General features: G+C 48.7%; 8 protein-coding genes and 1 pseudogene across 18 annotated transcripts; 3 read left to right on the forward strand and 6 right to left on the reverse strand.

The window, feature by feature from the left end:
• Nucleotides 1-28,886: 28,886 nt before the first annotated feature.
• On the reverse strand, nucleotides 28,887-123,899 carry ClC-c (chloride channel protein 3). Of its 4 annotated transcripts, XM_089563341.1 has the most exons (19): nucleotides 123,773-123,899; nucleotides 121,955-122,253; nucleotides 99,222-99,323; nucleotides 49,384-49,765; nucleotides 44,502-44,661; nucleotides 43,134-43,340; nucleotides 42,371-42,451; nucleotides 41,583-41,765; nucleotides 39,257-39,346; nucleotides 39,083-39,163; nucleotides 37,880-38,065; nucleotides 35,945-36,030; nucleotides 35,562-35,798; nucleotides 34,667-34,762; nucleotides 33,987-34,045; nucleotides 33,765-33,872; nucleotides 32,528-32,646; nucleotides 30,067-30,161; nucleotides 28,887-29,694 (listed from the first exon to the last, which is right to left on the reverse strand). In XM_089563341.1, the coding sequence occupies exons 2-19, from the start codon at nucleotides 122,235-122,237 to the stop codon at nucleotides 29,604-29,606; spliced, it is 2,646 nt and encodes an 881-aa protein (XP_089419467.1). In that variant the 5' UTR covers nucleotides 122,238-122,253; nucleotides 123,773-123,899; the 3' UTR covers nucleotides 28,887-29,603. The 4 variants fall into 4 exon arrangements, with proteins under 4 accessions (XP_089419467.1, XP_089419470.1, XP_089419477.1 ...); XM_089563344.1 differs by lacking the exon at nucleotides 99,222-99,323; XM_089563351.1 differs by lacking the exons at nucleotides 99,222-99,323; nucleotides 121,955-122,253; nucleotides 123,773-123,899 and adding an exon at nucleotides 55,700-55,889.
• A 604-nt stretch (nucleotides 123,900-124,503) lies between these two features.
• Nucleotides 124,504-129,206, forward strand: Hsp110 (heat shock protein 70Cb). The gene is made up of 5 exons (XM_089563362.1): nucleotides 124,504-124,794; nucleotides 125,040-126,254; nucleotides 126,922-127,180; nucleotides 127,301-127,399; nucleotides 127,471-129,206. Exons 1-5 carry the CDS (start codon nucleotides 124,688-124,690, stop codon nucleotides 128,203-128,205), a joined length of 2,415 nt encoding a protein of 804 aa, XP_089419488.1. The 5' UTR covers nucleotides 124,504-124,687; the 3' UTR covers nucleotides 128,206-129,206.
• A 7,436-nt stretch (nucleotides 129,207-136,642) lies between these two features.
• LOC149370883 (germ cell nuclear acidic protein-like) lies at nucleotides 136,643-141,358 on the reverse strand. 2 transcript variants are annotated; one of them, XM_089563388.1, is made up of 6 exons: nucleotides 141,232-141,358; nucleotides 140,966-141,143; nucleotides 140,325-140,592; nucleotides 138,725-138,939; nucleotides 137,809-137,917; nucleotides 136,643-137,558 (listed from the first exon to the last, which is right to left on the reverse strand). In XM_089563388.1, exons 2-6 carry the CDS (start codon nucleotides 141,121-141,123, stop codon nucleotides 137,529-137,531), a joined length of 780 nt encoding a protein of 259 aa, XP_089419514.1. In that variant the 5' UTR covers nucleotides 141,124-141,143; nucleotides 141,232-141,358; the 3' UTR covers nucleotides 136,643-137,528. The 2 variants fall into 2 exon arrangements, with proteins under 2 accessions (XP_089419514.1, XP_089419518.1); XM_089563392.1 differs by having other exon boundaries at nucleotides 140,966-141,161; nucleotides 141,232-141,348.
• A 162-nt stretch (nucleotides 141,359-141,520) lies between these two features.
• On the forward strand, nucleotides 141,521-155,272 carry smash (smallish). Of its 2 annotated transcripts, XM_089563383.1 has the most exons (6): nucleotides 141,521-141,998; nucleotides 142,079-142,271; nucleotides 145,167-145,589; nucleotides 150,867-151,287; nucleotides 154,751-154,915; nucleotides 154,995-155,272. In XM_089563383.1, exons 3-6 carry the CDS (start codon nucleotides 145,314-145,316, stop codon nucleotides 155,018-155,020), a joined length of 888 nt encoding a protein of 295 aa, XP_089419509.1. In that variant the 5' UTR covers nucleotides 141,521-141,998; nucleotides 142,079-142,271; nucleotides 145,167-145,313; the 3' UTR covers nucleotides 155,021-155,272. The 2 variants fall into 2 exon arrangements, with proteins under 2 accessions (XP_089419509.1, XP_089419502.1); XM_089563376.1 differs by having other exon boundaries at nucleotides 141,521-142,271.
• LOC149370885 (ran GTPase-activating protein 1-like) lies at nucleotides 154,909-202,289 on the reverse strand. Of its 2 annotated transcripts, XM_089563365.1 has the most exons (14): nucleotides 201,924-202,289; nucleotides 201,455-201,582; nucleotides 199,115-199,174; nucleotides 198,826-198,960; nucleotides 196,558-196,737; nucleotides 192,387-192,545; nucleotides 189,095-189,208; nucleotides 184,924-185,023; nucleotides 172,743-172,827; nucleotides 170,794-170,917; nucleotides 169,146-169,280; nucleotides 166,503-166,664; nucleotides 156,644-156,774; nucleotides 154,909-155,127 (listed from the first exon to the last, which is right to left on the reverse strand). In XM_089563365.1, exons 1-14 carry the CDS (start codon nucleotides 202,036-202,038, stop codon nucleotides 155,046-155,048), a joined length of 1,710 nt encoding a protein of 569 aa, XP_089419491.1. In that variant the 5' UTR covers nucleotides 202,039-202,289; the 3' UTR covers nucleotides 154,909-155,045. The 2 variants fall into 2 exon arrangements, with proteins under 2 accessions (XP_089419491.1, XP_089419495.1); XM_089563369.1 differs by lacking the exon at nucleotides 201,924-202,289 and having other exon boundaries at nucleotides 199,111-199,174; nucleotides 201,455-201,523.
• A 631-nt stretch (nucleotides 202,290-202,920) lies between these two features.
• Nucleotides 202,921-219,555, forward strand: sxc (O-linked N-acetylglucosamine (GlcNAc) transferase sxc). Of its 2 annotated transcripts, none has more exons than XM_089563396.1 (11): nucleotides 202,921-203,085; nucleotides 203,687-203,749; nucleotides 206,019-206,169; nucleotides 208,811-209,054; nucleotides 209,136-209,210; nucleotides 211,081-211,197; nucleotides 212,517-212,716; nucleotides 213,452-213,668; nucleotides 213,761-215,071; nucleotides 215,525-216,099; nucleotides 219,207-219,555. In XM_089563396.1, exons 2-11 carry the CDS (start codon nucleotides 203,722-203,724, stop codon nucleotides 219,355-219,357), a joined length of 3,069 nt encoding a protein of 1,022 aa, XP_089419522.1. In that variant the 5' UTR covers nucleotides 202,921-203,085; nucleotides 203,687-203,721; the 3' UTR covers nucleotides 219,358-219,555. The 2 variants fall into 2 exon arrangements, with proteins under 2 accessions (XP_089419522.1, XP_089419526.1); XM_089563400.1 differs by having other exon boundaries at nucleotides 202,923-203,085; nucleotides 209,142-209,210.
• Nucleotides 219,551-226,984, reverse strand: LOC149370887 (uncharacterized). The gene is made up of 3 exons (XM_089563407.1): nucleotides 226,758-226,984; nucleotides 226,526-226,681; nucleotides 219,551-219,826 (listed from the first exon to the last, which is right to left on the reverse strand). Exons 1-3 carry the CDS (start codon nucleotides 226,775-226,777, stop codon nucleotides 219,571-219,573), a joined length of 432 nt encoding a protein of 143 aa, XP_089419533.1. The 5' UTR covers nucleotides 226,778-226,984; the 3' UTR covers nucleotides 219,551-219,570.
• A 4,885-nt stretch (nucleotides 226,985-231,869) lies between these two features.
• On the reverse strand, nucleotides 231,870-268,167 carry LOC149370888 (uncharacterized). 4 transcript variants are annotated; one of them, XM_089563416.1, is made up of 14 exons: nucleotides 265,583-265,723; nucleotides 263,500-263,582; nucleotides 262,084-262,169; nucleotides 261,087-261,318; nucleotides 258,910-258,995; nucleotides 257,643-257,774; nucleotides 256,157-256,253; nucleotides 254,818-255,076; nucleotides 252,569-252,779; nucleotides 251,432-251,603; nucleotides 249,612-249,877; nucleotides 247,165-248,793; nucleotides 239,716-242,053; nucleotides 231,870-232,063 (listed from the first exon to the last, which is right to left on the reverse strand). In XM_089563416.1, the coding sequence occupies exons 2-13, from the start codon at nucleotides 263,517-263,519 to the stop codon at nucleotides 239,838-239,840; spliced, it is 5,406 nt and encodes a 1,801-aa protein (XP_089419542.1). In that variant the 5' UTR covers nucleotides 263,520-263,582; nucleotides 265,583-265,723; the 3' UTR covers nucleotides 231,870-232,063; nucleotides 239,716-239,837. The 4 variants fall into 4 exon arrangements, with proteins under 4 accessions (XP_089419542.1, XP_089419546.1, XP_089419537.1 ...); XM_089563420.1 differs by lacking the exons at nucleotides 231,870-232,063; nucleotides 265,583-265,723 and adding exons at nucleotides 238,109-238,248; nucleotides 267,122-268,167; XM_089563411.1 differs by lacking the exon at nucleotides 231,870-232,063 and adding an exon at nucleotides 238,109-238,248.
• Nucleotides 268,168-270,943: 2,776 nt separating this feature from the next.
• Nucleotides 270,944-272,390, reverse strand: LOC149370889 (mitochondrial 2-oxodicarboxylate carrier pseudogene; annotated as a pseudogene).
• Nucleotides 272,391-285,878: the final 13,488 nt, after the last annotated feature.

The following is a 285,878-nucleotide window of genomic DNA, read 5'->3' on the forward strand; positions in this document are numbered from 1 at the left end:
GAAAGGAGTAAAAAGTGAGGAAGCAGTCCTCTAGCGCACTGCGCTAGACTACAGCTCACGCCCTTTTTACTCCCGTATAGGCGCATTCTTGTTTAGACAGTATACGCTCCTCCACGCCTTCACTTCAGTCGACAACTTCAGGCGCAGGAAGTCCTGCTGCAAAGCACGTGCTATGATCGACTCATTTCGGGATGATTTGGGTAGCGAGTCAGCAGGTATGCAGCACAGAGCAATAAAGAACCGAAACATTATAAAAACAGGGTCACTGACCAAGTCAAAGTTTAATGAAACGTACTTTATTATGCCTCCACCTGACCAGACGGTGTATCGTTGAACTCTTGACTGCATAAACCGAAACATTTAATCAGAAGGCAGGCAACGGTTACTCCTTAAGTATATGGATGAGAAGAGGGCGTTTTGTTCCTCGCTAACACCTTCTCTTTACATGCATGATTCCCTTAATCCATTTCAAACTCTGTCCGAAAGGGAAAATGAATGTGGTTCTTCAGTGCTAACCTAGTTTTCCATTTGATATCGCTCGTAGGGGTAAATACAGTGGCCCTGCACAAATGTACTCAGGCAATAACGACGCATGCACTTTATGTCACGCCTAGCATGAGGTGTTAATAAAAAACAATATCTACGAAGGCGAATATTTTACGCGCGCATGACCATTTCCCGCAGCGGCGGGTAATACATTTTTCACCTTTAAATGCCAGGCAACTCCTCCTTGCATTGCAGACCGCAGACACTACAGCCTGCCCGTTACCTGTGCGGGGCTTTCCGAGGAAGAACTACATACTTGGCACGTGTCCTACACAGAGATCAGCAACAGCCTTGTAGAGCCCTGTGGGCTTATCGAACTGATTTTTCTGGCCCGCGCCGTAACAACCGCCCTACAAATAGTCCTCCAGTGCCTTACGGCAGGCTTCGCCGATACGGCGTTCAAGGGCGCGTTCGCCGACGACGCAGACTTATTACGTAAGAATGACTGCTCTCCACACGCCGACCGACTATAAAACAGCCTCATTTTACGGTGCACCCCCTGCGTTTTACGATGACCCGCCCCTGCGCATACCGTATATATACACATGCCCATCGGCCGTTTAAGTGCATAGGCACGAGACAACGCGGGAGCGAGAACAGCGCGCGGGCCGCAGTGAACAAATTGGGACCCAACACGCATAGGGCCCAGTGAAGCCTCGGGTGCAAAATGCGAAGGAAAACAGAAGAGATCGAGAAGAAGCGCGTCGCTGCGGTGGAGGGTCGTCCGCAAATTTCGTCGAGGAAGTCGCGTCGTCTTCGCCGGGCGAGGACCGCGGCGGTCACGAGCCAAGCCAAGCACGGCTGCATGGCTCCCGCCGCGGAAAGGATGAAAGTAGGTTGCGCGCGCTCACACATTCACTCCCTTCGCTCGTTCGTTGTCCACGAGCAGAGCGTAGTCGAGTGGTCTGGCTGCTCCCTGTGGGATGATGCGAACGCCGCGCCCGGCTGGGCGAAACACGTTCGCCCCTCTTCCACATTCAAGAAGCCGCCGGGCCCTCGCCACCCTTGCCTCGGGAGCGGCCGCGCTTGGCCGAGAGAGAAAGCGACAGTTCGAGGCGAGGCCTTGCCCTTTCGCTTGCACGGGTCGCTTCATACAAAGGGCAGTTAAACACCGAGAGAGAGAGAGAGAGAGAGAGTGTGTGTGTGTGTGTGTGTGTGTGTGTGTGTGTGTGTGTGTGTGTGTGTGTGTGTGTGTGTGTGTGTGTGCGTGCGTGCGTGCGTGCGTGCGTGAGAGAGAGCGCCACTATATCAGAAGCGGGGAGAGGGGGAAAGCCGAGGGTCGGGGGTGTTCTCGCGCGAAAGTGCGCTGAGGCTAGGTGAGGTATTCGACACGGGAGCGACTCCGCGCACGCAAGGTCATAAGGGAAGCGGCGTCATTGCCGGTTTAATTGGCGATGTTGCCCGTAATCAAAGGCAGACTGCGGAAAGGTCAATGGCCAAAGATGCTTAGTCTATGATGGAGTCGTAGGAAGCAAGAACAAAGGGCCAGGGACACTCGGGACCCGCAATGAGACTAGGTCGAGAGTATAAACAACTCCTGAGCATTTCATTTCTTGACAGCGCTGTCGCGCTGACGGGCCATTACAGTTATCACCCCGTTTTTCCGGCATGGAAAGACCATTACTAGCTCAGCGACTAGGACTTGAGTGAACGATTTGGCATGTCCGGAATGAACATATTTGTATTTCGCGCCAAAGCAGTTAAATATGAGGCCTAAACGTGACTATTCGTGAATCTGCATCAAGATGGGCACGACTGCCTGCAGCGAGACTCTTGAGCTTTGAGGGCTTCTTTTTCATTGTTTTATACGCTGAATTCTATCATTAAAACATAACGAAAAAAACGCTTGAAACCATAACTTTTGTTGTTTTTATCAAGCTCTGAGTGAGTGCTGTCATTACGAACAACTCACGAGGTTCAGCCAGTCAACTCGCTCGGCGTATAGCGAGAGGGAGGTTTGTTTAGACATTTATTTATTTAATTGGTTTACTCATGTGGGAGGTTCAACAGGAGAAGTGCAGGCTCTCCCAGGAAACGAAGGGTCTGATTAAGAAAGCACAAATAATGAAAGCATCTAACCCCACAGTCAAAATAGAACTGGCAGAGCTATCAGAGAGCAAGGCAAGCGACATAAGGACGTTTAATATGGACGGAATCGAGCATGCTCTCAAGAATGGAGGTATCCGAAAAGCGGTGAAGAAGAAAGTAGGCATAGGCAAAATTCAGATGTATGCGTTAAGAGACAAAGAGGGCAATGTTATTAACAAAATGGATAAGATAGTTAAAGTAGCTGAAGAGTTCTACATAAGTCTATACGGTATAGCGAATGCAATTCGAACGTCTGTGGGAGAGGCATTAGAGCACAGCAATGAGACATTCCGCCAGTAATGAAAGAGGAAGTAGAGAAAGCCTTAGGAGCAATGCAAAGGGAGAAAGCAGCTGGTAGGATTAGGTAACAGCAAATTTGTTGAAGGACGGAGGGGAGATTGTGCTAGAAAAACTAGCCACCCTGTATACGTAGGGTTGTTCGTTTTCGGGTAAAACCCGATTTTACCCGATTTTTGCACCCCGAACGTGTTCCTAAAACATCGGGTAAAACGCGATTTTTCCCGATTTCTGAAACAATTGTGCCCACGGAATTGCTGTGCCTCCAGCCTCTTTTAGATGTCCAGAAAACGCTTGAAAGCGGAAAACTCCTCATGCCATGCTTCGATCACCTCGTAAACGTCAAGCTGCAGCAGACTGTCAACGAGCTTTCCACGATGATCGGTAAAAGTGATCGGGCGAAAGGTGCTTTGTCTATGGTACCCAAGAGCAATGCCATATTAGATGAGCAGTGCCATATTAGACAAACTTGTTGTGAAGAGTTTTGCGCCAAAATCACTATAAATTGGGACTGCACTTTGAAACGGAACGTCTCAGACAAAGAAGGAAACCAGTTGACATTATGGAAACTGGAAGCCGTACTCGATCCGTTCCAGAAGCGGCTGCTGAGTCAGTCTTTTGGTGACGACCCCTCTATTTCCGTGATGGACGATGTGGGCGCGCTTCGCGAGGAGTTTAACCAGTACTTGCTCGAAGTAAGCCCCACAAATGAAGGTGTTGAAGTGATGGACTATTGGAACGACGCAACTGCGCGTTACCCAAGGCTAGCAAATGCACCGTTGTCATTTTTGGGCCTAGCTAATGGCAGCTGTGACGTTGAGCGAACGTTCTCTCAGCTAAGGTACCTGCAGAGACCAGACAGGTCTCGCATGGAAACCGAGATGTTGCGCATGCAAATATTAGTTTGCAAATTTAGCCCGATAAAACCCGAGTTTCCGAGTTTTTCCACGAAAAAATCCGATTTCTCCCCTATTATCAAGCCGAAAAATAACGCCCGATTTTTACCCCCCCGAATTTGAAAAAGTATAAAACCCGAAAACGAATAACCCTATGTATACGCAATACCTTGTGACCTCGAGCGTACCAGAAACTTGGCAGAATGCTAATAACATCATCTTAATCCATAAAAATGGAGGCGTGAAGGACTTTAAAAATTTCAGGCCCATCAGCTAATAGCCTACCTACTATACCTACCTACCTGTCTTAGCACAACTAATTTTGTTGAAATATGCGAATGAGATGCCATTGTAAAGTAGCCTCTCAGTCTATACCGGCTTCGATCCTGTTCAGACGTACAGTCCCTTTAAATCTATTCAGAATTACAGTTAACGGTCCGGGGCACGCTTAGGTGAGATGGACAATTATTCCAAGCAGTGGGCACCACCGGTCATAAAGTTAGTTTCGTACAAAGACTGCTACATGAAGATATGGGCTGTGCCAGTCACCACCGAGGCAGTTGACTATAGGAACAGTAGGCACGCGGACTTGATGCGTACGCAGGAAAGAAAAAACTGGCGAAAGTTTTGAAGAAACACAGTGTTTTTTTCTTTCTGGTTTAGTAAAGACTGGTAGACCGGAAGTAAGCTCACAGCTGTGGACTTTAGGGGAAGAATGTGTCAGTGAACGAAGCTGTCTGCCTTCTTTTCTCACAGTCTTTTTTTCCCAACACTGCCCTCGTTTAGTTCCCAGCGATAGGGTTTACCTCTCTGCAACGCGTTTCGCGAAACCAGGACAGTAAGTGTTCTTCACAAAGCTCTTCGGGTGTGAAACCACAAAGGACGACCACTTTTCACCACACCGCATGCAAAAGAAACGTATCTGCCGAAGAGCTCACTGGTTCCCTTCGGTAAAGCTATTTAGTTTGGAGGCATGCATGGGATAATTGGGTAACGTTTCAAGAGAGACCAACACGTTTCCGGTTCTCTTGGACAGTGGAGTCTTTCGTTAGGCATAAAAATAACTGTAGGCACGAAAGTACTGTTTTGTCCACTCTTCGTGCCTGCGGACACACGCGGTATCGCCTCGCTTTCTATGCCGTCGTACCTCGCCGAGATAAACATTGGCCAAAGAACGCAAGGCCCACTTTCTCTACTCTCCGCGGCGCCTGCAAACAACACTATTGTTTCAGGCAAGGGTCACACGCAGAAAAGACACAGTCGGGGATTGCCCTTATCGTGGGCTCGCTCTGACCTCCTCCAGGCTAATTACGTCCACTGTTGGCTCTCTTTCTGACGCGTTTTCTTTTGTCCCGCGCTCCTTTAGTCGCGCGTGCGGTTTCAAAAATAGCGCGCGTCTGCAAAACGTGGCTGGTCGCACAGCTCGAACCAGACCAGTCGGACAGAAGAAGGAGAAAAAGAAAAAGAAACAACATCGCTGACTAGAGGCTCACGAGAGGCCGCGCACTGGTTCTATAAGTTGAATGACACTGTATGCTCCCGCAGCCATCTAACGCAACGAGCGGAGGACACCGTCTGCTTGCATTGACGTCCGTCAGGTACACGTCTTCTGCAGTCTAATGCAGCTTGTCAGCGTCGGGTTTTAGTTTATAGCCGTGTCTGTTTGATGAATGTATATAAATCGCAGAATATCGCAAGAAGGCGTTGTCGACAGTGAGCTCTTGCAAGGACCTCAAGGTGATGGTGATGATGATGATGATTGTTTATGCCGTAAAGGCACTGAAGCCAAAAGAGCGCCAGCCACAGGGCTCAGATGGTCAATTTACGTCTCTGACAATGTAAGAAGAATATACTAAAAGTGTATACGCTAAAACCGGGGTTTATAGGGCTCATACTAAAAACAGCGGCTATGATTCGTTCAAGGTTATCCACACTGGTGCGGGCATGCCCATGCCACTAGCGTCCTCATGTGCATTGTCACCATGCTGTCCCCGCTTTCGCGTCGTCCAGTCACCTTCAGATACGGGAATGCACGCTGCGTTTTAACTGTGCGTGGTTTGTCTGGCGCGATGGCAGCGTTTTTCTTAATTTTGCGGCGTTCGGGGTTGTTTTGAAGTCACCAGATTCAACTGTTATAACCGATAATGTGCTTCGGGAGCAATGTTTCAAGCGGTTTATTCTACCATCTGCAGGTTGCGCTAGTTGTAGTGGTTTATTCCAAAAAAAAATAATATAGAAGGAAATAAATCATTCCCATCGCTACAGGAAGCAGCTGAGCTGGGGCAGCGGAAGTAGAGGGACAGCAGGCAGACTGGAGAAATTAAATGAAAGAGGTGAGGGGACAGCCAGAAAGGATAGGGGGGGGGGGGGGGGGGGTAGAGGTACTATATACAAGCATTGTATTTGCCTTAGCTTGTGGCTTTTGCGTGAGATTGTGTTGAAGTTATAGCTCCGGTTTACAAACTGGAAGACCGCTCTTGCTGCTGTACCAACGCGAGGCCAGGGCCCAATTAGGAGGACAATCACCTCCTTTATTTTGTCTCGTGGGAAATAACTCCATATTGCCCGAAGGACCAAAGAAAGAAAGAGAGAAGCAAAGAAAGAAGGGAAGAAAGAAAGCAAGGAAGAAAGAGAGAAAGAAAGAAAGAAAGAATGAAAGAAAGAAGGAAAGGAAGAAAGAAAGAGAGAGAGAGAGAGAAAGAGAGAAAGAAGGAAAGAAAGAAAGAAAGAAAAGAAGGAAAGAAAGAAAGAAAGAAAGAGAGAAAGAAGGAAAGAAAGAAAGAAAGAAAGAAGGAAAGAAAGAAAGAAAGAAAGAAGGAAAGAAAGAAAGGAAGAAAGAAAGAAGGAAAGAAAGAAAGAAAGAAAGAAGGAAGGAAAGAAAGAAAGAAAGAAGGAAAGAAAGAAAGAAAGAAAGAAAGAAGGAAAGAAGGAAAGAAGAAAGAAAGAAAGAAAGAAAGAAAGAAAGAAAGAAAGAAAGAAAGAAAGAAAGAAAGAAAGAAAGAAAGAAAGAAAGAAAGAAAGAAAGAAAGAAAGAAGAAAGAAAGAAAGAAAGAAAGAAAGAAAGAAAGAAAGAAAGAAAGAAAGAAAGAAAGAAAGAAAGAAAGAAAGAAAGAAAGAAAGAAAGAAAGAAAGAAAGTTCCTGAGTGCCAGACGCCTACCTGAGTGCGAGAGTGCGAAACGCCTAGGTCCCGACAACGCTGTCAGGTTCATTACAGGTTGCCCATACTTGATCCTCCTTCTCTTCTTCGCAGAATGTAAGTTTTTGCTTTTAAGGCAAACAAGAATTAATTCTAACAGGAGTTTAAGTGACTGACGTTTACTCGATTAGTTTGGAGTAAAAAGGACAAAATGCGCTAGTTTACTCCATTCACTGAAAAATGAAAGCTGAAAGCAAACGATGTCAAGCCATACAACTTCCGAGGCTGTCCTCATTCTCAACTTATTTCGCGCGGGTTTTCAGTCAAACGTAGCGTGGTCACGACGATGGAAATTAGTGCAATCGTGTTCAGCTTCGAACTCTTGATAGAGCTCATAAGAATGCATCTACAGTGCAGTAATTACTCATTAGCATCCACCCAAGCGCAGCCATACGGCTACAAAGGAAACCATGTGCTAGCCCTCCTGGCTAGAGCAGCGGCTCCGGTGAGGCGGTTGTCCCGCGCTAGAACCCCGTACCATGGAAGAACTGCGAAGTTTCTGTAAAGCAGTACGGCTGCGCTTGGGTGGATGCTAATAATTAGTTACTCCTTTATTACAAACCGACTCCACCTTCGGGGATTCCCCTAAGCATTGGATCATCTACGATAATACGCAACCAGACGATTTCGCCGAGCGCACAGGCAGACAACCGTACTCACTCCAGCGCTCCCGCCGCACTTGCAGACGGCAAAAAGGGACGTAGGGTCGCGTAAGAGCAAAGAGGTCGCGCAAGCTGGTTTGCCGGTTTTTTCCGCACGGCTTCCTGTCTGTTTCCGTTATTGGCACGGCTGCGAGAATGAGCATAGAATGAGGACGCACAAATATGGCGCAGTTTGGGCAACATGGCCAACGTGCTTGTTGCTGTCGGCTCTCCGCTCACGTCTCTTACTTCACGCGCGCCTGCCATAGTGCAGGACACTCGACTATCGCCCTCACGCGCTGTGGTATGTTGTAATGAAATGTATTTTGAAGCCAAGTTCCTGCTCAGAAAGTAGTGACACGCTGTGAACTCTGCTGTGACCTATGTGCTGTGCGAGCAACCCCCGCCACTTCGCGAAGATACTCCTTAGCGCTACAAAAATGGCCATAAGTGGGCTTTACCGCACCAGGAAGATTTAAGTTATTTGGCGGCGGAACGAACCACTGACTCGTCAACGCAATTGTTTGGTTCTAGGAAGAGTTATAGGAAGAAAAGAGCACTAACAAAATCATTAGCACTTTTTTTTTTGCGCGGAAAGGTGTCATAGTTTTTGCATACGTTGATTTAGTGGCATACCCAGAAGTGAAGTCTATTTTGTAATGCCCATTGTTTAACTGATAGAAGAATTTTAGCGTGAAAAAGTTTCTTTGTGGTATTGGCTTTATACTAGCTCTGGCTTTGAGTTCAGACACGGAGGTTCGCTCCTTCTCTATGCTGGATACACTAAACGTAACCTGCAGGTGCTGGCTGCAGGTGGATGCAAATGAGTGATTACTATCTTGTACTCTAAACGTCATTGCTTTCCTATCGATGACGCAAAGGGCCACTTGACATGATCGCGACTCGATCAGAGTTAAAAGAGTGCAAGTTGCCTTGATGGCTCAGTGGTACTGTTCCCATAGTTAAGCCAGAAACCGATTGTTTATAATGTTGCGTACAGACTACGAAGGCAAGCACCATTTAAAGGAAGAGTGCATTTAGAATCACGGACTTATTAATGAACAAATACATAATTATGTATTATTTAATTATCTATTCCAGTGAATACTGGTGCCCTGGATGCGAATGAAATAACGTTGGTTTTCTTTTTGCAGAAGCGGAGGAAAATGTCACCGCTCATTTTTTTCTCGAACTGGAGCTGCTAACGGTGAATTACGAAACGACTGTTCCTTCGTTGGCTGAGACGCATCCAGCTCGAACCGTAGCGTCTACCCTCATCGGCGCTACTCTTCAATGTCTTTTGTTATCCGAAGAGCTCAGGAACCCATGTTGTATACATGGACAGTGCCTGCAACATTTTTTGCGCAAAGTAAAAAATATCTTGCTGTCTTTGAGCATGTGCCATCTGCATAACTGACCGCAAGTACTTCTGTGGAAAGATCCTTCTGTATATAAAACATAATGAGAGTGGTAGCTTCATAAAGCTGGCTGGATGTGGTCAGGCAGTGGCAGCGAGCCGGCTTTGAGGAACGTCATTAGTAGTTTACAAAGCGAGCCTGCAGGTGCTATTGGGGAAGGGTGTGGCTAGTGTAATTCGAAAACTTAACCCGGAGAGCCACACAAACACCACAGTGACATTGTCAAGTAGAAGACGCGGTTTAGGTCGGGAATTCGGTCTAGCTGGAAGCGAATGGGGCCATATATCGGGATTGAAAAGGGCAGGTATAGGAGACAGAGCAGCACCTAGAGGAATGCCATGGATGAGATGGCGGGGGTTGGACAGACAGGTGCCTACCCGAAAGCGAGCCACTCGATTAGAGAGGTATATAGAGCGGAAATAAGAGCGGCAACCGTAAGCCAAGGTGGTGAGTTGAAATGGGATGTGGTCTTGGCACATATTATCGAATGTCTTGCGGACACCGACGGTCACAACAGCAGAGGGGGGGAAGGGGAAGGTTAAAGAAGGGAGGAGGTTTGCCCGGCTTGGGAATCAGAAATGAGGCAGGGGGTCCAGGAGCCCGGCAGGCAGCCGCTCTCAAAGGCCTGATTGAAAGCCATGAGGCGGAATTATACGTTGTCGTCAGGAGGGTTACAGAGTGTGGCCTATGTGAGGAGACCTTACCCTTGTCCAACATGGCCTCCGTCCTGCATGCCGGCCGTCGTCATGCAGCTGCGCAGCATTCCCCTCTTTTTGCTACCCAGGGAGTGGCCTACACGGATGCCTCCTTCGAGGCTCCTCGAGGATCCTGGGGTTAGGCTCTGTATACCATCCCCATCTCCCACTCCTGAAACCTACACAAGAGGGCCGTACCTCCGCCGTCCGGATGCATTTTCCCTCGAGGCCCTTGCTATTGCACGTCCTTCACGCCTCCTTTCTTACGGATTAAGATAATGTTAGCGTTGTTCCAAACTTCTGGTACGCTTGAGGTCATAAAGCATTGCGCATATAGGGTGGCTAGATTTTCCAGCTCAATATCACATCCTTCCTTCAAGAGATCTGCTGTTACCGGATCCTTACCTTCTACTCACCCCCTTTGCATTGCTCCTAAGGCTTTCTTTGCCTGATCATTTGGTTGGTTGAAGTCTAAGGTTGTCCTGACTCTATTAGCGATTACCTCAGTAAATACCTTGTAAGCACTAACAGCAGGCTGATCTGTCTGCAATTCTTCAAGTCCTTGACGTTTCCTTTCTTATGAATTAATATAATATTAGCGTTCTTGCAAACTTCTGGTACGGTAATAAAGCATTGCGTATATAGGGTGGCTAGTTTTTCCAGCACGAAATCACCTCCGTCCTTCAAGAGATCTGCTATTACCTGATCCTCACCCTCTGCTTTCCCCTTTTGCATTGCTCCTAAGGCTTTCTTTACTTCCTTCATAAATTAATGTTCCGAATGCATTCGCTACTGTATAGATTTGTACGGAACTGCTCGGCTACTTTAACTATCTTATCCACATTTCTAATTATATTGCCCTATTTGTCTTTTAACGCACACATCTGGCTTTTACTTATGCCTAGCTGCTTCACCGCTTTTAGGAGACTTCGGTTCTTTAGGACAGGCATCAGTAGCTCACAGATAACGCTCGTATGTAATGCATGGCTGCACCTGTAGCGCCACTTAAGCGGCCGCGGCGCGAACAATCGAGCGAGGAGAGACGGAGGGAAGGACAGGGGGAGATGAAAATGGGGAGGGGGAAGTAAGCGCTCCGACTGCTGTGACTGGCGTTCACTGGAAGCAGTGCTTTCGGGCCAGCTATCTGGGGATTTTAGTTTCGACTCGCCACCGTGCTGTTACTGGATACGTCGGCGTCGCCTAGATTAGCTATAGCCCTTTCTGTGACACGGTCTGATATTGAAACTCGTTTGATTTTGTTGCTAGCAATGATGACCAAAAAACCAAGTGCAAAAGGGTGGAGCTGACGGAACCGATTAGAAACGCGTCACGCTATCTCATGTTATTGCGCCGCTGTGCGCAAACATGCGTAAAAGCGTCAAGATGGAAGCTTCTCCGTCGTTGCAGGTACTCCGTTTGCTTTCTGTTCTAATGTTCCTAACCTACGTGTTCCCCAAAAGGGTAAATGGTAACTGCATTTGGTTTTTAATAACAGAGCCGATCACTGTCGCTTTAAAAACCCATTCATCGCATAATTAAAAAAACAACTATAAAGAGCGCGTAAAACTGATAAATTCATCCTTTCTTCGGCAATTCCGGTCAACAGCCCATGAGTAGTTAGCCAGAAGTATCAGTTTGTTTCCATTTTGCGTTTCTAGCAACAGCTATCGAGCCGGCTGCTACTGTAATTTATAAGAGAGGGACGATATTTTTGCAGCCGCAGTTTTGATGCCGCTTGGCAAGAGCATATAGCGTGCAGCGTGACAAGGTGGATGTGTTAGAAGACCTCATCGACGCTATGTCGTTTTTTTTTTGTCAAAACCGGTCTTGGGACAGATATTTTATGGCGTTCCCACTTTTATATGTCATCTTCATCGCCTTGATTTTTTTCCGCATAAGCCATATGGAGTAAGGAAAGAATGATGAGCCAGGTTGTGCCCACATAATCGAAAAAGACCAATTGGAACCGGGCGGAATATGACAGGAGCAGGAATGTGATTGGTTCCAACTGGTTTAAATCTGTTTGGTGTCTTGGCCATTCTAAATCAGTCATTTACGCATGGGCAATGCAGGAGAGAGCACACAGAACCTTGTGATGTGCCAATAGCATGCCCAGAATTCTTTAGGAAAAATTTTGAATATTGGAATACTGTAAGGTACTGTTATGAAAATATTGAAGGCAATGGTCAATTCTTCCGATGCTTAGCAAAATATTTGTTTTAAAGTTTTCCCATCGCTCGAATCAAGCATTTAAGACTGCCATAGAAAACCAACGGGAAACGTTTCTGACGATAGCAAAAAACATTAATAGCAAAAAAAATGCAAGCCTGCCGACGGGATATCTGCAGATATTTTTATTGCTATTGTGAAATCTTATAATATATGAAAAATTTGCGTTGATAAACTCTTTCCCCCTGAAAAATGCTTTTGTCCAGAATTGTTGGGTATACGGCAAACCTATCCCCGCAGACTTCCTAATCTCACCTCCCAGCCTGACTTTTGTCACCCTCCGCTAAGTTTCCCTTCATCTTGAATCTGCTGTGCCATCCAATCGAACAGATAATCCCATGCCCCGCTCAGTATATTTCCTCTTATTGATTTTCGCCAGGATATCAATCAGGTGTTCCGCTAGAGTATATTGAGAAAGAGGAAGATGAGATTATGAATGATACTGAATGAGGCTCAAGCAATTCAACCTCGTCTACAATTAAATGAGTAAATGTTCTACAAACGTTTGACTGTACAAGGCATCCTAGCCGATCCCCCGCTGTGGGTATGTGCCACTCCAACAGAGCACGACAACAACAATGAGTGTGTCGGCATGCCTGAACGTTGTTGCCGCAGTGCGCAGCAATAACCGCATGCAGAGTGGTTAGATGGGAAAGATTATTCTCAGAAAGTGCGATCAATGTTTCTAAAGAACAGAAATGACTAGAAATTAATGAACTGCCGTACAGTGTTGAAAATGAGTTCTTCAGTAGTACTGATATTATTACAGAAATTATTGCTCTAACACAGTACATTGTGCAATTTTGCCTTAGTAATTGTTTGTTTCCGCCACTCGGCTGAAAATCGCGGAAGATACATGAACGAAATCCAGCCAGCCTCTACCTAAAGAATTCGCATAATGTTCCTTCTAGATAGTGCTGTTTTTTTTTTTTATCTCAGAGGTCTGCGCACGCACTCATTGCAAGAAAAAAATGGACTCATTTTTTGTTCTTGTACATTGCATCATGGAACTAGACAGAATTATTTATTAAGTTGGCAAAAAAGGTCGAGAAGTTAAAGTCTGCACATCAAGCAATAATGATCTGTTTTGTTTTATTGGGGTTTAACGTCCCAAAGCAACTCAGGCTATGAGGGACGGCGTAGTGAAGGGCTCCGGAAATTTCGACCACCTGGGGTTCTTTAACGTGCACTGACATCGCACAGTACACGGGCCTCTAGAATTTCTCCTCCAAAGAAATTCGACCTCCGTGGCCGGGATCGCACCCGCGTCTTTCGGGCCAGCAGCCGAGCGCCGTAACCACTGAGCCACCGCGGCGGGTCAAGCAGTAAGAATCCTCAACATCTGCGCTCGAGGGTTGCATGTATACTGTTTGTATGCTGATGGTGCAGCTGCTCGAAGAAAAATCGATGTTAAGCATAATTGTAGTCTTAATTATTTGCCGTCCCATAGTGGCCTACAGTAGATGATTATCCCACATGGTGGTTGTATGCCCCCACAGTTTTTGCCCGCTGCTATCATTGCACGCGAGAATGCGGCGAAAAATTGTCATTGAAGTCTTTAGTGCAGTTCTCCCAAGTAGTGGCTACCGATTCTCTTGCAGCAAGTGATGAACGTTCTTGCTGAGGATAACGGCCGCACGTAATATTGGGGGTTTCCTGGGTAGAGTCAGCTCTCCGAAAAGGTAAGGCGTCGCTTGCGGTCTCGTATCGAGACGATCACAAACATATCTTGTTCGTACTGGATCGATAGAATCCGTAGTATGAAACAAGGGCGTACAGTGGTGAGCAGCCTTGTCTAGAGCGCTTGAGCAGTGCGCACTCGGTAACAAAAACCGAAATTAGAGAGCAGCCCCTCATTACAGGGCAAAGTTTTCGTGCCTGCGTTGTTTACGAGGCTATCTGGCGCTACTTCCGTGCAAGCGTTGCAGCTGGACCCTAGAGGCTGGCACAAAATCTGGATTTGTTTGCAAGGAAGTGCACCGCCCGAGCGCTCTAGACAAGGCTGCTCACCACTGTACTTGCAGTTCGTGTCCAAGGGTGAGTAGTACATCGCACTCTCTTCCCACAAGGAGTTCCGCGGGGGAGAAGTAAACATTTTATTTTATTCGCAGATCTTTACGAATAGCTGTCTTTTTCTTGTGCAGCTTGCAATGTTAGCGTCGGCCACAACTAGTCCTTCAATACATTTCAAAAAGGTATTGAACGACTGTGCACGTATACTATCCATGGTTCAACTTCTTTGAACGCAGGAGAGTGCGTGCACTCTCGACTTCCTTCGTGTATCTTGATGGCCTACTGGTCATTGAATAGTTTGTGAAAACGAGGGTACTATACAAAGGGCTGCGTGCAATCCACGTGAAACGCCGATTTCTTTACAGCATTCGTTTGATCGTGCAGATGGTTGAGGAAAATAGACGAGACGCGTGGGAAACTCGTCCAGCGGTTATTTTCCAGACTTCGTAATACGTAATACGGGCATAATCGCCGCAGAACTGCGCTGTCCTATTGGCCGGAAGTGGACCGTGGACTTCCGGCTCATTCGAAATAGTCGTTCTTGCGTGGCGCTTTTGCATGATACTCGCTGGGCACAAATGTAGGGTGGGAAATTTTGCCGCAACCAGTTCGTGTATACAAATCTATACCCGAAAGACCTCACACTCGTTATGATGCGCTTCTATCTCCTACGGCGTCTTAAAAGTAAAACGCGTCAGTTCTGCGGCTAAATTGCCATGTAGCACCGAACATAAGAATAATGTCTTAAAAATCCTATGTAAGATGCAAAAACGTTCTATGTTGCATTGTACCGTTACATTAAAGCTAAAAATTAAAAAAAAGCGAACAGGTGGCAGCGAAGTGCGTCGGAGATTGCGAACGCGAGAAAATGGCAGTGCTCATGGAAGCGAAGACCGGGCACCGGCGGCAAAACGATTCACGATCCCAACTTTACCATCGCGATATTTGTTATAAGCGGCAGTTTACCTGACATCTAATTACAGCCGTCGAAGAGTGTCAGAAATGACATATTGCTGGCTTCGAAGTTCGTTTCCAGCCTTTGAACCTCGCAACTACGAAAGCCAGCATTGACGGAACGTTTATGTTGGGCATGTTATTAATTCTGCGTTCCTATCTTTTAGTTTCCTATCTTTTTATTAGCGATATGGATAAGATAGCGAAAACAGCGGAACATTTCTACATAAATCTATACTGTAGTTAGTGTAATCAGGACGTTAATGAGAGGTAGTAGCTCACAGCAATGGTATACACCGCCAGTAGCGAAAGAGGAAGTAAAGAAAGCCGTAGGAGCAATGCAATGGGGGAAAGCAGCTGGTGAGGACCAGGTAACAGCAGATCTGTTGAAGGACGGAGGGGAGATTGTGCTAGACAAACCAGTCACCCTGTACACGAAATACCTTATGACCTCGGGCGTACCAGAAGCTTGGAAGAGGAGGAGAGCAGACTTTAATGAATAATGGAGAGGTCTGCCTGGTTATGGGCCCGGCATGCTATCATCTCACACTCACAGACGTGACTGTGAGTGAGGCGATATGAGTGCACTCATGAGTGAGTGTGCCGACCTCTGCCAGGGACAGGTGTCGGAGTATAATGCTGGGTGCATGAGATGTAGTAAATGGAGGTTTGGAAATGTGTTCATCTGTATCTGCTGCCAAGAGACAGCATCTGGGGTGTCTAATTTCCTATGAGGTGGGGGAAGCGTGTCCTTTGAAGACGCCCAAACTCGAGGCGTTCGTTACACCCGGAAGGTAGAGGGGTAAAAGCGGGCACGCTTTGTGGCCTCGCTCAGTTGGTGATGCCTCGAACTAGAGCATGTGCCCTCCCATTTCCCTCCACTCCCTCGTGGCCTTGGGTCTAGGTAATTTGGAGGTGCTTGGTGAGGGGTGTAGTGCCCATGAGCTGGCTGACGTGCTTGGGAACTCGGCCTCTCAGGAAGTTCGACACGCGTGTTGTGAGTCTGTGATCACATGAGCGCTTTGGCCTTGGGACTCGTAATGCCTAATGGCAATGGACACGGCGGTGGTCTCCGCGGCAGCTGGTGTTTCGGCTTTTACAGAAGCAGTGAATAAGCGGTGGTACACTGCCGCCACTGCGTACTTCTCATGGTCCGGGTATGCTAAACAATGAGCCAGCCAGGCTAAACACATGCTTGCGCATGCCTACTTGGTTTAGCTACGTTAAAACTCTACCACTTTTTTTTCATATTCGTCTCTAGGTTTCGGTATCTCCGGGATAGCCGCGCAGTCCTCCCCTTCCCGCGGTGTATCCGCTTTCATATTTCAGATACTTCTCTGAGAACTCCATCATCGTCACGAGCCCGACTGCGCCCATTGCAGGACAAAGACCTATCTCATATCTCTCCAATTAACCCTGTCCTACCTGAGAACTGAATAGACTTCACTACTACTATGCGAAAGCGAACAGTGCAGCCGTCGAATTAAGGCCGATTTTATGGCTGCGGCCGCCGCACTGTCGTATAGTATGTGCACGACGCACGCCGAAAGTGGTGTGATCACGCGGAACAGTCAGAGCGTGGATAACCATCGGCCACTTCCAGCAGCTTGGCAGTCTGAAGATGGTCACTTTTTCTGCCGAAGGTGATTTTTAGGACACCTGAGCGGTCCCCGTATAACCGAATAGTCAGTCTCCTACTGCATTTGAGGTTCGATTTCTTTCGTTCTCTTAACGACGTATTTTTGCATTCTCAAACTTAGAAAGAATTCAAAATATTGGAGACTTTATAATACCTCCATCGGCTTTGAAACCCAAACCAAATGTGGCAGTATTCTCATATATATTCCAAACGTTCGAATATTCACACATTTCCCTATTACGATTTATTCGTGCTCTGGCTTCATAAAGCTGATGCCCGTCTTTGCACACTTCATCCTTCTCTTTCCTTCCCACAAGTGTCATGCGACTGGAACCCTCTTCTGTGATATATCAGCCGCGGTACCAGGTTTTGAACCCGGCCTCCGCGGCTTCGCTTTTCATTGGAACGAAACGCAAATGGCGCCCGTGTGCTGTGCGACGTCAGGATACGGTAAAGATTACCGAGTAGTCGAAATTATTCCCGTGCCCTCCACTACGTCACTTCCTTTTATGCGAAGCATATTAACGTAGGTTTCAGGCCTTCGCGCGACGCCCGGCGGTGGCCACCATTGACCTTCAAGTAGGTCACGTGACATGACGTCACGTGATGACGTCACACCGGCTGCAGATGGGGCCTCATATCGCGCCGTCGGACGTCGCCCGGCGGAGGCCTCCACGCTTCGGTTCGCGCCGTCGCGCGCGACGCGGCGGCGGCGCCACCATCGCTGCATCACGTGATATGTGACGTCACGCCAGGGATGAGGCGGCGCGCGTCCGCCGTCGCGTCAGTCTCTGTGCCCGCAACCGCGCCAGCGTCTTTGCGCCGGTCGTGTATGCGGTCAAGATGCCTCCAAACGCTAAGCACATGCTTCGCAACCAATTTTTTCTTTCGCTCCCTCCTCTATTCCTTCTCTTTAGTGTTTTTTGAGGAAAGGAAATGGCGCAGTAACTGTCTCACTTCTCGGTGGACCTCAACTGCGCTGTAAGGGATGGGAGGAACGTGGGAGCGAAAGGAGAGAGAGAGAAAGAGGTGCCGTAATGGAGGGCTGCGGAATAATTTTGACCACCTGGGGATTTTTAACGTGCACTGATATCGCACAGCACACGGGCGCCTTTTGCATTTCACCTCCATCGAAATGCGAACCATTCTCTGTGGTGGACGTTCCGTACAGTGTCCTACAGACGCTACGACCACCGCATGCTTCCCAGCTGACGTATTACCTGGCGATTTTTCAGAGAAGCAGCGCGAAAGTTTTTCCCAAAGTATGATATCTAACCAGGGCTCAGTGGGATCGTCTCGAAGCCGACAACCGAGAGGCTATCAGGGAATTCATTTGCCTTCCCCGTATCAACTCGATCATGCCTTTACAAGAGCACTAGACGAACTAGCGGAGCAGCGATGTGAGGCTCGTAGGCTGAAAGCCAGCTTATCGCTCTCATCAGGAGCACTAATGGCTTATGCTCCATGGCACTCCGTACTAGAGCACTGCACGGGCCTCAATCTGAGACCCAAGCCCGGCCCGGGCCCGAGAGCTGAAGCCCGGCCCAGGCCCGCTAAATTATCGCTCTAGCTAGCGAGCCCGGCCCGTGAATCCCGGAGTGAAGCCCAGCCCGGGCCCGGCCCGGCCCGTTTCACAGTAACGCTTGAGATTTACTGCTCACTCTGAGCAAGTAGACTGCTACTAGACCGATAAGAAACTGGCCGACAAAGGTTCTGAAACCACAGTTTGGCTTGCAGAAAGTTGGTTCTTTTTAACCTTCTGCAGAAGGAAGTGATTAAGAGTTGTGCTCGCCAGGCCCGTTTTTTTTGGACAGTGATCTCGTCTAGGTGCGCAAAGATAAACTCGGAAGTTCTGAGAGCCAAATAAAAAGGGCCACATACGAGCGTAATAATGCATTCCCCCACGATTTCAATCAGTTATATTTTGCCGCCCGGAAAGCTGCCTAGCAAGCTGTGGGATGACATTTTTTTAGTGAACTTGATCTCACAGCTAGGTTGAACTTATAGCCGAACTGGTCGCCTTTCAACAGAAACGAAAAGCTAAAAGGCTCGAGCGAGTATTTCACGATGTGTGTTTTGAAGACTATGAGCGTCCTAAACTAATATGTTCTTCCCGAATGCATTTCTAATAGTGTATAGGTATGTTTGGCGATGACGGACGATCAACGGCCAATTAAGACCAGTTGAATTTTACACTTACTGGTGGAGCAGAAGATAACGCGCGAACCACGTGATAACTTACAGGGCAAAACACTTGTCATGCCAACCAGGCTGAAGAAACGAGGAGGGGTAGATGCGGTTATGTGATGATATGTACAAACTCTCGCGAGCTTTTGTGGCTATTTCATTTACGAGACGTTCCGGTCAGCTGATCAAAAAGAAAACCAAACGCGGTTTAGTTTGTGAATTTTCTCACATGAGAAAAATATAGCTATAAAATAAAAGCTATGTGTTTGGGGCTGTCGTGTCCGGTCGCTGTGTTGAATGCAGCGAAAGACGCACACGGTACTTTTAGACTTCGTTTATTTAAAGCTGAAGAGGGTGCGACCAGCGTCGACCGAGGTAGGAGCCGAACTGGCCGCCCGAAGAAAGGAGGGAGTGGAGAAGCGTCCACGGCAGGGAGTGGCTTCCCAGAACAGGAGGAGGGTGCGGGGGCGCACCGTGGGGGGGCATCCGGCGACAGCGTGCGACGAGGGGCAAGCGGTCGTTAGGAGGAGGATTGAGTGGTCGTTAGGAGGAGGATGCGAACTGTCGTTAGGAGGGGAATGCGAGTGGTCGTTAGGAGGGGGCACACACACACAAAAGCAATAAGGGGACACAACACTTCCTTCCCCCTTAGAAAGTTGCCTGGTATCGTGCAGGGGGTCGGCGCTCACGCGTGGAGGCGCGCTGGCTTTGTGCGCTCGGGGGAGAAACACTTGTAGGCTGGCTGTTGTTCGCTGTGTCTCCTAGGTCTGTCCTGGGCGAAGTCTCTTCTTCCGGGAAGAGGTGCCAGGCTATGTGGGAAAATGGTGCACGTGTTCTCTCCGCTGGCGGACAGCTCTCAGACGGCGTCGTAAATCTACGCAGCTGGTTGAGATGTCGGCGTGCTACTGTGCCATGTATGTTGACGAGCCAAGAGCGCAGGCCTATGCGTCTGACAATTGTAGCTTCCTCCCAGCGTGGCTTTTTCAGAAACTGTCGGGCGAGGACGCGCTGCCCCTCATTAAGCGTGCCGCAGCGCGGAATTGCTTTTTCTTCCCGGAACGTCTCTGCCTTTGGCTCGGGGAGGATGGCTGTGAGCTGGGTTCGCATTTCACGCTCGAACATCATTTTCGAGGGGGTCTCGCCTGTTGTGCTCTGAACCGTCGTGTGCTGCTTGAAGAGAAAGCGCGCAAGGCGGCGCTGCAGCGAGCCTGTCTGATCTCTTTCAAGGGCGCGTTTTAGCTCGGCTACGTAGCGCTCGGCTTGTCCGTTTGTCGCTGGGTGGTAGGGGGCCGATGTAACTGATGAGATCCCGTTGTCGCGATAAAACTTGAGGATCTCCGCAGACACAAACGGTGTTCCGTTGTCCGACACTACCTTGCGCGGCAGGCCGAACGTTGCAAATAGTGATCGGAGGTTGTCAATGACTGCTGCCGAAGTCGTCTGTCCCATTTGCCTTATCTCAAGCCACTTTGTGTAGGCATCTACGACCACAAGGAAAGTGCAGCCCTCAATTGGTCCTGCAAAATCAATGTGCAGTGTGTGCCATGGTGTGTCTGGCTTTTCCCATTCTGGGACAGGAGCTTTCGGCGGGGCGCTCCGGCTGCTCTGGCAAGGCTTGCATTCTCGCACCACTGTTTCGATGTCGTTGTCAATGCCAGGCCACCACATGCAGCTTCTGGCACACTTTTTCATTGCAACGATGCCCCGATGTCCGGCGTGGATGAGAGACATAGCTTGTGCGCGTAGTTCTCTCGGCATCACAACTCGGGACCCAAATATGATGCAGCCGCGATGGGTGCTCAACTCTGTAGCTCGCCTGCGGTAAGCGTCGAAGTTGTCCCCTTTGAGTTTATGCACGTTGCCTTGTTGAACAGCTGTGTAAACTAGCCGGAGAGCTGCGCACTTCTGCGTAGATGCTGCAACTGTGCCTGCTGTAAGCGGAGGTTCTGGCAGTGCTTCGAACATCAGAACGTCTCCTGGTGGAAATGGTTCGTCAACAGTTGCGTCTAGTGGCAGACGGCTTAGCGCATCGGCGTTTTGATGTTTACTCCCATTGCGGTAGACCAGAGCGTAGTCGTACGCTGAGAGTTTGATGGAATGCTGCGTCGGCTCGATGACACCTTGCTGCTCCAGTTTGTCCAACTCTTTTTCAACTGAATCTCGGAGAGCAAACGGCACCGGCCTGGCCTTCAGAAATTTGGGTTGCGCGTTGTCCAACAACTCCAGTGTGACCGGGGGCCCTTCGTTTCCTGGAATCTCTTCCGAGAATACTCTTTCGTATTTCTCTTGCAGTTGCTCAACCATGTTGTGGCTCGGCGTCTGGTGTATGCCGCATATCATCACGCCTAGTGGAGAAAACCAGTTTCTCCCTAGAAGGCTTGATCCTGTGCCCTTCACAACAAGCAGAGGTAGCGTATGGGTCTGGCCGTTGTAGTTAACCTGCACGTTGGCAGAGCCCAATAGTGGCAGATTCTGTCCTGACCACGTTCGCAGGTGCGTGTCGTCTTGTTGCAGGGCGGGTGCGTCAGATGGCCATGAAGTTCGGAACGTGTCCTCACTGATCAGAGTACAGGCTGCGCCGGAGTCCACCTCGAACTTAATCAGCTGGTGATGTACGCTTACTTCTGTAAAAATCTTCGGTCGCGTGCCGAGATTCATGGTGTTCAGGTCGTACAACACAGATGGTGTTGCTGATGTTGTTCCATGGAGATCAGATAGCGGCGTATTCTCTGAGGCGTTGACGCTGTGATTAGGCTGGGAAGGTGACTTTATCTTGGCAAGTCTCCGTTTCGTAATGCATGCTCTTTCGATATGCCCTCGCTTGTGGCAAAAATTACACGTGGCTGACTGGAATCGACATCCCTGGGGGTTGTGTTGGTCGTCACACCGCCAGCAGCGTTGTGCCTTTTTGACCGATTTTACAACAACAGAAGGCTTGCGCACCTGGTTGCTTGTCTGGTGTACCGGCTCGGTGTTCCGGCGAATCCCTCTCTGCTGGTGACCGGCGCTCTCCGCTCGAACGGCGATGTCGTAAGCTTTGCTGAATGTGAGGTCCTTCTCAGCGAACAGGCGCTGCTGCAGTGACTCGTCACTCAGTCCGCACACAAATCTGTCGCGTAACATCACGTCCAAGGGAAGCATGGTGGTGTTAGCAGAAGAAGCTGCGTCTCCCTCCTGCCCGGTAGCTGTTGTCGACAGCGTTCCAAAATTGCAGTCGGCAGCGAGCTTCTTGAGCGCGGCTACGTAGGCGCTCACAGTTTCTCCTCCCAGTTGATCTCGTCGTTGGAAGCGAGCCCGGCTGTAGACCTCGGATGGCCTTGGGTCGTAGTGCTTTTGCAGCGCTTTTACGATGTCGTCGTAAGACACTGCCGCTGGTGTGCTTGGCTGAATAAGGGCGCAGACAGTATCGTAGGTCTGCTCCCCGCACAGCGTCAGCAGGTTGGCCCTCTTCAAGGCTGGGTCTGTGATGTTGTTAGCTTCAAAGTAGAACTGAAGGCGTCCAACCCACGATGACCACGATGAGCCGTTGAACTCTGGTATCTGATTGGGAAACCCTCGCGTAGCCATGGCTTGTCAATAGCGTTGCGTAGCGCGGGTCGAATCCACTTTCTCGTCGCCACTGTCGTGTCCGGTCGCTGTGTTGAATGCAGCGAAAGACGCACACGGTACTTTTAGACTTCGTTTATTTAAAGCTGAAGAGGGTGCGACCAGCGTCGACCGAGGTAGGAGCCGAACTGGCCGCCCGAAGAAAGGAGGGAGTGGAGAAGCGTCCACGGCAGGGAGTGGCTTCCCAGAACAGGAGGAGGGTGCGGGGGCGCACCGTGGGGGGGCATCCGGCGACAGCGTGCGACGAGGGGCAAGCGGTCGTTAGGAGGAGGATTGAGTGGTCGTTAGGAGGAGGATGCGAACTGTCGTTAGGAGGGGAATGCGAGTGGTCGTTAGGAGGGGGCACACACACACAAAAGCAATAAGGGGACACAACAGGGGCTTAAAGGCCCGAGGGGAGGCAGGCTGTGACAGACACCGAAGCAGAGGGCTCCGGATCATTTCCACCACCTGGGTTTCTTCAACGAGCAATGAAACTGCAAAGTACAGTTTTTGTCAAAAGTAACCAGGCTGCACGTTTTTTCTCAGTCGTATATTAAAGCTATTATGCCAGCCCTTAAGCTCTAAACCTCTGTACGGTAAGAAGAACCCCTGTTCTCACCTTCAAATAACTTTTTGATCTTTAGGGAAGCCGTGCGGGCTGTGTTATACGAATGAGAAGCAAATAATGGAGCCTGGTTACTTTTGACAAAAACTGTGGCTATCATGCTCGCCGCCTAAATAGAAATGCGGCCGCCGAGGCTAGGAGCAAACCCTGGTTCCCCGGCTCAGTAATCAAGCGCCTCGACCAATAAGCCACCGCGGCGTGGAAATAAGGAAATAAATAAGTCAATGAATAAAGCTGTTTTTTTCTCAGCGAGTACTATAGCTCATCCGTGTCGCTGCTCCAATGCCGCAGTTGTGTACTTCACTCTGCAATAGTGAATGAATAGTCGGGCACGAGCCGTTTCTGTACGGACCCAAGCCCGACTCGGGTCCGCAGCTTTAAGCCCGAGCCCGGCCCAGGCCCGGCAAAACAGATCATGTCCCGGCCCGCGGGCTTTCGGGCCGGCCCGAGCCCGTGCATTACTCCGTACTCACACAGCCACCGCAGGTTCTTCACAAAGTCATGCAGCGTCGTCTCTTTGCGACCGCGTTTCTAAGCAAGATTCCCGCTTGCCCAATATGGCTCCATCGCTGTCTGTGTGGACGCCAGCATCCAGGGCTGCGAAATAACAGCAGCAGCAGCTCACTGCACTTGCAAGCCTGTCCTTGATAAGACGGCCAGGTTTAAATCCGACGAACCCCCATCCTATCGGGCACAGCCGTTATTTGTCCAGGAGACTATTTCCTCTGTTGTCGTCCTCAACGTTTTGTCGTAAAAACGTTGGTCGTCCTTACCTTGCTTTCTTTGGCCCGCACCGTCATCCGCACCGTCATCCGCATCGACGCGCTTCAGGCAGTACGTCTACTACGACGCATCAGCCGCAGCCTAGTAATTTCCAAAAATATTCCTAGTCTGGCAGCTCGCATCTCTCAGCCCATACGAATTGAATGGACTCGCAGTGACCTCCTTGACATACGCTGTGATGTGTTCTGGAGCCCCTTGACCACAGCAGTAGACGGCCCTCAAAGTCTAAAAAACACTGTTTGCCCCAGCAGCGCAGCTAATTGGCCCAATATTGGAAGTGTACTGGCAAAGGCCGGCCCCACAAAGGATCAGAGTGAAACCACCCATTTCCAATACTGGGCAGATTACCTGTCCTGCTTGGGTAGTTATCTCAGAGCGACATGCTTGTGTGACCAATTGTGACTGTGTTCCTCACCCTTTCCCTGTTCCCCTTTTATATCCTTTCATACCTCTCCTTCAGAGAATGGTAGCCAACTGGAACTTCTGGCTAACCTGACACATCTGGAACTTGTGTATGGTATCGATAAATCGTGCTTTGATATGAAGCAGTCAGAGTGCAAGAAAACAGCTGGTTTCCAAGCCCAGCGCAGCATATGCAGAGCCCGCCGCTCGTCCGCCGCACAAGCCAACGAGTGGAGGAAATTTCCCCTCCCTTCAGCTGCGGCCCCTCTTCCTCGCCTATGAAAACTGCCGTTATCGGGCGAGGGAAATATCAAAACGCCTCCTCTTTGAACTGCTAAGTGGTTCCGCTGCCGCTCCCACAGTGCTCACGCCATGCGCACACAACAGCGACAACCATGGAGGAAGGAAAGAACTATGGTGACAACAGTCCAGCGAGCAATATGGAGAGGCCCACGCAACCCTCATTGGAAGGCAGAGTCGCCACCTTGCAGCGCGCGCGCACACACACACACACACACACGCGCACGCACGCACGCACACACACAAACACACACACACACACACACACACAGCTGTGTGCCCTAGGGCACACATTCCTCGCGACTCTTGGTTGTTTCGCGGCTTAAGTGCGCTCTCATTTACTTGTCTGCCTCTTACGAAATAAATGCGAACATGCTATCATCCTACGCTGCAATGAAGAGGATAACTGTCCACATCGAGTACGTCATGCTACGTCATAACATCCCTCATCGGTCTTTCGCAGTTCAGGTGCGTAGCCGCGCAGCGTCTTTAACACAGCGACGATGGCATTAGGTGTTGTATGAAATCAAAACGAACAGGTCACTACCCCATCTATACAACTGAACGCAGCCGCCGAGCGATTGTATATTCCCGTGAGTTATGTTGGAATCCGATGGGCATAAGTATCTCTTCTTGCTATATTAATCGGTTTGAAATGCGCATGTAAGGCGTTTGTATATTTATTGCAGTTAAACTTGATGGCTACTGCGCATTCGCCACATCGCAGCTGTGAGCAAATTTTGCCTTAGAGAACTGCGAAAACGTTTGAGAATTCACATCATGCCCAGAACTTAAATGTAACCGCAAACATTAGCTGGCCAAACTAGATAAAAGTAAGACACTGTCAGCCTAGTAACATTGGTATTCGGGCAAGTGCGGGTGTTCTCCTGCAAAGCTCATTGTTTCTGAAATTAAGAGCAGACTACGATCAAGCAACATATGTGCTATGTTAGCCTATGGGGCAGAACGTAATAGCACTGAATATCGTACACACTCAACTATTTTTCTCTCCTTGCACGGTGTTTATTTGGCGAGGAGTAATAGATCATAACAGTCGAATGAATACGAAGGCAATTTGTTCCTTTGGTAACAGAGAAGTAACATGGAAAGTTTTATTTCCGTTACCCATTTTGCAGATATCTCCCAGCCTGTTTTGCATAAGACTGGCACTGTCCGATAATTAGTGTCTGTATGAAGAATATTCAATAAACAGAATAAATTGACTTTAGTTGGGTGGACCCTCATTTCAACAGGCCACTAATAATGCATTTGCTGCCACTCTTGCGCCATTCACCAGCCAAAGCTGGTTTTCCGGATGTGAGCTGAACAGTCCTGTCCGAGTTAGTTGCACGGTGTCACACGATTCACTGCACTGACATTGGCTGCGCCTCGTAGTGCGTTCAGAGAACTCGCTCCACTCAGATGACACACTCTTCACACTATGCACATATAAACGAGCTTTCCTGAGCGGCGAAAATTCTCATACAACGCCAGTGTGATCTTACTTCAGGGGAATAGTTCAGGCAAGTACCAGTGTCGTCTAGCCAGACCAGATATGTGCATCGCACCATATGCGGAAATTCCTGCTGGGCAGCAGAAAGTACATGCGCCGCTGGGGAACTTAGAAAATGCTAGCCAGCGCCTAATCTATCGTCCCAAAGTTCGTCGTGTCCTGCTGCCCAATGAATTAAGTGCCTGCCGTGGAAGACGGTTTCGCCTTAGAAAGATAGAGGAAGAGGAGAGAAAGCGCATGAGCACTATGCTGCTGGAAAGTATCTTCCGAATGGGGCTTTTCTTTCCAGTGTAGCACCCAGTCGCCACAGTGACTCCATGGGGCGGAATGCATCCGCTCAAGAGACACAAAATTTGCTTCTCCGCAACCCGTATAATTACCACTCCTGCGGCGACAGAGTGTGGCGCACACTGGCGAACAGGCGAAGAAAAAACAAAACCGCCGTTTGGCAAGTGTGACGCCAGGCCCACGTGCGTAGTGTGAGAAAAAAGCATGCGAAACCCCATGTGCAAACCACAAAACAGAGGTTATGTGGTTGCGCGCCAGTCCCTTGTTTTCCTGCAATCTGAGCTTCTTTCACGCACAGTTTGCCGATTTTAGGTTTTCTTCAGGAAAATTGGAACACTATAAGCAGTACGTCACTCATCCACTGCAGAGAGTATGTTTCCTTCGGCAGAAAACCCTCTGTAAACTTTGAGATGAACCACCGCAGAGTACGTTTCAGCGGGCGCTGATCCACACTATAGCGTAGCGATGGTGCCACCACTTGTAGGTCAATCTCGTGGCGAATAGGGGGCATTCACGTGATGTCACGTGAATCTACGTGAAGCCACGTCTAGTGCATAGCTTCAGCGGTGCAGATTGAAGCAGGTAATCCTATTAGACTACCGTACTCCTTGGATAACAAAATAGCGGCCCCTGTGACGTTGGTGAATATTTCCGCACCGAAAGATCGATGAGACCTCCCATTCTAAACTACTGCCTAGTGGGTAGCCATGTCCAATGCAGCGATGCGACACAAGCACCGCCTTTCAGAACGGGATGCCACGCCTTTTTGACCCTTCGTTCCTCAATGCCCGAACACGCCGACCCCCCACAGCTTGCTATCGGAGCATCTGGCTCTCATGCAGCAGTTGTCATTGCTTCAGTGCATGCGCAATGGCTGCCCCTAATCTTTCTACCTTTTCCCTTCGCTTCTGTCTACTCCTCTTTACGTGCACCCCAGCTTAGCGCTGCTTGTCGAACCAGCGGAGGAACAGGCGCAACTATGGAACACATGCTGGAAGCAGTTTTCGGGACAGAGCAGTCTTACCTAAGATGTGCTGTGCCGTTCCTGCAATGCGTATTATGCTTGCACCTACCCTCGACGATGGGATAGGCTACAAAGATGACCAAAAAGGATAACAGAGTAAGAGTTCTGTACATACTACTCCTCAAAGAGGTGGAGACACCAACCTTTTCATCGCATTTTTTTTTCCCTTTGGTATGTTGCATAAGACATAAGTACAGGTTGGACATTGTAGATAAAAAGCTATGGAAGTCCACTGAATTCAGTTTTTGAAATTTGGTTTTAACCGAAAAAGGTCAGTATTCTTGGCACGTTTGGCCGTCAAAGCTGAAATTAAGTAAGCAGGAAGTCAGAGGCATGATGAAACGACTGTCGTCCAATAAGCAGCACAGTTGTGCGATTTGAGGTATTGCTTCACTAGCTTACATATCTCCGACAACCGGGAAGTACCACATTCTCGGCGCCTGCTAGCTAAGCACAATTTGCTCACTATCATCACCTTCTTAGAGCAGCTAGCAGCTAGTTGGTCCTGCCTGCAGGATACTGACACGAAACTGCGCATGGGCGTCATGAATAAGTATCTTCTGGTTACCGCAACAAATAGGGAGCAGTTCCATCGCTGACAACAACACGCAGCCCATGTAATGCCCCGCCCTTGCGCTGAATCCAGTTCGACAAACCAACATTAGCACGTCAACCTAGTTATTAGGAGTAAACTTCAACCTGAGTTTTTGTCTGCCGGCCATCTCAATCAACTTGAGTTAGTACTCTAATGACGATAGCAATTTCTTCTACAAGCACAGCTCCAAATACTGTCACTTGAAAGTTAATTTCTGGTAAATAAATTGTGACGAAAAAAAAAACAGATAGATTTCCATTGACTTTTTTTTCATCGCGCAGGATTGCTGCATTAAATCACCAAAAAATGCCAGTACTATTACATTCATCGAAAAAATATCCACAAAAAAAAAAAAAACTTGGGTTCTGAACTAAAAACCGAAAAGTCGGCAGAGTTTCAAAAAATATAAACCGAAAAGTCCAACCCCTAGAGATATGTAAACATCACTCACCGTGTGTGATTTGTCTCTACTCTAAATAATTATAGAATTTCTCCACCAATGATGTTTCGGTTTCAGCAGCTATATCATCATAAATATGGTTGAGTCACATGAGAAATGTACAGAAACTGCAACATAATAGCTGTTTGTTCACTCACTGTCATTGTGGCTCCTGACGAAGGCTGGCGTAAGAGTTCGTACAACATTATACCTACAAATCAGAGATTATATCGAAATTTTTGTGTTCCTCACATTATATAAACCCTCAAACCGCTACATGGGAGAAGAAATTAGAATATAAATTATTCACTGAGCACAGGCAAATTCATTGTGAGGATCCATGTTTTCTTAGTAGTATGTCTTGTGCACCTCTTTGAAGAAAGAACATGCAAGCCAAATTCAGTGTTTCCACCCCCCTAATAAAGTGCCCTACGCAAACCTATGGGCCAACTGCAGTGTCCATTTGTGTTCAAAGAATGCACAGCTGCAGTGCAGCTTTTTGAAAGCAGCACCAATGCAGAAACAGTGGTGGGTAACAAACAAGTCACCAAGGATTCTTTTTTCAGGCTTGCTGCAGGAGTTGTATATTGTTAAGAGCAACAAAATAGTAAAGATGCAGTAGTGTTAAAATACAAACAACAGTGAACATTGTAAATGCAGCAACTACTCAAAATGACAGTTTGTGTGCAGCACACGCACACAAGTAGCCGTTCTTAAATTACGGGGTGGGGGGGGGAAGGGAAAGGGTACACAGGAGAGGAGGGGGTGTGCTTGGAGGATCAATGGCAGCTGCTGCCCACGACTGGTTCTTTTTTGCGCGACACACACACTGTACACAAATGAGCGCAGCTGCACCACGGAGAGGATGAGGAGGATGACGGGTGAACCCCCATCGCATTCTTGCTACGTTGCTGCTCTTTGGACTCACTTCCCCACTCAGCTGCATGCTAATCATCGCTACGACCACAGGCGTTATCATCATCATCGATTTGAAGGGGGGGGAAGTGGTCCGATGAGGAGGAGGGCGCACTTGTCGGGTAGTGTGCGTCAGTGTTCTTTGCCGAGCAGCTGTGGGCATGCTGTCGCAGCAGCTGCCTGCTAACGGGGGCAGGGTCATTTTGAGTTAACGTGCGCAGCTGCTAGCACCGTCCCGTCCGCATAACATGCCGGGGCTGCCACCCCAACACTGTCCTCTTCAAACGACGCAGACTTCGAGTGTCCTTTCGGATGGCCTTGCTCGGCTGCACTAGTTGAAGAGCACAGACTCAGGGTCTTCATTGGCAAGAAGCTTGATGTGGCGCAGAACGTCCTTCTTGGTAATAACACCCAAGATTTTGCTGAAAAACGACAAAAAACAGCCATACTGAGCATGATGCAGCACCACTCAGATACATATTCATAGATTTTTTTTTAAACTACAGCTTCAGCAATTAGTTGCGCTGTGCAAGCAGCACGACATTCCACCACACCTAGGCATTTGACTTCTCCCAATCACACAGCCCAGCTCCCATAAATGCACAGTTTAGCACAATGCAGCCCACAATCAGAAATGCATTCAAATTATGATTAGCAGTAGGTGTCTTACATGCACCTCTTATAGACAGCACTCAATGCTTAGACCTACGTTCAGAAAGATACGCGGTTACCCTAGGTGTAAGTTCACACAGCTGCTGAAGCAAGCAGCTGCAAGTGCAAATGTGGAGGCCTACCCATTGTGCGTGACTAGAGTCTGCCTGAGGCCCAACTTGCGGAACATGTCAATCACCGTCTCCATCGGGGTCTGGTCTGTCACTGTGATGGGGGCCTGTAGGAAGAAAAGACCATCGAGAAAGGTCACGTTTCACAGCAGCAGTAAGCAATGTGCCATGCAGCATGGTACCAGTGCGAGTTTTTACGCAGTGAGCAGAATACAACAACTCAAAACAACCAACAGAACAATTCTACCAAGAAATGCCTAGCCGTGGGTCTTCATTTCTCACGTCAGACGCTCTAATACAAACTGCAACAAAATGTTGCATTAGGATCCGAAGCTGAACAAAGTTAGACACAGAAGATTCTGAATGATACGAACTTCACAGGGTCACGACACATATTCGTACCGCCTGAAATTCGTGTCATCAGAAAATGAACAACATCCATGAGCTAAAGTGTTAGAAAGGCATTCATGCAAGACTATCTACAGCTGATCGGATTTCATTACGAATGCACGCCACCACTTAGTTCTCACAGCAACAACTGTGCAATTAGCGATTGTGGAGTTGGCGATATTCGGGCCGTGTATCAGCACTCAGTATTTATGGCGGGTACTGCACAACTGGTGATTGTGTTGATGATGTAGGGGAAGCACTTGGTGGTTGCGAATGTGGCTCCTGTATTTGTATAATCTGTACCAATGTGGAAGAGTGTTCAGAGCACCTGAAGTTCTTCACACTGCATACAAAATGTACCTCAGCAGGGGAACTTTACAAATCTGCATCATATTGAAATGTGTATCAGCCATGATCATATCACTTCACAATCTACTAGTATATGTGTTATAGTGCAGATAATGTTACATGTTACGCAAAAGACCTTGTGCACTAGAAATAAAACCCAGCCAGCTCTGCAGCAGCACTTTTGAAAAACGGTGAAGTACTGCAAGTAAACAAGCGTGTATTTTGAAATAAATGCATATTTAAAGTTGGTTGAAAAGCAAGTAAATAACACACTTCATTAAAGATAAAAATTACATAAGCTTAGGAGGCGTGGGCTTTTAAGCCACACCTATACTCTACTTCTTGAGGAAAATGCATTTGTATTTTAACACTTACTGCTACTGCCATAATACTATGATCAATATAAAATTAAGACATGTTTGATGTAATTTCACCATGGCAACAAACAGCACTACAACTGAACAGAAAAACCACGGTATATTGAGGAACGCAATCACCATATTCTAAGTGGTGGTATAAGGTGACCACATAATTGTGGATTGAACCTCGATACAGCGAACACAGATATTACGAATTATCAGCTATATCGAACTGTTATCAAGCGAACATAGATATTATGATTCAACGGCTATATCGAACTGTTATCAAGCGAACATAGATATTACGAATTAACGGCTATATCGAACTGTTCCCAAAGATTTTTGACAAGAACATGCAATTTCCATTTTATATATCAAATACAGTTTCTCACAAAAGTGATATATCGAACTCTCCAGCACCAAGTGGAGCCTGCTTGAATGGCAGGCAGCAGCCTTCACCACATTACACACCGTGGTTAATACACAGCAGTTAATGCGATTAGTGTGAAATGACACCGTGGTTAATACGATTAAGCCTTGCTTAATCCCCTTTCTTCTGCTAGCCCCTGCAATGTCACGCTAGCAGGTCCAAAGGGGTTAGCCACAACGTCTTGAGAATCTGTTGGGGCCATTGGTTGGAGAGCCTCTGTTGAGGGGCATTTGCCACTACATTCTTCAGTAGTATCCAACTATAACTGTGATGCGGCAAGCATTCGTGTCAAGGTCTGGACTTTCATCTTGCACTAGTTGCTTTTATCTCACACTTTTGAACTGCGCTACAGATAATACAACGGCATGCAGGGGGGGCATTTGTGTTTGTAGCCAGGCAGTCAGCATCACACGGTCAGCACGCGTTGCCTTTTGCATTCGTCCACAGCGCCCCGGAAGCAGCGGCACGGTTCAGCAGTAACCATCCTGGGCTCATCGCTCACGTGGGCTGTCACTGAGGCTATTGCTCTGCCGTACCACTTTCCACACGACATGGCTGTAATGCGGGAGAACCATCCTAGCTAGTGCTCGACCTGCCGCCGAGTGAGTGCTGGTGGTGCTGTGAAGGGAAGCCAACCTATCTGCTGCTTGTTTTTTTTTGTGGCCTCCAGAACAGTCGCGAGAATTTTTGAAACAATGCTAAAACTCTGGTAAAGGTCTCCCCGTTTCTCTACTAAGTCTGCCTGAGTTGCTGCCCCTTGACTGACTGACTGACTTCGCTGCTCTTGCATGCAGTTTTTATGAACTTCGACACCAAGAATTTCGACTATATCAAAGTATCTTGCAATTTTTCACCTGTTCGCTATAATGAGATTTCACTGTTTGCCACGTTATTATGTGCGCACCAATGTTGTGAGCAGGATGTGAAAAGGAGAGAGGGTACTTGCCAGGTCCAAGATGCGACGCAGCTTCACAGGTGGTGGGCCATTCCACGGCGTTGGCACCTGGCTTGTGAAGAGGGCACGTGAGCTGCCCACAACCCCATCTTGGCACTTGCGAGCATTGGCTGCACACACAACAATGAACAGCCTCAACTCATGCTACACGTTTGTCTGCAGCAGTGAAGACATGCAACACTGCCCTAAGGTGAAGAATGACTAAAGGCACCGATATCATGAAAAGCTACTTGCTGTGGAAGTAAATCATCATCATCATCATCATTAGCCTGACAACGTCCACTGCAGGGCAAAGGCCTCTCCCATGCCTCTCCAGTTAACCCTGTCCTTCGCCAGTTGCTGTCACCGTATCCCCGCAAATTTCTTAATCTCATCCCCCCACCTAACTTTCTGCCGCCCCCCGCTACGCTTGCCTTCTCTTGGAATCCACTCCGTTACCCTTAAGAACCAGCGGTTATCGTGCCTTTGCATTACATGCCCTGCCCAAGTCCACTTCTTCCTCTTGATTTCAACTAAGATGTCATTAACCCGCATTTGTTAGGAAGTAAATAGCTCATTACCAAAATGCCAAGTACTGAGCTTTTCCCAGAGTCCCTAAGCTACTCTGCATGCAACAGTACAGTAGCAGCAACCAAAACAGCTGTGTGTGACCAAAACGACTGACAAGCTGCACAATACACTGACTGCACGAGCACACGGCAAAGCAAGTCAGCAATAAGGCCAGTTCTTCTCCGGGACCTACTCCGCTTCAACAGATGCACACTGAACAGCCACCAAGACTTACAACTACCATCAAGCTAACCTTGATAACATACACAATGCATTACAAAGAGCATACACATACATATGATAGATATATATAATGAGAGAAGCCAACAGCCATGGAAACCAAGGAACACAGGGGATTTTTTTAAAAAGATAATCGATTAGAAATGCATAAGAAAAAACAACCACACGCCGCCAGTGGGAACCGAACCAACGACCTCCGAATTACGCATCCGGTGTTCTACCAACTGAGCTACGGCGACGGCTATCAGATCTTCTGCGCACATACGCATGCAGGCACACACATATACTGCAAACGAAAAATGCCGAATAAATCTGCAGGCAAGAAGGGCAACAACATATTCAACTTCGGATCAGTCGATGGAACAAGCTCTCTTTCTAGAAAAGAAAAAAAAAGGGGGCCATGATTGGACTAAGCAGCAGTAGCGGCCCTTGGACTCACCCAGAGCTAGGCTGAGGTCCTTGCGCAGGACGAAGCCAACCAGATACTGAGATTCGGTGGACACTATCACAGGGAAACCATTGTGGTCCGTGGTCTTCAGGAGGCACTCTGCAAACGAATTTACAGTATTTCACGGCTCAGAACAGAGTAAACACCCGAGCAGTAAATGTCGGTCACAACGCAAGGCTGCTTGAAACAGCTGGCCCCGAGGCCAAAACTTACCCAATTCTTCGACTGTCATGCTATCCTGCGTCACACAGCAAAGTGGTCCTTCCCCACGCCTGCAGAAGCAAAATCACGTGATAGAGTTTTTGTTAACCAGGCTCCCATAATAAAGTGAAGCAGTTCAGTTTTATGCACAATTCTCCTGAATAAACTCGAGAAGAAACAATATTCCTTCCAGGCGCTAGAAGGCAGTGCTCAAAAGAACGAAAACATCGACGCAGCCTTTGAATGATTTTTACAGACATGTCTTGCCTCAGCCATTTGGCATACAGAGTAGAATCTGGTTATATTGAACTCACTAAATTCAAACTTTCAGTTTAGTATTTGAATTAATGGTTTGGTCCTGTCAACATCAGGTGTACTAATGTACTAAAAAGGCTCTCTTCAGTTCAAACTCAGCATATTTCAAACAAACTTCTGGTCCACTTGAAGTTCTGGTTTGGTTTGGTTTATGAAGGTTTAACGTCTCAAAGCGACTCGGGCTATGGGGGATGCCGCATTGAAGGGCTCTGGAAAATTTCAACCACCTGGGGTTCTTTAACGTGCACTTGGAGTTCTAAGTATTGGACTTGAAGTGGAGGGATCTAAAATGCACCACACTAATGTTTTTTTGATATTTTTCAACAATCCTGACAAGCGAGACGAGACTGCAGCGTGTGACTTGCTGCGCAACTCACCGTGGCTGCATTACGTCGGCCGCAAGAGTGGTGTGGGCGAATTCCTCTTTGTTGTCCAGGAAAGGGTAACCATTCAAGTGAATGTGAGCGTCATAGCTGGGTGCCACACATCGTCAAGGAGGGGATCCTTTTGTATGGTTCACAGAACTTTTGCATCGAAAAGCTGCATTCGGTGTCACAAGCTTTCTGCTCCTCACAGCCACCAAACCTCTCAAACGAATAAGGCTCTGATCATATGTTTAGAAGCACACATTTAGCATTGACTTTCATCACTTAACCCAAATGGCACCTGTAACCTTTTGCAACATGGCGGCTAAGCTACAAAGAGTAGAAGATGATGTTGGGCCATTATGTTCATTTTTGAAGAAGTCATGAAGATTTCAGTGCCCTAGATGATAGACAGTAAACATCGCTCATCCTGTGTTGTTAGTACGGTGTGTCGTCTAGGCTGCACAGATTTTCGTGGCTTTCCAAGAAATACTAACAAGTAAGCAGCAAGTAGAAAACGCATAACGGAAAGCAAAGGGTTTTTTGTGAGCCAAATGCTTTTAACTTTTAAAAGTTTCAAGATGCAAAACCAACTCACCAACCTTACTATACTCATTGCAATACCAAGCATGCCATCATGACTAATTGGACTAGATGTTTCATGCTGAAATGCGATGTTTATGAAAAAGAAAGATTTCTGAGGAAAAAACGGGTACACGATTCAAGCACATCTTTCAGTTATTGTTTGCAACACAGCATAGACAATCAAAAATATGACATGTCCTATTTGTTTTGTTTCTTATTCTCCTGTCAGTGCTTGCTTTTTCATGACTCAAAAATCTACTCAGCAACCTCACAATGAGTCTTCATCTTACCACACACAGACAACAAACAACAGCAAGGATACATTCCCTCCTTGCCCAGGGCATCGCCGACCCACTTGCTGGCCATGACAGCCGCCATGAGGGGCTCGATGTAGCGCACCGAGCCGGTCAGCTCGAACATGATCACCACCAGGGACACTGTCATGCGTGTCACCCCGCCCAGGCAGGCCGCCGCACCGACCATGGCGTACAGGCCCGGGGTCACGCAGTTCTCGCCAGTGTTGCACGCACCTTGGAACACCCACAGGGTTGGGTACTGGCTGCACGAGCAAACAGAGAAAGGGAAGATTGATGCCCTGCGCTAGGTGCCCATGCTAAGAACATGTCCAGAGCAATTTCCTCTGATTAACTACAGCAAAGAGCTACTAATCAAATGGAGTTGTGAAGACCATCAGCAACAACTTACTAAGCCAGCTGTTCCACAGCAATGCCAATCATTCGGCCCATGATGGCACCAAATGCCATGCTTGGGATAAAGATGCCAGCAGGAACCTGAAATGAAGCAACGATGAGGGAAAGGCATCAAGAACTGCCCTGGCATTGCGGCCCCAACAACTGGCAAGACCTCAGATTTTGCAACTGGTTAGTGTAGTCCCACTGACATTATCAGCAAAAATGTGCACACAAAGAGCTGGACCAAACTAGCATTTTCCAAAGTGGTGTAGAGAATACTTATGTGAGAATTGAACTAACAAGAAGCTCAATTTGGACCTCTCTGATCAAGAACGGATGTTTGCACTGCATAAATGATGGACTATGAAAAAATGATACTGGTCACAATTAAAGGAAAGGCACAGTAACTGATCCACTCTTAGTGGACACCTGAACTGCATCATTGAGGAAGGGATGAAGAAAGGTGTGAAAGAGATAAGAGAAAGAGATGCCAAATATAGATGGCTCTTATTAATCCTGACCACCTGGAGCTCTTTCACATGCACTGACATCATCACATGGCATAAGAGACCCACAAGCACCTTTAGCATTTTTCCTCCCTGAAACGCAACTGTCACAGCTGAGATTTGATCCAGCGTCCTTGTGTTTGGCAGCCGAACTCGATAACCACTTAGTTACCCTACGGCATGTTTAACAATGAAAATAATAAAATATGAACGTAAGTAAGTTTTTACAGCACGCCTTTCTAATTGCTATGTTGGCTGCAACTTGCAAGTGTGTGGCCTTTTTGCTAAAATTACGGCAGACAGTTTTACAGCCACAGTCTGCGACAACTTCCTTTAGCAATGAAGAGGAAGCTACAGGAGTGCATGATCGCTAACTGTGTCACTTCGCTAATAGTTCGACCATAGGACAGCCGCCTGGCAAGTTGCTTGTTGCACTAAGTGCTCTGCTCCAACACTGGTGTAGCTGGTGCCATCTACGAAAGCTTCTTACAACAGGACATGAATTCATTGCAATCGAAGAAACTGCTTTCGACATGACTCTCTAAAGTTTAAAATGTGCAGTTACACTACAAATATGCGTTACCAATATACTATGTTCAAAGAGGGAAATAATAACTGCAACAGGGGGGACTATATTCTGCTGCAAAGGAAGAGAGGGCATGTTTCAGCTCAGTAGCTTTGGCCGCATAGCTAAGAAAGTTTGCCAAGGAGTATATAGTGACAAACTGCAAAAACATGCATTGCAGGCATTCATCAAACAGAAGACCTGAGGTGACCAGAGTCACTCTTGGTGACCTAATTCATGGTGCACGACTTCCATCTGCATGGAAATAACTTCTTGCTTGAACGAAATCGTGATCTGTGCCCCATTTTTCAAATCAAAAGCCAAATGTGAGTCTTTCCCACAATGGTCCACCGAATAGCAGAGACTAGCAGTTTACTTCGCAAAACATTACAATAGCGCACGCATTTTGCTCACTGCGTCATACGTGTAATCTGCTTTGCCACTGTCCTATGGAGCCTTCAGTACATACTACTAAGTAGCCAAGTCCTTGGCTTCGTGCTTCAGCTCTTTGCTGGCATTACAATCTGAGCGCCATCAGTATGACAGCAACAAAGAAAAGCTGCTGGATAAAGGCATGATGACTCCGCCCACCGCTGCACAACAGGAGCCAAATCCAAAGCTAGAACTGATAAACAGGTATAAAGAGTGCCCATAAGATTTTTCCATCCGGAAAAAGAAAAGAGAGAAAAGAAAGCATAATGATAGTTCAGTTCAAGCATTCAAAGTACGAGACCAAGATGCATAAGTCTAGGGAACCCTTCAAGCCTTGTGCATTCAAGCATCAATCTAATGAAGATAGAAGACCCAGCAAATTTTGCGCTAGAGAAGCAACGTCCTTATAAGTGTTTGGAGCTTGGTGTAAAGTGTGAACACACACCTTGATACCAAAGGTGAAGATTGTGATGAGCAGCTTGAATATCAAGGCCAGGCTGAGTTGCCAGAGTGAGTTGTAAACACCGTCGCCGGCCTCGGCTATGTCGATGTGGTTATTGACATTGGTGAAGTTGCGCTTGTAGTCACACAGGGGTGACACGTCCGTAATGCCACACTGGCTGAAGAGGACCTGGAAGGAATGGAGGGGAAAAAAAAAAGCAATGGCTGTGGCTTAGCTTGGTTAAGCCCGGTAATTGCGAAAGCAATATCCGTAGCTACGCCATGGTTCAGCTGGTAGTGTAGCTGGTGGTGGTGCTTGTGGTTAGACTTGTGGTGATGCATCGGTTGTACAATCCAATCCAATCCAATCAAATCCAATCCAATCCAATATGCTAATATGGTAGCTACCGGCCTCGCTACGCGACGGGCTGAAAGTGCAACTGCATTGCTTTCGCAATAAAAAAGAGCTTTATAAAAGCCTCTAGCTGTGACACAGTACAGAATTGTTGACATATGAAATAGGACACAAATAGGTCCTGTATTTCTTGTTTGAGCAGTCAAAGCAAGGAATGAAAAAGCCACACCTTCGTGTCATTCGGCTTCTAGAGCAAACAGTTGTTTCCTTCTGGTAAGTGAATAGGAGCTACTGGTTTGTTAATTATACATTTCATGGCACAAGAGCCTTGAGGTTACAATAAGGAATCAAAAATTAAACCCAGTGATCTGTTATCAAACAGACACCAAAGAACTGGAGCATCTGCTGAAAAAACTACATGACTTTCAATCTTAACGTTAACCATGATTATTTGGAAGTACTTGTTAACTATGAGGAAGCACCACAAAAGCACAGAACCAAATGATACTTCCCAGAAAAGCACTCTTCCAACAGATTCTTCGTTTTCAATACAGTTTGGTACTTTGCGACCTTTTAGGACTTGAGTGGTCACTGGCAGCAACAAGATGGTGAAGTGAAACAGAATTCGCAATTTTCTGAACCCGTACTTAAGCTGCATTGCTATTTTCCATAACTTCTAAGCTCTGGCTACGGAGCAAAATCAACTAGCGTTACAGCAACACAGTCATGAAAGTATCTACGAGTTTCTACACAAGGCCCAAGTAAATGCTTTGCAGAATAGCTTTCATGACAGACGCCACAATACCAGAAAACTTTTCACAAAAAGCAAGCAAATGTAAGAAGGCGCCTTACCTTTATCAGGTCGCTAGTGTTCATACGTGTATATTCGTTGGGAAAACTGAGAACAGCCGTAATGACCGTAATCACTATGACCTGAAACGAGAATGCATTATGGACACAGGTCAGCGATCAGTGATGGCGATGGTAAAACAGGGCAATGTAAAGCATACGAGGAACGTCAATCACCTCAGCAATGGGGTACTGGCCCAGACGAGATTCCTTCCTGTACCGGCACCAACGAATGTTGCATTTGATGAAGATTGTGGCCACCACACCCTGCAGAAAGTAATTTATGCAAAGGAAAACACAATTCGCACATCTTCGGCTCAAGAGGAAGCTAAACAGGAAACAAGCATGTATGAACATTGACTAGTGTAAGAAGAAGAGGACGTCTCCGCGGTGCCACACTTCGTCATCATCGCTGGTGGTTGGGGCGCGAGTCTCGTGCTGTGGCTGCTTCCTTCGGCTGGTTCTGCCGTCTTGCTTCGACCTGATCGCTGCGTGCGTTGGTCGCCGTGAACCACTAATAAATCCACTGTTCACTAGGAACGATGAACTGTTCACTCCAGTAGTGGTCACTGTGCCCCCATTGTGATTTTTCACAATCAATCCTTACATACGTCAAGATAAGGTTCATTGTTATTGCTTGTTTCAAACACCAGGATGAAGGCATGAGAAAACCATAAACTCTCACAACGAATGCACTTATTGTAAAAGAAAAAAATGCTAGCTTCAGAGATGTGTTAATTACAGTGAAAGCTCGTTAATTCAACCCTCGTTAATTCGAAAAATCAGATAATTCGATGCGCACGCGAGGCCCCAACAATTATACTCTATGGGGCGAAACTCTCGCTAATTCAAACAAATTTTGCCGTGCGTCGGTTAATTTGACTTCATTCTGCAGCCCGCCAAGCCGGTGCGCCGAGAGCAAAAAGAAAAAAACACTACCATGAGCGGCGCTACTGTACGGCTGGTAGGCCATCCGTATGGTCATCGTCATAAGCAGCGTGAGAGGGCGAGGTTAACGGGCGGCGTTTTTCTTTGTGCTATGTTGTGTCGTAGCAATCGTGTTGGTGCCGTCTGCTTAACCCTATCGACAGCAAGTCTCATTTTGCCGTGTGCCGTCGTTTCCGCGTGTTCTTGCTGCTACAATCGCGGTTATTTAACCGTAAGGCGGCGCCTTTTTTGGTAATTGCGCGCTTTGCTAGCGTGTTTACTGCGCTGCTTTCGAGTGGGTAGCGCACAGTGCCTGCGTGCCTCGCCTTTGTGTCCTGTCAGCTGACCGAGGATGAAATAATTGAAGTGACAGGCGCTTCCAATGACAATTCGTCAGAAGGTGACGATTGTGAGCAGTTGCCCCAAATGCCGAAGCGCACGGTGAAAGAAGCCGCAGAAGCCTTGTCCGTGCGGGAGGACTGCTGTGAATAAATCCCTGACGGTGCGTGTGCCGCGGAGCACCTGGCAGCTGTTAGAGCTATCGTACTCGCTCAAATTCGCTCGAAAAAGCAGACAACGATAATAGATTTCCTTGCCAAATAAAGGTATGTCCTTTTGCGGGAAACATTGCTTTTTGTTGTTCATTCGATATTTCGACAATCGGACAATACAATTTTTCGCGGTCACGTCAGTGTCGAATTAACGAGCTTTTACTGTATGTGGCATCAAATTCACATTGCAATAAAAAAATTTCATGAAATTTTAATAATTAATGTTGGGGATGCATTTTTCATGAGTGTGCGCACTAAGAGCAAATAAGGTAGGGTGTATAGTGGTACTTAATGATTTGAATGAGTTCCAGCTCTGCAAGACCTCTTCCACAGCATGCATTTTCTCCTTGTAGCAAAACAATAAATGGGACAGCTGATTGTAACCATACATGTTTCCATGAGCAGTAGTGGAAAGGCCACCACCGTGTTTGAAATTCCTTTCAGATGGTGTTTGTGCTACAGCCTACTGATGATTTCAATGTTAAACATTGGAAAAGTGGTGTGCAGGCATAAAAAAATAAAAACCCGCACTGCCAACGAGAACGCGCTACCACTTTAAAAAACCAGTGAAGTTTTGCTCACTGCCAAGGTAGACACAGCACATAACCATGCATGTCCACTAACTAATCATTAAAGTGAACTCTGTTAGCTCATGTATAAAGTCAGTCGAAATACCCTTCCAATTTTTTCCACCAGCTTGTGCTGCGATACTGTTGACAATGAACAAGTTCAGCCCACTGCTTCATATCATAAAACCATGTAGTATAATGACAATCAACGAAGAAGGCGGCTAGCCCGGGCAACTCCTGACTAGTCTGATTACCCTTACATTGCTAGAGTCAACTGCACAGACACTTCACACAAGAAGATGAGGTGTAAAATCGCAAGCAGGGGACATTTCCTACAAGAACCCTATAGTAGCTAGCGTTCGTGTGAAAGAAGACAAAAAAATTAGCGAAGCGGGAAAGGGGCAGACAGTACTACAAGGTGATCGAATCATGCACGGAAAGGCGCTGGTGACTGACCCCAAGGATGCCAAGCACGACGAACGGGAGCAGCTCGAAGAAGAGCCAGGGCAGGTCGTACTCTACGTAGAACATCACCAGGTGGTCGTTGCCAAACGGGTTGATGGAGCGCAGCACAGACGCCGCCACCAGGGCGCAGAAGAAGGAACGCCATAGCGTCTTCAGCGGGAAGTAGTAGCTCACCTACGCAACAGTGACATAGGCATCACTTCCCATTAGTGGGCACGAGGCATGCACAGTATTTACTGCATTGCTGCTTTGTCCGATGGTAAACGCGGTTTTGGGGGGCCCTGAAACACTCTTGTAAGCCCTTTCCCAGGTTTGTCTCAGCATGTCATTTGAGTCTTCCTTACAATCACAATGGCTTTCTTGCTCAAATGGAGAAGGCATTTCATTTAAAACCGCCCCATCAAAAAAAAAAAGACAACAGGACAGAGAAGGCATACCAGCATAATGTGCAAATAGCCTCAAACTTCGGGCAATGCACGTAGCAAATTGGACTTTATCTCGTACATTTCAGCATAGAAAAGCGTCATGAAAACATAAGTGGCAGCTTAGACAAAACGGATTTTCTGATGGGCCCACTGAATGCTTTGCTTACATGAATGTAGTAAACTGAAATGCACTTGGTGACAGTTGTGCTGTTTTTTTTTAATGATCTAATCTGACACACATAGTATTACACACATAGCATTAACATCAGCAAAAACAAAAACACTCATCAATGAAACCAAGCGAAACAGGGCCAACAGGGAACAAGAAGCGATTGAAAAGAGAGCGGTACTCACCTCTTCTAAGCTGAATAGGACACCACCAATGGGAGCCCCAAAGGCAACGGACACACCTGCAGCTGCAGCAGCTGATAGGATCTGGAAGGAAACAAAGGCACATCAATAAAGAGGAGATGCCTCAGCAAGACTGAACAGAAATACTGTACATTGCATGGTACTTTTTAAAAAAGCTTTCAACCTCTCGCAACCAGCTATATGCTCAACACACGCAGACAGCTACATGGCCATTCCAAATGATGCAGGCATCATTGGGGTAAATTGTGTGCAACTATGATTTCACTAAGTTGCAAGGAGATGCATAACAGAACGGCATACATGAGCCTTTAGCCACAATCAAACTTTCCAGCCTGTTTCCAAGCAAGAAATGCTCAACAGCACTGTTTTGAGGCGCAAATTTTATAGTCAAGGCAAAACTATGGAGTGGTGCTCAAAACTTGTCTTTCCTTTGGATTTTAAAATGCATGCTAGAGTAAGGTTTTAAGTCGCAGCATTGAACACATGACCTGCGGTGCTGAAGCTCAGCACCTCAGACAGTTGAGCCACGCAGGAACACAGCTGTGAAAGAGCCGATTCAGCAGCCTGACCTCAAACGCCGTTAGGTAGGACGCAGACGAGTCTTTGTGCTAATGTGACGAGTCTGACCCGTTTTCTTCTCCCAAGGCGTCAAATGGCACTAAGGCGCTGCCACAAGACACACCTCAAAGACCCCAAAAACCAACACTTGTCTTTTCCACCAGGGCAAGTGAGTGGGGCGTGGTACCTCTCTCTTCTTGGCCTCATTCTTGCCGTACTTGGGGAACAGGTAGGAAAAGATGTTCCCAATGCAGCAGGCCACGTGCACCAGGGGCCCCTCCTTGCCCAAACTGAGGCCGGCCCCCACGGCGAGCACCAGGCACACCGACTTGATGGTCAGCGTCCACTTGCCCAGGTAGCCCCGGATGATGAAGCCACTCAGGATGGTCTTGATCTGCGTGCAACCACAATGGTTGAAGAAAACACTCGTCTATTGTGTGCAAAAGCCACATCCCAGCACATTTCGACCACATGGGGTTCTTAACTCTCTCAGGTTCTTCCCATTTTTGCAATGAAGGGACAATTAGTGAAGAAATTCTGGAAGTTTGCAATTTCTGTAAAACTTTTTTAATAACGGTTAATGCAACAGCAATGCACCAAAGCATTATGGTTAATGTATCAAAGTGCAGCTGCCTCCCACAGGAAATTTAATCCACAAACTAAATACTAGGCAGCTCAGTACCACAGCTGCTGAGCCACCACGGAAGGTGTACCATTGCTGGTACACCTGCCAAGCATACAAACACTATGCCATGCAGTGATATCTGAAGCTAACCAGCCCCAATAAATAAAGCAGGTAACTTAAAGTCCTGAAATAGTTGCTGATAATTCCATCTTGCAAAACTATCCAAACCAGCTTGTGGGCATGACAATGTTTCGGTTAAGCAAATAACTGAGCGTAAATAAATTAAGCACAGCATGGCACTTTTCTGTCACTTGCTTGGTACCAACGCATAAACACAACAGGGGAATGTTTCTGGCCATTCAAGAGTCTACACCGTTGTCAGCCACAGAGTTGTAATGTCCTTCAGACTAAGTTAACAAGAAGTCCAGATCAGGACAACAACAGCAAGAAAGAAAGGAATAACAAAAATCTATTTTAACACCAAGTTCCTCAGCTAGAAAAACAGTATTTAACAGCAAAAAAAAATTAGGTAATTGTAGGCGGCCCAACTATTTGACTGTAATAGAGGAATGAAATTCTCAGGAATTGAGTTTACAGCCCCTTCAATTCCAATGTTTCCATTTTTTTTCATTTTTGTATTTTGTATAATGCCACAGACTCCCTCAAGCTAACATTTTAGCTTTTCATCTGTGGCCCGTTCACAACCTTCCAGAAATAAAGCTTCAATTCAATTCAAGCATCTGAAAAAAAAATTCCATACCATCAATATTTTTTGTTTTTTTCACTCAACTTGAAGGTTCCAGCTAAAGCAAGAACTACATTTTTACAATACTCTCATAACAGTTTTACAGTTTTTTTTGCTCTTTATACAAACAAACAAACAAACAACAAAAAAATGAGACTCTGAGAAAGATAAATGGCAGGGCCTACCTCTGGGATTCCAGAGCCGCAGGCATAAGGAGCAAATGTCCGCACCAGCATAACGGCCAGGCCGGCAAACAGCACACTCCAGAGGACGTATAGCAGGTAAGAGAGAAGGTAAAATCCTGCCCCATCCTTGTCCATTTCACTGTCAAACATTTCTGGCCATCTGGAAGAAGACAGGCAGAGAACTTTCATAACCAGAAGCACGTCGGTGCTGAAACTTCTATTCTAGATTTCCAAAATGCTCATAAATTTAAACATTTTCTTCTTACACAACTTGTAATAAGGGAGTAATTACTCATTGACGTCCACCCGAGCGCAGCCATGCGGCTACAAAGGAAAGCTATACAGCTTTCTCAGAAACTTCGTAGTTAAAGAAAAATTCGTCCTGGTCCGGGGATCGAACCCGGGACCACCGCTTCACCTCTACCAATTAGGGGAAACCCCCAAGGTGGATGGACTAAACATTTGGTCAACACTGTTCCCACTTCGAGTTATTGATCAATTCGCTTTCGCCCTACCATAAGCTTGCCGTCCCGGTTAGCTCAATTGGTAGAGCGACTGCTCCGGTGAAGCGGTGGTCCCGGGTTCGATCCCCGGACCAGGACAAATTTTTCTTTAACTACGAAGTTTCTGAGAAAGCTGTATAGCTTTCCTTTGTAGCCGTATGGCTGCGCTCAGGTGGACGTCAATGAGTCAACAGGAAAATGGCGCAAAAGACGTGGACAAAAGAGACAAACACGACAGGACCAGTGCCTTTTGTTTATTTGTCTCTTTTGTCCACGTCTTTTGCGCCATTTTCCTGTTGAATCATGAACCAACTAGCCCAAACTAGAGTTCTTCTTGAGCATATTTCGTCAATGAGTAATTACTCCCTTATTACAAATCTATTCCCCTAAACATTTGGCTTACACAACTTGAACCAAACTTTTTTCAATGTAAGTATATGCTGTACGCTCTTTAGCAGGCCACACAAAAGCTGTATGTTATGTGCCAAGGTCCTGAAACAACTCCAAGGCCATGAAAGATGCCATAAAAGAAGGCTCCAGATTGATGTACCAAATTACAATTCATTAAAAGGGCCTTGAACACATTGCCCCTTTCAGTCCATCACATCCCAGTCAACAACGGATATCCGTGGTAGGTCTGAGTAAGGTCCGAATCTCCAATGCCAGGCTAGGATGTCCGTAGGGCATGCCTACAGATGTCCATATTTGAATATACGCATCAGAGATTCTGTGTGTGTCCGAGGGACGTTCGTTATCGGATGGCTGGTGGACATCCGCCGGCGGATGTTTGAGGAGTATCCGTAAATATCCCTCTTGGGATGTGAGCTTACATGGCATATATATTTTGTTTTCCCTCAGACAGAAATTTTTAAAAAAAATTCTATTTTGCAAATGACAAAATTCACACACATTTCTACCACCAATTAGTTTAATATTCAAATTGATTAAGATCACCCAACTATGGTGTTGATGTAAAAGAGCCAGAATTAAATTAATTGCTTGACTTTCTGGAACCAGTGCTTATAATTAACTCCCTTTTCTCCTGCAGCACTCCTTTGAGGTTACCGAGGCATGCATCCATACATGCCGCCTTCCATAAAAACAGAACCGACTAAACTCCTACCAGGGGCCGCGGCAGAGCGATAGGCCTAAAAGCCAATCCAATCCATGAGTCAATAGTTGTGACGCAATCGTTTCGTTGGTTTTCGCCGCGTGGCGCTCTTTTCGACCTTTACTTCTGCTGCAATGTGCGGTTTGTTCGTTCTGTGGTGCTTGGCTGTGCTACAAATGTGATGTGTCACCTACGCGCTCGAAAAGTCCTTCGTTTGCTCCTGAAGCTCCTGTGAAAAAGCTCTGGTGTCGTACTGCACCTGACCCCTTGCTGAGACACCGATGCTTTGATGCTTTGGATGAAAGAAGCAGCCTGGTGTTATCACTTGCGAGGTAAGTAACTGTGCTTGAATATTACTTTCAGGATGTTGCTGTGGGGTGAGTAAAGCGCATTAACGCAGTTGTACTCTGTTGCGCAACTTGTCTGCCTGGAGTGGAAGTTACAAGCAATATGCATTAGCTGCCGCGAACGTTTCTCGCGTTTGTGAAAAGAAGTTAAGACGGTGAGTAGCTGCATGGTGTGCATCTTAAGACAACTGCACGTAGCTTCATAACTGTGATAAAACAACGCGCAAAAAGCGTAGTGTCAGGACAGTATTTATTTTGCAGTGATTCGCAACTGAGCTTTTCTTACTTTACTACTGCCTTTGGAGTGTGGATGTGGGCCGGCTGCCGAACGTATTGGTGCCTACATTATGCCATGCCATGGAAAGCACAGGTAGGTTGAAAATGTCATATAAAAGTTGTGCCTACTTCGACAGCTTATCAACTTCTTCATTAGGCTTGCTGAATGGAAGTTTCCAACCATCTACTGCACAGTACTTTGCACTGTGCAGTAGCATTGTTTAGGAAAGCTTAATTGTGTTAAATTTGCACACTTCAGCCGAACATTTTTCACTTATTTCCCAATCACTGAGTGCAATGAGCTCATGCAGTGCATTGGTATAGCTTTGTCAAACATATTATGCTCACGGGGCTGAATGCTGAGCCAGATAGTAGGACCATATATGGCACCCCTAGAGCTACATGTTCCTCGATTGTGAGCAGATCTCTCTTCCTTACTCCTGCACAGCTGTGGATCATCAAATATGCTGTCAGTGCTCTGATGCATATGATTCATCAGTGAACCCGGTGAGCAGGGTAGTTTCGACAGAGTTCGATAGAGATCGTGTTTTGCTGCATCCTTGACAACGTGCAGTACAAGTTGCTCTCTCATACTTTATTTTCTTGCCCATGCAGTGAGGATGTGACTGACCTAAGCTAGCAGCTATATACTAGTACCTGCAGCGTACAGCAGCAGCCTTCAGGTAAGTTCGAACTACAGTGCCAGTTTGTCCCTGTCACACAATGCATACTTTCTTTCTCTTTGCTCTGTGGAGTGGAGGGTATCTAGCTATACTGCAGCGCACTTGTACAGTGATGGATAAAAATTTGCGGGATGAGAGTTCTTTGTAAAATTTGGTCTCTGTGCTGTTAGCCAGAGCAATTTAATCAAAAGCCTAGAATCGTGAGGGCACATGGATACTGATCTTATTGAACAAATTTCAGCTGACTGCCTAAGAGACGCAATGCAAAAATAAATATTTTTCTGGAAATCCACATCCCGCAAACTTTTCTCTGTGAGTGAACCTCGTGCCAACCTAAGTCATTAGCTAGCTTGCAACTGTGTGGTAAAGATCCCTACTCTCACACTGGAATTTTTTTGGCCATCGGTATGGATGTAACTGCCTGTGGGGGTAGCTGTGGTGTCTTGCAATGTAAACGCATTTTTCATGAACTGGTAGAAAGCTCTTTGCAGTGGGGCATTTGTTTTTGCAGTGTTTTTTTTTTTGGAAAAGCAAAATATTTTGCATTGCAAGAAATATTCTCACCTCCATTGCTTACAACTTACGAGTTGTTCAAGATGTAAACATGCTCTCGCAGCTACAGATGACTAACTTACTTGGCACAGTGGAGTTACTGCATAGAACTGAATGTGGTCTGTTAAACTCGCTTGCGTTAATGACATATTCTGAATTCTGCAGGAGACGTCCCCAGTTTGGCTACAAATTCATCATGGTCTTTACAGTATCGTTCCTGCTGTGTTAACCATCCGTATGGCCAGCTTAATGAATTCCTCGTGAAGACTGAATAATAACATCATCCCGAATTGATATGCTTTGCCATTTTGGTCGTTGATTGCTTTACAGATTCATGCATATTACACACGGCAAGGCGTATGTCCGATTTCAGACACTCTGTGGGCTTTTAATAAGCCCATTGGCCCTGCGAGGTGCACTAATTGGTTGCAGTTATGGTTTGCTTCATAACGGTGAAGAATGCATTACCTGCAAATATCCTCAAAAGATCCGCCGGCGGATATCCGGGATGGATATCTGTCGGCAGTCTAAATTATATTTGTACCTCCGTCAGAGGTCCGTGTGAGAAATCGGTAATCTCCCAAGGATATCCGTATATCCAGTAAAGGACGTACTTCAGACATCCGATGAATGTACACTGGTTGATTGGGATGCACTCATTACTTTTCGTGTCAGAATCACTTCGTCATGTCCCTCAGGCCGAAATGCCACCATCAGATGGCTTCCTTGCATGAATGGGAGGAATTATGCTGATAAAACACATCTAAAAAAATAAAAACACGAGGATATGGAAATGGGTTCAGCACCACGAGCTATGACCAGCCTAACACTGAGAGTGCCGTGTGTGCTGGCATGGGCTTATCTATGCACCATCCAGTATGGCACTTTTGCCCAGCAAAAAGAACAATACAATGGTTACCACTGTGTAAAGAGAGATTCAGTGAAAGATGTTTGCAGTGGTGAATATTTTTGCTTCATTCATGGTTATTTGCCGTCTCTTGCAGGGGCAGGATGATGTGACTATGCTGTCACTCATGATGTCAGTTTGTTTGGACCTCTTAGTGCGGCGCATCGCAGTGACATCAATGCATGCTGCAGTGATGTCGCACACTGACCAGTTTGCGTGGCACAGTGTTACGCCAAAGCCTTAAAACAGGAAAATGTGCCCTTAACAGCTCTCGCTGTAGAAAATGCCTCGGGGATAATGAAATAGCACCTTCAAAGAAAGATGCTGCACGGTTGCTTTAAAGTGTCTGGCAGCCCAAGAAAATTTGAAGACGTCAGACTAATCATGGGCACCTACAGGGCAGCAGATGAAGATCAGACTAACGGCCCCAGGAGAGCACTGACTAATCACAACAGGTTCAAAGCCAGCCATCTACAAATCACTTAAGAAAGGCACGCACGCACCTGTACCACTGTTTGCAGTCATCCCCCTTGTAGAAGGTGTCGTTGGAGGCCCAGCAGCACTGCTCCTTGTTGAGCCAGAAGGCCTGCGGGCAGATGCCCTCGCGCAGGTCCTTCATCCAGAGGGCGCCAATGTCGATGACGGCCGCGATGGCGCCCGCGGCCAGGCCGACGAGCAGCACGCAGAGCCAGCCGGACCACGCGTCGTGGAAGCCCACCAGCAGCTCCACGAGACCCCCCTGGCCCCGCCGTTTGACGATGAGCCGGTGGCGCATGCGGTCGCGCGCCAGGTCGCGCTGCCAGTCGATGGTGTGGAAGTCTTCATACTGCGCCGCCGCGGGACCCAGCTGCTCCTCGAGCTCCTGCTGCTGCTGCCCAGACGAGCCTGCAGGGGCACGCAACCGCGTGTCAGAGCCCATCTTGTGAGTGCTGCGGCATGTGGGGTTTGCGTGCCAAAGCGACACGTGGGGACTGAATTCATTTCAACCACACTTAACATGCATAGCCACTGCACAGCAAACGGACGTCCTGAGCATCTCCAGCCAAAAATATAAAAATAAGTGAGACAATTGGAGAATTTTTCAGGAAAGTCAAATGGCCGAGAACATGCAGTTGTGTTTTCGCCACCCATTGGGCTCCACCATTTGAGCACAGCTATGTTTCCAATTTGAACTAACTGCTCGCCCAACCAGAACAAATGGCTAGCCAACTGAACTCAAACGGTACCCTATATTGAATCTAAATGGTTTCCCAATTGGACTTGACTGCTCAGTAAGAAAAAAAAACGCTGCAAATTCCACCCATCGCGGTGGCTCAGTGGTTAAGGCGCTCGTCTACCTAGCCGGAGTACCCGGGTTCGAACCCGACCGCGGCGGCCGAGTTTCGATGGAGGTGAAACTCAAAAGGCGCCCGTGTGCTGTGTGATGTTGGTGCACGTTAAAGATTCCCAGGTGGTCGAAATCATTCTGGAGACCTCCACTATGGCACCTCTTTCTTCTTCTTTCACTCCTACCTTCTCCCTTCCCTTACGGTGCGGTTGAGGTGTCCGCCGAGATATATGTGAGACAATTACTGCGCCATTTCCTTTCCTCAAAAACCAATTTACCAATTTACGTGCAAATTCCAACTGGAACCAGTTCGCTTTTCCTCTCGCACTACTGGGAGATATTCTGCTTTGTGCCGGCGCTTTTACAAAGGAAGTGAAATCATGAATTTATGAGAACTACATGCTGGTTGGTTGGTTTATGGGGTTTAACGTCGCAAAGCGACTCAGGCTATGAGAGACGCCGTAGTGAAGGGCTCCGGAAATTTCGACCACCTGGGGTTCTTTAATGTGCACTGACATCGCACAGTACACGGGCCTCTAGAATTTCGCCTCCATCGAAATTCGATCGCCGCGGTCGGGATCGAACCCGCGTCTTTCGGGACAGCAGCCGAGCACCATAACCACTGAACCACCGCGGCGGCAGAACTACATGCTTTTGTGGAAATCACGCCGAGCAAACAAGCATACATCACACACAAGGAGCACTAGAGTCAGAAACTATGAACATAAGTTCAATATATACCCACAGAAAACGCACACTTTCGCACCCACTACAGTCCGTTCATGGGACACTCCTGCTGGTGCCACCAGAGCTTGTCCGTTGAGGGAAGTTGCTTCATTTAACGTATGTATGCGTTTGGTTTCATGGGGTTTAAAATCCTGAAGCGAATCAGCCTATGATGGGCGCCGTAGTGAAGGGCTCCGGATAATTTCGATTATGTGGAGTTCTTAAAAATGCACTGACACCGCATAGTACTCGAGTCCTTAGCATTTCGCCACCATCAAAATGCGACCGCTACAGCTGGTATCGAAACTGTGTCCGTCGGGACAGCAGCCAATCCATAACCACTGAGCCACCGCGGTGGCTGTTAGCAGCAGGTGTAAGCATGTGTTATGTATTTATATAGTTAATCAGTCGTCTTTTAATCGCACATTATCACAGTGTCAGCTTTGCGTTACAATATCTCCCCAAACTACCTCATCTTCCATGGCTTCTGAACGAAAAACCTGCATGCAGTAAAAAAAAAAGGCGTGCGTGCGTGCGTGCACGCACGCACGCACGCACGCACGCACGCACGCACGCACGCACGCACGCACGCACGCACGCACGCACGCACGCACGCACGCACGCACGCACTCGCGCGCAGCGTCGTCAGCACAGAGTATAACAACACGGCAACCGCCAAACCACCTCCCACTCGGGCATTTTCTCGAGCACGCATTCCGTCGTTTCCTCGCCCTATCCGGTTTCGCCAATCGTCGAGCTTCATTTCGCGGCTCTGAGGACTACGAATATAAGAAAAAAAAAGCAAACTGCATTACAACAAATACCCCTTATTCTCACTGCTCTCAACGCCCCCCCCCCCCCCCCCAAAAAAAAAAAAAGCAAAAAGCAGCGCCAGCCTCATGTGCAAGCTCGTGTTGTTTTTGAGGCTTCAAACAATTTTAGGCATGTGCAAGGAAGCGAACCCAAACACCCACGCCGACCGAGAATTTCGCAGCCGGGTTTAGTAGCGCGTGCAATCTCCCACTTCGGCCAAGCAAAGCCGCGAAACCCCCCCCCCCCCCCCCATTTTTTTTTTGTTTAAAGAAGCAAGGCTTTTTGGCACAGATTGGCGAAAACAGCGTAGCAGTCGTATCACTGCGTATAGAGTGCGCAGCCGCTGAACTGGATGGTTGGGCGCACATGTCACTTCTAATTTTCAAGAACCTGCATCATGTAAATGCGTGCGGACAGAAACGTTTGCAGTAAACGACAGGATATGCCGACCACGTCTAGTGCTCAAGCGATAATAGGTGAAATAGTACAAGCACTACAGAACCGAAAGCAAAAAAAGAAAGTTACTTCCAAAGTAACGCTTACGACGACAGAAATCAGCTCCAACCACAGAAACTGTGAGCTTGAATAAAAGAAAAGTACCACAGACAGAAAAAGAAAACGATAACATTGAAATGCTAAATATCTGTCACAAAAACCAACAGTATGGCAAGTACACTGAACACTGACATTCTTGCACCGATACCATAAGAAATAGAAGTGACAGCAACAGTGTGAAAAAAAAAATAAACCATATACTTGTATTTCCTCCATGCAGACCTGGAGAATCAGTTTGGTTTGGTTTATAGGGTTTAACGTCCCAAAGCGACTAAGGCTATGAGAGACGCCGTAGTGGAGGGCTCCGGAAATTTCGACCACCTGGGATTCTTTAACGTGCACTGACATCGTACACGGGTCTCTAGAATTTCTCCTCCAAAGAAATTCAACCGCCGCGGCCAGGATCGAACCCGAACCCGAAGAACGGCTAATTACTACAATCTCCCTGAGCTTCAAGGCACCCCACTGTAGCTGTTTTCTTTCAATCACCTTGAGGGAACAATACCAATCTAGACTGGAGATGAAGCAAGCTCCGCGGTTCTGAACTTCAGCTGAAATGCCTTGAATTCTTCATACTCCCCCGCTGATAACATGCTGTGCACGACTACTGTGTGCAAAACGACTGCGACCGGTATGCACAGGCGTCGACTTTTTCGTTAAGATGAAGAGTACAAGCAACTATAATTTCCGGGCTGGAGAATACTGAAATACTGAACAGAAAAAAAATGTATTGAAAAAAAAATCGGTAATGAGGAAACAAAATAAATGAGGAAATTAATGAGGCGGCAACTCTCTCACTTCTCCGTGGACACCTCAACCACGCCGTGAGTGAAGGAAGGACGGTGGGAGTGAAAGCGGAAAGAGGTGCCGTAGTGGAGGTCTCCGGAGTAATGTCGATCGCTACCTTTGATTATTCGCCACCTCGGATCCACGCGGCCGCCACCGTGCCCCCCCCCCCCCCCCCCGCACACACACACAATCCCAATTCTACCATGTGACACATTATACACAGCGCTCACTCCCACATCCCTATTGGTTACATCCTCACAAGCAAGCACGGAAGCAGGTGATCACTGCGGCTTTTGGTCACAGCTGCCCTAGGCTGACAATGGCGTAAGCCTCAGAGAATGCTCCTCGTGCAGACATTACTAAAAACAAAAAGCAAAAAGCAAATATGCCACATTCAGTGTATTAATAACGTGTGTTACAACGACCTGAATAGTGCTTCGTCAGTGTGGCGTGATATATTACCGGCACTGACCAAAAAATTTAATCTCCACTGCTCTCTCTCCCAAGCTGCTTTGCTGGCGTGCTTAATCGATGACAGCGCACATACGTGTTTCAACACCATCCAAGCAGAGCCTAAAGTTCAGTGCCCACATCAATTACTCAGGCACCACGTATAAGGCCAACCCTATTCGACAAAACTATCGATAGCTGCCTCACTACAAACGCAAGGCCATCGAGCAAGAGGGGAAAAAAAAATCTGGGACGATAAGGCCCCGAAACGTCACGTCCGGGCGTCTATTTAACACGCGGCGTGTACGAGACACAACGTACCCGTACAGAAACTACGAGAACAAACCCTGAAACGTTTCGCAAAAACGATCACGCGAAAACCAGAAGCCGTGTGGAAACGAGCGAGCCACGTACGGAACCGGCACAGATATATGCAAATCGCGTCACAACGGAGACAACGCAAATCCGGTCGCGGAGACAAAGTCTTCGGAAACCGACACAGTCGACTCCGTCGATAACGGCTAGTGAGGACGTCGACGTCCTGCCATCGAAAGGAACGAACGAAACGGATTCGGCACACATCCGTCAATGCGGTTACGCACGCAAATCCAGGAACCGGCGAGTTCGGGATCGGGGGGGGGGGGGGGGGCAAAATGTCACTGGAGCGTTGACCGCCGTTCCCCACCTTTGCCAGGGCGCCTCTTGCGGTAGTGGTGGTAGCGACCGTTCATCGACGACGGCGTGTAAATGAGCACCGAAGCAGCCAGCTCGGCTGCGGCCACCGCCGCCGCCGCAGCGACGTCGTCGGACTCGGACACGCGGCGGCCAGGGGTCACAACCGCGGTCGCGGCGCGACCGTCCGAGATCGTCGCCAGCGCGGGAGAAGCAGCAACGGGCCACCGTCTGTGCCGGCGTGCTCAGCGGCGGCCGTACGAACACGCGCTCAAGGAGGGAACAGTGCAACGCACCGTTGGAGCAGCGGCAGCATCGACGGCAAGGCGTCAAAGGAAACAAGAGAGGAGGTGGAGGAGGCGAAAGACGCGCGACAAAAGGACACCTCGACAATGCATTTCCCTTTCAGTGCTTTCATTCCACCGAGAGGCTCGAAAAACGAACAGAGGGGGAACAAAAAAAAAAGCAAAAAGCACGGCTTCTGTTCGAAGCCAGAGCAGGGGGGAGGACTCCGGTCGGAAGGGGAGTTCCGACCCCCGTCGCCGCCAAGGCCGCCGCGTCGGCGACGGGGGAAACAAACGCAGCTGCGCGTAGCGGGAGCGACCGCGATTGGCTCCGAAAAAAAACCCGAGGTTGATTTTCCTCGCCCCCTCTCCGGTTTTAGTGGTGCGCGCACACGTCGCTATGCGAGAGGCGCACATGTGCGCTGCCGAGAAACGAGCAAATTAAAAAAAGAAAGAAAACGCTTAACCGAAGCTGCGCCCCTTACACCCTAAGCAGCAACACAGGCGCGCCAATATTCGCTGCTTCTGCGGACGACGACAGGGCCGACGGGTTGTGAGTCAGTGCCGCGGAGGGTTTTGACGAGAAGACGTTCGTCACTCTTCGACGTTCCAGCGTAGTCTCATCACTGACTGAAACAACGCAAGCCCGGGAAAAAAAAAAAAACAATGCGAACAGCTGACAGGACCGAGTATTGCAATCGCGCCCGCGTGACAACGCACGAGCCGGCACGCATATGCCACCGCGGCGCGGGGTTTCCGAGCGCCGACAGCGCGCTCCCGCAGCTGCGCGCAATGACATAAAGCGTCTCCTCGTCCAGCCTGCTCAACAGGCTCGAGCGTAAGCAAGCCACTTTTGCGATTAAAAACAAGGGCGAGGGGGGGATTGAATCAACAGGCAGACCGCGCTGAGTCGCTATAATATTGTACGTGTTGTCATCACCATCACCTGTCGCTAGAGGTATACAGTGTGCTAGAATACTTGAGGCGATCGCACAGAGGGGAAAAGGTGCGACACGTTAATGAGTCGGTCGATCGCGCGCGCGCGCGCCGTATATAGTTCTTAGCCAGTGTGCACTAAATTCAAAAGCATTATTCCAAATCTCGCTTCTTCAAAGAACAACAAGGGAAATAGCGGAAAGCAGAGATGAGGATGAAAGCGACGGTTGCGGAAGACGTTCGGCGGACTGCCCCCTCGTTACGAACCTTCGAGGCCCGCTTCGCCGTCGTCTGCGAACGGTCGCAGCATGTAGGGCCTCTTCCAGCGGTCGCCGACGAGCAGCTCGCTTCCATTCCGGTGGATGGCGGCCAGCGACGGCTCGACGTAGCTCTCCTTACGCTCGGCCATGACTGCCGACGACGACGACCCCCCTTCCCAGGCGCGCGCGCGCCGCCGAAGCCGCACTGAATCACTCACGTGCGTTGACGCGGCGGCGGCGGCAGCGTCGACAGCTGACCCTCGTCCTCACGCCCCGCGCGCTATCGGCGGCCTTATCGAGCGCCGGCCGACGTCCGCGACGGAGTTCCGATCGCCCCGGCGACTGCGACGCCGCTGCTTCGTGTACACACCTTCGGTTCGAAGGACGCCCGACGAGGCATTCCCCGGAAATAAACGACGATTCGCGTATATGCGCACTGCCCCTCCTCTCGTGTCGGCGACGACGCCGGCTTGGCTGAAACGCAGCTCCTGGAGAGACGAGACCGAACTACTAAGCACGTCTCTCGTTCGAATCGGGGAGGAAAAAAAATAGAAAAAGGTTGTTCGCCGTTTCAGAACCGCTTCGAGCTGTCCGCTTCGAGCCTGTCTGCTTCGAGCGATCCGCGGCTTTTCCTCGTAAGGCGGAGTGGTAATCGCTTCGACGCACGGCGCTTATACGCCTGCCTTCGGCGCAAACTATGCATTAAGCGTCCGTGGACGTCCACTGCGGGCCTCGTCAAGCGTCAAAACTGCTGCACAGTTTTGCGACAGGTTGAAGTTATCGCATAAGATGTCACTAGTTTTCCGAAGGTGCAATGGCTGAGAGTTTAAACGAAAGCTGCGCTGCTATACCATATAGTCGCGCGTCGTAATGAGTCCGATATATGTTAACGTCTGGTTCCAAAGCCCCAATCAGTGACGAATAGAATGAGGACGGGACGATTGAGCAACGAACAGCAAAGCCGTAGTTACGCGGGCGTTTCCAACAGCAGTTGGCCATAATAAAAGTCGAACTGATATCAAGTTCAAGGATGCGATGACCGCTGTTTAGAAATGATAAGCGGCAAGTGCCCGTTTCAATTCCGTTCGCATTTCATTTGACTCCGATAAAGTACACAGAGGCAATCAACGCCTGCCCTCGAAGTCTCCGGGTGTGTCGCGAAGGAATTTCTCCACAGAACGTCAACGAGGGAGTCCCACCAAATTCGAATAAGTAAGCCCTGCAGTGCGCGAAGTACACCTCATAGAGAGATAAGAAAATTTCCCTTTGTATTCTGTCCTTGCTTCGTGCCATATCTCCGAAAGACAGCGTTGAAAACGACCGCTCAATTGTGAAGAGCAGGGGCTGATTAACAGAGATATCACGACACGCCAAAACTCGCGGCGACGGGTGAATGACCAATTACGCGAAAAGAGACTAGCGGTTATTACGTCACGACCCTAAACAGAGGATGTAGGCGTGGGGCGTTGCCTGGGAGAATCCCAGGCAACGCTCTACCCACACGATGCAAGCATGTGTTGGCATGATCAACGACCTGCCCTCTGCACCCTCACCTCTGGCAATTAAATTAAAGCTGTCGGGGTAAAATATAGAATGATAGCCCCAATATATGCACAAAGGAAACGGTTACGCCGAACACCGACAAAAAAAAAAAGAAAGAGCTGGAGGAGGAGGTTGTATAGTGGGGTTTAACACCACGATACTGAAACGTGCCGTAGCGGCGGGCGTCACAGTAATTTCGACAGCCTCTAACGCACACCTCTTATAAAAGAGTGTGCGCTACAGGTCAGCTTACTCCTTTCTTATTCCTCTCTGTTTAGAGTGTACGTGCACCGGAATCGCGCTACGCACGGGCGCTTTTGGAGCCGAAAAAATGCGGCCACTGCGGCAGGTAGTCGATCTCGCGACCTCGGAATCGACACACGAACACCGCACCCACAATGCTGCACGGTGGGTCCGACAAAGAGGGAAAGAACGAAGGCGAAGGAAGCAAGCGATCACGTATTATAACAGCCTTTAAACTCGCAATATACAGAGCTCCATTGGTAACGAAGGCGCGTACCTGCTATAGAGTATAGACGCGCTAATCCATCAGCGGGCGGCTTCATCGGCACGAAGTCGAACGACCTGCCCATGCAAGAAGCATTAAGTGAACACGTTCCTTTTAGCAACCTTCCCTATAAGCATAGAAAGGGAACCAGCGAAAACAGACGCAAGGCAAGAACAAAGAAGGCACACACCACAACGCTGGACTTACAACTGATTTATTGCGATGAAGAATTGCTCAATTTAAAGGAATTTCCTACCTGCGCACACACCCTACAGGCAATACACTTCGCGCACCACATGGTGAAAACGCTACTATAATGATAAAAACTTGCACTCCTTTTCGGTGATAATCACAGACGGCTCACTGACGCATTTCTGCTTATTCTTTCTGATCATGAATGCCTCCAGTAGCTCACGCTCACGTTTAGATTTCCCCCGACCGAAACGATTTCCCGAAAGATTTCCCCCGACGTTCCCTATAAGCGAGCGCAGCAGTAAAGCTATTTAAAAGGTTTCTTTGCCAACAGCGTCGACGTCAAAAGATACAGCAATACAGTTGCTGAGGGGGTTAATGGCACAGAGGCAACTCGGGCAATGATGCGCCACACGCACAAGGTGGTTATTTTTGCAATCAGCTGTGGTCATATGCTGAAGACTAAACCAGCCTATGGGGCAGGAACGCGGAGGCTAACGAAAAGGGTTAGCTTAAGTTAAGGACAACGCAGCCAGCTATGAAAAGAAAAAATGATAGGTGTAACGTTAAGAGACAAGAAAAGAGGATAGAGAGGGTCAGGGAACAAAAAGAAGGGTTAATGACATCCTGGTCGAAATCAAGAGGAAGACATGGGCTTGGGCAGGGCATGCAATGCGAAGGCACGATAACCGGTGGTCCTTAAGGGTAACGGAGTGGATTTCAAAGAGAAGGCAAGAGTAGCAAGGGGTGGCAGAAAGTTAGGTGGGCGGATGAGATTGCAGGGATAGGTTAGCCGCAGCTGGCAAAGGACAAGGTTAATTAGAGAGACACGGGAGAGGCCTTTGCCCTGCAGTGGGCGTAGTCGGGCTCATGATGATGATGACGATAGAGAGAAGCGATAAGCTAAGGACCTAAAACAGAATTATTTCAAGCCTAACTGAAGTTTTTTTAAGAACCCCACAGATAAGAGACTCACTATACGAGATTCTGCACATCCGGCTAGCAACATTGAAGAAAAAAAAGGACAGGAGCACAAAAGCTGAACGCAAAGCACTTAACCGGTGTGGCGCTCATCATTACTCAGCCATTACAAACGTGTATACACAGTTCGCAAGCGAATTCTCCAACGCCGACGTCAGCGCGGTGCTCCCGAAACCAGCCCGTTACATAAGCCGCCGGTCACATATGTTATCCATTATCGCTTCCAACGAACATCACGAGATATGTACCATTGTTTCGGCGCTAACCTAGCCCCGACGCGCAGCGGCTATACAGTCCTCGCCTAATCAGGTGATCCCAACACGTGCACGTCGTTGCACTCGCATTCACAGAAGCCTATATACTGAAGACTGGCTGCCTTTGTGCGCCCTTGCATCTGATTAGTGACTTTTCGGTATTGTACCGTTGATAACACTACCGCTCAAGCGATAGCCTGCAAGGGAAATTAAGCGACAGCCCCTCTCTTGCGGCTGTACCGACGGGAGTAACGTTAAAAGGAACCCCTCGTCGCCCTCCGGCCAACCCGACTCAATAGCCTCGAAACTATTCGCAGGAGGTGGTACCGCCGTCTCCTGGGTGCCCCACAGCGATCACAGATCCCGGCCACCCTGGCGGAGGCTGCGCCTACCCCCCGAAACTTCTGTTCCTCCAGAGAAGCCTGACCCACACGGACAGGCACCATCACGTCCCAAACGGTGGTGCCCTCCGAGCGCGCCTGCACAGCAACCCAAGCTACAGGATGGGGGAGCTGTCTGCTGCCTAGGTGGAGACACTCGGCCCACTCCACGGGCACCCGGTCCTCCCTCCCTCTCCAAACCGCCCTCCCCTGCAGGTTACACGGGGCCTCCACGAGAAGATCAAACGTCACTCCCTCGATGCTGCCCTCGGCCAGACCACCGAAGCCTTCCTGGAAGAGTGCGAAGGTTTTACAGGATCCTCTTCATCGATGGCTCGGTGCTGCCAGCCACGGGACAGGCAACGGCGGCGGCTCTGGAAGCACCACGCATGGAGAAGATCCGAACCTGCAGAATGACCTTCCAGGCAAGCTCCACTGCAGCGGAACTGGCAGGTCTCCACCCGGCAGTAGAATTTATCGGAACCATCGACGCCTCCCCCCAGCTATTTTGTGGCCCTGAAGTTCCTAAGCAAGTCCCATATCACCCAGACCTAGACCTCTGCCCTTCGAGCTCACCTCCATGCCCTGGAGGACGCCGGCTACCAGATGTCACTGGTGCCCGGCCATTCCAGCATACGGGGCAACGATGAGGCCGACGCCATCGCCAAGGCGGCCAACACCAACGGGTCGGCCCTGACCACCAAAGTTGCCCCACACGACTTAGCCCGCCGACACCTGAATCAGGTGGTAAGGGCACTCCACCCCGACATGTGTATTGCCGCATATATCGACCCTTCCGCCGTCTCTCGGACAGGCTTCCCCGCCGGAAACGAGTCCTCCTCCTGCGACTCCGCATCGGCTGCTTTCGGATGCCAACGCGGAATTTCGTCCTCGGCCTGGCCTCCTTCCCTGCCGGCACCTCGTGCGGTGATGCAGGAAATTTGGGACACTTGTTATGAGTGTGCCCAACCAATGCCCTGCCCCGACATCGGCTCTATGTTGGTTACCAGGCCTTCGGACTGACAGCCGACACGGAGGACCAGCAGCTGGTCCCGGTCCGGAATCACCTCTCAGCCCACAGTGTCCTACCATGGCCTACTTAGAGCAGACCAGCCTGGACATCCTCCTCTAAGCCTGCGCTGCCCTCCTGGACCACGACAGCAACGACGAAGACGCCATCGACGACAGGATACTTCCCTCCCCATCGTCCCCTCCTTACCTTTCCCCTGGACGCCGAGAGTAACCGCGCAACTTAGAGCAACCTAACCCGCGTCCAAAATTCCCTCCCCAAAATACCCTAAAGCATCCACCACCAACACCTTACACAGGGTGTTTCACGTAACTTCAGCCAAGGACATATTGCTTCCCGCCCTAAGGCATTCATTAGAGTTTTTTTTTAAATTGTGCTTAGTTAATTACCTAACCCCAATTATGCATCCCCGCCGCGGTGGCTAAGTGGTTACGGCGCTCGGCTACTCGCCCTAAGGACGCGGGTTCGATCCCGGACGCGGCGGCCGAATTTCGATGAAGGCGAAATTCTAGCGGCCCGTGTGCTGTGCGATGTCAGTGCACGTTAAAGAACCCCCAGGTGGTCGAAATTTACGGAGCCCTTCACTACGGCGTCCCCCATAGCCTGAGTAGCTTTGGGACGTTATAAACCAAACCAAACCAATTATACATTTGCATATTCACATTAGAGTCATGTGCGTTTCGTTTAGGGGGTTAAGAAACAACCGATCCAACTCTTTCTATCAACATATCTCCTACCTGGTTCTTTTCTTTCTAGCATTTAAAGAAAGGCAGCGAAATATGAAAAAAAAAAAATGTCTGCGCTCTTGCGCTAACGTATTGCAGTGCCACCAAACACGCACTGAATGAACGAAGCGGACGCGCTCATCCTCTCGAGTTCAGCGGCCGACGCAGCTCTGCAGGGTATACGCTTACTCTTAAAGTACTCTACGTCACCGCATTTTTCCGGAACATAGAAAGCGCGCGCCGTGGTCTGCGATAAGTGACAGGCAGGCCACCGACAGCCAATCCAGACGGAGCCTTTGCTGAGCCATCACACAGACAAAACAAAAAAGTATGGGAAACAGTGAAGTTGCGCAGTTCAAAGTAGCCTCCGTTTTCTTTATTTGTATTGAATTGAACTGAATCCAAACTTCATTTCACAAATGTGCATACAGTCTTTAGAATGAGCCACAGGCCAAAAGCGAAAGAAAATTGCTTGAAAATGCCTGTGGCTCATCTAATCACTGTGTGTAGCCCGCCGAATTGAGCAGCGGCTGCTTCACTTGAAATTGAAGCGGTATTTTCAATTTCGAAGATTTGCATCAGTGTTTGGTGCAGCACTTTTACCGATGTGCAATTGCCATCGTGCTCGACATCCCGGTTTCCTGCATTGGGATAACCGGGGCACGCGCTGGTTAAAAAATTTTTGGTAAACAAATTTTTTACAGCGTTTCCGACAGAACCGTTTGCGGAAGGGTTGAAATGCGGGCCAGTTGGTACATTGTAAACGAAAAAAAAAAAAACCAGTCACACAAGACGACGGACAAGAAGAGTGTACACAACACAACAACTGGACTAACAACTGAAGTTTATTGGAAAAAACATGGTCCGAGCAAGGCCAGCAGCAGAGCATGCGCAACAGCATCATCACTAATCACTGAGCATAAGAAACAAAGACAAGAAATCTCATCTATCGTGGACGACCTAAAAAAGCAAATTCTTTTTCAAGCAATTGCACCGAGGTTGTGCTTATACAATCAGAGCCTAACAAACCGATATGATATGCTTCCAGTATTTCCCGCTCCTGTTTTCCCTTGCCTCTACCAAGAATGGTGACATTGCTGAACAAGGGATAACAGCCACATTCATTGCAATGGCGAGGCAAGTTTGCACCGCCATCGGACCCCAGGGAGGAGTGATGCTCACGAAGCCGGTCATTAATACACCGGCCAGTTTGGCCGATGTAAACTCTCTCGCATGTGAGGGGGAACTTGTACACCACCTGTGCGACACATGTCGTGAAAAGATTCACACGCTGCGTTGTGCAAACGTGGTTCCTTTCCCTGCCTCGAGAAATGCGCGAACACAGTCCCGACAGCTTGCAGGGAGCAGAGAACACCATACTCACTCCCTGCTTGGCCGCCACTTTTTTCATGTTGTGGCTCACTTTATGCACGTACGGCATGACCTCGAACTTCTTTCGTTCAGTTGACCCAACGTCAGTCCTCTTCGTGCGTCCTTTCTTGAGGTTCTGAAGCAGCGATTCAGCCACTGCCTTCAAAAGGGGTTTAGGGAACCCCGCGGCTTCCAAACCTTTGCACTGATTGTCAAGGCTGGTTTTGATGGCGTGGTGACAGCTTTTTCCCAGTGCATTGCGGAAACAGTTCATCGCAATCCTTCTCTTTACAGTCTTAGAGTGCGCAGAACCGATAGGTAACAAAGCTTTCTTGCTTCTAGGCGAAAACAGAACTGCAACTAACATTCCTTGACGATGGCCATTTATGCTGGATGTTTTTGCACAGAAGCAAGAAAGCTTTGTTACCTATCGGTTCTGCGCACTCTAAGACTGTAAAGAGAGGGATTGCGATGAACTGTTTCCGCAATGCACTGGGAAAAAGCTGTCACCACGCCATCAAAACCAGCCTTGACAATCAGTGCAAAGTTTGGAAGCCGCGGGGTTCCCTAAACACATTTTGAAGGCAGTGGCTGAATCGCTGCTTCAGAACCTCAAGAAAGGACGCACGAAGAGGACTGACGTTGGGTCAACTGAACGAAAGAAGTTCGAGGTCATGCCGTACGTGCATAAAGTGAGCCACAACATGAAAAAAGTGGCGGCCAAGCAGGGAGTGAGTATGGTGTTCTCTGCTCCCTGCAAGCTGTCGGGACTGTGTTCGCGCATTTCTCGAGGCAGGGAAAGGAACCACGTTTGCACAACGCAGCGTGTGAATCTTTTCACGACATGTGTCGCACAGGTGGTGTACAAGTTCCCCCTCACATGCGAGAGAGTTTACATCGGCCAAACTGGCCGGTGTATTAATGACCGGCTTCGTGAGCATCACTCCTCCCTGGGGTCCGATGGCGGTGCAAACTTGCCTCGCCATTGCAGCGAATGTGGCTGTTATCCTTTCTTCAGCAACGTCACCATTCTTGGTAGAGGCAAGGCAAAACAGGAGCGGGAAATCTTGGAAGCATATCATATCGGTTTGTTAGGCTCTGATTGTATAAGCACAACCTCGATGCGCTTACTTGAAAAAGAATTTGCTTTTTTAGGTCGTCCACGATAGATGAGATTTCTTGTCTTCGTCTCTTATGCTCAGTGATTAGTGATGATGCTGTTGCGCATGCTCTGCTAGCCTTGCTCGGACCATGTTTTTTCCAATAAACTTCAGTTGTTAGTCCAGTCGTTGTGGTGTGTACACACTTCTTGTCCGTCGTCTTGTGTGACTTTTTTTTTTCGTTTGCGGAGACAGCAAGCTTTGCGTTGAGGCGAAAAAAATTGGATCCTTAAAATACATGTGTTCGGTCCCTTTAAATACATTTAATGCCTTTCCACCTTCGCAGCAAAAACAAAACAGTAAATTTCGTTCTAGAATGCGTACTAAAGGTTTGTTTTTAGTATAACTGCGCCCGTACACTCAAAAGCTAGTTTTATCCCTTTTCGGAGTTTCACCCGGTTAAAATTCAGTTGGCTTGTGGTCATCACTTCTCTTTCGCTTGATTGGTTTGGTTTATTAGGGTTTAACGTCCCAAAGCGACTGAGGCTATGAGAGACGCCGTAGTGAAGGGCTCCGGAAATTTCGACCACCTGGGGTTCTTTAACGTGCACTGAAATCGCACGGCACACGGGCCTCTAGAATTTCGCCTTCAAGAAATTCAGACGCCGTGGCCGGGATCGAACCCGCGTCTTTCGGGTCAGCAGCCGAGCGCCGTAACCACTGAGCCACCGCGGCGGGGTTTTCTTTCGCTTGAGTCACGGGTATTTTTGTTACAGCTAAGTTTGTCCTTTTCTTTGCTCCCTGCAGTCATTCTGCCTTGATCATGTGGCCTGATATACCCCTCTTAAATACGGGTTCGCCTCTTTTCGAAATAAAAGTCGTTAGCTCAGCGCTCCGTCCCGTCCTCCTCCTTGTAGTTCCGTTCTTTCTTGCGCCGTGTCCTGCAAACATGGAAACCAACCAACTCGCCGAACAGCAACCGTTGCACACTTGAATTATCGTAAGCAGTCGCACACACGCTCGTACAGTCAGGGACAAAAGTCTCCTCAAACGAAGCTTATAGCTCTACTATCAGACAGCGGCCGGAGACTGCACTTATGGAGATGAAAGAACAAAAAATTAACTTTTACCTCCACAAGTGTGGTCTCCAACCGCCGACTAATAGCAGAGCTATCGGCTTCGCTAGAGGAACACGTGGTCCGGAGACTTTTGTCCCCGACTGTACTTTTTTCTGCGTGTGTCGATCACAGGCGAACACACAGGCGCGGTGCTCCCACAGCACTTAGCCGGCATAAAAGTGCAACGTAATTTGCGTCTGACCCCAGCGACGCCCGCAAATTGGCGCTCCGCAAGGCTAGGTGGACGCTCGTAATCTTATCTGCGTGCATGCCTCTTGACGCTTCTGATTACACGAAAGAGCTATGCCCCGCTGCAGGGCCTACACGTTACGTATACGTATACACTATTGGAGCGCACTGCATAGGTACAAGCTTAAAAGGTCGCAGTGGCACCGAAAGTGCCAGCAAATATGCTGCGGGCAGGCTCAATACACGGTTTTGACGAGTGTAAAAATGGACGAAGGAAGACTCAGGAGAGGCCCTCGCTATCCCAGCTGCACGCCGAAAAGTGTGCCGGAAGTCACGTGCTTTCTCAAGGACTGCTGGGAGTCTTTGGCCGATCGCGCAGCCAATAGTAGCACACTGGGCGCAGCGGCGTCGTCTGCCTCAATGCCTGCTGCGCATGCGCAAGCGAACCGAGACTGCGGCCAAGTAGCGGGGGAGCCGGCTTCAAAAATTGTGACGCAACCGACTCTCCCGAGTCCTTTCTTCCCCCTTCATGTTTGTAAACAAACATAGGTACTGAAGCGATGATACTAGCGCCAACGCGCTTCCGGTATCAATGGCGCGGCGTTTGAAAAGGTTTGCGCCGGTGCAGACGACGCCTATCGAGGAGGAATGAAAAAAAAAGCGTTGATGCAGACAACCCGTGTCGCGCTGGTTTCGATAAGGCAGCGCGGCAAAGTCAAGCATTCCGCGCAGTGTTTGATAAGGCGCCAGTGCAGGCGACGCGCCAGCTTTGGATGCCTCCTTTACAGGCATGAAGGAGTGTTCTAGGGCTAAACCGCAGTGTTGCCAGAACAACAAAAAAGCGTTAGACAAAGCCGTGTATGAACAGGCCACAACAGAAGCAATATACCACAGCAGACTCTCGCAACCTCGCGGTAGAAGACTCCCGGTGCATGAAGCATGCACAGTCTAAAGACAACGGCTAATAGACATGTAGTACAGGCTGCAGGCCTCAGAGATCAACGTCTAGAAGCTATACATAACTCCACATAAAAAAAGTCGGTCTTCTCGGACAGGATCTCATGTACCAAATCTTCGTAATCTGACAAGTGTGTTACGGATACCCCCCCCCCCCCCCCGCCCCCCCCCCAAAGAAAAAAAAAATGCGCACAAGATTGTCTGTTTCACTTACTGCTTTATAACGGGGTCCGCGGTATCACGTTTTCCGATCAGTTAACGATTCATAACCTACCTGCCTCGCGAACATGCTTTGACCGACCTGACACGGGTTGTCAGGTCAGCGAAAACTCCACGACCGAAAAAAAGAAAACGAAAACCTAAAACTGGAGGTGACGAAATCAAACAATTTTTCACAGTTGGAGACCGTGCAGCATTACCTTGGCTCATCATTGTAGTTGTGATTAGCAGATAACCAGGCTATATATAAGTCAAAATTGTCACGAAAATGAGCACAGCATGTGCTGTATCCATTATACGCAGAAACGGGCTGAACGCAGCGGTGGCCTATAGTGGTTTCCGCATGTGCGCCTCGCACGCGGAAGGCTAGGGGTGCGATCCCCAGTGCCGCAGGGTGCCGATCGGTTTCCTATTTTCCCCTAACCTGGCGCTCCCTTTGTATGGGGTGAAATGCTTAGAACATGTGCGTCTGACACCACCTTATGAAGACAGAAACGACTTGTGCTATATGGCTCTCCGGCCAAAGCTGCGCTTCCGACATAAAAAAAAGGCATAACCACCGTCCTCATTATAACACGGATTAACAATTCCCACGCTCTTCGAAATTTGCTTTGCATTTTAGCCGCATGAGAACATGTAGAACGGTGTCAGTAATGAAAGGACATTTGAGCTCAGCGTTATTTCTGTACAGTGGTGAGCAGCCTTGTCTAGAGCGCTAGAGCAGCAGGATAGATAAGCGGGCGAGTTGGTAATACATAATGCAAAAAAAAAAAAAAACAGCGCGAACAAACAGGGGGGAAAGAATACACAGGAACAAGCGCTGACTCTCAACTAAAGTTTAATCACAGGAAACACGCTTATAAAAGGAAACAGAAAACAAAAAAAAACATTCTTATGTATTCTTCGTCTGGTCCCCGTTTGTTCGCGCTGCTTTTTTGCATTACGCTTGAGCAGTGCGCACTTGGTGCCTGCTTTGTTTACGAGGCTATCTGGCGCTACTTCCGTGCAAGCGTTGCAGCTGGACCCTAGAGGCTGCCACAAAATCTGGATTTGTTTGCAAGGAAGTGCACCACCCGAGCGCTCTAGACAAGGCTGCTCACCACTGTACTCTGAATGGTTATACATTTCTTAAATGAAAGGAAAATTAATTACAGCTGCACTTTACGGTGGCAGCTGTTTCAGGCGCACTCGTGCGCACGTGTGCGCGTGTATGCGTATTACACGAAGCCCGAAGAATCTTACTTCAAGGTCACGGGAACTAAATATCTTACAGCCGACAATCTCCAAGACCTGCTTCGGCCTTGACAATTTGGCACGTGTCGTTTTTAGCGACCCACCCTTCACAGCGAGGGCAGTTTTACTTTTCGAACAGATGCTCAATGGGCTGGCCTGCGTGCATTCAAAAACGAGGTGTAATGCATGTATTAACGCAAGCACAGAAATACAGGGCGAGCTTAAGTAGAACAGAAAACTGGGCGAGTTGGTGAAGGTTCAACATTATGTACAGCGCGAAAAACTAAGACAGGGGAAGAAAGACAGGGGGGCGAGAAATGTCATCCCAAGGCAACTTAATTGCACGTAATCCGTTTCTTGGAAGCAGCCACATTCACTCAAAGGAGTCCGGCTGCGGTGATCGACACCACGGAGTAACAAATCCGCTGCTTCGTGCTCTTTCGTCAGACAGACACACGCGACACCCGCTCCGAACCGCTTTTGGATCGTAGCTTTGTGGTCAAGCCTTACAAAAATGAACTACCGAACAGAGTGCCTCACACGGCCCGTATGACCTAAGTACATCTGCATGCACTCTTTGTACTAACCAGCAAGCGAAAGCAGGAGGTTTTGGTCGCGATGTAACACGAACTAAACAAACCTGCCATATGTAAGGCTCGCAAGGTGTGCGCGAGTAAAAAAGACGTTTCTTAGACGACTTGGTCAAAAGGCTTCTTCAGCACAGTACTATCCCCGACGACGAACATCGAGAAACAGCCTACACGTGGCAACTGTAGCAAGCTGGTTAACTAAACATTTCTGTATTTGGAGTAAGGCGCCACAGATCGCATCAGTTTGGTTTGGTTTAGGGGGTTTAACGTCCCAAGGCGAATCAGGTTATGAGGGACGCCGTAGCGAAGGGCTCCGGAAATTTCGACCTCCCGCGGGGTTCTTTCTTTTGAATCGAGGCACCCGAATGCTCTCTAATAGTTATCCAGCGAGTGTATACGTACTCTCAGCCAATACCCGGGCGTTAGGAATAAGAGCCTGCATATAAAGCCGCGAGTGTCAGACATCACAGTAAACCGGGACGCTATGAAAAAAAAATTCCCCATCGTGCTCGGCATGCCATTGTAACCAAGCAAGAAAAAAGAAAGAAGCTCGAGATCTCGACACCACGCGATAATGATCCGCTGGCCGCCAGGACTCCTGGGACGAAAAGTGGGTATCGAGTGTCGATATTATATATACGGGGCGATCTCCCGGAACCAGGACTTCGCAGAAACGTTACGAGAGAGACGGTGGCAGAAAGAAGCACGTATACAAGTACTGCGCACATAGAGCGTCAAAGGATCCGAGCGCGCATACAGGCGAGATATAGTATATCATGCAAGACGCGAAGCGCATAGGAAGCGACTTTCTTTGTTTTAGCGTACGGTCTCATATGCCCGTAGAAAACAAACGGGTTGCACGGCTTGCACGGACTGCATACCAAGAAATGCGAGACTACACACTTCCGTCATCGATGGCCTAACGGCTAAAAACGTGGCTAACGATCTATAAAAAATTGGCAGCGGCTCAGCTCGGCTATGCAGGATATACGTAGCGAAAGCTCGCGGCGGCATATTCATGGCATTTAGCCAGTCGTTCGGCGCGCTGTTCCTCTGTTTCCTGGGCGACTCGTTCCCTCTTCATCTCGTTCCGATGTCGATTCCGGGCCTCCTACTGCTTAGCAGACTTGTCGCCGTCCTCACTGCCGCCTCAACTGTGGTTGCGGCGCACGTGAGGTGTCCTTTTCAATCCTCCGACACGCTATCAGCCATGCGACACAGCTGGCGAAGCGAGCGGAGTCGAACGAAACGACGAGGCGCGCGGTGTGACGTCATGCCAGATGGCGCAGCGAGCTCGCAGCGTCTAGAGTCACTGGAAAAAATTTCAGAGTACCGCAAAGGTCGGAATTTGACTGGCAACACTGAGCGGCCACTGCCATTTACCTTCCAAGCCGACTGCGTCGCGGGAAGGTCGTCGCGTTGGAAGAGCTTGATATTCGGTGACATATCGGGTGGGGTGTTCACTGAAGCGCAAATACTTCGTGCTCGGAGACAATGTTTACTCAGAAGAGAAAAAAATAGTTATTTTGTGCGAAGTAAGACAGCCGGCGGTTGTTTTGCTCCGCGGTTGCGTTTACTACAGGAACTGTGCTAGGATTGTGAGCAGCATCTTAGCGCTGCTATCGGGAGCTTTTGCACGCCGTCTTTCCCCTTCCGCGGAGCAAGCTACGAAGGAAACATTTCGCCACTCCACGCCACGCTTTTCACCACTCCACGCATTTCGCCACGCTTTTGGGCAGTGAGCATCGTGGACGGCCATGGGACCGCCGTCTCGTTCAAGCAGGACGAAACCACTTGACATTAGCTTCTTCTTCCCATCCACTCTAGGCTTCTCGAAGTCTTCACCACAAAACTGGTCCTGCAAATGTTTTGTTGTACAGTTAGAAGAGTGATGCTGGTCACCCGAATGCTGGGCTGCCCGAGGCTCCCAGGGGTTTTTCGAGTGAAGCCTTGTTTCAAATATGTGAAACAAGAAAAACATGGAAGATAGCTGTAATAATAAGCTGAAACACCCAAATAAAGAGGCGAAGAAAAAGAATACGTTATAAAGGTTTCTAAGTTTACGCAGTGACACTTAAAATAGCTCATTTGGGATGTAAACACGCATGTCGCCGCAAACACGCAGCTTCAAGGATTGCTAACATTTGACCCATTTCTATTTTTCTACCAGTCCCAACACAACTGAACAGAAAGCGGTTGTTATGTGAACGTAAGACATGTCCGACCATGCTTTTATTGACTGCGATCGTCACGGTCCGCGAAAAGCAAGTGCCATGGGTCGAATGACTCGAGGCGCGGAAAGATGGTGCGAGTGCTTGGTGCACGTTTAGACGCGGAATCCTCGGGCGACAAATGTGCCTTCGCGTACCACAAGCACGTAATAGTCGGGAGAGCCGCGTTTGTTGAGTAACAAGCGCGTACACGTGTACCCGCGCCAAGCGGGCAAGCCGCGAACAATCCCTGCGCGACTTGCGCGACGGTCTTCCTGTGAACTCCTATTTTCTTAGCATCCTATCGGTAACACCGCGTGCACTGAGCTTACATACCTTCTAAAACAGCACCAAAAAGCACAAGCAAGGTGCACTTACCCCGCACAAGCGTGTGTTTTTTGAAGGCTGGAAGTCCTCCCGGCCGATTCTGTGCAACTACGCAGAACGACGCTCTCGGTCATTTTTCCCGGTCGGAATCGAGAAAGTCTTTCCGGACTCGGTTCGGTTGGTGCATCCGAAGGCGCAGCAGCCAGGCATGATTTCTTCAGTATCAAACACGGGAGCGACAGTTGCAACACGAAAAACATGGGGAACCTGCGCTCTTCTCAGCCGGCCCGACCGGCGCTTGGAAGGTATATGGCACCCCAAGACCACGTGGTGCGGTTGGGCCAATGACCGCGTCGGCGGCGCGGGGAAAAGAAATGCGGTACTCTGAAATTTTTTCCAGTGACTCTAGCAGCGTCCGCCAGCTGCGGCGGTTGCTAGGCAACGGCTCAAGGTCGGTCTCTGTGCCTGCTCGGAGCACCGCCACAGCGAAATCGCAAGTTCGTGGCCAATGTAGCTTTCGCTACAAAACATCAACCTGACCCTTCCCACATATTACAATTTTCTGCACCCAACAACCTTCGAAAACGATGCTTTACTGCCTATCCAGAAGTCCGCACTATACGCAGCTCAGCACGCAACGGCTAAACTCTAAGCAGAAAAGAGTAAAAAGGGAATAAACTGTCTTCTAGCACACTTCCTTTTAAGAAGAGAGTGCGCTAGGGGACAGTTTACTCCTTTTTTTTTTAATCCAATGTAAGCGCATTTGTGTTTAGAGTTTAGTACCTATAATGAGCGCACTTTTACGTGCTTTAATAAAGCCGGGCTTTGGGATAACACAGGTCCAGCTGAGGACCGACTCCGACTCACATTCGACTACCTGGGATTCTTTGAAGCGATTAAATTCTCAGCTTATACGGGCGTCTCTGCATTTATCCAACCGGATCGAAATGGGGCCGGGGCGGGGAATCGAACCCGACATCTCATGTTCTTCACCGGGCCTTCCACTGCATAAAACAACCCAGCCAGCTCAGCAGCCACACACGCATCTCATTCTTCCCACCTTCCTGCCCTTCCTCAACACTATCTCCTCCGGAATAAAAAAAAAACAAAAAAAAGGGGGGGGGGATCGCATCCTCAACACTCTCTCTCTCCTCCGGAAGAAAAAAACAAAAGGGGGGGGGGGGGGGATAGCTTACGGCTGCTCATATTACGAGACGCATTAACAATGAGACAGCAAGCACAGTCCCGTTAGCTACACACACAAGGGTGGAAAAAGCAGACGCGATACCACATGGCTTTCTTAGATAAGCGACACTCACGATCGGAAAACGGGCATAATCTGTCGTCGAGCGCAATCTCAAAGCTGCTGTATATGCGACACTTCGAACCACGGTATTGCGACGCGCTGTGCAAAGCTAAGCAATGCAGCATATTAGTCAGAGATGCAGGTAAATGGTACAGGTAAGCGGTGCAACAATGCGAGCGCTGAGACGAAGAAAAATATACACGCGATAACATCTTCGCGAGGGCAACGCTCGAGAGTGGCCTTGCTTTCGATAGAGACAGAAAACTTTCGACGCAGCGTTAAGCGTCGACAAAGCCCAGCGCTAGGGTCAACAAAGCCAGCTGATCCGAGGTTAGCCAGACCCGCCATGTTGGAAGAGCGGAGTATGGGTAAATGGGAGATTTAATGACCACAGGGGAAGAGAAACGGGAATGCTCTAGATTAGCACAGGGTTCAGGGAAACTAAGTCATGAAGGGGAGGGTCGGAGACGCTAGAGGAAAGGACGGGTAAGGATTGTCGCCCATCGTGCAGCCAACTCGACTGTTGTTATATTGAGGCTAATAGGGCAACTAAAATCGGTCGTTAACAAAACTCATGCAGTCGAGCAAAGTAACATCCGACAAGACATTTAACGCACTACCAACACCTGTAGAAACATCCCGGCGTCACACAGAGAGACGCTGACGACTGGGGCAATTCAATTACTGCATATAGTAACTGTAGGGACAGTGATTGAGGCTAGCGGGGCTGCTATGGTGTTCTCGCGGGCTTGGCGCCACAAAAGCGTGTTTAAACTTTTGCTACCCTTTCTAACTCTCCGAGGAAGTGAGAAAGCCCGGAACATTTTTGCGGCGGCACAAACAGTGACTTATACGCAAGCCTGTTTCGGCACAATCAACAAACGCCACGAAAGGAACGCTGAACAAATGAATCTGGACAAGCGGTATACGTACACATTCGCCACGCATGCAAGAATAGGTCCTCGCGTATTTACAGGAGGTATTCAGAGAACTGGTTCGCGAAGTTTCGGGGATAAAAGTTAAAGGCGAAAACCTTAGCAATCTACGATTTTCTGATGATGAATTGCAAGTGATGATTGAAGACCTAAAAGGCAAAACAGAACTGCAATAGCAAGGATTAATATGAAGAAATCTTAAAGTAATGCTCAACACTCTCGGAAGGGAACATATGTTTACGATAGGGGGCAAAGCAATAGAGGTAGTGAGCGAATACATCTATATCTAGGGCAGGGAGCGTCCGCAGATCCGAGACAAACACAAGAGTGAAATTAGGCAGGAGAGTAAGAATAGGATGGAGTGCACTTGGCAGGTGCTCTCAGGTCCCGAACAGAGACTTACAAGTATACCTCAAAAGGGAAGAGCATACACCAGTTGCACCTTGCCAGTGCTCACCCGTGGGGCACGAACTTGGGTTGAAAACTAAGTTGACAGCGCAGCGAGCTACGCAAAATAATAATAATAATAATAATAATAATAATAATAATAATAATAATAATAATAATAATAATAATAATAATAATCATAATAGCTCTAACGCTACGAGGTGCGGGGTGACGACAACCTACATGAAATAAAGAAGGCATTGGCAGGGCATGCAATGCAGAGGGAAGATACCTAATGCCCCCTTAGGGTAGCGGAGTGGGTTCTAAGAGAGGGCAAGCATAGCAGAGGACAGTAGGAAAACAAGTGGGCGGATGACATCACGAAGTCTGCCGGGATAAGGCGGCCGTGCAGAGCTGGCACAGGCACCGGGAGAGAACTCAAGTCTTGCAGCGGATGCAGCTGGGCTCACGAAGCTGATGAACAAGACGCCTCGAGCGCGTTACGGTTCCAGAGGTGTCGCTACACTTTGAATGCGGTTGCAGCATACTGCGACGATTCGTGTCAGTTTGCGGCTATTATACTATGTACCGATCTTCCATTGCAAGGCGTTCTATAAATATCAGCGGCAATATGGGCGCCAACAAATGTACGCAGCCGCGCAGACGCCGCTGCCAGCAGAGGTCATGTGGTTTCGGATTAAGCAGCTGCACACCACTCCACCCGGGCTAAGCCGCGAACTTGGCAGTACCTCTCAGAACAGTCAGCACACGACTATCTGACGAACACAGCTGTGTCGGCGTTTCCTTCTCACATGCCCCTCCGAGCTCTATTTCAGGGCCACCGCGGTGAAGGCTCCTTCAATAAAGGTCACACGCCTTTGCCAAAACCGGCCGGTTCGGCCACAGAAATGACTTTTATGCGAAGCATATTAACGTAGGTTTCGGGCCTTCGCGCGACGCCCGGCGGTGGCCACCATTGACCTTGAAGTGAGATCACATGATGTGACGTCACGTGATGACGTCACACCGGCTTCAGATAACGAAGGCTGCTTCGCATCCACTGGGCTAAACCTTGACAAGCCTCCAACTTTTTCTCCATATTCCACGGCTAAACTAAACTACTTGCATACACTTCTCACCGACATCACATGCTTAACCCTATACCTCAAAATGAGACCACTTCCTTCCGCCGGTTGTCTGCATGGAGCTAACAGAAGCGGCACACTTGAGCCGTGCGAATTCTGGCATCTAATATTGGCGACGCCTTAGTCCGTTCAACGCAGTTAATTTGAGTGCCCACAGTTCAAGTGAGAGCCGGAATAACATCGAACTAATAAGCGTGCGATCCGTTCTTCGTTTCTGAAGCAAGGGACCGCGGTGAACTTCAAAACTGGTCGTACTGAAGGATCTCCAACAACCGTCATGTCACATCGAGTCAGTCCGTTCAGGTGGCGTCAGGCCACACCGAAGCAAATGCCGCTAGACGAGTGCTCTCATTTCTTCAGCAGAACAGACACTGAACCAAGGACTGCATCCGTACTAATAGCACGGGAACATGCCCTTCGAAGGCAGCGAAACCTGGGAGCAGATGTTCGGTTCGAGGATGCGCTGCTCGTGTACTACACACTCACCAATTTTGTACTACGCACGTATAGCGAAGAAGGTCAGTAACTATATGTTGTCAGGCATCGCTCTCTCAGTATCCGCACCTATGCGAAAGCGGCTACTGAAAGCTATAGAATCTATGTACACCCATATCTTCGCTAGCTCGATATAGTGCACTCGACAAGCGCACACGTGTTCAGACCCACGTCCCACTGGCACGTGTGACCGGGTCTGAACACTCACAACAGCGCGCATTTAGCTCTAAGCTGAAGTACGCCAGCGGCGCCCGACTACGGCACGGAAGACGTTTGGATCGACAGAAGGGTATGCAAAGGGAGAGAAGAGATCGGGGCGCACCACTGCAGCTGGTGTCGGCGCCTTCCCTGCGGTGTGCCCGATGTCGCACCGGCGGTGCCGGCAGCTGCAGCGCGTCGGCGGCTCCCGCGGGGCCCACGCCGGCGATGGTGGTGGCCGACGAGCAGGCCGAGGCCTCGCCGACGTCGCATGCCGACGAGTGGCGGCTGCTCCCCGGGTGGTGGTGCGGAAGCGGCGGCAGGCCGGGGCACGAGTCTCCCCGCGACGACCCGTCCCGGCAGCCATCGTCGTGGCCGCCGCCGCCCTCTTCGTGGCGCATGGGTGGTGACGACGCAAGGCGGCCAGCGGGGCGACCCGGCGCAGGGCCGGCCCCGCTGCGTGTCGGGCTGCCGGACTGTGCTGCGCCTGCTTCTTCCTCCTCATCGTCCAGCATAGTGGGCACACCATGGCCATGCGGATGATGATGATGATGATGTCATCAGGCTTAATGGCAAATGCCGGATGTCCGCCAATAAGGCGACACTTCTTCGTCTTCCCGTTTGCACCAAAGGACGTAGGCGAGCCGAGCAGCAAAAACAGTTCCGCTACATGGAGGCGCTTCACTAATTCTGTGAGGGCATATCGCCGCAGACGAGGCGCTTAGTAGTGTACGTGGACGCCGATGCTCATGATGACCACTAAGGCTCTGGGCAAGTCAGCTGGCTCCCGGACGCGTGTCCGGGAGGGACAACGCTGGACAAATTCGTTGGCACGTTAAGACGACATCTTCCTGGTGTTCGCATCGCTCAGGTGACTGTTTCTGAAAGCTATAGGGCAGACCTCGTTGTATGCTGTGCAGGATAACGAATGGTTTACAACCGGCGCTGCAGCACAACAACGCTGGCCTCTTTCTCCTCAGCTCTTTTAATTCCGCACGAAAAGCAGGACAACGGGATGGAACGCACACGAGACCACGAGATCGCAGCCCCTCGTGTACATCGGCCACAACGTTCCCAAGAAGTCGTTCGGGAGTCCTGCGGCACTTTAGGCGCCCTTCAGACCTCTGGAGAGTCGAGGAAGCTGCTCTCACTAACTACATCCAAGAAGCCTCGAGGGCGTCACAGGAGCGGAACACCAACGCCCGGACAGGGTTCGAGCCAGTCGCTACGTGTACTGCATACTCCGCTATACATATGTTGTAACTCAGGCGTCCAAAAGGTCTTGCGGAGTTCCGTTTGGTAGCAGGATCTCTAGAAACAATGACGTCACTACTCTAAGACCACGTGTTCACCTTATTCCCAACCATAAAAGTCGGCCAGCACGAGAATGTACGGTCTGTAGACAGGTTATTCGTGTGCACTGTTTGTGCGCATGTTAATGACTCCGCACGGAAAGGCAAAGCCGCCCTTCGCTCATCTTTTGGCGTCGCCTCTACTACGTGGGAAAAAGCGGAATGTTTGGGAGTCTTATTTTATTTCCCCTTTGACAGAGTCTTCATTCCTTGCAATTGTCTCGGTCTCTTTTGCAGCGTAAAGAGGACGACCGCAGTGAGGCAGGATCAACATGCATCGCTATCAATGAAGGCCGTGTAACACAATCATCTGTCTTTTTACCATGAGACGCAAGGCTTCGCAAAATTCACAAGGCGCTCATTCTTCACGACCCAAACAGCGGGGAGCCTGAATTCTCAACCGTCTCACACAACCTCAGGCCCACAAGCGAAACCAACAGCTACAATACATGCAAGCAGAGCTGACACCACAGAGGGAAAACCGAACGTTGAAAGCCTGCAGACGTTATTTCCAAGCGGCTCGCAATTGTAATTCAAAAAGTTGCGAGCAGGGAAAAGCGAACATATCGCTACCTGTTTTTTTCCAACCACAGCCCTATCTCACGTCCTGATTAGGGAACCATCACTGATTCACAGTCGAGGAATCTCTAACTCGCAAGTAACATACACTTCGTCGAGGTGTGTGTAGTGCACACGCAACTGTTGCAAAAGTAAAGGTGCACTGAAGTCTCCTTACCTGCGTAAATGCGAGAGCATTTCGAGTTCCCTTGACTCCTCTGTTGCTTAGTAACGTAAATCATCGATGACAATTATCAACCAATAATTGCTAAATACTCATTATTATTTCAATTAATTAGCTCACGAGATCATTACGCAATTAATTTCATTATTAATGTTCGTTCAATTATGAGGGAATTACTAGCAATTCACCAATTTTGTGAATTGCTAGGAATAATTAGAGAAATTAATTGCGTTATTTAATTTTATTATTTTATTTAATAATTCGGTCATCTAATATTTCCATTCAGTATTTAGTAATCACTACCAATCATAATTATGCTCTTACTGGATGGTCGACAGTTCATGAGGACACGCTCTGTCTTCACTTCCTGTCCACAGCCCGTGGCGACACATATCCTGTCCACGCCACTCCTGAGGCACAGAAATGCTTGCAGATTAAAAGCGCTGAACGAGGGGTGGAAAACGGACGTTGCTTTAAAAAAAAAAATTCTGGCGCGTTCCTCTAACATGCTAAATACAAAGGCGCGTATCTGAAACATTTGGCTCGACAGCTGACTACTCAAAGGCCCCGTCAGCAGACACTGCAATCGCCGCCGACGGCGGGCACTCCTGTTTTTTTCCCGCCGCTCAGGCCACTTACGGGCGCGGCCAGTGTACGCCACTGCATTGTCTCGGCTATCTAGTAATTAATCAGTGCTCTTCTGTAGCCCCACTCGCGAAGTGAGGAGTTGCAGAGCTGCCGAGTCACCGTCTCCGCGCCTGGAGTAGAAACGAGGCCGAAAGTACGGAACAAGGCTTAGCTAATTTGACGCGAAAAAAAAAAAAAGAAAATCACCAGCGTTCAACCCTTTTCGAATGCGAATGGCACTCCCGTCGTCTCCCCTCCACAGCTGGGACTTCCAAGTCGTTATATACAGCCTTTCTACATGGCTCAGAAGGAAACCCTTAGAGCTGCATATTGCTGACATAAAGGCTAGGAAATTTGACATAAAGGCTGGGAAATTGCACTGAACTGCCGCGTGCGTATACACAGAACAGTGATAATAGTTATATGCGTGCAGTAGTTTAAATATCCTTACTTGCGTGCATGTGATTGACTTGTACACCGTACACGTAAACAGCATTTACTACTCTCTTCTATTCTCTACTGTCAGCCTCTCTACTGTATGTCTTAATTTGAGCCGGCTGTCGTTCAGGTTCCCGACAGGGGACATCACTTCAGTGTGTTTTGGCGGATTCCCCCCAGGGTGGCGAATATTTCATATATCGAGGGAGTATAATGACTCACTGGTCTGACAAGTACCGTTCCCGGACCGAGCTACTGAGCAATTCGGCCGCGCGCCCTCAAAGTCAACCCAGATAGCTTAGCTGGTATGACCGCTGCTCCGTATACCATGACCAATGTTTCTTAAACAGCGAAATTCGTCCGTATAGGCGGATGGCGGCGCTCAGGTGAACGCAAATGAGGTAATTACACCCCTGATAGGATACATTACCGCCGTGCCCTACCACAGCCGGCAAGTTGCAACCCCCTCGTACAACCCGCACGCAACGCTCCCAATACAACGTCGCGACAGAAGGCGGCAAGTGGCTGCAGCTACGGCCGTGTTCCAGGACCAAGAAAATTAAAGCAAGCGTATATCTACGCTCACTCCGCACACAGCAGGCACACGAAGCGTGGCCAGTTGTGATGAATGTTCACGACCTGCTCCTGTCGTCCAGCGCATTTACAACACGAGGCGGACACACAGACTGCAGCAGCTTGCGGGCCTGACGACAGCCTTACAAGCACTGGCAACACCGCGCAAGCATGACAGCGCGGCGGTAACCTGGCTGCTGGGCCGCTTGCTACGAAGCGCAGTAACTGCGGGATGTCATGCACTGGCGCCCACTGCGGAGGAGGGGGCTGGGGAGTTCGGGCTCCCCATCCCCTAAATTTTTTTTTCGGGGAGATGTTCCACCTCGAATATCTGAAACCTCTAAAATAGGGTGGCGGCGATGTCGGTTAGAGGCATAGGGGAATAACGCCGCCTTGGTTACTGTCCCACACAAGCGCACTGGCACCCCGCTACTCCCCTAACCGATGGGGTCACCCTATTCTGAATGTCCCTAGAGCGATAGGGTCACAGGGTAAGGAGGGCAGCACGTCTTCTTTCGTATAGTTTTGGGCAAATCGACAAAAGAACTAAAGCCGCCTAAAAAGTGGAAGAACAGCACAGCCTTGAGCGCAGTGTTAAACTGCCGGGGGTGCATATATTTGCCTCCCACCAACAAGAAGGATGACAACACAAAATTTTAGATCCCGTTCACCACCAACGGATCCAACAGGCAACAGGAGCTTTCCACACGTTTCCTGTTACAAGTCTCTATAAAGGATCAAATCAACTGTCATTTGATAAGCGCAGGTTTTTCTTTGCTGCAATCATGTCTTGACCCGGTGCCTCAACAATGAACGTACAGTCGGGGACAAAAGTCTCCGGACCATTTGTTCCTCAAACGAAGCTTATAACTGTACTATCAGACAGCGGCTGGAGACCGCATTTGTGGAGATGAAAGAACAAAGATTTAACTTTTACCTCCACAAGTATGGTCTCCAGCACCCGACTAGTAGCAGAGCTATCGGCTTCGTTAGAGGAACACATGGTCCGGAGACTTTTGTCCCCCACTGTACCTTTCAAGCGTGGTTAGATTGCGGAGCACTTCTCCGTGGGCACAAAGAGCTCGCCCGCAAAGTAAATGTCAGTAACATCGCGGACGACTTTATTTGGCAATCAACTGTGCGAAGAAACACACTCCTGATTGTGCGGTAGTCTTTGTATAAAGTGAAGGCCAGTGAACTTCATCACAGGAAAATATGCCAGCTCTCTTCAAGTTGTCAGCCCCTGAGCTCAACTTATCCCTTCCCATAAAACCGACATTCAATTCCCTGTGTTGCTGCTTCGTCATTACAGCCTTTGCTCTTTCTTTGACTCCCGTTTCTGTCTTTGTTCTGTATCGAGCTTGGTAGTTCGTTCATATTTTTTGAAACACGAAGAGTTTATAATCAGTCTTTAAGGTTTGAGTTAGCTTACTGTGGAAATGTTTGTACTGTCCAGTGTTTCTTACACACGAAACAGTTTAAAATATTTTTTTTTTTAATTTTTGAATCGTTAGCTTATTTTGGACGTTTGCATTGCCCCGTAGTTTCTACAAACAAAGAGTGCGCAATGAGTCTGTAGTATCTCAATTATCAGCTTGCTGTGGAGATGTCGGTGTTGCCCACTGTTTTCTTTCACTTCGACTAAGGACCTTTGAGCGGCTACCAAGAGATCACGCAGTTTTCATTCATTTATTTATTATCTTAAGAACCATGCGGGTCATTCTTTCATCATACTCGCTCGAGTAGACAAAACTGATATATATAGGCTCTTCGCTTATGTATATCTCATGCCAAGGAGCATGCGCGGGGAGGAAAGGGGGGGGGGGGGGGGGGGGTTTGAGGAATAGAGAGGGTGCTATCTGACCCCCCCCCCCTCCTTTCTTCTATGAACAAGAAAATTAAAGAAGGAACAAAGAAGGGGACGTCCGGATTGTGATCTCTACTGGGGTACCTTCAGCGTGTTCTGACGCGACGACTCCGCGATTAGGAAAAGTGAGCCTAATACTGCTACGGCAGCACAATAACATCTGGAACAAATACGCCATTCGAAAATCCGAAAAACGCGAATAAGATACAAAATGCGCAAATACTCAACGAAAATGAGAAAAATTCACTCAGTGGAGATAAATACTGCATCCGATCAATACCTAAACACGTGAAAAAGGAAAGAAAACCATTAGTACAGATGCTGACCGCAGCAAACTATGTGCGGTTAGCGACCTATTGACACAAGCAAGTGAATCCGCAGACACTGACCAAAATATAAACCAAGGCTACATGATAAGCAATAATACAACGATAACTTATTAAGTCAATGCCACTGGCACGTAAAAAAGGTAATAAGAAGGTCCCACGCCGACGATGTTTTAAAGCAAAAGTTTTACTGGCCTCGTCAAGCCAAGGTCCTCGGCGCCGCAATTTGACCTTCAAGTGGAGGAGCGGTGGAGGTGTGGCAGCCACGTGACATATCTTCTCTCATTCCCTTCTTTACCCTTCCTTTACGGCATGGTTGCGGTGTCAGCCGACATATGTGAGACAGTTACTGCGCCATTTTCTTTCCCCAAAAACCATACCAAACAAAACAAGTGGGCCACCGGCGTTCGTTGGGTTCTTTGGCGTTGGCCTCAATCTCGCTTTCGGGTATACGTGGCGCTGGTGTCCACCTGCAAAAACCTGCTTTCTCTCGATATTCCGTGCTTAGCAACGCTAAACCGCCAGCAATTTTTAGAACGAAATGATTCAGGCAGGACGTTGTAAGGACGTTGTATGAAGTGAAGGCTTAATCACTGTTTTTTTTTATCCGCATATCTTCCACGCTCCACTGTCCACCCTTCCTTCATACTGAGGTGTCCTGTTACAGCTACCGCAGTTACTGTCGTCCACCGGTTGGTTTCCCGTGTATGCACGGATGTACTACAGCGCATCACCCGTAATTCTAAGCGTTGCGGGCCGTATATAGCTGCACAACCGCATACACTGCCTCCTCCCCACTCGTTGCGCTCGTTGCGTTGTCGCGCCGTGATGCCGCTGGATTCGCGAAGTCAACCGTTACTGGTCAGACAGCGCTGCATACGAAGCGCCTAGCAAGTGGGGAGTGCTCGCTCCGCCGGCAAACGCCGGACAAGTGGTAAACAGCGCCTAATCGGCTGCGGACGCTGTTGGCGAGAGCGGGCCAGCGCTGCGCGCAATTGGACAACACCTGGCCTAGCTGGACGAAGCAGCAGCTAAGCCCCGTTATAGAACGCGGCGCACCTGCGCGCGTCAGCCTCCGTCGGGTCTGCGGCACTCTCGCATCCACAGCGCGGACTGCCGAATACGCGCGTGCCGCCTCCTGCCACGTAGGGAGAGTTATGGACGGTCTCGAAACAAGACGCGCGGAGCGGGCGTTGAGCTGACGCAAAAGCGCGCGGAAATTAACTCCGCAGAGCTCCGCTTTGTTCGCGCGAACGGAAGGAGATGAACGAGGTCGTCGCTACTCGTTTTGTCTTCGGTAATTTATCGGCGCTTTTGGGCGCGGTGCTTTCAACCCTTCGCTGGAAATAAGGCTGATCCGTCTATTGTGCGCTTGTTGGGAGAAGGAGGGGGGGGCTCCGTGCGCTGTTGGCCTCTGTTTTGTTTAGCGAGAGTCTCCCGTAGACTTAGATTCGCGAATTGCGCTTGATAAGCGAGATGTGTCAATCTTCAGTCCTGTATGCGCGCTGTGTGCATGTGGTAGCAAAGCGCGGACTGTGGACAAAGGCTTCGTCAGGCGCCGCTTGTTGGCTTCACACACGTTTCGCTGCATGGCCTTCTGGTTAAGGTAAGACACGCTAACGAAGGCATGAGCGAGGGGCTGCTCTCTCGTTTTCCTTCGCGCCCTCTCTGGAGCGTGGTTATCCCCGAGCGAAGTCACTGTTGCCATTTGGGTTCGTTTCTGGATTAGTGCGAGGTCTACGGATAAGATAAACCGAGCGATAAGCTATACCGCTCCTTCCTTGGAACAGACTGCAGGACCCTGTATACGCTCGGTCGACAGCGCAGCCTCGCAGAGCGCACAACGTGCAGATGTTTCCGATTGCATTGCACGTTTTCAGCGCGCCATTAATTTCTGGGATGGGTTTCTGTGCGAGCAAGTCTCCAGAGCTTGAAGACTGCTTCACTGCATGGCGCACGCTGTAACTAAACTTGCACATCTTGGCCAGTCAAATGGGGCTCTGAAAGGGGGCTTGGTATGCCTGGTTTGGTATGCCTGGTTTGGTATGTCTGGGATGTTAAAGAACGCAGCTTCTGTCCAGAAGCGCCATACACCTCCGCTTCACTTGCATTCTCTCAAAGCCCCAAGCGACTTCCTCTCCCAATGCCCGGCGGATACCCCCCCCCCCCCCCCCCCCCCCTCAGGGCCAGGAGCACGTGACCACAAGGGAGGAATGGGAGACCCTGTTGCGCTCCGCGGACACGCGGTAGATCGGAACATACCGGGCCGCCGACGTCATGGACCATCATGCATGGACTCATGAACGCCTGAGTGCAGTGGGATCGTGCGGGAGCCTAAAGGCCCTAAACACCCTTCGGTGCCATAAAGTTTTTCCTCCTCCTCCGAACGACAGCGGGACGATAAATAAGCGACGGCGAAATCAAATTCGAAGACGGAAAGCGATCAGCGTAACAGCGAAATGCACAACCACTACTGTCAACGCAGACTGTCGCGTCGAATCGTGTGATCACCCGCCAGTTTTATGGCGACAGAAGTCGCAGCAGGGCCTACAAAATCAAGGCGTCGGCGTATACGAGACAAAGGAAGTGAAGCCTCCTCCACCCTCCAAAGGGTCACGCAGCAGCGGAGCGAAAGAGAAACGGCGAAATCGAATTCAATGATGCAATGAGAAGGCGACCACTGCACAGCGAAAGGCAATAGACCCTGCCGCCGCAGCTTACCCGCATCAGTTCGTATGACCGTCCGTCAATTTTTGCTTCGCATTTTCTTCGCAGTAATGGTGCGCAGACTCTGTTACTGTACGCTGTTCCCCCTGATAACAGTGATTATTTTTTTACAGCAATAGCTGTAAAGTGCTCGTTCATGGGTTTCGCGTCGGCGTAGTAGTAGTAGTAGTAGTAGTAGTAGTAGTAGTAGTAGTAGTAGTAGTAGTAGTAGTAGTAGTAGTGGTAATAGTCGGTGTAATAACAGTAGTGTTAGTAGTAGTAAAAGTCTGCGTAGCCGGTGGGTGCACGGTAACCATGGAAACCAGAGGGAAAGGGGGGGGGGGTAGTTATAGCTGAAGGAGGAGGGCATGAAAAAAATCGGATATCCTGTACTTGTACATAGTGTATATTCCCACTCTACCCCTATCCTTTCTTACTATCACTCCCCCCTTTCTTTCCCTCTCCCTGTCCTTTTATTCCCGCTAGCCGCAGCTCAGGTGCTTCAGGTTGCGATGGCAGACGCCGCGGCTAGCAACATCTGTTCCTTCCATTGTTATCTTTATTAATAAAGGGCCACTTACAACAACAACAACAAAGTCAGAGGGTGGTTACCGTGTCATTGAAGGAAAAGTGCGGGGAATGCGGGGCAACCGGAGACTGGTTACCATGGGATAAGTTACGATGGTTACCGAGGAAAGAGAAGGTAGAACATAATATCTCAATAGCTATCGCTGAATATCGAGTTACACACTGGTAACAGTCCTGCGAGTTCCTTTTCTATATTATGCAACCCCCCCCCCCCCCCCTCAATGCCATGAGGGCCATCACGGTATCGAAGAAAGGGGGGGACGGGGGGGGGGGGGGGGGGGGGCGGACCGTTCTGCCTCAGAAGATGATTCCGCAGCCAGTCGCGGTCACAAAAGCGATATCACGTCCGTCTCCGCAATTTAGGTTTAGGTTTATGAGGGTTTAACGTCCCAAAACGACTCGGGCTATATGAGGGACGCCGTAGTGACGGGCTCCGGAAATTTCGACCACCTGGGGTTCTTTAACGTGCACTGACATCGCACAGCACACGGGCCTCTAGAATTTTGCCTCCATCGAAATTCCATCGCCGCGGTCGGGATCGAACCCGCAGCTTTCGGGACAGCAGCCGAGTGCCATAACCACTGAGCCACCGCGGCGGCTTCGTTTCCACAATTACACAGTCAATCCATACAGCGGTCGCTAATGGAAGACTTCTGGCTTTCCATCTGTTGCGCCGCAAAACTGTTTGCACATAATCAAGACGGCCACAGTGCCCACGAACGCACGCTGACCTCAACCTCATCGACATTCTAATCACCCCTACCATCATCAGCGTAAGCCCATTTACGCCCACTGCAGTACCAAAGGCGTCCACACATGACCATAGCGCTCACGGTAACGTCAACTACACTAAAGCACGAAACAAAATGAACCCGACTCAACAACTACGCCGCAAAGCGACATACGCGGAGGCGTTGCACGGCGCACCCAGGTGCGAAAATCGAAAGCAAGCGGAGGAAAAACCCCTGTCGGGCGTCGATGAACCGACTTGTTCCGCGTTGTTGCTCACAGGACTGCATGCGTCCTCCGATGCCACTCGACGAATACTGTCGAGACGGTGCATTGGATATCTTTCCTCCACGCGTTCCAAGGGCGGCGGCTGCGGCAGCAACAACGCATTTCGACCCCTAACAGTGCTGCCTCGCCTGACTGGCTGGTTAGCGTGAAAGTGGACAAGCATGGAGCGCTCATCGCCGGACCTTGTCCGCAACGAAGACTTGTTTACCCTAACAGAGTAAACTGACAACGCGCAAGAAGCGTACGGACAAAAACAGGAGTGCACATGGGAGACCGTCACACGACCGGTCAAAGCCACGTAGTCCTATCTTCCGTTCGGACAGATGGTCAACCACGCACCAAAGCAACGCCCTAATCTTCACCGCAGAGTCCTCCGAACAAGGAACAGTTTCGTTTGGTTTCCTTCTTCCTGAGACGGCTTCTCTGAGACGGCTTCCCTTTCATGGTGATCTTCCTATTGCAGTCTACGACTACACACACTCGTCCTCGCTACCGGTTCCGCCGTGTTATCATACCTCTTGCGCGGAACCACTATTACCACACGGGATTTTCCGCGCGGGCACTAGCGCTTATACGCACTAGAACAGAGCCAGCAGCACAAGGGGGAGACCGGTGGGGGCGCAACATGTCAGATTCCCACAGCCCAACCGCGTGCAAAAAGTCGCATTTTGGCGACATCAACGAACTGCGCCACAATGTCTGCAACGCCAGCCCCACTAACATTTTATTAGTGCCGCGTAAGGCCAGTTAAAAATACAGGACCCCCCTGCGGACAATGTCGTTAAAGCCCTTACGTTGGTTTCACAAGATAACAGACGGAAGCGCAGCTTATGTAATCTACCCCACAATTTCCGAGAACTTGTTTCAACTGCCGCGAGTCGCGCGAAGGTCCCCCACCACTTCCCCTCAAACATCATGATTCGCGCCAGGTCTTAAAATCGTTTTCACTTCTTCAGCCATCACATAGCCCATCAGTCGGCGGCTCAGTGGTTACGGCGTTCGGCTGGTGACGCGAAAGACGCGGGTTGGACGATCCCGGCAGCGGCGGTCGAATTGCGATGGAGGCGAAATTCTAGACGCCCGTGTACTGTGCGATGTCAGTGCACGTCTAGAACCCCAGGTGGTCGAAATTTCCGGAGCCCTCCACTACGGCGTCCCTCATAGCCTGACTCGCTTTAGGACGTTAAAACCACATAAACCAAACCAAACATGACCCATAAGACTTTCCTAGAAAACATCACATCGCACCTTTTATCATGGAAAATGTTATTCCATGTTCAACAGTTAGCGCCAAACCTGACGCAACATCCCTCGCCATCCGGGGGCTCTTCAAGGACATTAAGTGTAAGACACGCCTGCGTGAAGCGGGAAAAATAATAATAACTAAATAATTAAGATGGCCACCGCAAGCATGAGATGACTTCCCAATCATGTCTTATACGTACCATGGTTCATACGAGCTTATTTCTTCCAAAGACACCCAAACCTGCCTTATTCTTCTTGCCTAAGCGGACGTCTGGGAACTTTTTTTTTTCGACCGGCAACATAACGAAGGCCATAAAAGTCAGCTCCCGTTTAGACAACTATAGTGCACCTGTGACGAAATGCCGTGAAAAAACGGATATGTCACGAAAGACGCCAAGCACTCGCGCTTCACAGGTGTCATATCCAACGGCTGCCGGTCACCAAACAAACAAAAAAAAGATCAATAAAAGCGCTCTCTCGCTGCACGCCATCTCGTGGGTCCAAGGTCCAAACGACCCGTCAGCAACAGGCTTAATTATACATTCCAAAGAGCACGTGCGCACACTGCACAGTTCCGGAGACAACAGCCTATCTTCTCGCGACGACAAAGACGTCTCGGTTTGGTCAACAACACGCCCCAAGCTCTTGAGCGTGTTGCGCAAGGTTGCCACCTCCCACTGCGCCAAGCGCGAAGAGTGCACTATCGCGTGTTGCGGAAATAAACGCGCCCCGTAAAATGCTTCTTTCAACTAAACGGGAGCATTGTTCGAGCTCAAATTTCGCATAGAAATGGAATTTGGTAACCAGAATTGTTTAATACCACGTTTTCTTGGGGTACTTACCTGATTCGAACAGAATAAGTCGGATATTCACATCGTCTGCGGCGACGACGAAGGAAATAGACCCTTTAGAAAATTCAGTCTGGCAACTCGGCAGGCATCATCATCAGCAACTTTCGTCGGCGTCGTGCGCCATATTTTGGGCACCTTTGGCTGGAAGACGCGCAGCTATAGCGCTCTGCACGGCCTTTGCACTAGTTTCCACCTTGTGGCATGACTGGTTGCGTTTGTGAAAGCGATGGCGGAAAATTTGCAGTGGTCGAGGGACCTGACTGTCATCCCGGGCGGATTTTCGGAAAGGCTTTTGGACTCCTATCGTCCGGCCGCACCTCTCAGCGAAGCTACAAGCCGGTATCACTGCGATCCGTCGACAGTGCGCGTTGCCGTGTCACCCTGCAGGTCGAATCTACTGTCGATAAAGGAGGGCTAACAACACTTGGACCGGACTCGACTACGAGCAGGCGCACTGCAGGGCGAAATGCGTGTGGATCCGGATACGGGCGCTCGATCAGCGATCTAGGCCTAGCGACGACTAGGGCAGTCGGGGACCAGCGCGCAGTTCGTCGCCCGGCGTTGCCGCAGGCGGTGTCGTTGCCGAAAGCTCCACTCTAGCACAGGCATGCTGTCGTTGCTAGAATCTAGCAAGCATCCTTTCTGGTAGCATGGCTGTTTTGTATTTTCTTGTGCGAACGTGAAGTAAGCTGAGCCTGCCGGCCGGCCAGCCTTGATCCCCTGCCGGCGTCATAAAAACGAGCTAATGAGTGTTCTCGACGTAAATAATAAACCCTGTGATAGGGAAATGAGAAAATATATCATTTTTCTGGGTCATTGGTCAATACCGAGTTGCTGGTAAAAGTGACAACTGTGGTACGAGCGAATTTGTTGCGAGAACCGCCTCGAAGCTGCCGCTGGCCCGACGCTGGGGTCCGGCTCGACTGGCGCCCGCTAGCTCCGCTGCTGAAGGCGCCGTAGAAATTGACCATACTATTATTTTATTGTGAGATTATGCTGTTGACAGCAAAGCGGAGTGAAGAATAGGCCTTCAATTATAGCGCAGGCGACTTCCGAAGCGCCGGCCCCTGCCGTTTCGATGCGAAGCAGGCTATAGGCCTAGCGACGACCACGGCAGACAGGCAGCCGCAGAGCTCTTCGCCCGGAGCGCCCGCGAGCGGTGCCGTTGCCCAAAGCCCGCAACATCAGCTGGCATGCTTTGTCGCCGCTCGAGTATAGCTGGCAGTCTTTCTGATAACAAGGCGATGCCGTCTTTTCTTGCAATATTTGTACACCAAGCCAAGCAGCGCTCGGGCACTGCTGCGCTGCGGCGAAGTGCGACACCGGTTGTGGGCGGAGCTTGGGTAGAGCGAGCCAGCAGTGCTTGCCGCTGCGTGTGTCCCTGCTTGCTGTGGTGTGGCAGTTCGGAAGCGGCGCGACGGACGTGTTGCCGGACATGTGTCTCCTGCCTTAGCCAGAGTGCACAGGCCCTGACCGAACGAAAACACACAGCTGCTGCTGCTGCATTCCGCCTATGTCGCCGTCGTTTGCTGCATGTTCGCAACGGAGAGAACGACGGCGCTCCTCGCCGCGCCGCATCGTCGTGCTCTTTTTCGCGCACACGGAACTCTCTACGAATGGACGTGGATGCTTGAAAATCCAAAACAAGCGCGTTTGAGCTACGTTTTGATTTTGTGACGCGCCGAAACAGTCGCCAGCATCGGAATGCATGTCCTCGAGTGCGCCGAAGGTGGCACCTTTATTTTTTGTGCTCACTATACAGCGGAGCGGCTACACGGTAGAAGGAACTTTTCGCTGCTCTTTCAATACTTATATCATTTATTTTAATGTGAAAACGAACAGGTCACGGACGAGACGAAAGAAGCATGCAGCTACTCCATGCGCTCCGTGCTCTGGTAACACAGCTTGTTTCCGTGCGCGTCTCTTCACCGCGCTGGCTGCAGAAAGGCACACAGCAGCATGCCGGCATCGCGACTATAGCTTGGTGCAGAGAGCCAATGTCAAGGAACATGGCTAGGACACAGAAACAATAAAATTGCGCTTGTTGTGGCTTCGCCGGGCGCGCGTACTTTTCAATCTGGCCCGAGCGCATACCGGCAGGCGTATGCCCAAGTAATGGCGGAGGCACCGCGGTTTGCGCACCACACACCAGATGGCGCTGAATTTTCGAAAGGGTCTATTAAGCTGCTCTGTCAGCTATCGCACCGGTGGCGCCATCTCGTTTGTTGGTCGTGAAGAATCAGCAAAGGAGGGAGCTTTGGGGGGTTTGAAGACGCTCTTTCAACTGGTTTTTTAATGGTCACAGAAAACTTAACTTGCTGGAAACTTAGTTTTGCCAAGCTAAGTTTTCTGTGACCATTAAAAAAACCACTTGAAAGAGCGTCTTCAAATCCCCCGAATCCCCCTCCTTTGCTGATTCTTCACGACCAACAAACGAGATGGCGCCACCGGTGCGATAGCTGACAGAGCAGCTTAATTTCCTTCGTCGTCGCCGCAGACGATGTGAATATCCGACTTATTCTGTTCGAATCAGGTAAGTACTCCAAGAAAACGTGGTATTAAACAATTCTGCCGACCAAATGCCATTTCTATGCGAAATTTGAGCTCTAACAATGCGCCCATTTAGCTGAAAGAAGCATTTTACGGGGCGCGTTTATTTACGCAACACGCGATAGAATGACAGAGGTAACAGAATCTTCACTTCTCACCAGTACTGCGCCAGCACCGCGGCCTCTAATCGGATATCGCGGACGGTGGCGCCCCGTATCGAGCGCGAAGCGCACCGCGACTGTCGATTACTCGCTCCACTGGAATCCGAAGGGCGGCGCCACCAGTCCCGAGCGCTTCGGCGCGTCCTGGTCGAATTTGGTCGAACTACTGCACTAAATCAGGCAAGCACTGTCATAAAACCCGCCGCGCAGCGACTTAACCGCTTATTGGCAAACCCGAGACAAACTGTCCTAATTAATGGTCCCGATAAATAAGCAGGAAGACGCGACGGCAGAAAGTTTCGGCGGCGCTACCCACAGATGTTGGTGTTGAAAACGTATTCTAATATTACAAAAGAAAACAAAAAAACGAACAAAAGTAAGGTCGCAATTCACCGGATGGCGACGCATTAATTAAGATGCGCCATTCGAGCCCTGAGAAACGACGCATGTTATAGGTAATAAAAAAATTACTAATATCGAGCGTTTCCATAATGCACCGCTTTTTCACCTGCACCTGTTGGAGTTGGAGGGAGCCAGCGAGGAAGGCAACGACAGGTTTAATCCTTGAAGTTGCCTCCAAGCTGCGGTGGCAGAAGTGTAGAAAAAAAAAAACAACAAATATTTCGTTGTGAACTTGGTCGACCCTCGTCCCTTACTGCATTTGATTTCCAGGGCGTATTTATGGGCAACGCCCAGCAACAGGTGGAGGTTAAAAATAAGGGGGGGGGGGGGGGGGGGAATGCATTTCTTACACTTTTCGGCAAAAAAATAAAACAGAGGAGGGGGTTTTCAGAGTGCTTTTTCTGAAAAACATAACGACCTCCTCCTGAAAAAGCGATATCGATTGTCTGCTGACGCACTTGTCACCAGCTTAAGCGACAGGGGAAAAAAAAAGACAATTTAATTACCCCCCTTTTTTTTCTCGAATTTATACACTGATACGCGCGCTTCACGTCTGCGCAGTGCCGTACAATTTTTCTCATATAAACATTCTTGCAAATCAAGCCAGATCACACCGGTTAGCCTACATCTACATTCCGTGTATTTGACAAAGTGCTTCCGTGAAAGGCGACTGAAGAGGCTTTAAAATTAGATTAGTTCAAACGAGCCGAATGTGTGAAACTTGCAGGTAAAGCATGCGAAATCTTTTTGCGCTGGCATTTGAAATGGTGACGTAATCGCCGAATAAAGGGCGTCGGCATTCAGGCTTTTCTGCAGCGCACAGCGACAGGCAGAGGCCGCAATGATGTCGTCACGCACGGCAGCGCCAAGTTTCCAGCGAAGAAGCGGTTGTTTCAAGGAACAAAACGAATGCCGTCGAAGGCGAAGTTTACGAAGCATTGTTTGGCGGCATCTGAACACGCACGGCAGCATATAGACGAAAGCAGCGGTCATTTGAAATTTCGGCAACAATGACGTCGCCACGAGTTTCCCCGCCCTCCTCTAAGGCAGTGAGGAGAAGCCCTCCTCGAAAGCAGTGAGGAGAAGCCCTCCTCCAACGCAGTGAGGAGTAGTAGTATAAAACTTTATTCCGCAAAATGAGACGGGGTTTAGGGGTTGGGGTCTTGAGCAGCAGGTAGTGTTCCTAGGTACAGGATCCCATTGGTTCTTGCTGCCTCCTCGGCCCGCTCAACCAGCGCAAGCTGATCTTGCGAGTCGGAGCTGGACACAAGCTCCTGAAGCTTGAACATAGGCGCGCTTTTAATCAGTGATTACGTCACCATTTTAAATGCTGGAGCAAAGGCACCTTGCACGCTTTACCGAGAAGCTGCATAGATTCGAATTCTCGAATAACCTCGATATTAAAAAAAAATTCACCTTCCCTTGGCAATTTTAACCGCCAAGCGTTTAACAAAATTCTGTCGAGCCTACATGGAGCAGAAAAAGAAAACGAGATTTACGATATATCCATGAGTAATGCCACAGTTCGTTAAAGTACAGTCTTTGTCAAAAGTAACCAGGCTGCATGGTTTGCTTCTAGCTCGTACAGTGAAGCCCTTACAGCTTCCTTGAAGCTGAAATGGTATTTAAAGGAAATGACTGGAGGTCTTCTTACCTTTCAACACCTTTTGATCCTTAGGAAATCCACAAAGGCTCCACTATGCAAGCTAGAAGCAAACTATGCAGCCTGGTTACTTTTGACAAAGACGGTACAAAATGCAACGGAGAAGTGCCTCTTTTCTTGCAACCTTCGCTCCTCTGGTTTTTGCATCTGTGAAGGAGACTTTCGCAAACACTACAGGAAAAAAATTCAGGGGGCACTTTATTGACCTAAAGTGCGGTGTTGCTGCTTGTGTCACTGATGCGTTGTTAAGATGTTAGGCTTCGCCTCTAAGAGTGAAACGCGACAGCGTCTTGCAACGCTGCCAGGGAGTCCATAGAACGCCATCGCCCGTTCGGTTCTACACCTTGCTCGTCGGTAAATTGGTTTTTGAGGAAAGGAAATGTATCTGTCTCGCATATCTGGGTGGACACCTAACCTCGCCGTAACGGGAAGGGAGCAAGATGGGAGTGAACGAAGACACCGTATTCACTAGACGCGCCTTTGTTCATTCCAAACCATCGAGCTGGCATGGCGGAGTGGTTAGCATGCGTCTCGCACTCCGGAGACCGGGGTTCGATTCCCGAACTCGACCAATTTCCTACTCGGTTTTATTTATTTATCTGGCCTGACTAGAAGGGTTAATTGGACTAATTGGGTAATTAAGCAATTAACTAAACTGAGTCCCACTTACTTGGAGCATCACTATACAATTCCTTTAATTGGTTGCATGGTTACTAGCCAAAGTACAATTGGCGCCGTTTGAAATTCGCGCACTGTGACGTCACGACCGTTTCGGCCAATTGAAAAGCGTGACATTTCTGTCGACAACTCCTGCTTACAACGATGAGGCATTAAAGGCTTCCGCCTTAAAAAGTAATGAAAACCGGCACTAATTGGGGAAGGCAGTTAGGTTTAGGTTTATTGGGGTTTAATATCCCAAAGCGATTTATACTAAGGGACGCCGTATAGTGAAGGGCTCCGGAAATTTCGACCACCTGGGGTTCTTTAACGTGCACTGACATCGCACAGTACACGGGCCTCTAGAATTTCACCTCCATCGAAATTCGACCGCCGCGGCCGGGGTGGAACCCGCGTCTTTCGGGTCAGCAGCCGAGCGCCGTAACCACTGAGCCACCGCGGCGGGGTCGGGGAAAGCAGTTAGTATTTCAACCCTCGACACCGCAGAAGTGGGCAACATTTCCCGAGCGGGGTACAAACATTAACACTGCCCCCCTTCCCAGCTCCCCCCTTGGGCCATTTATGGGTGCGCATGCACTGTTCGAAAGCTAAACGCCTTTGTATCATTATGGCCTTCAGTGGAATCGGTACCAAGATCAGAGGGAATAGCTAGCTGCTTTGCAACAATAACGAAAGTGTGATGAAAACCAATGTAAAGGAGGAGTTTGTGAGGCATAACAAGTACCATTAGGTGATCAGAAAAACAAATACCGTGGGATGCGTGTCTCAGCATAACGTTTTCATCGGTCCCAGCGACAGAGGTGCCAGCCGGTACAAGGGTAAAATCTTGCCGAGATCAAATGAGCGCGGCGAAAAGCAGAGTGCTGCAGATTGCAGCGGAAAGCAGAAGACTGGTAGATCGCGAATGAGTTCGGCAGCATCTGCAGCAGTTGGTCTGCTGCGTGTAACGTTGGTAAGGATATTAGTTTAGCTCTTCTGTCCTCACATCTGTTCTCTCCGTCTCTCTCTCTCTCTCTCTCTCTCTGTGTGTGTCTGTGTGTGTGTGTGTGTGTGTGTGTGTGTGTGTGTGTGTGTGTGTGTGTGTGTGTGTGTGTGTGTGTGTGTGTGTGTGTGTGTGTGTGTGTGTGTGTGTGTGTGTGTGTGTGTGTGTGTGTGTGTGTGTGTGTGTGTGTGTGTGTGTGTGTGTGTGTGTGTGTGTGTGTGTGTGTGTGTGTGTGTGTGTGTGTGTGTGTGTGTGTGTGTGTGTGTGTGTGTGTGTGTGTGTGTGTGTGTGTGTGTGTGTGTGTGTGTGTGTGTGTGTGTGTGTGTGTGTGTGTGTGTGTGTGTGTGTGTGTGTGTGTGTGTGTGTGTGTGTGTGTGTGTGTGTGTGTGTGTGTGTGTGTGTGTGTGTGTGTGTGTGTGTGTGTGTGTGTGTGTGTGTGTGTGTGTGTGTGTGTGTGTGTGTGTGTGTGTGTGTGTGTGTGTGTGTGTGTGTGTGTGTGTGTGTGTGTGTGTGTGTGTGTGTGTGTGTGTGTGTGTGTGTGTGTGTGTGTGTGTGTGTGTGTGTGTGTGTGTGTGTGTGTGTGTGTGTGTGTGTGTGTGTGTGTGTGTGTGTGTGTGTGTGTGTGTGTGTGTGTGTGTGTGTGTGTGTGTGTGTGTGTGTGTGTGTGTGTGTGTGTGTGTGTGTGTGTGTGTGTGTGTGTGTGTGCCTGTCTCCCATAATTATTGCAACGTTCAGTTGTAAGCGGAAGAGATACCTCCCAATAACACTGAACTCCCGATAACCAACGCACCGAGCAAACGAGTGGCAACGAGCTTGTTAGCGAAAACGCAATTAGCGACGGCAGAGCGTCCTCGTTCTCACATGGGGCCGAGCGCGAACCGTCATCAACGGTACGTAAAAAGGTTCCCCGTACAGCTACCAGCATGGGAAGAGGTCTTTCAGTTAGTTTCGGTCAGCCAGGCTTACGATCCTTGCGTCCTAAGTAGACATACGAGCAACGCCCTGGTAACGGAAAATTCGCCGGAAGTGCATCGCAGGGCAACGCAACCGAAGCGAACGCAAGGTTCAGTCCAGATCTTTACAGCTTACGAAACGACCGATTCGTTATAGTAGGAATACCTGTATAAGTGTCAGCGTACTAGATAAGCTCCAGTATACGCCCCACAAGCAAAGCTTATCTCGCGAATTTCCCCGTTTTGCGTGGACGAAAAATCATTCGGCTAAGTAACGTGAGGACACAATTGCCCGGTCGTATTTCAGTCACGGAACCAGCGGCCGCCGACGGCATCTGAAGCAGCGGTGCAAGCAGGGCGCAACGGTTGGTGGCTCCGAGATAAGAGAGATAAACGCCGCGCCCCCTCGCGGCACGCCACAATCGGACACAATGGTCGGCCAAGGCGACAGACGCCCCGTTACCGTGGAGCCGCCGATAATGAAGGCAAAGAAAGAGTGGTGCGGCGAAGGCCCGACAAGCACTGCACACCGACAAACTCCCACCACGGTGAACGCTCCCGAGGACGACGCGCTCCCACGGCGAATTCACCGCACCGACGAACGCAGTGTATACATGCAATGTATATGTATTGCGATGAACACAATGCTTATGGTGCACGTAAACACCGTCTCCACCGCCGTCAGCTCAGCCCCTAACGGCAACGCTGTTATTACCGTAGGCGGCTCAGTAGGCTTTCGATATAAGCCAGCATGCGACAATGGTCAAACACCGTTGCAGCGGCCGAACAACAGCCGAGATTCGCTTATTCTACCCAAGGTGCTCTGCAGGAACCGGTAGGAACACGGTTCAGCAGATGCTAGACGCAATTCCTGCTATAAAGTTTCCTGCGACGATCGTATAGGCACCCTGCGCATCTAACTCCAGCGCGACGCGTGCGCCACTGGCGGCGGCGCGCGCGTCCCTGTCAGGAAGGCGAGAGCAGTCCGACAGCTTCCGCTGTGCTGCGCGCGCCGTCCCGGAGCAGTTTTGGGCGCCCTTACCGAGCAAAAAATGGCACACAACAACAGCAGGACACACTGCTGTGTTGCAGGATGCAATAATGCATATATAAATTCGCCTGGGACAAGGTTTTGTGGATTCTCGACGTGACGTTGGGAGACTGCCCACCCTTTGCGACGGGCAACACGCACGCGCGGTTTCTGGTCAAGCAGTGGTCAAACCTCTGCAGAAGCTTCCTTGACTCATGCATGGCTGTAAACAATATGTGGTCTTAAAAAGCCACGCATAACTCGCCCGCAGTCACGCCTGAGGAAGAAGCCCAAATTTTGCGCAGTAAAGAATCGTTTACCTTAGTTCCAGTTATGCGCGGAATCCTTGCTCGCTTCCACTGCGCCTTGTCGTCCAGCGTCTTTTTCGACAGTAAAGGCACGTTTTCAGGGGCAACGGCAACATGTTCCTGATAAATCTTTGCCTCCACATCTGAACGACTGGGTGATAATTTAGTACAATGGTAATGTCGGAAATTTAGGGTACTTGTACTGAATGTGTAGAAATTAAACAAAGCTTGCAATGAAATCCCGCTTTTTGAGCACACGCTTTCTGCAAGAATCCTGCATGAAATAGCTGGGATACTCCTTTTTTGCACAATCCCGGTCAAAAAGTTTTATGTTTTCCGCAAGAGTTTCAGTGCGCACAGGCGCTTCGCCGCAGCTTGCATCCTTTTCTGCTTGAAAAAGCTCGTTCATTGGACATCTCATATCATCAAAACACTGACGCACGTGTTGCAACGATAAGGACCTGGCAGTTGCTGGAAAAATTAGAAAATATGAGCCGCAGATTACGCCATGGGTACATCATTTCAAGGCGTAGTTTGAACAGGGCATTTCACATCGAACACCGAAGGTGCGGCAGACGAGAATGTTATGAAGTCAAGTTTGCGCCGCTCGCTCAAAAACTGGACTTTTCTAATTACCTTCAATGTTGTGCCGCCTGGCCGTCTTTGAAAGTTTAGGGTAAGTTTTTTTAAATGCTGGAACACTCCAGGCTTGGGGGTGGCTTGTTTTGGAGAGCGTTTCACACCGCTCCAAAAACACGGCAACGGCAGCAGCGCATTTACATTTGCCTGCGATGCCTGCCTTGAAACTACAGCTTGCGGTAACAAGCTGCCTACTGGAATATAGCTACATAAAAAAATGAGTGAGAGTTCAGCAGTAAAAGGCACCAGATACAAATATTTCTTAGCGTTAATTTGATGGTTTTCGGTGGCGCAGGGATGCTTGTCTGCGCAGTGCAACGGGCGGCTGCTTCGCTCCCGTCGCAAGATGCCGCCTCATTCACGTTGTGTACATGGCCTGCTTCAAAAAGCTTCGTTTCTTTCCTGACGTTCGATCCTCGAAAGAATTTTTCAGCCTCATGAATGAATAGATCGAAATCCCGCCTCTACGAACAGCGGTGCAGCCGCTAGCAGACGCCATCCCTTCGCAGTCGCGGGGCGAGCTTTCCTGACAGGGACGAGGAACTGGCCGCGCGGGGGAGCTGAACGCAGCCTCGACGGTGGCGGTGCCTGGCGGGTGCAGGGTGCCTATAGCGTCGCAAGATACCACCTAGCGAGAGAAGCGAACGTTTTTCGGGAACACCCGTACTGCTTTCTCTCCACACCTTCCGCGCTTTCGCGAAAACATACGTGACGTGCGTCAGTTATCTGGGCCACGTCAGAGCACTAATAGGCAAGAAACGCTATCAGCCGGTCGCGCGCGTATGATCATTCAGATTGTGGTCTTGCGTTATACGGCCGCAGGCAGCGGTTTCCCGGAGAGCGGCGGAATAATAGTGGCGCCACTGCACGTTGCCTAGTCACGCTGGGTCCATCATGAATACGTCAACCATGACTCCACCTTTGGCCGAATTTCACGCACATATATACAACGTCGGCAGGCTTGAGCTTTGAAGAGGAAACAAATGAAATGAATGGCGCTACAGGCAGCCTTACATACTGTCCGCGGGATTCTTTTCATGGCAGCTCGAATATAGCATGCACGGAAAGAATCCGGTTTACTGTTCAGCAGCTGCGCTCAGAAAACGTTTTGTCCTGCAACTTCAGTTCCTCAAAAGAAACAAAAAAAATCACACTGAATGCAACCGTCTTTTGCCCCTACTTACCAAATTCAAAATTATCAGCCAGACAAAAAAAAAAGCATCCAAGGACGCACCATCACCTTCGCATCAAGCACTCCATATAACACAAGGTAGTACCAGAACACCTGCATCGACTGTAGAGGCTCCTTGCATGCGAAAGCACCCGAAACTCGCATAATACTCGGAAGTGCGAAACATCTTACACTTGTCACTTCGCTCATTTCATGTTATATAAGCACATGCGTGTTTGTACAGCAGTTAGGCTTCGCTGCATGCATCCCTCCACCAAAGCGACGGGCATGCACTTACCTTTATGTGGGAGGAAGGGGGATGGTCTCTCTTTCCCCCTTCACTTCATCGACCAAAAAGCAACGATCGAAACTCTATGCAACGCGCGGTAACAATGAGCGTTAGACTATGCCTCCGTCAAAAACCTGCTGGCCAAGAAGGCTTCAAGCCTTTCACGCCGGGAGAAGCAGCGGTCTCTGGAAAGCGGGGGTGCGGTGTGGTCCAGCATGGAACGGTAACGTCCGGTTGGTTTAGTATTCAACCGAGGACTACGTTCGAGCGCAAGTTCGACAGTTCCTTGTCTGTGCCTATAAGAAACACATTAAACTCCCAAGTTAGACGCTATAAGCTTGCTATTTTGCTTCTGAAACGCACGCAGTGTTCGTTAAACTGGTCCATTCAACTATGCTGCGGTAAGCACCACATGGATTAGGGGAATGCGATAACAACGTGCACACGGTGGTTGCGGCTGCCGGTCAGCTGGTGACTCGTAGCAAACACTGTGTTTTTGTACAGCAGCTTTCAGCCAAGTTGGGGTACAGTACGCGAGGTTCCAGAGGCGCCGGAGATCGCTAGAGGCTCCGGGACCATCGTGTAAGCGCGTTCCGTCCGTCGCACCGCAAAAGATGAGCTCGCTGCAAGCGACTAAGTGCGGTGGTGGTCTTCAGGCTGACCTGCGAGCGACTATTTCATACAAGACTTACTCCTGCGAACCATTTTTTTTTTTGCTTCGTTAGCTTTCCTTTTCCACGTATGGTTCAATTTATTCTGCGCGCTGCAACGCACTTGGCAACGATGTGCGTTCCCTTTCCCGCTGAACCACACTGTACACTTGCAGACACGGTGAAGACACTCGGTCGCAACAAGTGTAATCAGCGCTCGCTTGCAAACAGAACGCGCGCACGTGTGCCTCCGCACGGAAGCAAGAGCGGAAGAAGCTGGGAGAGAGAGAAGGGAAGGAGGGAGGGACAGTGGAGAGGGGGGGGTTTACCTGTGAGCTGCGCATTCTCGGCCTCGAGTGACTCGAAGCTGGAGTCTCCGAAGGGCTGGGCGTACAGGGGGTTAGTGTACTTGCCCGCGTCGTTCGTGCTGCCTGCAAAAGGAGGAGCAACCGCCACAGAAGCCATGCAGCACCAGCCTCTCTCTCTCGCCCCCAAACCACCAAACAAACAACCACGTGCGTTAATTGCATGGCACATACACTATATATAGACTGTGCGCACCGCGTGCAGACACCATCTTCCCCCACCACTAAATGTGAATGCCAACATGCGTGCTCCCCCCCCCCCCCCCCCCCCCCTATACATCCAATACACACTGCGCGGATGACGTCAACGAAGGGAGGGCGCTTGAATCGCACGTCGCTTAAAGCTCCTGAAAAATGATAAACAAATTGGCCAACACCTCTGAATGCCGCTTGGCCCACTCCTTGCGGCTTTCCTCCGCTACTACCGCCTCTTGCCATGGCAGCTACTGGAGAGGGCTAGATGTCGCCACCGTTGGCGCGAGAAATCAAAATCCAAAAATTGCACAAAATATACGCATAAGAAAGCATCTGCTGGGCGCGGCGAAGGATGCGGGCGGAGGAGGGATAAAATACGTCGCTACTTCGGTTTGTTTGTTTGTTTGTGATTTTTCTGCGGCCTTAGCGTCGCCAGGGGGTTTCCTTCCTTTGGGCAACCCTGCCGTCTCATATACAGCTCATGATATCAACGTTCGTCAGCTAAGACCATGCCACCGCCTTTTTGCACTAGTTAACAAGTGTCCAGACGGATGTTTCCATGGGCTATGCAGCCGAGACCACACAGCCCCGACTGCTCGATTCATAGTGACCGCGACGACGGCCCCGGCGTCGGGGGGGGGGGGGGGGGGGGTCAAGGCTGCAAGAAACAACAGCTCGTCGGCCGTTACACAGCGGCGGTCAATCGATCCCGACCGCGCAGCACCGTGACGCCGGCCGGCCGTGCGGGCTCTCTCACCGCCGTTTCGGGCTCCTCTCAATAAGCGCCCGTCGGTCGCGAATAACTTCGACAGCGCTCCGTTCGCCCGAGGCATGCGCCGCCTATGCACCGCGGCGTGGATCCGCCGCGCCCGCTGCTCCAGTTCCCGCGCGCAGGAACTACAGGGCGCGGGCACTCCATCGGATGGCACGCAACCAATTAAAACTCGCTCAGCGTTCCCGGGGCACCGGGGGAATGCACACCCGACGTCACAGGTTTATCGAACGCAACTTCGGCGGTGAAATTCTTTTTTTTTTTTTCCCTTTATCCAGGGCGTGTTGCTCTAGTCTTAATTATGCGTTGTGTAACTCGAACACCTAGAATTACATTGCATATAGCAGATCTGTTGCAAACCACGCCCAAAGAGGGTTATTTCGCTAATACTGCGGTCCACAACTGGGTTTTGACCGCGGGTGTAGAAATAGGAGCAGTATGCAAGCAAGCACTTGAGGTGACACTTAAGGAACAAAATTACTTCACAGCGCGAGCTGTTATATAGTAAGGCCTAGCTTCCGAGATACCGTGGTCGTCGAATCCCACTAAATGACGTCATCCCACAGTACGGTCCCATGACCCGACGCAACAGTTAAAACACTCTGGTAACTGAACCGCCCAAGTACTCATTCTTTCGTTCTATTATGCCATCCACAATCTCATTAAGCATACCGCTGACACCGACAACGTGTTCCAATACGTGAAAAACTCTACGACCTTTCTTTTTCCTTTTACTTGTGCGTACAATCTGAAACTGCCGTAGGGTCCTTGCGCCTAGAGGAAAAAGACGCGCAGGTTCTCGCTCGTACCTTGGGCATATTCCTGACTGCACGCTGATATAAAAGTGTTCCCTTCCACTTCACGGTGCACTATCCAAGGGTCCGACACCGAGCTTGCGCAGCAAAACAGCGGAGAGCACGCCTGCAGGGATTCTATCCCGCGACCTCAAGATCAGCTGCAGGACAGCGCGCTGCAGCCAATAGAAGCACTATAGCAAGCGCGTTCGGGATTCCCGCCGGGACGAGCCAAGGCGAAACGGTTACGCGCTTCTCTGTCCCCCACAGAGGCGCCAAAGCACCGGAGACAGCATAATGCGGGAAGCGCCCGCAGAGTGCGACCGTACTGAGAGCCCCCGCCTCCCACGCGCGTCCTTCGCCTTGCCTCCGGTGCCTTCCTGTCGCCGGGCCCCGAAACCCGTACACACAGTTAAACCGAGGGCGTAAAGGGTGCAGCTGCAGGCACTGTGTATCGTCCATGGTCACACACGAGCGACAGAAAGCCCGGCAGATGAAGCTATTAGTATAGCTATATACACGGGGAGAAAGAAACCTTCGCATGCTGTTATTTCCAGACAAGCTGTGCAGCAAAGCCAGTAGGCGCCAAGACAGTGCTGGCGTCGATGTTCCTTTGCCCTTTTTTGAAAAAAAAAAAAAGTAATAATAAACTGACTACACACACTACCCGTGCATGCTCGTGCGGGGCAGACCGCACTTTCACTGGTTGCCAAAAAAAAAAGAACAAAGAAGAGCACTTCCTAGCACAGTTGCCGATGGTGACTCCCACGCACACAACACCCTGACACACCCACCATGGAACGAACCACGTACCGCAAACATACATACGCCCACACCCGGGTAGTGCACCTTTACCGAGGCACGTGCAGTGCAAAGCCCAAGCAATAGACACCTTTAGCAAACCGTGTACCGCGTTACCGGTACCGGAGTACCGGGAGCCCGCGCGCAGCCCATGCGCATGCGCAAACCGCCTTTACGGCGCCAGTACCCGGCAGCTGCGCCCGCGCCTGCAGCATCGTGACCAATCAGCGCCTGCTCACCGGCGGTGCGGGGCCTTACGGTACTCCGGTAACGGTAACACGGTGCACGGTATGCTAAAAGTGCCTAATGTTATACGGCCGGGATGTTAAAAACCCGTACTCACGGCGTTCCCGTCGGTCCCTCAAGAGAAGGTGTACACAGTACTCGGCTCCCGAAGGAGAGCACGCTCACGTAGCGGCTGGCAAGAGCTCGCTCCGGAGCTGACGGCTCAAGAGCAGTTTATACTCCAACGAGCCGTCCATGTAGACGGGTACACCGTGCTGTTTATTCGCCGCATAGGAGCAAGCGGCTCAACTTCACATCTCGGACAAGTGTACGTACTATATATGTATACCACAGCACTTCAGCCGACGAACGTTTCTCGCATTCGGCCGACAAGACCCGTAGTACGGGATAAAAATACCCAAGTACCCACGTAAAATATGAGTGCAGCTTTACTAGTTGAAGATGCTCCAGCGCTTTCCGCATTTAACTATTTCTTTTCATACACTTCTATACACAGGCAGCAAAAGATGAATATTTACAGGGGGAAAAAAAAATGAATGCTGCCACAGGATCGCACGAGCACACCAAGCAATAAGAATGAAGCTAAGCCTACAATTCATACGAACGAAAAATGACTACATGTTAGCATTTTGAACAGACGATACGGCTTCACAACGATAAACCAAATGAGTTGACTACATGCGCCTTATCAAGTCGCAAATGTGACGTTCCTTCAGTACAGGCCCTGCTCATTTAGTTTCGAAACGTTGACAACGGTTCACGATGAAAGAGAGAAAGGGGGGGGGGGGACAGGACACGTGAGGATCGCATCCAGTTAACTGAGGCCTGGAGACAGTCACTCACACACATAAAGTTTCTTACTATTACCTAGAGGGAAAGCTGGCGGCGCTGCACTTCAGCCACCATGGACGCCCAAGGCATCATGGGGCGGTGAGCTACTTGTTGCGGCACAGTCGTAATTTTTCGGAAACATGGAGTGGCACTACTAAGATGTTTCATTCCGAAAACTCTGTTCGTGTGTGCGCAGACGACTTTCGCGCGAACGCAGTGTGCAAAAGCCATAGTAATGAAAACGCAACAGCACACGACGCCAATAAAAGGTTTCACTTTTCTGAAATGCCACTAAAAACCTCTTAAAGTGTTTAAGCAAAAACATTTTTTTTTGAAAAGATATTTACTTTTAAAAGTGTGCCTGTTAATTGCGAAATATTAGTTTTTGTAGTGTTCATTAATTGGCCAATAGGAGAGCGAGTCGTCTCTTATTTTGGGCAAACTTTGCACTTAAATGCTTTTCTGCTCGTTTGTTGCAATCATTAGACAAGATATTGAATATTAGGACGTTTGTAGTTATCAAACAGCTTAACTTCTTTATTATTTTTTGGCCAAAAGTTGCAGTTCCGCAACAAGTAGCTCACCGCCCCATGATGCTTTGAGCGCCCATGGTGGCTGAAGTGGTCCCGAGGGGTCGCCATGCAAACTCCCATAGACGGGCTGCCAGCTTTCCCTCTAGGTAATAGTAAGAAACTCTATGCTCACACACACAAAAAACCTGAATTCAGTGTCACCAATTGATATGTACCCAGAAGTGCGTACGAATAAACACAGAGACCTTAATTCCAGCTCAAAACCGAGCACTAAACAAGAACAGAACTGAGAAGGAACAGTGTGTATTCACGTGCAGCTGCGAAAGTGAAAATAAGAAACAAACACAAATGAGGTTACGTTTAATTAGTTTTCAACGTAGCGAAATGCCGTCAGTAAAATTAAGCGCACACTGCATAAAAAGAAGGAAAAATAAACAAAAGCAAAAATGGCGCATTCGCGTTGAAGCAAACGATGTAGCAGCTGCGGTATACGCTTTTATTCAAAACCCTTTCCAAGCCCCGGCGCAGCGGGCGGAATTCGTGACAGCCCATGTCACTCGCGTCTGAAATCATCAAGGCTGACAACGAAGTTCCACAAACACTACCTAGAAAAAAATGCTCTTTTATTTATTTCTTTCTGTAAAAACCTCGCCGCGGTGGCTCTTTTTTTTTTTTCTTTGTCCGCAGCCGAAGCACACATCGTCCGGCGCACGTCAGAGATTATACTGGCGCTGGCGCGCGCAGTTACATTTCTCTGGTGCCCAAAATTTTTCTTCACAGCAATGCTTCTCAGCAGAACGAGGGATTAGCGACTTGGTCAAGCTTTGTTTTAGGACTGCAGTTTGCGATGGCGTTCCGAAGCACAGGGCGCACTGCGGCGACCCGCAGTGGAGCAATGCGAAAGCAAAACTTCCGCATACTATATCGACGTCCGCGGCTGTTCTGACGTCCACGTACTATATCGACGACCATGAATATATTGACGTCTAAGTGTATTTCTTCGCGTTTAATTAGCCAACTAACCACACCTCATCAACCAATTTTTTTCCCACGGAAACATTTTATCACACAATACATCTGTCACAACCACACTTTCACACATTAATCTTCAGAGAACGACGTAATCGTGCGGACAAAATTTGCGGACACGTTATGCGGACACTTTCTGCTGACGTGACAGAGTCCTATAATGCTTACGCAGTTAAAAAATTCGGCCGAGACACTTAAGACTGCTTACGCGCGGAAATGCGAAATCATTAGTGCGCTTGGATGCACTGATACCTACCAAAACACACACCACCCACGCACACAGACATGCGCCTATGACGGCACCCGGAACGCTGTGCGACGAACCGTTGCAGCTCAATTTTGATACGAAAGTTCGGGAAGGCATACAACTGGAGACAACCTCAGCGACGGCAAGGAAAATATGGTGACGTCATCAAGCGGCCGTAGGACGCACACAGCGAGCCGCGCACCACCGCTTCATATTATCGTATACATGTCGTTCGGATATGTATATACTCTCTACTGGCCTACATCCATGTGGCGCCGGTTTTCCTGACAACATTCCCACCAAAATTTCGGCGCAACCGTTTGTCGCATAGCGTTCCGGGTGTGTGTGTGTGTGCGGGGGGGGGGGGGGGGGGGGGGGGGGGCGGTATCAATGCACCCAGGGACAGTACGTTTTCGCATTCCCACACATCATCATCATCAGCCTGACTACACCCACTGCAGGGCAAAGGCCTCTCCCATGTCTCTCCAAGTAACCCTGTCCTTTGTCAGTTGCCGCCACTGTATCCCCGCAAACTTCTTTAATCTCATCCGCCCACCTAACTTTCTGCCATCCCCTGCTACGTTTGCCTACTCTTGGAATCCACTACGTTACCCTTATGGATCTTGCCTTCGCATTACATGCCCCGCCCATTTCTTCCTTTTGATTTCAACTAAGATGTCAACCCGCGTTTGTTCCCTCACCCACTCCGCCCTCTTCCGATCTCTTAACGTTACACCTATCATTTTCCTTTCCATAGCTCGCTGTGTTGTCCTTAACTTAAGCTGAACCGTCTTTGTTAGCCTCCACGTTTCTGCCCCATAGGTGAGCACCGGTAGGATACAGCTGTTGTATACTTTTCTCTTCAGGGATATGGGTAAGCTACCATTCATGATCTGAGAGAACCTGCCATATGCGCTCCACCACATTCTTGTTCTTCTAGTTATTTCCCTCTCATGATCCGGATCTGCGGTCACTACCTGCCCTAAGTAGTCATATTCTCTTACTACTTCCAGCACCTCGCTACCAATTGCGAACTGCTGTTCCCTTGCTAGGCTGTTGAACAGTACTTTGGTTTTCTGCATGTTAATTCTTAGCCCACCCGTTCTGCTCTGCCTGTCTAACTGATTGACAGGCAGAGCAGTTCTTGTCCTGAGTGGCTTAGCAAGGCAATGTCATCAGCGAATCGCAAATTACTCAGGTATTCTCCATTAACTCTTATCCCCAACTGTTCCCATTCCAGCCCCCGGAGTACCTCCTGTAAGCAGGCAGTGAAGAGCATAGGCGAGATCGTGTCTCCCTGCCTGACACCGTTCCGTATTGGAATTTTATTGCTGTCGTTATGGAGAACTATGATAGCTGTGCAATCGTTATAAATATCTTCCAATATTTTCACATAACACTCTTGCACACCCTGATTCGGCTATGCCTGCATGACAGCTGAGGTTTTCCACTTCCCACACATAAGCAGTTTTAAGTGTCTCTGCCAAATTTGTCCCTTTGTCCTCGTCCTTGGAATTCCCATTTCCGTCACTACAGCCGAACGCTGGAATTTTTCGGCTAGGACACACCATGCAGCCGACGCTGCTTAGGGGGAAAAAAGGAGGGGGGGGGGGGGGCGAAAGGGATTGATGCCTTGAATAAAATACATTCACTTTAGTAGCTAGGCTTCTAATTACAGTCTAATAATAGCAATACATGCTCCTTCCAGTCCTATTTATTCCAACATATAACCCCTTTTTTTATTGAGGTAACAAGTGAAACAAATTTAAAAACATGAACAACAAAAAGGAAAACAGCGCAGCGCAACCAAAAGTGCGCTTGTGCCGCTGCTTCTCCAGACGTACCTCCCGTTCTTCATCGGCTTAATAAACCAGACGAGCGCGTTTTCGCGACTCATCTCTTAACTAACGCGGCCTCGTGACGCTCTCTGTCGTAGGGACAGCTAAAGCAGACCGGCGCCCCCAATGCTCAGTCGAAGTATAGCCGCCCCGGTGACCGGTTCTGGTTCCGTGTCTCTGTCGTGTCTGGGCGGCGAGCGCTGGCCTTTGCCAGCCAATCAAGCGGTCAGTCACGCGACACAACTGGCGAGAGCTAGCGGCAACAGCTGCGACAAGTTACGTGGTATGACGTCACAGCCATACCTCCGGCGAGCCTCCAGTTAGAGGTCATATCCAAGCGTCATTTGACCCTCAGCTTCGAGAGCGAGAAGTGGAGGTTTTCGCTCCAAAAAAAATAATAAAATAAAATAAACCCTTCACGGAATAATATTTGGCCGCAAATGGTCCGGACAGACGGGTGAACCCGGCGAGCTAAAATACGCAAAAATCGTATAGAAAGGGGGAAAAAAATAGAATGAGTTGCTGTTTAATAGCCAGCCAAGCGGTGACGCGTATAGCCCCCTCCCCCCTCTCTCTCTTTCTCTCTCGCGAATCCACATTGCTCTCCTGCGCCGCTCGCGACCTCATATTTTCCGCCCTTCTCCTCTTCTCCCCCTTCCTCAGCCGGCTATGCATCGCCCTCCTCCCCACAGTGCACTGCCCTCCTTCGACGAATGGAAAACGGGGGCAATGTTATCCAAACGCCCCCCTCCCGCTGAGAATGGCCGTCACCCCACCGTCCGCAGTGTACACGCATTCAGTATCGCCCGGGGGCGGCGAAGCCGTTCCGCGCCAACGGAAACCGTTTCACCGCGAAGCCCAATCAAATGCCTCGCACCTAATCTGGGAAAAGCGGAAGCGTCCCGCAGACACCGTATCACTTGTGCAAAGGCTGCACTTTTTGCAGCGTTGGCTGTTCTTGAAGCGTTGCCGAACCCTAGGTCGCAGGCTCGACCCCGGTATAGGCGGCGGCCGCATTTCCAATTTCCACGAAAACGCCCGTGTGCTGCGCGATGTCAGCGCTCGTCAAAAGAATACCGGATGGTCTAAATGAATCCATTACGGCGTCTTTCATAGTGTATGAGTCGCTTCGGGACGTTAAACCCCCCCCCCCCCCCCCCCCCCAATTTAGAATTTTTAGTAGAGTTAATATGGGCACAACCTGGTGTCGTCGGCGGCTTGACGCCTCGGTGTAAGAGTGAAAAAATTAGAAAGAGAGGACGGGGTAGTGACTGTCTCACTTGTCTGTGGACACCTCAACCGCGCCGTCAGAGAGAATGAATGAGGGAAAGAGAGAGTGAAGAGAGAAAGAGGCACCCCAGTGGAGAGTGTACAGGGTGCAGCGTTGATGAAGTAGCGTTATCATGGGCAAAACACGGCGTCGTTGATGGTCTGAAGCATCGGCGTAAGAGACTGAAAAGTTTAGAACCACCACCTAAGAGTAAAATTTATGCCCACTGGTTATATGATTTCAACTAAAGCAAAAGAAAAGATTTGTCAAATCGAATCGTGGTTGGTGTGAGTGAACTCACTTTCTCAACACAAATCGGTCACACAATCGAAGTCTCAATGCTAGCGCATACCCCTCCGCATCAATCGCAATGATCGCCTCGAGTTTTTAGCGCGTTAGCACAACCTCTTAGCCGTTGCCTGTACGGTCCCTCTATGTGCGCGTTACTGTCTGGCGGGTAGAGATTTATAACCATTTCTGGTACACCACTTTCACCGACGTGCAATCGCCATCGCGTTCTCTGATCATGGTTTCTAGCATCGGGATATACAAAAACGGGCGCATGTGCGTTGATTTGAATATTCTTCGTAAACATTTTCTACACCGTTTCCGAAAAAAAAAACCTTTCTGGAATCCAGGACCTTGTACAGCAAGCTTTCCGTTGTGTCGAAAAAAAAAATGTTCCTTAAAATTAAGTGATCAGTGGCTTTATCGAAAATGTAAAAATCGATCAACCATTAATCAATCGACCTGACGGGCACTGGAGTGCGCGAGACGTGTCCTCGACGCGCTGAGCAGTATCTCCTCGCCGAAACGTCCCGCGAGCGATAAAGAGCCTTACACACACACTCACACTGCACAATGACTCTCAACTATATGATACGAGCGAGCTGAAGAAGCTTCAAACGAGACGAATCGATAGCGGGTTCAACGGCAGGCAGATTGCGGCAGTTCCGCCCATAAAACGGCGGTTGAACGAACCCAGACGCACGACCGCCGAAGTGCTACGCGCGCTCTCCTAATGCGAAAGCGCACGGCGCAGCTGTTTTATTCAACCGGCGACCCCTTCTTCAAGAGAAAAGGACAATAAGAGGCGAAATGGGGAGGTATTTCATTCGATGCTCCCATACGATGGCGGGAGATTGCGTGCGTGCGTGTATGTGAACGAGCTGTCGGCGCTCTATAGAGCGTTTTCCATGCACCGAAACTGCCAGTCCCCGGGAAAAAAAAAAGCAAACTGCGGCGAAGACGCGCCCTATACGCCGAAAGCAAGAAACGGGCTCCGAGCGGCTATACGCGAATATGATATACAAATGCACACGAACATGTACCATTTCACGGCTACGCGTCACCGACGGCAGCAGCGATATACAGCCCTCGAATTGATAACGCCTATACGAGGGGCAGATTTCAAAACTTCCTCTGTGACGGAAAAAAAAAGAGAGAGTAAATTCTGGGAATTTCTTTCCAGAGCGCAATCCTCACCCCGTCCATAGCGCAACTCCTTTACTTATTTAATATTCGTTAATTTCTTTAAGCACTCATTCTGGCGCTCCCCCCCCCCCCCCCCCCTCCCCTCGTTTTCTTCTTCATCCCTCCATTTTTTTTGCGCTCCCAGATCGATATATGGGCTGGCCTGTCTAAGCCGCCCGCATATACTATAAGCGTTCCTCTCAATGCCGTCGTATTTAGCTCCCAGTTCCGCCCTCAAAAAAGTCATATATATTTTACCACACGAACGCGAAACGGCACTATAACTTCTCCCAGGACAAACACTGCGAGCACAATGGACGATATGCGCACGCAACCATCACGAAGGTTGGTAAAGCTTTGCCTGTCGCAGTCCCGGCCGTGGATGTACTGCCTTGGTCACGCTTAGCGGGAACACAGAACCGCGTGGCCTCGCGTGCTCACTTCCTAATAACCGCGATTAAGACAATATGCTACCCTGGTGCTGACAAGTCCTGCACAAAGCGGCCATGCGTACCCCTCCTTTCGTTTCGGTCTGCACCCGGCGAGATCTTGAAAACGAGTTTAAAGAAAAAAAAAAGCAAAGGCTTGGTTGGCACTTCTCACGAATAAATCCCTACCGCTGCACTCCCAAAGCAATGGCGCCTCATCGACAGGAACTCTACAGGTACGGTATACGCGACATTCCGGAACAGCCATAGTGGCGACGAATAGGGTTGGAACTGCAATGTATACTCGCTTGGAGTCAACCCTTCAGCTCGGCCAGCTGCTGAAATACTGTGCTGGTCGCGCTTGCCCTTTCGAAGGCCAAAGCATCGTTCAGCTGTTTCTAGTCCCCCCCCCCCCCCCTTTTTTTTTTCCTTTATCGTCAATTTATGAAACGATCGCACAGCATTCCTGAAAGATGACGGCGATGGCGAGTGCTACAGGCTGCGGATGTACAGGAAAGCGTGGGCACCTTGCGTGCAATGTTCAATTCGAACGCGACCAGAAAAACTCAATTCGAACAAAATGAGAGCAATATGACAAAAACTGGAGGGGATATTTAAGCACCGCCTTGAAGGTATGACAGATAGCGCGTTAGGTTTGAATTTGAATCCAAACTTTATTTCACAAATGTGCATGCGGTCTTTAGAATGAGCCACAGGCCAAAAGCTAAAGAAAATAGAGAGTTTTAGAATAGCGTCGTGGCGAATAGGGTGACCCTATCCGCATGCGCTTAGCGTTAGGGGAACGGGTTCACGTTTTCTGTTTATAGAATAGGGTCGTGGATGGTCGCTTTGCGTTGTTTGAAGGCGCGCCATAACGGCGGGAAAGAGAAGCTTCGAGAACAAATAAGTTAATATATAGGCTGTATTTTTTCATTGTGTAAATAAAACGACATGCAAACTGTTGCAATTACCAATTTCCACTTAGGAAATGGAAAAAATGATGCAAATATTTTTTTTTATAATGCGGACATGCTCAATCTGAGCCAAGACTATCCACACAGGAAGACCAAAATTGCAAACCTGTTTGTGGAGATCAGTAGTTCGAACCTCCCGCGCTCTCTGACGTCAGTCGTCGAGTACTCGCTAAGCCTAGCAGCTCTGTAAACAAGGAAGCAATCTGAAAATTAGGCGTGTTTTATCGCTTAAATTTTGTGGTTCAGGCAAGTTCAGCCAAAGCGAAAGCCTCGTTCGCCTTTAGTTTGCCACGAGCGTAAGCCACTGAGTAGCAGCAACGACGAATCGGTGATGAAGCGAGAGGGCCCACAACGATGGGCGCCGCCATGTTGACCCAACGTAAAGCGGCTTTGGGGCGCACGCTATTTCGCCGATTTAGCGTTAGCGTCGCCCGCTCACCCAAACACACAAGGGGAGTTAGCGTTCTGCGCATGCGCAGTAGCGTCCCGCTATTCCCCTATGACCCAAAGCGATAGGGTGACGCTATACTAAAACTCTCTAATAGCTTGAAAATGCCTGTGGCTCATCTAAGGTTAATCTAAGGTTAAGGCTCATCTAAGGTTAAGGCTAATTCCCATATACGCAGAAGTTCATTCCCAATAAATTCACAGATCCCCGGGAGTCCTCACATCCCTCCTGGCGCAGTGGTGAAGCGGTTAAGCGCCACTGACCTGCGATGGCAGGTGATCTCAACAGTGGGCCTTGTGCGGCCCATTGGTTACTATTCCCGAGCGACCAATCATTAATTTAACTGGTACCTGCCAAGATGCGCAGGTCGTCATGACCCCGCAAGGTCACGTGAGCTAGGTGGCCCACCTGCCCCCAAGGTTGCTCTCTGGGGACCACCTGCCAGAGCCATGCTCGTGAGTTTGCGCGCAACGCCGACACTGGATTTTCAGGGGAACGGGGCCTATCACGCTATCGCGCTAAACGTTCTAATAGAGGGGAATGATACACTAGTGCGCGGATAAATAGCGCCTCAAATGACCGCTTTTTGAAAACGATAGGAAACTTCCCGTGCATTTCTCTTCTCCCGACAGAAGATGAAGGTACCATGCTTACGCCATAAGAGTTGTGCAGGTGAACACTAGGGCGCAAAAGCAGTATCCACCATGTAATATGTAGTGTAACCTCTCTCTCTCTCTCTCTCTCTCACACACACACACACACACACACACACACACACACACACAATGATAAAGATCCTTGTCAAGCTATCTTACATATTTTCGGCTCGCACTTAATTGTCGGCCTGTACTTACAAAATTATTACGAGATGGCGCTACAATTCATGTGGCGACGTCACAGCGAGCAGGCTCCACGCCATTCTATTCCCATCAGACATCAGCGAGGTGCGCCGGCGTCGTTCATGTCCGCCATACGTTCGAGGAAATGCAAAGGGACGGGTTAGCGATATAACATCTCTGCTTCAAAGGGAACGGGCGTCCCCGCAGATACCACTACATGTAGTTCACAGCGGTGAACGCTGACACAGGTGCCCGGATATGCCACGAGGGGAGACTCCTAAAAAAGGTGTACGAGTAAAGACAAAAAAAAAAAGGTGAGCGAGACAGGTTTCTAAAGCACGCCTCCGTACACGGAACGACATTCGGTATCCAAATCGAGCTCTCGACAAGTAGACGCTAGAGCCCGTTTTTTTTTTCTTTTTTTCCCCTTTTCAAAATGCGCTCTGACCCCGAACGCGTAGGCGAGCAGCAAAATGCAAAAAAATAAGAAACACAAAAACGTACGACCGCGCACGAAGCTCTCCGCCAGGTGTCTTTGCTCCCTCATTGTCAGCAACGAGAAACGTGCAGACCGCGATGCGGCAACCGCATGCATCGGCTGAGCGCCAAACGACAGAGCGCGTCAGAGAAACTGGCGCCAGGTAACAGTAAACCGTCGGCCTCAAAAATGTCTAACGAACGGAAAAACGCTCCACCGCTGTTAATGAAATACGCGGAACGGCCCACGACTCGATGTTAGGTTTTCTTTTCCGTATCCCGATACAAGGTAAGAACAGCAGCGAATAGCAGTACGGTGATTGACACTAGACACTTTTTAGCAAAGCGCTTCCGCAACGCGTACCGCACCGCGCCCCGCCACTGCGCATGCGCAGTTCACCCTCACGGCGTCAGATGGCGCCACATTCCCGTCAACAGTAAAGTCACTGGCAGAGTTACTAGCATATACAGTAACTCTAATCAACAGCGCGCCCGCCCGCCGCGTCCGGACCAATCAGCGCGTGAGCAGTGGCGGGGCGCGGTAAGCGGTAGCGGTACGCACTATGCTAAAAGTATCTACTACTTCGGTCCACACACCAACCTACCATTGCATGCATGAAGTCTGAACACAAATCGTTCTCATTAATAGAAATAGTGTGCCTGCATTTTTCAACGGGCATGATAGCCTCAGTTGCTTTGTGGCATAAAAAACCTAACACAGCATTTTTCAAAAGTCATGTGGATTGACAACAAGCGGTAAAGCCAACAACTGGTAAAAGCGTAACTGATTATTTTTTAAATCCTGCTGCCGTTACGGTTTCAACAGCCAAACGACGGCTGTAACGTAAAAGACGCGTTCGCCTGAGGCATACAAAAACTACAACATGGGGGTTGTCATACAGCGCTTGAAAAATGCAGAAACAATATTTCTCTTCACAAGATTTTTTTTTTAACTTCAGTGATTGGCTGACCCATTAAACAAAAGTAGTGTTGCTTAAGACCTGTGACCATCATGGTAAGAGATGGCTGGCGACTTCCGACATGCCCTCTCTTTCGAGTCTATATTTTCGCATATGCACGATAGAAATTATCATTTATATTTTTCGTGACGCGCCTGAGGAACGGACAGTTAATCGGGCTTTCATAAGCCATGAAACGTGGCATCGCGACGTGTTACAACAAACGATGACTAATTAGAAAACAGGAACGAAAACAAGGAGCTACCCCAGCTTCGAAAACCTCACCACTGTTTTTTTTTTTCCTGCGCTAAAAGCTTATTGCATTGCTGAGACAATCGCGAATGGAATTTACACCCCCGCGAAACGCAGACGGTGTGATGTCATTTTTATAACGTACAGCCCTACGAGCGTCGGCGAAGCCAGAGAAAAAACGAAACCCGATCGCTGATCAGACGACGCTTAGCTAGAATATTTATAAACAGATCGCGCCCCAATACTGTTTCCCATAAAGGGGGTCCCGCAATAGAAAAAAGTTATTCTTTCATGTTACCGCCTCTGCCGCATCCGTATTCGCAACTGGCCAAGTGTAGCCTCGTGATCACGGTGTACGACGTACAGGTGGTCCGATGACAGAGCCGAACAATGGGGACGCCGCGGCCGTTTAGGTGACCAAACGCGCCACAGTTGAACGAATTTTAGGCCGAATTTACACTACGCGGAGATACCTACATCATAAATCGAAATGGCCTTGTTATTCATTACAGTACCAAGGATTGGCATTACTCACTGTAATTGCTTGCCTCCACGACGAATGCCGCCACAGTGACACCGAGAGAGATCTTGCTGCGAATTACGGATACAACTCAAGAACGAAGCGGCAAATGCCCTTCAAAGCAGGGCCTCCAGCCAACAGCGTCGACCGATTTTCACAAAGCCCTGGTTAATTAAATTAAGCCGTGGTTACCCAACTGCTCCTGGCTGGAGGGGGCTTCCTTGGAGGGCATTAACCCCTTCGTTCTTGAGCTTTAGCAGCCTGTACCCGTAACCTGCTCCATAAGTCACTATGGCCTCCTAGTCGCTGTGGCCCCCTGGTGGTGACAAACAATAATTGGCCGCGTTGAAAGCTGTCGTCGGACCCCCTGCCTAACAGCGCGCGCTCGTGATGCAACGCACGGCTAGCGGTGGTTTTTACTTCGCTTGTGAAAAAGGTCCAAATTTTCAGCGCATGCGCAGAACACGGACGCGTCGCATCCGACTGCACGAACGATCGTACGAGTGACAAAAGGTGCAACAAAGTTTTGCATCAAAACTGATCATATCAGTAACTGATCAGGCTCAAAACAAAACTTTTATATAAAAACCCGCTGACCAGTTGTGACTTCTTTCGGAGGGCGCTCGCAAGCAATAACGGAGGTGACATAAGGTCATGATGATGACGATGAATTCTGATGGCGCAAGGGCATCCAGGGCCAAAGAGCGCCATGACAAAAGGTGTTTTAGTCTTTTCGGAGTACGGTCAAATACCCATTTCCCAAGCATTTCACCCTAAAGAAGCCGAGCACAAGACCAGGGGAAAGCTTGTACCCGTTGTATCCCCGGTGGCACTGGGGATCGAACCCTGCACCTCCCGCATGCGAAGCAGACGCTCTGACCACTAGGCCACCGCTGCGGTAAGTTATAACCTATAAGTTCAGGATTAAAATATTATCTAAAGGAAACGGCGAATTTATAGACCGTTAACACTGTTAAAGAAATATAAAGAAAAAAAAGGGCCGAGCATGGTGGCAACTGCCACAACCCCGTTTCAAAGGGGACGCTCATGTATCTTCCTTCCATCTATCCATTCAACCGTCCGGACACGGAGGTCTGTGGAACTGGCGGTCTTCTCAGCGTAGCCAGTTGTTAGTTTAACAAAGCCAAGATTGCTAGTATCATCCATTCAGCGCAGCAGTCAATACATGGCGGCCCACCGCTCGGAAAGAGGGCGCGTACTTGGTTCGTAGCATATCTTACAATTGCTGCGCCGGATGGCATCGGGCCGTCCGATTGCGCAGCACGAGAAACCAGAGTCGCTTCGCGTTCTCGTAACTCTCCGCGTTGCTATTTTAACGCGATAGCGTAAGGGGTCTCGTTGTCCAGGAAATCCGGCGTCGGTGTCGTCCGCGTTGTGAGCAAAAAATCACGGGCATGGCTCTGGCAGCTGTGGTGCCCGGAGAGCAACCTATAGCACTCTCAACAACAATACACCTATACGGGAGTAAAAAGGGAATAAGCTGTCCTCTAGCGCACACCCTTTCTTAAGGGGAGTGTGCTAGAGGACAACTTACTCCCTTTTCACTCCTTTCTGTTTAGAGTGATAGGAGGCAGGTGGATCACCTGGTCACGTGACCTTGTGGCGTTATCATAACCTGTCCATAGGACAGTGAGCAAACTGCCCACCGTGGCAGGTGCGCGGTTAAAATTAATGACGGATCGCTCGGAAAGAGTCGCCTGAGTCTCACACGCGTCACAGGTGGCAGCACCTGCCACCGCCGGGCAGTGGCGCGTCGCTTAATCGCTGCAGCACTGCGTTAGGAGGGGTATGTGGACTCATAGGGACCTATGAATGTAAAAGTAGAGAATGACCTTCTGAATATACGGGAATTAAAGGCAGACTGAGAACAACGCTATTGACTTTTTCTCCAAAACGTACCGAAACTCAGCTGGCCGCCTGTTGCGCCGCCAATCACGAGTTTTCTTTGACTTCCAGCATTCAGTTTGTCGTTTTTCCGCCTTCCTCGTGTGATAAAAAGAGAACTAGCGGTTTCAAAACAAAAGTTATTCATCAATATCTATCAAACGCGTACACTTCATGCATGTTTGTCAGCCTCAGAGATCCATGATTTTTTTTTTCTCCTATTTCGTCATCACGCTTGTGCCTGCGAGATTTGCCAGTAGCGGCGATACCTGTATTTTAGTGCTTGTTCTTTTCTACCTTTCAAAAGCCTTGTTTTCAATGAAAGCGGTACTTTTGAGGTTATTAGCGGGTATTCCTACGATAATCCAATTTCAATTTCTCCTCAGTGTCCCTTTAACGCAAGTTATCGCGTCATACCCTTAAGGCGGAGTTTAAACGTCCCCTCCAACACTTCCCGTCTCCCCGTGCAATACTTCCCGGCACCACTTCCCGTTTAAACACTGCTGCACGTGAAAGCAATATGAACTAATGGCGGCCGGCGAAGAATCCACTTCGACAGGCGCTGCTAGGCCTAACCGCATCGCATCAAAGCCGCCGCGAACGGCGCTTTCAAACTAGCCACTGCCTATCAAAAGATGTCTACTTCGGCTACCAGTACACTAGAAATAGTATGATCTCGGTTAAAATTAATGCACAGCCCCTTCCCGCGCCACCCCCGGCAACGAAGCCCGCCAGGCGACGGTCGCCGCTAGGCTTTAGTTACGTTGGCTTCACCGCATGACAACGATACCGAAGTGCCGCGTAAAATGAGTGACTGAAGGCCATCCTCAAGCACTACCGACATTCACCTCGTCATGTGCTAGCGCTGCCAGCAGGTGCCGAAGGCTGCGCAGGCGACCCGTCTCTGCGTGCGGAAAGTGAGCGGAAGTCCCGTTAGGTGAAAGCGCGGCGCGCCGTTCGATACATGAAACGTCCCGCAAAACGCCAGTTGGGTAAATGAGAACTACAGCGCTACACACCTGCACGGGATTTTGGAGAGGATGTTCTGAATGTTCGATATGAACAATAATCCGACTTTTCGAGTTCTATATATCCTGGCTTGACTGTACTACGAAGAAGCGGCAACCTCTAAGATCCGCTGGCCGTGCGGTTATCGGCCCCTAGATCACAGCCTGCGTCGAAAAGGCCGAAAGCGTTACCGTAAGCAATTAGTATCTGTATACGAAAGTCTAGTACTTATTTGCTCATTGTTCCTCAGTTAAACTTGATTTTAAATTGATCTAATCTAGTTCTTTTGTTTTATTAATCAAACGCATTTTATTTTAGAACGGTTAGTCACCTAAAGCGCGCTTTCAAAGGAACGTTGAGGCTAACTCCATACGCTCCTTGTTTCTGTCGACGTCTTTCCGGCACCAAAAGTCATATTTATTGCTGAGAAAATTGCGTATAATAACTTTCCCGGCATCTGATTTAAAACTTGTGACGTCATACCGAAAAAGGACTCCGTGATCACCGTTCCGAAGTGAACGGCGATGTTGCTTAGCCTCCGTGATACGCGTTGAAAAAAGTGTCGACACCTGCATTTGATTTTTAGGCTGTTTCATATAAAAGCTCAGCTTTCAGTGACAGCAGCATTTAATTGGAGCAGGGTTCATTTGAGAGACACGGGAGAGGCCTTTGCCCGCAGTGCGCGTAGTCAGGCGGATGATGATGAAGACACTCAATCGCGTTCGTCCCTCCATATTCCTGTGGGCCCTGTAGATTTCTAGCCCGGGAGGTAAAGGAAGAAAGGTGCCCCATTTTTTTTTTTTAGTCCACAATGACGCAGTTTAGGTCCGCGCGATATTTTTTTCAAAGCCCCAGCAGAGTTGGTGACTGTTAGCTTCCGTTTTGTGTGTCAAAACGAACCCATCTATTCCCTTCCCTTCTCAAGAGCTTAACGAGGGCCTCAATAGTGGCAGTCTATATGCCATGGGTTGCATAAGAATGTTCTCGCACCGCTTCCCCCCTCACCGTTCGACCACGTACACGTACGGTAAAACAGGACGTACAACGTCCGACGCTATGGACGAGGGTGGGTGGCGCTGGTGAACACCCTCAAGGTTCGCTTACACTACACATAAATACCCCCAAAACAGGAGACTGTACAGCCGTCGTCGCATCTAGGTTGATAGGGCACCGGACGCGAAATTCGGAGGCCGTGGGTTCGGATCCCACCGGCGGCATGTGGTTGTTTTTCTTCTGCCTCCTAATCAATTATGTTTAAAAGTAATTACCCCATTAGTCCCCCACTGATGAACACCACCACAAATGTTAAAAAAAAATCCCCCGTCTACCTTGGCTTCGGTGACTGCCGGCTTCCGTCATGTCCGCCATAGTAATGCGCCAGGGCGACAACGCGCTTTTACCGGACCTCGAGCGCGGAGACTGCAAGCCAGCGAAGCGGTTGCGCCATCCGTCCAGCGAAGTGATGCAATTCACCTACGTCTGACATTTTTCAGCGCATTCACGAAAGAAATTAGGTTATCTCTCAGTCAGAAGCAGTTGCGCCATCCGTCTACTTGGAGCTATTTAAGTCGCCGAGACCTAGCAATTGAATATAAAGGACTGCGGTAAGAGCGTTCTTCAAGGCCGACAACAACATACGCGAAGTGCCGCCATCGCCAGGCAGTCACTATCGCCACGAGCTCTCGAGATCATTTCCGCGCCAAAGAATGCCACAGGTGCCCCCGACGCCTGCTAGGCGAGTGCAGCTGGAGTGAGATGCCGTCATTGGTATTTGGACAGGAGAAAAGGTGCGCGTCCGTGCGATGCTATTACTCTACCCGTCGTCTTCGTAAAAAAGATCAGATAAACAAAACTGCGCCGGACAAGTAGGCGCAGGGCCCTCTGGGAAGGCAGCGCGATAAGAGGAAAGAGTGTACAGGGCGGACGGAGCACACCTTGCAGAGATAACTACTACTGGGCCGGCAACCGACCGAGGTTGCGGTGGCTGCCCGGGGCCTCCGTAAAATGACCCGGGAACAGAATCAACGAGGAATAATGACTTTGAATCAGAATTTTCACAGTTTTGCAACACGCATGACTGTTTCAAAGGTGCGCAGACATCAGACTCTTCATTGCGATGTTTTAACCTCGTGGAATCCGCCTACTTCGTAATGAAGTGTATAACTAAATTATTTATTTAAATTTTATATTATCCTAAGTGCAATTAATAACTTAAAAACTGCTGTAAAAGAACTGCTTGTTCACTCGCTGTCATTCCTGTTACTGGGGAAGGCTAGAGTAACAGTGAATGGATTAAGGTGACAAAATTATTATAATGCAGTTTCTGCGCGCTTCATGTGACCTCAGTCCTGCATGTGATATGTCACACCCATCATACGCCAACTGAAACCGAAACAACATGCAAGAATACATTCAATTATAAATTATTTACCTGGCGCAGGCAAATTCTGTACAGTAATCCATCCATGTTTACTAATTAGTGTCTTGAGCATCACCCCCCCCCCCCCCAAAAAAAAAAGTACACAACAGAAATTTGGTGTCTCCACTCTCAACTTCAGCAAAACATGCTACTTTCTATGGTCCTGTTTTGACTAATCAGTGTCTTGAGCATCACTCAAAAAAAGTAGAGTGCACAACAGAAATTTGGTGCCTCCACTCTTTCAACTTCAGCCAAACATGCTACTTTCTATAGTCCTGTTTTGTTTCAAATATGTGCCTAACTTAAGTCTTTTTATACCTCCTCTTCACCACCTAAATTGACCAAGGACTTCTGAATTTCTGAAGGTTTAACTTCAATTTCATCAGCACTAATCTGCCATTTGATGTTGCACTAACTGATGGGATAGATTAGAATAAAGGGACTTCAACAACATTTAAGGTTATTGTTTTTCATCCTTCAGGTAAAAAAAAGAAAGGGAAGAATAGATAGGAAGAAAGAGCCCTCAAAATTAACAAATACAAACCAAAAATACAATCTCGTGTTGCAAACTTCGTAGCTTTCCCAGCATAGACAGCAAGATGCACACAACAGAGGTAACATGTAGTGTGCTTGGCATTCCGAAAACTGTCTAGAAAAGCGCGCACAGCCACAGCAGGCCTCAGAGTTTGCTTTACCAGCTGGATTTTTTGCGGCGCACACGTAGGACCAGCAACAGCTGTTGGCACTGCTTGTCCGAGACAACACACAGTTGGGATCCATTTTGCACGTCAGTGCAACGTCCGTTTACAAAAGCTCACTTTAGAAATTGTAGATTCCCTTCAAAGCAAGTTTTGCATTATGTACGTAAAATTTTTTTTAACTACACAGTAGAATTCCCAACTTACAATATGCTCCAGTGATGAAAGAGATTCAAGTCTACTTAGCACCATAGAATAAAACCATTTTGACAGGAGCATTTTTGTTTCTACTTCACTCATATCCACAACATCAAAAATTATGCCTCATGTTTAATGTGAACTTGAAATATGCCCAGCACTTTCAGTCTAAGAAAGACTGCTGTAGTGCATACCTCCAACGTAGAGGTAGGCATTTGAGCATGCCTAGAATACCTATAATTATATCTAAAGTGGTTGACACATCAGCAAACAAATTAGCATTCAGAAATAACACAAAACAGAAAAAAAGGTGTGCTGTGATAGCAAATGTATTTTTCACGATTCAAAAGTTGATGCTGAGGAAAAATCACTTTATCCACGGTCTGATCCAATGATGCTTTTCACGTAACTGTTGGTAGGTTTATGCTTATGGGAATCAATATTATCCGTAGTTTTTGCCCTTCAAAAAATCTGCAATTAAGTTGCAAGAAATTAATGTTGTGAGCCAAACAGTGCAATGCATATGTACCTAGTTCAAAAAAAGAAAAAGATGGTTTTGGCATGCTTCTATTTCTTCTAGCATTTGCACTAAATGCACATTTACAAGGTGGAAATTGTCTGCCATAGTGCCACGGCTAAATTGACTAAACTGGATTGTTTTTTTTTTTTAGACATCTAGTGACATGCCATTATGCCGATGCAATGCATGCAACTTCTTAATTTTCATGCCGCAAGTAACCTGTCCACTTAAATGTCTAAAGGTGCTCTCTGTAATTTATGAATGAATGAATGAATGAGCCATGCACAATCACAAAGTTCATCTTGGTTGTATCAATAATTATCTAATAACCATCAGAACAATGAAAGTAGTACCATCCAAAAAACCAACTTTAATAGTTCAACCTGAGATAGATTTCTCCTATCCTCTTCAAGGCATACAAAATTTTTCCTGCCAGAAACAGATTCACGAAAGGCAACCAAACAAAAAAAAACTGACAGACAATTACGATAGTGGGTAATGTGAAATTTGAGTGCAGCTCTTCGTTGCTAGCAGGTGGCTGCTACACTTCTAGCTACTCTCCGGGATCTTGCCGTGGCAGCAATCTTCCAGTTATCCATTCCTTTGCTCTAGCTGTGGTAGGTAGTAGCTAAGCAAAATGCCATCTGCCATGGCGACAGCGGAGGAACGGACAACCGGTTATGTCGACTACGCCAACAACGCTGCTGACTACGCCGACAACACTAATGACCATGACGTGGAAGCCAGGAACAGGCGCCTAAGGGCTGCGCTTTAAAAAGCACTCATGTTTAAGCAGCTGTTGCAAATACTCATCACTTCAATTCACCTGGAGTTTGCATGAATGCAAATGGACGTACAATGCTGCAGCCTTCCCACACTGTGTCCGCTGCACAGTTAGTTGTTCCGTTAGACTTCGCTCCCCCACAAGACTACAGACCCCTAGCTTGGGATCAGACTGAGAAACAAGGTAACGCGCCATGCAAGGCATGAGCCACAAAGATACGTAAACAACAGAGCACTCACCCTGGACCCTACATGTGGCCACAGCATCCCCCGATGCCCTGGGCTGTTCAGACGGCTTCCCGGAGATGTCAATCATCTCTTCGTCGCTACTGCTGCTGCTGGCGCGGTGTCGAGCGGTTGCCGCCGAAGTATGCGGTCCTCTGTGTGCAGACTTCCCTAACAGGTGAGGGTGGCCCGTGGCCAAGGCTTGGTAGTTGGAGCCCGAGTGGTCCTGAGGACGGCCTCCGTAGTCATGCCCTGCTTCGCCCGTTGGTCCTCCGCCGACCAGACGCTCAGTTTCCATTGTCGGAGCCCAAACCCTGTGCGCGGCACACAGTCAGTGGAAAAAACAGCACCTTTCTGTCCGTCGCACGTCCTACTGACGCGACTCTCGCAGCAATACCCGCGCTACATCTCGCACCTCTCCCGACACGGGGAACCGACGATCCGCGACTATAGGACACGGTCGGATTCCTGCTGCCGTGCGCGGTCGCCGCACTAAAAGCACACTGGGGCCGAGTGGAAACAGGGAGGGTTGTAGAGCGGGAAAGCGGACGTTTCGTCACCGCTCCCAGCCTTCTTCTGCGCTCGACTGCATAGGAATATTTCCGCAACAAACGCAACGACAAGCGCCTCTGCACTACGCAGCGAGCTTCGCACGCTCGGCGCGCGCGCGCCAGGTCTGCAGCCGTGAGACAGGCGGCATCAACGCGCGGCGCGCACCTGCGGCGGCGGGTCAACCGGGGTGTATCACGTAGTCTGAAATTCATCGTGTCACTTCCGACGAAGCGAGCCGCTTAGCCCATTAGAAGGACAGCTCTGATGTGCGCGCACGCACGCGAGCGAAAAGGGCGTTGTTTTTATTCTCTCCACTGCGCTTGCTCGAGAGCCGCTTCAGGAGCAGAGAGCGCTCGACGCCACGCTATTACGCCGCGTTCGGGGGGCTTTTCCTTTGACGTATGACACGCGTCTGCTCCCGTTTCAGGCCGGCGATGCTATTAACAAGCTTGACCGCAGCCGTACCTTCGGCAGAGTAAGCAAGATCGGGTTTAGACGCAAGGTTATTCACTTTTAAGACGCTGACAGAAGTTATCCCAAGCATCTGTCAAAAATAGGAATCTCAGGCAGAAACCATGCAGATCGATGAACGTACCCCGACTACCGCGGGGTAACGGTGGCAGCGATAACAAGCGATAATGTCGTGCACTGCGAACAACCTGATTGTACTGCCTGCATTTACGTGACTTTACCGGCACGAGGCATGTCGATACAATTCACCGAACCCACGGTTCGTCTGGAGGACACCTTGTGCGGCAACGGAAAGCGAGGTGCTATCTTGAGCAATGTTTAGGGGCAAAGCGTTTGCTCTTGCTCTGCTTGCATAGCACGTTGTCTGTAGCTCATCAAATTTTCAAAGGGTGATGTAGGAACTACCACGTCGAACACCCAAGCTCTAACGAGCCAGTTTGGAATCGCAAAAAATTCCCATCGGAGACGACCGAGGGCAAGCATCTACTTCGGCCCTCCTCGGCATCTGCCGGATCAGAAACAAGTGTGGGAAGTGTCGGGCGACTTATTGAGATATTTATCCCGGCACAGATCGCCTCATATGACGCAATTTAAGTACTTTACGTCGAAGCTTAGCGAGCTGAAGACGTGCCAAGAGAAAGGAGAATTGCGTGTCGATTATTGCAGCAATGGACGATGACAACTCAAGCTAGTGACTCAAACATTACTAAAATAAAATGGCTAAGCCTAAAACGGTGCAAGAGTCGAAACAAACGCATGAAATTTAATCATAAGAGACAAAATCGGACACACTGTAAAGTAAACTCTTACCATTATAGCAACCCTCCTCCTGGCTTCCCCAAAATTACATCCGTGGTCGTTTACTCCGGAGCGCAGCTGAGCGGCACTGCAAAAGCCAGAATTTGCACATAGTTGCACTGGTTGCACTCTACTCGAAATCCGACTTGAACTAGTGTGTCATTGTGACACTGTAATTTTTGTAGCGCTACAATCGCATAAAACTTACAATGTTAGATAATTTATTTGATTCTAGAAATCATGCTTATTTGCCAGACCGCACAATGTGCTTCACGCAAACAAAAAGAAGTAACAAATTTACGTTGAGTGTTGTAGCAGTTCATTAAGTATATCTAAGCTCTGCTAAAAGCCATGCTAAAAGCAGAGAACAGAGTACATTTTATACACAACGCACTACAGTAAGAGGTTTGATTTTAACTAATTTTACCTAACCTATCTGTGGAAAGCCATAAAAAGGCATAGAGTTTCAAACTCTATGTAAAAAGGTTATGGACGCTTATCAAGCTTGAACGTAAAAATGTCCTGTTCATTATTTAATAACAATATGCCTTTTTGTTAGCGGTATTACAATCTATTTTTGATTTTTTATTGGTTTTAGGTGGATAATTAATATATAAATTCTTTTTAACATTTTTGTACCACTATCATCATTCTAACGTGCACCGCAACGCGGAAATGCTCTCGTGGCGGCAGCTCGCAACAGCACAAAGCATTTTTTGATTGGTCGAGAGGCCTCTTCCTCTGCTGACGTAAGGGTCTAACCGGCAGCGTTGGGGTTGCGAGGGGCGAGTAACGCGACGGGAACGTCGAGAAAGTTCTCGAAGCGGGGCCTACTTTTGCCGCTACGAGCTCACTGCCGATTCATTCGTGATCAGTGCGAGCACACCGTATTCACCGCGCTGTGTGTGTCGTCGCCCAAAGGTGACCATGTCAGTGATCGGGTTCGACTTCGGCAACGAGAACTGCTTCATCGCGGTTGCTCGTGCCGGTGGCATCGAAACGATCGCCAATGAGTACAGCCAGCGAGTCACGCCGTAAGTTGTCCAATTTTTAACTCGAGTTCTTGGTGTAGAACCCTGCGTGAAACCTCATGTCACGCGTGACAGGCACATATCACCGGATGGAAGCTGTGCACGTTAATTTTCATTCATTAGTGTCTTTTTCCTTCACGAATAAGGCTCCGCCGGCCCACGCGGCCTTTGAGGGGCGAGAGTTGACTGGCGGTTTTCCGACAGGCTGCTCGCGAGCGTAACTCTGTATCGCATTCCCTTCTCGACAGGTCCTATGTTGCCTTTGGCGAAAAGACGCGTGACTTGGGTGTGTCGGCCAAGAACAAACAGGTGACGAATCTGAGGAACACGGTCTTTGGATTCAAGAGGCTTCAGGGCCGCAGAATGGGCGACCCGCAAGTCAAGCACGAGTCTACGTTCCTGCCGTATTCGCTGGTCGACTTGGGCCACGGGCGAGTGGGCGTCCGCGTCCGCTACCTAAACGAAGACAAGAGCTTCTCCATCACGCAAATCACAGCCATGCTGTTTACGAAGTTAAAGGACATTGCAGAGACGGCGTTGAAGATAAAAGTGAACGACTGCGTGGTGTCGGTCCCCCACTTCTTCACGGATGCCGAGCGGAGGGCGATGCTGGACGCGACGCGCATCGCGGGGCTCAACTGCCTGAAGCTGATGAACGAGACCACTGCCATAGCCCTCAGCTACGGTTTCTACAAGAACGATCTACCGGAGGAGAAGCCGCGTATCGTTGCCTTCGTCGACATGGGCCACTCGGCGCTGCAGGTTGGCATCGTGGGTTTCAACCGAGACCGGCTGAAGATGATGGCCACGGCTTTCGAGAGCGTCGGCGGCCGCGACTTCGACATGGTGCTGGTGCGCTACTTCGTGCAGGAGTTCAAGGAACGCTACAACCTGGAAGTGTCCAGCAACCGGCGCGCGCTCATCCGGCTCATCACCGAGTGCGAGAAGCTCAAGAAGCAGATGAGCGCCAACCCGCACGAGCTGCCTCTCAACATCGAGTGCTTCATGAACGACCGCGACGTTGCGGGCAAGATGAAGCGCGAGGCGTTCGAGGCGATGGCCGCAGAGCACCTGGCGCGCACCGAGCGCACGCTGGTGCGGGCGCTGCAGGAGGCCGGCCTGCGGCCCGCCGACGTCGACGCCGTCGAGCTGGTGGGCGGCGGCACGCGTGTGCCGGCCATCAAGCTGCTGGTGCGCAAGGTGTTCGGCCGCGAGCCGTCGACGACGCTCAACCAGGACGAGGCCGTGGCGCGGGGCTGCGCGCTGCAGTGCGCCATGCTGTCGCCCATCTTCAAGGTGCGCGAGTTCCAGGTGGTGGACGCGCAGCCGTATCCGATCGAGCTGTGCTACGCACCGGGAAAGGGCGAGGAGGGCCGCGCAGAGGTGTTCCCGCGCTGGCACCAGGTGCCATTCAGCAAGATGCTCACCTTCTACCGGAGCAAGCCCTTCACGCTGGAAGCCAAGTGAGTGCGCCGGCTTGAACAGTGCGAAGTGGACGAGGGCCTAGAGGAAACAAATGGATAAGACCATCGCTCTTTGTTCCTTCTGCTGTTACCTCGTTCATTTCGCGCAGCCCTACCCTTTTAAAATTATGCGCCTGCTAGCTAGCCTGCCAGAGATTGTTACGTAAATTGGCTCAATCGCTTTGAGGGCTGGCCTGTCACCCATGTGGCAGCAAAACGACGATCAGGGCGAGGCTAGGCATGCATTGCGTTCTGTGCACACCCTACCTTGTCTCGTACTTCTGTACTGGGGTACGATTTAAATATGGATAGCAGTCTATCACAGTTGTGAGATACAAGTTCATTTCGCATTGTAAATCAAATATGAATATGATTCCTGCCTATTATGTTGTAGTAGGTCGTTCTTGCATATTAGTTTGGTTTAGTAGTGTGGGTGTTGTGCATGTCATTGCAAGACCACAAGTGCATGCCTTGTGCAGCTATGTTAGTCTCTTTCTTAAGTCAGTAAGGTAGGGCTGCGTTTCACATTATGCAATGATGCAGAGCTGTGGAGCAGCGACATATTTATTAATCGCTAGGCCAATAGTACAAAAAATTAAGCATGTACAGCTTCAGCTGCCGTGATTACTGGCCTCTCTCACAGTTGCTTTGCACACATTGCACCCAGGTACACGGCTGATGCAGCAGTGCCCTACCCTGACCTGCAGCTGGGCACCTTCAGCGTGAACAAGGTTGCACCCTCGTCTGACAACGAGGCCACCAAGGTCAAGGTGAAAGTGCGACTGAACCTGCACGGCATCTTCTCCGTGGTGTCTGCCTCGGCCGTCGACCGCATCAAGCACGATGGCCGCCAGGCAAGTGGCCAGGACAACAAGTGTTCAAACGGTGGCGACCTAGCGGCGGCGGGGGCGGCGTGTGGCGATGAGGTGAGTCTGCCCCCCTCCCCCTCACCCCTTTGCAGTCTTGTGTCCTTTCGCAAAGCACCCACCCTTTGTGCTCTGGAAATGCTAAAAACTCTTCCCCGTTCCCCCCACCCACTACCCCAGGTGCCCCCAGCCGAGGGAGGGGATCCAGCTGAAAAGGCCCAGGTCCCTGAGAACAACAACCAGGCCAACAAGGAAGAGCGGCCCGAGCCACCCAAAACTGTAGGCATTGCCGCCCCCGCCTGTTAGTAGCGTGTTCCTAACTGCTTTTGTCTCGCGCTCTTTTTTTGCAGGAAAAGACCAAGGCACTTGAACTGCCAATCGAGTCGCAGGTACCGCAGCTGTCGCCCACCGAGTTGGACCACCTAATTGAGTCCGAGGCCAAGATGGTGCAGATGGACCGGTTGGAGAAAGAGCGTGTGGACGCCAAGAACGCTGTGGAAGAGTACGTCTGTGAGATGCGGGACCACCTGTCGGAGAAGTACAAGCTGTACGTCCTCGAGAACGAGAAGGAGAAGTTCCTCAGCATGCTTAATGAGACCGAGAACTGGCTGTACACCGAAGGTGAAGAAGTGGCGAAGAATCTCTACGTGGAGAAGCTGAACGCCCTGCGTGAGATTGGCCAGCCCATCCGAAATCGTTGCAAGGAGCACGAGGAACGAGGGGTCGCCGCAGAAGAGATGGGCGCGATCTTGCAGAAGTCTCGCAAGGCTCTCGTCGACTTAGCGGCTCGCTCACAGGAAGATGTCTACCAGAAACTCGCAAAGGCGGTGGAGGAAAGACAGAGCTGGTTTGACGGCGCAATGGGTGCCCTGTCTAATGCCCCGCTGCACGAGGATCCACCGGTGCTGGTGGCACGCTTCCGGGAGGAGACGAGAGCCATGGAGGTCCTTCTTGCGGCCCTCACGGCAGCGCCAAAGCCGCCCAAGGCCGAGACCCCTCCGCGAGCTGCCCCCGAAGCAGCCACACCCTCCCAGTCCGAGTCTACAGAGTCCGAAGAAGTAACCGAAAAAATGGACGTAGACTGAGCTGGCAACATTTGCGAGCCTGCAAACCCCTGCTTGTACATAACATGCACACTTCTGTCTGCATTGGAGAAAACACAAAGTGTACCATTGCTTAGTTTTTTTTTTTTTTTTTCTGTCCTCTGGAGCTGGACAGGATGTGGATTGTGGGACATCCATGCAGACGTTCTTGTGAAGAACTGGTTCAGAGACTGGTGAGGTATAATAAACCACGGTTCGACGGTTTCACCTGCAAGCTTAGTGAAGTGCATCTGTGTGCAGTAGTGCTGGAAATTGAGGGCAGTTTAATTTTTTTGTTTCGTTTTTTATCTTGTTTACATGTTTTGTGAGCACTTGAGGAGGTAAATATCGTTACTCATGAAAGTGTTGCTAACAAGAATTTTCAGCTGCATTATCTGTGCTAATGTATGGTGAGCAAGATTCTTCGTTACGAACTTTGTCTGCTGCCTAATTTAACCTGGGACTTGCCTCCAGGATTCCTCGGTGATTCAGCTTTAGAGTGTGTGCAGAGGTTTGCTTTGCAACACAAGGTTAGCAGGGAACACATGGCTGTTATAAAATTCCTAGGTGATGTATAAATTTGCCATTAATAAATTGTCCTGTTGCACCCAGGAAGTTTATGGTGTTCAGTTTTGTGCAGCCGCAGTGGCTCAGCGGTTATGGTGCTCGGCTGCTGACCCAAAAGACGCGGGTTCGATCCCGGCCGCGGCGGCTATAATTTCTTTGGAGGAGAAATTCTAGAGGCCCGTGTACTGTGCGATGTCAGTGCACGTTAAAGAACCCCAGGTGGTCGAAATTTCCGGAGCCCTCCACTACGGCGTCCCTCATAGCCTTAGTCGCTTTGGGACGTTAAGCCCCATAAACCTAACCAAACCTAACCTAAGTTTTGTGCAAGCCCAGCTGCTGCCCATCATATGGAAGCACTGCACTCTCAACTTGCTAAGGTCTCTTTTAAAGTCTGATGGTTTTAAGCTGTTTCTGCAAATAAAACGTGTTTCTGCTAATTTTGTTGAAAAGCAGCTCTATTGCTTAGAGAATTTGGGACATATGGAGCTAGTTTTGCAGTAGTGAAAAGCTCGTATTGTACGGTTCATAAATCAGTTGAACACTGTTCAGAGCATGCAGAGTCAATCCCGCCCCTATTTCAATGCCAGTCACCTTGCTCACTGTGTTACAGGAACTCTCAGTTCGTTTACTCCTCATGATGTGGCATCATGTGCTTGCATGACTAGTGAATGCCGTCCTATAAAACGCCACCTAGCAAAGAATATTAACTTTCTCCACCTATCTCCATAGTTGAGGGCTGCTCTCTCCCTTGTGCTGCACTAGTAGAGCAGGCATGAAGGCTCTCGAATGGAAGAAAAGGTTGGGAGAGGGCTTGATGCGATGAAACTGGCTGATATTGAAACCTAGGAGGTGGCTGAGCACTGTAGCCAGTACACAGCACATACTGCCCGGCAACGGCTTTTTTTGGCTTTAAAGGGAAGGCTACAGGGGAGGAGGTGTCGTTACTATGTCATTCCAGAAACTAGTTATGACAGCGTGACTGCCTGCCTGGCATGTTGCAGTCTCTGTGAAACGTTCACTTATTCATTATACCTTCACACCATCACTGGTGCAACTGGTGGCATCTATGGCAGCTTCTTGTAACTAGGCGTGGCAAGTAAATTCATTGTAATGAAAATTTTTTTCTGTGGCTGTCAAGATTTAAAGTCGGCTATATCTTTTAAACAACTCATATTGGCGATATACGATGTCTTAAGAGAACTGTTGCAAGTGGGGACTATTCTCTACTACATAGAGAGCGTGTTCCAAGACCATTGCTTTCGCTCCATTACCGGAAAATTTGTCCCCGAGTATAGCAGTGGTGCCATGTTTTAGGAACTGGCAGAAGCATCATAGCCAGCTGAGTCGATACTTGGTTGAGGACCCCTTCTAGCTTGCAACCTTCGCCTGTCCTGCGATGGCCGCGACCTCCCCGACCCCACCAGATTTTCTGCTGCTGTCAACTGTGTGTCACTTTCCTTGGCACCTGTTCGGCGCATTGTGATTTGTGCTCGGGTGCATGTTCTTGTAATTTTTGCTATAATACCGTCAACTTGCATTTGTTAATGCAGTGGAAGCATCCCGTTTAAAAAGCTAGTGGAGCCATTCAACGGATGCAGTACTGAATTAAACTGTGCCAATGCCGCTATCTTCAAAAGGCATCTGAATAGATTTTATTATAGAGTGCGCAACATCAAGGTGGGTCTGCGTTGAATATTCTTCGATAGACAGCATTGACGTGCCATACATCCATTCCTGGCGCTTTGAAAAAATAATCTCAAGGTGACACTTGCAAATCAGCCAGAAGTTTTAACTCTCTCTGCCCTTTCTGGCACAATGACTTCACTGAGAGCGTGCAAACTTCATTATATGAAGCACCCTGTTATACAACAGCAGCTGTGTAGTATGTCGTAAGCGAAAAGCAAATTAAAGGTCAACATTGATGAAGCGCAACAGTTTGTACAAAAAAATTAGCCTCACTGGTTCCAATCCTTTCTACATCAAGATGGCTCACGAAAGCCATTGTGCCAGTGGGACCACTCCTCTCCATGATTAACTGAACACTGCCATGTTCAAATTGTGGCCAATGAGACCTGGGCAATCCTGGCCTTAGGCATGTAGAGAAAAACTGCCAGACTTCTTGCCATCCTTGAGGAGAAGCCACAGTGGTAGCTATACAGCAACACTGTTCTGTAAGTGTGGCCACCCCAGTGTGTAGACATATTACATGATCACAAAGGACACATTGTTGAGAGCACCTACTGTTCGCCTCATCAAGACAATGCTTTCTTTGGAGAGCAGTCCAACATGGATTACATCTTGTGATGTACAGTCGGGGACAAAAGTCTCCGGACCACGTGTTCCTCAAACGAAGCTTATAGCTCTACTATCAGACAGCGGCTGGAGACCGCACTTGTGGAGATGAAAGAACAAAAATTTAACTTTTACCTCCACGAGTGTGGTCTCCAGCCGCCGACTAATAGCAGAGCTATCGGCTTCGTTAGAGGAACACGTGGTCCGGAGACTTTTGTCCCTGACTGTACTATTCAGACACTATGGAACATCCATATGAAGATGCTGCTTCAATAACAGTGCTAGAACAATGGGACGTATGAAGAGATGCTAACGAGGCTCTACATTAAAAAGAATTGGCCTGTATGCTTGAAAATGCGGAACTGTTCTGCCCCTTTGCATTTTTTTTTCGCGTTTGGTTTGTCTCTGTATGTGCGTCACTTTCACAATCAATAAAGACCATGGCTGTTGGCACTTTGCGACTCTCCTTTTGTGCCATTGTACTAACACTGCTTTTTCCATGTTCACCGATTATGCAGTAACCAACCTAATTCGATATCTTCTCACCCATGGGGCCCCTTGAGGTAGGCAGTCGGTGCTCCTAAGAGTGAGCCCTCTGTGACCATGACACAAGTTTGTGTTGGCAAGTGGGCATTTTTGTTGAAAAGCGGGCCTCTGGAGGGTGAGAACTCCTTGTGATCCCACTGTACCTAAGGTACAGTACCTATTCCTTGTTGCTGTACATGTTCCTTGTGGCTCGAAAGTGTGTGGGAACACTCTCGGCAGGTGGTAAATGTGAAAAGTGAGCCTGGTGAGAGAGCAAAACTTTTTGATAAAATGGTAACTGGCCAAAATTTTTTGGTGGTGTTGGCTCTGTACCAGTCAATTTCAAGTTTATTACACAGAAAAAATATACAAAGCTAATGAGGCATCTGGATCCTTAGCCAGTGGCTAGTTTCGGATCCATTACAAACATGTTATAAATCTAGGCAGTTGAACAAGGCTGAACATGCAAACATATAATTAATATAATGCAATAAAAATAATCAATTCAACAGTAAGGGGAGGTGTATTGTTCTGATAGCATGTACTTTTTTAGAGCAGGTGCAATGTTCGAGATGGACTTAATGCTGAATGGGATGATATTCCAAACTTTAGTGCTGACAAATGCTATGCTTCTGCGTCCGTATACATTGTGTGTTGTAAGTAAATTGAGTTTATTGTTGTCAGCGTGTCTAGTGTGACTTGAAGGAAGCTTCAGAATGGAAGAATTGTACGGTATATCCGCTTTTATAATAGTGCTCACCAAGAGCGCTGTTTTGTAATCGCGAATTATACGGAAACGCACGATGTTGAGGTCTCTGAAGAGTGGATCTGATGATGAGTGCCAAGATGCTGACGCTATTATCCTTAATGCTCTTTTCTGGAGAGTAATAAGCGGTGCGAGGTACGATGAGTAAGTGTAGCCCCATGACTGGATGCAGTATGTAAGATGACAATGGAATGTACTGAAATAGTCCTACTGCAATGCATTATTTTTTGCATATGCTTGATTTGTTCTAGTTTCAAGGTGTCTCTCCAACAATATCAGTAGTGGGCAACCATGTTTTCACCACTATGGCTAGAGATCGTCAGGCAGATAAGAGAAGAATGAAGGCTAGAGGCACTGGAGCACTGGATACGCATAGAAATAATATGGTGGTATGGTACATCCTGAAGCTGCATGCAGGCAGTGAGAGATGTTAAGTGGAACGCTGGATTAATATGTTCAGTACATCGTGGGTCATGTCTTGTACCCATGCAGTGCGGCAACGAATACTGAGTCGCACGGTGAAGCAGTGGGATTGCATGTCGTCTCAGCTCGGAGATGTGAAGCTACCAGAAAGTTGGCTTCGCCGGCGGTCCACAAGTGGGCTGCGATGCACAGGGATTAGGATTGCAAAAATCGCTGCTGCAGAGAACGTGTTAATTTGCAACCACCTGCATGGTATTAATGAGCACTGATATGACACAACACGCGGGCATTTAAAGGGGCTGTGAAACACTGTTTGGGGGGATACCGGCTATACTTCAGGCGGATTCTTTATGTCACACAGATGCTGACTTAAACAGAATTACAGGAATCGATGCACAGGAGCGGAAGTTATTCAGAGAAGAAATTTCAAAATACAAGCAAACAAAACGCTGCCCTCAACTCGATTTTGGCGGGGCTTCCCACTCCTATTTCACTCTCCCAATGACTGCACTTGGCGCAACCAATCAAAACAGCCTGCCAAAGCACGTCACGGAAGTTTGCACTCCATGGTTGCCTGCTCTCTGTAGCTCGTTCCTGCTGAGACTGGCAGCGTCGTTTCCATGCCAGAGCCCCTGGTGGTGTATTTTTATTTTTCTTGCTTTGCAGGGCTTTTATCTAAGACGAACAAGTTGTTTTTGTTGGTGTAATATAAAACACCGGCAGGTGACAAAATGTGTCTCTATATATTCCTACAATTTGCAATATACTTACTGTTTGTCCAACCATCAAGCTCGCGCCAGGTGATGTCATATCCGCTGCCATCCGCTGCTAAAACCCGCCACTGTGTGGGGACACCATCAGAGCCATGAATTTGTTTTTGGGAGGATATTAAAATATTAAAAAACGGAATATACGCGGTATTACCGACGCTAATAGCCCCATTGTAACTCAGTGTATGCGATCAACAGGCAAAACAGTCAACTAAGATTGTGTTTCTGGGCCCTAATTTAAGCACCCCTTTCGAAATGCAGTAAAACCTATCTAATTCGGATTTCAAGGGAGTAGAATAAGTGTGAATTATACAAACGTCATATTATCGAATACACTCCCCCCCCCCTCCTCCTCCCAAAATTGCAAAAAGCTGTTCGCATGAAAGAAAAATTTATTCGATGAAAACGTGGGCAGCATTCATCCTCTTTTCAAGACGAAAACTGCGCGACAATGGCAATCCTCGCAGTTCCGTCAAATTCTTTAATTATGCACACTCTCGAGATGTGTCGGAAGGAGGACTGCTCCATAAAAGGTCCCCACGGCTTCTTTCAGTGTGATGTGTGGTGGCACTGGAGCTTGTTTTCATACGGTGCCGCATATGAGGAAGCTTCACCGCACAAACACCGAATGGCACATGACGAGCGTGGTGTTTTGGCACGCTGGAATAATGGAAATGCCACGCGGACAGAAGCGACTGGCGCCAAAGCGGCAAGATACGGTGGCACACCACTTCGCAGCAGGCCTCCACAGTGCTGTGCTCGAGCGGACTTTCTCTGCCAGTTTACCCAGAGAATGAAGCGTTTGCTGTACTTTCGAAACACTATCCTGAACTACCTTTTCAATCACTGCAATAATTGTTTAAAAAATAGTTGGAACGCTGCTCAAATTTCTGAGGGACTATTTGTAATCTTCCTTGGCCCTGACTGTACGAGAGAGTTCTACCTTTCACAGTGCTGCAAACGACTTGTGAGATGCAGTATAGGCAAAATATATTTACGGCTTATGCAATGGGAGGCAAGGTAATTTTGCCACAGCTTTCATAACCAAGAAGCCTGCAGTCATGTGGACACATTAGCAGAATGTACACTTGTCACTTCCTGCAAATAGTACTTTTTCAAGTGTTAAAGGTGTTGAAGCCACCAAAGCATTGGCTGCAAACTGCTATACGTCTGGGGGGGGGGGGGGGGGGGGGATACGTGCCTGCTGCTGTGTGTTGTAATTAACCGGCTAAAATTGGCAAATTCGGTACAAGCATACGTGTATGTTGAGAAATAAAAAAAAACTACACAATCCTGCATACCTAATACAATGAGTCATCTTGCTCTGTGCATTACTCTACTAAGCATTAACAAACATTAAGTCATTAAAGCATCTTGATTCGTTCTTGGACCTTGCCATCTTTATCTTTTTCCTGGAGGAAGTCCAAGCCCATAGTTTCAGTATTAAAGTTGAAGGGAATAGGGGGATCACTGATGCAGATCATTCTTCTGTGCTGCTGTGATTCCCTATACGGTTTAGCCCTGGCAGCAGACTTATCACTCAAAACTTCTATTCACATTAAAGCTCATACTTTTATTTTGTAGGTATTTCACTTAACTTTTATTCACTTAAAAATCACTGCTGTTATATATGGCCCTAACAAAAGCTTGCAACTGTCTGGGAATGAGGGCCTGCGAAACCTGTAGTAACATCAGGCTTCAAAAGATCAAAGGCACCAAGAGGAAGGTATAACGACATGCAGGGAACCAAACACTATGTATAAGCGCCTTAAAAGTCTGCAACAGTGGAATTATATTCTTTTTCACCAAAATACCCACTGGTCTGAGGTTAATATTAACCTTAGTTAGGAGCGCTACTATAAAAGACTTACAGGATCAATAATGGGCCAAGAACTGTCACAAAATAAAGCTGCCCCCGCCCCCCCAACCTCCTTTGACTACATTGAAGAATCAACCTACAATGACATAGTGGCAATCCTCTTATTTGCATATATAGCCAAACCCCTTTTCCTTGCGCTTCTGTACTGAACAGTCTTTTAATGACCTGCGCCATGTTTTCATTGTTAATTTTGTTCCCTTTTGTACTAAGGTCCTAGTTTTTCTTTGAATCCCTGAAAACTTGCAGCTTTAGCACTTTTCGTGGAATTGTGTTAGCCGCCACATTACTTTTTTAAATCATAATGTGTTTGTGGACATCTGTAGAAACAATAGGAATGTGATTAGCTCAATCATCTGTATTCCTTTGAAAGGTAAAACGTCTGGTAAGGAACAAGGTTCTGTCAATGCCTTGCCACAATTGCTCGCTCTCTGATCAAGCAAGCTAGAGCATGAAATACTGCGGGTCTGGGAGCAACAAGCTTACATAGTGAAGACTGACGATAGTGGCGTCAGTTGAAAAAAATACTGTCAGAATTTCACGAATATAATGAGTTTTTTTTTTTAAATCATGAGTTTATGAAAGCACCTTGCATTACATTTGGAGCTAATTAAACAATGAAAGCAGCGTAAATTTTTTCGTTCTTCGAGGTACCCGCAGCTAGCTCACTTACCAGGCTCTCAAGCTGCGAGAAAAAAGCAACTTCTTGACGACCCTGCGACATCAAGGCAAGGCGCACAGCACACACTGAGTTCTCGGTGGACACCTCAACCGCGGTGTAAAGGAAGGAATGACGAAGAGAGGGAAAGGGGTGCCGTAGTGAAGGGCTCCGAAATAATTTCGACCTGATGAGAAAGAGTTGATACAAAGTGGAAAAAAGATGGCGTGGCCCATTGAGAGAGAGAGAGAGGAGAAAGCAGTAAAGAGCCGTGAGTAGTAGAGAAGGGAAAAGAAGGGCAAATTGGCGCAAAACTGCGGAGCAAGAAACACAAAGCAGTGAGACAAGAACTTCCCGCGGAATGTTGTAGATTCTTTATCAATTCGAAAAATTTTAGAATTTCCTCCACAGAAAATTAGGGATCTTAATAATGCCTCTTCAGCTTTGAGGGCAAAGTCTTAATACTGTCAACTAGCCAAGAGCTACCTGGGTACAAGTCTGCAAGGAGAAAATAATATTTTTAATGAACAGAATGCGAAAACCATTGCTGTACTGTTACTGGATATCGTGTCTGAGTAAACTAAATGAATGTCTCATGGAGCGACACTTCGCGCTTTATTAGTCCTCGAGATACCAGGACCACAGCATACATTCAGACAGCTTGTCCAGCAGTACAATAGGCACACTTGTGATGAAATGTGAACCAACTGTCGTGTCAAGTCACATTTTCTGCAAAATTGCAGTAGTTTGGTCTCAACCGGGAAGTGCTTGGAAGTCTACATTTCATTGTGTGGCGCAAGTCACTGCTGTAAGAGCAATGAAGTTAATAAAAGCAACTGGTGTGCTCCTCTTGACCGAGTTCATTTTGTAAATGGGCACAATTAGTTATATTAAAAGATCACTTTAAAAAGGCCAGAACAGAGGGAGGAATACGCCTGACTGGCCTATCACAGCCCGCAAAGCTTTTGCATAGGAAACAGTTTTATGATTCACCCTGGCTGCTCCATATCTCCCAAAACTCGCCTGTTTCCAAGACAAGAGGTACCTTTTCATAGGAGGCTACCATCACCAAAGCTGAGCCAACGACGACACCGTTTCTGGTAACTTTTTTTTCAATTTTCCATCCTTTGTCATTCCTTCCTCAGATTCTAGGACTTGAAGTGTACCTCTGCTGGCCATCTTCTATTCGGTCAAACTCATTTCCCATTTCTAAAACTGAAATCTTCGCTGCCTCCTTTCTTATGCAGTTCTAAAGTCGCCTCTGTTGCGTAGCCAAGCCATTTGTCTTTCCTGTGAAACTTCTCTTCGAATGCATGTGACCCAGTTCATCCCTTTGATGTAGCAGTTGTGAAGTCTACGGTATCTTCCCTCACGTTAGTCATAAAATACACAGTTCGACACACACATTTCTATGCTGTACAGCAAACGTCATTAGGAGCACCGACAAAGTTAATGGGTGGCTGGCGTACCGGGAGTCCCCTGCACAGAAAAAAAAACCAAAAAATGACTTAGTTTCATGACACTGATATGCCACACTACAACAAAGTTACCGTGCGAGATGTCTGCATCCACAGTTTAGTCACAGCTCCTTTTCTGAGCAGACCTCCGCACCACTGATCGCCACAAGGTACTGAAGCGAACTATTGCACTAAACATATCTAAAAAAAACTTTGTAGCTGAGCCTGCAAGCTTCAGGTGTTTGGCACCAGGATCCGAGAGAGTGACAAACCTTTCCAGAATGCTGGTCTTTGAAGGACAGCTTCACTCGCACTTGCTTATAATCGTGGCACCGTGTGACAGGAGGAATGCGTGGAAACCGCCGGGCAGCACGATCCACCCTAAAAAGACGCACAAAATTACTGCTGCCCCCCCAACTCTGCTTGAAAAAAAAAATGTTGTTGTTGCAAATTAACACTGGTTTGTGAAACACATGAGAGTGTGTGAGAAAGAAGAACAAAGTCCTGACTCGCATAAATTGAAATGCCCCAGGGACCCAGATTTATATGTAAACCGCCTTAGCAAGTTCCTTTCAGTATTCACGGGTGTGTCACTAACTAAAAAAGCATCAAAATTGTGTTTCTATGTGAACCATTATTGGAAACAAGTTTTACGATGTTCATTGCTCATAATGTGCACTGAAAGAAAACCTAAAGGCCACTGTGATTTTCACGGCTTAAAATTTAAATTTAACACAGCTAAAACTGTCATTCATGAAAGCAATCAGAATTATTCCACTTGCTTACATTTAATATGTACTGCGGTCTCGTTAAAAGACTTGTGAGTGAGCATATTTGTACAAAAACAGGAGAGATCAAAACAAATAAGAGCAATCTATGCACTCTTGTGCAAGTCACATGCCAGGAAAAGAAAAGGGACTCTTTGGCAAAACGATAACACAGTCGTGGCAATGGCAGCTGCAGCAAGCTTGGCCGCTTGGCTGACCAAGGTGGAAGACACTTTCTGTCCCAACTGCTTGACGCATGCTCAGGTGTGGCTAAAGCAATGGAGATGCTGGTCTTTCACAGCCACCTGATTGGTGGCCAAAAGGCATGCCAGAGCCCTCACTTCCATCTTCAAAAAATGTAACATAAGGGCCTCTCCTAAACTGTTCCTTTTTGGTGGATACAGACAATGTGATTACACACCAAAACTTCCAAGTGTAGCCGTGGCCACCCTTGCAGCCGTAGAGGCACCAGACTGCCGCGTGGCACAGCTCATGTAGGAGGGTGTCCCTGGTCTTCTCTGCACAATCCAGCAGCTTCGGGGAGAGCTCCACACGGTACCTCGCCTCCTTCAGGCAGAAACAGCGCCCAGCTGTGGATGTCAGTCGGCCATTCCAACAAATATCTTCTTGGGCAAGCTGTTTGGGACAAAAGTATGAGCTTGAGGCTTTGTGCCCAAGGAGGAGCATGGGGCTATAATAATATGAGAAGTTTCTGTAATATCTCGCATGAACTGATGCACTACCTCCCGACGGGCACTGAACCTCCCTTGGACGTCCCACAGATGTCCTAAATGACCACAGGACATCCAGGGGAGTTTCAGTGCCCACTGGGCTATGAATGAAGGTATAAAGGCTGTCCACACTGAATGATTTTCATTCAAAAAGGCCGCTAAAAGGACTGGTACTAGAGGTAAAGCACCGTGGACAAGCCTGTGGTTTTTAAGTACTCGATAAGGCTTTGTAGGACATGAATTTGAATTTGATGAGTAGGGTATAAGAGTCGTGTTTCCGTGCTGGTAGGGAGTCCTAAGTTGTGATATGCCTTGATAAGAACATGTCTCTGGGTGCCATAGGTGGGGCAGGCTATAAGAAGATGACCAATGGTTTCACTATCTCCACAAAAGGAGCAGTTGGGAGAGGGGGCAAGGTTACAGCAGTACCTTCTGGACGCAGTCTAGTAGCAGCCTACTCTGATTCTCAAGAGTAGTGATCATTCTCGCATTGTGAGAACATGTCTAGGGAGAGGCCTCAAAGGGGAACCTGTAGAGATATATCCTAGTGTCAGGACGATGGATATCTAAGCTCTTCGTATGGCGTGCCAAGAATAGTCGCATGGAGTTACAGACTGGGATAGAAAGGGGGCTCTTCATTACGGGCCGCCCTGCCAAAGCCGATCTCGGACGCCGCCTTTTCATGTTTGCACTGCACTGCTGGATGCTTGGCGTCGTCGCAGTTGCACGAGTCTTCACTCTCCATTCATGCTGACATGCAGTGCAATCGTCGAGTGGGGCTGATCTGTCTGACACCTTAGGTCTTTTCGATTTGGCTGCACTGGCTGTACTAGTTTTGCTAAAGTTCCGCCACCGTGCAACGAGCGCGCAAGGCCGGTTCCGGCAGTTCACAACACTAGTGCTGCACTGTTGCTGTCAAAACAAATAGGCAAGTTCACAAAATGTGCAGGCCACCCGGCATCGTGAACTGGCTGGCATTGGCTCCGAAGTGAGTGCAGCGCACTCGAGAACTCGTCGAGAACTAGGCCTGCACTTGTACAAAACGAAGAGGAAAGTGCAGAGGGCGCGCGCTGCACTGGCAAAACGTATACCACAGTGCTGCACTATCTCAACTCGTGCAGCTAGAGCAGCCAAATCGAAGAGACCTCTTATCTGACCCACTATTGCATCCATGTAAACAAGGCTAGTATTACTAAGTGCCTGTTTCGTACACACCTTATCGTGTTGGTAAATTGTACTATATTTCTTTTAAAAGCCGCGAAAAGGTTAAAAACCATTGCTTGAATATACCTTTCCGGCAAATACTTCCTTATTAAAAATAGAGAACAGGGCCTTGGTCAGGTCCTCCCGGGACTTGTGGAAGTGGAGCCGAAAGCGAATGGTGTCGGGACGGCAGTTCTCCAAAGGCACGCTCTCCGACAATGACTCCAGGAACCAAGCATCTTCATCTTTAGAAAATGGTGTTCGGGCAACGCACGGAGAAGGCGAGCTTCGTAGCACTGGTGATTTAACTTCATCTTCGCTCCCAGAACTGTCGTCCAGGAAAGACGGGCGCCGCCTGCATAAGATTAGTGAACGGGATTGCTGTGACAACGACCGGTAACAACGGCGCACAGCTTAGCTTGAAGCAATCTTTTGAACATCTACGCTATGCCCCAACACAAACAGAAAATCTATCTGTTCAAGGCCATACCGAAAAAAGTAACATCTCGTCAAAATATGATGCTTACAGCTCTTTTGAAGTTATGCAGCGCTAAACACAGGGTAAATATGTCTTGTTTGAATAAAGTAAACTAGAAAAACGTTTCAAGATGATGACCATGCACGTGTATGCAAAGGAAGAGCCGATTATGAATAGCAGAGTTGATGGAGAGTTGATGGGGGCAACAGCAGGCAACGTACGGAAACGCAAGAAAAAGCAGTTTCGTTACCTGCCCGACGACCAACAGCGACGGTATGGTGGACTTTGGTAACCTTTGGGCGCTTGCGGTGTTGCGAACGCAAAAAACGCGTCCTTTTTTTGAGGTGTCTGGCTTGCTTGGACTGCTCGGAATGGTTCCGACCGTTGCGGCACTTCGCGAGCCGCCATGCTGCAACCTTTCAGCAGAACTGAAAGAACAGAGGAGGCTGCGGTAATATCAGCGAAGCGTGTCACACTCGAATGTGCAACCCTGTAATGTATGTATACAGTACACACCTTGTTACACACCTCTCACACTGCCAAACCGCTGTCGATTAATTTGAATTTTCCGCACATGTTCCCGTCATGTGACTTGACTTGACTTCAGTCAGCTTGAATTGGCTTGCATCACAGGCATGCAAAAGTGCAAAATAACGCAGTTATTGATCTGTTAGAACTACATTATAAGGCACCTAATTTTACGAACAACGACATGTAATTATGCAATACACTTATTTATACTATTTCATACTCATGGTATTTTGTCGTTGCGTTGCCATGGTTTCGCGTGCACTGTTGTCTTTTACTTGCCCGCGTGTTTTGTTTTGTTTCGATCTGCCCGTCTCAAGCGTATTATTTGTTGCGGTTTAGTTAAATCGGGCCAAACGCTGCGCGTGCAGGAAGTTTCTTTTATTCTTTTGCTGCAGTCCATATTAAATTGCCCAATCAACAGAGCATGATTACTGCTTCATTAGCGTTTCAGCCAACGACAAAAAGAAACCGGAGGAACACCGAATACCGGCCACTCCTTCGCCTACTTTCCTCGCGTTTGACACCGCAGGGCTAATCGTTTCACTTCGGCGGCGCGCTGTCAGGTACCGATAAGCCGTAGTTACGTGCGTGCCGTGCGAGTAAACAAATAAAAAGATGAAACCGGTGCGCCGACGGAAGCAAGAGCACGGCGCAGTTGAGCGGGGCAGCAGGGTGCCCCGAGGCCTCCCATAATGCGCCGGTGGAGAGTTGAGGAGGGTGGGCCGGTTTTGGACGCGGAACACAATAAAATGGTACGGAAGAAGAAGTCGGCGAATGGGCCCAATCGCGATTCTTTGATAGGATGAGTGCTACTCTCGATGTTTTCCCGCAGTGGATACAACCGGGCGCGCAACGCTTGTTGGAACTCGGTGACGACGCGCCAAGAACAATATAGTGACGGAAAAGGAGGCAGTGCTCGCTGGTGTGCCTATATCGGGTGTCGGACGGGTAGATGACCCACACCAACGCGACCACAACACGGTCCCTGCGCCAAGCGGCTGGCTGTGTGTGAGGGGCTTCTGAAGGTGAGTGCGCTCTGGAATTACTCACTGTTCTAAGAACTTCGAAATCATTTCAGCATCTTCGTTTTTCTTTGACCGAGCTTTGGTTTCTGTTCAAAACGACAGCTTTAGAGAAGCGGTTCATGCTGGCATTCCGGTGTATACGCGCTTACAACAGTTTTCGCATTGTGGCGCGTATGTCGCGCAAACTTTTGTACGCAAATTCTTGGATATCGCGTGCGTTCTGTTTGTTGTGGTGTTATACCACACGCTAGCGAAAGCGACGGTTGTGAGGAAATGTTTGTGCGGCGTGCTCTCGAGTTCGACAAACCGGCATGATAAATAACTTCCGTGTTTCCGCTGCGTAGCATCTGCTTTTACCGTCGTTAGTAGTTCTGGCTGCTGCACGAAACAATAACGCAGCTGTAAGAGAACAACTTCAGCGTCCTGAGGCACTGGTAGAATCTTCGGCGAGGTCTCGTCGGTGTGCATTGAACCAAATAAACGAGTGGCTATGAGAACCGTGCGTTCACTTCCGCGTTCTATCATTGTAACAAACCGGATTGTCTACTTCACACGCGTTCGAAATGGCGCGATTAACACCGCCAATTAACCTACATGCGAAGTCAGGAACTTGGCGTCCACCGCAACAATTCCAAGCCGAAAGGAGATGTGCGATTCTGCTGCTCGATGCCGGTCGGGAAAAAGTTTTCGCTTTTCTTGCGCTGCCGCGGCGCTTTCAAAGGTTATAAATCGTGCGGTGCCTTGAAATGCACTTTAACGGCCCTTTTTGTACTACTAGTGTACGAAGCCATCCTATTTGCAAACATTGGCTGCGTACAGCTCGTAGCTCCAGTTCGACTAGACAGGTAGTTATGTGCCTTGCAGCTTACAGATAGGCGCACTAAGCAGCTTCGCACATCTCTTCGCAGTCTTTGGTCGCATTTCATAGGTGCGGACTACGATAAACTTGGCAGTACCCTCCTGAGATCTAGGGTGTGCATTGACTCTCATGTTTCTTTTTGCAATGTTTAGGATATCATGGTTTCGGCCTCATAAAACATAACTGAAATGCTTGCTAGAAAACAGCGCAAGTGGTAAAGATAGTCGAGCAAGAGCTTTTTACAGCACTGAACCTCCTTCTATGGCTACCATGCCTGCGATTTTGTTGTCCCATATATTGGGCAAATTTTTCCTTACCGGGTACAGGGAGGATATTCCGAGAGTTATGTTTATTGTGCAAGATGTGTTAATTCCTGTCCACTACATAGGCTAGTGTCCACATATTCAAAGGTGCCATAGCAGAATGGTAGATGAGTGTCTAGGGGCCTCTACCTGGTTCTTTTGAACAGCAGTATCAATGCAGGTCTTGCAGTGAAATATCAATGCAGGTCTTGCAGTGAAATGGAAATATTTGAACCAAGATTTTGAAAATTCACCGCAGCTCATGAGGAGTTTTGGTGCGCATTCTTGGAAATAAGTCTGAATTGCTGGAGCACCCAATGCATTATCGGTTTTATCTGCAGGCAATAACTTCAGTATGACTGACAAACATGCCATTGACTTGTGACTGAAGCTCACCAGTTTTTAGAAGATTTCAAGGACAAGCTAGTTGGGGTCCATTTGTGTTTTTGAAAACCTAGTGCTAAGGGAACACAACACTAGGAAAAGGTGTTGACCGAACATGCTCTGACTTGAAGAACTTTTATTCAAGTCTGAAAATATATAAAAAGTAAACAGTGAAAAATGTGCATAGAAAACACCTTAACAGGATCATTATAATCAATGGAGACATTTGAATTCACACGATGTAAGGCAGCAGGCAGATGATGGCTGATAATTTTTTTGTTTTAAAACTTTGAGAGCCTCTAAAATTTAGTGTGCTAATTTGTCTTTGTACCTGAGATGAGAGTATTCGAGAATAATGGCTTATTACCCCCATGTGTTGCAATGAGCTGACATGCTAAAAAATCAAGCTTGTAAACTTTTATATCTAGTCTGATAATGATGACCCCTCAGTTTTGCTTGTTTGTTTGTTTGTTTTAGTTTTTATTTCCTCCTTTCAGATACATTTTCAAACTTAAATATAAGCCAGTGCATGTCCTGTGAACTTCTTTTCTTTCTTAGCACCGTTTTTTTCCTTACTGAACTTTTTTCGCGAGAGAGAGGTCATCACCTTCATAGTGAAATGGAAAGCTGTAGCATTTTTGATGCAAAAGAAATAAAAAATGTGCAGTTGACTTACATTATTAACTCGGATTTCTTTGGTACTTCACGACTCATGCCTTTCAGTAAAGCATGCGATTCATTTAGCTGTCATTTGCATCAGAAATGCTACAGGTTCCTACTTCACTATGAAGGTTATGACCTCTCTCTCGCAAAAAATGTGCATTAAGGAAAAAACGGTGCTAAGAAAGTAGAGAAGTTCACAGGACACACATGGACAGAGGATGGAAAGAGTCACGTATGTCATAATGAAAAATATTTTTGTGAGCAAGTGAAATACATTTGGCCTCAAAAAAATATATATTTTAATGTCAAATATATATTTGAATTAGTATCTGAATGCTACTGTACCTTTCACTTTTGGGTCTTCGATAAACGATTTGCCCTTGTTCCTAGTGTTTGCTGCTGCAGACCTATGATAGGCTGGAAACCCAATGCAGTCTCGCCATGTGTCAGCAATACTTTGATTTGAGCTAGTTGGTTGTAGCATGACATGTTTACGCAAAAGGCATACTGGCGCTAAAAGACGGAGACAACACACGCAAGACAGGACTGGTGCCAATCCTGTCGTGTGTGTGTTGTCGCCGTCTTTTAGCGCCCATACACTTTCTGTGTAAACCACGTCTTGCCATGTGTCCTTGTGCATGCATAACTGACGATCAGATTTTCAAAGCGCATCTGCATCGCTTTCAGTGTGCTACTTCCCAGAAGCGAGAGTAACCACTTCAGAGACTCTCAACGTATGCCAAGTCCCCACAGCCTGAACCCGAGGCGTATCAGCATCCTCTGTGCCAGGGCTGGCACTGGTGGTTGACGCCGCGGGCATGGGTGTCAGCTGCTATGGCAGGTGGCTACCGTTACTCGGCTGCACTGGACAAAACCTACATGGAGCAGCAGCGTTGGGCGCCACCCAGCATCCAGACCGCACCCGTGCGCACCGTGCCCATCATTCGGGCTACGCCAGCGCCCAGTGCCTCTGACCCTCTTCGCTTCATAAAGACCGGACAGGCGCCCCTGGGTCTCAAGGCCCGCGAGCAACTCCAGGCCCACGAAAGCAAGGTTCGCAAGCAGCAGCAGCACGCCAAGGTCGACGAGCAGGAGGAACAGTGGCAGACGGCAAGTGGCACTTGGTTTTAATACTTTCACCCTTTTAATTCAGCTTAGCTGTGTGATGTCAGTGCATGCTGACAACTTCCAAATGGTCGAAATTAATCTGGTGCTCTCCACGACTCCGCCTCTCACAGTCTATGGGCCGGTTTAGGGTGTTAAGCCTCTCATACCTTATGACACATTTGTTAGGTTGGGGCTGATGAGTCATCATCAGCCTGACTATGGCTTCTGCAGGACAAAGGCCTCTCCTATATCTCTCCAATTAACCCTGTCCTAGCAGACTTCTTAATCTAATCTGCCCTTGTAACTTTCTGCGAGCCCCGCTATGCTTTCCTTCTCTTGGAATCCAGTTCATTACTTTTAAGGACTATCCGTTATCTTGCCTTCGCTTTACATGCCCTGCCCAAGTCCATTTCTTCCTCTTGATTTCGACTAGACTGTCATTAACCCATTTTTGATTTTTGATTCCTGATCCTTTCTTCCCTCTTCCTGTCTCTTAATGTTACACCTATCATTTTTTTTTTCCACAGCTCGCTGCACTGTCCTTAACTTAAGTTGAACCCTTTTCGCTAGCCTCCACGTTTCTGCCCCATAGGTGAGTACCGGTAAGACGATACAGTATGGTATATTTTTGGCAATACCAGCATTGATGTTCCATCATCTTTAGAGGGGAACCAGTAATGAATTAGCCTCTTTGTTGAGGGGAACAACTCTTGTCACTGCCGTCGTAAACAGCAGCAGTAGCTGATGAAAGTGTCATTCTGCACCTCTTGCCATTTTTGCTGGCTTCAGTCGCTTCAGTGTACCCTCAGCAAGCAGTGGTTCATTGTCTATGCTGTTCTTTACAACAATCTCTTGCCGCTTTCACCCCCTTCTCTATAATTTCCCTCGCAGTGCACTTTAGGTGCCTGCTGTAAGTATTGTGCCTTTCCCTTCTCATGGCCACTCCTCCTCCTTACATCAGTGCAGGTAGGATGCCAGCACTAACCAGGTCCTTTATACGGCAGTAGAGAGATACTCGCAAGTGCTTCATAGAAACGAGCCACATCTAGCCACAGTTAGCCACATGTGTAGGCTCATGCATGTCTCCTGAGGAAAGTGGACTGTGGTTACCATAGAGTTTCTTACTATTACCTAGAGGGAAAGCTGGCAAGCCGTCTATGGGAGTTTGCATAGAGGCCCCTCGTGACCACTTCAGCCACCATGGGTGCTCAAAGCATCATGGGGCGGTGAGCTACCGACTACAGAACTACAACTTTTGGCCAAAAAAATAATTCAAAAATAAACGCTATTCGATAATGAAGAATGTCCTAGCATTCAATATTTTGTCTGTAAATTGCAACAAACGAGTAGAAAAGCATGTAAATGCAAAGTTTGCCAAAAACAAGAGGTGGCTAGTTCTATTGGCCAAGTGATGAACACTAAAAAAACTAACATTTCGTAATTAAAAGGTGCACTTTTAAAAGTAAATATCTTTTCAAAAAAAATTTTGTTGCTTAGAAACGTTAAGAGGTTTTTTAATGGAATTTCGGAAGAGTAAAACCTTTTATTGGCGCCATGTGTCGTCGCGTTTCCACTACTCTGGCTTTTGCACACTGCGTTCGCACCAAAGTCGTCTCTGCGCACACGCAAACAGCGTTTTAGGAATGAAAAATCTTAGTAATGACACTCAGTGTTCCTGAAAAACTACGACTGTCCCGCAACAAGTAGCTCACCGCCTCATGATGCTTTGAGCGTCCATGTTGGCTGAAGTGCAGCGCCGCCAGCTTTCCCTCTAGGTAATAGTAAGAAATTCTATGGTGGTTACATAAACCTCTACATAGCAGGCTGAGCTTCAAGAAAGCTCAGAGCAGGGACCGCGTGCATATTAGGTACTTGTGAAGTAGCGTTACAATGTATGCTGACATAGCATCATTCACTTTGTCACATGCTCCTCTGCTGGAATGCACAGGTGACTTCAGAAGTTTTCAGTGCATAGAAGCCACAAAAAAGTTTATTTTTATCGCTGCCTCGAATCCCGGCCTGATGTTGAGGAGTGAGAGACTTGCTAGGAAGTGTAGAACACGCCCTTTATTCTGTGGCTGGGAGCTTAAATTGCCTAGAAGGTAAGGTTTTTTATGACTTACATGTTGCATAAACTTGAGCAAGCATGACTTTGTACCTTTAAAATATTTGCTACCCAAGTTAAGGTTTTATAGAAAGAGATGCAAAGGGCAACAATGGATTGCCAGCGCTGTGCAATATCCTTTTCTCTGCTGTTTGTTGAGATTTACGATTAGTTCCTGTTGGTGTTGTTCAGTTCTCAAAATGTGTACTGCTGCAACCGTTGAAGCTCCGTCCATTTTCAAGGCATTGGCAGTCGTGGCAGCCCCCTTGAAAGTAGAACCGCTCCCTTGTAGTCATTGCTTAGCACTGATCTGGCTCCAGAGCGGCAGTCCATATCATACCGTATTTGCTGAAAATGGGGCAGATGGAAATGGTTGTAATGTATGCATACCAGGGATTACAATGTTTGCCCATGTGTGACAGTTGTGTTAATGTGTTTCTGACAAGTCACAGCAATTTGCTACTCGAAGAAGCCACACATTCTAGTCCAGAGGCTAATTTTCCTGTTTCTTGCGCCTTGACCTATGTTTGCAAATGCTATGCAAGGGGGCCCTTTTCACCTATGAAAATACTCATCAGCGCTTGTAATTATTAGGGCTGTTGTAAAAGGGTTAGATGGTTGCGGTGGACACTGGTGCAGAAACAAGCGATTTCAAATCCCTCTTTTTGTACACCGAGCAAAAGAAATGTAAACTAAACATACATTGTGTACACTGAAACATCATGTGAACAGACCGGAGGGGTCCTATAGAAAAGGTTGACTTGACTGAAGTTTGTATGAGGTTCCAGAACACAAACCAAAAAAGGAAAAAGAAATGAGTGTTCGTGTCTTGTTCCTTCTTTGTTTCGCGCTATGAAACCTCAGGTCTATTACCAACTAGTCCTCACCCTCATCCTTCTGAAGTTTGCATTAAGCAGCTTCAAATTTTGACTCCATTTGTCATACTTTATGTTGCCAGGCATATCTTCACAACTTACGTGGGTTGGGTGATAAGTCTTGCTCCTAAATGCTGTGCGGCTGCCTATGCAGTGAATAAACTGTCGGCAGAATATAAAAAGAAATCTGAAAGTGAGAGCATGACCTGGGCACAAAAGAATTTCGCTCCCCTTGTAAAATTTGATGGCCTCTGCGAGGAAGACCATGATGGCAGTGTTGGGATGAGGGTGATGTTTGATGAATGATCACATACCGCAGAGAACTTCAATAACAGGGACTTATTGTGCCCAAGTGCTGGCTTGATAGCATGAGGTCATTGAAGAAAAATGTAAAAAAAAAATGAGCTTCGCTGCTTCATTGCACTGCCCTAGCCCACTTTGCAAAGGATAGGGACGCTGGGCAAGATGTAGGCTTGATGGGCGGCCCCAGTGACTTTTCTCTGTTTCGATATTTGAAGAAGCACTAGCAAGGACTAAAATTTAGTAATGGTCATGAGCTCATGGAGGTAATCTGGTGCTATTTCCATGGGTGTGACTGAAGTTTATTCTGTTCGAAGGTCAGAGAGCACTTGTAAGTGATGTGAAGTGAATCAAGCTTGAAAGGGACAGAATTGAAAAAAAGAAATTTTTTCATGGTGGTAGGATTTCTGCTTCTATGTTAGGTTTACAGCTTGCTGAATGTCCATTTTGTCAGTAGAAGACATGTTCACATCAAGTTGCGCATATTCCATAGATATTCCAGCGTTTTCTTGAAATGTCACTGTTATGTCTGTAAAATACACGGTGATGGCTGCAAATATGCATGCCAACTGTATGCATAATTCATTTCGTTTTACCGAGTGTGCTGCTAATTTCACCACCAACAACTTCGGTTATGCTTACTGCATTTCCAGTGAATGTGCATAATGGACACATCCACTGTTTCGGTTGTTAGTTTGTAAGTTTTTCCTAATGCATTAACTCACAAGCTTTTTGAGAAAAATAAGTGCTTTCATGGCATCGGCAAATATGGTGCTTTACCACAGATACATACCATGCGAATATGCCAGAAAAGGGACATTCGAGAGTTGTACCCAAGTTTTCGTTTCGGATTTGTGGCGGATGTTAAAATAAACCATGTAGAAACTAAAACTGATTTAGTTCTTCGTTGTATGACAGTAGACTGTTATCGTTTATGTAACTTCGTTTATTGCAAGATACAAGAAACAGTCAAACTGTTCGTTAGGAGGGGAGCAAGAGCTCGAGAAATTACATGCTCATCGTTGGGGCTCCCCGATCGTTCTGCTCTTTTCCCATGCCCCTCCAGACAGAACAGCTCTCCGCCCATCTCAACCTTTGGCCCCTCTCCCCTCGGGTTCCCAGAGTCCCATCGCCCGAGGGGAGCTGCTGCCGGCCATAAACAAGCGAGAGGTGTCTGGTTTTCGTCTCGGGAGGCGGGCTTAAGAGAATGACATACAAAAGACACACAGGGTAAACATGAAAAGAAAACGTAGTTTTAACAAACCAATTGTGGGTATTTTGAAAGTTGAACCTTTAATAAGCAGCTCACGGCATTCATAGCTGAGAGCTAATTGTCATGGTATAATGTTATGATTATCAGTTTTAAATATAGAAGTGATGCTAGCATGGTTTCAAACAAATTCTGCATGTATGTAAATAGTGTATGGTGCTGTCTTTCTTGTGCTATCCGTTGTACTGCATTTGTGTCGACTGGGGTTAAGCTTGTTTTGTGCGCCCAAACGTGCAAAATGATTAGCTTCTCCTTTTCAAGTTCATCACCCTATTAACGCCCAAGCACTGTCATCAGAAACATGGAGGCTAACAAAGAGGGTTCAGTTTAAGTTAAGGACAACACAGCGAGCTATGAAAATAAAAATGATAGGTGTAACGTTAAGAGATCAGAAGCGGGCGGAGTGGATGAGGGAACAAACGCGGGTTAATGACATCCTAGTCGAAATCAAGAGGAAGAAATGCGCTTGGGCAGGGCATGTAATGCGAAGGCAAGATAACCGCTGGTCCTTAAGGGTAATGGAGTGGATTCCAAGAGAAGGCAAACATAGCAGGGGGCGGCAGAAAGTTAGGTGGGCGGATGAGATTAAGAAGTTTGTGGGGATACGGTGGCCGCAACAGGCAAAGGACCGGGTTAATTGGAGAGACATGGGAGAGGCCTTTGCCCTGCAGTGGGCGTAGTCAGGTTGATGATGATGACTGTCATCTGTTTATCGTGTTGACACTCTGCAGAACCTTGACGAGTGGAAGAGCCGGCGGAGGAAGGCATCTGAACGAGCATTCCAGAGAGTGCAGGATGCCAAGCAGCTTTTCCCAGACGAGGAGCGCCGCAACAGAGAACAAGAACGAGAGCCGACGCTGACAACCAGCACCAAGCTGCTGTCCGAGTACAGCACGCGAGAAGACTTTGTGCCTCCTCCGAGCGCCAAGACAGTCCACACGACGGCTGCCATCCGTCCAGCTTTGAAAGGCCCCAAACCGCCCGTGCCTCCCAAGCCAATGACGGAGCCCAGGAGAAGGGAGCTTTCGCCCGGTGGTGACCCCGGTGGTGATCCCGGTGGGCAAGACTCTGGGAGACAGGCTGGTGCCGCTACCGAGGCCACTCTGTCCGTCAGTGGTCGCAAGCTTTGTTCACACTGCAGCCAGCCCCTAGGCAAGTTTGTATTAGTGTGCTTTTCAAACAGTGCGTTATCTACACAAGGGACCACTACACATCTGGTTCATCCTGCAAATCCAGAACAAAGAATGCATAAAATTCTGCAGGAAACATAACATACAAAATAACTGTGTGGCTATTCTTGAACCATGGCTTGCATACTCCAAATGTTCCTTCATTGAAATCGAAGGTGGGTGTTGCATTCAATGTCAGGTAGTGATTAGTGTTCTCTGTTCTCTTAACTTGAAGAATGGCCGCCGCGGTGGCTCAGTGGTTATGGTGCTCGGCTGCTAGCCCGAAAGACGTGGGTTCGATCCCGGCCGCGGCGGTTGAATTTCTTTGGAGGAGAAATTCTAGATCCCTGTGCGATGTCAGTGCGCGTTAAAGAACCCCAGGTGGTTGAAATTTCCGGAGCCCTCCACTACGGCGTCCCTCATAGCCTTAGTCGCTTTGGGACATTAAACCCCATAAACCAACTAAACCAACCTTAACTTGAAGAATGGTGCTTGTTCACCACAATGCTTACAAAGCGACTGAAGGATCTCTTCAATGATGCCACACCCTGTACACAACCCAGTCCCTACTGTGTCGACTGTACTCACAAACAGGACACAGCTCTACAAAAATTTGACATCCACGTGCTACTCACGTTCGTGGATAGACTTACCATGGAGAGGAAGAAAAACTTTTTGCTTAGCTAGTTGGTGCTTCATTTTCTCAGATAACAATAAAAGTGTCCACAAGTGAGGCACATGGGACAACATCCGTCCTGTGTGTCCCACTAGTGAATTTTTTTTTTGCAACAAGTTGTTACCCATGAGACGAAGCCCCCAGAATGGATGCTGGGCGTTACTTGAAACTAAAAATATTTTTTCTGCTGTCCCTCTATAGTACTTGGACAAGAAAAAAATCTATACTATACAAGTTGTTAGTGATGGCATGGCTCAAGAATTCTGTCTGGTAACTTGGATGCTTACTAAACACATATCGTTGGTTTAGAAAAGAAACACCAGGAATTGCCTTTATTTCCACTCTAATTGCCCAATTGTGCACAAATAATTTGTTTTCAGTATGTATTATGAAGTTTTTAATTTTGTCTGCCTTGTACAAAGGCAGACTGCTACTATAACCGTTTGTTTATTAAAAATGACGTCACTATAAACGAAATAATACATTATGGAAGGCCATTTGGTACTGCTGTTTCACTTTACTATACCTACATTTTTACTATGCATGAGTTTACTATTGCAAGATTGTACCGTGTCAAGCATCTTTATCGTAGCGAATTTTAAAAATTGTCCTTCTTCAACTGCTTGCTGTGGTGAAGCTGTGCACGGAGCTTGCTTATTGTGTAAGTTTGACAGCGGTACTTACCTGGCTTGGCAGCACATGATGCAAGCCTGTAGTCATTCCCGTAAGAGTCCGCACCTCTGCAGAGGACACGTGAAGCAGGCACCCTTCGGTGGAAACCTGGCACCGCCTGCTTTCGGTTCCGCGATCTCGGCGTAGACAATTCTGAGCTTGTGTCATGCACAGCCGAATGAGGTACCGTCAAACTTACCTCAATATGCAAACTCTGCGCTCAGTTCCCACTCAAACAAGCCAGTGGATTAGGCAGGAAAACTTTACAGTAAAGTCGGTACGATTAAGATGCACAGCACTGTACTGTATGATTAATACTGCTTTCGAAGCATGCCACTCTTCCCATAGAAGAGTGCGAACATGTGGTCACCAGAGACACCATGTTTGGCGCACAACTTGCTTAAGCGGATGGTGGAGCAAGCATGTCAAGGCATCAGCAGAACTTCGTTCCTTGCCAGATGCTAGCTTTCAAGAGAATTTAAATGATTTATTTAATCACATTCCCATCATTCTGTCAGTCCTGCTGATGTCTGCAACAGCAACATGAATAGAATATGGCTGCTGACAAAATTCCGCAAAAAATCATCAGAGCTGCGCAGACTCAGAAAACTACTAGCCCTAGCCATGCTCCAGAGATTAAAATTGTAATGTGGTCCTTTTGTGTAGGTTCACCTCAACAGGCCTTTGGGGGGGGCCTCATGGTCTCAAAAACCTTTGGACACCTTTTACTTTTAAAGCTAATCTGGGTAATATATGCTTGCAGAAATTGAGTGGAATGAAGGACTGTGAAGTGGTGAAAAGATGGCACATTTCGGAAAACACAGGGTGAGGTCCAAAAGCAAAATAAAGAAAAGCGCAGTGAAACTACAACAAGTGGAAAAGCATACGAGTGCTGCCTGTTGCTGCTTCCCAGCAAAACCTGAATTGTTTAGTGTGCGTCGCTGAAGCCCTAAGATTGTCTCATCTCCAAGGGTGACTGCGGTCTCTTTATCTTGGCACACTCGCCAAACATGCATCATGTATACTTCTGCCCTGGTTACAGCCAGCTGCAACGGCAACATTGTAGTGTTTCAGGTGCTCACACGGCCATGTTAGCCTGTTAGCCACATTGTGCATGAGCCTTGTTTTTGTGAACTCTGCTGTGAGCAGGGCACGAGCCCAAGAGAGTGTGTGGGCTTGGATAGAGAGCATCAGGTACCTGCCAAGCTGATGAACAGGTGTCAGGGATCTGGCAGTATAAAGGCAGGATGCAATCATTCATGTTTGCATGCATCAGCATTCGCTTTAAGGGGGGACACTGGGCTTGAAAAGAAAATTTTATTAATTCAGTCATAGTTATGAAATTTTCAGTGCACATGTATTTTTGTGCGCTGATTCTAGATATGTCATTTAATTTCATGTAAAACAATTCCTTGAGCACTTATGCACTTTATATGCTAGTATTTTGCGGAGAGTTTTGAAGAAAATTTGCTGCAGGAAACTTGCTGAAATGTATGCCATTGGGTTCTCTTGACACCAAGGAATACAATAAGGGTGAAATTGCCTTCCTGCCTATCATAGAACTTAGGTTATAGAGTTTTGAAGTTGTCGCTTCAGAAATGAGAAGGAAAGTGTGTATTCCTGTTTCTGAAGTGGCAGCTTCAGTACCCTATTAGTCAAGTTCTATGAGAGCCAGGATGTTAATTTTACCCTTATTGTATTCCTCGGTGTCAAGAGAACCCAATGGCATACATTTGAGCGAGTTTCCTGGAGCAAATGTTCTTGAAAACTCTCCGCAAAATACTAGCATAAAAAGTGCACAAGTGCTCAAGGAATTGTTTTACATGAAATTAAATGGCATATCTAGAATCAGCGCACAAAAATACATGTGCCCTGAAAATTTCATAACTATGACTAAATTAATAACATTTTCTTTTCAAGACCAGTGTCCCCTCTTAAGGTAGTATCCAAAACACACACAGATTAGATGGAACTGAACGGATCTGCGAGCATGTGGAAGAAGGCAGTTACATCGAATAATGTAAAGCAATGGCAATAGCAGGACACTGTTTTGTGCACGTGCCCTCAAGTGGACAATCCTCTTCCTTCGTTTCTGCAGGTCATGGTGCTGCCATGGTCATAGAGAGCCTTCAGCTGCTGTACCACCTGGCCTGTTTCCGGTGCTGCGTGTGCCAGGCACCCTTGGGCAACGGACTGTGCGGCACTGACGTCCGCGTCCGCAACACAAAGCTTCACTGCACCGACTGCTACAGCAACGACGAGGGTAAAAACATGCGACTTTAATGCCTTTTGAGAGTGCCAACTGGTGCACCCTGTCACGTTCTCTGCTCTTTGGTACGCAGCGGGAGTGAAGCTGAGCAGGGTCTGATTGGCCACACGTCCTCCTGCGCCGATCACGCCTGGTACAATACTTGCATCAGCCGATGCCTCGCCTTGGCAGCTGACCCCGACGTGCAAGTGCTGAGCTGCTGGGGCCTGCAAGTGCGCAAAAAGAGCCAACAGCTGTCAATGCATTTTTTTTTAAATATATATAATGCATATATATTTTGTATGTAGAAGATACAGTCGACCTCGGCAGCTGTTTTATATCGCATGCAATAAAGCTCGTAGCCAAAGAGAATTGCTGTGGATTATTTGGTCTCATATGCCTCGACTCTGCTATTTCATGCGGACAACAAGTATGCAAAAGGGAATTCCACAGCAGTATGAGCTTGAGCTAACATGATGTGACAACAAAAAACAAAGAGCGCCAACGAAAGCACATGTACTGGCAGCACCGATACTCCATCTTTGTAGTTTTTTCCCTAATTTAACTTGCACAACCCTCGCACAGGCTAAACTTTTTCAACGTGGTAGTGCACTTTGAAGCAGGACTCTGTGCTTCGGAGTGAATTTTTCGTCGTTGTTACTGCGTTTCTGCAGTGTGTTCACTGGTCACAGATGCAGCAACGAGCTTTCGTTTAGTCTTATCTTGCCTACAGCAAAATCCATGAGCGATAAATTTGTTTTACTTTTTCTTTCCACTAACAATTCTGCCCCTCCTAGGCCTGCAGAAGAACGCAGATTTGTTAATAAAAATGGTCTCTGTTCTAAAAATCAGCTGAAGTTATTGTAGCATCTCTGTTTGCATACATTGCACTAAAAGTGCAGATGCTGGTTTAATATCTCAAACCAACTTGTGCTATGAGGGGCACCGTAGTAGAGGGCTTCGGATAATTTCGATCGCCTGGGGTTCTCTAATGTGCACTGACATCGCACAGCACACGAGCCTCTAGCATTTTACGTCCATCAAAATGGAACCGCAGCAGCCAGGATTGAACCCGCATCTTTCAGGTCAGCAGCGCCATAACCACTGAGCCACCGCGGCGGCCACAACGTGCAGATGTGACAAGCAGTGTACCATCCCACAAAATGCAAAAAAACTGCCTGATGTTGCTTCATTCCTCTTTTCCAAACAAATGCATATGCTGCAAGCAGATGACAATGCGTGCAGGAGCACGCTTAATGCGCACTCCTGATTGGCTGAGGAGGTCTCTAGCTTTCACGACGGTGCTGCAAGGAAGTTATGAGATAGAGTATAGTGGCGAGGAATATATATACAAGAAATACGAACAAGCTCTGCTGAGTTTCAAGGCTTGGGAACCTTAACCACACAGTGCGGTATGAACGCAGCCACAACAAGGAACCCAACACAAGGCTTAGAGTTAAGGCCCCACTTAGCATCAGTGTGGCAAACCACTGACCCTGAAGTCGCTAGTCACTTCTTTCCACTTTTATAGTTTTGTGGGGCACAATCCCACACCACCATTGTCTGGCGGTGCTCAGGAACAATGTGGTTTTTTTCAGTTTCTCCACAGAATCTCCAAGTGGCCGGAGCATGCCAACAACAGACGGTTTCCCACATAGCCCCTTCACTGCTTTTAGCACAACGCTATGTCTGATAAGTTACGGTAGCACAAACAACAAGATGCAACGTGTGGTAATTACGTACTTGGACAGGAACGCCTGCAGGGCCTCCCTGGTGGAGGAGAGGAAGTACTCCTTGGGGACCAGGTCTGCCAGAATGACCATGGCACCTTCCCTGGTTGCCTGTGACCAGTTCACCTTCTGGTCCTTCTCAGCCTGCGACAGGATCAACGCACAGTGCAGCAAGAGATCAGTGAAGGTGTAGGCAGCTACGACTAGCTTGCTTCCAGTGCCAATCACAGAGAAGACAGGGACGAAGAACTTGCTTCACGTTCATAATAACTAGCATGATATGCTGAAGCTCATTTTCACTATACTCCGTTTTATACATAGCAGTCAATGCAGCGAAGGCTGCGGCGCCTGTTCGCGCTCCTCGTCCGCATCGTAATGTAGTGCGTCGAAAGTTTGGTTTGGTTTGGTTTATGGGGTTTAACGTCCCAAAGCGACTAAGGCTATGAGAGACACCGTAGTGGAGGGCTCCGGAAATTTCGACCACCTGGGGTTCTTTAACATGCACTGACATCGCACAGTACACGGGCCTCTAGAATTTCTCCTCCAAAGAAATTCCAGCCGCCGCGGCCGGGATTGAACCCGCGTCTTTCGGCTCAGCAGTCGAGCACCATAACCGCTGAGCCACTGCGGCGGCAGTGCATCGAAAGTGAAAAGAGTAATGAACTTAAAAATAAAGTAAATGTTGGTCGATATTGTAGTATAATAATAAAAGTTTTTATATTGCAAAAAAAGTGCTTTTTCTTTTATGTTCTTCAAGACAGAGTACCTTAGTTTTCTGTTTTTTTTTTTGTTTTTTTTTTTCCGGCTCCTTCTGTATCAGGTTTTCGCAGCTAGCTAACCAGCCTGTGATGTCGTCTGCTTTCGTCTTTCGGTTTCTGAGTCTGAGAAAATGGCACCGCTATCTCCTACTCGCTCGTTTTCTTCGCCCACTGCGGCTTCAAAAACATCTCCTGCTCGCCTATGCTCCAAGCTGGTCGTCTCCGAAAATTTCGAAAGACTGCAAGCAGCTGATTGTCAACGTTTACTCTAGCGTAAGTAAGCGCTTCCCAGAGAAGACTGTGTGAAGTTCTCGAAACTGTGGGCGAGATGGCCGGGGTGAGCCCTCGGACAGTTGCGAGGTTCAATAAAGAAGGTCTCTCTACTGGAATAAGACCACCGCAAAAACGACCTAGCAAGGTGACAATATCTAGCTCTCGCAGTGTTAAATATGACAGCTTTGCACTCAACGCCATCCGACTCAAGTTACATCGTATGTATGCCTGCCTTTTCCCTTCGAAACAAGTAAACAGCGCTGTGTTTTTCAAAGTAGGTATTAGAGTTTGAGAGTCTCGAGTTTCTACCTAATGAATCTTTTAAGAAAAATTAAAAAAATTAATAAAAAACCGAGCCAAGCCGGGAGTCGAACCTTGGCCCCTTTTAAAATGAACAGACAGGTGCGCGCTTCGTACCACTCAGCCACGACGCGCGGCGGCCGGATACATTTTGCTTGTTTTTTGCAGCGGACTACTTTCGTACCTTTGGCAGCGTTGACTGCTATGAATGAAACGGAGTATAGTGACAAACACCACATTCAAATTGGGATGAGTAAGTGGAGGTCTCGAGCTATATATGCAGGGGACTACTATATAAGAGCCATTAAAGAAGTATCCTGCAGACCCTGCACAAGAGACGAGTACCTAGCGGAAAGAACTAAAAATCTGCCAAGTTTTGTTTAGCATATTAGTAGTGTTCAAAACTTTCTTTCCCCAAGGAAACCCAACGCATGATGTTTCATGAGCGAGGCACCTGCTTTCATTTTTTTTTTTGGGGCACACCAGAGACTATGAATTGAGGGGGAAAGGAGGATTGTCATTTTTAATTGCCGATATCTTTGGCGTTACTGAAGCTAGCTCAAAAATTATTGCAGAGAAATGACCAGTGATGAAACACATATAGCTTGCCTACTTTACTTAAACTCGGTAAATATTGCTTCCTAGTCCCTTTAAGCAGAATGTGGCAAACAATGCTCTTTTAGTCTGCATGAGCTCATTTCCATGTTATTCTGGGCAACTTTTGCTGATGTTTTGCTTTCCAGTGGTTGGGTTGCACAGTCCTTTCAACTTGAATGGAGTTTAAATATACGTTTCATTCCTAAGATCTAACCTTTCTAGTCCAATTTTGTAGCACCTCATACCTTTCGAGAGTAGTACTAGTACAAATATTTTCTAGAACCACATACTTCTGTTTCCTTGCTCGGGCTTTATTTCCTTTAGGTCAAATTAAGACAGATTTTGAGTTGTCATAATCCAGGTTTTTTTTTTTTTTGTCACTGTTCGCAGCGAAAATAACAAGTTTGGTTTGGTTTGTGGGGTTTAACGTCCCAAAGCGACTAAGGCTATGAGAGACGCCGTAGTGAAGGGCTCCGGAAATTTCGACCACCTGGGGTTCTTTAACGTGCACTGACATCGCACAGTACACGGGCCTCTAGAATTTCTCCTCCAAAGAAATTCTAGCCGCCGCGGCCGGGATCGAACCCGCGTCTTTTGGGTCAGCAGCCGAGCACCATAGCCACTGAGCCACCGCGGCGGCGAAAATAACAAGTCTTGGCACAATTATTTGTGTGGGACACAAAATGCTCTATTTTTTACTCCAATGTTTCTTTTCCTTCCTTATCTATTAGAACTATTTTGTCACACACGTTACTATCTCCATGTGCAGCACTTCCACATCTGTGCTAGAGCTTCCTGAGAGAAGCTTTGGAGCAGGGCACTACCAGCATGGGAAGCCAGTGATGCCAATAAAACATCCCATAAGTACCTGTGTTCTGGCTTCTTGAGGTTCTAGAACACACTTTTTCAGCTTATCCACAGCATTAAAGGTGCACTGAAGAGGAATCTGAACTCGTCTTTTTGCCACGGGAACTCAATCTGCACGTTCCGAGCATTCTTAGAAACTGCGATTTATTGCCCTGTGTGGCTGATTTTCCTAATTAAATCGAATTAACGTCCGGATCCCGCCTTTTTTTTTAAATTCTCCCTCGTACGGTGGGCGGAGTCGACCAACGCGTGGAGTGCCTTTCAGCCAGTCTCGCGGCGGCTTGCCGCTCTGCCATCGGCGGAGTAATACGTAGTAGTCCGTAGAAGCAAATAGTCTGCGCGTATTTTTATTTCTGCGGGCTTATTTTGCGGCTATATTATCTGCGAATGAAACTATTTATTCACGGAAACCTAAAAAACAAAATAAAGCGAAAGCAAAGCCGCCACGGGACTGGGTGAAAGGCACTCCACGCGTTGGCTGACTCCGCCCACCGTACGAGGGAGAATTAAAAAAAAAAAGGCGGGAGCCGGACGTTAATTCGGTTTAATTAGGAAAATCAGCCACACAGGGCAATAAATCGCAGTTTCTAAGAATGCTCGGAACGTGTAGATTGAGTTCCCGCGGCAAAAAGAGTTCAGATTCCTCTTCACTGCACCTTTAAGCATTAAGAGGTTTAAATGTTTGCCAGTTAAGCAGAAAGACCTCGTCAGAAATAAATTCAAGGCATCCGTTAATTTCCACGCAGCATCATGAGCTCTGTGCACTGGCAAACTGCACTTTATTTCAAGGTGCAGAAATCGGTACAAACTAGACTTTAACTCAAAACAAAGGATCCTAGTGTGCTTACTCAACCATGCCTTTTGAGTAGGGGCGTGCAAATAACGGTTTTTTGGTTCTAAGTGAATTCGTAGTGAACAGTAGCTTCCTTGGAATAATTTCGAAGTGAATGCATTCCAAATACTTCTGGCATATAAAAAAAGGCAAAATGGCGCAATAAGCTTTTTCAAAATCGCCCATTTTTCTAACACACAAGGCCACCGCATGAAAAAAAAAAAAAAGTGCATTGAACCTTTTTCACGCTCGTCGGAGCTGCACCAAAGTTTTTCAAGAATTTCCATCGAAAATTGGGGGAGTCTGCCTACGTGTGGAGAGGACATATTTGTGGAGTGCGAGGCCTATCAGTGGGACTTCCGACTGCTGCTCTTAAGGGGGGACGAGGGTCTTAAAACTCACCTTTTTATTTGTGGCTAGAATCTCATGAAATTTTGCACACAGATGTGTTTTTCTCTTCTGATTCGAAAAATGTAATCATAACTTAGCTGGTTGTCTTAGATCAAAAGTTATCTTGAAATATAGAGTGTAAGTAGGTAATTTCTTACGCAGCTTTAATAAACTTTCTCATTGCATTCTGTTGCTTTTAATTACATGAATTGATAGCCAGCAAATTCCCATACCCGATGCCATTCTTACTTTTTTTGTTTAGGCCACGTATTAATAACATTTTACAATTAGCTTAATGAGTTGCAGTGTCAAATACTGCGACCTTTTACTCTAGACACAGTATATCAGGATGACATGCCTTTAGAGAAAAACGAAGAATGTCACCGGGTATGGGAACTCTCTGGCTATCAATTCATGTAATTAAAAGCAACAAAATGCAATGAGAATGTTCACTAAAGCTGCTTATGAAATGACCTATTACATTCTAGACTTTTCAAGATTTAAGACCACCAGCTCAATTATAATTACATATTGGGAATCACAAGAGAAAAACACATCTGTGTGCAAAATTTCATGAGATTCTAGCCATAAATAAACAAGTTAGTTTTAAGACCCTGGTCCCCCCTTAACTGCCATTGCATCATTGTGCAGCTGTTGCTTTTAATACTCCATGGACACGTGCTATGTGTAAGCACTGCACACCCAGCACCACTCCACGTCGGGCGTTGGAAAGAAGCACCCATCTCCACCTGTCTTGTCCCAGCTCCCCTTCGTGCTTGCGCTGTCGCACTTAATTAGTGAATTTCATGCGGAGAAGAGTGGTTGTAGCAGCTACAGTCAGCTCAGAATCGTCCCACGAAAGCATGGGCAGAGTCAGGTACACATCTGGGCGCCCTGGTTGTGCACATACGTACTCGCCCCTGCAGCCGTGCACATGTGCACAGCGGCTCCTGCACATGAGCAATGTGTACGCCTAGTAAGTGTCCATGTAGCCGGGGCTTTGGCTGCACATGCGCCATGTTGCCATCCCGCCGGAGCTACGCAGAACTGAAGCCACACAAAACAAACGCTCGGGAAACATTATTCGCTCGAGATAAATACTCCCGGATTTTGAATACCAAACATTTGGTATGAATCAAATATTCGCACACCCCTACATTTAGGAAAAGAATGAGCAGGGTGTGAGCGTGTTCTGCTCCACCAAAGATTATAACACTTGGCTTTGATAAGCTAACATCCCATTTCGAAGCATATTCCTCGGATGCTTTCAATTTTGAAATTATACCATACATATCCTCAAGACTAAGAAAAATTTTACAATGTTTATGCTTGTTGCATGAATCGTGAAATTTGGTGAGCTAGTGTAAATGTAAATTTAAAAAAAATGATCTCTGCTTTCTTGAACCCTATGTTCAAGGTATGGTCCAGGTGCTAACATACGTTCCCTTATCACAACTTATGATCCCTATCCAGATGCACACCCTCTGTGGCTTTGGCAGAGAGGACACCTCTCCCTTTATTTATGCAGCATGGTGCAAATGTTTTCAATTTTTGTGTATGAAATGTGCGGGCCCACCCAAACATTTGACAAACTTGGCCAATTCACACATTGCATGCACTGTGCAGCTCATCAAATATGGCCTAGCCAGTTTCTGAACAATAGCATACATCAGCTACCAAATGTCAGGTCAGCTGATGCCTGTCTTTCATCAAGGAACATATGCAGGCAGAAAGCTGGACCAAGCAGTGCTGCTGAATGGTAGAGGTGACGTGAGAGGGGGCACATAATGAATTACACAACACGGCAGGTCCCTGGTTAAACACCAAGGCTTTCACAGAGGGTGCAGACATGCTATAGAGCCACTTTCAATGAAAAGAAACATTCGCAGGACACTTGTACTCAATTTCACTTGAGTCCGCGTTTGTAAGAATGTGTACAGAGGCTGTGAATAGCTTTGTAATCGGTCGTACACTTCTAGTTTGAACACGGCTCCGGGCGGCCGGCGCTCCGCGCAGCGCCTCTCTCGGTCGCCTGGGTAACTAGCGCGCAGGCGCAGTGGAATCCATAGGCGTGGCTTTCGCCGCGTCGTTTGCTACAGCGCGCCAGCGTTGCCGGGTTAAACTCGCCTTGCGGTCAAGAGCACTTATGCACTGAGCTCGCAAAGCGTCTGACGCAGCAGCTTAGAAGCACAGCACCTGCGCGTGGTCGAGAGCTGCATCAGCTAAGGCTTTTCCTTATCGTTCCTTCTTGCAATCAACACTTATCATTGAGCTGATACGGTGAAAGACTTCGTCCAAGTGGGAGTTCAAGCGGTTTACTCTGAGGCCACCACCATTACTTAGCTGCAATATTTTATCATTTGAAGATATTCATCCACAGCAGCCACAATAAGCCGGCGGCTCACGGGTGGTTTCATATGCTCAAGTGCCGCACCGCAGTACGTTGCCAGTGGTAAATTATGTTTACTGGCAATACAAGTGCAGGTTAGGCGAAATTTTCTTGATTCTTTAGCTTAACACAGAAGGGGCTAAGTTGCTAGGGAGTTTCCAGAATTTGTTAAAATAACGCCTGAACATTTCGCACATTGATGCACTCATCTGGAAATGATTTTCAATGGTCTCTACGCAGGCCTTGATTGCTGCTCATATGCAACCCCTCTTCTGAGCATATGAGCAAAACATGTTTTTCGTTTGTTCATTCTTTTTCACGATTCCTACCGTGCAGTGCTGGTGTTCGTACTGGCTTTGTATTAATATCCCTCCAAGGTAGCGCGCCATAGATTTAGTACTGACATTGCAGAATGGCAATTCGATCGGATGAAACCACCCGTGAGCCGCCGGCTTATTGTGGCTGCTGTGGATGAATATCTTCAAATGATAAAATATTGCAGCTAAGTAATGGTGGTGGCCTCAGAGTAAACCGCTTGAACTCCCACTTGGACGAAGTCTTTCACCGTATCAGCTCAATGATAAGTGTTGATTGCAAGAAGGAACGATAAGGAAAAGCCTTAGCTGATGCAGCTCTCGACCACGCGCAGGTGCTGTGCTTCTAAGCTGCTGCGTCAGACGCTTTGCGAGCTCAGTGCATAAGTGCTCTTGACCGCAAGGCGAGTTTAACCCGGCAACGCTGGCGCGCTGTAGCAGACGACGCGGCGAAAGCCACGCCTATGGATTCCACTGCGCCTGCGCGCTAGTTACCCAGGCGACCGAGAGAGGCGCTGCGCGGAGCGCCGGCCGCCCGGAGCCGTGTTCAAACTAGAAGTGGACGACCGTGTACCTCTCACTACTATCATTTTTCCCGCCCACCTATCCCTCTGTCCTACCCGTGCCATTTCCACCAGCTGCAAATCAGGTTTCTGATAAACATGACAGCAGTTTCCGCAACCAGTGCCCATCCTTTCGTTTCTTCCTTTCGTTATTTAAAGGCCTACTTGACCGAAAGTTTACTTCGGCTAATTTTGCGCTCGATATAGTGTGCATGTTATGAACAATATTTATATTTATTGTTAGGGCTGTGAAGCGTCTAGAATTTTAGTTAGAAGCGTTCAAAAATCTCTTTAGCAGACGATGCAGTCCCCTAGCGGTGTGCTGGACAACTAACAAACCTGACCGGAAATGACGCACAATTGAGACACCGGCATCGCCGGCTCGCCAGTTTCAGGCATTCAGAAGTGAGTGCACGCTCCTTGTAAGTTCTTCTTCTGGCGCGTTTCTGGCTGTTTTCACCGCGAAGCTTGATGGTCTCTGAGAAAAATAAACTGCTGGCATCATGTCGACGAAGTGCGTGGCCGCGGAAAGAAATACGAGGAATGCGGAAAGCATCTTGTATACCTCTCGGCCACTGCTCTTCACCCCCGAACTCGAAAGCTGGTGTCAGCTGTTTGAGCTCAGGTTTTAACGTGAATTCCCATCCCTTGTTCAAAAAAGATAATGGTGGGTGACTGACGCTTCTGCCTCGCGCTAACCCCTTTTGTGGGTTGGGCTTTGTCAACAGACCTCTCCCGGTCTACATCATGCATCAGAGCACGTACGTGTTTCAGACCCGATCGGCAATGCATGCCACGAACCGAGAGGGTAATAATTCGGAGGAGAAAGGCTTCGAGGCGTGTCTAATCAGGAGAATAAAGAGGACGGGGGACCGCTTGTCACAAGCTAGCTTAGCCGGTTCAGAAAGTGGGCGGCTTTGCTCATCGAGCAGCGCCCTTTTGACAGCACGTTGTTTACACCAGGCAGAAGTCTAAGGGGAGGTCTGCTTCGTCTGAAAATGAATCAACATATGCACACGTTTACTACACGTACAGCTCTGCCCAATGCGCAATAATGCCATCGTGCGCCAAGTGTATCTGCCGCCTCGAAGATTCGCAGGCCGGGCTGAGAATCCTGGAAGGCCACATGAGCGTTACTGAAAACGTCGAATTTCTTACTGCCTCACGCCGTTCATACTTGAGGTCGATTACAGGAAGCTTCAGCGTTACCATTCGAGGCGCGTCTCCAAGACCTCAGAGAACTGAACGCATGTTATTTGAATGATAATATTTTCAAAGAAGACAACACGTAATTTTGATTATATGTTCCGCATTATTACTCAGTCGATACAGACACACTGCCTACGGTAATTTGCGCGGTGGGTGTATACGGTCGACTGGGGTCCGGCAACCACGTCGTTCTGCCAAGCTGTGTGGTTTGAAAAGATTAGAAAAACTTTTCCGTCCCTGCAGTACACGGGCTGTAAGTGATTCTAGATAAATACAGTAATGAACGCAGCGCATAAGCTTTTGTTCATTTTAATTGGCATGTATTTCGCAATGCGCAGTGGCTTGCCCGACCAAGGCGCGCAAAGATGAACCAGCCCACCATCGGCACTGCATTCATGCCACGGTCCTCGAAAAGAAAAATATATAATTATTTTGCAACACAAATTTTGTTTCTGGCATATCCTTTCGCTTAACACAGCGCTTGATTCTCTTGAGCTCCCTTTTTAGACACCCAGCTGTTTTTATTGATTTACCTCGCGTTCACAGCACCTGTTCCAAATTTCTATGCACAGGCAGGAATACCTTTCGATGGGGGAGAAAAATGAGAACGAGAAGGCAGGTCATTTTTTTTTTTATCAAGACAACAACCATATTGCACGCACAGCAGAGCACACATGTGCTGTTGGCACGCGCGTGCCTGCTCAAAAAAGCCGACTTGATAATACAAGCACTTCTACTTGGCTTCCATTTGAATATGCTTCCTTCCTCCGCTATGTCCGAACTTTGCACAAGCTGTAATCGAATACTGCCAGGCAAACAACGCTCACTAGCATTGTGGCGTGATCACCTTCACTGAGGTTGAGCCAGGAGTTTTCTAGTCTACTACAGCAAATAAAACACGTTTAAAACTTTTTCTAGGGTCTTTCATCCGTTCTAAGATGTGTGCTATCACATATAACCAGTATTTACCGCACAAAGTTCTGCACGCACTACCGGTACCAGCGCTTTTTCTCGAGCCGCAATGAGCAGACGCTCCGAACCTGTCAGGCCTCCAGTCTCAAACATGCGTCACTTCCGGCGGGCGGCAATGGCGCCCGTTTTTCCAGTTTCGGTATTGAAAACTCTGATTTTTGCGTGCCTTTGGCACCATAACTGCTTGAAACTGGAGCATAATGTTTTGTGGGTAGCATAATACGGGGGTGTACTATGAAAAAAACAACCTTTTTACGGTTTGAAAAATTTCGGTCAAGTAGGCCTTTAACTTTCAACAAACCACTACAAATGCTACTAAATACTACAAGCAATAGTGCCACAGTGCACACAAGCTTGCGCTACAGCACCCCTCGTCATTCCCAGGTACTAAATGGCATTATTCCTCACCTTCAGCAAGCCCAGGTGCACCATCAGTTCGTTGGTGAGCCAGGGCAGGCTGTTCTCCTCCTTGGCCAGGTTGAATGCAGCCGAGAGAAGGGCGTCGGTGCAGTCCAGGGCCTGCTGCCTGCTGGCATCACCCCCCTCCCCGCTCCCCACCACAGAGGCCACCTGCACGGGCAGTCAGAGAGCAGGCTGGCTTCTTTCAAGCGCCCTCGCGAGTTGGAAACAGAAATCAAAAGGGTTGAGAATTGGGCAAGTTGGTACGAATTCATACTGCTGTGGCACCGCAAGGACAGGGACAGAGACAGAGTGACTCCATTCCAATCCGCTTGTGGACTGTGCTTGCTGGTGTAGGTATACCATTCCCCTGACATGCGGTCGACACTACACGGGGCAGACGGGACGCTGCATGAATGTACGCCTCCAGGAGCATGCCAGGTCACTTGACGGAGGTTCGGGGACGCACCTCACCAAGCATGTCAAAAGCCACAAGTGTGCCCCGCTGTTCAAAGAAACGCGTGTCCTCCGGAAACATAAAGATAAGACTTCCCGGGAGATTATGGAGGCCTTCCGCGTATAAGGGAGTTGGCTGATGAATGCATGAGGTCATCATCATTACTGCTACTTGACGCTGAAGTTGATTATCTTGAAAGAGCATTAAACTATGACAACAGGTAGATTCGTGGTGCTGTAACACGTGTTATTGCCTGGTGCCTTTGTAATCTTGTTCTGGACTGTGCATGTAACCGTTGGTTATTTCTATATATTTTGTGCTTTTAATGAATTTTGTCAGTTGTTAGTAGAGCACTTGTGTTGTGGTCACTCCATCTCCGTCCTTGTTCTCGTGGTGCCACAGCAGTATGGAAATAGAAAGTAAAAACCTAAACATGCGTGCTGATATTATCATGTGGCTGTGATGACAGGCACAGACAATGCTGAGGACAACAGAAACTCAGGCTGGCATGGCACTCAAACAATCTCTTTACTGGGCAAACTCATGCCCACAAAGATTAGGGCAACTTGGCGACGACAGCAGGAGGAAGTGTAAGCGGTGGTCATCGAAGACAGGAATGACTGCTTTTCTCGGCCATGCTTAATTTACAGGTGGTACAGAAGTTTCAAGGCAAGGCGTTTAGAGCACCTAGAACAACAAACATCCTTGGCAGCGATGCATGCATTCATGGTGGTTCCAGAGAAATCCGGTGACATTTCACTCGCAAATGAAGTGATGAAGCTGCGTGCTGCCGGCAATAAGTAAAACATAAAAAAAATTGATTTGTGGCAATATTCTGTATAAACTAAGACACGATATTTAATGTTAAAAGAAAATTCATCAAACAGCCTCCTGGTGTTCTGCACCTCTTGCATGCCGATAGCAAAATAGGCAGCACCAAAGCATACAGTAGTACTTGTACCACATGGCATTAGCACCAACTGAGCACATCAATGAAAAGTGAACTATGGAAACCCAGCATGAACTTGTAATAGCATCATCAGAAGGTGCGATATTGTGAAAGCCATCACCAAATAGCTCCTACAAAGGCAATTACTCAAAAGGTTCATGCACACTGACAACACTTACAATAAATAGAGTCGAAACTCTTTAAAGGGGCTGCGAAGCACTGCTTGGGGGGATACCGGCTATACTTCAGGTGGGTTCTTTATGCCACACAGATGCTGACTTAAAAAGAATTACAGGAATCAATGCACAGGAACGGAAGTTATTCAGAGAAGAAATTTCAAAATACAAGCAAACAAAACGCTGCCCTCAACTCGATTTTGGCGGGGCTTCCCACTCCTATTTCGCTCTCCCAATGACGGCACCTGGCGCAACCAATCATAACAGCCAACCAGGGGACGTCGCGGAAGTTTGTGCTCCATGGTTGCCTGCTCTCTGTAACTCGTTCTTGCTGAGACTGGCAGCCTCGTTTCCATGCCAGAGCGCCCCTGGTGGTGTATTTTTATTTTACTTGCTTTGTAGGGCTTTTATCTAAGACAAACAAGTTGTTTTTGTTGATCTAATATAAAACGCAGACAGGTGAGAAAATGTGTCTCTATTTATTCACACAATTTGCGGTATATTTACTGTTTGTCCGGTCATCAAGCTCGCGCCAAGTGACGTCATATCCGCTGCTAAAACCCGCCACTGTGTGGCGACACCATCAGAGCCATGAAGTTGTTTTTGGGAGGAGATTAAAATATTAAAAAACGGAATATGAGCGGTATTTCCGACGCTAATAGCACCATTATAACTCACTGTATGCAATCAACAGGCAAAACAGTTAACTAAGATTGTGTTTCTGGGCCCCTTTAATTCACTTCTCTGTTAGGTTTTTACTTCCTGGAGACGTGGTTTTATCGTGTTCATGTTTCATCACTAGATGCACTTGCAACAGCTGCGAGGCTTGCAGTACGATCCCCTGCTGACAAGAAGTTGCAGCTGGCTAGAGAGATAAATGCACGACTGCACAAATACGGAGGGGCCAGCCAACAGCAGCGCCCTATCCGATTCAACGGACACCAACCTCTGCTTATCAGCTAAGATGCAGCACCAAGTTTTTGCTCTGCCATCACAAAGTTTCGTGACAAGAAGCAGTTTGCCTTCCTTGTCCAGATGCAATTGCCTCTTAAATGAGATGATAAACTTGCCTTCATGAATGTGGTTACGTAGCTTCGGAGGAGCTCAGTGCCGCTGGAACACGATTCCACTTCCTGAAGGAGGCGCTGCGAGCGCAGGTTGCCAAGCTGGGCCAACCTGGCTGCTGTCGGACTGGACAAGAACTCCTGCAAGGCATTTCAGACATTGCCAGGTGTTAGTTACCTGCAGAGCAACAAGGTCCATCTAACACTTTCCAGAGAAGAATGCTGCTCCACTAGGGACCAAGAGAGCAGCTGTAAGTGTAAAATTCTAGCTATAGTATGGCCGGTCACACGGGTAGTTTGAATGCATATTGATTCGTTGGCGTGGTTTGATTTGGTTTATTAGGGTTTAACGTCCCAAAGCAACTCAGGCTATAAGGGACGCTACAGTAAAGGGCTGTAGATAATTTCGACCACCTGGGGTTCTTTAACGTGCACTGACATCGCACAGTACACGGGCCTCTAGCATTTCACCTCCATCGAAATCTGACTGTCATGGGTGCTATTGAACTCGCATCTTTCGGGTCAGGGCACCGTAACCACTGATCCACCGTGGCGGCTATTGAGTCAACGGACACTGAACTCAACAGAAGTTTGCGAATGATCATAAAAGAACAAGGGCCCTTGAGGTCTTGAGAGCAGCCTCACACACAAAAAGCACTAAATTCGAAAATAGATAAAAACTAAAAAAAAAATGAATCGATTTAAAAATTTAGACTACATTATAACCAGTTGATAAACAATTTTTATTCAGCAGTCACAATGACAGCTCCATAAACTGCCCGATGGTCAGGGTGGTCAGATGTAAGAAACCAGCGCTGTTCTTGTAATGTGGTGTGCCACTGCATTTCACTCATTTTCGCCTCTTAGCGCAATATGCGACAACCGAGACCAAAAGTGCCCCATAAGTACTGCAACAATAGTAGTTATGAATGTGACAGAGCTTTTCTACAGCTTTCTAGAATGCAATGGAAACTACTCCGAAATCCTGCACACAGCTCAATGTTTCGCATTTACCGCATCCGTTCTGTTTCGCTTTCGGATAATTCGAAAACCCGCTTAACTTGAGTATTTTATGCAGTCCTGCGGGCTTTGAATAAACAAGTTTATAGGGCTTTGAATAAACAAGTTTATACTATACACTTGTTCATAAACTTCTGCCCAACTTTCAGTAAATGAAGCCTCACCTGTCGCATCAAATTTGCATACTTTTTTTTTCTTGTTTTGCACCCACAAAATTGACCCTTTTGTTACAATCGCACTCATGCCACACTCAGGCAAATAGTGCGATAATCAAATCAGCCATTATTAATAAAAATCAGTAATGCTTTCAACTGCACAAGGAATGCAGTTGAGCATAACAGTACGTAAGCACGGCATCCCAGTTGACAATTAGCTGAGCTGAAACGCGTTCATCACACCCCCTCTGGACTGTGCCGCCAGTTTTCATATAGCATGCAAACAACTTAAAAGTAAGTGATGTCACACAAATTTTCTGGCTTCTGCACTGACACGTTGACTTGCTGCTGTCTGAAGGCATCCAGCTGCATAGCCCAGACTCAAATAATATGTTTTCAGGTTGTAGGTAAATTAGATACAGTGCAAAAGATATCATAGATGTAGAAATGTTATTAAAATTCTGGATCAGGATACTCACCTCTGCGCTGCAGCTTGCTTCTGCAGAGGCCTTCTCTGACTTGTCTCGCTCACCGCCATCACCACCGTCGTCTTTATGATCCTCTTCCTCATATTCGTCATCATCGCCGCTGCCTTCATCATCACTGATGGCAATGAACAAGGAAGGTATGGGACACTGTGAATATTCGCGCAACCATGCAAGCTGCAGAACGGACACTCTCCTTGGAACAAGCAATTTCAGTTTGCAGAGACGAGTCAAGTTCAAATAAAGAGTCTAAACGCAGCCCATAAACAGCAGCAGTGAAAAGATGTGGACGAGCGACGAGCAAAGAAAAAAGAATAAAAAAGCCAACATTAATGCAGAAAAGCACTAGCTGAAGGATTGAAGATCTATCGCGTGTTGCGAAAATAAACGCGCCCCGTAAAATGCTTCTTTCAGCTAAACGGGCTCATTGTTCGAGCTCAGATTTCGCATAGCAATGGCATTTGGTCGGCAGAATTGTTTAATACCACGTTTGCTTGGGGTACTTACCTGATTCGAGCAGAATAAGTCGGATATTCACATCGTCTGCGGCGACGACGAAGGAAATGAAGCTGCTCTGTCAGCTATCGCACCGGTGGCGCCATCTCGTTTGTTGGTTGTGAAGAATCAGCAAAGGAGGGGGCTTCCGAGGGGTTTGAAGACGCTCTTTCAACTGGTTTTTTAATGGTCACAGAAAACTTAGCTTGGCAAAACTAAGTTTTCAGCTAGTTAAGTTTTTTGTGAGCATTAAAAAAAAAAGTTGAAAGAGCGTCTTCAAACCCCTCGGAAGCCCCCTCCTTTGCTGATTCTTCACAACCAACAAACGAGATGGCGCCACCGGTGCGATAGCTGACAGAGCAGCTTCATTTCCTTCGTCGTCGCCGCAGACGATGTGAATATCCGACTTATTCTGCTCGAATCAGGTAAGTACCCCAAGCAAACGTGGTATTAAACAATTCTGGTTACCAAATTCCATTTCTATGCGAAATCTGAGCTCGAACAATGAGCCCGTTTAGCTGAAAGAAGCATTTTACGGGGCGCGTTTATTTCCGCAACACGCGATAGATATATGAGTGAGCAGTGTTGGTGACAAGGTGAAGGACCAATTTCTGTGCTCCAAGACCTTGGATTTGGAGCAAACACAAGTACTAGTACTACCAGGCAACTGCACTGCCTCTTGGCCATTCCACTGCTATACAATGTCAGTGAAATTCATTTTCAAGGGCAAAACAATACATGTCACTGACTAAGATGGCACTGTTTTACGACACTGTTTTAGCACAAAAATCTCTACTCAGGTCTCGGTAAACCAATGGATGAAACATGCATAAATAAGCACAGCCACACATTGGAAGGATTTTTGTACAAACATAAAAACGTGGACAAGCAAATAAAGTGTTACTAAGAAGTTGTGCTCCATATCACTCAGTGGAAACATCACTACCTTGGAGGCGTGTAGCATATACAGCTGAATCTCTCTACAATTAAATTCACAGGACCCTAAAAAAAAATCTGCAATAGTGGAAACTTTGCTGCCATAAAATCAGCCCAGAACAGCGCCAGACTGGATTAGATAGCGACATTAAGTTTGATAATCCAGTCACCTTTGGCAGTTTCGCCATTTTGGTGCAATTTTCGTAGTTCACTTTTGTATTGCAATCTCGTCTCACAAATATCACCAACCAGTGTGCTGGTACTACGCAAGCTTCCAACAAAACTGCTGAAAAAAAAAAATCTCCCTACAATAGAACCCAAACAAATAGCAAAAATTTATACCCTAATTCAGCGAAATCAGTTTCCATCCTCAAACAAGTGCAAAACCCTGATGTAGTGGCTCATGTTAAAAAATGTTTTGACAACATGAAAACTATTCTGGTCAGCTGAGAGAGTATGCCATAATGCACTCATGTTTCACTACACACCAAACTATCAATGGTGAGCGTTACCTGAAAGCACACAGCTTGTCAATCTTGCCTGCTGCTTCCATTGCTTCTTCAAGCTTTTCCACACCCCCTGTGCCAAACTTGTTTCCTACAACGAGAAACAAAAAAAAAATCAGGAGAGCAGCCAAACCAGTCTCTCTTTCACATCTCTCACAGAAAGGCATTAAGGGGGGACGAGGGTCTTAAAGGGAAGCTGAAGAGATTTTCGAATTCTTTAAGATGCTCACGTATGGATGTGGGAACCTTAAAAATCATGCGGGTGAAATTTTTTTCCAGATTAATCACTTAGGAGCGACGTAATTGCCGTTTAAAATTGCGCGGTAGCTCCGCCCCCCGCTGTCCGCCGAGCGCTGCTGATGACACTGACGATGCGAGCCGAAACCGGAAACCGTGGGGTGGTGACGTAAACATTGGTGTTCCGTCGCCTCGCAGCCTCCGCGACCGTGCTTGTTTCTGCGTGCGTGCCATCGTAGCTGCTTCGAACTGCCGTGTGTTCCTGTATTTGTGCGTTTTTATGTTTGTGGTGAAGTACAGAAACGTGTGCAGCATCGAGTGAAGCGGTTGACCACCATGCCGGCGTTCTCCGCAGCCTTCCACTAACACCAGCAGCCGCGACGATGTGGACTTTCATTATTTCCCGCAAAATAAGGATCTTTCCGCGAGGTGGGATGCTGTGAAGTGAAGGGATTTCAAGCCCTCAAAGACTACAGTGCTATGCTCTGACCACTTTCGTGATGAAGACTATAACCACAGCCTCTCGATAATGCGCTCATTGGGCCTGTCAACAAAGTCAGCTCGACTGAAACCCGGCGCAATACCGCCTGTCTTCGCGCACAGGAGCTCGTCACCGCCACCAAGGCCAGCTTTCGCGAAAAGGAGGAAGCTCGAGGTAAGAATTTGTGTATTAACACTATGAGAATTTGACTGCGCGAACCGGTGTTCTGTGTAGTGTATGGCGCGTAATTTCGTGGATGCAAGACTTTCGGTAGTAGTGAGATGAACGGCGCTGGAATGAGAACGTCAGGACGGCAGCAAACTGCAGCTTACAAAATAAGTGCTTTGCAGTTATGCTTGCAGGAATGCATCATGCATCTCGTACAGAATTACTCATATCAGAGCTCGGCCCTAAATTTTTTGGCTGTATAAAAATCTTAAACTGCTACTAATACTGCAAGAGGTGGAGCGACGCGAAGTGCGCCTCACAACCGGAGACTGCGCGCCGCGCGTGAGCAGAGAACTTCGTTCGGTAAGCGAGCTCGTGAAAAGACGTTATATGCAGCCTCTTTACTCAATTATGTTGGAGCTAAGATATTCTAGGATTCATGCGTAGCCCTTAGTGGCGAGAACATAGGGAGTAGTACGCGGCACATTTTTCTTTGGGCTCGGAGCGCCGAGAAAACTCTTTGCAGATGTTTCTGGTATACGGGCGCGCGGCGTTTCGTTTTCAGTTTGGTTTCGCCTGGGGCCTCGCTGATAGCCGCCTCGTCAGCGCCCAATGTGCGCAGTCATGGCGCTTGCAGTCTGGCCCCAAAGCGTACACTTTTTTTTTTGAGCGATCTACGTCGGACGCGCCCGCTGGCGCTGTGTTAGCGCGTGAAGTTGCCTGTCAGGGCGTAAGTTTTTAAAGAGATTTTTTTTTGCTTGGCTACAGTATTTGCAGGAGGTGCTCCAAATCTGCAAATACAACATAATATGAAAATAAAACTTTAATTAAGATATGCAGTTTAGTGAGCTAATGGAAACCTTCTGCTATTACTGGTGTATGCCATATCCCTCAATATAGCCCCAGGGATAAAATTAATACAAGGTTATAGTTACCCATTTTTTAAAATAAATTTTGGACCTTCTAAAGAAACACCTGGTATATAATAAATGATCTCACTTTCCACAGAGCTCGCCAATCAACAAAATAGTTTGCGAAATAAACCAGAAGATTTTACTCATACTGAAGCACACTTTTGTTCTGTTTGCAACAGTAACATCATATGGCTTATGCCTTTCAGGTTTTTGCCGAACTGCTGCAAGATCAAGACTGCACACCAGACGATAGTGCAAATCAAGAGTGCTTGGAAAATGACATCACACCTGGAGGCTGCACACCAGACAGTCAAGAATGCACACCAAACAGCAGTACAAATCAGGACTGTGCAACAAGTCGAATGCCACTGGCAGATGCTGCTGAGGACCCTGCATCGAACTTTTCTAAAAGTGATGACAAGGCTGACAAGTCTGTTCAAGTTCTAATGCAGCCAATACCAGTAAAGTGTTCTGCCAGGATTACATTTATAATAACACATGTAGTCGTAAAAAATTTCCGAGTGCAGCATGGCTTCATACAATAATAATAATATTATATAATTGTACGCCACGTGTGCTACAGCCAGCCTTGCAACTCGGCCTGCTCGGTTGCAGCACAAGGCCATCGAGTTAGTGAAAAAAATCACTGGTCGCTTGATCTGAGAACAGCACGATAAAGGCGGGCGCAAACGGATGGAGATATTCCTACAAGGGCTTGAGTATGAAGCAACTCGCCTAAACAAGGATTTCAATTTACTGCCAGATCCCATCTTGGCACGCAGAACAGGAGGCACACGTTTGTCACCTCGACAAGTTCTGCCGTAAAGCGCCGCGAACTTCTTTTTTACGCGTGCGTTATGAACCGAGCCGGCACGCAGCGACCATGAAGCGATGCCAGCATAAAATTTGCGTGCAAAAGTCTGTGTGGATTACAAGCAGATTTGCGGCAGCACCGACAAGCGGCAAGACAACAATGCGACGATCGCATCCCGCTTACATTGCATTAGGAAAATTTCGTGGAGCAGTGCTATACTACATTTGCTCGCTTCAAAATTAATTTATTGTATCTCTGAATGAAGTTTGGCTAGAAAAGTGTGCTTACTAAAAGACATTTCCAACACGTGGAGATGCTGACACTTCGCTTTCGTTCAAGCCAAAAGCACCGCTTGCGCCAGCATCGTTGCTTCCTTGGAGCGGTTTGCTCTTTGCGATTGGTTCGTACATGTAGGGGATGACGCCAAGATCCTCCTGGTAATCTTCTATGTGTTCCATCGTGATATAAGCATCAAACCAACAGTCCGAACCACCGCGCGCGGCGCTTCTTGTACTACATCGGCGGCGACCGAGCCGGGCTCACCGAGCCAACGCCAGTGTTCACGTCACGAGGCGCCCAACCAATCACAGGCGGCAACGAGGCGCGCGAGCTGGCCCGAGGCTGCTGCTGCACTTTTCGCCAAAATAAAATAGGTTTGCGATTTCCTTTGCCTAATTGGATGAGAAATTCGAATTCCGAGGGTGGAAAACTGTAAAGTGCATCTCTTCACTCAATTTTTTAGGGAAACCTTTCAGCATCCCTTTAAAACTGACCTTTTCATTTATGGCTAGATTCTCATGAAATTTTACACAAAGATGCATTTCTCTCTTCTGATTCCAGAAATGTAGTCACAATTTAGCTGGTGGTCTTAGATCAAAAGTTATCTTAAATTCTAGGGTGTAGTAATTAGGAAATTTCTTACGCAGCTTTAATGAACCTTCCCATTGCATTTTGTTGCTTTTAATTACATGAATTGATAGCCAGCGAGTTCCCATACCCGATGACATTATTACTTTTTTTGTTTAGGCCACGTATAAATAGCAATTTACAATTAGCTTAACGAGTTGCAGTGTCAAATACTGCGACCTTTTACTCTCCACATAGCACATCAGGATGACATGCCTTTAGAGAAAAATGAAGAATGTCACCGGGTATGGGAACTCTCTGGCTATCAATTCATGTAAGTAAAAGCAACAAAATGCAATGAGAAAGTTCACTAAAGCTGCGTAACAAATTACCTAATTACATTCTAGACTTTGTAAGATTTAAGAACACCAGCTCAAATATGATTACATATTTGGAATCAGAAGAGGAAAACTCATCTGTACGCAATGTTTCATGAGATTCTAGTCACAAATAAAAAAGTTAGTTTTAAGACCCTCTTAAGTAGTAATTTCTCAGAGCTGGGATATTAATATCAGCAGATAAGCAAACAACTACTATATGTGCACAAATGAGCACGTAAGTAAATAAATATATGAACCATCATATAAAGGCAGCCGAGAATCCCAAAGATTGCGATACCCACCCCCTTATAAGCAACTCCGGGGTTATATTTTTCTTTTTAACCTCCACGCATTTTATCGAAACAGTCATGAAACTTTCAAAGTAGATTCATCGGAGTCCCCTAATCCTTTCAGTCAAATATTGCCACAGGGCACTGTTTTGTTCCAGCTCAAACGAATTTTAAATTTTCAGTTTCCAATCTGGGCAATTTCCATGGGTAGCCTTGTGTGTGTGTGATGTCATGAGTTGCTCATCCACCGATATTCACTCTAGGTTTGATGAAGGAAAAAAATTCAGCGTTGTTCTTGATCATATCACACAAATAACGATCGAATCTGTCACTTGCAGTTGCCAGTTTAGCCAATCAACATGAGCACGAAAGGCTTTACGATAGCATCTGTGATGTCATACATACTGTGGTTGACACATTTCAGTTTCCTGGTTTTTACAGCTGTTTTCCTTAATATTTTGAAAGACTACACAATGAAGAGGAGAACCAAAACATTTACGGGACCAACGCACATGAGGATGGCGCTGCGATCGCCGAGGTGAGCGGACGCGTTCACATCGGCTCTGTCTTCTACAGATGTTTTCGCAGCGATTTCAACAGCATTTTACCGCCAATATTTCACCAACGGATCCGTGAAGTCGAGAGGCATCGACGGATACCCAGTTTTGAGGTGGGCCACCATTCTTCTCAGAGATATTGAATTATCTGCATTCCGGCCACGCCGTAGCTTCGCTGGGCCTACGCGCGTTCGCCAGACGCTAGGCCTAGCGGGCGCAACAGCTGCGCGCCGCTGACGAACGCGGCACCAAGTGTACGGACTGTTTTGAACGAAGCGGCACAAGCCGACGAACGTCACTCAAGAATGAACGTGCAAGTGATGGGGGAAGACATTTCCGCCGAAGAAATTACCGAAGAAGCCGGATGGAAGACCGCCGGAGAGCGGCGTTCGAAAACCCGAGACCGCGGTACGAATTCGACGCACGACATCGATGCAAGAACGAACGCGCATGGCACCAGCCAGCAAGGTACGAAACCCAAGAATGTCAAAGGAAAGGTTATTAAAGCGGGACGCATGCCCAGACTACCGAAGGAGGAAATCAAAATCGTGGTTCGACCACAAGGCGGTCTCGACATCGTTAAGGTCGGCGCCCCGACGGTCACCGCCGCAATCTTCGCAGCCGCTGGCATAACGGGAGACGAAGGTGCAGAAGACACGGTCTGTCCCAACTCACACCAGAACATCGTCGTCGTCAGCACAGCGAAACGAACGAACGCGGACCGCTATGCCAAAATACGGCAAATTGACATCCAAGGAAAATCACATGCAGTCAACGCGTATGAAACGGCACCCGATAATACAACCAAGGGAGTGATTCATGGCATCCCCATTGCGCACGGACCCCAGGCACTGGACGAGAACATCGTAAACCCGAGAAACCCACTTGCACTGGCGGCCAAACGCATAGGCACTACGACCACGGTCGTTATTGCCTTTGACGGACTCAAGGTGCCCAACGTCGTCAGGTACGGCGCAACACTCGTCCGTTGCACGTTGTATCGCAAGCAAATTGACATCTGTTACAAGTGCGGACGCCTCGGCCACCGCATGGACGTTTGCCCAAATCCCGCCAACCGCATATGCAGGGGATGCGGAGACCGCGACCCCGACAAGGGACACCAGTGCTCGCCCAAGTGTAACCTGTGCGGCGGCGCTCACATGACGGCCGACAAGGGCTGCAAGGCAAGGTACAAGACTCCGTACGTGATTCGCAGGCGACGATGGGAACGCCAAAACGCAAATGCCCAACTAACGCAGCAAGACTTCCCGCCCATCCAGCCGCCCAGACTGAGATCAACGTCGAGTTCGCGTGACGGATCCCGCTCCCGCAGCCGGCAAAGGGACAGCCGCGATCAGAAAACATCGAGATCCAGGGCACCAACTCCCGGAGACAAGGTGAGCTGGGCGGATACTGTCCGGGGCACCGCGCGGGAGGGGATCGTAACAGCGCCTGTAGTCCCAGGGCAAAATCAGCAAAATCACAAAGCCGATAATGGCATTTTAGAGGCGCTCAGGAAAGAGAACGCAGAAATACGAAAAGAGAACGCGGCAATGCGCGAACTAGTGCAAAAGCTCATGCTGGAGGTGCAAGAACTCAGACGCGAGCACGCCGTGGTGGAACAAAACAAACAAATCGCACAACAGCAGGCGCCAACGAGCGTTCCGGACGCGAACGCGCCCGCCCCGAAGAAACGCGCGCTACAACAACAGCACGAGGGTGGTTTCGAGACCCAGGTTCCAGCCGAAATTACAGACATCAAGACAATGCTGTGCACAATGCAAAGTACCATTGAGACCCTTCACGCAACAGTCCTCGGGCTAGCAAACAGGACCACTAACCTCGAAGGAAACATGCAGATAATAATGAATCACTCCGTATTCACGCAACACGGACACGTGCCGGCTAGCTGTGATGTGGGACCGAGTCACCATCAAGGGCAGGCGGACAACTCGCTTCAGCATCAACATGGCCAATGACAACCAAGGAATAGTAATATGGCAGTGGAACTGCCGTGGCTTCGCCGGCAAAAAGGCGGTTCTACAGCAACACATCCGGCACGCAACACGTAAACTGGACGTAATATTACTCCAAGAAACACTCACCAATGCGGCTACTTTGACTGGCTACAAAACGCATGACAGCAAAATCAAGGGGAGGGGTGTATGCACGCTCGTTAGGAAGCGTCTCACATTCGTTGAACACGAACTAAGTGGCGTCCAGATGGAACACGCTTTCATCGAACTGATACCCACCAAGCAGAGGAAACAAAGTATATTCATATTGAACGTTTACAGCAGCCCGTCAAAACACCGCCAACGCTTCCGTGCGCTGTTTCAGAAGGCGCTGAAGATTGCCGGGTCCCGGACGTTGATTGCAGGGGGCGATTTCAACGCGGCAGACACAGCATGGGGTTACGGATACAGCACGACCAAGGGAAGACAACTCGGACAAGATGCGCATGAACTCGACTTCATGTTACTTACGGACCCGGCGCACCCGACAAGAATCGGTAACTCTACTACCAGAGACACGACCCCGGACCTTACGTTCGCCCGAAATACCGGGACGACGGCCACCACGTGGAAAAACACGTCGACCGACCTTGGGAGCGACCACATGATCGTCGAAATATACGTCCAGACGCCAGACAAGGCGCAGGGCAGTAAGCGAAAGTTCCAATGGACCGACTGGGAAGACTTCAGAAAGAAACGAGACCAAAAAGAATCTGCAGGTGATACAATCACGGACATCGAAGCCTGGACCCGCTCGCTGGTTGCAGACGCCAAAGCGTCAACCAAGACCGTCGAAACTGAGGTTGAAACTGACAAGATGGACAGCCGCCTGGCGCATCTCATCGAGGCGAAGAATTCGATCCTGGCCAGGTGGAAGGGCCAGAGACTCAATCGGAGACTAAGAAAGAAAATAGCTGAGATCAACCGCAACATCGAGGAGCACTGCCGAACGCTCAACCGCCAGCAATGGGACGAGTTATGCAATGCAGTCGATGGACAACTGCACAACGGGAAATCGTGGAACCTGCTCAGGTATCTGTTGGACGAAACGAAGACCAAATCCCACCAGACTGACTGCCTCGCACGTCTATTACACAGGGAGCTCGAGAAGTACGGTGAAGATGCAGTGACCGACCAGTTACTAGCCAAGTACTTGCCGCACACGTCGACTGCACAACACGGCCCTTATGATGGGGATCCGAATGTAGAATTGGATAAGGACTTTAGTGCAGAAGAGATCAGGACGGCGCTGCACAACCTACACAGCAGATCGGCGCCAGGCCCTGATGGTGTGTCGAATCGCGCCCTGAAGAATCTTGACGACAAATCCGTGGAACAGTTAACGGCATTTATCAATGACTGCTGGCAGCGCGGCACCCTCCCGCAACAATGGAAAACTGCGAAAATGATACTAATCCCGAAACCCGGAAAAGCACCGAGCCTCGAAAACCTTCGCCCCATATCGCTGACGTCCTGCGTCGGCAAGACCATGGAGCACGCATTGCTTAACCGCTGGCAAGCCCACTTAGAGCACAAAGGGGCATACCCACCATCCATCATAGGATTTCGCCCACAATTGTCCACGCAGGACGCAATGATACAACTGAAGCACCACGTTCTTGATGGCAAGACGAGAGGCACCAAAGCAATTCTCGGCCTCGACCTTGAAAGCGCGTTCGATAGAATCGCGCACTCGGCGATCTTACACCGGATATCGCGGCATAACCTTGGTGTACGCACGTACAACTACGTTAAAGATTTCTTGACAGACAGGCGAGCTGTTTTAGTGGCAGGGGACCTCCAGCTAGAAGAGCAAACGCTGGGGAGCACCGGCACCCCGCAGGGCTCCGTCATCTCGCCCACGCTCTTCAACCTGGTCATGATCGGCCTAGCAGAAAAGCTACAAGAACTGAAAGACGTCCGGCACACAATATACGCCGACGATATAACCCTTTGGGTGCACAAAGGCAGCGACGGTCACATCGAAACGGCACTGCAACTAGCAATCGAGACAATAGAGGAATACCTAGAGGGTACGGGTTTACGATGTTCGCCGAAAAAGTCAGAACTCCTACTCTACCGCCCAACGCAGAGGGGCAGACCACCCGGGAGTGGTCGGAATGCGGCAACGACAAAGCGCGAGTACGAAGAGATCAGACTACGTACGAGAAACGGAGCAACCATCCCGATAGTACACACAATTAGGGTCCTCGGCATGATAATCGAGGCCAACGGCGTCAACGGCGAAACGATCACTAAATTAAAGCACAAGACAGCTAACGCCATGCGAATCCTCAAGAGGATCACTAGCAGAAGAAACGGAATGAGGGAGGAGAGTCTCACACGACTCATACACTCTTTCGTCATTAGCCATATTGCGTACGTTGCGGCATTCCACAACTGGTACAAGGGAGAAGAAGCCAAGATCAATGTCCTCATTCGCAGGGTGTACAAGATAGCACTGGGTCTACCCGAGTCTACCAGCACGCATCGCTTGCTCCAGCTCGGACTTCACAACACGCTTAGCGAAATCGCCGAGGCGCAGCGCACTTCACAACTGGAAAGATTAACGGGAACGACAGCAGGCCGCCAGATCATGGAAAGTCTCGGCATCCGTTACCACGTACAACAAGGCCAGAAAGTCGCCATTCCAAACGCGATCAGACAAACGCTAAGAGTCGACCCGATTCCACGAAACGTCCACCCGGAACACAACCGGGGAAGAAGAGTGGCCAGGGCCAGAGCTCTCCTGCACAGCCATGGAGACGATACGGGGACAAGGTTTGTTGACGCCGCGGAATACGCAGAACGCTCGCGATTCGCGGTTGCGGTCGTCGATTCGTGCGGCAAAACGCGCATAACGTCAAGTGTAGCGTGCGAACGCGCAGAAGAGGCGGAGGAAGCGGCGGTGGCACTCGCCCTCACGGATCCGACGTGCACCGTGGTTCTCTGCGACTCGCGTCAGACGGTTAGAAACTTCGCCAAAGGATGGATCTCACAGAGAGCGGCCCAAGTCCTGAGGAACCGGCAAGTCCAGCAGGAGGTAGAATTCCAAACCAGAATTCAATGGTTCCCGGCGCACATGGGAGAAGTATCGAGGACGTATCGCAACCGCAACGAGACGGCACACGCCAAGGCGCGCGAGCTCGCGAACCGCGCCGGCGACCGTCGTCCGTGGAATAGCACCAAAGACTGCTTGATCAGCTACAACGAAATTACCAAGGCCCTCTGCCTGGCCCGCCGAACCTTCCCTCCGCCCAGCGACAAGCTGGACAGGGCGCACGCGGTGACCCTCAGACAACTGCAGACGCTCACGTACCCCAACCCGGAACTATACCACAGGCTTTACCCCGGTACATACCCGACAAATATATGCAAGGTCTGCAACGCCAATGTAGCCACTTTAACTCACATGCTCTGGGACTGCAACAAAAACCTTCACGGTGCTAATTCCGGAACCCTCCCGCCGCGGTTGGCCGCTGCCTTGCGCAGCCCCAGCCTCGGGGACCAACTCTGGGCCGTCCAGCAGGCCCGCGAGGCGACGGCGAGGCAGCGCCTCGACGTCCCCACGTGGGAGACCTAAGGCCCCGTCGGCGAAAGCTCTGCAGGACTATAAATAAAGTTGTTACCAACCAACTACACAATGAAACTAGGTAATACAGGGAAGGCCAAGAAATATAAATCTATAGTCAACTCAAAATGTTCAAAAATCCTCCAGAGTTGCCCTCTAAAGGCCATTCTCAAAGCTGAGGTCCAACATTCAGGCAAGGAAATCAGTGGTCGAACTGGTAAGGTACTTTCCTCGTCTAGCTTCACCCTTGGCATCGCCTCCATTTCTGAGAGGCACTGACCTCTCCGCAATCATAATAAATGCCCTGGAGGCAACTGGACAGCCACAGAACGATGTCATACCAAAAGAATATTTACTAAACATGCCACAGAGGCAGAGGAATTATACGTGTGTACCACTCTTGGCTTGAGCTGTTTCTATCAACATCAATTCTCTGCTCCGTCTTGCCTTGACTTGTTCCTCTAGGACTGTGACTTGATGAAGCCATGGCAGGCATTGTTGCTCACGGCAGCCCACCCCCTGCTATCTTGAATGGTGGTGCCAGTGGAAGCGATGGATAATGAAGGCACTGAACCCCTCCCCTCAATACTGACTGCAGCATCATGTCACGATGATGCAACAGAGGAGGTATTAGAAACCTCCCTTTTATCCTCTGTTGGTGAGTGCCATGCACACCCCCGCAATATGGGGAAGGGCTTTAAGGCACCTCTAAACCAGATTGATTAAATTTTCTTATTGAAAAAAAAAAAGAAAATGGCAAAGCACAAGTGCAATAAATTTTAGTTTTCTTTCTTTTTTTTTCTGGCACTCGCTGCCTGTTGCTGGCTTTATGATGGGTGCTGCAGGAAGCAAGAAAGAAAGGACACGGAGAGTGGAACACAGAACACATCACCTCCTGTGTCGCCTCCTGTTTGTTTATCTTTCGTGCTGCACCTTCAATCATAAACACATGCACTCATGGTGTGTATGCCTCTCTACCTCCTGTCTGCACTTTTTGCACTGCATTAACATGAGCCAACATACCCAAATTTCCATCCTGCTCCTGTTGCTTCAGTCTGAACTGTCAGGGTAAAGCTTTCTTTCCAGCCCCAGTTTGAATAAATCAGCCTGGATGAAAGCTCAGCCACACTGTCCTGTGCTAAGATAAAATGCAAGATAATTTCTGGGCTCCCGAGATACCCTCCAGATGGCTGAGGTAATAACAGTGACGCACACTAACAAGATACCGTATTTACTCGATTCTAAGCACCCCCTTTTTTTCACGATCGCGATGCCCAAAGTGAGAGGGGGTGCTTAGATTCGAAAAATCTAAACTGACCCCCCCCCCCCCGGCCCCTCTTTTCGCGGCGAAATCTCGATGAAGCGGGCGCGAGAAAAAACATCTTATTTAGGAAACATTCAGAAGAAAAACAGCTGCAGACAGTTCTGTGCCGCCATCTGTCTTGTAGTGTCGGAACGCAGCAACACAAAAAGTGCCGTGGACGCCGCCGTCCTCCCTTCAGCGAGCGCGGCCTCGCCCGCTTATCTGTTTTTTCAGCAGCGTCCACTCCGGTGGACGCATTTGTTGCTGCGACGTGCGTCTTATCTTTTCTCTTTATCTTTCCTCTGATCTTTTAACTCTCCTCTATCTGCACTTGGCAGCGGTGGTAGCTTGGCTCGAGCCAGTAGGCAGGCCCGTGCAATTTCCTTTTCATCCTTCTCTCAGTCACAACAACAACAACGCGCAGGCCCGCCTCCTCGGGACTCCGACTGCACAGGCTCGACGAAAAAGAGAGCAAGTGCACGTGCAAAAAAGGGGGTGCTTAGATTCGCATGCAAAATTTTTTGTCAGAAATTTTTTTCCGAAAATAGGGGGGGTGGGGTGCTTAGAATCGCGAAAATACGGTATCTGTACCACGCCCCCAAAAAACTTACCGTCAAGTTCGAGAGTCTCCAGAAGTGGCTTGTCCTTGAGGGCCTCCACGATGGCAAGGCCACCATCCAGCGTCAGTTCGTTGTAGCCTAGATTCACATCCTGAAACAGACAAAGCACTTGGTCAGACATGATGGCCCTTCAAAATCCCCGTGATATGCCTGATGCCATGGGATGTTTGAGCACTTTCCATGACAACCGGGGGCCAAACATCTATGCACTGTGCATTAGTGGACTTCTTACAAGAGCAGCCTGAAGCCCACATGGGGATCTGCATGGATATAGTAAACAACCTGCACGCAGGACACGTTCCCTGCCACACATCCACATTACACATATGAGCGCCGCTACTGTTCGAGCCTCTTTCCTTCATCCTTATTTCCTCGTTGAAATGGGTCGATCTACCCATCACAACCAGGAACCTATACAGCTCACTATGGATCCTACTGCAGAGCCTTGTAGCCTTGGGTGCAGGGAAAGCGACTCTGATCCCGCTACCTATCAGCAATGCAAGCTGCTGGTAAGCACACCAATCCAACAGGTGTTCATGGTGTAGGCCCCAAAGACTCATTAGTATGTACATCAGGAGAGCCGCAAATATGCACACATTGTCTACTGATCATTTTTTTCCAGGGCACTGCCATCCTCGCAAAGTCGCACCATATACCATCTGACCCAGCAGCAAGTGTCATTTCGGTATGCATAGCAGGCTGCAGTAGCCCATACTGCACTTAACTAGCTGCTTGCCACTCTTTATACTAATTAGATATTTTTCGTGTTTATTGCTTTAATGGTGGCAGTACAAATGAAAAATTGCTTTGGTCAATTGCCACAGCTTATGGCGTGTTTTCTTTAGCAGATGTTGCAGCTTAAACGGAGGCCGCACTCTTGGAGAAGTACAGTAGAACCCCGTTCATACGTTTTCCACCGGACCGGGAAAAAAAAACGTAACAGCCGGGAAAACGCAACAGTGAGGAAAGCACCGAAAATTAATGAAAACAGTGCAGCTTTGACTTGAAACAATTTTTTTCCGCAAATTGACCCTAGAACTTTAAAAAATCGAGAATGGTGGATTGCAGTTCCTTTCGCTCGCTGGAAAGAACAACGCGTTTCTCAATAGCAAAGGCCGCATTGCTGTCAGCGTCGCTTTGCGGTGCGGCCACACCGCACGGAGCAGTGCTGTGCAGTTCATGCGTTCACTGCAGTCCACGCTGAAGCGACGTTGTGCACAGCGTCAAGCACTGAAATGTTCGTAGGCTGCTCGCCGCGCTGCTCCGCGTAGGCCGCCCTGACTGTCTGTCGACTGCGTTTAGTACGTCCAGCTTTTCCTCAAGGGGAAGCGCCTTCCGCTTACGCAACGCTATCACGCCATCAAAACACGATAAAGAGGTTGTTGCGACTGAGAGAAGGATGAAAAGGAAATTGCACGGGCCTGCCGACTGACTCCCCAGCCGAGCCACCACCGCTGTCTCTTGCAGATAGAGGAGAGTTAAAAGATAAAAAGAAAGAGTGAAAGAAAAGAAAAGACGCGCGTCTGTCGCAACAACTGTGTCCGCCGCCGAAGCGGACGCTGGCTGAGAAAAACAGATAAGCGACCACAGCCGCGCGCCTCGTCACCACCTCCCAAGATAAAGATCGCGGCATTCAGCGTTCGCGAGGCAGATAGCGATCTAGTGGCGGCCTCTCCAACTCGCGTGCGGCTTCTTGCAGCCAGTTCCGTAGCCAAGCCTGGCCAAGACTCGTCAAAAATCAAAATTGCGCTTGGCGCGCACTGCCCGGGAGGGTTCGGGGAGCCCGGTTGCGACGTATCATGCGGGATCGTTTCCTCGGCTACGACGTAACAGCGGGGTTCCCAATACATTGGATCCTATGGAAGCTATGCCGGGACCGGAAGAAAGCGACGTAACAGCCGGGAAAACGCAGCAGTGAGGAACGTAACAGCGGGGTTCTACTGTACTACCTTGCATGCGTCTTCTGAAATAAATAAAACAGTTGATCAAAAAATTACCTGTATGGTGGGTACCCATATTCTGTGCAGCATTAGAATAGTTAAAAAAAAAAAAATGCTGACCTTTTAACAGCTTTTTTTTTTTGCTTTTTGCGGTAGTTTTTTTAGATGAAATTTCAGTTCCACATCTATAGGAATTTTTTCCGCCGTTTCACAGTTCGCATCAGAGATGCGCACAAAACAAACAGTCCTCAGAACAGTCGAATCAACTGTTCATGGCAGTTTTGCAGGACAGACACACCTGATCAAAAGGAGGACACAACTCTTCGAGTGGATTTCAGTGCAAAGAGAAGGACTTTCAAATATAGGTGACACAGTAATAATAATAATAAAAAATAAAGAAAATCCCAACAGGTTTGACACATTGCTTTGTAATAAGGGAGTAATTACTCATTGGCATCCACCCGAGCGCAGCCATACGGCTACAGAGGAAAGCTATACAGCTTTCTCAGAAACTTCGTAGGTAAAGAAAAATTCGATCAATTCGCTCTCGCCCTACCATAAGCTTGCCGTCCTGGTTAGCTCAATTGGTAGAGCGACTGCTCCGGTGTAGCGGTGGTCCTGGGTTCGAACCCCGGACCAGGACGAATTTTTCTTTACCTACGAAGTTTCTGAGAAAGCTGTATAGCTTTCCTCTGTAGCCGTATGGCTGCGCTCGGGTGGATGCCAATGAGTAATTACTCCCTTATTACAAATCTACTCCACCTTGGGGGATTCCCCTAAACATTTGACCAACACGCACTGCTTTGTAGCCAAATCCAGGCAAAAACCTTTCATTCTAATGCTTCTCATCCGTGCACACAGCCAAAGCCTCGAAAACCTAAGGCTCTATATGAGCGGCAAATATGCTGTACAGACAGGCTACACTGCTAAATATGCAAACACGGTTACGATGTACAGGCGCAGTCAAAAGTAAATGGTAGGCAATATTCACGAAAAAATTTAATCATTGGCCCCCCAATTCATGCATCCCTGAATACATATGTGCAGCCTGATTGTGATTTTGCGAATTGCACTGTGCACCAAGAAGCATGAACCACTATGCCGTAGATTTAAAGAAATTAAATTTTTTTGACAAATTCGCCTTCCATTTACTTTTGACTGCACCTGTATGTAAGCTTTAAAACGTTGTACTGGGTATATATAGTAAATTCAATTTTTTGGTTTATGGATAAACTGGCTTTCATACACTGTAGCATAGTAATAGTATGTCATAAATTTGATTAAATTTTGGCTGTTTGACACAGCGAAAAGGTGACTTTAAAACATGTCTATCGTGCTCTGTTTCACATGATTCAGGCCCCCTGTGTAGAATGCACAAGGCCCACTACTTGCCTATCATGCATACTTGTGAGAGGACAAGAACTCCAGACCAGTCCCCTCCTCCAACAAAACTCTCGTACCACAGCAGTCTTCCTCCCTACAACAAAAATCTGTCCCCACAGGCAAGTAACAAAACAACTAGCAGAGCCCACTAGTGCTCTGCCAATGAGTTGGCGAACCCAGCACATCCCGGCCTTTAATGTCTCTGGGGGAACCAAACTTCTCACAGCTGTTTACATGAACTCGATATAACGGAAGCCCCGTAAATTGCATCTGTAATAGGTCTGTAAGACTGTGACACGCTGCGAGTGTCTTGTAGGCACAACACCGCAAATGCAAAGTGTATGGACAAGACCCAAGGTCTCTTGATCTTGAAAATGTATTGTCCAAAGGCCGACTGCTCTTCACGACTCCACTGCATTCAAAAGTGCTTTGGTGGGTCCGCTGACCAAGTCAGTAAACCTCCTGAAAGTTTAGCTGCTTTATTCCAATCCAATGACTGGATTCCAACCCAATAAGAAAGCCCAACAACTGATGTGTAATTCTTGTGCACATGTGCACGCACACAGAAAACTAAATTTCGTTTGTTTACGGGGGTTTAACATCCCAAAGCGACTCAGGCTATGAGGGACGCCGAGTGAAGGGCTCCGGAAATTTCGACCACCTGGGGTTCTTTAACGTGCACTGACATCGCACAGTACACGGACCTCTAGAATTTCGCCTACATCAAAATTTGACCGCCGCGGCCGGGATCGAACCCGCGTCTTTCGGGTCAGCAGACGAGTGCCATAACCACTGAGCCACCGCAGTGGCTCTAAGTGCCGAAGGGCAAAAACACTTGCCTTCAGAGTGCTGTGACCTTCTCTCAAAGCATCTGCTATTGCGTTAGCTCCAGCGGTTTTTATTAAACAGTCGCCAAAGTTGATGACCTCGAGCTTGTTAAGATGGCGCAGTGCCTGAAGAAAACAAGCGACGACAAAACAGGGGTTAATAAAATAAAAAGACCCAAACACAAGCTCAAAAATCACTAAAGAAGTGTTTGCGTAAATGATGAAGCTAGAGTTCAACGTGGTATGAACTAACAAAGAGGTTAGTCTAATGCTCTGATGGACTGTTGGAGGTACGATGCAGTATTAGTAGGTTGTAAATAATGGTCAGAAACAGCTTTGAACTACTAGTAGAGTAGCGCTGCTTGAGCATCCATTGCAAATTACAATTTTTCCGGTTGTTACTAAGTAGAACCCCTTTAGAGTAAGGCTGCTCGGACCTGAAGAAAATCTTTACCATATTAAGTAAGTACATAGTGTTAGCTTAGAAAAGAAATGCTTAGAAATACCTTCTAGCCTGCTCTAATCCTCCCATCACGTGCTAATTAATTATTTCCAGTTATCATATTTTATACTACACATTTTTGATTTCGTCTAAGTCGTGAAAATACCGCACATGCATAAATATATCACAGCCACACACATCTTCTTTTCAGTCATATCTTCCTCGCACATCTGTGGAATGGAACTGCCTTCCCCCCGATATTGCAGCCATTGCAGATAACAAAACCTTTCACGATGCAATAGCTAACATTGTTTATTCTGAAAGAAGTTGATTCATGTGTTATATCTGTTTCCACTGTGTTATGTACATTTATTTTATGTTATTTACGCTTTGTGAATGTTGTTTGTTTTAATTTGGAGAAAATTTATTCTGTACTACCTGTTTTCACTGTATTGTATTCATTGTTCTTTATCCTAATTAACCCACTCCCCTCTGTAATGCCTATGGCCCTGAGGGTACAATAAATAAAAAAAATAAAATAAAATAAAATATAAGGGGGTGAGGAATGAATTTTGATTCCATATGAAAACCAAAGCTTCCCATGAACACTGCATCATCTTCCGCGTCCTCACAGTCATTTAGATGGCAGCAGTTAAGAAACGTGAAACGCAATCAAGTGCGGCACAAACACTGACACAGTGCTGCCGCACCTCCGCTTCTTGCAGCCTCTACTTTGCACTTAGCGCTGTCCAATGCTGCAAACGTTCGCCCCTTTCTTTCCTTCCCTGCACCTCAATGCACTTGCCCTGTTTTTCCTGTCTCAGCAGCCCTTCTTTCCACATTCATCATCATCATCAGCCTGACTATGCTCACTGCAGCGCAAAGACCTCTCCCATGTCTCTCCAATTAACCCTGTCCTTTGCCAGTTGCGGCCACCGTATCCACGCAAACTCCTTTATCTCATCCACCCACCTAACTTTCTGCCGGCCCCTGCTACGTTTGCCTTCTCTTGGAATCCACTCTGTTACCCTTAAGGACCAGCGGTTATCTTGCCTTAGCATTACATGCCCTGCCCAAGCCCATTTCCTCCTCTTGATTTTGACTAGGATATCCTTAACTCACGTTTGTTCCCTCATCCACTCCGCCCGCTTCCGATCTCTTTAACGTTACACCTATCATTTTCCTTTCCATAGCTCGCTGCGTTGTCCTTAACTTAAGCTGAACCCTCTTTGTTAGCCTCCACGTTTCTGCCCCATAGGTGAGTACCGATAAGATACAGCTTCTCCTCGCAGCTCACGAGCCTAGTGGTTAAGCCACCTCAAAGAGAACCATTCCTATCGTCTCCTGTATGCATTTGCCTGCGACTACTGGCCTTGTGACTACACTGTTTAGTGTCTGTGGCTCTGAGATGTTCTAGGTTGCGTGTGTGCCGCAATGCCATCACTTCGCAGGAAGTATGTCGCTGCGGTCAGTAGTAGCTCTTCAATAAATATGTTTATTAAGATGTCTTTACTATAAAAGAAAACAAAATGTCGTCCTGTTCCCTTACTCGTCCGTGTTGCCATTTTGCGCTCTCATGTCTTTCAAGAAAATGTACAACCATCTATGGAAAGTTAAATGGGACTGCAGTTTCACTTTATTATATCCAAGTTTGATGGCACAGAAACCTGATAAAACACATTTTTGAAACAAAACTTTCCACAAACTTTAAAGTAGTACAGACACCAAAATTTCTGCAGTGTACTTTTGCTTTCGATCGGCACGCAAGACACTAGTAAACATGAATCACTATGTGAGCTTCACCTATGCTAGGGTGCCTAAATAGAATTAACTCGAATAATGCCTCACAGCATCTAATTGTGGAAAGACTTGTTGGCCATAATTTCCCCTCTGGTCACCAGCTCAGACGATGTCCGCCTATGCTGACAATGCCCACGAGGTTCAAGCTTCACTTAAACGGAACACTGAGGATGACTCCATCGAACTTTTGCTTTCAGTAAAATTTGATTGTTTAGCTTTTTTTTTTCTTATGCTGACATTCATTAAGATGGACTTATCGCCCAGACATTTGGTGTTTCTTAACCTCAGAGACACACAAACAAGAAAAGTACTTGACGTGATCTGTGTGCTTGTGAAAACAGGCCGTGGAGATGTTGTTACCTGCATTTCATGTTCTGGCATTTTCTGAGCTGTTTTCAGTGAAAGCAGACACTGCCATTAGCATGTTGCAATCAATCGGCATGGACCAACTTCAAATAGCCCTCAGTGCTCGTTTAAAGCAATAGAGCCACCGAATTTTAGTTTTGTGTTTTGTCTTTGGAATGATGCACAGCATATTAGAAAATACAGACAGCCACGTAGATTGTGCCAAAAAGCGGTAAATAATTTAAAATTGAATCTTATTTTCTCATGCTGTTTCAGTTTCAGCGGGCCGAATGAAGGCTGTTCGAGGCCACATTCGAGGAAGACAATTCGAGGTCATGTGACGTACACAAAAACTGCACTACAGTTGCTGCTTTCTTTGTTTTAATTCACACTCTCTCTTTGCCGGCAAGCCTGTCCAAGAGTTTGAATCACAAAAAATAAACAAGCAGCGATAATATAGCAGTTTTTGCATGAATCACACGACCTCAAATTGTATGTTACACCACTGAAACCGAAACGGTAGGAGAAAAAAATGAAGTCACAAATTATCCAGCCGGTGTAGGCGAATCCAAGAAAAAAATGTGCATCTAAAAATTTTGTGTCTGTACTCCTTTAACGGCACGTAACCAGCGCATTGTAAATTTGCCAATTCTGATTGGGAGAAGTTAACGAAGCTCAGTGGTGGTAAATGCAACATTAACAATGCAGGCGTGATACCTGTGACATGTGTCGTGCACCTTCGGCAGTGAACGTGTTGTCGTTGAGGTTGAGTACGCGGAGGTTCTTGTTGGCTATCAGACCTTTGGCCAGCGCAGCAATGCCTTCGTGGTAGATGCCATTCTGGGGCAGAGCGACTTCCTCCAGTGACGTCAATTTCTGCGCCAAGGAAAAAAAAAAATTAAATTAAAGGCTGAGCAGGCAGCAGTGGACTAGCTGACCCTAGAGCAGGGGTTCTCAATCATTACAGCCCTGGGCAACCCTTAAAGCTTATGAAAGGTGCTGAGGAACCACGCAGGTCACGGCTTCTGTTCCCTCCATGCAAATACAACACACATGCGAATAGGACCAACAAATACAGGCATAGGGAAGGCACCACAAGAAAGGCCCAAATTCAATTAATAATGACTGGCTGTGCAATGAAGCTGTCAGCAAAGAGCAATTAGTGTGATTAGTCCCAAAGTAAGGTGGGTAAAGGAAGGGCGGGGTCTGTCCCTCTGCCCTTATTACCATTCCCCCTGTATTTATTCGCGTCCTCCCTATCACCCTCACTATCCATTTTATTTAAACCGGCAGCAAATCAGGTGTCCAGCAGCAGCAGCAGTTTTGGCAGCCAGCAAACATTCTGCCTTCCTTTTGGTTATTTTTTATTGAACATACAATGAACAAATGCCTACAAATATTGAGAAAGCACCCCAGCTTCATTCATAAGAGGTAATTTCCGAAGCATACAGCCCTCATTCTGGTTATTTTTGACCGGATGGCTGCATTTTGAAGTTTGAGAGCGGCCGCAGTCAGTGTGCACTTCACTGCGAGTTGACGGACACGATGTCAAGCCTGCCCTTAGCAGCGCCGTACGCAATCTGGCTGGAAGTGCACAGCTAAGGATTCCCCATTTTTTGCCATGCTTACGAGCGTTTATGCTCAACCCTGCATGAATGCGTGGTGGCTCCGAAAGACCAAACAGTGCCTCAGGCGCGGCATAATACGAGGAAGCCAGACACAAATCCGGTTTCTGCGGGTTGGACGAAGCATCGCAATCTCGCTCCTGTCCAAAACGAGATTGTGCTCATTCCCTTGGCTGGCGCTAGGCGGCACTACCGGCTCCGTCTCTGCACAGCGTCGGTTTTTTGGTGTGTCATCGCTGCAGACACAGACAGAGATATTTCAGGGGATAACCTGTGTGTTCAATATAGCCAATACCATAAAAACCCACGTATAATACAGACCTGCATATAATACAAGGTGTAATTTGGGGATAGCAAAAACGGAAAAAAAAGTTTCGATCCGCATACAATGCGAGAAAGGAAAGGCATCAAGCTCGAAGACGTTTTAGAAGTCGTGAAAGCCGAACGTCCTCCGCTTATTTGTGCACGCCGGTGCGCTGGATACGACACGTGTATCGCAGGTGCCAAATATCTGGCAGGTACAGACAGATCTGGGAGCCACACTCGCCTCTAATCGTGTCCTGTGCCGCGAGCATGCGTAGATCGGTTCTGGCATACACGTGGGCGTGCAGGCTTCAGAAGTGTGCGTAGTAGGAGCTTTAATAACTGTCATTATCGGGTGTACTGTCTTCCGAAAGGCCCTTGTCAGAGATATCTTTCCATAGAAACACGTCTTGGGTACCATCGAGTAAGTTCGATATCCTGCATTTCTTGGACTCACAACCGGCGAGCTCCTCGGGAATGCTCGCCCAAGTGTCCGCTATCCAACTGCACAGCGTGGCTGGAGAGGCCCATGTCCAGTGGCAGTAATTGCAGGCTCTCCCTACCTCGTCCAGACCATATAGCAGCACTTAGCGCGGTACCAGTGCATTCAACAGCTATGATTACTCTCCGTTTAAAAGCAGCCAAGTACTGCTTTAGCATTCACGATACCATGGAAGGTAAGACTGTCCTGGGCATCGGGTGCATTCAACAGCTATGATTACTCTCCGTTTAAAAGCAGCCAAGTACTGCTTTAGCAATCACGATACCATGGGAGGTAAGATTGTCCTGGACATCGCACAGTCACGTCAGCACAGTAAACTGGCATCAAAATCGAAACTACCCTCTTGCACCACCGCCTCGAAGCGTAATGGTGATGCCACTTGATAATAACGAAACCGGAACTGCAGATTTTGGCCGAAAATTGTTTGGATCCTCATATAATACGAGGTGGAAATTTGACGTGCCCAAATCTGGGAAAGAAACCTCGTATTATATGACGGTTCTTACTGCAGTTAGAAATATCCGGGTTCAGTATATCTGGCCTCGACTGTACTACACTGCCTAAACTCAAACTATTAATAACCATAACCTTGAATCTGTGTCCTGTTACAAATATTTAAGCCGGCGTATTAATTTCCTCTCATCTTTCCTAAAAGACGAATGTAGGTCATGTAACTAGCAACGCTAATCGCATGCACATGCCGAAATTTTATCTTTCTGCTAGCCCTGTAATACTGTACTAAATTAGAATTTGCAGAGCCTGTGTCGGACCACTGTCAAGAGGCGCTCATCGACCAACTTGAATCTGCACGCCATGTGCAAGACCATGTGGCTGGATTTATTCTTCCAGTATCACTGTAATCCTAGTGTCACAATAACGAAAGCAAACTTACCATTACTGCTGCTGTTGCATAAAATATATCGCTAAAACCTTTTCCTTAAGATTTTAAATGCCATCATGTTTCAGCTTGCGCTAACCATTGTCATAAAGTTTGTATTCCTTCATGGCAAAGAAAAAATTCTTGCAATTCAGTCATCCCCAGGGTGTTGGCAAAGTGAAATCACCTTCCTTGGGCTGCCATCGACATATGTGATAATTCTGTTTTTAGATCTGCCTCATCTAACCACCTGTCATTTTAAGAGCACGAAATTTTGGAATCTGTACTTTCTGTAGCTTTCTTGTTTTTCAAGTTGACTTAGCGGTTCAACCGAGCCTTTTAGATTTCTAATACTCTTTTTTTTTTTCTTGCTCTAGCATGCGACATCACTACTTTTTTTGCGCACCGGTTCTTGTGCGTCAGTTTTTTTTTTTTCTCAGCTGTCTCGAAATTTAACAATACGCTTTGTCACTTGATATAGTTAGCCGATTTGACTCTTTTTCACTTTGTATTTATTGCTGTTTATTCATATTATTTGTTGTTGTAAACTGCTCTAGTTCTCATGAACCACATTTATACCAGTATTCATACTTTTTAGTTCTTTGCTGTTTTGTTTCTTCTTGCCTAATGTAACCCACTCCCCTTCGTAATGCCCTCAGGCCTGTGGGTAACAAAATAAATAAATATAAACCTGTGCAACATTATGATGCATAGCACATGCTGACCCACGTATGCGCACAGTCCTCAGCGACTCCAAAAGAGCGATACAAAATTACTCGGCAGGTTTTATCTGCCACCCCGCTGCACGCATCCTTCGCGGCTGCACTCCCGACCATAAGATCAACCTGGTCTGGGTACCCGCCCACGCGGGAAACTCTGGAAACGAAGGGGTCGACCGACTAGCCCGAGGACTAACCAACCAGGTGGCCGGCCCCACGGACCCAGACGCTCTTGCCGAGGCTCCCCAGACCTTTGCCGAAATTACCAACCTCTACAGAGAGATGAGACGCCAGTTCCCGCCTCCACACCCCGACTTGAATCGAGCGCAAGCCAGCTTGCTCCGCAGGTTGCAGACGCACTCCATCCTTAGCCATTCTAGACTTTCACTCATCACAGACGGGGAATACAACCCCGTCTGCCAAAATTGTTACCAGGGAGAAATCGCCACCCAGGCTCACATCCTCTGGGGTTGCGCGGGAAATCCGCCCCCTCGAACCTTACTGCCAGCTCCCTCCGAAGACGGATGGAACCAACTCCTCAGAAGGCCAGACAAGAGCATCCAACTGGCACTCATTTCGTGGGCCCAGGAAGTCGCCCCCACCTGGGGGCCACACCAAGCCCACCTGCCGTAAATCCCGCCTATCTATGGCAATAAAGTTGTTTCTATCTCTCTAGAGAACATATTAGTCTCACATGCTTCGAAACAAAACCAGTTTCAATCAGCAGTTGAAGCCGATTTGCAATGCACTGACAGAATGGTGGGCTTATATACCAACCAAATGAATCAAAGGACACTTCAAAATCTTATACCAGAACTTATCTGTGCCAACAGAGGTGTTCCATACATGGAGCGAGACTCACCCCAAACACAGCGCCCAGGGCAATAGCTCCGGGGTTTTCCAGCCGGTTGCGGCCGCAGATGAATGTCTTGAGAGCCAAAGGCTTGCCAGCTGCTGTGCTTTCTTTGATGCAAGCCGTCAGGGCCTTGGCCAACAGAGCAGCGCCCCCAGTGCCCAGGCCATTGTTGTTAAGCTGCAAAACCTGTAACCGACCCCCGATGCTCTTAACTCGCAACACTCAGACACATGTCAAGACTGGCGCAATAGACAAACAACTGTTACTGTCTCACAGCGCAGTTTCCCCAAGGTATATGGTTGGTTTCTCTTTGCATCTCAAGGTAGTAGTAGTAGTAGTAGAAGTAGTAGTAGTGAAAACATTTATTTTTTATTTTTTTTTTTCAAAAGGAAGAGTTAGGGAGTAGGGGGATGGGGATAGATAGATGTGGAGCTTCAGTGGTCGGTCTTCCCTAGACCAGGATCCCGTTGGCCTCCGCCGCTGCCTTGGCCCTCGTCACCAGCATAAGCTGAGTGCTCGGGTCGGAGTCAGCCAGGAGGGCCTCCCACTGCTCTAGACTAGGGCTATTTACCTTTGATAGTAAAGGGCTTTTTTCGCAGCCCCAGGTGGCGTGGTACGTTGTGGCGTAGCCCCCACACCACACGCACTCTTTCGCGTATCTGTTCGGCCACATTTTGTGATACATGGCTCTGCTTGGGTAGGTGTCTGTTTGTAGTCGTCTGAGTGTGGTGGCCTGCTCTCTATCGAGGATATCCGCCGGAGCCGAGTACTTCTTGCGCGCTCCCAACAACGCCTTCATTGCCTCGCCGTAAGTAACATCGCTAACGAACATCGCTAACGATGCTAACCGCAACCTTGGCTTCCTACGTCGAAATCTTCGTTTTGCTACCCCTTCTATCAAATTATTAGCTCATAAAACATTCGTCCGACCTAAACTAGAATTCGCATCAGCAGTATGGGATCCTCATCAATCTAACCTTTCTATAATCCTTGAAAAAGTTCAAAACCGCGCTATCCGTTTTATTTATTGTGACTACTCTTACTATACTAGCGTGTCCTCTTTAAAATCCAGAGCATCCTTGCCTAACCTTGAAACTAGAAGAAAAATATCTCGACTATGCCTATTCCACAAGTTCTATCATTCACCTTTAGGATCATCTATCATATCAACAGCTCATCGTCCTTCTAGCCGCAACAACCACATCAAGACCGTATACCCACCCGCTGCAAGAACTACATCTCATTTCCGTTCTTTTTTTGTCATATCATCTCGGGACTGGAACGATCTGCCGCCGGAAGCCATACTCATCGTCAACTGCATCGACTTCAAGAAAAAGATTGAGGCCATCCTTATGTAATCAGTAATCTTTATGTATCCTGTAATCTTTATGTATCCCGATCTTTATGTACTCTGTAATCTTTATATAAACTGCATGTAATCCGCCCATCCCTCATGTAATGCCCCAAAACCGGGGCTTTTGAGGTAATAAATAAATAAATAAATAAATAAATAAATAAATAAATAAATAAATAAATAAACTATTTTCATGTCGTTACCCATAAACCCTCAGAGGCCTTCCGAATTGGAGTAGGCACCTCATGAGTGACCAATAACAACATTTCCACACCACAGACATCTAGCTACAAATGGAAACTACACGGCTTTTTAAAAAATAACTTTCCTTCCTTTTACAGCCGCACGACTGCACTCATGTAGATGTTAATTTCAATTACTCCCACACCAAGGACTTACTCCGCCCAGGAGAATTCTCCAGACTACCTTTCGCTATGAACTGAAAGTGAATTTTATCCTTGTCCGGTCATTCAGATGCCATTTGGGTCACCATTTGGAACCAAAGTTGCCTTAGTCCAGCAGTGATCCCAAGAGTCCTGCCATTCAGATGTCATCTGGGCCACCACGTGGAACGAAAATTGCCCAAGTCCAGCGGTGATCCCAAGTCTGATTCTCGGAATCAAGTGCTATCACCTAGAAAAGCTGCACACTTTTTGCTTGAAGCTATGTTCCTGTGCTCAGATCGCCAACAATTTTAACTGCTCTTTCGTCTAAAACTAATAATAATCTAGAAAATCCAGCCACGAACACTGGCCAGCCTTCTACCAAACACATATTGGTCATCACATTTTCTTTTCAAGTGGTTCATTCATGAAATTTTAATAATTTGTAAAGTGATAAGAAATGAGTGCTTTGATACCACAAAAGGCAAGATGTAAGATAGTCAGTTTATCTGTGCAGCTTGTAATCAAAGAACAGACCTCAAGCTGGAAGCAGCACGGCGAACTTAGCAGGATAACCAAAGCTTCAGCGCCAACTGGTCCGAATGCATTGTCACTGAGATCCAGTTCTGTCAACTTTGCCTTTGACAGCAAGACACCAGCACTGAGATACCTCTGAAACAAATAGCAATCGTCAATCACTGTCAACACCACATGTCGAATACAGCAACACAAATGTAAAAAAAAAAGTGAGATGGCTGGCTGCACAAACAGTCTTGCCACCAGCACTATGCATGACTGCCACGAAAGCAGGCTCTGACTCACGTACAACAGCATCAGGAACTTCAGTCCTGAGACGACCGGTAAACATGTCCTTCCACAAAGCTCTCTGAAAGTAGATGACATGTAACAAGGTCAGAAAATGGCCAGTGTGATTCAGCGATAGCCCAACATTTCCACACACACTTCAAAGAAATGCTCTTGACTTGTGCTACGGAGCTGCACATAAATCCCGGTTACCATAACTGAGCGACAGGAATAGCTGCCCCAGTGGAAGTCAGACCAACTAGAATAATAGTGCAAATTGGAGCAGACGGCGATAAGCAGATGAGAAAACCATTAAAGGCTTTCACTATGTTTCCAGTGTGACGTTGGTGCAAGCCATCATAGACCTTTCCAACCTGGGTGCCACCATATTGCTCTCTGCACTGCTTTTTGCACTCGACACCACAAACTGCGCCTTGGGAGTCACCTTATTTTTTGCTAAACCACTGTGCACAGATCCCGCACACATGGTGGATTGGGGGTGTCAGGTGCAAAAGTAGTCCAGCAAGCAGTATGGTGGCAGCCAGTTTAAGAAGGTCCATACAGTCAACAGACAGAAAAAAGGTAAACAGCTTCGGATGGGGAAAAAAAAAAAAAAAAAAGAAATTAATGGTTCAAATATTGTAGTGGGCACTACTGACAAGACCCCAATCATTAATTTAACTCTGAACATACAACTCGTATCAAATGCCCAAACTGGAAATCACGTTGAAAAACGCCCCAAGATTTAAACAGAGGCCTTTTATGAAAGTTAATACACGATCGCACTATACACTTGACAGTACTGGTGCTGAATATAAATAGCTTGGGACAGCTCCATGCAAGCATGCAGGGCACATGAGTGAGGAAAGACCGAGACATTGTTCACCCTCTGCATACCAGTTCAATGCTCGGACACAGAAAAAAAAAAAAAAACAATACTGCTGAAACGCAAATGGGGAATCAGAGGTTTATGGGGGTTTAACGTCCCGAAACGACTCGGGCTATGAAGGACGCCGTAGTGAAGGGCTCTGGAAATTTCGACCACCTGGGGTTCTTTAGCATGCACTGACATCGCACAGTACATGGGCCCCTAGAATTTCGCCTCCATCAAAATTCAACCGCCGCGGCCAAGATCGAACCCGCATCTTTCGGGTCAGCAGCCGAGCGCCGTAACCACTCAGCCACCGCGGTGGCTAGGAAATAGAGGAGTGAAACACATGCTCTCCAGATTCCTAGAAGTGCTTTATGCAAAGTAAGATGTAATGCTTGGCATTAGTCTTGTCAAACGTGTTCACTGCAAGTCAAGCATGCCTGAGAAGCGGCAGTGGACAACATACCACAGTGGCAGCCTATTACATACCATGTGTGACCATTGAGCTTTCCTTAGGTGCCACTGGGCACAAACTCTTTGTTATCATATGCAAACAGTATGATATGGTATGTGGGGCCGCCGGTCACCTGGAGTTGACCAATGTCACGTATGAAATTAGTCCAGTCTCTTCTGTGACGTCATCCACCCACCCTGTGACTGATGTCAATCATGTGGCTTGGCTCAAACCATACCAATCCCCTAATACATCTTCACCCTAGCACCAGAACGCTGCTTTTGCCGGCAGGGATTATGATCACGGCCATAGGCTTAGAACAAAGAAGATGACAAAGTATGGTGCTTGTGTGTGGTCGAAGAGGATGACGAGGTGTATTCGGACGATGGACCCTTATTGTATGGCTCCTTGGCCATCTTTTGCAGTATATATCTGCAATCCCCTTTTGTAAATTTCTCTCTCCCTGTCACACTATCAAGGCTCAACATGGGCTTTGAGAGACACCGTACTGGAGAGCTCCAGATTCACTTTGATCACCTGCAGCTCTTTAAGATATACTGGCATCCACAGCACATGGGCATTTCCGCATTTCGCCTCCACTGAAACATGGCCACCATGGCCAGGATTCGATTTTTGAGTCCTTGAGCCCAGCGGCCAAATGCCTTACTTAGCCGCTAAGCCATAAAAGGCAAGTGCACGCATACCATACAGTTCTCTCAAATAAATGTTTGTTGTATATAAGCCAACTTTCAGTTTGTTAGAGTTTGTTTTAAAATTAAAGTTCAGTTGAAAGTTCAGCAGTATGCTGTGCACCTTTTTTTTGTGTGTCTAGGATTGCACTATGGCTAAATGGATTTTCACCACCTGAACTAATCTAGTATTCTTTCCACATCACATGGAATTAAAAAGTGCTAAGCAATGAGTACAGTGAGCGATATTCGGAAATCACAACAAGATCTCGAGGCAGTAGAACGAAACAGAAAAGCAATTTACCCAATCAGATGCCTCTCTTTCTTTTTTTTATTCAGATACTATACCTTTAAAGTTGGACGTGCTTCCAGAGCTTTCCCAATAGCCTTTGCTGCCTCAGGGCCCAAGGTGTTCCCCTCCAGGCAAAGCATTTCCAACTTCGGGCAGCGCATTATTGCTTCAACAATGATGTCCGCTAAAGGCAACAAGAACAAAAAAAAAGGTCGGGCATAAGTTCATTGTGCAAAAGTTCGCACAATACACAGCCAACAAGAAAACTTTCATAAACGAATTGCCACAGTTTCTAACAGATTGCTAACCATTGCTTGAATGCAGTGCCACAATGAAATCAAAAGAAGACTACGAGTTTCGTGGTTTCAACTTTGAGCATCGATAATGCGTGTGCAGAGCAATCGATGCCAAATGAATGGATGTAGCATGCAGCAATCCCGCGCATGAGCTGGAAATCGCAAATCACAGAGGCGAGAATAGTAGTAGTCGGTGACTACAAAAGGCTTGATTAAATAAGAGGTTTACCATCCTTTTCTTTGTCAAGCTTCAGAGCTTTGCCTTTGAAGCTGACTTCTTTAGAGTCTATGGACGTTGACAAAAGCTGGTCCGCCAGCTGCTTCACGTTGTCGGGTGCTGCCATTCTATTCGTGAACTCGCAGCGCAGTGCAACGAGATTAGGTGGACACAATGAAGAATGAACCGAAAAGCGCCACAAGTGGAATCAGGCACACTTTTCGTCACCGTGCTACCGGCATCCAAAGCCAAAGGCAAGCAGCGCCAGGCGTTCTACTAGTTCTACGGCACCGCGCAGAACCGCATGAGAAGAAGCAAGAACAAGCGACAGCAGCAACTTGCCGGCGGCGCTGTGCGACTCGACCCGACTTGGCTGCATGCCGTGCTACGACTAAAGTAACTAAAGCCACGCAAAGGTAAAATAAAGTTAAATTATGCTGATAATGATGTTTGTTGATACCATTACTACTATTATTGCTAATACCAATGCCTATTACAGAGCTTTTTATATTTTTTGAATAAAACACGTAATTTTTATGCACTGAATTTTCTTTTCAAATTGATGATGATGATGACCTTTCTTCTGAAATTTAAACTAAAATCTAACGTTAAAATGTTGCTTTTAAAGCTAGACTGCAGCCATTGGGTTATAGCTTGGGTTTTGTAGGTGACGAGCACTCTGCAAATTACTGAATTCTGTCCGATTTAATGCCTCGCCTTTTTAGGCGTAAGGTTTGTGGAGCTGCGCCTGTACTCAATGCGTCTTTATGGTTTCGCTTCCGCACACTAGTTCCCTCTAGATATCCATACTCTAGAGAAGAAAAGCTTAGAAATCTTATTATGCGTCTGCATAAATTGTGCAGAATGTGTGCGTTTTCCTCGTTGCGAGGTTTGGGCAGGTTACAATGCAGATTTCTTGTAGCCATTGTAGGCTTGTAGCTTCTGGAAACAGCGCTGCTTGGAACAGCTTGGAACTGCCGTACCTGCCGTGCTTTTCCACTCCCTCTTCCGTCAACACTGACGTATGCTGACGTCATGAGTGGAGTTTTGTTTTTATGTTATTACATTAGGGAGATTTGATCTATGGTTATTTAGGCCTTGCGCGGTGCATTGACTGCTGTTGCTGCCGTCTCCGCTGGGTTTTGTGTTCGGGCGCTGTTCGCAACAACTAACGGTAAGTATCAGTAGCTGCTTCACGCTCCACCTTTGGTGTAGTTGGGTAACGCGTGGCAACTTGGCGAAGGGCTCGTGGTTGGTCATCGATGCTCGCTTCGAGTGCAAATCGAGTGCCTTCTTTGCCTTCTTGGTGTAATAAAGTTAGGCTTACTTGACTGGGCCCTAACAAGAAGCTTGCGTTGAAATAAAAGCTTGCTGTTTGATGTTAGGACCGATGCAAAGCGTTGTAATAAACGGGTTCGCAGATATTTTTGTTTGTGTAAGATATTTAGATCGACGCGTACACTTCTCGATTGACGCACTCCGCTTCCTGTATGCCGTGAATAATGATTGGTCCTTCAGCTGCAGCAGCTGTCGCGGTGTGTTGTTTGGTTAAGTCTGGGAGATTTTTGTGCCTCGCGTGCTGTTGCCCGTTGTGGTTGTAACGGGAGCAAGCGGGCGGCGAGTCGAAGGCGGCGTCCATGGCGCTGCCCGAGGCTACGCCAGCTACGCGGAAGGCCGCCAGGGAATTTGGCCCGTGACGTTGCATCCCCAGGCCTTGCTTTTGTTGGCTGAGCACTGAATGACCTGACGTTCGCTTTGGGTTCTTGCGCCGGTAGGACTGAAGTGGCACGAGGTGACCGGGTCCGGTGAGATGGCGACCACGGCTGCGGCGTTTCAGAGTAAGCGTGATTCTTTTGTGTCCATTCGTGGAACCGATGTGCGCGTCACCTTTCCCGAATTAGCGATTGCTTGTTGCCCCGTTCTTCACGGAAAGCAAAAGTAAAAATCTGTTGCGCATGAAGGCTTCGAGGCAGCCATTGACAATGAATTTCTGAGGTACTGGCTGCGTCATTAGGCTCGTTCTACTTTCTCATGACGCATTGCGCCACGTCGGCCTTGCGCCATTTAGCTCAGTCGCTAAGCCGAATGTTCTCATGTGATCCGGGTGTTTAACTGCGCCATGTTTATCCCGTGCTTAGCTTATCATTTCGTGCCTCACATGGGAGTTGCTCAAGACTGTGCAGTCGACGATAACAGCTAGTCTTGAGGCGATCCCGTTACGTACACGGGAATTGCATGTCTTTTTTTTTTCTCTCCCTTTTCAATTTTTAAGCAATAAACTTGCCAGCTGCAAAGGCTCGTTTCCGTTTTTCAACTTGATAGGTAGAAATTTAAGAATAGTGCCGCCATAGAGGGAACGCGATAAATTGCTAATGGATCACTGCACAGCATGCACCAGAAAGTAGTAATTAAAGCAAATTTGTTTCCTCTGACATTGTTGTTAATTTATTTATGATCAATAATTGCATATATTCATTAGTGTCTGATTGTTATGATTTTTTGTATTTTTAATCATCTCATGCAAGGATGCAGTATGTGAAACTTGAGGTGAAAAATAAAATGACGATTGAAATCGCACTGCAGTCTGCGTTGCCAAGTAGTGAACTAAATGCTTGTGTTTTTGCATCCCATATTTTTTTCTGCAACATTTTACAGCTGTGTAGTGTCAGTAAGTGCACTATTTTAAAGCACTACCAACACAAGCAGCTGTTGTGAGCTAAGGGTACACAACTGGCTAACAGATTGTTACCTTCAGTTAACGTTTTGCTTGAAGGCAGTTTCTGTGACTGAAGCTATGTGGCTTGGTGGAGCCAGCTGTCAACGCATTTCCTTTTTGTTGTCATTCTTCTCAACCTCGTAATCACTGCTTCATAAGTGCTGCCGCATTTGCACATGATGTTCAAACTTGATGTCACACTACGTAGCTCCAGACTCATAAAAAAAAATCTGTACTGAAACTGCTCTTCAGAAAAACATGGACTAGAAGAAGTGTGTTCAGAAATATTATTCCTAACAAATGCATTTTTACCATCTCAAGCTAGAGGAATGAAGGGTGAAATTTTTGTTATTGAAGTTCAGGTAAAATGCTGAGTAGGCATGCATTTGTGGCCGGGAATGGACAACTTGCAGAATTGCAGCAAAGGCTGACTTACAAGAAGGTTTCTTCCAACTAAAAAAAACCGTTGTTCACAGACCATGTTTTCACTTCCTGCTCTGCTGAGTGAAGGCGTTAGCATGAGGGGAGATGAGTCATTCACCTTCCACTGTATTAAGGCGAAAGCCTTTAATGCCTCATACTGTCGTTAGCAGACGCTGTCGGCAGCTGTGTCGACAGACGCGTCGGCAGATTTGTCCGCCTTTCGGCGTCACTGCCTAAAAAGAAACTGCACCAAGGGTGGGAATCGAACCAGAGCCTTTGTCATTTGAAGCGGAGACACTACCACTCTGCCACGAAGGCTCAAGATTCGAGCATGAATAAAGGCGCATCTAGTGAATGCATGGGTTTCATAAATAAAATAAAAGGAATAAAGTGAAGGAAATGGAAAATAAAAATAAGAAAATAAACAAAAATGGAAACAATAATAATAAGAAACGAAAATAAAAACAATAAAAATAAAGAGCAAAAAAGTATGAAAAATAATAAATAAATAACAAACAGTGCGCCAGGAAACGCTTTCGCCTTGCAGCACTTTAGAGAGCCAAAGCGTCCACTGAATTTTTTCTTCTTCGAAAAGGTGAGGGGGGTCTTCTAATCTGCGTGAACCTGAAGCTCCCCCCACTTCCCCTGCTTTCGAGATAGTATAGAGGGCAGTTGTCGAAAGGTTACAGTGATGCATTAATGAAACAACTTCCCTCTCATACAAAGTGACATCCCCCTCCCTTCCTTTTCGGACAAGATTTCGAGATCGCCGTTTGTGAACGACGGTTTTCAGTTGAAAAAATTGTAGAGGGCGCTCGATATTCTGCCAGTCGTCAATTGCAGTCCAGTTCTGTGTGGTCGCAAGGGTCATGATGGGTACTGCGTATGACACGCTTGTGTTTTTTTAGATCAAAGGCGTGCGCTTTAGATTAAAGGTGTGCGCTGCGTCTCTGCACGACTCTGTGCAGGCCTGGCCGAGCTGGCTCACCGGGAATACCAGGCAGGCGACTACGAAAATGCTGAACGCCACTGCATGCAACTTTGGCGGCAGGATCCCTCAAACACCGGCGTGCTCTTGCTTCTGAGTTCTATACACTTCCAGTGTCGCCGACTGGACAAGTAAGACACGTGTGGCGTCTCTTAAAGGGGCCCAGAAACACAATCTTAGTTAACTGTTTTGCCTGTTGATTGCATACAGTGAGTTATAATGGTGCTATTAGCGTCGGTAATACCGCGTATATTCCGTTTTTTAATATTTTAATGTCCTCCTGAAAACAACTTCATGGCTCTGATGGTGTCGCCACACAGTGGCGGGTTTTTAGCAGCGGATATGACATCACCTGGCGCGAGCTTGATGATTGGACAAACAGTAAATATACTGCAAATTGTGTGAATAAATAGAGACACATTTTGTCACCTGTCTGCGTTTTATATTAGATCAACAAAAACAACTTGTTTGTCTTAGATAAAAGCCCTGCAAAGCAAGTAAAATAAAAATACACCACCAGGGGCGCTCTGGCATAGAAACGACGCTGCCAGTCTCGGCAAGAACGAGTTACAGCAAGCAGGCAACCATGGAGTACAAACTTCCGCGACGTGCTCTGGCTCGCTGTTTTGATTGGTTGCGCCAGGTGCCGCCATTGGGAGAGCGAAATAGGAGTGGGAAGCCCTGCCAAAATCGAGTTGAGGGCAGCGTTTTGTTTGCTTGTATTTTGAAATTTCTTCTCTGAATAACTTCCGTTCCTGTGCATTGATTCCTGTAATTCTTTTTAAGTCAGCATCTGTGTGGCATAAAGAACCCACCTGAAGTATAGCCGGTATCCCCCCAAGCAGTGTTTTGCAGCCCCTTTAACACACCTTCTGATACAGTGTGTCCTGGTGCCACCATTCATTTGCCCATTCTGTGTGATTGTTAAACAGTGTTGACAATTTGTTGGGGTCGGTGATAGCGAAGTTTTCCAATTGCTGGAGCGCACTGCAGTTGGCTGTCCTTGGGAGGCTTTTTCTTCAAACTCGGTTCAACCTTTTCATTGTGTGATTATGCCATCCAGGGCATTTTAATAATGGTCAGATTCATACTTTTTCACGTTTAATAAATCTTGTTGTTTGGTTCAGCTATCACAAGTCTTCTTGCACTTTGTGCACGCTACAACTAAACGCTATGTTTAGATCTAAGAGGTGTTAAGCTTCAGCACTTCACTCTAGTTTTTCGGGTGTTGCGAGATGTTTTTGCATGTTTCAGCGCAGTTGTTCTGCTGCGAAAGTTGTAAACTTGGTGTCTGCACTCGGCAGGTCTAAACTACCAGTTATGCCAGCTAATTTTAGCTGAGGTTTAAAATGTATTCCAGTGCACAACAGGCGAATGCAACTTCAACCTTGTTGTCAGTCGCTGAATGTGTAAGTCGGAGTAATTTTGTATTTTGTTCAGTTGAGTAAGTAAATTGAAAAAAAATGAACTTTTCAGCCATCTTATATCGGGCGGAAATTCCAGTGCCAAATTGTAAAGTGCCCCCCCCCCCGCCCTTGAAAAAAAAAAAACCTTGATTCCTCAGTTTTCAATGCATCGTCATTGGAACTGAGAGAGGAGCAGCGACATATCTATGTAGTGCGGCCCAAGGTGAAACAGTCGTTGAGGTTGCTAACATCTGTTGCTGTACATAAGGTGGCTGAAGTGACAGTTTTAACCCTTTCCCTGCCACTCCCGAGATAACTCGGGCTACCACATATGCACACCCCCTGCCTCTCCAGAGTTAACTCGTTTTGGCTTTTTAACTCGCCCCCTGCCGCTCGCGATAATACCCGTGTAAAAAAAAAAAACGATGCAGACATGCAGCGCCATCTATAGAGAGACGCTATAAACTCATAAATCTTGTAGGGTGAATTTTACACAACAGATGGCGCGCATGTTTCCACATCCGAGTCGCTTCGTTTTCGCACAGCAGCCATGTCAGGCAATGTGCCGCACTCGTCCGCGCTTTGACGGACGAATAAATTCAAAACTGCTTGTGAATTGGGAGTCCAATGATAATAAGAACGAGGAAGGAGCCCACCTAAGTGCCTTGTCAAGTGATGATAGCGATGAAGTCAACTTGCCACCAAAAATCTGCGTAAGAAGAGGCAATCCGACAGGCACGATTGGTGCTACAAGATTTGATTCATTACAACTAATTTATAAGATTTTCCTCAATAAACATGTCTACATGTCCTGCGGAGCATTTTAGTGCGTTACTAGCAAAAAATTTCCAGGAAACTAACAGGCAAAAAAAAACCGGCAGGGTGTGTGCAGCTGTGAGCAAAAAAACCTGGCAGTAAAAGGGTTAAAGATTGAGTGGAGTAGTTTATGCATTCGTTGAGCTTGGAATTTTCTCATCGCACTTCCTTTATGCAATAACTGCCGGTAGCTTCTCTCATCAGTAGCAGCAGGTTTTGTTTATCTTCTTGGCCAGCCGCCGCAGTGGCTCAGTAGTTACGGCGCTCCGCTGCTGACCCGAAAGACGTGGGTTTGATCCCGGCCGTGGCGGTCGAATTTTGATGGAGGCGAATTACATTGGAAGTGACATCAACAGCCTGCACACAATAGAATTTAGGTGTCCCCGTGAATTTTTTGCCACTTCTTTCTGCCCAAATGTTTAGAAAGGACCTGGCAAAGTCTAGGAGAGTTTTGCAAGACACTGGGGTAAACTGATGTGGCTGGGTTTTCCCCAGCATGAGTAAAGCGTGGGTTCTTGGTGAGTCTACATGTAACCGACCAAACTTGCAGGTCAGCCAACTTCTCCACACTGGCCATCAAGCAGAATCCTTTGCTGGCCGAGGCCTATTCGAACCTGGGCAACGTCTACAAGGAGCGAGGCCAGCTATCGGACGCGTTGGAAAACTACCGCCATGCTGTGCGGCTCAAGCCAGACTTCATAGACGGCTACATCAACTTGGCAGCAGCTCTGGTTGCTGCCGGGGACATGGAGCAGGCTGTGCAGGCCTACGTGTCTGCCCTCCAGTATAACCCAGTGAGTTGCTTTACAGAGTTGCATTGAAAGCGTGCCGCGTGGGCACGGGTATCTTACCAGCCTGCGCATTTTGCCTTGTTGTTTCAGGATTTGTACTGCGTTCGCAGTGATCTGGGGAACTTGCTGAAAGCCTTAGGTAGACTAGATGAAGCCAAGGTAAGTCTGCCGCTTCCGATAGCCTGCCTGCAACGCTGTCGTATGGCTGCTTGACGTTTTTATAGACTCGCATCAGCTTGCTAACTGGATAGCATCGGGTCGCTTCCTCTGCAGGGGGACTACTGAGGGCTGGCCATGGGAAGTTAGGCTCTCTCCCGCAGGCATCTGAACATGTGGCGCAGCGTTTATTTCCTTTTTCGTCTCTTGGTTGCCAGTAAAGCGGCACTTGGTCCAGTCCTTTCTTCGGTGCCATCACCTCCGGCCCTTTGCTGGCCCGAGTGCAATTCTGATGACTCGGAGAAAGGACGCGATGCGCTTTGCCAGGGCTTCAATTGGCTGCGATAGTTTTCAGTTTCCATCCCTCCTTCACCTCTCTCCTCGTCACCTGGCAAAGCGCGGGAACCAGTGGGGGACCTTCGAGATGTCCCCGTGGAAGCGGCAGCAACCAGCGGCAGCAGCGGCGCATTGCGGCTGCGGCGGCGATGCAGCGATGCGTGCATGTGCGCATGTCTTCAGGAGCGTCCGACGGCCCCTCGCACAGGAGCAGCTGCCTTGCTGACCCGGAGCACCTGTTGGCGCGACGGGCAGCAAGCTATGCGGTGGCAGCTGTGGCGACGCGCAACAGAGCGGCAGCGCGCAGTGCGCTAGCAAACGGCCGGCAGGGAGCCTCACTTCTGGCAGTTTGTTGAAATTCCTCCTGCAGGGGTAGTGTGCCTGGCAGGCAGTCGGCTAGACTAATCTTCCTCTCTCTCTTTTCTCTCTTGCATTCCTCCGCAAAAGTAGTCACCTTCCCCAGCTTTGTAAAGCTTGGTGTAAAATTCATCATGGCTCTCAAGCAAAAGCATCGAGAGGCAGGAAGTTAGGTTAGCGCTAGCATGTGCTCCCACCCCCCTGGCGAGAGTGCGGCCACTGCCCACGAAAGAACAAGTGGTGCAAAGGAAGACTAAGGTGGAAGGGGAAGAGATGAGCAGAGGACGGTGCGGTGTCCTCTCGAGCCTCCTCCCCGTTTTGCCCGCATTTTCATTTGCACTATTTGTTCTTTCTTTTGCAGGTGGGTCAGCTAGCCTGTCTTGTGCATCCGCAATTGTCAGAGCAGTGTCGTCTTTGTGTGCGAAGCTGAATCATGCGCCCAGCTTGGCTAGTGGTGGACGAGGTGAGCCCGGCTCTCGTCCCCCGGGTGGAGAGAGTTCCCGGCAGCCAAGCACTGGGCCGGGGCCGGCTAAGGGAGGGGGCGCCTGCCAGGTGCCCGCTCTCTCCCCCACACACCTACCCCCACCCCTCTTCCCCCTGTGGGAGCTCCACTAATGTGACCTTTTTTCTCTTTTCTTTCTAAGCAACTCGTTTGGGGTGTAGCGTTGGTAGCACAGCGAGCGGCCACGTGACGGTCACGGTTATACCGTGGGAGGAAGACTGCGGCAGCCCCCCCAGCATCCCTGCAGTGGTAACCCGGCAGCGTGCCCGGTCAGTCTGCCCCTGACGCCGGGTTTGCCCCCCTTTCTTTGGCTTCTCTGTGCTCCCCCCCGAAGGTGGCTGAGGCCCACTTGGCCGGCACCTCCTTGCGCTGTTCCTGGGTTGTGCTCTTTTGACTGCTGTTGCCCGGGGAGAGGGGAGGAGATGCTGCCTGTGGGGCCCTGCCCCTTCCCCTTGCGCGCTGCGGCAGCTATTGGCAGCGTCCCCGCCTCCAAGCGGCGCTCTGCGGCAGCAAGTGTGCGCGTCCCACCCTACTGCCGAAACCCCCCTCCCACCCCTTCACCTGCGCGAGCGCGCTGCTGCGATTGCGAGCAGCACGAGTAGGCACCTGCGAGACCTGATCATCCTCTGCAGTGCTTCCCTGTTGATGTGTATGTTTGGGGCTGTGGGGCTACGACAGGCCTGCTACCTAAAGGCCATCGAGACTTGTCCAACGTTTGCCGTGGCCTGGAGCAATCTAGGCTGCGTATTCAATGCACAAGGGGAGATATGGCTGGCCATCCATCATTTCGAAAAGGTGAGCCACTTCTTTCATTCCCTATGCTAATACGTGCTTGTGATAGATGGAGTGGGGGAGTTAACAGTGATAACTGCAGGGCTTGAACTCCTGGGCACTTGCATTGGCCTTCTGACATGAAACTGGAGCACCTCGTACAGGTGCGGTGCAAAATAGTGAAGGATAAAATTTGTCTACATTTGTGGGTGCACAGCTGAAACAGAAAGGAGGAAGAACAATGGCCAGAAACTGTGCCTCTGTGCACTCTGACCTAGATTGGAACTCGCGCCTCCGCAGAGCCTGTATCCTACTTGGCTGACACCATGCAGACCACTCGGCCGTTAGTACGAGGCCACATACAGTAGAACCCTGATTACACTTCAAGGAACTGCACAAAACCATCGTGTGACCAGAAATCTTGCACAATGAACGGCATTCTCATAATAACTGTGCTGCAAATCTGGCTCTAGTGTACTGCTATATTTACACGTGTAATGCCTGAACCCCTGACCCTGGCGGTAAAGTATAATTTTTGGGAAAATAAAAAAAGGAAAAATAAAATCCGGGAGTTTTGCTTAACTTGTGTTATTTTGCCCTTGCAGCATGTTTGCTGGGAGCTATAACTTCACTGACAGCTGCCTTCAACTTTTGGCATGGTCGAACTTGTGCACGAATGTACAGACTATGCATCGTACTGTCAGTCTCTGCCTAGAAGTGCTATCATATGTAGGCCTCAGTGCTACATATTGGAATATTAGAATGACTATAGAAGTCTGAACACAAAGCGCGCATGCTAGTGACCACGCTGTATCACATAGCAACAGTGGGTGCATAGCGCCTCAGTTGATACCTATGCTTTCTATCCATTGTATATGTGCCAGTACAGCGGCCATCAAAGTGGGACCCCCCCCCCCACCCCCACCCCCGGGACCACCATTTGCATAAAATGTGCGGTCACCCGTTGTGCGCAGGATATTTGAAATGGTGTCAAATGACTTTGCATGTTCCTAAGGGTAAAATTACTAATTGAGATGAAGCCCAGATTATGTATGGGGTTCGCACCGACGGCCTTTCCGCCCCCAAACCGTACATTCCGAGGACAATTCGTCGTGTTTCCTCTTTCACTCCCACCTTCCGCCCTTCCCTTACAGCGCTGTTCAGTATGCTGACCACACCAATGTAAACACTTGAAGCTCCCGTAGCTAACGCTGTTAAGTGGAACACTGAGGCAGTGTTGGGGGAGAATTTTTGTACTGCATTCACCATCTGTGCTGCATCAATGGGCCAAGTTTGGCGCCTTGGTTGCGTCCTCTGTTGAGCCTTGACGTGGGCTGTTGCAGGCGGTGGCCCTGGACCCAAATTTTCTGGATGCGTACATCAACCTGGGCAATGTGTTGAAGGAGGCCCGCATCTTTGACCGGGCAGTGGCAGCCTACCTGCGGGCGCTCAACCTCAGTCCCAACAATGCTGTGGTGCACGGGAATCTGGCCTGCGTCTACTACGAGCAAGGCCTCATCGACTTGGCTGTGGACACATACAGGTACCTACTGCCATGTGAAGTGCTGCTACGTGACGTGCATCCATTCAGTGTCATGACTAATCAGTGGAAGCGAATGAGAACTAGAGACCCTTAATGCAGATGGCCTTTTGTTGCAGTGTCTATCCTTGATGCTAAAGAGCATAATACCTACTCCCTTTCATGTGCGAAGCAGTCCTCTCCGGATCATTCCATCTTGACCTCTCAGAAACTGTGTAAACGACCCTGAAAGTCTGTGCTTGGCTTGCACTTGAATGTTGCTGCACAAGGCATCTTCACATAGGCTGACTGGGTAGCATTTGAAACAAAATATTTACTTCTCAGAAGCACTCGCCGCACTGCTTTCCTATTCTAACGGCACTTCTCATCAGAATGTTGCACATGAAAATGATGAGCCAATACCAGGCAGCGAGGGATTGACTTCACCCTACGTATCGCAGAAATTCTTGAGAAGAGTCGTTACATGTCCTTTGCTTTTGCATTGTTTTCTGGATTTCAGGCTCTGCTTTTGGTAAAAATGACATGCTTGCAATGTTTAAGCACTATCCATCTCCATCTAGCTGAACTTAGTATTCCTTCAGTATTCCTTCAGTGTTTCTTTAAAAGAAAGTGCAGCAGTGTGGAGATGCATCATAACTTTTTCAGAACTGAGACATAGGTTTATGGAATCTCCCAGTGAGCAAAATTAGTAACATTCGCTGCTCGCTAACAAGTTTTCCGGCATGGGTTTAATTCCAGGCGTGCCATTGACCTTCAGCCAAACTTTCCCGATGCATACTGCAATCTTGCCAACGCCCTCAAGGAGAAAAGCCAGGTCACAGAGGCTGAAGACTGCTACCAGACCGCACTTCGTCTGTGCCCTACGCACGCAGACTCGCTCAACAACCTGGCAAACATCAAACGAGAACAGGGCTTTGTGGAGGAGGCCACACGCCTCTATCTCAAGGCGCTCGAGGTAAGGCCTGCGAGTAGAACTAAGACTGCCTTTACCAGCATCATCCATGTATTTGAGTGCGTGCTAACGTCAGCTGGTACTGCCCTCTGCAGGTGTTCCCGGAGTTTGCAGCCGCCCATTCCAACCTCGCAAGTGTCCTGCAGCAGCAGGGAAAGCTGTCGGAAGCACTGCTCCATTACCGGGAGGCCATCCGCATTTCACCAACGTTTGCCGATGCTTACTCAAACATGGGCAACACCCTGAAAGAGATGGGTGATGTTCAAGGGGCTCTCCAGTGCTATTCGCGTGCCATTCAGATAAACCCAGCCTTTGCCGACGCCCACTCCAACCTTGCCTCCATCCACAAGGACTCCGGTAACATACCTGAGGCGATTGCTTCGTATCGCACTGCACTGAAGCTAAAGCCAGAGTTTCCAGATGCCTATTGCAATCTGGCGCACTGCCTGCAAATAGTGTGTGACTGGACGGACTACGAGGGACGCATGAAGAAGCTGGTTGCCATCGTGGCCGAGCAGCTCGAGAAGAACCGCCTGCCCTCCGTGCACCCGCACCACTCCATGCTGTATCCACTCTCCCACGAGTTCCGCAAGGCCATCGCCGCCCGCCACGCCAACCTCTGCCTCGAGAAGATCCAGGTGCTGCACCGGGCGCCCTACCAGCACCTCCGCCAGCGTCAGGGACGGCTTCGCATCGGCTACGTCAGCTCCGACTTTGGCAACCACCCCACATCGCATCTCATGCAGAGTGTGCCGGGCCTGCACGACAAGTCCCGCGTGGAGGTGTTCTGCTATGCCCTCAGTCCAGACGACGGCACCAGCTTCCGGTCCAAGATAGCAACCGAGTCGGAACACTTTGTGGACCTGTCCCAGATACCGTGCAACGGGAAGGCGGCTGACCGCATCCACGCCGACGGCATCCACATCCTGGTCAATATGAACGGCTACACGAAGGGCGCTCGCAACGAGATCTTTGCCCTGCGGCCGGCCCCTGTGCAGGCGATGTGGCTGGGCTACCCTGGCACCAGTGGGGCACCGTTCATGGACTACCTCGTCACCGACCGCGTCACCTCCCCGCCGCAGCTGGCCAGCCAGTACTCGGAGAAGTTGGCCTACATGCCGCACACCTTCTTTGTTGGGGACCACCGCCACATGTTTCCCCACCTCATGGAGCGAGCCATCATTGACTCCCGGGAATCCCGGCTCAAGGGCAATGGCGAAGTGCCAGACAATGTGTCCATTGTGAACGCGACGGACTTGTCTCCCATCATGGACAAGACGGAAGTGAAGAAGATCCGCGAAGTGGCTGCTGCCGAGCAGGGAGAGCGCGTGGAGGTCGTCAAAACTGTCATTGAGCTGCCCACCACGGTTCAAGCCATGATCAGCTCCGGTCAGGTGCAGGCTCAGGTGATCATTTGTCTCTTCACTTGCGCCTATTGAACTTGCTGTAGCCAACGTGGTTGAAATGTGAGCGTTGTTTTCTAGCCTCGTGGAATTCTTATTACTAAGAGAATAGCATTTGGCTGTGAAATGCAGTTGATGAGTTCAGCCATACTGATTGTTTTGAATTCGCAGCGTTAAAAATTTCAGCAAAATGTAGTTAACAATAAATGGAGAACAGTTGTGAGCATCACACTTTTATGGCCTCTTTCTGTGTCAATGAAGAGGCTGCAGTGTTCCGGCAGTCTTGCTGTGTGTTGAGGAGTCCGCTGTCATGGTTGATGCAAATTCCTGTTATGCTTGGCAAGCAGAGGGAAAGAGTGCAGCAGCTACTGATGCATTGCCTGTTGCATAATGAACAGAGCAGAAGTGGCTGCATGTGTATTGCGTCTGCATCAACATTGGCCGTCATCCTTGCAGGTCAACGGAGTGTTGGTGCACAATGGGCTGGCGAGCACGCAAGTCAACACGCGGGCTGCCACCGGCGAGGAGGCGCCCCGGGCCATCCTGGTGACCTGCCGGCAGCAGTATGGCCTGCCCGAGGATGCCGTCGTGTACTGCAACTTCAACCAGCTGTACAAGCTGGACCCGGCCACGCTGCGCATGTGGGTGCACATCCTGCAGCGGGTCCCCAACAGCGTCCTGTGGCTGCTGCGCTTTCCCGCGGTGGGCGAGGCGCACGTGCAGGCCTGGGCCCAGGCCGAGGGCCTCTCGCAGCCGGGCCGCATCATCTTCTCCAATGTGGCCGCCAAGGAGGAGCACGTGCGCCGGGGACAGCTGGCCGACGTGTGCCTCGACACGCCGCTCTGCAACGGCCACACGACGGGCATGGACGTCCTGTGGGCAGGCACGCCTGTTGTCACGTGGCCGGGGGAGACCTTGGCGTCACGTGTGGCCGCCTCCCAGCTCCACTGCCTGGGCGTGCCCGAGCTGGTGGCACGGTCTCGCCGGGAGTACCAGGACATCGCCATACGGCTAGGAACTGACCGAGACTAGTGAGTTCATAGTGTTTGCCGCCGCAGTGGCTCAGTGGTTATGGTGCTCGGCTGCTGACCCAAAAGACGCGGGTTCGATCCCGGCCGCGGCGGCTGGAATTTCTTTGGAGGAGAAATTCTAGAGGCTCGTGTACTGTGCAATGTCAATGCACATTAAAGAACCCCAGGTGGTTGAAATTTCCGGAGCCCTTCACTACGGTGTCTCTCATAGCCTGAGTCTCTTTGGGACGTTAAACTCCATAAAACCAAACCACAAACCGAGTTCATAGTGTTTGGGATGGGTCAACCGAATGTGCTCATTTTGCGTGTATCGGCCACATTAGGAGTTCAGGCAATGAGTTTTGTCTCAGGAGAGTATGGTTTCCCTTGGACAGATGCTGTTGATGCAGTCGATCTGCCCTGCGGTTTGCTGCATGGCAAAGGCAGTTTACTCAGCGATTTTAACGGGATAGCGTTAGGGACTGGTGGCGTCGGCCGTGAGCGAAAAATCCCCAGAGAAGCAGCCTAGGAAGTAGGTGGGCCAACTAGGTCACGTGACCTTGTGGCTTCATCACAACCTGCCCACCAGATTGTGCGCAAACTGCCCACCTTGGCAGATGGCAGTTAAATTAATGATCGGTCATGAGAGGTTGCTGGGAAGAGCAACCTGATCACAAGGGCGGTGTGCACATAGCCATATACAGTGGAGTATCGATGATACGACCCCGGTTGATACAAATTTGTGAGCGGTACGACTTCGTAAAATGCCCTGGCCAGAGTGCAGTGTGTGCAATCGGCAGAAGTTCAGATGTTATGAATGGCCTCCCTGCACCCTCCCTACTGCAGATGATACGAACATGCAAGCCACGACTGCACCTTTAAGCACGAAGTACTTGCTGCCTGCATCCTTGACGGTGCGACGCGGTGGAGTTCCACCACTAGTGCATTGGTGCGCACCCATCATAAAGAGCGCCATCGCATGTGAGGCGGTTTCACTGCACAAATGGCAAACGGCACGTGATGAGTGCGGGCGCACAGTTTGGCGCGCTGGAAGAACAGAACCACCCATGGAAGGGAAGGAAGTGGCGAGGAAGAAAGAAGGGGAAAACTAGTGACATGCCAATCAGCGTCCGCAGCTGTGCTCAGCTGGAGTACGTTGCCTGGCTGATGCTGGGTGGCTGAGCCGCCCTCATTGTGGGCTGGGAGGAAGCTCAGGATAAAGCATAACCAAAACCGAGTGATTGGACTAAGCTTGGAGATTGGATCGCCTTTTCGTCGTACTACAGTCGAACCCGGATATATCGAATTCGAAGGGGATCGGAAAATAGTTCGATATAGCGAAAATTCGATATACAGATATAGGCTAAAACTGCACTCCCGATCATAACAAATTGTGGCTTACCGTTTGGAACAGCCGCGAATCACATAGTATGGGCGCGCAATGTGAAAGCGCTTTATTTCGCGGAAAAAAAAAATCACTAATTTTGGGCTGCTTTTTCCCCTGGGAAACGAAGTTCAAAACACTGGCCTCGATCTTCTCGAGACTGTCCAGGTGCGAGAGCACAGTGCCTTCCATTTCGCCGCAACAGCGCCGAATCAGGCTAACGCTGACGCCAGTTCAGTGGCTGCGCACGGACGCGTTTCTTCGACAACACAGTTGCCCTCGTCGTCGCTGGAGTCGGCGTCTTGAACGCCAGCTACCGCTTGAACTTCGCTGTCAGCGTTAAAGTCCTCAACAGTCACTTCGGACGGAACGGCGCCGAGAAAATTGGACAAGTCGCGAAACGCGTCGTCCAAGCACTCATCGTCATCTAAATCTTCCGGACATTCATCTCCGGCCACTTGCCAAAACAGTTGGCTACTGGGGCCTGCTTCACGTCGCGCGTTGAAACACAGGCACACACACACAAAAAAAACACGCGAGGCGCAGATGGAGCGATAAGAGCGAAGCCTATGCGAGCGGCAGTCAACCCGGCTGCGAAGGAACGACAGAGGGAAAAGAAAGAGCAGGGAGAAAGATCGGCGCTCTGGGCTTCGTTTTTTTTTTTTTTTTTCTGAGCTCTCTCTTTTCCCCAGACCCACGTGCGACCGTTCTCTCTCTCTCTCTTTCCCCAAGAAGCGTGGTCGCCGCGCGTCTCCATGCGGCGCTCTCTCTTCGCTGATCTCCAATGACCTTGACGGAGCACACGCCGGCGGTACAGGAGGAGAGGAGGAGCGGGAAAGCTCGCGCCGGTGGGGCGCAAAAACGGGGAACAAAAAAAAAAAAAGGGCCCTGCGCCTGCTGACTGCGGAAATGTTCTCCGCTGAGGCGGCTGAGGACCGGACAGGAATGTCTTTGGGGAAAGCGCACCTTCCAGGGGCGCGGCGCGGCGTTCGATATATCCAATGTCCGGCGAAAATTGAATTCGATATACAACGCAACTGTCCTATACTTTTACATAGTATTTTCAAGGGGGTAATCTGTGTGTTCGATATAGCCAATAATTCGAAATATGCGGGTTCGATATATCCGGGTTCGACTGTAGTGCCTGCCGTTAAGTGCATGTCAGAAGTACGCAAGGTGACTCAACAGCATGGAATTGAGGTTTTGAGTAGGGTATTTCAGCACTCTCTTGCTGTGTCAGTCTTATCCGGACGCGGCCTTTCATCTGGAAGCTGTTCGAATTGACTGGTGCAAGTTCTGTAGCATCTGAAATAGCGAACATGGACGCTGCCGAGGACAGAACCGGCAGTTCGAATTATCCAGATTTCCGAATTAACGGGGGTCGTATTAGCTTCTACTTTACACGTAAGAGTTCACGAAATATTTTTGCAATGGTCTCTTCAAAGTAAAGAAAGTTAAGGTAAAGAAATTGCTGTGAATTTTTAGTTAATAAATTTTTGTTTGAAATTATTTCAGCTATTAATGGCCGTTCTGTGGAATATGTGAACTTGAACCAGCATGTGAACTTGAACCAGCATGTGAACTTGAACCAGCATGATGTTTGTGGACATGTGTAGCACACACATTTACCCAAGTTTGTCCTTTTTGGCTGCCAGAATTTTTGTGGCTTGTAAAACAGACGTAGTGTCACTAATATTCACGAGTTCCCTGTTTGCCGTTAAGTGTGCCCTCTGTTATCTTGCAGCCTCAAGGCCATCAGAGCAAAGGTGTGGCAAGCCCGGATGGAGAGCCCTCTGTTCAACGTGCGCACCTACACCTCCAACTTGGAGAACCTTTTCTTCAAGATGTGGGCCAACTATGAAGAGAATAAGCCTCTAGATCACATCACGGACTGAGGAAGGGGGGGGGAGACGATCATCATCCACATCACCGCGGGGCAGCTCCTGCTTTCACCGCAGTTCTTTTAGTGCCCCGTGACCACTATTTCTACGCACTGTAAATATAACATCATACAAAAAAAACATCTCGAGCAAACTGGACTTTTTCTTGTCATGCTAGGCCTTGAGTTGGGAATAATAAAAAAAAAAGTTTCATGTCCGCTGTCCTGTTTATTTCTCCCTGCTCCGTTTGGCAGGTGCCTTTTTGGTAGTGCCACTCGATGATGAAGATGTGCTACTGCTACTACTGCTGCTGTCGCTGCTACTGCTGTCACTGGTGCTGCTACTGCTACTGCTGCTGCTGCTGCTTGATGAGCTACTTGACGAGCTGCTGCTGGAGTCTGATTCGTCTCCGCTGTGGGACTCTCCGTCCGAGCCGCTAGAGGACTTCTCACTGCTTTGCCTTGCAGGCTGGACAGACCTCTTCCTGAAATTGGAACAGAGATTGCAGAACTGGAGTGCAAGGCATACACTTCCCCTTCAGGTGAAAGGTTTCATCCGAATTGAGGAAAATGTTAATTTCCATATTATACTGAGTAGCACAAGAAGATTGCACATAAAAAATTTGGACTCTACTTTTGTCGCAACACTACCTCAGGGTGGCCTTTGAGCGACTCCTGACAAACTAAACAAATGGCACATTGTAAGCACTTTAAAGTGCTCATCCTTGCTAAATAAAAATTGCACAGATTGGAGTGTTGCTACAGTATGATGCAACTTCTAGTTGGTAATTGAGGGCTACGGTCTTCGGCGTTCTGTATTAATCCGCTCGCCCACTGCAACTGTGTGAAATCTGTGTTTACGAGCTTATAATGTCTCTTCATTAGTTTCATGTTTAGGTAGCAGCAAAAGCTCTTTAAGGTGACGTTTTAGCACGAAGGAATTCTGTTCGGCTGTCCCGAATGTAGGCTGAGCTTCACTGCAGATTTGAGTTTTATCAGACTCTGTTGCTACCACAAAATGCAGAGGCGTCGCATCTCTGAAAAAGCATTTTTGGCCTTCATTTCGCACACCTGGCTTGAAATGGTTCTTTGCGCCATTCTGTATGTTTTGGCACTTTTATTTTTCGCAGTTATGCACTTTGCGCTTTATATCGGGAGTATGACTGCATTACAGATGTGTGTGCTATCGTACATGCAGGACCTGAAGGGGCTATACTGTAGGAAGCCTGCATAGACATCTATGTCGCTTGGATTTAGGGCCAAAGCTGGCTCACAGCAAACTGACTAGTGGGGGAAGTATGCACACAAGCCCAAACTGAGGGGAAAAAAGAGATTAGATTCAGGAGGAGGGCACTGTGCAGATCTTCGGAGACATACTTTCTCAACAACTGAAAATAGGTGCAGTGTGCATCCTGTATAACTACAAGCTTATATGTGCTGTGTAGAACAGTTGGGAAAACCAATGTTTTCCTCATTTATTACGTAGAAACTAATGACAAGCACAATACTTGTCTCTAACGACAATTCAACAGTGTTGTTAGCTGTCACCTTAGTCATGTCCCACGCACCTCTGCCCTGCCCTGCCTTTGTAGCCGAAAGACATAAGCTGCGATGTGCTTTGGACCGCCTGGACCCTCGCCCTTTCACAGAGGCCAAGATCCTCGGTCCGTGGCCACAACAGTCAACTGCCATCAAGGCTTACAAGGCACTCTCTCGCTTTTTGAGAGCGACTGCCTTGATTGACAGACTGTGATTATTTCCCTTTACTTCTCTCTCTCCTCTTTAATTCCCCTCATTCCCTTCCCCTGTGCAGGGTAGCCAACCGGAATCCTTTCTGGTTAACATCCCTGCCTTTCCCTCTCTCTGTATCTCTCTCTGCGAGTGAACAGGTATTGTTCAGTACATGGCACACCCTTCGAAAGCAGCAGGCATATTTTTTTTGGTTCGGAATTTGAATACGCACTCACCATTCCACGCAGTTAATGCGGTTCTGAAACACTTAAGGAGAGTGCATAAACTTGCTCAATCATTAGGTTTTCTCGTCAAGGAAACCTTTGCCAAATAACACACTTCTACATGGAGCAGAGAATCTACGAACATGTGCGAAACCTGGCGAGTCCTTTCTGGCGACTTTCATATTTGCATCCTCCTCCGCCGTATGCTGCTATGTAATTCTATTCATAGATGGCTATTGGTTAGATTCTAACAGGTGCTTCAACACTGCTAGTCAGCAGCATCGATCCGGCGGGTCGAGAACCGGAGCCCGATGGGGAATTTCGGTGGTGGGGGCGGAGCAGCGCCGACCTTTGAACATGCAAAAAGTGACACGAGGAGAGAGAAATGCGTGAAGGCACTGAAATTCAAATTCTGACTGCAGATAACTTGGCTTCCACAAAACACTGGAGAATATTCATGAAGCGGCGTCCTGTAACATCCCAGGCATACCACATCTTTCTTTTGCACCCCTTTAAATGCTGCTTTGGCTAGCCATTCCTAAGTGTAAATCTCCAAAATCTGACTGCATACAGGGTCTGTCCTGAAAGTAATGAGACAAGTCGCGGCGTGACGCACGCATGCGCTAGATTGGGAAAGCGCTTTTGGGGGAAGGAGGGGAAACCTTCAGCTTCACAATGCGACCAAATTAGTTCACTCCGAGCAGGCGAAGCGAGTGGACGCCTTCGAGAGTGTACCCATATTTCGTCGCTGCGTCAAGGAAACCATGGAGCGAATGCTGGAACAGCGCTACGCTGTCAAGCTTTGCCATAACTGAGTAAGTTACCTACCGAGCCATTCGACGTAATCAAGACAACGTGTGGGAACGATGCGATGTCCAGGTCTGGTGTTCTAATGGCACAAAGCATTTACAAACGGCCGTGAAGACATTCACGACGGGCAACGGTCTGGGCGCCCGTCGATGATGGTTACGGACAGTAATGTCCACTGTGTGGTCCTGAACGTCTTCACTGCCATTTGTAAATGCTTTGTGCCATTGGAACCCTTTCAACCTGGACACTGTATCATTCCCACATGCTGTCAAATGTCTCGGTAGGTGATTTACTCCGTTTATTGCAAAGCTGCACCACGTGGCGCTGTGCAACGTTCGCTCCATGGTTCCCTCGACGCAGCGACGAAACAGGGGTGCACATTCGAACACGTCCACTCGCTTGACCTGCTCGAAGCCAATTCAGATCTTTGCATTGTGAAGCTGAAGGTTCCCCCTCCTTCCCACAAAAGCGGTTTCCCGATCTAGCACATGCACGCACCACACTGCGACTTGTCTCATTACTTTCAGGACAGACCCTGTATGACTACCCAGTTAGTTAATTTATTATACTGTAAGCCTTTTCGAGCTATTACAGGGTGAAAATCAAATAGACAAAAAGAAGAGTACAAAGAAAGAGTTTCAAAACTGCACGAAATACAGGAAGAGATTCAACACAATAAATAATTGAAAGATTAACAGAAAAAATTAAAAAAAAGCAGATTCCAAGTTAGTCAACGTACATTTCCAAATCCCACAAAATTTCAGCTGAAGTAGAGTCAGTAATTAATTGCCGAAAAAGGTTATTCCAATCCATTATCATCTTTGGAAGGAACGCTTAAAACAACTAAGGAGTATTTTTTTCGAAATGGGCCAAATCCAGACAATCCAGACAATCCAAATCCAGAAAATCAGCGCTGTGTGTGTCTTTTCTATCTGTGTCCCTGTCTTTTGCGCTGTTTTAAATAATCATGGTTCACCAACTAGCCTGCACGTCTACCCAGACACCACGACGAGGTCAAATTATACTGCAATTGCAAGCAAATCCACACATCTTTTCTTTACAAAAACTATAATAACGATTGTGCCCCATATTATTGCCTAAAAAATATGCGCACAAATCATATTAAAGAAGAAACTGGCAGTGTTTTAACTCTGTTATTCCTAGAGAGACGAGTGAAAGGCTCAGCGAGCAATGCCGGCCGGGTGATCGGACGCAGCCTGGTTTCTGTACTAAACCGTCGGGTGATCGGACGCAGCCTGGTTTCTGTACTAAACCGTCCTCTTACTAGGCCCAGCATCACACCACTCCTCCGGTTTAGAGGTCACGGCGCAACATTCATGACCTCCAAAGCTGCGGCTCAGAGAGTAAGAGCTTTCGCTCTTAAAAAGGCAAAATTCACATGTCAGAGTCTTCTTTGCCAGCTTGAGCCTCATAGCTTGGACTGTTTCGAGTGTGGTTTCACGTATTCCTTTTCCAACAAACTTTTACGATCGGCTGCATAGGATATGAAGAGATCAGTGGAAGATCTGAACCATGGGCGGATTTACGTGTTGCTCGTGATGAGCAGAGTTCGGGGGCGGTTCCATTTGAACCATGTATTTCATCAGTCGTTTTTCATAAAAAAAAAAAAATTGGGTTGAGCATGGTTTTCCTATGTAAGGAAGCAGGGATGTATCTCTGCTACATTCGACTTAAAAAGTGTTTAGTTGCAGTAGTCAGTACTGGCTTCCTAAATTCATTACTAGTTAAAAGGCAGACTCAAAAAGAAAACGTCAGGACTCGGTTTTTGTCAAGACCTTGTGTCTCCATATGGTAGACACACTGGTTGATGGGTGTCTATTATACTGTGCCGGAGTGACCCTGTAATAACCCAAAAGGGCTTGCAGTATAATAAATAAATAAATTGAGTAGTCACAAGTTGACATGCTGTGTCCTGTCTGTATCTACTATTTCGTTACTAATTATGAATTTAGGATGCTACAACAAAGGAGAATAAATTCTAAATCCTGTACATTCCAGCCAGTTTTCTTTTCCTCTGCCCAAGCGGGAACACAAGAAAAGATGGCTGTCACGTCAGCACTTGCGTTGGTGAAGCAGTGCGGTGCCCCTGATTGCACACTATGAATGTTCTGTTTTTCTGCTCAATTCACAGCATAATCATTTTCCAGTGTTATTTTCATAAACAGAGCACAAATTAATACTGTAGAAATAAGGGTTTCTGAAAAAAAATGGCTGTAATCTAGAGCGTCACATCGAGAAGTGCCAAATCCAACGTTAACATGCGTATATAGACCAAATTATTCGCATAATTTTTTAGTACATGGTGGTGTACAGCTGTCCTAACTAACGCGTAAAACAGTTTGGACAGCACTACAGTTTCTGCAGATAAGAAAATTTTGCATTTTTCTCAGGTTCTATTTAGATGGATTTGACTCATTTTGAAAAAAAAACGTAACCTTTGGCGTGTAGGCCATAATAGTATGAGGATAATTAACACGAGGTGGTAGTCTTCCAGGAGGTTGCAGATCCAAGCCAGGATCCAAGTATAATTTGTTGTTATGCAGTTGATATAGAAGCTTCGGTTTATTGTCCCAAAGTGACTCAGTCTATGAGGGACGCCGTAGTGAAGGGCTCCTGATATTTCGACCACCTGGGGTTCTTTAACGTGCACTGACGTCACACAGTACACGGGCCTCTAGAATTTCTCCTCCATTGAATTGCGACCACCGCGGCCAGGATCAAACCCATGTTTTCCGGGTCAGCATACGAGCGCCGTAACCAGTGAGCCACCGTGGCAGCGGTAAAGAAGCTTCAATCCATCTATTTTTTCTTGCGATAGGTTTTGAAAGTTGTGCCAAAGTAAGCAGAGCTGTTATGGATCGGTGTCGTTGATAGGCAGAAAAAAATTGACAGACAATTATGATAGCTGGTAATGCGAAATTTGAATGCAGCTCTTCACGGCTGACAGGTGGTGTGTTACGCTGCTAGCCACCCTCCGAAATCTTCCCGTGGCAGCCACCTGCCAGGTGGTATTTTACTCTGCCACTTAGACAACTGGTTGCACAAACAATTACGCCGGCAATGCCGACGACTATGACACAAAAGCCAGGAACCCCAAGAGCTGCGCTCTAAAAATAAATCTCACTGCAAGCCTCTGAACTCATTCAAGTTTACCAATGACATACCGTTGATGAGGATCCACGATCATACACGCATATTCCAAAGTTGTCTTATAAAAGTTTAATGCGCTTTCAGTCTAACATCTGGGGTAGCTTTCCACAGTTTTCTTTAGAAAGCCAAGCTCGTGTTGCGCAGTACCACAAATACAGTAAATATGCTCACTCCAATTTAAGTTGGTAATAACTGTGATGCCAATATACAACAGTTCAGCAACGTGTTTGATTTCAATCCCACTTAGCACACCAGCTGTGGATCATTTTCAAAGACCTGTTTACAACAAACCTGGTCAGGAACATTTCTCATGTGACAAAATAAAAATTATCTGCGAATAATCGCACTTCAACAGGGGATGTATATCCTTTGCAATACCGTTTATGTAAACAAGAATAAAATGGGACCTAAAATGGACCCCTGTGGAACACCAGATCACACATCTAATGTTGAAGAGCGTTCACCATAAATCGCAACAAATCGCCTGCTAATATGCAAGTAGGCCTGTACCCAGCTGCTCTGGATCTCCCAGCTTGGGATCAATTCCGAATGTGTACAATTTTTCGACAAGTTTCACACGACACACCTTGTGAAAAGCCTTTGCCAAATCTAACGCAATCAGATCAATTTGCTCCTTATAGTTAATGGCTGTGGCAAAGCTGTGAATGGTCTCAAATAACTGTGACTGAAGCAAGGCGACTGTTAAACTTTCGTTGCTTGTAAAGAAATCATTTTGAGGTACTAAGTATTTACAGATAATATGCTCGAGCATATTGCAGGCCACTGAAATGATTGAAACTGGTCGGTCATTTTCAATGCTCAGCCTGTCTCCATATATTTAAAAATGGGCACAACTCTTGCACACGCCCAGGCGCTCAGTTCGACACTTACAAGCAACGAAAGAGAAAATAATTTTGCCAGGAAACGTGACACCTATCTGCAGTACCATTAAAAAAATTTATTAGGTATCATACGTCAGGGCGTGCAGACTTTTTCGAATCCACGTTCAACAGCAATGTGATAAAACTTTTTGATTCAAATCTAAGTTTAACAGCAATGAGATAAAACTTTATATTTTAAAAAAAATTTTAAACTTTATATTTTTCGACATGACAAATTTGTTATCGCAGTTCATCTCATATGGCACCTGTACCGGGGCAAAAGTTATGCACACAGACCACGGCTGCTGTAGCAGTTACACACAGCAGAAAGAAGCGAAGTGGACTAGCATGCAATGTTAATACTTACAGTTGGATCGCACTCGCCAACATTTGTTTCTTCACGTTGTTTTTGAGAATTGTTGTCCTTGAATCTCTGTGAACGTATTTGCGTTTCCCGGTGCACTGGTAAGTCCAGTGGCCAAGCTCCAGACATTTCTGACAGCGAACGCCGGACAGGTTTTCTCTGTAACGGTTGTCATCAGTCAATCAGTCGCTCAATAAACGTTGAATTTGAAAAGAATAAAACAAAGCGTACTTACACTTTTCTCCTCAGCGGCATCTCGGATCGAACTTGGTGCAAGTAACCGAAGTGCGCAGACCATGCACTCAAAGCTGAGCAAGCCTAGGATGCTGTTCAAAAGTTACTTTGCGTTGAGAACGCCATCCATACGACAGAAACACGCCGCAACGCGGTGCGCCAGCAGGCCGCTTCCATACTTGTTTACATTTCGGCGCCTAGACGTATCCGGCATGAGAACGCTTGAAGCAAGCGGATACTTACGCCACTTGTGACGTAAAACGGAAACTTCGCGTTTCCGGAGCGCTGCCGGAGCTGATCGCGGAGGCGACGTACGAGGCTATCTACTGCGAACTGCCTACAAACACTAACATATTGAAATCGCAGGAAAAAGATAGAAAGGTGTCTGCTTGACCGGATGGGACGTTATATAGAGTGGGCTCTAAATCCGAGAAGTGGCTAAAAAAGTTGCTGGGTCGCTGGGAGGACCAGAATGTGCGTAAAGCGAACGTTTTAGCTTTAATTAGCTGTAGCAGTACGTGTGACAGCAAATAACTGTCTGCAGACACGTTCTGTCTTTATTCGGGCGAAGTGAAACAGCCGGAGGTGAATTCGAACTTGCCCAGCCCTGCATTAATACGTTGTACCAGGAAATATTGAACTCTAGGGAGGTCGCGAAATAGTCTGACATATCAGTGATTCACTATACAAAAAATGAGAACAAATAGCCTTATTTGTAACCTAGAAACAACAATAGATTGCACCCACGCGCGTCTTGCAACAATGTGCTCCCCCCATAGGCGTGTTGGCAGCACACCGCTGCTATACCGCTGCTTCGCATCGAAGCCGCAGCGGATAGGGCTTTGGAACTCACTGTATACCTATCATATGATGTATCGATATCTCTAAATTAATTTACAGATGGTTTCCCCAACGCTTTTGGCAACGAAGAGAGCGAAGTATGCCAGACGAGGTTAGTTCACTATAGTTAGCCGGCCAGGCTATAGTAGGTTGGCTTCGCTGCATGACAGCGATATGGCGCGGAAAATGAGTACAAGAGACTGAAGGGAAAGCCAAACCATCTCGGCGCGCGGAAGTGAAAAGCTTCGTTAGGAGAAGCGCCTCTTACAGGGGCACAGCATTCAGTTCGATATATCGAATGTTGCGCTAGTCGTGAGTTCAATAAATGGGAACAATAGTGCTTTACTTTTGCGTGGGATTTTCAAGGGGCTGTACTGCCTGTTCGATATAAACAATAATTCTCTGTATTCTGGCTCGACTGTATTCTGCAGTGGGTTTAGGTGGGTTTTAAACCAAGCACCTCCCGCAGCCGAGGGGGACGCCCAGCGAACGCTTTCGAAAATTCTCAAGGATAGGCTTTTTGGGGTAAAAATATGGCTGAGAAGCCATATTTTTACATATTTACATATGGCTGAAAGACGACGATTCACCGGTTTTTTAGTGTCTGTCAACACTGGTAATACTATACCGCAAAAACATATTGTTACCCCAAAAAGCCTATATTTGAAAATTTTTGAAAGTGTTGGCTGAATCACCCGGTATATAGTCCAGGACAACTTTCTGTGGCCCTGAAGCAAGCTTAGGAAGAAAGGGAAGGACACAGGCCTTTGTCTCCTTGCCGCGGGGTGTGGGTTTTTCGTTGTTCGGGCTAGATGTGTGGAGGGGTGAGGGCCGTTTCACATGCTGCGACTAGAACGAAAATAGTCGGCCTAGTCGGTGACGCCGCAGTGCGATTTTCGCACAGTGCTTTCACATGCAACGCGTACCCAGCGAATTCGGTCGGAGGGACATGCAAGGTTGCTCGATGTTCGCATAGGCAACCCACGATTAAACGCGACAGAAACGCTGCACGGAATGTGTTGATGATGTTATGACCAGCGTGTTTTTAAATGCAAGACAATATTTCGTATGTCTTGCTTAGAATAAAGAGTTTTGCTTAGGCCGCGGGAACAGCTCCCACGTGACCCCACGCCGAGACGGCGCGTGACGTCACGTCACGTGCGAGCTGTTGCCGCGGCCGGTCTCGACCAAGGCAAGTTTTATATATCCTCCTTGGTCTCGACTATAGTGAACTATAGTCTCGACGCACGTGCGCTCTCGCTCGCGCGCCTGGAGACCGGTCGTGGCCGCGGCAGCTGCTCCCGCGTGACGTCACGTCACGTGCCGTCCCGGCGCTGCCCATTGGTCAGTCGCAGAGCGAACACACCGACGCTGCGACTGGATTCCAACCGGACGGAACTTGGTCGCATGCCGTCTGCGGCTAGACCGACGGCCCTCCCCAGTCGCAGACCGACAGAATTCGCAGCGTCGCAGGCGAGAATCGCATGCATGTGAAACGGCCCTGAAGGGGATAATTGGGATAGAGGGTGATGTGTCGATAGAACTGAGGTAGCCCACAGTTCAATTCAAGCACCTTTCTTGTGGGGGTGGCTCAAGGCCGCATAGGGTTAGTAGCACTACCCACAGCACGGGGACAAAGGCTCGTCTCCTTTCCTTTCCTGCTTAACCTTGGCTGCAAGGCATGGCAAGGCCACAGAAAGTTGCCTGTCGCCTCCCACGCCCTTTCTCCCGCTTTCCTCGCCCTTATTTCTCTTTAAATTGGACAAGAGAATTTCCCCCTCCCTACTTTTACACTCGTCGCCTTACACCCCTCTCTCTTAACTCCTCTCTCACCTTAAAAGTAGCAAAGGGGATTTCTCTCTTTCCAACTCGCGGTCAGCAAGCCGAGGCTCGTGGCGCTGCGGACGCCGACAGCGTGAAACTGAAGAAACAGCGAGCGCTTTAAAAACTCAATGAAAACAGCTTCTGAGCTTCACTGGGGATAGGTTTGGAGGCCCCTAACTCGTTACCTCTGTAATTTTTCGCTTAAGCAATCAGATAACTTCAGAGCCGCACAAATATGTCAAATCTCAGCACAAGCCTGGAGGGAAGAGATGTCGCGAACAGCGTCGTCTGTTCTGAGTGCTGACACTCATTTCGACGGTGATGCTACAGACACCGAACGATTAGCGAGAGCAGTCCTGGTTTGAGACGCACAGCAAAGGTCCATACGAAATGTTCGAAATATTGCCGCAATGGCCGGTTCCCTATCACTGCATGGAGCTTGAAGTCGCTATTAGTTTGAATAAAGCCGGGTGCTTGGGCGTTTGACAGGCATTTCTGATGTTGCTGGGATGCGGGGTGGGGGCGGTGTTGCCACGTCGACCATGCCCTATCCACGGCCGTACCCACCTTTCAACCACCCCCTTCGAGATTTGATAGCTTGCACCGACGTCACATCCGGTGGCCGTCGGCTGCTAGTCGGCCATGCTGCCGAACCACCGCCAGACCTCCGCTAGCTTACCGCTGCCTATGTTAGCTCGCATCGTGTTGATTCTCGTCCATCCGTAGATTCAGTACGGTTTTGTGTGCCACGCTTGGCTGCTCCAACCGTAGCGACAGGTCCACGTGAAACAAGAAGCAAGAAGCCGATTAACACGAACTTCATCTGCATTAGTCACATAATCGCAGGCATGCAAGCATGGAAGAAGAAAAAACATGCATGCAAGTGCGAGCGCTCCATGACTCAGTACGAATCTGCGCGAGCTGTGGCTGGCTCGCATTAAGCGCGACAATTTGGACCCCGATAACTCAAATGTACTTGTGTGCGGAGCGCACTTTATGACAGGTAAGGGGCTTGTGTCAACTAAATGTTTGCGAAAACGTGGGAAGCAATGGTTACACCCTGAAGTGAATGTTGCTGTTTTGATTGACGCCACCCGATTTGTCTGACAACACAAACCCAGACTGGGTCCCGCGTCGCTGCATCCTAGCTACAGCACTAGGCAAGCCGGTTCGGATTGCCACGACCGCAGCGAGCAATGACGGCAGAGAAAGTGGCGTGCCGAGGCCGTGCTTTTCGTCTCGTAGGCGCATCGCAGACAGGCTTCTCACCTACCTACTGTAGAAATCGTTGTTTGTCTCCATTGATTAGAAGGCTTTCATTTCTTCCAATTTCACAAATCTGGAAACAGCGCACGATATCCCCCTGGGTCACTTCAGGGAACACATCAACGCCCATCGCCGCGTCGACTCCCGGTCGCAGCGTGTACGGACCTATATCGTCGCAAATTTTCACTGTGTGCGTAGCGTACGCGCGCCGATCGAATAAGTTCAGAGCAGTAGCCTGCACTGAATGGTTCATTCATCTGTGGAGTAGGCATTGCGCCCGAAAGATGAGAAAATAATCCAAAGCGTCCGAGGAGTGTCCAGGCGTCGCAGGGCGGACGGGCGGAGACGGCCAAATGGTTCGGCAGCATGGCCGCAAGCGCTTGATGGAGGCGGAAGTGACGTCACGTGCAAGGTATGTATACTTTTTTCGGTTCCGCCATGCACTCTTGCTAGTCGAACGCAGGAGCTCCTTCAGCTTCGACCACCCATCGACGTAGGCGGTTCACGTCGTGGAGCTTTTCTATGGTAGTCGCAACTCTGAGCAGCTATCGAACGGCCACTGCCAAGCGCACAAGCAGGCGCCTCAACCTCTCCTCGCGCATTCACGCTCAGCATTGCGAGGTGGTGGTGGTCAGAGAACAGGAAAGGCGCAAGCTTTTCTGCGCTATTATTGGCTGGCAGCCGCAGTTAGTAATTAATAACCGTACGAGTTTTTATAAAACTATCACCCTCGCCACTGTGGCTCAACATATTTCGGTCATTTCGCGCGCCGTTCGGAAACCCCGCGGCTTTGAAGCGCGTGTAACAACGCCCGGCGGTGCATGTACTCCAAGGTGCGCGTGTCCCGTGACCTTACTGTTCCGCCTGGACCAGGCACGGTGACCTGGGCTGTAGCAGCGAGCAAAGGCGAACACCGCTGTGCTGGTGGTGCAGAAGTGGTCACGTGGTCCATGCGCCGAGGAGTGGCGTGTACTGGTGAGCGTTGCTAGTGTGCGCTTCACAAACCGCTGGTCCTTCGAAAGGCACGCGACTTGAGCCATAGTCCCGAAGGATAAAACATTTCCGAAAAGCTAAAAACTGATTTGACTATTTCTCACAACCATAGAAAAATATGTGCCAAGACAAGCGAGTGTCTCTATATATCTGGCGCAGTGGCGCAGTGATCTCAAGAGCGCTGCAGAAGTAGTTTATAGGCTCATTTATTGACGAAGGTTGTTCTGTTCACCGCTGAGCGGCGTCTATAAGTCCAGTCCGCATGAGCACTGCGGGCTAGCGGGCTCCCAGCGGCGCTGTCCGGCTGATGGGGCACTCGGAGTTGCCACGGCTCCGGGTCAGCAGCGCACCGGGAAAGGGGCGGAAGAGCGGCTACCTCCGGAGCTGCAGTTGGAAACAGTGATACCTTGAAAAACTGTCCTGGAGCTTTCAATAAGTTTTCAGCGTGCCCTAAACGATATTGTGGAGTCATGAGACACAGTACTCTACAGCTGTGCGAAATGGATGGTGGCTTGCGGGGGCAAATTGTTTTGTCCGGAATATATTTAGAGGAGACACTAAATTTTTGGTTGCGTGTTTTCTTCTTTGTAAGGATGCGTAAGACATTGGTGTACATGAATCACCGCTTCTTATTCGCCTATTACTGCTAAATAATTTATAATCTAATTTCTTCTCTAGTTTGCTTACGGCTTCGGTTTCAGCAGCCGAGTAATGGCTGCATGCGAGGGGGTGCTGAAAAGTCTTGATATTTACTAACTCTCATATACATTAGTCGGATGAAATCTGCCCAGAGAGAGAGAGAAAAACTTTATCATGGCAAGTGTTGATCTAAGATGAGAAGTTTAGTAAAATACTTGCCATTTCTCATTTGCATAAGGGCGAAGCTCAAGACCTATACATATAAGGAGAATTTCGAAGCACGAACAAGACGGGGACTAAGATAGTGAACAAGCACGACATGACGAGCGCTGCGCTTCCAACTGATACTTTATTGAAAAAAAAATAACACACATACAGCTTATGTACAGTCCTACAATTCATCTCATTGAAATCAATCTTATTGGTTTCCAAAAATGCCATTTCATTATCATGCTGCACTAATGACGGCGTGCTGACACATTTACTGCCTGCTAGTCTGGTGTTACATGCCTCTAAGATCTCTCTTTCTGCCTGATATTTTACGCGCCCTAGAAGTTTGCTTTCTGGGACTGTCCGACAGATTCCCCACCAATATCGCTTCAGAGGCTCACGCACCAGGGCCCGTGGGAGACCCTGCTGCTCAGCTCCTACCTAAAAACAGGCACAGGTCGTGACAAGAGCCCAAGAGGTCGCGGCCAGTCTCCATGCTGACGGCCGCCTAGCAAGATCAACTAATCCACTTGTTACTCAAGCCGTAATAAAAGTTTTCCAATAAAAAATTTTCGAAACAGGGGTTTGCATTTACAATCCCGACAATGAAGGGCAAGATGTTCACTTTTCCGGTCCTTGACCAGAGTCTGGTACTCCCTAGCTGTTTCATTAAAGCAATGCCCTGTTTGCCATATATATATGTACACTCTGCTGCAGGTAAGTGGAATACTGTACAGCACATCTGTTGTGCACATTGTGAAACAAAGTTGGTGCTTGACAGTTCATATCGGCTTTTTCTTTTTTACCAGCATTGGGCAAATTTTTCTTAGCTTACTGGCAGCGGAGAAGAGCACGTTTACGTTGTACCTGCTTGCTAACTTTACTTTGTGGGATACCTTGCGAACATACGTATTCATTTGTGTTGACTTCCTCTGATCATGCTGTTCTAGTTTTTAATGCTCTTTTTCTTTTGCAGCAGGTTCTCTTGCAGCAGATTGATTTTCACTAGACGAATTCAAGGACAGTACTTAAGCCGAGGTTTTTCAATACAGCATCCGTTGGAAGTGCAGCGCTCGTCCTGTCTATCGTGCTTGTTCACTATCTTTCACGTGCTTGTTCACGTGCTTGCTATCACCATAATCTATAATCATAATCGTTATCACCGCCTCCATCCTTGCTGGTTTTCCAGAACAAGATGCTTTTTAGTCATACATTCAATGACCCGCCGAGGTGGCTCAGTGGTTAAGGCCCTCGTCTACCGAGCCGGAGTAGCCTGGTTCGAACCCGACTGCGACGGCCGCGTTTCGATGGAGGCGGAACGCAAGAGGCACCCGTCTGCTGTGCGATATCAGTGCACGTTAAAGATCCCCAGGCGGTCGAAATTACTCCGGAGACCTCCACTACGGCACCTCTTTCTCCCTTTCTTCTTTCACTCCCGCCTTCCTCCCTTCCTTTACGGCGTGGTTCAGGTGTCCACCGACATATGTGAGACAGATACTGCGCCACTTTCTTTCCTCAAAAGCCTATTTTAATATTCAACGGTATAAAATAGGTTGGTTAATGGTGTTTCACGTCCCAAAGCGACTAAGGCTATGAGAGACGCCGTAGTGAAGGGCTCCGGAAATTTCGACCACCTGGGGTCTTTAACGTGCACTGACGTAACGCACAGTACACGGGCCTCTAGAATTTCGCCTCCATCGAAATTCGGCCGCCGCGGCCGGGATCGAACCCGCGTCTTTCGGGTCAGCAGCCGAGCACCATAACCACTAAGCCACCGCGGCGGGACTGCAAGTTTTTTTCACTGGGTACCTTGTGTGATCCATTTGTGAGTAGAGGAATTTAGCTAAACTACATAGGACGTCAGCGCTGTGTTTCTACAGTCGATATTTGTGTTTCACAGAGAGAGAGAGAGAAAGCATTTGTTTCCCGACCCTGGCCCGGGTCGCCGTCTTGAGTCGGAGCCCAACACGTGGGCGATATTGGCAACGAACAGTGACCAGAGTTTCGAGCGGTGTGCAACACGAGGAGCTGCACAGCTGTCCCAAGCTCTGACATTTAAGGCTTAGCGCTCGCTAGGCCAAAGGAGGCTATGGCTAGGCTTATCGCGCCCGTTGAAGATACGTCACCGGCAAAGCCCAGCTATTGCGCGATATACATAGAAGCTTTAAGAGCTCAAAGCTACCAATGCATTTTTAGATTGTTACGCGATTTGTTATGCAAACACTTAGTTGAGCTTTAATGCACGAGTGAACAGCGCGGTGCGCAGATTATATCTGCATGCATGGCAGGCACTCTTGTAGCCAGATCATCTTGCAATCGACCTCGGCGTCGCGTTTTTTTTGCGCTTTGAAGTATTTATTATAATGCTAGCAGTAGCAGTTTGCCTCTGAATGATGTCATAGTTGTTTAAGTTGCGACAATGAAGACCTAAAGAAACCAGCCCAGAACATCAGCTGTTGTCTATCGGGAAGCATTGATGATGATGATGTCCTCAGGCTTAATGGCACATACCCACGGCGGGGGATTGGCCAGGGTGCATAGCGGATACAAACGAACTCATGTACAAGGAGTAGAGTATTTGGATAATTTTGGTACTAAAAACTAGAATTTGTAAAAAATAAAAAAATACGGAAAAGAACAAGTAGTGAGTTCACATTCTAGCAGAGGAATCTACCCAATGAAATTATATAATCGTTAATATAATCGCACACTGGTTTCAGGGCATATCCCTTGGCGCTTGCCCCGAAGGATAGGAGAATCGAGATAGAGGAAGCCCGAGCCGAGCGAGGGGGATCTCCAAGTAAATTCTACGGAGAGCAGCGAGCTGCCGGCAGGAGAGGAAAAAATGTTCTATAGACTCAATTTCGCCATAAGACTCACAAAGGTTGGATATCGAAAGCCCCGATCGGCATAAATAAAGATTAAGCCGCGGTATCCTACAGCGCAAAAGGGTCATGGACACCTCACATTGCCTCGAACTGCACATCCGCGCACTCCAAGGAAATGCCAGGTGTTGAGATTCCGCTGCAGCAAGGAGAGGCTCATGGCTCAAGGAGTGGAGACGCTGGAATTGCTGAAAGCATGCTAGAGTCAAGTAAACAGTATTTGGGACGAAAGGGACAATAGGTCCTTCAAGGGCAGACTTTGCTAAAAAATGAGCCCTGTCTTTAGGAACAATACCACAGTGCCCAGGGACCCAGTGAAAGTGTACTTCTGTAATATGTGGAGGAATAAAAAATTGTAGGGAACGGCTGATAGAAGTATCCCTCGAGTTTTCGAGCGCTGTCAAGACGGAAAGGCTGTCTGAAAGTTAATAACATTGAATGATACTGCAGGGAATTCTTATTAGGGCCAACTCAATGGCCAGAATCTCAGCGACAAAAATAGCAGTGCAGCCAGGGGCCCGAAATGAATAACTCCAATCAAGAGCCCTTGAGTAAACGCCAATCGCTGCCTTTTCATTTTGCGGGGAGGTGTCTGTATATACGGCAATATGGTTAGGAAAATTATCTAGGTACTCCTCTATAAGCCCATTTAACACATCGGCGGGCAGACTCTTAGCATTCCTCGGGAGGGTGTTGTCAGAGGAGACTGCCGTACCAACACGCCTGTGGTTAACTAGTACTAAATATCTTATTGATACAGAAATATTTTACAGCAGGAAATTAGTGAACACCACGCGGGGGAGCTTATACCAAGGCCATGTAGTACCAAAGAAGAAAGTTGGCTTCGTTGTAAATATGCGGTAAAAATATGGTTAAATATTGGTTGTAAACATGGGGAAGCATTGTTTTCTGCGTTCTGCCGGATTACTGTTTCTTTTTTTCTTGTAGCATAAGATCTAATTACGACGATCGCAGTATTTTTGGCGCCGTTAATTTTCGTGTGTCTACGTTTTTGGCGGAAATTCGTTCCATCTCTCCAGATGCAGTCGTTTAGCGCTTAGAAAACATCCTGCCTCAGCGCCCCCGCAATTTTTATGCGTAGCCTATAGTCACTTCAAACATGATACACATAATTTTTTTTCCTTCGTAATGCTCGCATCTTTTGAAGCTTAGCTGTTTCTTCAGTAAAGTTTTGTATTTTACAATTCTTCTTGCGCATTACAATTCCTTATTTACTCATTTAATATCTATCACACAGAAGTACAGTCTTTGTCAAAAGTAACCAGGCTGCATAGCTTGCTTCTAGCTCGTAAAGTGGAGCCCTTACAGCTTCCCTGAAGCTGAAATGGTCGTTAAAGGTAAGGACTGGGGGTCTTCTTACCTTCCAAAACTTTTGGTCTTTAGGAAAGTCAGAAGGGCGCCACTATACAAGCTAGCTGCAAACCATGCAGCCTGGTTACTTTTGACAAAGACTGTACATGACGGAACCTAACAGTCACCGCAACCAAAGAGCATAGCTTTATTTTTCAAGGGGGGGGGGGGGGGGGGGGGGGTCGTAGATTTTTCTGTATCTCTTCCTTCTTTCATTCCCTACTTCATCCCCTCCCTAAGGGCGCGGTTACGGCGTCCGCCGAGTAGGGCGACAGTTACTGCGTCTTTCATTCCCTAAAAACAAATTTTCGTTTCATTTTCTTGCGAATAAATCACGGACCAAGGACAGCGAAGTGGCTTGGATACAGTTCCTAACTAATACCTTCCGACGTCGAACACTTACCAGTAACAAATACCCGACAAACTACACAGCCATCTGGAACACATGTCGGGACAAATCCAACTTTTATCACATGATTTGGCAGTGACAATTCACTGTCTACAACTACACTCTAGCAGTGGGTGGCTATGCTAATCAGCTCGGACCTCTCCGTCCAGACAAAGGTAATGGCTAAAACCTGGGCTGCGGCTAAAGCCTGCGGTGTTCTCGAGCACTCAACCAGGACGAAGATTCCCAATAAAAGAGAATCTCTCTCGCGAATTAGTGGATAGATATCTATAGAAAAGGAAAGCCTGAAACTGTTCATTGGAAGGCGACGTAACGGTACGTTATGGTGATACTCGTGAGTATCTGATGGGATCGTTCGAAAGGGATATTCGAAATTATCTTGTGCGTGGAAAGCCACCGCTGTCCGCTGTGATTAAGTGCAACTTTCGTCGCTGCGCATGCGAAGGAAACGAAAGGAAGATTCTAAATAATGAACAATCGATTTTCGCGGGTCAAATAACCACTGCGTTATGAGCACACAGTAGTGGTGGGCTACGAATTATTTCTAGCCATCTGGCGTACTTAAACATTCACCAAAACTACAGCTCGCATTGGGGGAGGAGGAAATGCAAGAACGCAGTCAATGTCAGACTCTTGATAAACACCATTGACACAGTCGATATCTCACTCTTATCTCTAGCGCAAATGAATGTACGGGCACCTTCCACTCGGTTTCAACGAGGCAACCTTCGGTGTGTATTCTGTACTGTTCAGTTTTGGTATATCACCTCAATAGAAATGCGGCCGGGATCAAACCCACTGACTCCTGCTCAGCAGCCGCGGTGAGTGGAGAGGGAATTGGGCCATACGCCAATACATTCGCGCCGCACAATATCATAAGCAGTCTTTGCCTCTTTACCACCGTGGAGGGCCTCAGCGCAGGTCGCCACGGCTGCTGGAGGCCGCCGACGAGGCCGTCCACTCCAGGCTGGCGGCGTCCGGCAGCAGACACGTCTCGGACGCCGACTCCTCGAACGAGACGAACGAGGAGCGGTCGTCCTCATCGCTGCCGGCCCCTGCACGACCGTCGCCGAAGGGGGATCAAAGGCGGTGTAATGTCTCAACAATTCCTGATACTGGCAAAGGCACATCTACGAGTGGTGGTTATCTAAACTTGGAAGCAATCTTTACAAGTCGCTTGGCCAGATAGTTCCTCCAAATGCGTGTTTGTAATAAGTTTGCTAAGAATGCACAGGAACACCATGTGTCTTTCCAGTGCGCACAATCATGCCCAACATTCCAGGACAAAAATTTTGAATATTGGTAAGTGTTAAGGTACTGTTATGGAAATATTGAAGGTAATGGACCATTCTTCCGATGCGTAGTAAAATATTTCTTTTAATCTTTTTTCACAGCTTTAAACTTTTCCCATGGGCACCGGAAAGATCTTTCCAGAGTCCATAATCTTTACTCCATTTGTTCACTGCAATCGCCTCAAATGCCTCAAGAACAATAGCAACAAAAAATCAGCAGTGCCAAGCTTAGCTGCTCAGCACATTCCTCAGGGAGAGTTCTTGAACTGCGCGCTGTGTTGCCCATGTCGCAAGAGTGGGTCACCAAAGGATAAAGTATGGCCACATACGCGTCATCGTAGGCCGGGCGGCGCCTGTGCGGATGGGCTAATGGGCCATTATAAAGCACAGCACTCCATACGGCTTCAGCATGCCTTCAGCGAGGCACCAGCATGGAGAGGCTGACATAAATAGCTCTCTGTAAAAAATTAAGGGCGATCAATTGGATTGATGGGGAGGAAATAAGATAGCATCCTTCTTTCACTCGCCAATCCAGTCCAATCCTGATTAGGTTCCAATTCTGGTCCTATTTTGATTGTGATTCGCTTTTCGCAATGCGGAGGAGTGATTGCGGAGAGAAAGATTTATTTTTGCCTAGATATAGTTCTGCGGGAGGTTATATATATTAAACGCAGACCTGCTGTTGTCAGATATTCACCTTTTTCTCTAGCGGTTAATCTCTGCTCCTCCATTTTGTAATCTGTGGTTCTCAACTCCGACTGTGCTAACTACCCGACACGTGTCCCCCCGATAGCGACTGATCCGAATAACATTACCGGCGCAGTGGCGCTGCGGTTAAGCGATCGCCACTGCACCGGCTGGCGGCTGTTTTCAGACACAATCACCGGTGGACCTGTGAGGCACAGGTTGCTCTTCCCGAGAAATATGGAAAAAGGAATAGCTCCTGCGACCCTTATTTTTGCGGATAGTTCTTTGGTAGGCTATTTTGCATGTTGGCCTGCTCGTCGGAGTCATTTTCATTTTTGCTATAGTCCGGCGTCTCCCTCCCTTAACCCTACAAGTTCAGAACAGGCGCGGAGAGTGGGTCTGTTGACAGGTGAACGGTGCAGAGAGGAAAATCCCCCTAAACACCACCTCCCACTATTGGCAGGTGGAAGCTTCGACGCCGGTCATTTCCGTCTTCATGGACCTTCTAATCCTATCGAATTTACAGGAAAAATATCCGCTCACCATTGTGGACATCACCAGCCATGGCCTCGCCTTCCAGCTGGGGACCAGAGGTCGGCTGGTGGCTGTCGCTGCTCCCACGGTCGTTTCTGGGGGGCACCTCGCCGCTGAGAGGAGGCGTGCGCCTATTCGGCTCTTCGCGCTCCTCGGCAGTGGGCCACAGTGGTGGTGGTCTCCGTGGCGTGCCGCACGAGGACTTCACGAGAGCCGCCTCCGCTGGGCAGCGGCGCTGTGAGCCCTGGCGTGATGCTCGCGGAACCCGACATCGTCGTTGCTTTTGCCGCCGAGCCCCGGTCCCTGGAGTCCTCGGCCTGGGACGCGACCGCCGAGCGCTCGGATGTCGGTCCGCTGGGCCTCCCTCGGATTCCAGAGAGGCCAGCGAAATCTCGCGAACCAAGCACCGGGATGCTCAGTGAAAGTCCCGGCGAGGACCCGGGCTGCAAGATGGAATTGTATATGGATTCGAAGCAGGGGTCCTCGAGTATAGAGGGCCTCCTGCTCCGCATGCTCTTCGGGCTTCTGGTCCGGGTGTACGACAGCGCGCTCGCGCTTGGCTCCAGAACAACGCTGCAGCCGATCGAGCTTGGCGCTGCGGCGTCCACGCGGCTCGCCGTTGTCGAGGTCTCCGACATGAGCAGGCCCTCCGGAGAAGGCAGCTCGATGGTCTTCGAGAACGACTCCGGCGTGCCAACGGCAGCAGAAAGCATCTTAACGGACGCCAGGAGGTCTCGCTCGCGAGCGTCCCATTGAGCGCAGGTGGGTGTCAGTTCACAGTCGGCTCCGAGCTCGGAAGTCTGGCTGGGAGCAAAGCGGTCCGTGCTGTCCTCAACCACGGCTACCTGGATGGGGCTCTTGACAAGCTCGAGTGTGTCACCGCTTAATACGTTGCCAGTTACCAATGCCGAGACCTTGGGCTCCACAGCCTCCGCAACGGCCTGAGGGTCTTGCAGCTCGATTTCACAGACCGCCTCGGTGATCGTTTCCATCTTATGCTGCTCACCGCTGGGACCCCAGGTGGCGTGGTGTCTGGCGGCAGAAGGATCTGGCGACGTCACCGCAGGATGACGCCTCGACGAGGCCCTTGACGACGATCGCTGCGACACTCGATCCGACGGCGATGAGGACACCTGTTTCTCCCGACGGGCGTCGCTGGAGCCGGCCGACGTTTGTTTGCCGCCGTGAGGGGACGAGTCGCGGGTGAGCGCCGGTATAATCGCCCTTTCCTCAGGCACCGCAACTCTGCGGGCCACGTCCGTGGCTGGGCGCAGGTCTGGAGAAGGGCTGGCGTGGGCAGCGTCCTTGGCGGTGGCGGGTGTTATGTCGATCTGCTGCGCGATGTAGTGTGCCTCGTCTAGAGGCGGCACGGCGGCGATCGAGGCCGGAAGGGGGCGCGGCGACGTGGTCGACCGCTCGTGGAGGTAGTGCTTGTTGCCCATCATGATGACTCGGAGGATGTCGTCACCCCATCGGCGTTCCTTTGCTGCGAAGCGACCCACACGCTGGCGTTCGCCCGTGTTCGGCCGCTTCGGGAGCCGCGAGCTTCGATCTTCCTTGCTGTCCTGTCCCTTTGCCTGCTGCAACATGCGCAGGCGCCGAGACGAACGCGCAGACCTGTCCTCCGCCGAGGTCGACCTGGATGGCATCGGCTGCTCGTTCCATTGTTGCCTTTGCTGCTCGCCCTCCTGGTGCTGCTGTGGTTGTGGCTCCCGTTGGCTGTGGCGAAGCTCCTGCAGTGCATGCGACTCGGGTTTCGGAGTGTCGGGAATATTCGGCGCCCCTGTTCGCGATTTTCCGTCTCCCGTCTCTTGAAATGGAACGGCGAGATCTGCGAACGCTTGCAAGCACGTCAAGTCAGTCACGCGGTGCTCGATGCTGACGTTCGAGTCTGACGACAGGAAAGACAGTGTGGTCGACGCTGACGGAAGCAGTGACCCTTCGTCCGACCGGCAGAATGGGTGGCTCACGATGGTGTTGTTTGAGCCCCCATTCCTTGAAGGAGGCGACGACAGCTCTGTTGTTCGTGCTGCCAATTCCTTGGAGGCGTACCGTTCTACCAAACTTCGACCGGGTTGCAGATCTTGGGCTTGCACCGTTACTTGTTTCGTGGTTTGCCAACTGGCCTTTCGACCTGTCTCGCCTTGCGCAATAGCAGCTGGAGCCTGCACATTGTTTTCTTCGTTCTCTTCCTCGTCGCCTCCAACCTTTTTGGTATCGGCTTTGCCAGCGTCGCCTCCGCGATATTCGTTGAAAGCGTGACAGATGTTTTGTTCGCTTTCGCTTTTGCTGCTTCCCGCAGATTCTTCGGCCACGCTACCATCGTTCGCAGTTTCGTTTTTGTCGTCTGGAAAGAGGGTGATTTCGTAACAAAATAAGCGTGGGGGTTTACAGCACGCAGAAACAATTACCGAAGGTTAGAAATCTCTTCGCAATTTTTTGAATTCTCATACAATAAATTTTTATTAATACTATATCTGCGTAGCTGCGAGCGCGGTAGGCTAGAAAATTAGTTGGTAAAAAATTGACAAATGATTACGGTAAGTCGGTAATGCGAAATTTGAGCGCAGCTCTTCAAAGGGCACATGCCATCGCTGGTAGGTGGCCACCCTCCAAGATCTTCGCGAGGCAGCCAGCTCCAAGGTGGCGTTTCGCTCTGCTATTTGGACAACGGGCAAGGGCGTCCGCAGAACTTTTTCCAGGATGGGGGGGGGGGGGGGGCGATGCCCGAGGATCGGGGTGGCGGTAGGTTAGCACCAAAAAGGAACTAGTGCAAAAAATATCCGTAATTCCAGGGGGGGGGGGGGGGTAAACCCCCCCCCCCTTCTCCCCCCCCCCCCCCCCCCCTTCCGGACGCCCATGACAACGGGTTATGCAGACAACATCGACGATGACGCGGAACGCAGGAAGCGGTGCGTTAGAGGTGGTCTCTCAGATATGCTCCTCTAACCTGCCTCAATCTTAGTTCAATGCTATAACAATACTGATATTTTTCTATCTGTGTGCTACATGTGTGCCGCATGAGCGTACATGGTTAATTATTAGCATATAAATTACAGATGCCGCTATTTGAAGAGTACAAAACTACGTTTCCGGCAAATTTACTTCTTGTTTGGCGCGTCGTAGCGTCATCATGCGGCACCGACTGAAAACCTCCCTCGCAAGGTACGACGATAACCGAGCAGAGGACGCCATAATGCAAGCACAAATACTTCGCATTACCGCAAAAAAGTTGTCTTAAATCCTTCCTTTTTTTATAACTGCAGCAGTAAAGGTCACTATCTGTACGGGAAGAGTACAAATAACCGGAACTCTTAAAGGTCCATGCTGTCGATAAAAAGAAATTCACAGGACGGTTACAACTTTAACACAAGATGCAGCAAAAGCTATGTAGCAATTTTCATTTCGTGATATTTGGAGCAGATAATTTGAGAGCGACGTGCATATATGTACACTTATAGAGCGCTCTTTCTAGCTTGCAAGAATATTTGTTCTTCGCCTAGCGCTTCTCCAGTCCGCCGCTCCAGCCGCGCGGCACCACCGCCGCTGTGCCTCTCTTCGTGCGGCGCGTTTAGCAGCAGCCTCTGCAAAAGCATTGTGCCCCATTCATCGGCTCTCGCTATGCTCTCCCGCTTCATCTGCGGCATCCACCCTCTAGTTTCATCCCAACGCAACCCCTCTCACGAGTTGCGCATTTTTACGCTCACGCTACAAGCTCCTTTTACGATAAGCAAACTCTACGTAGTTCCCGTGGCAACCGCACGCAGGTAGCCCCGTCGCCTGCTCTCGCCGTGCTCTTCTTCCACAGTAATCACCTACCAGGTGATTACCAAATGACCACCCCGCCGTGGTGAATTCGCTCGTGCTATCGCCATGCTCTCATTCCACGGCACCCCATTCCGCCTCCTTCCACGGTAACCCACTTCCGGTTACGCATTCGCTACGCCCTGTTCCTTTACGGTAAGTAGCCTCCGGATGGTCCTCGCGTACCCACCGCCCGGTTACGCACCCTTCTGCTCTCGCCATACCCTCCTTCAATGACCACTCTCCCCTTCGTTCTTACATGGTAGCCATCTTTTTGTTGGCTCCCATGGCAACCACCCACCGGTTGCGCATTCACCTGCTCTCTCCATACTCTCATTTCACCCTACCACTCCCTTCCACCTCATTGCACTGTACCCATCTTCTGGTTACACATTACTCCGCTCTCTGATTACCCTGATCCAACTTTCCAGGACATTTCGCTTGGCTGCCGCTCTCTGGTTGCGCATTGCTCCGGTCGCGCCACACCCTCCATTCTCCACAGTAACCCATGTCCTCCTCCTTTCCCATGGTCACCACCCATTGGTTACGTCGGCTACACTACTACGGCTTCTATTACTACTATTGTACTGATAGAAGTTCTGCTACCTTTACTGTTACTTGTACTAATACAAGTTCTACTACAACTAACAGGGCAAACTCGGGGAACTGGTCTTGAACAGGTGTCGCTATAAAAGTTTCGTGATATTGTTGTCCTCGTTAGGGTGGCCCTTGTCACACTGCGCGCATTTCGGATCACACTGGTAGTCCTGGGGTGGATTCGCTGTGCCACATCCTTGGCACTTGTTTTCCGGGTCCGGGCAGACGTCCGCTCGATGACTCAAGCGGCCACACACCCTGCAGTTCTCGTCCTCTTGAGCAACAAAATGCTACGAAACCTGGACCGCAACTCTGTCATGGCCCTCACAAATTTTATACAGAAATGCAGCGCGAAAGGTATCTGTCAAAATAGTGGAAAACTGCGGAAGTAGGCATGATCCTGAAACCCGGCAAGAAACTGCAGATCGAGAACCTAAGATCGCTGATCTTGTGCGCGGGCAAGCTCCAGGAGCACGTAATGCAAACGAGGCTGAACAACTACATAATAGACAATGGCCTCTACGTGCAGTCGATGATAGGATCCAGAGCTCAACTGTCCACTTAAGACGTAATACTGCAGCTCAAGCATCAAATCTCATATGCAGAGACAGGGGACGCGCGAGCCAACCAAGGACTCGACCTGCTGAAGGTTTTCGACAACTTCACCCACAGAGCCATCCTGGAAAACCTTAAAGACTTGAACGTGGACAAGCGAGCCTACAACTTCATTAAGGACTTTGTCGAATCGCGAAGCGCGACTTGAAATCGGAGAATGCAAGTCCGGGGACATTAAGCTCAGCAGCAAAGGGACTCCGCAGTGCTCTGTGCTCTAGTTCTTCCCGTTCAACGTTGTCATGATCAAGCTCCCCGAGAAACTCGAAGCCATCGAAGGCCTAAACCACAGCCTGTAAGCGGAAGACATTACGCTGTGGGTCACAAATGGAAGCGACGATCAAATCAAAGAAACTCTGCAGACAGCCATCCAATCAGTGGAAGACTACGTAAGCAGCGCGGAGCTAAAATGCTCGCCACAATAGTCTGAACTATTCCTGTACAAACCGTCCCGGAGGTGCACGAATAATGAAAAACCGCATATCTCTCTCACAGCCGGAGAGCATGCGATTCCCACGGTAGAACATATCACAGTGCTGGGACTGCTGATCCAGGGAAATGGACGCAACGGAGAAACGGTAAGAAAACTCGAAGGCTGCGCTCAGCAAACCATGAGGTTCGTCAGGAGGATCGCGAATAGACGATCGGAAATGAAACAAGCCAAATTAGGCTAGTTTAGGCCTTCGTCATAAGTATCATCGCCTATGTCGCCCAATACCTCAGCCTCAAGCTGTGTGAGGGGTAGAAGATCGAGGGTATCAGCCAAAAAATGTCAAGAAAGCGCTATGGCTACCCATTAGCACGCCGAATGAAAAAATAATGGACCTAGGACTTCACAATACGTTGGAGGAAATCATAGAAACCTGCCTGGTGTCGCAATAGAAAAGACTCGCGAGCAACCCCACCGATAGATGGGTTCTAGCGAAGCTAGTAATAGGCTACGAAGGACAGCAAGGCGTCAAGGTCGACGCTTTGAGGATCCGCCTCAAGATAACCCCAGCCGCGGAACATGCATCCGGACCACTACGAAGAGCGGAGAGCGAAGTGGGCAGTGGCTCTCTCCATGGAGAAAGGCTTCCAAAGCTCACAGGTCGTGGCCTATGTGAACGCCACCGACTACGGGGAGGGCCGAGGGATGGTCGTAGCCGTGGTGAACGCTGATAAGAAAATTATAGCTACCGGATCGGTCACAACAGATAGGGCAGTAACGTCGGAAGCATCCGCGATAGCGGGCACAATAGCCAAAATCTGGACTCCTGCGCATGACTCCCCCACTTGGAACGAAGCGGCTCACGAGTATTTCTCGAGGTCTCACTTCCCTTTCACGGGACGCGACAGCTTAGTCACCTACAAAGAGATTGCGAACAATAAAGAAAGGAACGAGCCAAATACCCACCTGCAGACCACTCGTTAGACAAAGGTCAGGCAGCAACATGGCGTCGCCTGCAAACAAGCTCTCAACCTAGGCCGGTTGGCTGCAGTCATTACTATCCGCGGCAGTACACTGGTAAGTTTAAGTGATGTAATGACTGCGTTGATCGTAACCATATGATCAGGAGGTGCCTACAGGCGCCACCTGACGGCCGCAATGTTAGGACACTAGAACGACGAGAGACCCTACTGCTCAGTTCTGACCCAGAGACTCAATTACAGATCGTCCGACTGTCCAAAGACGCCGCAAGAATACAAGAACTCCTAGCCGTCATCTGGCGTGAGGGCTAAAGCCCTCCTGCATTTGTTGCACATTAATGTTATTCTATTAACCAAGATGCAAGTATTTCAGTGGTTATGGTGCTCGGCTGGTGATCCAAAAGACGCGGGTTCGATCCCGGCCGCGGCGGCTAGAATTTCTTTGGAGGAGAAATTCTAGAGGCCCGTGTACTGTGCGATGTCAGTGCACGTTAAAGAACCCCAGGTGGTCGAAATTTCCGGAGCCCTTCACTACGGCGTCTCTCATAGCCTGAGTCCCTTTGGGTCGTTAAACCCCATAAACTAAACCAACCAGAATTCTGTAATCACACAGTGGCATCTAATGCTAAAAGTTTCGAACTATATTGCCATAACTACTGGTCGAATACACATCCGACCTCTTCACATGGTACATTAGTTGGTAACTGGCTGGCTACTTGAGGGATAGTCTCAGTGGCTGTCATGACTGGTTAGCGCACAAAACCACACATGGAAATGGGAGGATCTAGCCAACCGCATGGTCTGCGGGCGTAAACTCGCAGCAGCGTGTTTTACAAACTGTAGACGTAGACTAAACTTCGCGAATGTAGATGTCATTTAGAGCTGAATTCACAGTATCATTTGTACGGAGACAAAATGTCTTATACAAAGCGGAATATCCTGTGGGCTGCCGTTCATGTGTGGTAACACGAGTGATAATAAAACAATCAGCATAATATCACATCAATGGCTGACTGGTTATAATGAGTGGCTTACCTTCGGCAAAGTCTGCCTCTGCAGGCATCAAGCAATCGTCTTCCATCTCGGCGAGAACATCAGCAAACGGCTTTTCTTGAAAATTAACCCGTTTCTTTCGCTTGCTTCCTTGGTCTTTCTCGTCCTTAAGTGCAGGAACCATGACAGAAGACTCGTCACGTGGCACCAAGATACGAGGAGTCACATCGACTGAGTCCTTGTGGGTGGCCCGGATACCACCCTGGGACGTTTCGCTTGATTCAACATCCATGCTTCCAAGCACGACCTCCGGAGACGTCAGGCTCCAGTTGTTCTCAGTCCTGGGGCACCTAAACGTTTGCTCCAAGCCTATGTCGGCAGCAGCTGCAGCAGCCTCTAGTTCTTGCCTCAGTGAGGTGGCCTGTCCTGTCGCACTGTTTCTCGGGCTGTTGGGTGGGACGTAGCCTTCTAATCTGCTCTCGTCAGACGGCGTTTCCCCGGATACGCTAAAGCTGTCTCCCCATGCGTACACTTTGGAAGGCGTCTTCCCCACATTGGTGTTCAGATCATCGGAACTGCGTCCAAGTATCGCTTGCTGCTTTGAAGCCGCCTGCTTCTCACCCAGAAAGCGATCCCCCCTGACTGTGTGCAGGTGCAGACGATTCCTCCCGATTCGGGGTTCAGGCTGTTCGATAACTGTCGCTGGAGTGTTACGTGAGTCAGCTGAGGAACCTCCAGTAATTCCAAGGCATTTTTCGCCCCCGTCACTGCGGGTCTCGTTCGCAACTTGTTCGTTCGCCTTCGATTTCGCTATTCCTTGTACTGCGGGGCAAAGCATGTTGGACTCCTCCACTGTCGTGGTGTAAAACCGTGGGGATAACGCCGGCGATATGGTCCTGGTCGTCTCCTGCGGTGTGGGCTGCAAAGGGCTCTCTTTCACGGACCGCTTTAGAGGAGAACCGGTTCCCGCATGAGAGGGACCAGTCGCACTCTCCATAGCTGTCGAACTGTGCACACAAGGCTGCGGTGTCGTCGTCTTTTCTGAAAGAACATTGCATGGTGCGTCATCGTGTGACGCTGCCCGAGCTTTCCTTTTCGCATGCTCTAGGAGAAGTTCCTGAAGGACGTCACTGAAAGCAGGGCTCTTTATTGTCGAGGCACCGGAAATGACTGTAGTGCCAGACCTCGGCGACGTTGGCACCTTAGCCCTGATGATACCAGCGTCCCTCGTTCCTTTCTCAACATCACTGTGATTTTCCGTCGCAACGTGCACGAAGTTTGCTTTTGCAGGAAGCTCAAAATCGTCTTTCGCTGTTTTAACAAGAGGGGGCGGAGCATCTTTCGCTATGGCCTGGTCGGTTCTGCTTGGTAACGAATCGGAGAATATGCGCTTGAGATAAATTAGTTGTCTCCCTCCGGGTGTGCCGCTCTGTTCTTGTATCCCTTGTATTAAAGGCGTGCCAATCTTCGGCTTTTCCTTCTCCTCTTTCACAGCAATGCACCGATGTTTTGCAATCTTCTCTTCTATCTGTTTTTCAGGAGCTTCGACCAAGTTCGCAGCCCTTTGCTTCGACTCTATTTCCTGGACTAACTGCTGCACCGGAACGGCAGTCTTCTGCTTTATTATCTCGACTGACTTGCGTGCTGGAACGGTAGTCGAGGGCATGATACCTGCAATCAGACAGAAGAAACGCCTCCTGCATACCATACTGGAAAATGAAACGTGACGAATGATGCAGGAAATATAGAAACACGAACGGCTGCGTTATTTTCACATGTCAAGATAAAAAAGCCTCTGAGGTATTGAACGCTCAGCAGGTACCGCAGAGTGCATGAGATTAAGGACGTTCAGGTAAATATTGATAGGGATGAGTACGGAAGTTTAGTGGAAGACATGAGCGTTAAGCGACGCTAGGTAAAAATAGATGTGCACTATTTGGCAAGAAATCGCGCTGTCTTCGCTGTTGTCTGTTCTCGAGCACCCGACGTTTCGTTCGAGCCCTTCCAAGAACATTCGTAACTTGTTACCGCATCCTTTGCTGCCATCAAGCGTGTAATTGGCTCGCTACCAGCTTACTTACTGGTACCATCCTCTTACTAACTTGTTACCAGCTTATAAACTTGTTATAAGCGCCTATCTGTGTCGTTACCGGGTCCCGACTGTGCGCAGTTTAATGAGACAAAGTTTGTTCACCTATATTACAGATGGGCTATTACAGTATAGGTACAAAAGACTCTTTTAAGTACTAATTAACTGGAGAAACGTTTTCGCAATTTTGCCGTTTTTGTTATACCATGCTCGTCGTGTTTGAGGGGGAGCGAATATGCCAACAAAACTAGCTTGGAATTTTGGCCTTCGCTTGATCTATCAAAGCATGCGGCTCGACATGCCGCAGCACTCGAGGTATTCAGTTTGTATGATCATGATTCCTCTTTGGGAAACGATATTCGTCAATGGAATTGCCTCCACGAACATTCGGCCGCCTCACCGAGACTGGGCAGATCGGACATCTGCTGCGACCTGTCGACCATGTCCGGAACAGCAGGGTCCGGCTGCACGGCGGAGTCCACGGTGAACACAAGGTCGGTAGACATGGCGCGGTCCTGTACGGAGGGCCTCGGCACGGAGGCCTGTATCTGGTACCGTATCTCCCTCATGAACGAGTCCTCGGTGGTGGACTCCGCCTTGGCCTGCTCCCGCAGCCTGCTCGTCTGCAATCGAGACTGCTGCGTACTGGTCAGACCCCCGAAGAACCTGCGGCAGAGAAGGTAGATACGGGATGTTAGACCACTTTATGGGTTTTGTCTGGCGAGGAAATGACGCAAGGTGTTGTATTGCTCGACAACAATCTCATTAGGAGCAGGTTATTATGGATATTATGAAAAACCTCTCTTCTGTTTCATTTTTGGCCCGAGCTATCACCAAAACCTGCGTGGTAATATTCCGAATATATCTGGTGGACACCTCAAAATGAATAAACAAATTGTAGAAAGTATCAGCCCATAAACTCATGGCAACGTATGGCAAGCTCATGTAATGTGCCCTGATTATTAACTCGCAGCTCATCAACACGTTTTGAAGCTGCTAGTTCCTATTTTTGTGTATTCTCAGCTGCCGATAATTTCAGTTCCTACACGCTTAATGGTGCAGATGTTCCTATTTTTCTTAAGGAAGGTTGTCATAATGCTTTCATTCCTTAAAGGGGTCACGACATGGCCGACCAACAAATCGTGCTTGTACGTTGAAGCTACTAGCCACGAGGTGTTTATGCGTACTTAAAAAGAATTAGAGCTGTACGCGTGTATTTGAACTAGAAATTTTAATTTGAAGTTATCGGTTCTAATCCCCTCCCCATGGCAGTGGCGGCCATTTTCAAGATGCCTGAGTGACGTCATACACTGGCAACGTCGTCTGCTACAAAACTGAGCGTGCGCTCACGGCCGGCGCAGAGCGATGCGCACGCCTACTCGAGTTCAAAAGGGAAGGACAGAGGCATTGTTGCTTTGTACCCCTGCAACTTCCCCTATTCGCCCCACCGCACCCTAAGTCTGAACAACGGACAACTCTCTCCCCTATACTCACTACCCGCAGTTCAGCCGGTTAAGGCGTTCAGTCGAGAGCAAGCACGTGACTTTCAGTGCATGTCGTCAAGAACCGTGAGAACGTCAGTGTCGTGTGACTTCCGCTCGGTTCAGGAGAACTTTTAAAATTCAATTACAGATTACTCGCTGCACCCAATGAGCTCATATTTTGTCCAGTTGTTCCGAGATGGACAGGGAACCACACGCGATAAACAGCTTGAAACTGAAAAATGGGTCGCAATTTCAGCTCACAAAGGCCACATTTTCATGAGCACCGAACATTAAATTGAAGTTTGCAGACACAGCACAGTGGAGAGCAAGCCGTACTGCTCGCCCTGGTTTAGTGTGTATGAAGTCAGGGCGTAGCATTTAATCCGTACAGTTTGCACACGCGGACACGCAGTCAACGGTAGTCCTTTTTAGAACTAAACGTTCCTCGAAGGGACCCACCGCTACTATTAGTCTCCTGAGGAATAATTTTCCCCTGGAGTAAGCAGTATGGTATGGATAGGACTGACTTCCTTTTTGCTTAATCCTACCTCGTTCCTGGATAACGTCCCCAAGCCAGCAAGGCGTAAATGACTCATTATTTAACGTGACAGAAATATTAATGCAATCAGCCAGCATACCCGAACGACACCTCGAGCTTCTTCTCCTGACATGCGCGCATTTAAAGAGTCTTCCGTGCTAAACAAGCTGGACAAGGATGGTGCAGAGCGAAACGTACTTGGGTGGCAGGGGCCCGGCGTTCTCGCTGGCAGAGCCGTGCCTCTCGACGCTGACCTTGACCTCGGCCCGGTGGAGCACCCTGCGCAGCGCGTCGTCCCGAGGCAGCAGCCGCGACGGAGAATCCCGCTTGGGGGCCTCCTCCTGGGCCTGGCACGGCCATGGAACCTCGGCTGCGTATATACATTTCGCACACTGAGCCAGAATAGACAGCAAGAGCTGCAGGAGAACCATTACAGTTCCTAAAAGAGCAAGCGAAAATAAACAGCAAAGGGACGCCAGCCGGGTCAGGAGCTGAGACAGCCAGGCTGTAGCTGTAGCTGTAGCTGAGAGAGCCGGGACAGAAGGTTGAGAATTACTCTGAAGAGTTTGGTTCCAGACAGGCCCGAACTCAAACATGATAGCTACGTTTAAATCTCTATGCTCGACCACTTATTTGCATGGTATGCACAGAAGATAAGCATTTGAATCATTTTGAAAACCGGAGCCTAAAATGTATTTGTGTAGTGCGTGTGTACGCGCCCTCCGTACGAAGCTGCACGCAAGACTGACTTTGTGCGGCAGTCCCAGCTGATCCTATACTCAGCTGCAGTGTTTGGATAGCATGGCACCCGCCTTAGGTATTCCTTCGTGAATTATCTGATCATCGCCGGCGACTTTAAATAAATCGTGCTGGAGAGAACGTCGTTCTCTTCAGCAGTTAAACTTGCTCCAACGTTCTTGCGGGTGTTGGACTTAAGTACGAAGACGCACGCAAAGCCTGGTTAACTTCGACCCTCGCTAATAAAAAGTTGTTGCCGACAGCAACAACGGCCAACATAGTGCTTGCGAATTCATCTTCCTGAAAACGAGTGCCACACCACACATGAAATTTAAAAAAAGAGGTATTGCAACACTAAGGTGTTTACATAAACCGACGCATTTTAACCATCTTAAGACATGCAAGAAAGGAACTCTCAATAACCAATCAAAGTTTTAGGAGCGCATCTCACGTCTGCCTCTTTGAACGCCAATATTAGGAGCTAGAAGTTTCATCCAAGGTAACTACACAAAGCCTAACAAAGTATCTTCAGTGAAGTGCGGGTGAATGCCACTTCGCCGTGCAGCGAGACTAGTGCCATAATGGACGTCACTCAACTGGACAACTCCTGGGAAGCCGGTCCCGATGTCGAGCTCTTGCGGATAATGTGCACGGCCACTTCCTCGTGCACCGGCAGGATCTGCTGCACATTGGCCGCCGCCTTGGTGGGCACTGGTCCCGAGTGACGCGGAACGACGCTCTCCGACTCGGACGTCCACGTCGACTCCTCCTTGGCCACCTTGGCGCGGACGCCTTGGAAGAACGACTTCTGCGGTCGCCAGTGCACGGTACAGCGAACAGCTCCTTATCGGATCCAGGGTGAGAACACTTCGCGCAGTCACCGGCATAGAACGCCGGAATGTAACTTTTTTTGTCGATTATATTTTCTCCTGATTGTCCGGCGTACCGTGTAGCAGATTCAGGAGACAGCGACAGATGGCGTCACTTGGACCGTTGACAAATGGTAAAGGAGACAGAAGCTAAATGGAAACGTCGTTAATCCTGCCGTAAATGTTTGATAGTGGCTCTGTTATTTCATTCTAAATATGTTCAGCCTGCATCACTTTCCATTTAGAAGTTTTAGGAACACGGATATTGTGACTACTCACTAAAAGCCCAGCAGACTATCTCAGTAAGACAGTGCATGATGTAGAGTTGCAATACGTGGTGTAGCAATTCGCATAGATCTTGCTTAAAAAGCATCTAGGTCAGGGTGGACGTCTGGATGAGTCGCGATAAGGATTTTGACTTTTGTCGCAGGGTCGCCGCCAACAGCTTCCCCCTCTTTTATCCTTTAATGCGAAACAATGAGTATGGGATAATATTCTATCCCATATTGATCAGATTTGTCACACTTCGTTGTTGGTTTGAGCACTGCAGGGAGTGTAGTGATGAACCAGCAGCAAATTTACATGGATATAGACATTACTTATTTTTATGTCTCATCCAAAAGGTTGCAAATTCACTAATGTTCTAGGCAGTCGCGGGTGGTCCTACGCCTCTTGGTGCACCAGATTGGCGGGACTGCGAAGATTTACCGAGCGTACGGCTCTAACACCTTTTTTCATTGCACCATAAATCCCTCAACTAATCCCCTATTAATCAACGGAAACATGGCTGGCGTACAGCAGACGCGCTTGGAAACTGTTGCGTGGTGCATATGCACATACAAACTAGAGGGAGGGGGACGCAACCACAAGCATTAATGGTTCTTTCTCTCGTCTTCGTGCGCGTATGTGCGCTGTTGTTTCCAAGTATTTCAAACTAACTAGCCTGCCAGCTCGTATTAAGCTAGGTGTTCGCCGATTTCTTGCCCTCGCCCTAATTCCAAACTTTGCAAATATAAAAGGCACCTATCGGTAACAGGCGTTGCGGGACAAGTTGTGTGCATTCTCAGAGCTCTAATATAGATGAAATGTATTCCAGTAATATGCGTTGGACTGTAGCTAAAAGCTACTCCAGTAATAAGGATTTCTATATTCCAGGTATGTTAGATAAGGTCTGAATCATCTGCACCCTTCCTTTTTCCTTTCTCAGTTTTTATTTCTTGCTCTGCTTGTGCGGGTGCATGTATTTGATCATGCTTCTCTTTATTGGTTATTTTAGTCAACCTTTTTTATGCGAATAAAACAGCTGCAAGTAGCACCCTCTCTTATCTTCCTCGTACTTTACTGTATCGTCTTTTTGAGCGCTAAAATAACTCTGGGCACCTTTTAGACCCGGATGCCGAGAGACATCGAATGGTTCCTATGTATCGGGTTCGTTAGATTCCGTCCCTGGTAGAAAACTTCTAAACAGCCTAGTGCGTTCTCGTCGGGCGACGAACTGCTTGGGCGCTCCCTGGGTAACAACGCGCGCAGTGCCCTCTTCCGACAATCAAGAGCATACAGATAGTTATCGCCTTGGCGCATTTTTGCCAACGCACCACTCGTAATGCTCGCGATCTATAGTAATTCGTGCTATACGCAATGACAGCCATAGGACAGAGCCAGCATTGACTAGGCGGAGCTGGCAGGCGAAGCCAGGGTATCACGAGTTCCTTTGCGAAAAGGTATGAGCTCGGCGAGGCTATACTTCAACGCACAGTCGCCGGCACCCGCTTACAAGAGAACTATTAATCCCACGGCCGCGAAATAACAGAAGCACCAGAGCTGTCTCCTACAGTCGTCCTGGCTTATCGTTGAGGCCATCGACGCTTGGTCACCTGTTCCCGAATATGTTGCTGTAAGAGCACCAAGGCGGGCTTGCTCTGAGCTGCACACAACTGCAATCTTTTCGACCAGAGGCAGGACAAGGCCGACCCCCACCTGGACGCTCTGCTCCCACGGCCTGCTCCTGATGTAGCGCGGTGGGTGGCGGGGAGCCTTGGCTTCCCTCAGAAGAGCGGCGCCGTGCTCGTCCAGGGAGCGACGCATCCGCCGGCTCGCCTCTGCCTTGCGTCCCATCCGGATGGAGGAGGACACACGCCTCATGGAGTCCGAAGGCCGGTCGATGGAGGCACGCAGGCCGGCGAGGCTGCTGGCCGAAGACCAGCCGCCGCCGCCCCCATCTTTGCCGCCCACCACCCTGCGGAGTTGACGGATGTTAGGAGGAACCGGAAGGCGCAGAAACTGTCTCACTCACGACTGACACCCGAACCGCACCGTGAGGAAAGGTAGGAAGAAGGAAGAAAGCAAGAAACGCCTTGGTGGGGAACTCATCTGATAAAGTTCGACCGCCTAGGGTTCTACGTGTGCCAACATTGTAGATATCCCGGACGTTTTTGAGTTTCGACAGAGCGGTCGGGACCGGGATTCGATCTTGCGACCGTGTGCTCAACAGCCGAACGTCATCATCATAGAGGCACTGCGGCGAGCTGTGTCCAACATACTTGGCCAGTTTTTGATATTGTAAAACTGTAAGGTGCTGGTATAGAAATGTTGAATGTGTGGTCCATCCTTCCAATACGTAGCAAAATCTTTCTTCTATAGTGTTTCCATCGCTCGCATAGAGCAGTTAAGACTGCGTAGAAAACCAATTGGGAATGCTTCTGACTGCACCAAAATCCCCGACAGCAACGCGATGGAAGCCTGTCGACGGCAGACCTGCGGATATAGTGATTGTTATAGTGAAATCTTACAATATATGAAAAAATTGCGCTCGAACTTTTTCCCGTTCCAAAATGGTTTTGTCCAGAATTGTTGGATATGACATGAATTATGCGATTTCTTCACTCGTGCTGTTCTTAATCGTCCATAAAGAGCGGATCGAAATGATGAACATGTAATCAGCCATAGGAAACACAGGACTGTCCGTGGCGCAAATTAGATGGGTGTGCAAAACTGCGCGTACCATGCTGCAAATTCTAATAAGTGAAACATACCCATTCAAATATAGGTTTGGCATGCCTTTTTTTCCGAGGAGCTCCGAACTTCTATGTACTGCAGCCTGGGACCAGAGGCGATACACATCCATTCTATCTGCGCTATACACTATACATGCCGCCGTTGAATGGCAGCACTCTGCCAACAGAGTATCATTAGGAAGCAAAATGAGTTGCCTGCATATATACATGGATATCTAGAGCTAGTAGCAAGCTAATCCTTCCTATAACCATGTGATAGCGTGTGTGCGGAGCTTTTCAACGCTTCCTTTTAAAGCACTCACCTCTTGTAGGTGTAAGCACCTCCGATCATAAGGATCACGGCAATCAGCATTGCAGCGGGCGCGATGGCAAAGACCATGTTGTTATGAGGGTCAGGCTCTGCAAAAAGGAAAGTATAGCCGGCGTTCAAGAAAACTGATAAAAGCCACATACACAATGAACGTTACATGCACAGTCGGCCACTGCTTTTAAACATTATCTTTACCGTCTATGCAAGCTATCCACCTTAAACAACTTTAAAAACCGACGGCAACTGACACTAGAGCGGAGATATTGTTGACACTCCTGCGTCACACGCATGAATACCTTAAGAAGAGTGAGCGGCTTTGTACAGTATGTGGGGTTGAATGTGCCAAAGTTACAATGTGCTAGGAGAGAGGCCCGTATTCGCGATTTTCACGAGATCGAAGCCTCGATGCGGCGGATCTGCGAACTAGTCTCGGGAGGATCGGTGTACGTGGGGCTGCGTCCCCTCTCTCCGTTCTGTGCGTCGGTGGCTGGCCCCTGAAGACGTACTTGTGAGAGGTTTAGTTTAAAATACATTTCAGGAGCACTGTTGCATAAACCTCTGCACGCTAATGAGAATGACGACCAGCCAAGTGACATTTCATGAGGTTGTGGGTGGCAGCAATACACAGAGAACATGATGATCTTGCGCTGTATTTGGGAAATTGCCGCAAGATGATGGCGCAGTTCTTATCAGGTACCCAGCCTTTTTTTTTGTAATGGTGCTTCGGCTGGACTAGAAGGGCGTATGAAAATACGAAGCGTTGTTCATTAAGAAGCACTGGTGAGTAAACATGACAAACGGACGCATTTCAAGTGGGAAGAGTTATCTGCTTGACTGTTTTTGTAATTATAGGCCGTATTATGACATTTGTGGGTAGTGCTATGGTGCTTTCTTATCCAGCAAGAATGGTGGGTGATATCATTTCATCTGACTCCCACTTCATTCTGATTCTTTTAGGACTTCGATTGTCCATACCCTCGCTGTTGGGAGAGAAAGGCAGACGGCTGCATAGCAGCAATCAAATAAAATCCGACTAAAGGAGTTCTTTCGTAGCGGCTTTACATTCAATAAATACCTTCCATCCACTGGTTCGCTAAATTTTAAAACCAGAACAATTCTATTCTAGTATGGCGCCGCAAGCAGTCCTCCATACCATAGCCATATTTCACTAATTGAGGCTGCCCATCCATGGCTTTGGAAATCGACAATAATCGAGGTCTCAAGATATATTCCGACCACTTAGGGCTCCGTGCAGTGACATCGTACAGTAACATGTCTACATGTCCAGCGATACCGATGCCAACGGCAGCCTGTCAGCAGTGCTGATCCGTCCAGCTAAATTTCAAAATCATTTTCTCCGCGTAAAGTTCGCATACAAGCTTGCTCAGCTTCCATACAGCATGTTACCATTTAGCCTACTGATTGCCTGGTTTTGGCGACATCTCGGGAGCGACACGCGCACTTCAGAGGCCACTCACGAGCGATGCACCGCTGCCCCTCGGTGAGCACGTAGGGCAGCGGGCAGTAGCACAGGAAGTCCACGCACTGCAGGTTCGGGTTCTGGTAGCTGCACTCCAGGTGGCTCACGCACGACTCGTACATCGACTTGGCTGCGAGGAGGGCAACGTGCTTCAGGACAGAAGTATTATATACCGCCGTCGTTTAATTTCTATAGCCTTGCTTCTCGGAATCCAGGTTTTAGCACGGAAAACTGCTGCACATCTGTGCGTATTCTCTAAATGCGAATGCCCCTATATGAAAGTAAAAAGGAAGTAAGGCGTCCTCTAGCGCACTTCCTTTTTATAGAAGGGAATGCGCTACAGGACAGTTTACTTCCCTTTTTTACTCCTTTCTGGTTAGCTTCGTGCTTAATAAACTGTTTAGCTTCGAGCTTAATATACCAGGTGTCCCAGCTAAATGTAACCAAGCTTTTAAAAAACACGGGGTGTCCTAGCCGTCTGAAACCCAGTGAGGGTTGTTTAGAGTCGCGTGACCTAGTCTGCAGTATTTTTTTCGCTCTTCAAGGTTGACTAATTAGTCAAGCTTAATTAACAAACTTTTTAGTTATTGACTTGAGGAACAAAGTGTCAATGGAAAACTTGTAGATCGCTTTGAGAAACAGCTTACTGAGACATTTTCAGCAAAGTAATATTTACGTAAAGTAGTTTTTTTACCGGCCTTTAACCATAGCCCGCTCAATAAGAAAAAGCTTCCATTTAACAACTGTGCCACTTCAACGTCCCAAGACGCGCCTTAAAGAATAAAATCCGTTTTTTCTGAAGTCCTCTCCTCGATGAGACTTTGGGTGCACATTGGGGCAGAGAAGTGAGCGAGCAGCTGGTCACGTGACAACTTTCTTTTAAGGCCAATAACTGAAGCTACGGAAATCGTAACTTGACGGAAACAGCACTACTAGCGGTTTTTCGAGGTGATCTAAAACTTTTGCATGGACACTTTCTTCCTGAAGTCAATAATTAAAAAGGTAGCTAATTAAACTTAACTAATTAATTAACTTTGAAGAGCGAAAAAATACTCAAGAGTAGGCGCGCGACTGTGAACAACAACCCTGAGTTGGTTTCACTGGACTAGAACACTTCGCCTTTTTTAAAAGTTTGGTTACATTTAGCTGGGACACCCGGTATATTAGTAGACAACAGGAGACAACGAAAAAAGAAAAGATTACTAGTGCATTTTTTAGACCCTTCACGTTCACCTCACAAGCGTAGCTAGGACCAATCCGATTACCTCGGACGCACTTCTTGACGCCTCCTTCGTTGATGAACACCGGTGTCTCAGCAGCGCAGCCACAGCGGTAGTCTTGGCCCTCGATCCTTGACAAGGGAGAAGGGTGCAACACACGTCGTAAGAAGTCGGGCTCGGATATTTCATTTGTAGTCAGACTCGGCGCGTCTAATCCTTTTGCTCCAAGAGCTTGATTTTTGTCCGTGAATAAAAGCCTACTATGCAGTGCTGCTCATTGCATGCAAAATTCGATTGGGCCTTCAAAAGATCGGACTTTTGCATTCATTTTCAAAATTCTGCGAGGCTTCGAGAACCGCATTCACTAATGTGGAATTTCGCTCGTAATTATTGTTTCCTGTGTAGTATACAGACTACAGCTACGCTAAATTTCATGATCCTCCCAGCAATGTACAGATGTTTGTTTCCTTGTTTAAACGCAATGCGATTTTGTATAGAAACATTACATAGGTACCTTTGTTAAGTTTTCCATAAAGGAACCATTCCTACCGAGCACTGCCTTCGAAGATCCTACGTAAAAACGACCGCGTGGCAACGCGGTTCCGAGAGGATCTCGCAGTTGTAGACTCGTGCCTAATACTGCCATTAATATGAGTTCTATATGTTCAAGAGGTTGCATGCAAAGCCTTTTAAACTCATGCGTTGATGTTGTCAATCGATAGGTGATTATTTGCAGAGTGCAGTTTTAATGTGATATAAAATCCTGGTATTTTCCGGCAGTGCACCTTAAGAGAAGGCAGGAATTTAACACAAGAGTTGCTGTCACTGTGTATTACTCAAAATAAAATTGTCAGGGGGCCGAGCACGTTAAACTGCTTTGATCGCCTTTACATTGAAAGAAGTGTTTATTGCAAGAAGTTCGAGGAATATCCACATCCTATATAGTCATTGTTTAAACCTTTGCAACAAGAACACGATGCCTTATTATATCTTTCTCCACCCTCCGACGCCTTTCAAACAGATTATCAGTGTCATGAAAGCAGATATCACAGAGGTGGAGGCTTGACAACAAACATGCGAAGATTCAACTGGCAAATCTACGGCCCACTTCCCTTTAAAAGCTTGCGTGCTAATCCTTGCTAAGCTTGGACGACGCAGTAGGGTATATTCTGTATATTCCAAGCTTAGCAAGGATTAGCGCGGACTACGCAGTAGGGTATATTCTGTATATGCCGCCGCGGTGGCTCAGTGGTTACGGTGCTCGGCTGCTGACCAGAAAGACGCGGGTTCGATCCCGGCCGCGGTGGTTGAATTTGTTTGGAGGCGAAATTCTAGAGGCCCGTGTACTGTCCGATGCCAGTGCACGTTAAAGAACCCAGGTGGTCGAAATTTCCGGAGCCCTCCACAACGGCGTCTCTCATAGCCTTAGTCGCTTTGGGACGTTAAACCCCATAAACCAACCAACCTATATTTTGTACAGAGAGACCTCGTTCGGCTTTCCTTAATGATGCTTCAATAGAGGCCCACGTATCCTTCGAGGCTAACGCCTACGCTTGTAAATACACACGGATGCTTCTGCTGCCTAGGCGAGTTTACACCTGAGCTGCATGATCAGGTTGAACTTTCATCGAAGGTCATGTACTACAGTGCTAGGTGCACCAGAGACGCTGACCCGTTTCGCTAAGTTCGGCGTCTACACATGTGCACAAGATAAGCGCACGTGCCGAGCCGGTGCCAAGTCTTTGCTCAGGTGCGCCTCAGCGTCTGTGCGGGCGGATTGGCAGATATGAGCGACCGCGAGAGACCGGAGGCAGGAAAATCAAAATGCAGCCTTGTAATGAATGAATGACAAAATCAACATTATCATCATCAGCCTGAATACGCCCACTGCAGGGCGAAGGCCTCTTCCATGTCTCTGCAATTAACCCTGTCCTTCACTAGTTGCGGCCACCGTGTCCCCGCAAACTTCATAATCTCATCCGCCCACATAACTTTCTGCCGCCACTGCTACTCTTGCCTTCTCTTGGAATCCACTCTGTTGGACTTAAGGACCACCGGTTATCTTGCCTTCACAGAGCATGTAATGCGAAGGCAAGATAGCCGCTGATCATTAAGGTCATTATTGCATTATGATAATAATGCGATAATTGATTATGCACTTGTAGCAATCGTGCACTACCGTGAGTGCATATCTCCATACACAGGACAGCGTGGTGACTCACCTGAGGCAGGTGAGTCCGAGTGAGCTGCTGCAGCTTTCGCGCGGTCCGCACGATGCTCCGAAGCCAGCGCCCGCCGTGCCGCTCTCCTTGCGCTCTGGATCGCCCAGTCCCGGTGCGGGGCCCAGGTCGCGAGGCAGTGATGGGGATGAACCCACTAACGGCTGTTCGCTGTTCGCGGTTGTCACAGCGAATGGGTTCGTCCACGGGACCGCCTGATGTCCCTTGGCGTGTACTGCAGGTGGATGTGTAGCCACCAGTAGATCGTTATTTGAACCAATAAAGTCAGGCTTCAGTCGTAATTAAAACAGCGTTCGCAAGAGTCGCACCAAACGACGATTCTGTACTCTGAGTTGGAAAGCATGCAAGCAGATGTCATTCGTTACAGCAGTTACGACAACATGGTAAAGTGAGGCTAGCCTTACATGACTCGCACCTGGGCCGTAAAAATCAAACAACTTTAAGTTCTATTTTAGTGGATTCTTCACGGCATTAGCTTAGGAAAGGCACGACTCCGCTGTTTTTGCAATCAGCCACTAGGTGGTATGGGCTGTATTGGAATCGAATAAACAGAAGGGAAATATTCTCTCCGTAATGGTTAATATGGCTTAGGTGCGGTGACCACATCCTGAACTTTTCACTTTAACGAAAAATGAGCCACATGCTGGAAGTGAGGTATTGAATATCTTTGCTTCAGAAGCTCTGTGTCGGACATAAATCGACATAAACACATAATTCGTTGTAGGTATGATTTTCTCATAATCATACCAACGTAAATGCAGTAGTTAAGGATGATGATTGAATTGAAGATGTGAGGGCAGCGGCAGCGGCAGCCAATGGGCTTTAACAACAAGGTTAGCGTTTAGCACTACGCCATAATCAACATCATCTACGCCTTAATGCCAACCCCTAAATGGAGCTGTTCTAATACATAAACTGACGAAAGCAAAGTTCTCTGCCAGGCTTCCAAAGACACAGCCAACGGTTTGCTATAACTCACCGTTTTCATCATCCCACTCGGACCTCGTTGCATCCCCCGGAAGTCGCATCGCACTTCTCGGGTCTTCGTTGTCCATCGGAAGAGGTCTGTGTGAAATCACCGTTGTCTTAGATTTCATGGCCAAACAACTAGCTACTTCTAGAACTGGCACGGCGCTACATACGAAAGGCTGTAGCTGCAAAAAAAAAGTCCCTTTACAGCGGTATTAGCAAAGAATAGTATCATTAAGTATCAATTATGCCACCGAGAACCCTCTAGCGTAACAGATGCCAGTTTAAAGCAAGGTAAGTACGACAGGGAACGTAGTACCAGCAGCGTTTCATGACAGCTCATTTCGGTAGCCTATTTCACATGGGCCATTCGGCTGCACCGGATAGATTCAGAGGCTTTATATTTAGAGGTCCAAGCATTTCATTAACAGAACGTAGAGACACCCATTATGCCTGAAGCCCTTGAGCTTTACAAGCCAAAATAAACATGCAGGTTGCATGAAAGAAAACTCAGTGTGGTTCAATGGTATAGCTTAACTGGCGGCAGGACATTCAGATACTTGGGAGCATGGGATGATGAACCGAAAATGAGGCATCAAAACGCTTGTACAGTCGTTCACATACTTGTCTAGAGCATTCGAACGGCGCACTCGGGTGTGCATTTATGGCAACTTCCACTGCCGGGTGGGTCTGATGCAGCTTTTAAAGACATGAGAGTTAAACGCGATGTATTGGAGTGTGCAATCCCGACGAGGTCAGATTCCAGGCCTCATGCCACTCGTAAATGACATAACCGTACCCCCTGGTGCGCTGTTCGAGACCTCTACACAGGTGCGTGGACTACTGTCACCATCATCATCATCAGCCTGACTACGCCCACTACAGGGCAAAGACCTTTCCCGTGTCTCTCCAATTAACCCTGTCCTTTGCCAGCTGCAGCCACCGTCCGCAGACTTCTTAATCTCATCCGCCCACATAACTTTCTGGAGCCCCCTGCTACGCTTGCCTCCTCTTGGACTCCACTCCGTTACCCTAAAGGACCAGCGATGGACTACTGTACAAGAGCACAATGTGGCAGGAATGCGCACCAGGACGCTTTGACCTCGAAATAACTTTTTTGATTTCTGCTACTTGCATCATCTATAACCGCCAAGTGGAACCCGAACTTAGTGGGAAAGTTCAAATCAGCACAAAGCTGTGCAGTGTGAGGAAGATAGGTTGGTTGGTTTGGTTGGTTTATGGGGTTTAACGTCCCAAAGCGACTAAGGCTATGAGAGACGCCGTAGTGGAGGGCTCCGGAAATTTCGACCACCTGGAGCGTCGGAGTAAAGCGACGGCTCTAGCCATTCGCGCAGTGGTGATCCAGCACATATTCACTTGGGCTGATTACACTAGTGTGGCGCCACCTACAGAAGAGTTAACTTACTGAAGTCCGGCGTACTGCATCGCAGCCGCCCGGCCCGACAGCGTCACGAAGCAGCAAACAGCAAGACCAGCGAGAGACACCAACTGCAAAAAGACGATGCTTAAGCATTATTTGACGAGGCAGGGTAATGATATGAATGGTTTACAATTTCTCCGAATCACTTCACTGCGCGTTTGCATTTACCCACCTACTTGCTTCATTTTTTCTTTTACGCTTTTTATAGTTTCTGGGATACCCTGCTCTTCGTCGCTGTGGTGCTTGGGCATCTCGACCACCAATGTAGTAGTTTCGGTATGTTATGGTTTCTTTAAAACCAGTGCAAAATATTGTCTTTGGTGGTCTTGTTTGTTGAAGTGGAAGAACACGGCACGGGAATATTAACGCAGTGGGCTTCAAAAAAGAGCAATAAATACAAGTAACGACTACTGCTTTCGCGAGGAAAATGGTCATCCCTAAGAGAAGAAGGAACTCAAAAACCACACATTCAAATTAAATTTACAGATTTACACAAATTATTGCATCATGCTATAGCTCCTGAACTAATAAGCGTATTCATTGACTAATAACTTAAGAAAACATATCAGAAGTTGAGTTCGCGAAAACGCCACCTAGCTGAATGAATAAAAACACCAAGAATCAGGTCTCCATCGCCAAGCTCCTTCATTGTTATGTGAGTCAAATAATTTGCTTATCCGCTCCACTCACTTCTCATGAAAGACGACCAACGAACCACGTCTTCGTCAATTTTTTGCTACCTCTTTCTGAAATAACCGTAGCTTCCTCTGATATAAACTCAAGCATGCATGACCTGTCGCGGATGAACCATATTAAGCCGTGATTTGCGGAGAGCTCCAGTGGAGGACAACGAATACATATGCAGCACTTGCGGTGTCCTATCGGCACACGTTCTCCGTCATCTTCAGGTTTGTGTTTCGTTAACACCAACTATTCGAGCAGTGTTATATCATTAACCATATACTACAATCAGTTACAGACTATTTCCCTCTTTCTCGATTATCTAAACCCTCCCAATAGTGACCTTAATATAAGAGATAACCTCCAGAACTTTGTTCCTTGAAGTATAATCGTCCGCTTCTACAAAATCAATCAGTAATTGTTCTCGTTACTCCATAATTTCCTTAAAAACGGAGTTAATCACGCCGCGTGAAACTCGACAGTAAATTTCCACAGGTTCTTTCGTCTTCCTTATTGCACCATAGGTGCCCCGCCAGAGACGGTTGGTAACTCGAACTGAAGCTCTTCGCACCAGGGGTGCCACGTCAGAGACGCTCTTGTGATCAGTTGACACGCAGGGATAAAAAAAGGGCAATAACTGAGGTTTATGTACAGATATTTACAGCGTATAGAAGTTCAGACACTCGAGACATTAAACAGCAAAAAAGACAAAACATCAAAAAGGTGGAACTGGCTAATACTAGGGGAGGCCCCTACTCGGCGTGGCCGAAGATGCGTTGCATCTCACCTTAGCCCAGAACCCCGCTTACGGCTCCGGGGCCCAGTTTTAAAGCCCTAAAGGCCCGGCCCACATTTCGTGGCTTCCAATCATGTTGCGATGTTCACATGATTGGCTTATCGAGAGCCTGGCCAGCCCTCCAGCTTCCGTAGGGCAAAACGCCCTTTCCACAAATACAAACGCACGGTCGTGCCAGTACGTGCAGAGAACATTCCCTCCACCCTAAAATTAAAATAGAACAAACACAAATACACATCCGTGCCAGCACGTGTGCGAATCGGTACCGCGGGTGGGTGGACACCCGTACTTCCCGGCGCGTTCGCGAGCGGCCGCGTTCCAAGAAAGGAGACGCTTCGCTTTGAGCACCCCCAGCCGCGTTCCGATGACCCCCGCGAACGCTACCGAACCCTTACACGCCCTTCCCAAGATTCTACAAAGGGCTCAAATGCCACTTTTAGAATTATAACAAAGGGATCGGTACGGGTCACAAAACCACCCTGTGGGTGACATACCGCAGCTACACAAACACTGGCACGAACAAAACCAAAAACAAAAAATGTACACAGGCACCAACACAAAATTACGCAAATTGCACACTCAAATACATACAGCGGCATGCCTGCCGTGCGCCGTAACACAGCGTCCAAGTTGGTGCGTTGCACCCAGTTCACCAGCATGCACACCCGCGTCCTACTCGACACACACACACCGACACTCGCAACTGGGGCGTTCAGTAGCACTGATACGGGCCACGTGAGCCTCCTTGGTCGCACCGAGCGTCCCTGTGTGCGTTCGAGCCACTACGCGTCTCAACACAACGCCTAACTGCCACTCGGCTCATTAGGCTGGTGCCACAGCGGGGCGTGAACTGAAAAGATGGTGCCCTCCAGGATCAAAAACGTCCCGGGTTTTGATGGGTCCAAACCCCTCACTACACGACGCACCTGAGGGCCCGCTCTCTCTGGCGCGCCGGTACGAACCGCGTGCTGCGTAAGGAACATCTCTCTTGCCGAGTTCAGCTGTAACAGTGCGGCCGGCTTCGCTGCCCCTAATTTGGCATACCACCGCACGGAACGTACTGTTCAAAACGCCGACTTTCAGTGTGAAAGCTATGCGCCTGTCACCTGGCACTTCGCCTCGCTTAGAGCCGTTTGCTACGTTCCTGCTCGGGCAAACACTGACGTTGCCGTTCCCTATTTGACAGGCATTTGCCGGTTTAGTGGCATTGTCTAACTCCGAGGCTCCATGAGCTCCCTCGCAGTCACTTGACCCGAGCTTGCCTCTCGGCAAGTCGCCACTCATTTCCGGGTCCTCAAATGACCTGGCCGGACACACACCGGGTGCGTTCGACAACTGCGCGGCGCTCTGCCCGGTCGGCCCAGCGGGCCCACCTCCGCTCTCTGCCTCGGATGTAGAGCTGTTGTCACCAGGAACGCTACGGGGCACTTCATGCCCTATGGCCGACACAGTCTGTGTTTGCAGCAACGCCAGATTTTCTCCGGTCCCTAGCTCCGTGTCAGAGATCACAATCTCATTCATAGAGCCTGCAGGAATTATATCACTCTCCTGCTTGGTCTCGGACAATTTGGTCTCGATTGGACCTAGACCATCAGAATTGGGCTGCTCTTTTTCTTTGTTAGCCGCCCGCAGTGGCGGAAAAGCTGTGATCCCTTCAGAAATCTCGTTTTCGCTCTCTGCGGCATTTCCTAACAAAGATGCGTTCCCGCAAACCGGCTGATTGCTTTCAGCGTCCTGACTGCTGTTTCCCTGATCTGTGCATGACAAGCATAATTCTTTGTCTTCCAGCACAGGTGGCCTCACCACTCGGGAATCGGAGTAGTTCTCCCTGGCTGATTCACTGGCTCTTCTAGATTCTTTGAGCTTAGCCAGCTCGAGCTCTAGCTGCTGGCGCCTTGCTTCCAACGCCTGCAAATCCGGAGGTTTTTCCTCGCATAGCGGCGCCTTTCCTCCATTCACTTTTGCAAGCTCTGCCTGATAATAAGCTAAGCGCGCCTTCGCCAATTCTAATCGGCACTTCACATCAAGTGAGGTCCGGCATGGATAACTCTCCATACCGCCGTCTGTATCCCTCAACTGTCCTGCCGGCTCGAACACAGGGACGTGAACAATGCGACCAAGGAAACTCACGGTTTCGATGCGTCGATCCGCATTGCCAGCTCCTTGGCGTCGGAGTCCACCTCCACTTTCACCGCACGCTGCGATGAGCTGTCGGACGCCGCTGGTCCTGTGCCCGCTGCTGTCGCCTTGCTGCGACCCGCCGGTGACCGTCGAGTTCTCGACGCGCTGCCTCCTTGACCGGACGCAGTCCCGCGTCGCTGGACACCTGCCGTGGTCCTTGCGTCCTTGCCGCCGTGTCTCCGCAGGTCCGTTCACGAACGCTGACCTGTCGCCTTGTCGTCACCTTTCTCCCTGCCTTGTCTTCTTCCTGCGCCGTCTTCCGATGGCCGCAGGATCCTGTCGACTGCGCCAGTAAATTTCCACAGGTTCTTTCGTCTTCCTTATTGCACCATAGGTGCCCCGCCAGAGACGGTTGGTAACTCGAACTGAAGCTCTTCGCACCAGGGGTGCCACGTCAGAGACGCTCTTGTGATCAGTTGACACGCAGGGATAAAAAAAGGGCAATAACTGAGGTTTATGTACAGATATTTACAGCGTATAGAAGTTCAGACACTCGAGACATTAAACAGCAAAAAAGACAAAACATCAAAAAGGTGGAACTGGCTAATACTAGGGGAGGCCCCTACTCGGCGTGGCCGAAGATGCGTTGCATCTCACCTTAGCCCAGAACCCCGCTTACGGCTCCGGGGCCCAGTTTTAAAGCCCTAAAGGCCCGGCCCACATTTCGTGGCTTCCAATCATGTTGCGATGTTCACATGATTGGCTTATCGAGAGCCTGGCCAGCCCTCCAGCTTCCGTAGGGCAAAACGCCCTTTCCACAAATACAAACGCACGGTCGTGCCAGTACGTGCAGAGAACATTCCCTCCACCCTAAAATTTAAATAGAACAAACACAAATACACATCCGTGCCAGCACGTGTGCGAATCGGTACCGCGGGTGGGTGGACACCCGTACTTCCCGGCGCGTTCGCGAGCGGCCGCGTTCCAAGAAAGGAGACGCTTCGCTTTGAGCACCCCCAGCCGCGTTCCGATGACCCCCGCGAACGCTACCGAACCCTTACATCGACAACATCGTTTATCCTCCTGAAGCACTTTAAAATCCTTTCATGCGAAAATCAAAGAAGTTGTATCACCCCCCACCCCTCCCTCTAAACCAACTGCTATTCATCGCAACCGCTGTACGCTGCCATCTCTGTACGCTGTACGCTGCCATCAAAGGGGGCAAGGGCCTTAGTCAAGCTGCTTAACTAGCAGCTTTTAGTCCTTGCCCTCACATTTTTCTGTACCAGGAGAAATGTGGAATAAAGTGAATGTGTGAATGTGTGTGTGACTTATGGACATCGAATGAACAGACTGTGAAAGAAGCGCTCAGTTGTCATCGCTGACGCCTTCAAGCATAGAAGTTGGAAATAAGAACAGATCCCTACTTTTGAAGATGCATGACTTGTGCAGTGGTCAGAGAAAGAAGAAAATTGGAAAGGGTCTAACACATACAGTTAAACAGAGAAGACGCGCGATAGCAGATGTTCATTCTTCAGTTGGAGGGGGCACTTGAGCTGAGTCTTAAGGGCATGACGATATAGCTTCAGAATGTAATGTCCATATATGCAGATTTGGTCATTGTCTACATTACATTCATAGATGTCGGCGGGTCCTGACACCGCAACCAACGCAGTGGTGCAGCGGATGAACAATGCGCCACTACACTGTCCGGTGGCTGTTTCCATCACAGCCAGTGGTAGGAGTTGTGGCACCCATGTTGCTCTTCCCGAACAAGAACCAGTCGCGCGGCACTCGCGAAACTCCGGCTGCTAGGCAGCGTCTCAAGATTGTAGGCAAGTACGGACGTACGTACGGTGAACGTTCGTACGGCGACAAGATTATTGGTCGGTGTTGGTGAGCGTATAAGTGCTTTCGCACTGATAACTATACCGAGGTAGTGATCTCGCCCTCGAAATAAAGCACTATCGATTGGAGGAGACTACATTGCCAATCTCTGCACAGAAGCAAGTGCCACGGGAAAGTATGGGGAGGACACCACGCCAGTGACGTGGAAGACTGGCCATTTTGGTTGAAACCTTTCCTCGCCCGGCCCAATGGGACTTCTTCGAGGTACTCGCAGAAGAAAATCTTTTATTAAACTTCAGCATAAAGCGAGCGTCGCACATTTACTTTTACATAAAGGGGAGCGTCGCACATTTACTGACTGTTACGCCGTCAAGCTGCTCAGCGACGTGTAATGAGTCCGTTGTGAAGGGCGGACCATCAAGTTCTGCGCTATTATGCTCCTAATTAGCGACGAAGTATCAATAAAAGGGAGTTCTCCCTTTTCATCTTGGTACTGCCACCCGTAAACTTGGCATATATGCTCGAGCGCATGAGTTGGTCTGCCATTAGTGACGCGAAACATTGTCCGCAGCGAATCGAAGACAATCCTAGGGTGGCTGCAGGGGAGCCGCTATTAGTTGGTCTCAGACGCAGCGGCCAAAGCTCCACGCCACTAATGACAGTCTAAGCCACTGGTTCTAACATTCATAGTAAGCTTGCGGCCGGCCGTACATTCCGCGGCAGGGAAGTAACCCAAGACGCAATAGGCAACCGATCCGACGTGGCCTTCATGCCACGTCGAGGCACTTTACGACCGCCATAGTTGTCAGACCACCGCGGCGAATAAAGAAATACGAGGCTATACTGTGCCGACAGCCTGCAAAACAGACCGCAGGGAACTCTTCCGCGCAGTTTGACGCCATTGGTTGATTCTGGTCACATCACGGCACACAGCCAATGAAACGACACTTCGGGCATTCTTTTTCCCCCTGCTTTGCCGGCAGAATACCCTCGCGCTGTGGAATTGGTAGCATGAGATACAACCAGCCCAACGATTCGTTTTGAGAAAAGACAAAACACCGACATGACCAGCAGCTGTTTAAACGACCCACACGGTCTCCCGTGCACGGCGCGCTAGAGAAGCATGCGAAATCTTCGCCTCTTGTGCCGCGCCTTTGAAGGAATCGGCGCCACGCTAAAAGGGTAACACAGCGGCGCGGTTCGAGGAAAGGAACCTGGACGGCAGCTCACCATTGCAGAGCAGAGACCTCCGGAGACAATCGAACGGCGTGCACGCGGCAGCGTTTGCACCTGCGATCTTTGTCTTTTCCTAGCACTTCCTCGCGGCCGGTCGCATGTACACGAGCCAGCAACGTCAGCTTCTCCTTCAGAATGCACTCTTCATCAAGAGCCAAAAATATTTTCTTCGGGCTTGCTTCCCCATAAAAAGTAAATCAGTAGCATCTCCATACACAAGCTTTGTCAGAAAGTTAAACTGCAAGATTTTGTAGGTATTTCTGAAATAAGGCTCGCTTTTAGATTCACGGCGTTTACCTGGCAGTTCTTTCGCCCTAAAAAGTAGCAGAGAAGTAACAATGATGGCTGGTTGTCTTAGCAGCGCATTGTTTTTGCTGTCTGATGTCCTCACCGATTCCTTGATTAATTGCCATCTCGAGACTTGCCTGGTTCGCTCGGCGAAGACCTCTTCCATTCTAACACCTAAGTTGTCGTCGGGGCCGCATTCTGCAGGGGCCCTGTTAGAGAACTTACCTGAATACGAGTCCAGATTTGCACTGCAAAGTATGCTTTTCTGTGCAGCAGTAGTGCTCCATGCAGAAGCCAACTTTCACCACCACCATCATCATCAGCCAGACTACGCCCACAGCAGGGGAAAGACGCTACACTTGCCTTCTCTTGGAATCCACTCCGTTACCCTTTAGGACCAGCCGTTATCTTGAATTACCAACTTTACGTATGTGTTTCTTCTGCATGCTGGAAGCCGGTGACAAGTTTATTCACAGTATATTTTTGCTTTACAACGAGAGCATGAAGAATAGGAGCACGTGAGCTATTATTAATTGTAAACAGTGCTGCGGTTATTACACTGCCTGTTTCACGCAGGTCTTAAGCAGTAACTGATGAGTCATTTACAAGCCTGACTTGTTCTTTCTCTATAGTGCATCAGGAATCACAAATGATACAGGAAACTAATCACAGTTAGGCTACGCTGTGCACGTGATCAGTCAGAAAACTTGTTCCTGAGCAACTCATCCATATACTCGTACACAACCAGCGTGACAGCGGCGCCTGGACCAAACCTAAGAATCCTGGGCACAAGACCTTTGTAGAACGCGAAGAAACCTTCCTCCACGAACACAGTGTGCACGCTTTGTAGGCACGTCCTGTACTTGGCGCTTCCCGACGGTCCTGGCTGCGGGCCCTGTATTCGGCTTTTGGCGACATCGAATGGTGTATTCAACATAGACGCTCCGGTGCCAGCCACGAATGCAGTCGCCAACTGCAAGACGAGTGTGAATGCCTCGCTCTCCGTCTTTGGCAGTTCGTCCTTGACTGAGAAGTAAAAGCCGAGGTAAAACATGTTGAACAGTCCGTTGCGAGTCATGGTCGCAGTCAGTCCCAAGTTCAGCCCACGAAGGCTGAAACCGGCTTCCCGATAGATGGCTCTGGCTACGGCGAATGTGCTCGGCTGTCTCGCGACGACCTGCCTGTCCGTCTGCAGGCGCACCTTGACAACTTCGAACGGGTTTATGAATGCACCTTCGATGACACCGGCGAACAGACCCGCCAAGGAGAGACTGGAGGCCGTATGAGGGCCGCCGAAAGCGAAGAACGCTTTGCACTGCTCGAAGGCGAAGAACTTGGCGGCTCGCGTAGGCGTTTCGGAAAGCATCGGCGGCAGGATGCCCTTGTAGATGGAGAGGAAGCCCTCGGAACGAACCATGCTCCGTAAGCAGTCGGCGATCGAGGTGTATCGATGCTCACCAGCGGCAGCGAGCAAATGGTCGTGCTGCATCTGCAAGCGGGTCTTGACCACATCCAGGGGGTGCATCAGGCAGATCTCCGCAAAGCCCGCCGAGCCACCCGACGCGATGTGGATGGCAGCTTCTCGCGACAGCTTACGAAGATCCTGGCGTTCCAACATGGTTGTGGTGCCGCTGTTGCTTTCAACCCTTTTCTGGATGGTTTCATGGAAAAGAAGAGGTGAACAGTAATGCTCATTGTAGGACAAGACCTTCTGCAAAAAACAACAAAGTACTTATTAGCGTCGAAAAGTTTAGTATGAGCGTGTCAGCGATAAGAGTAGAACCAAGGCGAAATATTCCATCATGTAAAGTTTAAAGCGATCACTGACGAGGAATCCGTCGTTCATGCTTTTTAGCTAGCTGCTCTGCCCTGTGCATTACTTGCTTTAGCAATAAATAACAAAGGACTGTACACATGTCGTTTCCTCTTTGTTTCCTCGACCACTGGCATCTCCGCAATTAGCGAGCCTTAGGAGAAATCACATCTCTCCACATCTCTCCACATGCCTTAGTGTCTGTCTCTTCCTACTGCGGATATAGGGCCGCCGCGATGGCTCAGTGGCTATGGCTCTCGGCTGCCGACCCGAAAGACGCGGGTTCGATCCCGGCTGCGGCGGTCGCATTTCGGTGGAGGCGAAATGCTGGATGCCCGTGTACTGTGCTCTGCCAGTGCATAGTAAGAGAACCCCAGGTGGTTGAAATAATTCGGAGCACTCCACTACGGCATCCCTCATAGCTGAGCTGCTTTGGGACGTTAAACTCCAAAACCAAACTAATTTTACTGCGGATCAGTTTAAGGCTAAGCAGACGTAGGTTAAATTATTGCATATCTACGAACCGAGCATCGGGGCTGTAAGCTCACGCCGTACACGTAGACTTCTTTGGTTCTATGTCCACAGCTTGTAAATAACTAACTTAAAGGCCGAAACATAAAACAGTTAACGAAAATTGAATAGAGACAGTGGTTTTAAACTACCGTCGGCAACGTCCAAAACTCGTGCTTTAAAGGCAACTGCGGTGATTGTGAAACGTTCAAATATGTCATTAAAATTTGTATTGTAAGTTTCTTTTGAAGTCGAGATTGTGTGCCTCTTTTCTTGAAGTCGGGATTGTGTGCGTCGAACGGCACACCTGAGAACAATTTAGTTTTGCCACGAAATAGTTTTGAAGATAGCTCGCTATTGTCCTGAATAGCGCTGTCAAGCAGGCGATTTTTACGGCCAACCCTGCGCATGATGACGTTACTCTCGGCACTGCCTGGCACGGAGCAGACGGACGACAGCGCGCCAGCGAACGGATTTTGTAGGTTCGGCTGTAGTCATCGGCTCGCAGTTTGTGCGTTGTGGTTCCTGAAGTGATTGTTCTGTCTGGTGTTGTGCTGTGCCTTGCGCCAATCATTCGGAGAGAGAGAGAGACTCTTTAATGAAATACAGAGAATTTAGCCCGCGTTTAAAAATCGCTGGCATGCTACCATGCCTAGGGAGGGGAATTTGGGAGATAAAGACAGAAGGAGAGCAGTGTGGAAGAGGAAAAAAAAAAACGAAGATAAGATGCGGCCATGAAATGGGTACTAAGGATGCAATGGCGAGTATTGATGTAACCTATGGAATGATGGAGTGCTTAGTCCGACAAATGGGCTGACGAAGTTTACTGCATGAAGAATGCATGAAGGTAACGTGCAAGTGAATTTAAAGCTTATCGAGATGTCCAATGTCTTTTAAATATGTAAATAGAAAGTTCATTGCAAGTCTCTGTTGCCTAAGGCAGGCTAAGGGACCTAAAACTTTGTCCATTGTTAGGGATCATTCGGAGAAGACGACAGAAGTGCCTTATAACGCATTTTTATCGACAACGCTCTTCCCGAGAAATGAACTGATGCTGTCTTGCGCCTCAACTGACCTCTCGGAGTATTTTGCGCGGTAGTGGCAACAAGGACAGCGCATTTGTGAAGAGGAGTTCGGCTTCGCGAAGCTGAATTCCAGGCGGCTGCAGAAGTTGGGCGCTGTACCAAAATGAAGGGGGTACTGTATAAAAACACATGCCGCCTGTTAAGTTCCCTGTTTCCCGAAAGGCTGTTAGAAGAGGGATCGAGTTGTGATAAGTTCAGGAGATAGCCAGGTGTGCTATTCTAGTTAAGTTATCCTTGACTATGCAAATTATTGCAAATAGCGAACGGCAACAAAAATACCCGCGGCTATGCTCCAGATTACTCGTGCTGAGGAGGCTGGGTGTCGCCGACACCACGCATGCTCGGACCATCTCACCTATTGATGCTATTCTGTGCGATGTCAGTAAAGGTTAAAGAACCCCAGGTGGTCGAAATTTCCGGAGCCCTTCACTACGGCGTCCCTCATAGCCCGAGTCACTTTGGGGTGTTAAACCCCCATAAACCATAACCAGCCTATTGATGATATTATTATTGTATACAGAGTTTCGATTCTGTAGGCAGTTCAGTCGTCGTCATTCTCGCAACACTGTTTAATAAAATGTACCACATGCACCGGTGTGTCAGTTTGTATAAACAGCGTCAAGAATTCCAGTCACGCGCCTATCAAGAGCTAACGGCACTAATACATTATGTATTCAAGATTTGTAATATCTCTGAAACGGCAACACCGCGCAATTGTATTTCTCATGCCTTATCACGCGTCTGGTACTGCCTATAGTACAGGGCAGTTTTCTATCTATGGTATGGGTCGGCTTTGTATTTTTGGCCCTTCCTACGCGCCTCTTGCTCACAACACTCGCTTTATCTTTCATTTCTAAGTTGTGAAGGCTTAAACTCTGCAGTGACATCGAAGCGCGACTCGCTGCGCTCTCCGAACAATGCCCTGATTAGGCTGTTATCGTGACAGGGAGATAGTCGGTGAGTAAACAGCGAGTCATTTGTACTGACTTGGTCTCTACGGAGTCGTCTCTCGCGCAGTGAGAGCACATGGATAAATAACAGCGGATTTCTGCTTGGTCATCGGACGTGCAGCTCTGTCGCTGATTGGCTGTTGGCGCAGCGCGGCTGCGTAGCACACGCGGTTCGCTTGCCAAGAATGGCGTCATCACTGACGTCGCGCAAATTAGCCGTCTGGGTTGCGTGTAATAACTTCGATTTCAGTTCAAAGATTCTTCCTTATTTAAAATTATTGTTTGAGTATTTAAAAAAAATAAAGTCGTGTACTCTGATCAAAAAGGTTTTACAAGTCTATGAACAGAGCATAGTCAGAGCCGCCGCGGTGGCTCAGCGGTTATGGTGCTCGGCTGCTGGCCCAAAAGACGCGGGTTCGATCCCGGCCGCGGCGGCTAGAATTTCTTTGGAGGAGAAATTCTAGAGGCCCGTGTGCTGTGCGATGTCAGTGCACGTTAAAGAACCCCAGATGGTCGAAATTTCCGGAGCCCTCCACTACGGCGTCTCTCATAGCCTTAGTCGCTTTGGGACGTTAAACCCCATAAACCAAACCAAACCAGAGCATAGTCAGAAAATCGTCGGCCCTTTAACGCATTAAACCTGAGTTGCATCATCAATACGATACCTTTTATGGAACAGATGACTTGTCACATCGTCGTTTTCAGCTCGTGGTTTCATTAACGATTTACAATATTTTTTTTTTACAAACGATAGACAACACGACAACCGCCCAGTGACGCAATGCCTAAACCACCAAATTCAGCGGCCTTCGTAATTTCGTCACGTATACGACGATAACTTTGACGAAATGGTGACCTAGTGCGCTTTAGCAGAAGGCGGCTACCTGAATATCGTCAATCTGTTACTACTGTCTGAATGTGCAAGGCACCCTGGCTCCTCCCATACTGTGGGTATGTGTCACTCCACTAGAGGACAACAACAAAACAACGCTAGAAAGACTCCAGAACAGGCCGCAGAAGATGAGGCTGTCGAGACGTCTATCTGTGCTAGTTCCGCAAAGGCGCCGAGCATCTAAGGTCTGACTTACGTGCGCGCCGTGACGACGAGAAGACTAAAGGGTGGGTAATCGTCTGAGGAGGCGCCGTAAGTGCTGATGATCCTTCGCGACTCGGAAGACGACAGCCCGATAGCGCAGTATGAAACAACGATGCTGAAATTCTTCTTCTTCGCAAGCTGCAGTGCTTCAAACGAACCAAGCAAGAGGGACAGAAGCCTATTTGCAGAGAAAGGCAGGAACGTTGCGCTGAATGGGTTCTCTTGTCTGCCGATTTGAGCTAGGCAAGGGGAGAGAAGAAAAAGGGGTATGGTGGGTGGCAGCAGACACTGTGCAGGGGCAAAGGAGAATAAATGCATTACTGCTCAATAGACGTCTTAACGAGCTCGGTGGGTAGGGCCACTAGTACAGGGTCCCTCCGGCTGATGAGGCGATATAGGCCAGGTTAATTAGTCTACGTTGATCTTCGAGATGATCGCTAGACAGCGCCGCCTCCCACTGCTCCGTTGTGGCATTAGATATGTAAGGGACCGCCATTGTCTGTTGGCATCCCGAAATTCTGTGATAAAGGGTTGGTCGACCTCCGCAAAAGGGACAGGTGTCCCGGCACTGGGTGGGATGATATTTGTGAAAGGAGAAAAAAATAGTGGCATGATGGATGGCAGTGGGCACAATGCAAAGGGCAAAGAAGAAAGAGGGGTATGAAGAGGGACATAATTTTTCGTTGTTCCCCTTTTATTCATTTGTTTCGGTCTTCTCCTTTCTGCTATTCTTGCATCTGTATTTCTTTTTACGCAATAGCGTTAAACGTTTTGTTACCCAGAGAATCCGGCGTCTGCGCTGTCGACGTTGTGGATGGCCGTGGGCACTGTGCAAGGGCAAAGGAGAAGAAAGAGGGGCATGATGGGTGGAAGAGGGCACCTATCAGTTGCCGCCTGTGTCTTGGCCGATCCCCCGCAGTGGGTACGCGCCATTATCTAGAGGACAACAACAACAACTGTGCAAGAACAAAGGAGAACAAAGGGTGTATGATGGATGGCAGTGGACACTATGCAAGGTCAAAGGAGAAGGAGTATGATGGGTGGAAGTGAGCACTGTTCAAGGGTAAAGGAGAAGATAGAGGGGTATGATGGGTGGCTGTAGGGACCTATTGCAATGACCCTGATGAATCTCGTGTGCCAGCAGTGGACCATTGGGGCGTCAATGAACAGGATATTGTGGTTCCCTAACACTGTGAAGTTGCTGAAAATCATCACCAAGCCCTACCGGAAGCGGCATGTGGTATAGCAACCAGTTCGCCTAACGGCGGCATCTCCCGATCAAGGGACTCTCTACGGCGCCTAGCGGATGCAGACGTCCTCACATCGAGCTCCCTCTCATCTGCCCCAACTGGCTGGAATTTTTGCCCATCACCCCAAAATATCTTCAACATTGTTCCCGGCAAGTTTACAGCTTTCACCCAACACTAATATTTACGGAATCAGACCTTTTTTCAACACGGAGCGCTCTTTTGAAAGTATAAAGCGGGAGACACCACGGTAAGCCTACCACCGACGCCGCGTCCGCCACGCCACAACCTATGCAGGCGATGTAAGTCGCAGAAGACGGCGTTGCGCCGGTCAACTTTCCAGCCTCACCACAAGCCTTGCCTACTCCCGCATTGCTGCCCAACATGTCTCCACTTCAAGACGTTGATGACCCTACCCCATTCACCACGGTTATGCACGGCCGTAGAACCCGCAAGATTCACGAGCCACCCCTTCATCGACACACGCTCATCTCGATTGGCTTTCACCTTCCTGCCTCACTCATAGCTGCACCGGTGAGACATATCTTCCACCTTATCACGACTGCCGCACACCTCGCTGACCACGCACGCGCCTAAATTACTGTCCACACCCGTTTGGACCAAAGGCTTCTAATTATTCGGACTAACTCAAACGACACTGCGAAACGCCTTCTCGGCGTTTCATGTCTCCAGCGTCTCAGCGGTCTTCGGCGGCTCATCGGGCCCCGGCGGCTCATCGGAAACCGGCGTCCCATCGCTTCCTAGCTCCACTACTCACCATCTAACCCCGTACGAACTCACCCCCGCAAACTCAGCCCGCGGAATATTCCGGATCGATCGCAGCGGCCTCACTCCCTCCCAACTCATGGCTGGCATCTCTTCCCGGACCCACACCATCATCGATGTACGAATTATGGGATCCACAAACACCGTCCTGGATAAGTTTGAGGGCCGCACCGTCCCACGAACTATCAACTTCGAACAAATAGCGTACCGCTGCTACCCACATCGTCCACGGGCATTCTGCTGCCTTCGCTGCCTTCAGTATGGGCACAGACAGTTCCAGTGCCCTTCTACCCAAGCCCTCTGCCCTACCTGTACGACCACCCTTGTCCACCCGAACGCTGCCCATCCCTGTGCGCCCTGGTGCTTGCACTGTCAAAAGGACCACGTTACCTTCGCCGACACCTGCCCGGTCCTCAAGCAGCAGGATCAAGCCCGAGCACAGCCCTCTACAAAGGCCAAGCCCCTGACCCACCACCAAGCCATCTGCCGGGCAATAGCCCTGAAACCCCCGCAACCACTCCAAAATACTCCCCTGGCAAGCATCTTCCCTTCACCTTTCACACTGCCACTACCAAGACCTATGCAGATGTCCTGCAAGGACCTCCACGGCCACCAACACAATGCTCCCTGACGCCCAACTCTGCTGCACCAAGCCGACTTCAAGAACCTACCTCCACCCGGATCCCAGCCTCCAGTACGGATGCCGCCAGCGTCCTGAGCCAAGAACCACCAGCCTCGCGACAGCATCCAGGTGGGCCACTTCCCACTCCCTCAACTCCCCAACCCGCACCAGCACGCTCCGTCACCCCCCCCCCCCACTACAACCCGATAAACCCGATACCTTAGCCCAGCTTCAACTTTACATGCAGGCCCTTGAGACACGCATGAACCACCTCGCCTCCCTCTTTGACACCATACCACAACGCCAAGAGGCCCTGGAACAAAAAATACAGTCACAAACACTGCAGATAACTCGGCTCACAGCTCTAGTCATTACACTCTCCAACGCCGCCGACAAGCAGGCGGAATTCATAGAACCCATTCAGCATACACTTACAGCCCTCTCCTCCCCATCTGACTCCCCACTCCTCAAAAAGAAAAAGCCCTTTGGCCGTCCCCACAGCCCCCACACCGAGGACATATCAGACTACGACACGCCCCCATTCCATAGCTTTCTCTAATGGAACTGCCGATGCATCCGCACGGCACGTACGCCCCTTTGCAAGCATCTCATCCTTCCACCCCCCCTCCCCCCTCTGGTCTTCTACTCCACGAAACCAGAGGCGAACGCACCCTCCCGGGATACAGAGCGATTCATGCGAGTTTTACGGATCGAACACCACTGGTCTCAACATATATCCGAAGAGACCTCAAATTCTCAGTCCTCCAACTTCCTGATATACTCACACAACATCTAGTTGTCGTCGAGCTCTTCCTCGCACCTACATCCCCTCCCACCATTCTTGTTAACTTCTACACCCCCCCCCCCCCCCCAAACAGCATTCCCTCCTACCCCACCTTTTCGACTTCCTCCAAACCATCACTTCCCCGTTGCTTGTGGCTGGCGACTTCAACGCACCACATACACAGTGGGGCTACAGAACCACACACAAAGCAGGGCGTTTACTCCACGATCATATATACTCTAGACGCTACTCTTTGCTGAATGACTTTTTACGCCCCACTAGACACGGTTCCTCCTATCACAGAGACACCACACCCGACCTGACCTTCGCTCTATGCATTCCACACGTTACTTGGCACAATACTGACACATACCTACTTAGCGACCATTCCATCCTTGTCATCAACATACCCACAAAACACCCCCGACGCAGGGCGAAGGTGCGGCACACTTCGTGGCCAGACTTTCACCGGTTCTTACCCCCACCCGCATCTAACCACTCCAACTACGCTTCATGGGTCGATGATCTCGGAAACACCCAGTCACGGGAAACACGTGAAATTTCCAATCCTACTCCCCGTGACAACCCTGATCCTCACATTCTACGACTGTGGAAGCGGAGAAACCGTCTCCAACGCACATTAACTACACAACCACACAACACACAGCTCTGTGACAGAATACAAGCACTCCGCAGCGACATTATCTCCCACTGCAAGACACTTGACACCGAACACTGGACACGAACATGCGACCGCTTAGACGAAACTTTACATCAAAAATCATCCTGGTACCTTCTCCGCTCCCTTCTCGGACCTCAACCTCACCCCACACCCACTCTTGAACGCCTCTTCGCCTCCCATACTCCAACAGAAGTTTTCACTGACCTCCAACAACTTTATTCCCCACCCTCACAATCCTCTTTAAACTTACCATATCATGGCCCAGCCCTTCCCGCACTAGACGTTCCTTTCACGCACACAGAACTTGACACAGCACTCGCGCGTTGTAACACACACTCTGCCCCCGGTGCAGACAAAACGACATACACAACTCTCAAGAACCTTCCCCCCGAAGCCAACACATTTCTTCTTAATGTCATCAACGATGCCTGGACCTCTGGCACCCTGCCAGTGGACTGGACATCGTCCCTGGTCTCATTCATAGCGAAACCCAATAAACCCTCCAGCATCAATAACCTCCATCCTATTTCCCTCACCTCCTGCGCGGGCAAGCTCATGGAGCACATGGTGCTTGCACGCCTCACTTCCCATCTTCAGGCCACCGACTATCTCCCCCACACCCTCATTGGATTTCGCCGAGCACTATGCACCCAAGACGTTTTCCTTGTCCTTCAACACACCTTCTTTAACTCGAATGGCTCAGACGCTGCGCAGGTCAAATCCTTAGTAACCGTTGACATACGTAAGGCTTTCGAATACATATCACACGACCACATCCTCACCATAATAGCTGACGCGCAGTGCGGACACAGCATGCACAATTACATAAGAGCTTTCCTCCCCCACCGCTCTGCCAGTATCCGCTACCTCGACAAACTCTCACCACATCTCACTCACTCGTGGCACTCCACAAGGTGCCGTTCTCTCTCCCATTCTCTTTAACCTAGGCATAGTCCCGCTCGCCCAGGCCTTAGCCGATATTCCCGACCTTCATTTCGTCTTCTATGCAGACGATCTCACCTTGTGGGTCACCACTGGCTCACCGGGAGAGGTCCAAACCACAATACAACATGCACTTAGCACCATTTCCTCACACCTCTCCCAAGCCGGCCTGCAACCCGCTCCGGAGAAATCAAAACTTCTACTCATAACACGCAGTAAATATCAACGGACGATGAACCCCTCCATCCCCCTCACCCTTGCCGGACAGCGCATCCCCCGCGTCGAGTCTTGCCGCATCCTGGGTATGCCACTCAACTCCAACACTTTCACCTCTGCGATCAGTCAGTCCATACGCACATGCCACCCAGTAACACACTTACTGTGCCGCGTAGCTTTAAAACATGCCGACCTCTCCGAGACACACGATAGCCGCCTTGCTCAAGCGCTGGCTCTGAACAAATGCCTGTACTACATACCTTACTGCCCACTTACAAGTACATAACAAGACAAACTAACCCGGGCCCTCAATACACTCTATAAAGCAACACTAGGACTCCCTCCTCAGGCTTCTACAGACACCCTGTACAGAACAGGCCTTTTGCAACCTCTTCAAGCCCTCCTTAACCTGCACCGGGAGAGACAAATCATCCGCCTGTCCAGTACACCAGCTGGGCGGTGGATACTATCCCAGACTCCCTACGCACCCATCTCTTTCCCAGACCCACCACAGTCTCCGATCTACCCCCCTAACCTCCGCCTCGCACCCATTCCTCGCAACATGTCCGCACACACACACACGCAGGCCGCCACGCATACGCATACAACCACAAGCCACTTTTGGACGCTGCGGCGGTCGCCTACACAGACGCCTATCTCACGGAAACCGCGGGCTCCACAGCAGCAGCCTTCTTCCTACACGCTTTCCTCTCTACAACCAGCACTCACACAACCGGTCCATACACCTCCCCGTGCACCCTCCACGCTGTCACTTAGTAGTAGTAGTAGTAGTAGTAGTAGTAGTAGTAGTAGTAGTAGTAAAAGACTTTTATTCGACCAAAATTTATAGGCCGAGCATTTCGACCGCCTGGGCGACCAGAAGCCGCTGTTCTTCCCCTTCAGCGCCAAGCCAGTCGAGCCAGGTGGTGATGGATAGAGAGGGTGGGGGAAGGAACCCGACTGCTGAGCAGCCGGGCAATAGAAGAGGCAATGGGCCAGGTCCGCATAGATACAGGGGCAGTTGGGACAGGAAGGGTCCGATCGATAGCGATAGAGGAAGAGGCGGGACGGGGTGATAACTGCATTCATCTGAATGTGCCGAAGAAGGCGAGACTCCGGCACCGTGAGTGATGGATGAGGGGGAGGGTAAAGGCGTTTGTCGAGGCGGAGCTCAAGGTAGACCTCTTTTATGGTGCGGCGAAGGGTGAGTCTCCCACCGTCCTCCGAGGGCTTGGGCCAGGGGATCAACGGTGCCCGGAAAAGTGTGTCGCGGGCGAGCTGATGGGCCAGCTCATTGCCGTCAATCCCTGAATGCCCAGGGACCCAGCGGAGGAAAACGATGGAAGGCTGCAGTGCGGAGACCGCTCGTTCGACATCCTGTTGGAGAGAAGGGGTCAGGGTGCGTTTCTGTATGTTGTGTATAGCGGCTTGTGAGTCTGAATAGACTGTGTACTCTTGGAGAGAGGGAAGGAGGGCAAATGACTGGAGGGCATGCGCAATGGCGAGAACCTCGAGGGACAATGCGTCTGGAGGGTGTAGATACGGCCCGCTGGTGTGGGTTTCAGGAGCAGGGAGGTGTGGATGGTACAGGGCGTAGCCGCAGGAACCTCGAGGAGCCACGAAAGAGGCATCCGTGTAAGCTACACCCTGGGTATCAAAGAGAGGGGAATGGTGCTGTGCGGCCGCATGACGACGTCCGGCGTGCAGGACGGGGGACATGTTGGTCGGGAGGGGAAGGATACGAAGATTGGGAGCGGGGGTGGGAATAGGAGAGGTAAACGGGGAGATTGGAATGGGCGAGATACCCGCTTGAGTCAATAACCACTGACCCTGACGGGTAAAGGAAAGCCGGGCAAGCTGCGAGTCACGATGGAGACTGAGAAGAGAACGAAGAGGATGGAAGAGGCCTGTGGCAAAGAGCTTAGTGGTAGAGGTAGTGATAGGGAGGTTGAGAGCTGCCTTGTAGAGGCCCACAAGGGCAGTCTCGAGAGCGTTAAGTTGAGTTTGAGTGAAGGAAGCGTAGGGTGCAAAGTACAAGACCTTGTTGAGGGCCAGCGCGTGGGCAACTCGGCACGCGTGAGCCTCGTGGAGACCTGAGCGTCGAGTGACCACGCGCCGCAGGAGGTGAGTTACAGAGTGGCAGGTGGTGACAGCGCGGTGGAGGGCTTGCACATTCTTAGCCGCATGCAAAGGGAAGCCAAGAACTTTGCACTGTGTGACGACAGGAATGGGAGAGCCAGAAAGGTGGAGAGAGACGAAGTGGTTGTGTGAGCGCTGGTAGGAGGAATGGTTGAGAAGGAGAAGCTCGGATTTCTCAGGAGCAGGAGAGAGGCCAGCGGTGGTGAGAAAGGAGTCGATGAGATCTAGGCCACGTTGCAGGGTGTCCTGTACGTGACCGGGAGAGCCAGATGAACACCAGAGTGTGATGTCATCGGCGTAAAATATATGATGCAGGTCAGGAATTTCAGCTAGCTGGGAGGCGAGAGGGGCCATAGCGAGATTGAAAAGGGTAGGGGAGAGAACAGCACCTTGAGGAGTGCCACGGGTGAGGTGGTATGGGTTAGACAAGTGGGTATCTACTCGAAAGCGAGCCACACGGTGAGAGAGGAATGAGCGGATATAGGAGTACATGCGGGAGCCACAATCCAAAGAGGCAAGTTGAGAAAGGATGTGATCGTGGCAAACACCGTCAAAGGCCTTGCGAACATCGACGGTCACAAGTGCGTAAATTTGAGTGGGTGTAGGGGACAGAAACGTTTGCTGGAGAATCAGAAACATGTCCTGTGCACAGACGCGGCGTCGGAAGCCAATGAGAGAATGGGGGAAGAACTCCCGTGCCTCAAGAAAATCAGAGAGGCGAGTCAGAGCCATTCGCTCAAGGGTCTTACCAACGCACGACGTCAGGGAGATTGGGCGGAGGTTAGAGAGAGAGGGAGGTTTGCCCGCCTTTGGAATCATAGAAATAAGGGAGGATGTCCAGGAGCTCGGCAAGCAGCCGCTCTGCCAGGCCTCATTGTAGGTTTGGAGGAGGAATTCTTTGGCGCAGTCAGGAAGGTTACGAAGTGTGGTGTATGTAATGGCATCCTCACCGGGAGCCGAGCGTGTAGCATTAGCAGCCAGAGCAGATTCGAGCTCCCGGAGAGTGAAGCATTGGTCCAGATCGGGGTTAGGTCCACCTGAGTACACCGGGTAGGAGGGTGCCAGAGGGGGCGGGAGGTAGAGAGAGGCGAGTTGATCAAAAACTTCGGAGGGAGTCCCCTGAGTGAGGACTTTAGCTAGAGTGGGAGCAAGGGCAGGTTTAGTGCCAAGGAGGGATTTAAAGAGAGACCATGCGGATCGCGAGTGCAAAGAAGAATCAAGGCCATCACAAAGAGCACTCCAACGAGAGTGCTCGAGGGAGGCGCAGTGGGCGACGATCTCGGCCCGGAGAGCTGTGATCCGGGAGGAAAGTTGGGCATTGTGTGGTTGGGAGCGAAAGAAGCGTTGAAGACGTTTACGGCGACGCCATAAACGGAGAAGGTGAGGATCTGGGTCTTGGATTGGGTAACGAGAGCGAACGCGACGGCTGCTGGACTGGACGTCGCGCATCTCTGTCACTTAAAAATACACGGGATCGCCGATGCCATCACACACTTTGCCACCCTACCCCCCGCCCCCCAATACGTTGTCTATACAGACTCGCAGGCAGCTCTGCGTGCCTTCCATGAAAGAGCCCTCCCTTTGCCTACCCGATCGGCCTTAGATGCCGCCCTCTTAGCATTCAGCCCACACCGGTGACCCTTCGGTGGATCCCTGGTCACATGGGCATCCCCGGCAATGAGCTGGCTCACCAGCTTGCCTGCGAAACTACGCCGGGCGCCGGGGATCCCATGGACGAGCCCACCGACGGAGCAGGTGGTCAGGGTTTACAAACGCACTGTCGACGAATACTACGCGCATCAAAAATTGCACTTAGCAGATTTACCACCACCACACCCATCCTTATCGATCCGTGAAGCTCGCATTCTTCGCCGAATGCAGTTTAATCTCCTACATACACCAGCCAAACTTTATCTATACGGGTACACTTACACACCTTGTCCACACACATATGCAGACATAGAACACTGCCTTACACAATGCCACGCAGCCTTCCAGTCCCCCGCCTATCCTTTCCCCCCACCCCCACCGTGGCCCATCTGGCTCGCCTCCCTTGATCTGAGGCTATAACGTGCCTTCGTCGCCTTGGCCCAGGACGGTTTGGTTTATGGGGTTTAACGTCCCAAAGCGACTAAGGCTATGAGAGACGCCGTAGTGGAGGGCTCCGGAAATTTCGACCACCTGGGGTTCTTTAATGTGCACTGACATCGCACAGTACACGGGCCTCGAATTTCTCCAAAGAAATTCAACCGCTGCAGCCGGGATCGAACCCGCGTCTTTCGGGACAGCAGCCGAGCACCATAGCCACTGAGCCACCGCGGCGGCTGGCCCAGGACGTACTGAACGCCTAATAGAAAGGATGTTCTAATAAAAGTGTCACACCACCACCACCACCCGATCGAGGACTAGAGGAAACCAGTTATCCGTTGAGCTGCAGGCGCCTGAACCTAGCATCCTCAGCTTGTTTTGAGGCTAGCCGCCCACCAGCTGCTATGAATTCATCCACGAACCATTCACCCGGT

This window comes from Amblyomma mixtum, chromosome 1 (genome assembly GCF_055824585.1).
Source record: "Amblyomma mixtum isolate Tamu chromosome 1, ASM5582458v1, whole genome shotgun sequence".
Classification (NCBI taxonomy): Eukaryota; Metazoa; Arthropoda; class Arachnida; order Ixodida; family Ixodidae; genus Amblyomma; species Amblyomma mixtum.

What these genes read in the sequence shown, in the direction of transcription:
- LOC149370883 (XM_089563388.1), bottom strand. Translation starts at nt 141,123, where the DNA reads ATGGCGGCTCGCGAAGTGCCGCAACGGTCGGAACCATTCCGAGCAGTC. An exon ending in AGGAAGTATTTGCCGGAAAG is followed by an intron (nt 138,940 to 140,324) that starts GTATATTCAAGC and finishes TGTCCCAAACAG; the next exon opens with CTTGCCCAAGAAGATATTTG. An exon ending in GGCTACACTTGGAAGTTTTG is followed by an intron (nt 137,918 to 138,724) that starts GTGTGTAATCAC and finishes GCGTCTTTTTAG; the next exon opens with GGTGGATCGTGCTGCCCGGC.
- LOC149370887 (XM_089563407.1), bottom strand. Translation starts at nt 226,777, where the DNA reads ATGCCGCTGAGGAGAAAAGT. An exon ending in ATGCCGCTGAGGAGAAAAGT is followed by an intron (nt 226,682 to 226,757) that starts GTAAGTACGCTT and finishes CAACCGTTACAG; the next exon opens with AGAAAACCTGTCCGGCGTTC. An exon ending in TTGGCGAGTGCGATCCAACT is followed by an intron (nt 219,827 to 226,525) that starts GTAAGTATTAAC and finishes TTCCAATTTCAG; the next exon opens with GAAGAGGTCTGTCCAGCCTG.
- sxc (XM_089563396.1), top strand. Translation starts at nt 203,722, where the DNA reads ATGGCGACCACGGCTGCGGCGTTTCAGA. An exon ending in CAGTGTCGCCGACTGGACAA is followed by an intron (nt 206,170 to 208,810) that starts GTAAGACACGTG and finishes CCAAACTTGCAG; the next exon opens with GTCAGCCAACTTCTCCACAC. An exon ending in TTGGCTGTGGACACATACAG is followed by an intron (nt 212,717 to 213,451) that starts GTACCTACTGCC and finishes GTTTAATTCCAG; the next exon opens with GCGTGCCATTGACCTTCAGC.
- smash (XM_089563376.1), top strand. Translation starts at nt 145,314, where the DNA reads ATGGCAGGTGGCTACCGTTACTCGGCTGCACTGGACAAAACCTACATG. An exon ending in ACACTGCAGCCAGCCCCTAG is followed by an intron (nt 151,288 to 154,750) that starts GCAAGTTTGTAT and finishes TCGTTTCTGCAG; the next exon opens with GTCATGGTGCTGCCATGGTC. An exon ending in CTGCTACAGCAACGACGAGG is followed by an intron (nt 154,916 to 154,994) that starts GTAAAAACATGC and finishes TTTGGTACGCAG; the next exon opens with CGGGAGTGAAGCTGAGCAGG.
- ClC-c (XM_089563341.1), bottom strand. Translation starts at nt 122,237, where the DNA reads ATGGAAACTGAGCGTCTGGTCGGCGGAGGACCAACGGGCGAAGCAGGG. An exon ending in GACTGCAAACAGTGGTACAG is followed by an intron (nt 44,662 to 49,383) that starts GTGCGTGCGTGC and finishes GTCTTCTTCCAG; the next exon opens with ATGGCCAGAAATGTTTGACA. An exon ending in GGACCTCAGCCTAGCTCTGG is followed by an intron (nt 32,647 to 33,764) that starts GTGAGTCCAAGG and finishes TTGTGTGTGCAG; the next exon opens with CCAATGCTCGCAAGTGCCAA.
- Hsp110 (XM_089563362.1), top strand. Translation starts at nt 124,688, where the DNA reads ATGTCAGTGATCGGGTTCGACTTCGGCAACGAGAACTGCTTCATCGCG. An exon ending in TACAGCCAGCGAGTCACGCC is followed by an intron (nt 124,795 to 125,039) that starts GTAAGTTGTCCA and finishes CCTTCTCGACAG; the next exon opens with GTCCTATGTTGCCTTTGGCG. An exon ending in GGGCGGCGTGTGGCGATGAG is followed by an intron (nt 127,181 to 127,300) that starts GTGAGTCTGCCC and finishes CCACTACCCCAG; the next exon opens with GTGCCCCCAGCCGAGGGAGG.
- LOC149370885 (XM_089563365.1), bottom strand. Translation starts at nt 202,038, where the DNA reads ATGGCAGCACCCGACAACGTGAAGCAGCTGGCGGACCAGCTTTTGTCA. An exon ending in CGTGCTGCTTCCAGCTTGAG is followed by an intron (nt 196,738 to 198,825) that starts GTCTGTTCTTTG and finishes GGTCGGTTACAG; the next exon opens with GTTTTGCAGCTTAACAACAA. An exon ending in GTGCACGACACATGTCACAG is followed by an intron (nt 189,209 to 192,386) that starts GTATCACGCCTG and finishes TGTTTTCTTCAG; the next exon opens with GCACTGCGCCATCTTAACAA.
- LOC149370888 (XM_089563416.1), bottom strand. Translation starts at nt 263,519, where the DNA reads ATGCAGTACGCCGGACTTCA. An exon ending in ATGCAGTACGCCGGACTTCA is followed by an intron (nt 262,170 to 263,499) that starts GTAAGTTAACTC and finishes GATTTCACACAG; the next exon opens with ACCTCTTCCGATGGACAACG. An exon ending in GCCGGGCCCCTGCCACCCAA is followed by an intron (nt 249,878 to 251,431) that starts GTACGTTTCGCT and finishes TCTCTGCCGCAG; the next exon opens with GTTCTTCGGGGGTCTGACCA.